The sequence below is a fragment of the Electrona antarctica genome, assembly GCF_951216825.1.
Source record: "Electrona antarctica genome assembly, chromosome: 21".
In the NCBI taxonomy this organism is placed as follows: Eukaryota; Metazoa; Chordata; class Actinopteri; order Myctophiformes; family Myctophidae; genus Electrona; species Electrona antarctica.
In genome coordinates this window covers 20148732-20437089 of record NC_136802.1, presented here as the reverse complement: position 1 = coordinate 20437089, position 288358 = coordinate 20148732, and the positions used below count along the sequence as shown (strand labels likewise).

Genomic DNA, 288358 nt, shown 5'->3' with positions numbered 1-288358 from the left:
TTTGGCACAGCCAATAAAAAAATTGGGGGTTAAAAAAACCCCACAGTACCCCTGAAATGCATAGAAAACTGCTTTTTTTTGGCACAGCCAATAAAAAAATTGGGGGTTCAAAAAACCCCACAGTACCCCTGAAATGCATAGAAAACTACTTTTTTTTGGCACAGCCAATAAAAAAATTGGGGGTTCAAAAAACCCCACAGTACCCCTGAAATGCATAGAAAACTGCTTTTTTTTGGCACAGCCAATAAAAAAATTGGGGGTTCAAAAAACCCCACAGTACCCCTGAAATGCATAGAAAACTGCTTTTTTTTGGCACAGCCAATAAAAAAATTGGGGGTTCAAAAAACCCCACAGTACCCCTGAAATGCATAGAAAACTGCTTTTTTTTGGCACAGCCAATAAAAAAATTGGGGGTTAAAAAAACCCCACAGTACCCCTGAAATGCATAGAAAACTGCTTTTTTTTGGCACAGCCAATAAGAAAATTGGGGGTTCAAAAAACCCCACAGTACCCCTGAAATGCATAGAAAACTGCTTTTTTGTTTGGCCAAAACGCTAGAAAGGTCAAAGGTCAAAAGGTCAAATGTCAAAGGTCAAAAGGTCAAAGGTCCAAAGGTCAAATCGCTAGAAAGGTCAAAAAAATTGGGGGTTCAAAAAACCCCACAGTACCCCTGAAATGCATAGAAAACTGCTTTTTTTGGCACAGCCAATAAAAAAATTGGGGGTTCAAAAAACCCCACAGTACCCCTGAAATGCATAGAAAACTGCTTTTTTTTGGCACAGCCAATAAAAAAATTGGGGGTTCAAAAAACCCCACAGTACCCCTGAAATGCATAGAAAACTGCTTTTTTTTGGCCAAAACGCTAGAAAGGTCAAAGGTCAAAGGTCAAAAGGTCAAAGGTCAAATCGCTAGAAAGGTCAAAAAAATTGGGGGTTCAAAAAACCCCACAGTACCCCTGAAATGCATAGAAAACTGCTTTTTTTTGGCACAGCCAATAAAAAAATTGGGGGTTCAAAAAACCCCACAGTACCCCTGAAATGCATAGAAAACTGCTTTTTTTTTGGCACAGACGCTAGAAAGGTCAAAGGTCAAAGGTCAAAAGGTCAAAGGTCAAATCGCTAGAAAGGTCAAAAAAATTGGGGGTTCAAAAAACCCCACAGTACCCCTGAAATGCATAGAAAACTGCTTTTTTTTGGCACAGCCAATAAAAAAATTGGGGGTTCAAAAAACCCCACAGTACCCCTGAAATGCATAGAAAACTGCTTTTTTTTGGCACAGCCAATAAAAAAATTGGGGGTTCAAAAAACCCCACAGTACCCCTGAAATGCATAGAAAACTGCTTTTGGCACAGCCAATAAAAAAATTGGGGGTTCAAAAAACCCCACAGTACCCCTGAAATGCATAGAAAACTGCTTTTTTTTGGCCAAAACGCTAGAAAGGTCAAAGGTCAAAGGTCAAAAGGTCAAAGGTCAAATCGCTAGAAAGGTCAAAAAAATTGGGGGTTCAAAAAACCCCACAGTACCCCTGAAATGCATAGAAAACTGCTTTTTTTTGGCACAGCCAATAAAAAAATTGGGGGTTCAAAAAACCCCACAGTACCCCTGAAATGCATAGAAAACTGCTTTTTTTTGGCACAGCCAATAAAAAAATTGGGGGTTCAAAAAACCCCACAGTACCCCTGAAATGCATAGAAAACTGCTTTTGGCACAGCCAATAAAAAAATTGGGGGTTCAAAAAACCCCACAGTACCCCTGAAATGCATAGAAAACTGCTTTTTTTTGGCACAGCCAATAAAAAAATTGGGGGTTCAAAAAACCCCACAGTACCCCTGAAATGCATAGAAAACTGCTTTTTTTTGGCACAGCCAATAAAAAAATTGGGGGTTCAAAAAACCCCACAGTACCCCTGAAATGCATAGAAAACTGCTTTTTTTTTGGCCAAAACGCTAGAAAGGTCAAAGGTCAAAAGGTCAAAGGTCAAAAGGTCAAAGGTCAAAAGGTCAAAGGTCAAATCGCTAGAAAGGTCAAAAAAAATTGGGGGTTCAAAAAACCCCACAGTACCCCTGAAATGCATAGAAAACTGCTTTAAAAAAAAAAAAATGAGGGTTAAAAAAAAACCACAGTACCCCTGAAATGCATAGAAAACTGCTTTTTTTTGGCACAGCCAATAAAAAAATTGGGGGTTCAAAAAACCCCACAGTACCCCTGAAATGCATAGAAAACTGCTTGGGGGTTCAAAAAACCCCACAGTACCCCTGAAATGCATAGAAAACTGCTTTTTTTTGGCCAAAACGCTAGAAAGGTCAAAGGTCAAAAGGTCAAAGGTCAAAAGGTCAAAGGTCAAAAGGTCAAAGGTCAAATCGCTAGAAAGGTCAAAAAAATTGGGGGTTCAAAAAACCCCACAGTACCCCTGAAATGCATAGAAAACTGCTTTTTTTTGGCACAGCCAATAAAAAAATTGGGGGTTCAAAAAACCCCACAGTACCCCTGAAATGCATAGAAAACTGCTTTTTTTTGGCACAGCCAATAAAAAAATTGGGGGTTCAAAAAACCCCACAGTACCCCTGAAATGCATAGAAAACTGCTTTTGGCACAGCCAATAAAAAAATTGGGGGTTCAAAAAACCCCACAGTACCCCTGAAATGCATAGAAAACTGCTTTTTTTTGGCACAGCCAATAAAAAAATTGGGGGTTCAAAAAACCCCACAGTACCCCTGAAATGCATAGAAAACTGCTTTTTTTTGGCACAGCCAATAAAAAAATTGGGGGTTCAAAAAACCCCACAGTACCCCTGAAATGCATAGAAAACTGCTTTTTTTTTGGCCAAAACGCTAGAAAGGTCAAAGGTCAAAAGGTCAAAGGTCAAAAGGTCAAAGGTCAAAAGGTCAAAGGTCAAATCGCTAGAAAGGTCAAAAAAAATTGGGGGTTCAAAAAACCCCACAGTACCCCTGAAATGCATAGAAAACTGCTTTAAAAAAAAAAAAATGAGGGTTAAAAAAAAACCACAGTACCCCTGAAATGCATAGAAAACTGCTTTTTTTTGGCACAGCCAATAAAAAAATTGGGGGTTCAAAAAACCCCACAGTACCCCTGAAATGCATAGAAAACTGCTTGGGGGTTCAAAAAACCCCACAGTACCCCTGAAATGCATAGAAAACTGCTTTTTTTTTGGCCAAAACGCTAGAAAGGTCAAAGGTCAAAAGGTCAAAGGTCAAAAGGTCAAAGGTCAAAAGGTCAAAGGTCAAATCGCTAGAAAGGTCAAAAAAATTGGGGGTTCAAAAAACCCCACAGTACCCCTGCAATGCATAGAAAACTGCTTTTTTTGGCACAGCCAATAAAAAAATTGGGGGTTAAAAAAACCCCACAGTACCCCTGAAATGCATAGAAAACTGCTTTTTTTTGGCACAGCCAATAAAAAAATTGGGGGTTCAAAAAACCCCACAGTACCCCTGAAATGCATAGAAAACTACTTTTTTTTGGCACAGCCAATAAAAAAATTGGGGGTTCAAAAAACCCCACAGTACCCCTGAAATGCATAGAAAACTGCTTTTTTTTGGCACAGCCAATAAAAAAATTGGGGGTTCAAAAAACCCCACAGTACCCCTGAAATGCATAGAAAACTGCTTTTTTTTGGCACAGCCAATAAAAAAATTGGGGGTTCAAAAAACCCCACAGTACCCCTGAAATGCATAGAAAACTGCTTTTTTTTGGCACAGCCAATAAAAAAATTGGGGGTTAAAAAAACCCCACAGTACCCCTGAAATGCATAGAAAACTGCTTTTTTTTGGCACAGCCAATAAGAAAATTGGGGGTTCAAAAAACCCCACAGTACCCCTGAAATGCATAGAAAACTGCTTTTTTGTTTGGCCAAAACGCTAGAAAGGTCAAAGGTCAAAAGGTCAAATGTCAAAGGTCAAAAGGTCAAAGGTCCAAAGGTCAAATCGCTAGAAAGGTCAAAAAAATTGGGGGTTCAAAAAACCCCACAGTACCCCTGAAATGCATAGAAAACTGCTTTTTTTGGCACAGCCAATAAAAAAATTGGGGGTTCAAAAAACCCCACAGTACCCCTGAAATGCATAGAAAACTGCTTTTTTTTGGCACAGCCAATACAAAAATTGGGGGTTCAAAAAACCCCACAGTACCCCTGAAATGCATAGAAAACCACTTTTTTTTGGCACAGCCAATAAAAAAATTGGGGGTTCAAAAAACCCCACAGTACCCCTGAAATGCATAGAAAACTGCTTTTTTTTGGCACAGCCAATAAAAAAATTGGGGGTTCAAAAAACCCCACAGTACCCCTGAAATGCATAGAAAACTGCTTTTTTTTTGGCACAGCCAATAAAAAAATTGGGGGTTCAAAAAACCCCACAGTACCCTAGAAAGGTAAAAAAAAAAAAAAAAAAAAAAAGGTCATCGCTAGAAAGTTCAAAAGGTCATCGCTAGAAAGGTCAAAATGTCAAAAGGTCATCGCTAGAAAGGTAAAAAAAAAAAAAAAAAGGTCATCGCTAGAAAGTTCAAAAGGTCATCGCTAGAAAGGTCAAAAAAAAAAAAAAAAAAGGTCATCGCTAGAAAGGTCAAAATGTCAAAAGGTCATCGCTAGAAAGGTCACAAAAAAAGGTCATCGCTAGAAAGGTCAAAAGGTCATCGCTAGAAAGGTCAAAAGGTCAAAAGGTCATCGCTAAAAAGGTCACCAAAAAAAAGGTCATCGCTAGAAAGGTCAAAAGGTCAAAAGGTCATCGCTAGAAAGGTCAAAAAAAAAAGAAAAAAAAAGGTCATCGCTAGAAAGGTCAATAGATCATCGATAGAAAGGTCACAAAAAAAGGAAAAAAAAAGGTCATCGCTAGAAAGGTCAAAAGGTCAAAAGGTCATCGCTAGAAAGGTCACAAAAAAAGGTCATCGCTAGAAAGGTCAAAAGGTCATCGCTAGAAAGGTCAAAATGTCAAAAGGTCATCGCTAGAAAGGTCACAAAAAAAGGTCATCGCTAGAAAGGTCAAAAGGTCATCGCTAGAAAGGTCAAAAGGTCAAAAGGTCATCGCTAAAAAGGTCACCAAAAAAAAGGTCATCGCTAGAAAGGTCACCAAAAAAAAGGTCATCGCTAGAAAGGTCAAAAGGTCAAAAGGTCATCGCTAGAAAGGTCAAAAAAAAAAGAAAAAAAAAGGTCATCGCTAGAAAGGTCAATAGATCATCGATAGAAAGGTCACAAAAAAAGGAAAAAAAAAGGTCATCGCCAGGGCAGGAATTTCACGGCGGCCACGGCGGCCATGGCCGTCGTTGCCCCTCTCTTTGGCCGTGTGCCCCTCGAAAAAGTATATGCCCATACGGCCACAGTGGCCGTGGTGCCCCGACCGGCGCCCACAGAAGTTCATTTTACCGTTTTTCCTCTGCGCAATTTTCCAGTAATTACGGTAACCAATGTTCCCCGCAGAACAAATCTGTGTTGTAGTTGTGTTGCCATTTGCAAAGTGGTTTATTCTTTTGCGGTACTTTGCCTTAATAACTACCCCCGCTGCCGCTGGTCGTCATGACGCGCGTGCACACACACACACACACACACACACACACACTCTCTCACACACACACACACACACACACACACACACCCGCACGCCTCCTCCTCCGCGCCACACATACACGCACTGACAGAGTAAACAGAGCATTTAGCCCACACGCTGCCTACTAGTGTAGCTAATCTAGCTATCCGGTCAAACTGCAACTATCACTCAAAACAAAATAATGTTTTCTACAGTTGCGACAGTGTGGCGGTCCTACGTCACATTCATTAACGTTGGTCGCTGGTCGGACATGGTCCAGCTGATTTATTTTTGTCTAATGCGAAACAGCGTGGCTGTCCATACAAGGAGGAGGAGAGATGATCTACTCCATTCTACCGTATCTATCTAGCCCACCAAAACAAACGTAAATGTACTTTTGCGTCGCATTATGGATGGCGACAGAAAAATACCATGGATACAATTGTTCCCCTGTGCACAGCACACACTGTCTCCAGGTAAGAACAAAAAACTGATCTGAAGCTGCACTTTCACTTTGTGTTGACAGTTGACTTATCTCCAGAGTCCTCAGTCCTGCAGCGGTGCAGCCCCACAATGGAGAAATGATCTTATCTGTCACTAACCTCTCTACAATGCCATGTTATTCAATATATTAGTTTAGCACAAAATATAGGCTTTTCTAAACCAAGCCCTTATTCAAAAGTTATGTAGGCTGTCATTGTATTTTCTGTGAATTAACTCACAGTTTAACCCAATGATCCTCAGCCATTTCAATTTCAAGGACCCCCAAATTAAATGTATATGAATTAGCCTAGGGTGACAGCCTGACAGGGTCCTAGGCCATTTCATTATGATTTTCATCTCTGGACTGGGACCCCAAAACATGTTTACAATATTTTACAACAGTAGCTACTTATATTTTGTTATTTAAAGCTGTGATTATTTATTTAAGAAGCACTGTTCTGAACCAATGTTCGCCTTGAAAAAAATCATTCTTAACCTTTAAGCTAAAATAATTATGACCGGGGACTTAACATCATTTTTTAATTGATGGCCTTCATGCCCTGGCACTTGGCCTTGTGCCCTCAAAAAGTTGACCACACTAAAGGCCAAGTGGCCTTGCCCCTAAAAGGATGAAATTCCAGGCCTGGTCATCGCTAGAAAGGTCAAAAGGTCAAAAGGTCATCGCTAGAAAGGTCACAAAAAAAGGTCATCGCTAGAAAGGTCAAAAGGTCATCGCTAGAAAGGTCAAAAGGTCATCGCTAGAAAGGTCACAAAAAAAAAAAAAAGGTCATCGCTAGAAAGGTCAAAAGGTCAAAAGGTCATCGCTAGAAAGGTAAAAAAAAAAAAAAAAAAGGTCATCGCTAGAAAGGTCAAAAGATAATCGATAGAAAGGTCACAAAAAAAGGAAAAAAAAGGTCATCGCTAGAAAGGTCAAAAGGTCATCGCTAGAAAGGTCACAAAAAAGGTTAAAAAAGGTCATCGCTAGAAAGGTCACAAAAAAGGTCATCGCTAGAAAGGTCAAAAGGTCATCGCTAGAAAGGTCAAAAGGTCAAAAGGTCATCGCTAGAAAGGTCACAAAAAAAAAAGGTCATCGCTAGAAAGGTCAAAAGGTCATCGCTAGAAAGGTCACCCAAAAAAAAAAGGTCATCGCTAGAAAGGTCGAAAGGTCAAAAGGTCATCGCTAGAAAGGTCAAAAAAAAAAAGAGGTCATCGCTAGAAAGGTCAAAAGGTCATCGCTAGAAAGGTCACAAAAAAAAAAAAAAAAAGAGGTCATCGCTAGAAAGGTCAAAAGGTCATCGCTAGAAATGTCACAAAAAAGGTTAAAAAAAAAAGTCATTGCTAGAAAGGTCAAAATGTCAAAAGGTCATCGCTAGAAAGTTCAAAAGGTCATCGCTAGAAAGGTCAAAATGTCAAAAGGTCATCGCTAGAAAGGTCACAAAAAAAAGGTAAAAAAGGTCATCGCTAGAAAGGTCAAAAGGTCATCGCTAGAAAGGTCAAAAGGTCATCGCTAGAAAGGTCAAAAAAAAAAAAAAAAGGTCATCGCTAGAAAGGTCAAAAGATCATCGATAGAAAGGTCACAACAAAAGGGGGGGAAAAAAGGTCATCGCTAGAAAGGTCAAAAGGTCAAAAGGTCATCGCTAGAAAGGTCACAAAAAAGGTTAAAAAAGGTCATCGCTAGAAAGGTCGAAAGGTCAAAAGGTCATCGCTAGAAAGGTCACAAAAAAAAAGGAAAAAAAAGAGGTCATCGCTAGAAAGGTCAAAAGGTCATCGCTAGAAAGGTCACAAAAAAAGGTAAAAAAAAAGTCATCGCTAGAAAGGTCAAAATGTCAAAAGGTCATCGCTAGAAAGGTCAAAAGGTCATTGATTGATTGATTGATTGAAGAATTTATTAACAGTTTGCAGAATTACAGTACATTTCAAGCACAAACTCAATACAAAGGCTGTTAACTGTGAGTGGACGACCCAATTAAGCATTACACTTGTTTCCAATAGGGTCCACCATGTTCAAATCATCAAAACATTTAGAGACGTACAAATAGACACTTCTATAGACAGAACAGGAATTCATCATAAAGGAGGTAAAAAGGGAAAAGAGATATATACAGTGAGGGGAAAAAAAGGGGGGGGCGGGGGGGGGGGATTCAGATTTTACGGGGGCCAGTTTCGAATTGCAGCCATCCGTAGGTGCCCTTTGAGAGCGGTTTTGAAGGAGTCAAGGGATTCGCATGTCTTAATGACAGTTGGTAGGGCGTTCCACATTTTGGTGGCATAGGAGCGAAAAGAATTTAGTCCCTTGTTTGTGCCGAATCTGGGTTGTACATGATTCGTTGCACTCCCTCTGGTGTTGTGGGTGTGGACTTCGTTAACATTAAGGAAGTATCTAGACAGGTACATGGGTATCTTGGTGGTGTATCGAATCTTGTGGACCAGACCCATTGCAAGATGCTGTACTCTGTCGTCGACCCTAAGCCATTCCAAAAAATTGGGGGTTCAAAAAACCCCACAGTACCCCTGAAATGCATAGAAAACTGCTTTTTTTTGGCCAAAACGCTAGAAAGGTCAAAGGTCAAAAGGTCAAAAGGTCAAAGGTCAAATCGCTAGAAAGGTCAAAAAAATTGGGGGTTCAAAAAACCCCACAGTACCCCTGAAATGCATAGAAAACTGCTTTTTTTTGGCACAGCCAATAAAAAAATTGGGGGTTCAAAAAACCCCACAGTACCCCTGAAATGCATAGAAAACTGCTTTTTTTTGGCACAGCCAATAAAAAAATTGGGGGTTCAAAAAACCCCACAGTACCCCTGAAATGCATAGAAAACTGCTTTTGGCACAGCCAATAAAAAAATTGGGGGTTCAAAAAACCCCACAGTACCCCTGAAATGCATAGAAAACTGCTTTTTTTTGGCACAGCCAATAAAAAAATTGGGGGTTCAAAAAACCCCACAGTACCCCTGAAATGCATAGAAAACTGCTTTTTTTTGGCACAGCCAATAAAAAAATTGGGGGTTCAAAAAACCCCACAGTACCCCTGAAATGCATAGAAAACTGCTTTTTTTTGGCACAGCCAATAAAAAAATTGGGGGTTCAAAAAACCCCACAGTACCCCTGAAATGCATAGAAAACTGCTTTTTTTTGGCACAGCCAATAAAAAAATTGGGGGTTCAAAAAACCCCACAGTACCCCTGAAATGCATAGAAAACTGCTTTTTTTTGGCACAGCCAATAAAAAAATTGGGGGTTCAAAAAACCCCACAGTACCCCTGAAATGCATAGAAAACTGCTTTTTTTTGGCACAGCCAATAAAAAAATTGGGGGTTCAAAAAACCCCACAGTACCCCTGAAATGCATAGAAAACTGCTTTTTTTTGGCCAAAACGCTAGAAAGGTCAAAGGTCAAAAGGTCAAAGGTCGTTGCACTCCCTCTGGTGTTGTGGGTGTGGACTTCGTTAACATTAAGGAAGTATCTAGACAGGTACATGGGTATCTTGGTGGTGTATCGAATCTTGTGGACCAGACCCATTGCAAGATGCTGTACTCTGTCGTCGACCCTAAGCCATTCCAAAAAATTGGGGGTTCAAAAAACCCCACAGTACCCCTGAAATGCATAGAAAACTGCTTTTTTTTGGCCAAAACGCTAGAAAGGTCAAAGGTCAAAAGGTCAAAAGGTCAAAGGTCAAATCGCTAGAAAGGTCAAAAAAATTGGGGGTTCAAAAAACCCCACAGTACCCCTGAAATGCATAGAAAACTGCTTTTTTTTGGCACAGCCAATAAAAAAATTGGGGTTCAAAAAACCCCACAGTACCCCTGAAATGCATAGAAAACTGCTTTTTTTTTGGCACAGCCAATAAAAAAATTGGGGGTTCAAAAAACCCCACAGTACCCCTGAAATGCATAGAAAACTGCTTTTGGCACAGCCAATAAAAAAATTGGGGGTTCAAAAAACCCCACAGTACCCCTGAAATGCATAGAAAACTGCTTTTTTTTGGCACAGCCAATAAAAAAATTGGGGGTTCAAAAAACCCCACAGTACCCCTGAAATGCATAGAAAACTGCTTTTTTTTGGCACAGCCAATAACAAAATTGGGGGTTCAAAAAACCACAGCCAATAAAAAAATTGGGGGTTCAAAAAACCCCACAGTACCCCTGAAATGCATAGAAAACTGCTTTTTTTTGGCCAAAACGCTAGAAAGGTCAAAGGTCAAAAGGTCAAAGGTCAAAAGGTCAAAGGTCAAAAGGTCAAAGGTCAAATCGCTAGAAAGGTCAAAAAAAGATTGGGGGTTCAAAAAACCCCACAGTACCCCTGAAATGCATAGAAAACTGCTTAAAAAAAAAAAAAAATGAGGGTTAAAAAAAACCCACAGTACCCCTGAAATGCATAGAAAACTGCTTTTTTTTGGCACAGCCAATAAAAAAATTGGGGGTTCAAAAAACCCCACAGTACCCCTGAAATGCATAGAAAACTGCTTGGGGGTTCAAAAAACCCCACAGTACCCCTGAAATGCATAGAAAACTGCTTTTTTTTGGCATAGCCAAAAAAAAAATGGGGGTTAAAAAAAAACCACAGTACCCCTGAAATGCATAGAAAACTGCTTTTTTTTGGCACAGCCAATAAAAAAATTGGGGGTTCAAAAAACCCCACAGTACCCCTGAAATGCATAGAAAACTGCTTTTTTTTTGGCACAGCCAATAAAAAAATTGGGGGTTCAAAAAACCCCACAGTACCCTAGAAAGGTAAAAAAAAAAAAAAAAAAAAAGGTCATCGCTAGAAAGTTCAAAAGGTCATCGCTAGAAAGGTCAAAATGTCAAAAGGTCATCGCTAGAAAGGTAAAAAAAAAAAAAAAAAAGGTCATCGCTAGAAAGTTCAAAAGGTCATCGCTAGAAAGGTCAAAAAAAGGAAGAAAAAAAAAGGTCATCGCTAGAAAGGTCAAAATGTCAAAAGGTCATCGCTAGAAAGGTCACAAAAAAAGGTCATCGCTAGAAAGGTCAAAAGGTCATCGCTAGAAAGGTCAAAAGGTCAAAAGGTCATCGCTAAAAAGGTCACCAAAAAAAAGGTCATCGCTAGAAAGGTCAAAAGGTCAAAAGGTCATCGCTAGAAAGGTCACAAAAAAAGGTCATCGCTAGAAAGGTCAAAAGGTCATCGCTAGAAAGGTCAAAAGGTCAAAAGGTCATCGCTAGAAAGGTCACAAAAAAAAAGGTCATCGCTAGAAAGGTCAAAAGGTCATCGCTAGAAAGGTCACCAAAAAAAAAAAGGTCATCGCTAGAAAGGTCGAAAGGTCAAAAGGTCATCGCTAGAAAGGTCACAAAAAAAAAAAAAAAAAGAGGTCATCGCTAGAAAGGTCAAAAGGTCATCGCTAGAAAGGTCACAAAAAAAAAAAAAAAAAGAGGTCATCGCTAGAAAGGTCAAAAGGTCATCGCTAGAAATGTCACAAAAAAGGTTAAAAAAAAAGTCATTGCTAGAAAGGTCAAAATGTCAAAAGGTCATCGCTAGAAAGGTCAAAAATAAATAAATAAAGGTCATCGCTAGAAAGTTCAAAAGGTCATCGCTAGAAAGGTCAAAATGTCAAAAGGTCATCGCTAGAAAGGTCACAAAAAAAAGGTAAAAAAGGTCATCGCTAGAAAGGTCAAAAGGTCATCGCTAGAAAGGTCAAAAGGTCATCGCTAGAAAGGTCACAAAAAAAAAAAAAGGTCATCGCTAGAAAGGTCAAAAGATCATCGATAGAAAGGTCACAACAAAAGGGGGGGAAAAAAGGTCATCGCTAGAAAGGTCAAAAGGTCAAAAGGTCATCGCTAGAAAGGTCACAAAAAAGGTTAAAAAAGGTCATCGCTAGAAAGGTCGAAAGGTCAAAAGGTCATCGCTAGAAAGGTCACAAAAAAAAAGAAAAAAAAAGAGGTCATCGCTAGAAAGGTCAAAAGGTCATCGCTAGAAAGGTCACAAAAAAAGGTAAAAAAAAAGTCATCGCTAGAAAGGTCAAAATGTCAAAAGGTCATCGCTAGAAAGGTCAAAAGGTCATTGATTGATTGATTGATTGAAGAATTTATTAACAGTTTGCAGAATTACAGTACATTTCAAGCACAAACTCAATACAAAGGCTGTTAACTGTGAGTGGACGACCCAATTAAGCATTACACTTGTTTCCAATAGGGTCCACCATGTTCAAATCATCAAAACATTTAGAGACGTACAAATAGACACTTCTATAGACAGAACAGGAATTCATCATAAAGGAGGTAAAAAGGGAAAAGAGATATATACAGTGAGGGGAAAAAAAAAGGGGGGGGGGGGGGATTCAGATTTTACGGGGGCCAGTTTCGAATTGCAGCCATCCGTAGGTGCCCTTTGAGAGCGGTTTTGAAGGAGTCAAGGGATTCGCATGTCTTAATGACAGTTGGTAGGGCGTTCCACATTTTGGTGGCATAGGAGCGAAAAGAATTTAGTCCCTTGTTTGTGCCGAATCTGGGTTGTACATGATTCGTTGCACTCCCTCTGGTGTTGTGGGTGTGGACTTCGTTAACATTAAGGAAGTATCTAGACAGGTACATGGGTATCTTGGTGGTGTATCGAATCTTGTGGACCAGACCCATTGCAAGATGCTGTACTCTGTCGTCGACCCTAAGCCATTCCAAAAAATTGGGGGTTCAAAAAACCCCACAGTACCCCTGAAATGCATAGAAAACTGCTTTTTTTTGGCCAAAACGCTAGAAAGGTCAAAGGTCAAAAGGTCAAAGGTCAAAAGGTCAAAGGTCAAATCGCTAGAAAGGTCAAAAAAATTGGGGGTTCAAAAAACCCCACGGTACCCCTGAAATGCATAGAAAACTGCTTTTTTTTTGGCACAGCCAATAAAAAAATTGGGGGTTCAAAAAACCCCACAGTACCCCTGAAATGCATAGAAAACTGCTTTTTTTTGGCACAGCCAATAAAAAAATTGGGGGTTCAAAAAACCCCACAGTACCCCTGAAATGCATAGAAAACTGCTTTTGGCACAGCCAATAAAAAAATTGGGGGTTCAAAAAACCCCACAGTACCCCTGAAATGCATAGAAAACTGCTTTTTTTTGGCACAGCCAATAAAAAAATTGGGGGTTCAAAAAACCCCACAGTACCCCTGAAATGCATAGAAAACTGCTTTTTTTTTGCACAGCCAATAAAAAAATTGGGGGTTCAAAAAACCCCACAGTACCCCTGAAATGCATAGAAAACTGCTTTTTTTTTGGCACAGCCAATAAAAAAATTGGGGGTTCAAAAAACCCCACAGTACCCCTGAAATGCATAGAAAACTGCTTTTTTTTGGCACAGCCAATAAAAAAATTGGGGGTTCAAAAAACCCCACAGTACCCCTGAAATGCATAGAAAACTGCTTTTTTTTGGCACAGCCAATAAAAAAATTGGGGGTTCAAAAAACCCCACAGTACCCCTGAAATGCATAGAAAACTGCTTTTTTTTGGCACAGCCAATAAAAAAATTGGGGGTTCAAAAAACCCCACAGTACCCCTGAAATGCATAGAAAACTGCTTTTTTTTGGCCAAAACGCTAGAAAGGTCAAAGGTCAAAAGGTCAAAGGTCAAAAGGTCAAAGGTCAAATCGCTAGAAAGGTCAAAAAAAATTGGGGGTTCAAAAAACCCCACAGTACCCCTGAAATGCATAGAAAACTGCTTTTTTTTGGCACAGCCAATAAAAAAATTGGGGGTTCAAAAAACCCCACAGTACCCCTGAAATGCATAGAAAACTGCTTGGGGGTTCAAAAAACCCCACAGTACCCCTGAAATGCATAGAAAACTGTTTTTTTTTGGCATAGCCAAAAAAAAAATGGGGGTTAAAAAAAAACCACAGTACCCCTGAAATGCATAGAAAACTGCTTTTTTTTGGCACAGCCAATAAAAAAATTGGGGGTTCAAAAAACCCCACAGTACCCCTGAAATGCATAGAAAACTGCTTTTTTTTTGGCACAGCCAATAAAAAAATTGGGGGTTCAAAAAACCCCACAGTACCCTAGAAAGGTAAAAAAAAAAAAAAAAAAAAAAAGGTCATCGCTAGAAAGTTCAAAAGGTCATCGCTAGAAAGGTCAAAATGTCAAAAGGTCATCGCTAGAAAGGTAAAAAAAAAAAAAAAAAAGGTCATCGCTAGAAAGTTCAAAAGGTCATCGCTAGAAAGGTCAAAAAAAGGAAAAAAAAAAAGGTCATCGCTAGAAAGGTCAAAATGTCAAAAGGTCATCGCTAGAAAGGTCACAAAAAAAGGTCATCGCTAGAAAGGTCAAAAGGTCATCGCTAGAAAGGTCAAAAGGTCAAAAGGTCATCGCTAAAAAGGTCACCAAAAAAAAGGTCATCGCTAGAAAGGTCAAAAGGTCAAAAGGTCATCGCTAGAAAGGTCAAAAAAAAAAGAAAAAAAAAGGTCATCGCTAGAAAGGTCAATAGATCATCGATAGAAAGGTCACAAAAAAAGGAAAAAAAAAGGTCATCGCTAGAAAGGTCAAAAGGTCAAAAGGTCATCGCTAGAAAGGTCACAAAAAAAGGTCATCGCTAGAAAGGTCAAAAGGTCATCGCTAGAAAGGTCAAAAGGTCATCGCTAGAAAGGTCACAAAAAAAAAAAAAGGTCATCGCTAGAAAGGTCACAAAAAAAGGTCATCGCTAGAAAGGTCAAAAGGTCATCGCTAGAAAGGTCAAAAGGTCATCGCTAGAAAGGTCACAAAAAAAAAAAAGGTCATCGCTAGAAAGGTCAAAAGGTCATCGCTAGAAAGGTCACAAAAAAAAAAAAGGTCATCGCTAGAAAGGTCGAAAGGTCAAAAGGTCATCGCTAGAAAGGTCACAAAAAAAAAGAAAAAAAAAGAGGTCATCGCTAGAAAGGTCAAAAGGTCATCGCTAGAAAGGTCACAAAAAAAGGTCATCGCTAGAAAGGTCAAAAGGTCATCGCTAGAAAGGTCAAAAGGTCATCGCTAGAAAGGTCACAAAAAAAAAAAAGGTCATCGCTAGAAAGGTCAAAAGGTCATCGCTAGAAAGGTCACAAAAAAAAAAAAGGTCATCGCTAGAAAGGTCGAAAGGTCAAAAGGTCATCGCTAGAAAGGTCACAAAAAAAAAGAAAAAAAAAGAGGTCATCGCTAGAAAGGTCAAAAGGTCATCGCTAGAAAGGTCACAAAAAAAGGTAAAAAAAAAGTCATCGCTAGAAAGGTCAAAATGTCAAAAGGTCATCGCTAGAAAGGTCAAAAGGTCATTGATTGATTGATTGATTGAAGAATTTATTAACAGTTTGCAGAATTACAGTACATTTCAAGCACAAACTCAATACAAAGGCTGTTAACTGTGAGTGGACGACCCAATTAAGCATTACACTTGTTTCCAATAGGGTCCACCATGTTCAAATCATCAAAACATTTAGAGACGTACAAATAGACACTTCTATAGACAGAACAGGAATTCATCATAAAGGAGGTAAAAAGGGAAAAGAGATATATACAGTGAGGGGAAAAAAAGGGGGGGGCGGGGGGGGGGGGATTCAGATTTTACGGGGGCCAGTTTCGAATTGCAGCCATCCGTAGGTGCCCTTTGAGAGCGGTTTTGAAGGAGTCAAGGGATTCGCATGTCTTAATGACAGTTGGTAGGGCGTTCCACATTTTGGTGGCATAGGAGCGAAAAGAATTTAGTCCCTTGTTTGTGCCGAATCTGGGTTGTACATGATTCGTTGCACTCCCTCTGGTGTTGTGGGTGTGGACTTCGTTAACATTAAGGAAGTATCTAGACAGGTACATGGGTATCTTGGTGGTGTATCGAATCTTGTGGACCAGACCCATTGCAAGATGCTGTACTCTGTCGTCGACCCTAAGCCATTCCAAAAAATTGGGGGTTCAAAAAACCCCACAGTACCCCTGAAATGCATAGAAAACTGCTTTTTTTTGGCCAAAACGCTAGAAAGGTCAAAGGTCAAAAGGTCAAAAGGTCAAAGGTCAAATCGCTAGAAAGGTCAAAAAAATTGGGGGTTCAAAAAACCCCACAGTACCCCTGAAATGCATAGAAAACTGCTTTTTTTTGGCACAGCCAATAAAAAAATTGGGGTTCAAAAAACCCCACAGTACCCCTGAAATGCATAGAAAACTGCTTTTTTTTGGCACAGCCAATAAAAAAATTGGGGGTTCAAAAAACCCCACAGTACCCCTGAAATGCATAGAAAACTGCTTTTGGCACAGCCAATAAAAAAATTGGGGGTTCAAAAAACCCCACAGTACCCCTGAAATGCATAGAAAACTGCTTTTTTTTGGCACAGCCAATAAAAAAATTGGGGGTTCAAAAAACCCCACAGTACCCCTGAAATGCATAGAAAACTGCTTTTTTTTGGCACAGCCAATAAAAAAATTGGGGGTTCAAAAAACCCCACAGTACCCCTGAAATGCATAGAAAACTGCTTTTTTTTGGCACAGCCAATAAAAAAATTGGGGGTTCAAAAAACCCCACAGTACCCCTGAAATGCATAGAAAACTGCTTTTTTTTGGCACAGCCAATAAAAAAATTGGGGGTTCAAAAAACCCCACAGTACCCCTGAAATGCATAGAAAACTGCTTTTTTTTGGCACAGCCAATAAAAAAATTGGGGGTTCAAAAAACCCCACAGTACCCCTGAAATGCATAGAAAACTGCTTTTTTTTGGCACAGCCAATAAAAAAATTGGGGGTTCAAAAAGCCCACAGTACCCCTGAAATGCATAGAAAACTGCTTTTTTTTGGCACAGCCAATAAAAAAATTGGGGGTTCAAAAAACCCCACAGTACCCCTGAAATGCATAGAAAACTGCTTTTTTTTGGCCAAAACGCTAGAAAGGTCAAAGGTCAAAAGGTCAAAGGTCAAAAGGTCAAAGGTCAAAAGGTCAAAGGTCAAATCGCTAGAAAGGTCAAAAAAAATTGGGGGTTCAAAAAACCCCACAGTACCCCTGAAATGCATAGAAAACTGCTTAAAAAAAAAAAAAAATGAGGGTTAAAAAAAAACCACAGTACCCCTGAAATGCATAGAAAACTGCTTTTTTTTGGCACAGCCAATACAAAAATTGGGGGTTCAAAAAACCCCACAGTACCCCTGAAATGCATAGAAAACTGCTTGGGGGTTCAAAAAACCCCACAGTACCCCTGAAATGCATAGAAAACTGCTTTTTTTTGGCACAGCCAATAAAAAAATTGGGGGTTCAAAAAACCCCACAGTACCCCTGAAATGCATAGAAAACTGCTTTTTTTGGCACAGCCAATACAAAAATTGGGGGTTCAAAAAACCCCACAGTACCCCTGAAATGCATAGAAAACTGCTTTTTTTTGGCACAGCCAATACAAAAATTGGGGGTTCAAAAAACCCCACAGTACCCCTGAAATGCATAGAAAACTACTTTTTTTTGGCACAGCCAATAAAAAAATTGGGGGTTCAAAAAACCCCACAGTACCCCTGAAATGCATAGAAAACTGCTTTTTTTTGGCACAGCCAATAAAAAAATTGGGGGTTCAAAAAACCCCACAGTACCCCTGAAATGCATAGAAAACTGCTTTTTTTTGGCCAAAACGCTAGAAAGGTCAAAGGTCAAAAGGTCAAAGGTCAAAAGGTCAAAGGTCAAATCGCTAGAAAGGTCAAAAAAATTGGGGGTTCAAAAAACCCCACAGTACCCCTGAAATGCATAGAAAACTGCTTTTTTTTGGCACAGCCAATAAAAAAATTGGGGGTTCAAAAAACCCCACAGTACCCCTGAAATGCATAGAAAACTGCTTTTTTTTGGCACAGCCAATAAAAAAATTGGGGGTTCAAAAAACCCCACAGTACCCCTGAAATGCATAGAAAACTGCTTTTTTTGGCACAGCCAATAAAAAAATTGGGGGTTCAAAAAACCCCACAGTACCCCTGAAATGCATAGAAAACTGCTTTTTTTTGGCACAGCCAATAAAAAAATTGGGGGTTCAAAAAACCCCACAGTACCCCTGAAATGCATAGAAAACTGCTTTTTTTTGGCACAGCCAATAAAAAAATTGGGGGTTCAAAAAACCCCACAGTACCCCTGAAATGCATAGAAAACTGCTTTTTTTTGGCACAGCCAATAAAAAAATTGGGGGTTCAAAAAACCCCACAGTACCCCTGAAATGCATAGAAAACTGCTTTTTTTTGGCACAGCCAATACAAAAATTGGGGGTTCAAAAAACCCCACAGTACCCCTGAAATGCATAGAAAACTGCTTTTTTTTGGCACAGCCAATAAAAAAATTGGGGGTTCAAAAAACCCCACAGTACCCCTGAAATGCATAGAAAACTGCTTTTTTTTGGCACAGCCAATAAAAAAATTGGGGGTTCAAAAAACCCCACAGTACCCCTGAAATGCATAGAAAACTGCTTTTTTTTTGCCAAAACGCTAGAAAGGTCAAAAGGTCAAAGGTCAAAAGGTCAAAGGTCAAAAGGTCAAAGGTCAAATCGCTAGAAAGGTCAAAAAAAATTGGGGGTTCAAAAAACCCCACAGTACCCCTGAAATGCATAGAAAACTGCTTTAAAAAAAAAAAAATGAGGGTTAAAAAAAAACCACAGTACCCCTGAAATGCATAGAAAACTGTTTTTTTTTGGCACAGCCAATAAAAAAATTGGGGGTTCAAAAAACCCCACAGTACCCCTGAAATGCATAGAAAACTGCTTGGGGGTTCAAAAAACCCCACAGTACCCCTGAAATGCATAGAAAACTGCTTTTTTTTGGCATAGCCAAAAAAAAAAATGGGGGTTAAAAAAAACCCACAGTACCCCTGAAATGCATAGAAAACTGCTTTTTTTTGGCACAGCCAATAAAAAAATTGGGGGTTCAAAAAACCCCACAGTACCCCTGAAATGCATAGAAAACTGCTTTTTTTTTGGCACAGCCAATAAAAAAATTGGGGGTTCAAAAAACCCCACAGTACCCTAGAAAGGTAAAAAAAAAAAAAAAAAAAAAAGGTCATCGCTAGAAAGTTCAAAAGGTCATCGCTAGAAAGGTCAAAATGTCAAAAGGTCATCGCTAGAAAGGTAAAAAAAAAAAAAAAAAAGGTCATCGCTAGAAAGTTCAAAAGGTCATCGCTAGAAAGGTCAAAAAAAGAAAAAAAAAAAAGGTCATCGCTAGAAAGGTCAAAATGTCAAAAGGTCATCGCTAGAAAGGTCACAAAAAAAGGTCATCGCTAGAAAGGTCAAAAGGTCATCGCTAGAAAGGTCAAAAGGTCAAAAGGTCATCGCTAAAAAGGTCACCAAAAAAAAGGTCATCGCTAGAAAGGTCAAAAGGTCAAAAGGTCATCGCTAGAAAGGTCCAAAAAAAAAGAAAAAAAAAGGTCATCGCTAGAAAGGTCAATAGATCATCGATAGAAAGGTCACAAAAAAAGGAAAAAAAAAGGTCATCGCTAGAAAGGTCAAAAGGTCAAAAGGTCATCGCTAGAAAGGTCACAAAAAAAGGTCATCGCTAGAAAGGTCAAAAGGTCATCGCTAGAAAGGTCACAAAAAAAAAAAAAGGTCATCGCTAGAAAGGTCAAAAGGTCATCGCTAGAAAGGTAAAAAAAAAAAAAAAAAGGTCATCGCTAGAAAGGTCAAAAGATCATCGATAGAAAGGTCAAAAAAAAAGGAAAAAAAAGGTCATCGCTAGAAAGGTCAAAAGGTCATCGCTAGAAAGGTCACAAAAAAGGTTAAAAAAGGTCATCGCTAGAAAGGTCACAAAAAAAGGTCATCGCTAGAAAGGTCAAAAGGTCATCGCTAGAAAGGTCAAAAGGTCAAAAGGTCATCGCTAGAAAGGTCACAAAAAAAAAAAAGGTCATCGCTAGAAAGGTCAAAAGGTCATCGCTAGAAAGGTCACCAAAAAAAAAAAGGTCATCGCTCGAAAGGTCAAAAGGTCATCGCTAGAAAGGTCAAAAAAAAAAAAAAAAAAAAAGAGGTCATCGCTAGAAAGGTCAAAAGGTCATCGCTAGAAAGGTCACAAAAAAAAAAAAAAAAGAGGTCATCGCTAGAAAGGTCAAAAGGTCATCGCTAGAAATGTCACAAAAAAGGTTAAAAAAAAAAGTCATTGCTAGAAAGGTCAAAATGTCAAAAGGTCATCGCTAGAAAGGTCAAAAATAAATAAATAAAGGTCATCGCTAGAAAGTTCAAAAGGTCATCGCTAGAAAGGTCAAAATGTCAAAAGGTCATCGCTAGAAAGGTCACAAAAAAAAGGTAAAAAAGGTCATTGCTAGAAAGGTCAAAAGGTCATCGCTAGAAAGGTCAAAAGGTCATCGCTAGAAAGGTCACAAAAAAAAAAAAAAGGTCATCGCTAGAAAGGTCAAAAGATCATCGATAGAAAGGTCACAACAAAAGGGGGGGGAAAAAGGTCATCGCTAGAAAGGTCAAAAGGTCAAAAGGTCATCGCTAGAAAGGTCACAAAAAAGGTTAAAAAAGGTCATCGCTAGAAAGGTCGAAAGGTCAAAAGGTCATCGCTAGAAAGGTCACAAAAAAAAAGAAAAAAAAAGAGGTCATCGCTAGAAAGGTCAAAAGGTCATCGCTAGAAAGGTCACAAAAAAAGGTAAAAAAAAAGTCATCGCTAGAAAGGTCAAAATGTCAAAAGGTCATCGCTAGAAAGGTCAAAAGGTCATTGATTGATTGATTGATTGAAGAATTTATTAACAGTTTGCAGAATTACAGTACATTTCAAGCACAAACTCAATACAAAGGCTGTTAACTGTGAGTGGACGACCCAATTAAGCATTACACTTGTTTCCAATAGGGTCCACCATGTTCAAATCATCAAAACATTTAGAGACGTACAAATAGACACTTCTATAGACAGAACAGGAATTCATTTAAAGGAGGTAAAAAGGGAAAAGAGATATATACAGTGAGGGGAAAAAAAGGGGGGGGCGGGGGGGGGGGATTCAGATTTTACGGGGGCCAGTTTCGAATTGCAGCCATCCGTAGGTGCCCTTTGAGAGCGGTTTTGAAGGAGTCAAGGGATTCGCATGTCTTAATGACAGTTGGTAGGGCGTTCCACATTTTGGTGGCATAGGAGCGAAAAGAATTTAGTCCCTTGTTTGTGCCGAATCTGGGTTGTACATGATTCGTTGCACTCCCTCTGGTGTTGTGGGTGTGGACTTCGTTAACATTAAGGAAGTATCTAGACAGGTACATGGGTATCTTGGTGGTGTATCGAATCTTGTGGACCAGACCCATTGCAAGATGCTGTACTCTGTCGTCGACCCTAAGCCATTCCAAAAAATTGGGGGTTCAAAAAACCCCACAGTACCCCTGAAATGCATAGAAAACTGCTTTTTTTGGGCCAAAACGCTAGAAAGGTCAAAGGTCAAAAGGTCAAAAGGTCAAAGGTCAAATCGCTAGAAAGGTCAAAAAAATTGGGGGTTCAAAAAACCCCACAGTACCCCTGAAATGCATAGAAAACTGCTTTTTTTTTGCACAGCCAATAAAAAAATTGGGGGTTCAAAAAACCCCACAGTACCCCTGAAATGCATAGAAAACTGCTTTTTTTTGGCACAGCCAATAAAAAAATTGGGGGTTCAAAAAACCCCACAGTACCCCTGAAATGCATAGAAAACTGTTTTGGCACAGCCAATACAAAAATTGGGGGTTCAAAAAACCCCACAGTACCCCTGAAATGCATAGAAAACTGCTTTTTTTTGGCACAGCCAATAAAAAAATTGGGGGTTCAAAAAACCCCACAGTACCCCTGAAATGCATAGAAAACTGCTTTTTTTTGGCACAGCCAATAAAAAAATTGGGGGTTCAAAAAACCCCACAGTACCCCTGAAATGCATAGAAAACTGCTTTTTTTGGCCAAAACGCTAGAAAGGTCAAAAGGTCAAAGGTCAAAAGGTCAAAGGTCAAAAGGTCAAAGGTCAAATCGCTAGAAAGGTCAAAAAAAATTGGGGGTTCAAAAAACCCCACAGTACCCCTGAAATGCATAGAAAACTGCTTTAAAAAAAAAAAAAATGAGGGTTAAAAAAAAACCACAGTACCCCTGAAATGCATAGAAAACTGTTTTTTTTTGGCACAGCCAATAAAAAAATTGGGGGTTCAAAAAACCCCACAGTACCCCTGAAATGCATAGAAAACTGCTTGGGGGTTCAAAAAACCCCACAGTACCCCTGAAATGCATAGAAAACTGCTATTTTTTGGCATAGCCAAAAAAAAAAATGGGGGTTAAAAAAAACCCACAGTACCCCTGAAATGCATAGAAAACTGCTTTTTTTTGGCACAGCCAATAAAAAAATTGGGGGTTCAAAAAACCCCACAGTACCCCTGAAATGCATAGAAAACTGCTTTTTTTTTGGCACAGCCAATAAAAAAATTGGGGGTTCAAAAAACCCCACAGTACCCTAGAAAGGTAAAAAAAAAAAAAAAAAAAAAAGGTCATCGCTAGAAAGTTCAAAAGGTCATCGCTAGAAAGGTCAAAATGTCAAAAGGTCATCGCTAGAAAGGTAAAAAAAAAAAAAAAAAAGGTCATCGCTAGAAAGTTCAAAAGGTCATCGCTAGAAAGGTCAAAAAAAAAAAAAAAAAAAGGTCATCGCTAGAAAGGTCAAAATGTCAAAAGGTCATCGCTAGAAAGGTCACAAAAAAAGGTCATCGCTAGAAAGGTCAAAAGGTCATCGCTAGAAAGGTCAAAAGGTCAAAAGGTCATCGCTAAAAAGGTCACCAAAAAAAAGGTCATCGCTAGAAAGGTCAAAAGGTCATCGCTAGAAAGGTCAAAAAAAAAAGAAAAAAAAAGGTCATCGCTAGAAAGGTCAATAGATCATCGATAGAAAGGTCACAAAAAAAGGAAAAAAAAAAGGTCATCGCTAGAAAGGTCAAAAGGTCAAAAGGTCATCGCTAGAAAGGTCACAAAAAAAGGTCATCGCTAGAAAGGTCAAAAGGTCATCGCTAGAAAGGTCACAAAAAAAAAAAAAGGTCATCGCTAGAAAGGTCAAAAGGTCATCGCTAGAAAGGTAAAAAAAAAAAAAAAAAGGTCATCGCTAGAAAGGTCAAAAGATCATCGATAGAAAGGTCAAAAAAAAAGGAAAAAAAAGGTCATCGCTAGAAAGGTCAAAAGGTCATCGCTAGAAAGGTCACAAAAAAGGTTAAAAAAGGTCATCGCTAGAAAGGTCACAAAAAAAGGTCATCGCTAGAAAGGTCAAAAGGTCATCGCTAGAAAGGTCAAAAGGTCAAAAGGTCATCGCTAGAAAGGTCACAAAAAAAAAAAGGTCATCGCTAGAAAGGTCAAAAGGTCATCGCTAGAAAGGTCACCAAAAAAAAAAAGGTCATCGCTAGAAAGGTCGAAAGGTCAAAAGGTCATCGCTAGAAAGGTCAAAAAAAAAAAAAAAAAAAGAGGTCATCGCTAGAAAGGTCAAAAGGTCATCGCTAGAAAGGTCACAAAAAAAAAAAAAAAAGAGGTCATCGCTAGAAAGGTCAAAAGGTCATCGCTAGAAATGTCACAAAAAAGGTTAAAAAAAAAAGTCATTGCTAGAAAGGTCAAAATGTCAAAAGGTCATCGCTAGAAAGGTCAAAAATAAATAAATAAAGGTCATCGCTAGAAAGTTCAAAAGGTCATCGCTAGAAAGGTCAAAATGTCAAAAGGTCATCGCTAGAAAGGTCACAAAAAAAAGGTAAAAAAGGTCATTGCTAGAAAGGTCAAAAGGTCATCGCTAGAAAGGTCAAAAGGTCATCGCTAGAAAGGTCACAAAAAAAAAAAAAAGGTCATCGCTAGAAAGGTCAAAAGATCATCGATAGAAAGGTCACAACAAAAGGGGGGGGAAAAAGGTCATCGCTAGAAAGGTCAAAAGGTCAAAAGGTCATCGCTAGAAAGGTCACAAAAAAGGTTAAAAAAGGTCATCGCTAGAAAGGTCGAAAGGTCAAAAGGTCATCGCTAGAAAGGTCACAAAAAAAAAGAAAAAAAAAGAGGTCATCGCTAGAAAGGTCAAAAGGTCATCGCTAGAAAGGTCACAAAAAAAGGTAAAAAAAAAGTCATCGCTAGAAAGGTCAAAATGTCAAAAGGTCATCGCTAGAAAGGTCAAAAGGTCATTGATTGATTGATTGATTGAAGAATTTATTAACAGTTTGCAGAATTACAGTACATTTCAAGCACAAACTCAATACAAAGGCTGTTAACTGTGAGTGGACGACCCAATTAAGCATTACACTTGTTTCCAATAGGGTCCACCATGTTCAAATCATCAAAACATTTAGAGACGTACAAATAGACACTTCTATAGACAGAACAGGAATTCATCATAAAGGAGGTAAAAAGGGAAAAGAGATATATACAGTGAGGGGAAAAAAAGGGGGGGGCGGGGGGGGGGGGATTCAGATTTTACGGGGGCCAGTTTCGAATTGCAGCCATCCGTAGGTGCCCTTTGAGAGCGGTTTTGAAGGAGTCAAGGGATTCGCATGTCTTAATGACAGTTGGTAGGGCGTTCCACATTTTGGTGGCATAGGAGCGAAAAGAATTTAGTCCCTTGTTTGTGCCGAATCTGGGTTGTACATGATTCGTTGCACTCCCTCTGGTGTTGTGGGTGTGGACTTCGTTAACATTAAGGAAGTATCTAGACAGGTACATGGGTATCTTGGTGGTGTATCGAATCTTGTGGACCAGACCCATTGCAAGATGCTGTACTCTGTCGTCGACCCTAAGCCATTCCAAAAAATTGGGGGTTCAAAAAACCCCACAGTACCCCTGAAATGCATAGAAAACTGCTTTTTTTTGGCCAAAACGCTAGAAAGGTCAAAGGTCAAAAGGTCAAAAGGTCAAAGGTCAAATCGCTAGAAAGGTCAAAAAAATTGGGGGTTCAAAAAACCCCACAGTACCCCTGAAATGCATAGAAAACTGCTTTTTTTTGGCACAGCCAATAAAAAAATTGGGGTTCAAAAAACCCCACAGTACCCCTGAAATGCATAGAAAACTGCTTTTTTTTGGCACAGCCAATAAAAAAATTGGGGGTTCAAAAAACCCCACAGTACCCCTGAAATGCATAGAAAACTGCTTTTGGCACAGCCAATAAAAAAATTGGGGGTTCAAAAAACCCCACAGTACCCCTGAAATGCATAGAAAACTGCTTTTTTTTTGCACAGCCAATAAAAAAATTGGGGGTTCAAAAAACCCCACAGTACCCCTGAAATGCATAGAAAACTGCTTTTTTTTGGCACAGCCAATAAAAAAATTGGGGGTTCAAAAAACCCCACAGTACCCCTGAAATGCATAGAAAACTGCTTTTTTTTGGCACAGCCAATAAAAAAATTGGGGGTTCAAAAAACCCCACAGTACCCCTGAAATGCATAGAAAACTGCTTTTTTTTGGCACAGCCAATAAAAAAATTGGGGGTTCAAAAAACCCCACAGTACCCCTGAAATGCATAGAAAACTGCTTTTTTTTGGCACAGCCAATAAAAAAATTGGGGGTTCAAAAAACCCCACAGTACCCCTGAAATGCATAGAAAACTGCTTTTTTTTGGCACTGCCAATAAAAAAATTGGGGGTTCAAAAAACCCCACAGTACCCCTGAAATGCATAGAAAACTGCTTTTTTTTGGCACAGCCAATAAAAAAATTGGGGGTTCAAAAAACCCCACAGTACCCCTGAAATGCATAGAAAACTGCTTTTTTTTTGCACAGCCAATAAAAAAATTGGGGGTTCAAAAAACCCCACAGTACCCCTGAAATGCATAGAAAACTGCTTTTTTTTTGGCACAGCCAATAAAAAAATTGGGGGTTCAAAAAACCCCACAGTACCCCTGAAATGCATAGAAAACTGCTTTTTTTTGGCACAGCCAATAAAAAAATTGGGGGTTCAAAAAACCCCACAGTACCCCTGAAATGCATAGAAAACTGCTTTTTTTTGGCACAGCCAATAAAAAAATTGGGGGTTCAAAAAACCCCACAGTACCCCTGAAATGCATAGAAAACTGCTTTTTTTTGGCACAGCCAATAAAAAAATTGGGGGTTCAAAAAACCCCACAGTACCCCTGAAATGCATAGAAAACTGCTTTTTTTTGGCCAAAACGCTAGAAAGGTCAAAGGTCAAAAGGTCAAAGGTCAAAAGGTCAAAGGTCAAATCGCTAGAAAGGTCAAAAAAAATTGGGGGTTCAAAAAACCCCACAGTACCCCTGAAATGCATAGAAAACTGCTTTTTTTTGGCACAGCCAATAAAAAAATTGGGGGTTCAAAAAACCCCACAGTACCCCTGAAATGCATAGAAAACTGCTTGGGGGTTCAAAAAACCCCACAGTACCCCTGAAATGCATAGAAAACTGTTTTTTTTTGGCATAGCCAAAAAAAAAATGGGGGTTAAAAAAAAACCACAGTACCCCTGAAATGCATAGAAAACTGCTTTTTTTTGGCACAGCCAATAAAAAAATTGGGGGTTCAAAAAACCCCACAGTACCCCTGAAATGCATAGAAAACTGCTTTTTTTTTGGCACAGCCAATAAAAAAATTGGGGGTTCAAAAAACCCCACAGTACCCTAGAAAGGTAAAAAAAAAAAAAAAAAAAAAAAGGTCATCGCTAGAAAGTTCAAAAGGTCATCGCTAGAAAGGTCAAAATGTCAAAAGGTCATCGCTAGAAAGGTAAAAAAAAAAAAAAAAAAGGTCATCGCTAGAAAGTTCAAAAGGTCATCGCTAGAAAGGTCAAAAAAAGGAAAAAAAAAAAGGTCATCGCTAGAAAGGTCAAAATGTCAAAAGGTCATCGCTAGAAAGGTCACAAAAAAAGGTCATCGCTAGAAAGGTCAAAAGGTCATCGCTAGAAAGGTCAAAAGGTCAAAAGGTCATCGCTAAAAAGGTCACCAAAAAAAAGGTCATCGCTAGAAAGGTCAAAAGGTCAAAAGGTCATCGCTAGAAAGGTCAAAAAAAAAAGAAAAAAAAAGGTCATCGCTAGAAAGGTCAATAGATCATCGATAGAAAGGTCACAAAAAAAGGAAAAAAAAAGGTCATCGCTAGAAAGGTCAAAAGGTCAAAAGGTCATCGCTAGAAAGGTCACAAAAAAAGGTCATCGCTAGAAAGGTCAAAAGGTCATCGCTAGAAAGGTCAAAAGGTCATCGCTAGAAAGGTCACAAAAAAAAAAAAAGGTCATCGCTAGAAAGGTCAAAAGGTCAAAAGGTCATCGCTAGAAAGGTAAAAAAAAAAAAAAAAAAGGTCATCGCTAGAAAGGTCAAAAGATCATCGATAGAAAGGTCACAAAAAAAGGAAAAAAAAGGTCATCGCTAGAAAGGTCAAAAGGTCATCGCTAGAAAGGTCACAAAAAAGGTTAAAAAAGGTCATCGCTAGAAAGGTCACAAAAAAAGGTCATCGCTAGAAAGGTCAAAAGGTCATCGCTAGAAAGGTCAAAAGGTCATCGCTAGAAAGGTCACAAAAAAAAAAAAGGTCATCGCTAGAAAGGTCAAAAGGTCATCGCTAGAAAGGTCACAAAAAAAAAAAAGGTCATCGCTAGAAAGGTCGAAAGGTCAAAAGGTCATCGCTAGAAAGGTCACAAAAAAAAAGAAAAAAAAAGAGGTCATCGCTAGAAAGGTCAAAAGGTCATCGCTAGAAAGGTCACAAAAAAAGGTAAAAAAAAAGTCATCGCTAGAAAGGTCAAAATGTCAAAAGGTCATCGCTAGAAAGGTCAAAAGGTCATTGATTGATTGATTGATTGAAGAATTTATTAACAGTTTGCAGAATTACAGTACATTTCAAGCACAAACTCAATACAAAGGCTGTTAACTGTGAGTGGACGACCCAATTAAGCATTACACTTGTTTCCAATAGGGTCCACCATGTTCAAATCATCAAAACATTTAGAGACGTACAAATAGACACTTCTATAGACAGAACAGGAATTCATCATAAAGGAGGTAAAAAGGGAAAAGAGATATATACAGTGAGGGGAAAAAAAGGGGGGGGCGGGGGGGGGGGATTCAGATTTTACGGGGGCCAGTTTCGAATTGCAGCCATCCGTAGGTGCCCTTTGAGAGCGGTTTTGAAGGAGTCAAGGGATTCGCATGTCTTAATGACAGTTGGTAGGGCGTTCCACATTTTGGTGGCATAGGAGCGAAAAGAATTTAGTCCCTTGTTTGTGCCGAATCTGGGTTGTACATGATTCGTTGCACTCCCTCTGGTGTTGTGGGTGTGGACTTCGTTAACATTAAGGAAGTATCTAGACAGGTACATGGGTATCTTGGTGGTGTATCGAATCTTGTGGACCAGACCCATTGCAAGATGCTGTACTCTGTCGTCGACCCTAAGCCATTCCAAAAAATTGGGGGTTCAAAAAACCCCACAGTACCCCTGAAATGCATAGAAAACTGCTTTTTTTTGGCCAAAACGCTAGAAAGGTCAAAGGTCAAAAGGTCAAAAGGTCAAAGGTCAAATCGCTAGAAAGGTCAAAAAAATTGGGGGTTCAAAAAACCCCACAGTACCCCTGAAATGCATAGAAAACTGCTTTTTTTTGGCACAGCCAATAAAAAAATTGGGGTTCAAAAAACCCCACAGTACCCCTGAAATGCATAGAAAACTGCTTTTTTTTGGCACAGCCAATAAAAAAATTGGGGGTTCAAAAAACCCCACAGTACCCCTGAAATGCATAGAAAACTGCTTTTGGCACAGCCAATAAAAAAATTGGGGGTTCAAAAAACCCCACAGTACCCCTGAAATGCATAGAAAACTGCTTTTTTTTGGCACAGCCAATAAAAAAATTGGGGGTTCAAAAAACCCCACAGTACCCCTGAAATGCATAGAAAACTGCTTTTTTTTGGCACAGCCAATAAAAAAATTGGGGGTTCAAAAAACCCCACAGTACCCCTGAAATGCATAGAAAACTGCTTTTTTTTGGCACAGCCAATAAAAAAATTGGGGGTTCAAAAAACCCCACAGTACCCCTGAAATGCATAGAAAACTGCTTTTTTTTGGCACAGCCAATAAAAAAATTGGGGGTTCAAAAAACCCCACAGTACCCCTGAAATGCATAGAAAACTGCTTTTTTTTGGCACAGCCAATAAAAAAATTGGGGGTTCAAAAAACCCCACAGTACCCCTGAAATGCATAGAAAACTGCTTTTTTTTGGCACAGCCAATAAAAAAATTGGGGGTTCAAAAAACCCCACAGTACCCCTGAAATGCATAGAAAACTGCTTTTTTTTGGCACAGCCAATAAAAAAATTGGGGGTTCAAAAAACCCCACAGTACCCCTGAAATGCATAGAAAACTGCTTTTTTTTGGCCAAAACGCTAGAAAGGTCAAAGGTCAAAAGGTCAAAGGTCAAAAGGTCAAAGGTCAAAAGGTCAAAGGTCAAATCGCTAGAAAGGTCAAAAAAAATTGGGGGTTCAAAAAACCCCACAGTACCCCTGAAATGCATAGAAAACTGCTTAAAAAAAAAAAAAAATGAGGGTTAAAAAAAAACCACAGTACCCCTGAAATGCATAGAAAACTGCTTTTTTTTGGCACAGCCAATACAAAAATTGGGGGTTCAAAAAACCCCACAGTACCCCTGAAATGCATAGAAAACTGCTTGGGGGTTCAAAAAACCCCACAGTACCCCTGAAATGCATAGAAAACTGCTTTTTTTTGGCACAGCCAATAAAAAAATTGGGGGTTCAAAAAACCCCACAGTACCCCTGAAATGCATAGAAAACTGCTTTTTTTGGCACAGCCAATACAAAAATTGGGGGTTCAAAAAACCCCACAGTACCCCTGAAATGCATAGAAAACTGCTTTTTTTTGGCACAGCCAATACAAAAATTGGGGGTTCAAAAAACCCCACAGTACCCCTGAAATGCATAGAAAACTACTTTTTTTTGGCACAGCCAATAAAAAAATTGGGGGTTCAAAAAACCCCACAGTACCCCTGAAATGCATAGAAAACTGCTTTTTTTTGGCACAGCCAATAAAAAAATTGGGGGTTCAAAAAACCCCACAGTACCCCTGAAATGCATAGAAAACTGCTTTTTTTTGGCCAAAACGCTAGAAAGGTCAAAGGTCAAAAGGTCAAAGGTCAAAAGGTCAAAGGTCAAATCGCTAGAAAGGTCAAAAAAATTGGGGGTTCAAAAAACCCCACAGTACCCCTGAAATGCATAGAAAACTGCTTTTTTTTGGCACAGCCAATAAAAAAATTGGGGGTTCAAAAAACCCCACAGTACCCCTGAAATGCATAGAAAACTGCTTTTTTTTGGCACAGCCAATAAAAAAATTGGGGGTTCAAAAAACCCCACAGTACCCCTGAAATGCATAGAAAACTGCTTTTTTTGGCACAGCCAATAAAAAAATTGGGGGTTCAAAAAACCCCACAGTACCCCTGAAATGCATAGAAAACTGCTTTTTTTTGGCACAGCCAATAAAAAAATTGGGGGTTCAAAAAACCCCACAGTACCCCTGAAATGCATAGAAAACTGCTTTTTTTTGGCACAGCCAATAAAAAAATTGGGGGTTCAAAAAACCCCACAGTACCCCTGAAATGCATAGAAAACTGCTTTTTTTTGGCACAGCCAATAAAAAAATTGGGGGTTCAAAAAACCCCACAGTACCCCTGAAATGCATAGAAAACTGCTTTTTTTTGGCACAGCCAATACAAAAATTGGGGGTTCAAAAAACCCCACAGTACCCCTGAAATGCATAGAAAACTGCTTTTTTTTGGCACAGCCAATAAAAAAATTGGGGGTTCAAAAAACCCCACAGTACCCCTGAAATGCATAGAAAACTGCTTTTTTTTGGCACAGCCAATAAAAAAATTGGGGGTTCAAAAAACCCCACAGTACCCCTGAAATGCATAGAAAACTGCTTTTTTTTTGCCAAAACGCTAGAAAGGTCAAAAGGTCAAAGGTCAAAAGGTCAAAGGTCAAAAGGTCAAAGGTCAAATCGCTAGAAAGGTCAAAAAAAATTGGGGGTTCAAAAAACCCCACAGTACCCCTGAAATGCATAGAAAACTGCTTTAAAAAAAAAAAAAATGAGGGTTAAAAAAAAACCACAGTACCCCTGAAATGCATAGAAAACTGTTTTTTTTTGGCACAGCCAATAAAAAAATTGGGGGTTCAAAAAACCCCACAGTACCCCTGAAATGCATAGAAAACTGCTTGGGGGTTCAAAAAACCCCACAGTACCCCTGAAATGCATAGAAAACTGCTTTTTTTTGGCATAGCCAAAAAAAAAAATGGGGGTTCAAAAAAACCCACAGTACCCCTGAAATGCATAGAAAACTGCTTTTTTTTGGCACAGCCAATAAAAAAATTGGGGGTTCAAAAAACCCCACAGTACCCCTGAAATGCATAGAAAACTGCTTTTTTTTTGGCACAGCCAATAAAAAAATTGGGGGTTCAAAAAACCCCACAGTACCCTAGAAAGGTAAAAAAAAAAAAAAAAAAAAAAGGTCATCGCTAGAAAGTTCAAAAGGTCATCGCTAGAAAGGTCAAAATGTCAAAAGGTCATCGCTAGAAAGGTAAAAAAAAAAAAAAAAAAGGTCATCGCTAGAAAGTTCAAAAGGTCATCGCTAGAAAGGTCAAAAAAAGAAAAAAAAAAAAGGTCATCGCTAGAAAGGTCAAAATGTCAAAAGGTCATCGCTAGAAAGGTCACAAAAAAAGGTCATCGCTAGAAAGGTCAAAAGGTCATCGCTAGAAAGGTCAAAAGGTCAAAAGGTCATCGCTAAAAAGGTCACCAAAAAAAAGGTCATCGCTAGAAAGGTCAAAAGGTCAAAAGGTCATCGCTAGAAAGGTCCAAAAAAAAAGAAAAAAAAAGGTCATCGCTAGAAAGGTCAATAGATCATCGATAGAAAGGTCACAAAAAAAGGAAAAAAAAAGGTCATCGCTAGAAAGGTCAAAAGGTCAAAAGGTCATCGCTAGAAAGGTCACAAAAAAAGGTCATCGCTAGAAAGGTCAAAAGGTCATCGCTAGAAAGGTCACAAAAAAAAAAAAAGGTCATCGCTAGAAAGGTCAAAAGGTCATCGCTAGAAAGGTAAAAAAAAAAAAAAAAAGGTCATCGCTAGAAAGGTCAAAAGATCATCGATAGAAAGGTCAAAAAAAAAGGAAAAAAAAGGTCATCGCTAGAAAGGTCAAAAGGTCATCGCTAGAAAGGTCACAAAAAAGGTTAAAAAAGGTCATCGCTAGAAAGGTCACAAAAAAAGGTCATCGCTAGAAAGGTCAAAAGGTCATCGCTAGAAAGGTCAAAAGGTCAAAAGGTCATCGCTAGAAAGGTCACAAAAAAAAAAAAGGTCATCGCTAGAAAGGTCAAAAGGTCATCGCTAGAAAGGTCACCAAAAAAAAAAAGGTCATCGCTCGAAAGGTCAAAAGGTCATCGCTAGAAAGGTCAAAAAAAAAAAAAAAAAAAAAGAGGTCATCGCTAGAAAGGTCAAAAGGTCATCGCTAGAAAGGTCACAAAAAAAAAAAAAAAAGAGGTCATCGCTAGAAAGGTCAAAAGGTCATCGCTAGAAATGTCACAAAAAAGGTTAAAAAAAAAAGTCATTGCTAGAAAGGTCAAAATGTCAAAAGGTCATCGCTAGAAAGGTCAAAAATAAATAAATAAAGGTCATCGCTAGAAAGTTCAAAAGGTCATCGCTAGAAAGGTCAAAATGTCAAAAGGTCATCGCTAGAAAGGTCACAAAAAAAAGGTAAAAAAGGTCATTGCTAGAAAGGTCAAAAGGTCATCGCTAGAAAGGTCAAAAGGTCATCGCTAGAAAGGTCACAAAAAAAAAAAAAAGGTCATCGCTAGAAAGGTCAAAAGATCATCGATAGAAAGGTCACAACAAAAGGGGGGGGAAAAAGGTCATCGCTAGAAAGGTCAAAAGGTCAAAAGGTCATCGCTAGAAAGGTCACAAAAAAGGTTAAAAAAGGTCATCGCTAGAAAGGTCGAAAGGTCAAAAGGTCATCGCTAGAAAGGTCACAAAAAAAAAGAAAAAAAAAGAGGTCATCGCTAGAAAGGTCAAAAGGTCATCGCTAGAAAGGTCACAAAAAAAGGTAAAAAAAAAGTCATCGCTAGAAAGGTCAAAATGTCAAAAGGTCATCGCTAGAAAGGTCAAAAGGTCATTGATTGATTGATTGATTGAAGAATTTATTAACAGTTTGCAGAATTACAGTACATTTCAAGCACAAACTCAATACAAAGGCTGTTAACTGTGAGTGGACGACCCAATTAAGCATTACACTTGTTTCCAATAGGGTCCACCATGTTCAAATCATCAAAACATTTAGAGACGTACAAATAGACACTTCTATAGACAGAACAGGAATTCATTTAAAGGAGGTAAAAAGGGAAAAGAGATATATACAGTGAGGGGAAAAAAAGGGGGGGGCGGGGGGGGGGGATTCAGATTTTACGGGGGCCAGTTTCGAATTGCAGCCATCCGTAGGTGCCCTTTGAGAGCGGTTTTGAAGGAGTCAAGGGATTCGCATGTCTTAATGACAGTTGGTAGGGCGTTCCACATTTTGGTGGCATAGGAGCGAAAAGAATTTAGTCCCTTGTTTGTGCCGAATCTGGGTTGTACATGATTCGTTGCACTCCCTCTGGTGTTGTGGGTGTGGACTTCGTTAACATTAAGGAAGTATCTAGACAGGTACATGGGTATCTTGGTGGTGTATCGAATCTTGTGGACCAGACCCATTGCAAGATGCTGTACTCTGTCGTCGACCCTAAGCCATTCCAAAAAATTGGGGGTTCAAAAAACCCCACAGTACCCCTGAAATGCATAGAAAACTGCTTTTTTTGGGCCAAAACGCTAGAAAGGTCAAAGGTCAAAAGGTCAAAAGGTCAAAGGTCAAATCGCTAGAAAGGTCAAAAAAATTGGGGGTTCAAAAAACCCCACAGTACCCCTGAAATGCATAGAAAACTGCTTTTTTTTGGCACAGCCAATAAAAAAATTGGGGGTTCAAAAAACCCCACAGTACCCCTGAAATGCATAGAAAACTGCTTTTTTTTGGCACAGCCAATAAAAAAATTGGGGGTTCAAAAAACCCCACAGTACCCCTGAAATGCATAGAAAACTGTTTTGGCACAGCCAATACAAAAATTGGGGGTTCAAAAAACCCCACAGTACCCCTGAAATGCATAGAAAACTGCTTTTTTTTGGCACAGCCAATAAAAAAATTGGGGGTTCAAAAAACCCCACAGTACCCCTGAAATGCATAGAAAACTGCTTTTTTTTGGCACAGCCAATAAAAAAATTGGGGGTTCAAAAAACCCCACAGTACCCCTGAAATGCATAGAAAACTGCTTTTTTTTGGCCAAAACGCTAGAAAGGTCAAAAGGTCAAAGGTCAAAAGGTCAAAGGTCAAAAGGTCAAAGGTCAAATCGCTAGAAAGGTCAAAAAAAATTGGGGGTTCAAAAAACCCCACAGTACCCCTGAAATGCATAGAAAACTGCTTTAAAAAAAAAAAAAATGAGGGTTAAAAAAAAACCACAGTACCCCTGAAATGCATAGAAAACTGTTTTTTTTTGGCACAGCCAATAAAAAAATTGGGGGTTCAAAAAACCCCACAGTACCCCTGAAATGCATAGAAAACTGCTTGGGGGTTCAAAAAACCCCACAGTACCCCTGAAATGCATAGAAAACTGCTATTTTTTGGCATAGCCAAAAAAAAAAATGGGGGTTAAAAAAAACCCACAGTACCCCTGAAATGCATAGAAAACTGCTTTTTTTTGGCACAGCCAATAAAAAAATTGGGGGTTCAAAAAACCCCACAGTACCCCTGAAATGCATAGAAAACTGCTTTTTTTTTGGCACAGCCAATAAAAAAATTGGGGGTTCAAAAAACCCCACAGTACCCTAGAAAGGTAAAAAAAAAAAAAAAAAAAAAAGGTCATCGCTAGAAAGTTCAAAAGGTCATCGCTAGAAAGGTCAAAAAGTCAAAAGGTCATCGCTAGAAAGGTAAAAAAAAAAAAAAAAAAGGTCATCGCTAGAAAGTTCAAAAGGTCATCGCTAGAAAGGTCAAAAAAAAAAAAAAAAAAAGGTCATCGCTAGAAAGGTCAAAATGTCAAAAGGTCATCGCTAGAAAGGTCACAAAAAAAGGTCATCGCTAGAAAGGTCAAAAGGTCATCGCTAGAAAGGTCAAAAGGTCAAAAGGTCATCGCTAAAAAGGTCACCAAAAAAAAGGTCATCGCTAGAAAGGTCAAAAGGTCATCGCTAGAAAGGTCAAAAAAAAAAGAAAAAAAAAGGTCATCGCTAGAAAGGTCAATAGATCATCGATAGAAAGGTCACAAAAAAAGGAAAAAAAAAAGGTCATCGCTAGAAAGGTCAAAAGGTCAAAAGGTCATCGCTAGAAAGGTCACAAAAAAAGGTCATCGCTAGAAAGGTCAAAAGGTCATCGCTAGAAAGGTCACAAAAAAAAAAAAAGGTCATCGCTAGAAAGGTCAAAAGGTCATCGCTAGAAAGGTAAAAAAAAAAAAAAAAAGGTCATCGCTAGAAAGGTCAAAAGATCATCGATAGAAAGGTCAAAAAAAAAGGAAAAAAAAGGTCATCGCTAGAAAGGTCAAAAGGTCATCGCTAGAAAGGTCACAAAAAAGGTTAAAAAAGGTCATCGCTAGAAAGGTCACAAAAAAAGGTCATCGCTAGAAAGGTCAAAAGGTCATCGCTAGAAAGGTCAAAAGGTCAAAAGGTCATCGCTAGAAAGGTCACAAAAAAAAAAAGGTCATCGCTAGAAAGGTCAAAAGGTCATCGCTAGAAAGGTCACCAAAAAAAAAAAGGTCATCGCTAGAAAGGTCGAAAGGTCAAAAGGTCATCGCTAGAAAGGTCAAAAAAAAAAAAAAAAAAGAGGTCATCGCTAGAAAGGTCAAAAGGTCATCGCTAGAAAGGTCACAAAAAAAAAAAAAAAAGAGGTCATCGCTAGAAAGGTCAAAAGGTCATCGCTAGAAATGTCACAAAAAAGGTTAAAAAAAAAAGTCATTGCTAGAAAGGTCAAAATGTCAAAAGGTCATCGCTAGAAAGGTCAAAAATAAATAAATAAAGGTCATCGCTAGAAAGTTCAAAAGGTCATCGCTAGAAAGGTCAAAATGTCAAAAGGTCATCGCTAGAAAGGTCACAAAAAAAGGTAAAAAAGGTCATTGCTAGAAAGGTCAAAAGGTCATCGCTAGAAAGGTCAAAAGGTCATCGCTAGAAAGGTCACAAAAAAAAAAAAAAAGGTCATCGCTAGAAAGGTCAAAAGATCATCGATAGAAAGGTCACAACAAAAGGGGGGGGAAAAAGGTCATCGCTAGAAAGGTCAAAAGGTCAAAAGGTCATCGCTAGAAAGGTCACAAAAAAGGTTAAAAAAGGTCATCGCTAGAAAGGTCGAAAGGTCAAAAGGTCATCGCTAGAAAGGTCACAAAAAAAAAGAAAAAAAAAGAGGTCATCGCTAGAAAGGTCAAAAGGTCATCGCTAGAAAGGTCACAAAAAAAGGTAAAAAAAAAGTCATCGCTAGAAAGGTCAAAATGTCAAAAGGTCATCGCTAGAAAGGTCAAAAGGTCATTGATTGATTGATTGATTGAAGAATTTATTAACAGTTTGCAGAATTACAGTACATTTCAAGCACAAACTCAATACAAAGGCTGTTAACTGTGAGTGGACGACCCAATTAAGCATTACACTTGTTTCCAATAGGGTCCACCATGTTCAAATCATCAAAACATTTAGAGACGTACAAATAGACACTTCTATAGACAGAACAGGAATTCATCATAAAGGAGGTAAAAAGGGAAAAGAGATATATACAGTGAGGGGAAAAAAAGGGGGGGGCGGGGGGGGGGGGATTCAGATTTTACGGGGGCCAGTTTCGAATTGCAGCCATCCGTAGGTGCCCTTTGAGAGCGGTTTTGAAGGAGTCAAGGGATTCGCATGTCTTAATGACAGTTGGTAGGGCGTTCCACATTTTGGTGGCATAGGAGCGAAAAGAATTTAGTCCCTTGTTTGTGCCGAATCTGGGTTGTACATGATTCGTTGCACTCCCTCTGGTGTTGTGGGTGTGGACTTCGTTAACATTAAGGAAGTATCTAGACAGGTACATGGGTATCTTGGTGGTGTATCGAATCTTGTGGACCAGACCCATTGCAAGATGCTGTACTCTGTCGTCGACCCTAAGCCATTCCAAAAAATTGGGGGTTCAAAAAACCCCACAGTACCCCTGAAATGCATAGAAAACTGCTTTTTTTTGGCCAAAACGCTAGAAAGGTCAAAGGTCAAAAGGTCAAAAGGTCAAAGGTCAAATCGCTAGAAAGGTCAAAAAAATTGGGGGTTCAAAAAACCCCACAGTACCCCTGAAATGCATAGAAAACTGCTTTTTTTTGGCACAGCCAATAAAAAAATTGGGGTTCAAAAAACCCCACAGTACCCCTGAAATGCATAGAAAACTGCTTTTTTTTGGCACAGCCAATAAAAAAATTGGGGGTTCAAAAAACCCCACAGTACCCCTGAAATGCATAGAAAACTGCTTTTGGCACAGCCAATAAAAAAATTGGGGGTTCAAAAAACCCCACAGTACCCCTGAAATGCATAGAAAACTGCTTTTTTTTTGCACAGCCAATAAAAAAATTGGGGGTTCAAAAAACCCCACAGTACCCCTGAAATGCATAGAAAACTGCTTTTTTTTGGCACAGCCAATAAAAAAATTGGGGGTTCAAAAAACCCCACAGTACCCCTGAAATGCATAGAAAACTGCTTTTTTTTGGCACAGCCAATAAAAAAATTGGGGGTTCAAAAAACCCCACAGTACCCCTGAAATGCATAGAAAACTGCTTTTTTTTGGCACAGCCAATAAAAAAATTGGGGGTTCAAAAAACCCCACAGTACCCCTGAAATGCATAGAAAACTGCTTTTTTTTGGCACAGCCAATAAAAAAATTGGGGGTTCAAAAAACCCCACAGTACCCCTGAAATGCATAGAAAACTGCTTTTTTTTGGCACTGCCAATAAAAAAATTGGGGGTTCAAAAAACCCCACAGTACCCCTGAAATGCATAGAAAACTGCTTTTTTTTGGCACAGCCAATAAAAAAATTGGGGGTTCAAAAAACCCCACAGTACCCCTGAAATGCATAGAAAACTGCTTTTTTTTGGCCAAAACGCTAGAAAGGTCAAAGGTCAAAAGGTCAAAGGTCAAAAGGTCAAAGGTCAAAAGGTCAAAGGTCAAATCGCTAGAAAGGTCAAAAAAAATTGGGGGTTCAAAAAACCCCACAGTACCCCTGAAATGCATAGAAAACTGCTTAAAAAAAAAAAAAAATGAGGGTTAAAAAAAAACCACAGTACCCCTGAAATGCATAGAAAACTGCTTTTTTTTGGCACAGCCAATACAAAAATTGGGGGTTCAAAAAACCCCACAGTACCCCTGAAATGCATAGAAAACTGCTTGGGGGTTCAAAAAACCCCACAGTACCCCTGAAATGCATAGAAAACTGCTTTTTTTTGGCATAGCCAAAAAAAAAATGGGGGTTAAAAAAAAACCACAGTACCCCTGAAATGCATAGAAAACTGCTTTTTTTTGGCACAGCCAATAAAAAAATTGGGGGTTCAAAAAACCCCACAGTACCCCTGAAATGCATAGAAAACTGCTTTTTTTTTGGCACAGCCAATAAAAAAATTGGGGGTTCAAAAAACCCCACAGTACCCTAGAAAGGTAAAAAAAAAAAAAAAAAAAAAAAAGGTCATCGCTAGAAAGTTCAAAAGGTCATCGCTAGAAAGGTCAAAATGTCAAAAGGTCATCGCTAGAAAGGTAAAAAAAAAAAAAAAAAAGGTCATCGCTAGAAAGTTCAAAAGGTCATCGCTAGAAAGGTCAAAAAAAGGAAGAAAAAAAAAGGTCATCGCTAGAAAGGTCAAAATGTCAAAAGGTCATCGCTAGAAAGGTCACAAAAAAAGGTCATCGCTAGAAAGGTCAAGAGGTCATCGCTAGAAAGGTCAAAAGGTCAAAAGGTCATCGCTAAAAAGGTCACCAAAAAAAAGGTCATCGCTAGAAAGGTCAAAAGGTCAAAAGGTCATCGCTAGAAAGGTCACAAAAAAAGGTCATCGCTAGAAAGGTCAAAAGGTCATCGCTAGAAAGGTCAAAAGGTCAAAAGGTCATCGCTAGAAAGGTCACAAAAAAAAAAAGGTCATCGCTAGAAAGGTCAAAAGGTCATCGCTAGAAAGGTCACCAAAAAAAAAAAGGTCATCGCTAGAAAGGTCGAAAGGTCAAAAGGTCATCGCTAGAAAGGTCACAAAAAAAAAAAAAAAAAAGAGGTCATCGCTAGAAAGGTCAAAAGGTCATCGCTAGAAAGGTCACAAAAAAAAAAAAAAAAAGGTCATCGCTAGAAAGGTCAAAAGGTCATCGCTAGAAATGTCACAAAAAAGGTTAAAAAAAAAGTCATTGCTAGAAAGGTCAAAATGTCAAAAGGTCATCGCTAGAAAGGTCAAAAATAAATAAATAAAGGTCATCGCTAGAAAGTTCAAAAGGTCATCGCTAGAAAGGTCAAAATGTCAAAAGGTCATCGCTAGAAAGGTCACAAAAAAAAGGTAAAAAAGGTCATCGCTAGAAAGGTCAAAAGGTCATCGCTAGAAAGGTCAAAAGGTCATCGCTAGAAAGGTCACAAAAAAAAAAAAAAAGGTCATCGCTAGAAAGGTCAAAAGATCATCGATAGAAAGGTCACAACAAAAGGGGGGGAAAAAAGGTCATCGCTAGAAAGGTCAAAAGGTCAAAAGGTCATCGCTAGAAAGGTCACAAAAAAGGTTAAAAAAGGTCATCGCTAGAAAGGTCGAAAGGTCAAAAGGTCATCGCTAGAAAGGTCACAAAAAAAAAGAGGTCATCGCTAGAAAGGTCAAAAGGTCAAAGGTCAAATCGCTAGAAAGGTCAAAAAAAATTGGGGGTTCAAAAAACCCCACAGTACCCCTGAAATGCATAGAAAACTGCTTAAAAAAAAAAAAAAATGAGGGTTAAAAAAAAACCACAGTACCCCTGAAATGCATAGAAAACTGCTTTTTTTTGGCACAGCCAATACAAAAATTGGGGGTTCAAAAAACCCCACAGTACCCCTGAAATGCATAGAAAACTGCTTGGGGGTTCAAAAAACCCCACAGTACCCCTGAAATGCATAGAAAACTGCTTTTTTTTGGCATAGCCAAAAAAAAAATGGGGGTTAAAAAAAAACCACAGTACCCCTGAAATGCATAGAAAACTGCTTTTTTTTGGCACAGCCAATAAAAAAATTGGGGGTTCAAAAAACCCCACAGTACCCCTGAAATGCATAGAAAACTGCTTTTTTTTTGGCACAGCCAATAAAAAAATTGGGGGTTCAAAAAACCCCACAGTACCCTAGAAAGGTAAAAAAAAAAAAAAAAAAAAAAAAGGTCATCGCTAGAAAGTTCAAAAGGTCATCGCTAGAAAGGTCAAAATGTCAAAAGGTCATCGCTAGAAAGGTAAAAAAAAAAAAAAAAAAGGTCATCGCTAGAAAGTTCAAAAGGTCATCGCTAGAAAGGTCAAAAAAAGGAAGAAAAAAAAAGGTCATCGCTAGAAAGGTCAAAATGTCAAAAGGTCATCGCTAGAAAGGTCACAAAAAAAGGTCATCGCTAGAAAGGTCAAAAGGTCATCGCTAGAAAGGTCAAAAGGTCAAAAGGTCATCGCTAAAAAGGTCACCAAAAAAAAGGTCATCGCTAGAAAGGTCAAAAGGTCAAAAGGTCATCGCTAGAAAGGTCACAAAAAAAGGTCATCGCTAGAAAGGTCAAAAGGTCATCGCTAGAAAGGTCAAAAGGTCAAAAGGTCATCGCTAGAAAGGTCACAAAAAAAAAAAGGTCATCGCTAGAAAGGTCAAAAGGTCATCGCTAGAAAGGTCACCAAAAAAAAAAAGGTCATCGCTAGAAAGGTCGAAAGGTCAAAAGGTCATCGCTAGAAAGGTCACAAAAAAAAAAAAAAAAAAGAGGTCATCGCTAGAAAGGTCAAAAGGTCATCGCTAGAAAGGTCACAAAAAAAAAAAAAAAAAGGTCATCGCTAGAAAGGTCAAAAGGTCATCGCTAGAAATGTCACAAAAAAGGTTAAAAAAAAAGTCATTGCTAGAAAGGTCAAAATGTCAAAAGGTCATCGCTAGAAAGGTCAAAAATAAATAAATAAAGGTCATCGCTAGAAAGTTCAAAAGGTCATCGCTAGAAAGGTCAAAATGTCAAAAGGTCATCGCTAGAAAGGTCACAAAAAAAAGGTAAAAAAGGTCATCGCTAGAAAGGTCAAAAGGTCATCGCTAGAAAGGTCAAAAGGTCATCGCTAGAAAGGTCACAAAAAAAAAAAAAAGGTCATCGCTAGAAAGGTCAAAAGATCATCGATAGAAAGGTCACAACAAAAGGGGGGGAAAAAAGGTCATCGCTAGAAAGGTCAAAAGGTCAAAAGGTCATCGCTAGAAAGGTCACAAAAAAGGTTAAAAAAGGTCATCGCTAGAAAGGTCGAAAGGTCAAAAGGTCATCGCTAGAAAGGTCACAAAAAAAAAGAGGTCATCGCTAGAAAGGTCAAAAGGTCATCGCTAGAAAGGTCACAAAAAAAGGTTAAAAAAAAGTCATCGCTAGAAAGGTCAAAATGTCAAAAGGTCATCGCTAGAAAGGTCAAAAGGTCATTGATTGATTGATTGATTGATTGAAGAATTTATTAACAGTTTGCAGAATTACAGTACATTTCAAGCACAAACTCAATACAAAGGCTGTTAACTGTGAGTGGACGACCCAATTAAGCATTACACTTGTTTCCAATAGGGTCCACCATGTTCAAATCATCAAAACATTTAGAGACGTACAAATAGACACTTCTATAGACAGAACAGGAATTCATCATAAAGGAGGTAAAAAGGGAAAAGAGATATATACAGTGAGGGGAAAAAAAGGGGGGGGCGGGGGGGGGGGATTCAGATTTTACGGGGGCCAGTTTCGAATTGCAGCCATCCGTAGGTGCCCTTTGAGAGCGGTTTTGAAGGAGTCAAGGGATTCGCATGTCTTAATGACAGTTGGTAGGGCGTTCCACATTTTGGTGGCATAGGAGCGAAAAGAATTTAGTCCCTTGTTTGTGCCGAATCTGGGTTGTACATGATTCGTTGCACTCCCTCTGGTGTTGTGGGTGTGGACTTCGTTAACATTAAGGAAGTATCTAGACAGGTACATGGGTATCTTGGTGGTGTATCGAATCTTGTGGACCAGACCCATTGCAAGATGCTGTACTCTGTCGTCGACCCTAAGCCATTCCAAAAAATTGGGGGTTCAAAAAACCCCACAGTACCCCTGAAATGCATAGAAAACTGCTTTTTTTTGGCCAAAACGCTAGAAAGGTCAAAGGTCAAAAGGTCAAAGGTCAAAAGGTCAAAGGTCAAATCGCTAGAAAGGTCAAAAAAATTGGGGGTTCAAAAAACCCCACAGTACCCCTGAAATGCATAGAAAACTGCTTTTTTTTGGCACAGCCAATAAAAAAATTGGGGGTTCAAAAAACCCCACAGTACCCCTGAAATGCATAGAAAACTGCTTTTTTTTGGCACAGCCAATAAAAAAGATTGGGGGTTCAAAAAACCCCACAGTACCCCTGAAATGCATAGAAAACTGCTTTTGGCACAGCCAATAAAAAAATTGGGGGTTCAAAAAACCCCACAGTACCCCTGAAATGCATAGAAAACTGCTTTTTTTTGGCACAGCCAATAAAAAAATTGGGGGTTCAAAAAACCCCACAGTACCCCTGAAATGCATAGAAAACTGCTTTTTTTTGGCACAGCCAATAAAAAAATTGGGGGTTCAAAAAACCCCACAGTACCCCTGAAATGCATAGAAAACTGCTTTTTTTTGGCACAGCCAATAAAAAAATTGGGGGTTCAAAAAACCCCACAGTACCCCTGAAATGCATAGAAAACTGCTTTTTTTTGGCACAGCCAATAAAAAAATTGGGGGTTCAAAAAACCCCACAGTACCCCTGAAATGCATAGAAAACTGCTTTTTTTTGGCACAGCCAATAAAAAAATTGGGGGTTCAAAAAACCCCACAGTACCCCTGAAATGCATAGAAAACTGCTTTTTTTTGGCACAGCCAATAAAAAAATTGGGGGTTCAAAAAACCCCACAGTACCCCTGAAATGCATAGAAAACTGCTTTTTTTTGGCACAGCCAATAAAAAAATTGGGGGTTCAAAAAACCCCACAGTACCCCTGAAATGCATAGAAAACTGCTTTTTTTTGGCCAAAACGCTAGAAAGGTCAAAGGTCAAAAGGTCAAAGGTCAAAAGGTCAAAGGTCAAAAGGTCAAAGGTCAAATCGCTAGAAAGGTAAAAAAAAATTGGGGGTTCAAAAAACCCCACAGTACCCCTGAAATGCATAGAAAACTGCTTTTTTTTGGCATAGCCAAAAAAAAAAATGGGGGTTAAAAAAAACCCACAGTACCCCTGAAATGCATAGAAAACTGCTAGAAAGTTCAAAAGGTCATCGCTAGAAAGGTCAAAATGTCAAAAGGTCATCGCTAGAAAGGTAAAAAAAAAAAAAAAAAAGGTCATCGCTAGAAAGTTCAAAAGGTCATCGCTAGAAAGGTCAAAAAAAGAAAAAAAAAAAAGGTCATCGCTAGAAAGGTCAAAATGTCAAAAGGTCATCGCTAGAAAGGTCACAAAAAAAGGTCATCGCTAGAAAGGTCAAAAGGTCATCGCTAGAAAGGTCAAAAGGTCAAAAGGTCATCGCTAAAAAGGTCACCAAAAAAAAGGTCATCGCTAGAAAGGTCAAAAGGTCAAAAGGTCATCGCTAGAAAGGTCAAAAAAAAAGAAAAAAAAAGGTCATCGCTAGAAAGGTCAAAAGGTCAAAAGGTCATCGCTAGAAAGGTCACAAAAAAAGGTCATCGCTAGAAAGGTCAAAAGGTCATCGCTAGAAAGGTCAAAAGGTCATCGCTAGAAAGGTCACAAAAAAAAAAAAAGGTCATCGCTAGAAAGGTCAAAAGGTCATCGCTAGAAAGGTAAAAAAAAAAAAAAAAAAGGTCATCGCTAGAAAGGTCAAAAGATCATCGATAGAAAGGTCACAAAAAAAGGAAAAAAAAGGTCATCGCTAGAAAGGTCAAAAGGTCATCGCTAGAAAGGTCACAAAAAAGGTTAAAAAAGGTCATCGCTAGAAAGGTCACAAAAAAAGGTCATCGCTAGAAAGGTCAAAAGGTCATCGCTAGAAAGGTCAAAAGGTCAAAAGGTCATCGCTAGAAAGGTCACAAAAAAAAAAAAGGTCATCGCTAGAAAGGTCAAAAGGTCATCGCTAGAAAGGTCACCAAAAAAAAAAGGTCATCGCTAGAAAGGTCGAAAGGTCAAAAGGTCATCGCTAGAAAGGTCAAAAAAAAAAAAAAAAAAAAGAGGTCATCGCTAGAAAGGTCAAAAGGTCATCGCTAGAAAGGTCACAAAAAAAAAAAAAAAAAAGAGGTCATCGCTAGAAAGGTCAAAAGGTCATCGCTAGAAATGTCACAAAAAAGGTTAAAAAAAAAAGTCATTGCTAGAAAGGTCAAAATGTCAAAAGGTCATCGCTAGAAAGGTCAAAAATAAATAAATAAAGGTCATCGCTAGAAAGTTCAAAAGGTCATCGCTAGAAAGGTCAAAATGTCAAAAGGTCATCGCTAGAAAGGTCACAAAAAAAAGGTAAAAAAGGTCATTGCTAGAAAGGTCAAAAGGTCATCGCTAGAAAGGTCAAAAGGTCATCGCTAGAAAGGTCACAAAAAAAAAAAAAAGGTCATCGCTAGAAAGGTCAAAAGATCATCGATAGAAAGGTCACAACAAAAGGGGGGGGAAAAAGGTCATCGCTAGAAAGGTCAAAAGGTCAAAAGGTCATCGCTAGAAAGGTCACAAAAAAGGTTAAAAAAGGTCATCGCTAGAAAGGTCGAAAGGTCAAAAGGTCATCGCTAGAAAGGTCACAAAAAAAAAGAAAAAAAAAGAGGTCATCGCTAGAAAGGTCAAAAGGTCATCGCTAGAAAGGTCACAAAAAAAGGTAAAAAAAAAGTCATCGCTAGAAAGGTCAAAATGTCAAAAGGTCATCGCTAGAAAGGTCAAAAGGTCATTGATTGATTGATTGATTGAAGAATTTATTAACAGTTTGCAGAATTACAGTACATTTCAAGCACAAACTCAATACAAAGGCTGTTAACTGTGAGTGGACGACCCAATTAAGCATTACACTTGTTTCCAATAGGGTCCACCATGTTCAAATCATCAAAACATTTAGAGACGTACAAATAGACACTTCTATAGACAGAACAGGAATTCATCATAAAGGAGGTAAAAAGGGAAAAGAGATATATACAGTGAGGGGAAAAAAAGGGGGGGGCGGAGGGGGGGGATTCAGATTTTACGGGGGCCAGTTTCGAATTGCAGCCATCCGTAGGTGCCCTTTGAGAGCGGTTTTGAAGGAGTCAAGGGATTCGCATGTCTTAATGACAGTTGGTAGGGCGTTCCACATTTTGGTGGCATAGGAGCGAAAAGAATTTAGTCCCTTGTTTGTGCCGAATCTGGGTTGTACATGATTCGTTGCACTCCCTCTGGTGTTGTGGGTGTGGACTTCGTTAACATTAAGGAAGTATCTAGACAGGTACATGGGTATCTTGGTGGTGTATCGAATCTTGTGGACCAGACCCATTGCAAGATGCTGTACTCTGTCGTCGACCCTAAGCCATTCCAAAAAATTGGGGGTTCAAAAAACCCCACAGTACCCCTGAAATGCATAGAAAACTGCTTTTTTTTGGCCAAAACGCTAGAAAGGTCAAAGGTCAAAAGGTCAAAAGGTCAAAGGTCAAATCGCTAGAAAGGTCAAAAAAATTGGGGGTTCAAAAAACCCCACAGTACCCCTGAAATGCATAGAAAACTGCTTTTTTTTGGCACAGCCAATAAAAAAATTGGGGTTCAAAAAACCCCACAGTACCCCTGAAATGCATAGAAAACTGCTTTTTTTTGGCACAGCCAATAAAAAAATTGGGGGTTCAAAAAACCCCACAGTACCCCTGAAATGCATAGAAAACTGCTTTTGGCACAGCCAATAAAAAAATTGGGGGTTCAAAAAACCCCACAGTACCCCTGAAATGCATAGAAAACTGCTTTTTTTTGGCACAGCCAATAAAAAAATTGGGGGTTCAAAAAACCCCACAGTACCCCTGAAATGCATAGAAAACTGCTTTTTTTTGGCACAGCCAATAAAAAAATTGGGGGTTCAAAAAACCCCACAGTACCCCTGAAATGCATAGAAAACTGCTTTTTTTTGGCACAGCCAATAAAAAAATTGGGGGTTCAAAAAACCCCACAGTACCCCTGAAATGCATAGAAAACTGCTTTTTTTTGGCACAGCCAATAAAAAAATTGGGGGTTCAAAAAACCCCACAGTACCCCTGAAATGCATAGAAAACTGCTTTTTTTTGGCACAGCCAATAAAAAAATTGGGGGTTCAAAAAACCCCACAGTACCCCTGAAATGCATAGAAAACTGCTTTTTTTTGGCACAGCCAATAAAAAAATTGGGGGTTCAAAAAACCCCACAGTACCCCTGAAATGCATAGAAAACTGCTTTTTTTTGGCCAAAACGCTAGAAAGGTCAAAGGTCAAAAGGTCAAAGGTCAAAAGGTCAAAGGTCAAAAGGTCAAAGGTCAAATCGCTAGAAAGGTCAAAAAAAATTGGGGGTTCAAAAAACCCCACAGTACCCCTGAAATGCATAGAAAACTGCTTAAAAAAAAAAAAAATGAGGGTTAAAAAAAAACCACAGTACCCCTGAAATGCATAGAAAACTGCTTTTTTTTGGCACAGCCAATACAAAAATTGGGGGTTCAAAAAACCCCACAGTACCCCTGAAATGCATAGAAAACTGCTTGGGGGTTCAAAAAACCCCACAGTACCCCTGAAATGCATAGAAAACTGCTTTTTTTTGGCACAGCCAAAAAAAAAATGGGGGTTAAAAAAAACCCACAGTACCCCTGAAATGCATAGAAAACTGCTTTTTTTTGGCACAGCCAATAAAAAAATTGGGGGTTCAAAAAACCCCACAGTACCCCTGAAATGCATAGAAAACTGCTTTTTTTTTGGCACAGCCAATAAAAAAATTGGGGGTTCAAAAAACCCCACAGTACCCTAGAAAGGTAAAAAAAAAAAAAAAAAAAAAAGGTCATCGCTAGAAAGTTCAAAAGGTCATCGCTAGAAAGGTCAAAATGTCAAAAGGTCATCGCTAGAAAGGTAAAAAAAAAAAAAAAAAAGGTCATCGCTAGAAAGTTCAAAAGGTCATCGCTAGAAAGGTCAAAAAAAGGAAGAAAAAAAAGGTCATCGCTAGAAAGGTCAAAATGTCAAAAGGTCATCGCTAGAAAGGTCACAAAAAAAGGTCATCGCTAGAAAGGTCAAAAGGTCATCGCTAGAAAGGTCAAAAGGTCAAAAGGTCATCGCTAAAAAGGTCACCAAAAAAAAGGTCATCGCTAGAAAGGTCAAAAGGTCAAAAGGTCATCGCTAGAAAGGTCACAAAAAAAGGTCATCGCTAGAAAGGTCAAAAGGTCATCGCTAGAAAGGTCAAAAGGTCAAAAGGTCATCGCTAGAAAGGTCACAAAAAAAAAAGGTCATCGCTAGAAAGGTCAAAAGGTCATCGCTAGAAAGGTCACCAAAAAAAAAAAGGTCATCGCTAGAAAGGTCGAAAGGTCAAAAGGTCATCGCTAGAAAGGTCACAAAAAAAAAAAAAAAAAAAGAGGTCATCGCTAGAAAGGTCAAAAGGTCATCGCTAGAAAGGTCACAAAAAAAATAAAAAAAAGAGGTCATCGCTAGAAAGGTCAAAAGGTCATCGCTAGAAATGTCACAAAAAAGGTTAAAAAAAAAGTCATTGCTAGAAAGGTCAAAATGTCAAAAGGTCATCGCTAGAAAGGTCAAAAATAAATAAATAAAGGTCATCGCTAGAAAGTTCAAAAGGTCATCGCTAGAAAGGTCAAAATGTCAAAAGGTCATCGCTAGAAAGGTCACAAAAAAAAGGTAAAAAAGGTCATCGCTAGAAAGGTCAAAAGGTCATCGCTAGAAAGGTCAAAAGGTCATCGCTAGAAAGGTCACAAAAAAAAAAAAAAGGTCATCGCTAGAAAGGTCAAAAGATCATCGATAGAAAGGTCACAACAAAAGGGGGGGAAAAAAGGTCATCGCTAGAAAGGTCAAAAGGTCAAAAGGTCATCGCTAGAAAGGTCACAAAAAAGGTTAAAAAAGGTCATCGCTAGAAAGGTCGAAAGGTCAAAAGGTCATCGCTAGAAAGGTCACAAAAAAAAAGAAAAAAAAAGAGGTCATCGCTAGAAAGGTCAAAAGGTCATCGCTAGAAAGGTCACAAAAAAAGGTAAAAAAAAAGTCATCGCTAGAAAGGTCAAAATGTCAAAAGGTCATCGCTAGAAAGGTCAAAAGGTCATTGATTGATTGATTGATTGAAGAATTTATTAACAGTTTGCAGAATTACAGTACATTTCAAGCACAAACTCAATACAAAGGCTGTTAACTGTGAGTGGACGACCCAATTAAGCATTACACTTGTTTCCAATAGGGTCCACCATGTTCAAATCATCAAAACATTTAGAGACGTACAAATAGACACTTCTATAGACAGAACAGGAATTCATCATAAAGGAGGTAAAAAGGGAAAAGAGATATATACAGTGAGGGGAAAAAAAGGGGGGGGCGGGGGGGGGGATTCAGATTTTACGGGGGCCAGTTTCGAATTGCAGCCATCCGTAGGTGCCCTTTGAGAGCGGTTTTGAAGGAGTCAAGGGATTCGCATGTCTTAATGACAGTTGGTAGGGCGTTCCACATTTTGGTGGCATAGGAGCGAAAAGAATTTAGTCCCTTGTTTGTGCCGAATCTGGGTTGTACATGATTCGTTGCACTCCCTCTGGTGTTGTGGGTGTGGACTTCGTTAACATTAAGGAAGTATCTAGACAGGTACATGGGTATCTTGGTGGTGTATCGAATCTTGTGGACCAGACCCATTGCAAGATGCTGTACTCTGTCGTCGACCCTAAGCCATTCCAAAAAATTGGGGGTTCAAAAAACCCCACAGTACCCCTGAAATGCATAGAAAACTGCTTTTTTTTGGCCAAAACGCTAGAAAGGTCAAAGGTCAAAAGGTCAAAAGGTCAAAGGTCAAATCGCTAGAAAGGTCAAAAAAATTGGGGGTTCAAAAAACCCCACAGTACCCCTGAAATGCATAGAAAACTGCTTTTTTTTGGCACAGCCAATAAAAAAATTGGGGTTCAAAAAACCCCACAGTACCCCTGAAATGCATAGAAAACTGCTTTTTTTTGGCACAGCCAATAAAAAAATTGGGGGTTCAAAAAACCCCACAGTACCCCTGAAATGCATAGAAAACTGCTTTTGGCACAGCCAATAAAAAAATTGGGGGTTCAAAAAACCCCACAGTACCCCTGAAATGCATAGAAAACTGCTTTTTTTTGGCACAGCCAATAAAACAATTGGGGGTTCAAAAAACCCCACAGTACCCCTGAAATGCATAGAAAACTGCTTTTTTTTTGCACAGCCAATAAAAAAATTGGGGGTTCAAAAAACCCCACAGTACCCCTGAAATGCATAGAAAACTGCTTTTTTTTGGCACAGCCAATAAAAAAATTGGGGGTTCAAAAAACCCCACAGTACCCCTGAAATGCATAGAAAACTGCTTTTTTTGGGCACAGCCAATAAAAAAATTGGGGGTTCAAAAAACCCCACAGTACCCCTGAAATGCATAGAAAACTGCTTTTTTTTGGCACAGCCAATAAAAAAATTGGGGGTTCAAAAAACCCCACAGTACCCCTGAAATGCATAGAAAACTGCTTTTTTTTGGCACAGCCAATAAAAAAATTGGGGGTTCAAAAAACCCCACAGTACCCCTGAAATGCATAGAAAACTGCTTTTTTTTGGCCAAAACGCTAGAAAGGTCAAAGGTCAAAAGGTCAAAGGTCAAAAGGTCAAAGGTCAAAAGGTCAAAGGTCAAATCGCTAGAAAGGTCAAAAAAAATTGGGGGTTCAAAAAACCCCACAGTACCCCTGAAAAGCATAGAAAACTGCTTAAAAAAAAAAAAAAATGAGGGTTAAAAAAAAACCACAGTACCCCTGAAATGCATAGAAAACTGCTTTTTTTTGGCACAGCCAATAAAAAAATTGGGGGTTCAAAAAACCCCACAGTACCCCTGAAATGCATAGAAAACTGCTTGGGGGTTCAAAAAACCCCACAGTACCCCTGAAATGCATAGAAAACTGCTTTTTTTGGCACAGCCAAAAAAAAAATGGGGGTTAAAAAAAAACCACAGTACCCCTGAAATGCATAGAAAACTGCTTTTTTTTGGCACAGCCAATAAAAAAATTGGGGGTTCAAAAAACCCCACAGTACCCCTGAAATGCATAGAAAACTGCTTTTTTTTTGGCACAGCCAATAAAAAAATTGGGGGTTCAAAAAACCCCACAGTACCCTAGAAAGGTAAAAAAAAAAAAAAAAAAAAAGGTCATCGCTAGAAAGTTCAAAAGGTCATCGCTAGAAAGGTCAAAATGTCAAAAGGTCATCGCTAGAAAGGTAAAAAAAAAAAAAAAAAAAGGTCATCGCTAGAAAGTTCAAAAGGTCATCGCTAGAAAGGTCAAAAAAAGGAAGAAAAAAAAAGGTCATCGCTAGAAAGGTCAAAATGTCAAAAGGTCATCGCTAGAAAGGTCACAAAAAAAGGTCATCGCTAGAAAGGTCAAAAGGTCATCGCTAGAAAGGTCAAAAGGTCAAAAGGTCATCGCTAAAAAGGTCACCAAAAAAAAGGTCATCGCTAGAAAGGTCAAAAGGTCAAAAGGTCATCGCTAGAAAGGTCACAAAAAAAGGTCATCGCTAGAAAGGTCAAAAGGTCATCGCTAGAAAGGTCAAAAGGTCAAAAGGTCATCGCTAGAAAGGTCACAAAAAAAAAAAGGTCATCGCTAGAAAGGTCAAAAGGTCATCGCTAGAAAGGTCACCAAAAAAAAAAAGGTCATCGCTAGAAAGGTCGAAAGGTCAAAAGGTCATCGCTAGAAAGGTCACAAAAAAAAAAAAAAAAGAGGTCATCGCTAGAAAGGTCAAAAGGTCATCGCTAGAAAGGTCAAAAAAAAAAAAAAAAAGGTCATCGCTAGAAAGGTCAAAAGGTCATCGCTAGAAATGTCACAAAAAAGGTTAAAAAAAAAGTCATTGCTAGAAAGGTCAAAATGTCAAAAGGTCATCGCTAGAAAGGTCAAAAATAAATAAATAAAGGTCATCGCTAGAAAGTTCAAAAGGTCATCGCTAGAAAGGTCAAAATGTCAAAAGGTCATCGCTAGAAAGGTCACAAAAAAAAGGTAAAAAAGGTCATCGCTAGAAAGGTCAAAAGGTCATCGCTAGATAGGTCAAAAGGTCATCGCTAGAAAGGTCACAAAAAAAAAAAAAAGGTCATCGCTAGAAAGGTCAAAAGATCATCGATAGAAAGGTCACAACAAAAGGGGGGGAAAAAAGGTCATCGCTAGAAAGGTCAAAAGGTCAAAAGGTCATCGCTAGAAAGGTCACAAAAAAGGTTAAAAAAGGTCATCGCTAGAAAGGTCGAAAGGTCAAAAGGTCATCGCTAGAAAGGTCACAAAAAAAAGAAAAAAAAAGAGGTCATCGCTAGAAAGGTCAAAAGGTCATCGCTAGAAAGGTCACAAAAAAAGGTAAAAAAAAAGTCATCGCTAGAAAGGTCAAAATGTCAAAAGGTCATCGCTAGAAAGGTCAAAAGGTCATTGATTGATTGATTGATTGAAGAATTTATTAACAGTTTGCAGAATTACAGTACATTTCAAGCACAAACTCAATACAAAGGCTGTTAACTGTGAGTGGACGACCCAATTAAGCATTACACTTGTTTCCAATAGGGTCCACCATGTTCAAATCATCAAAACATTTAGAGACGTACAAATAGACACTTCTATAGACAGAACAGGAATTCATCATAAAGGAGGTAAAAAGGGAAAAGAGATATATACAGTGAGGGGAAAAAAAGGGGGGGGCGGGGGGGGGGGGGATTCAGATTTTACGGGGGCCAGTTTCGAATTGCAGCCATCCGTAGGTGCCCTTTGAGAGCGGTTTTGAAGGAGTCAAGGGATTCGCATGTCTTAATGACAGTTGGTAGGGCGTTCCACATTTTGGTGGCATAGGAGCGAAAAGAATTTAGTCCCTTGTTTGTGCCGAATCTGGGTTGTACATGATTCGTTGCACTCCCTCTGGTGTTGTGGGTGTGGACTTCGTTAACATTAAGGAAGTATCTAGACAGGTACATGGGTATCTTGGTGGTGTATCGAATCTTGTGGACCAGACCCATTGCAAGATGCTGTACTCTGTCGTCGACCCTAAGCCATTCCAGCCTGTCGAAGTGGGCAGGGGTGAGGTGGGTTCGGGGGGCTAGATCAAGTAGGAGCCTGACCAGTTTGTTTTGGGAAGTCTGGAGCCTGGTTTTAAGGGCCTTTGAGGTGCTGTGGTACCAGGAGGTGCATGCATAGTCAAAGAATCCCTGTACAAGGGCTCCTGTTAAGGTCTTCAAGGTGTTTTTGTTGACCAGTGAGGAGATCCTGTAGAGGAATCTTGTTCTATGGTTGACTTTTTTGATTACGTTGGTGGCCATTTTATCACCGGAAAGATTAGCCTCCAGGATGGAACCTAGGTAGGTAATTTCATCTTTACGTGTGATAACATTGTCACCCACTCTAACCAAGAAGCCATTTGCCTTGCTGAGATTACTAATAGAGCCAAAGAGAATGGATTCAGTTTTTCCCAGGTGTAAAGGTAGTTTGTTATCAGCGAGCCAGGTGCAGATTCTACCGAGTTCAGAGCTGAGGGCATTTTCAACCTGCAGTTTGTCCCTGTCCGAGACCAGCAGTGCTGAGTCATCTGCGAACAGGAACAAGTTGCAGTCACAAGCTGAAGTCATGTCGTTTACATATATTAGGAACAGTAGAGGCCCTAGTATGCTTCCTTGTGGAACGCCACAGCTCACTGGGAGGGGGGGGGACAGTGTTCCGTTCACTTCCACCATCTGTTCTCTCCCCTCCAGGTAGGATTGCATCCAGCTCACTGATGTGCTATCGAAACCAATTGCTTTTAGCTTGTTAACCAGTATGGAGTGGTTCACGGTGTCAAAAGCCTTTTGGAGGTCCAGCATGACCATGCCGCAGTATTTGCCAGCGTCCACCTCTTGTTTGATGTGGTCGCTCAAATAGAGAAGGCATGTGTCAGTGGAGTGGGATGTTCTGAAGCCAGATTGGAACTCGTACAATAATTTATTAGTGGCAAGATACTTTTCAACCTGTTCATAGACTATTTTTTCCATCACTTTCGAGATGGAACTAAGAATAGAAATAGGGCGGTAGTTGCCGGGGTCTAATTTACTCCCTTTCTTGTGCAAGGGGGTTACTTTGGCCAGTTTGAAATCTTGGGGGACCTGTCCCTGTTTGATGGAGAGGTTTACTATGTGGGTGATGATTGGAGCTATAGAGATGGCTGAGTCTCTGAGAAATTTGGAGGGAATGTTGTCATGGCCTGTGGCCTTGTGGGGTTGGAGGGCACTCAGTTTCTTAATTACCTCATCAGTTGTTACCATAACTAGTTTAAAATCGTCTTTACAAACACCTAGGTTTCTGTAGAAGGTTGTAATGTAATGTGCTCTACACCAAAGAGCCCAGAGTGGGAGGGCAGTTTGTTAACCAGAGTTGTTGCTATGTTTGTAAAGAAGATATTCAAGTAGTTGGCCACATCAAGGTTGTCAGTGATGAGAGTGTTGTCCGATTTGATGTTTATGTTTATGTCATCGCTAGAAAGGTCAAAAAAAAAAAAAGAAAAAAAAAAGGTCATCGCTAGAAAGGTCAAAATGTCAAAAGGTCATCGCTAGAAAGGTCACAAAAAAAAGGTAAAAAAAAGGTCATCGCTAGAAAGGTCAAAAGGTCATCGCTAGAAAGGTCACAAAAGGTAAAAAAGGTCATCGCTAGAAAGGTCAAAAGGTCATCGCTAGAAAGGTCACAAAAAAAATAAAAAATAAAAGGTCATCGCTGGAAAGGTCAAAATGTCAGAAGGTCATCGCTAGAAAGGTCACAAAAAAGGTCATCGCTAGAAAGGTCAAAAGGTCATCGCTAGAAAGGTCAAAAAAAGGGGGGAAAAAAAGGTCATCGCTAGAAAGGTCAAAAGGTCATCGCTAGAAAGGTCACAAAAAAAGGTAAAAAAAGGTCATCGCTAGAAAGGTCAAAAGGTCATCGCTAGAAAGGTCACAAAAGGTAAAAAAATGTCATCGCTAGAAAGGTCAAAAGGTCATCGCTAGAAAGGTAAAAAAGGTACTATGTGGGTGATGATTGGAGCTATAGAGATGGCTGAGTCTCTGAGAAATTTGGAGGGAATGTTGTCATGGCCTGTGGCCTTGTGGGGTTGGAGGGCACTCAGTTTCTTAATTACCTCATCAGTTGTTACCATAACTAGTTTAAAATCGTCTTTACAAACACCTAGGTTTCTGTAGAAGGTTGTAATGTAATGTGCTCTACACCAAAGAGCCCAGAGTGGGAGGGCAGTTTGTTAACCAGAGTTGTTGCTATGTTTGTAAAGAAGATATTCAAGTAGTTGGCCACATCAAGGTTGTCAGTGATGAGAGTGTTGTCCGATTTGATGTTTATGTTTATGTCATCGCTAGAAAGGTCAAAAAAAAGGAAAAAAAAAAAAAAAGGTCATCGCTAGAAAGGTCAAAATGTCAAAAGGTCATCGCTAGAAAGGTCACAAAAAAAAGGTAAAAAAAAGGTCATCGCTAGAAAGGTCAAAAGGTCATCGCTAGAAAGGTCACAAAAGGTAAAAAAGGTCATCGCTAGAAAGGTCAAAAGGTCATCGCTAGAAAGGTCACAAAAAAAATAAAAAATAAAAGGTCATCGCTGGAAAGGTCAAAATGTCAGAAGGTCATCGCTAGAAAGGTCACAAAAAAGGTCATCGCTAGAAAGGTCAAAAGGTCATCGCTAGAAAGGTCAAAAAAAGGGGGGAAAAAAAGGTCATCGCTAGAAAGGTCAAAAGGTCATCGCTAGAAAGGTCACAAAAAAAGGTAAAAAAAGGTCATCGCTAGAAAGGTCAAAAGGTCATCGCTAGAAAGGTCACAAAAGGTAAAAAAAGGTCATCGCTAGAAAGGTCAAAAGGTCATCGCTAGAAAGGTAAAAAAGGTCATCGCTAGAAAGGTCAAAAGGTCATCGCTAGAAAGGTCACAAAAAAAATAAAAAATAAAATGTCATCGCTGGAAAGGTCAAAATGTCAGGTCATCGCTAGAAAGGTCACAAAAAAGGTCATCGCTAGAAAGGTCAAAAGGTCATCGCTAGAAAGGTCAAAAGGTCATCGCTAGAAAGGTCACAAAAAAAGGTAAAAAAAAGGTCATCGCTAGAAAGGTCAAAAGGTCAAAAGGTCATCGCTAGAAAGGTTTAAAAAAAGGTAAAAAAGGTCATCGCTAGAAAGGTCAAAAGGTCATCGCTAAAAAGGTCAAAAGGTCATCGCTAGAAAGGTCACAAAAAAAAAAGGTCACCGTTAGAAAGGTCACAAAAAAGGGGAAAAAAGGTCTTCGCTAGAAAGGTCAAAAGGTCATCGCTAGAAAGGTAAAAAAAAAAAAAAAAAGGTAAAAAATGTCATCGCTAGAAAGGTCAAAAGGTCATCGCTAGAAAGGTCACAAAAAAGGTTAAAAAAAGGTCATCGCTAGAAAGGTCAAAAGGTCATCGCTAGAAAGGTCACAAAAAAAGGTTAAAAAAAGGTAATCGCTAGAAAGGTCGAAAGGTCAAAAGGTCATCGCTAGAAAGGTCACAAAAAAAAGGTCATCGCTAGAAAGGTCAAAAGGTCATCGCTAGAAATTTCAAAAAAAAAGAAAAAAAAAGGTCATCGCTAGAAAGGTCAAAAGGTCATCGCTAGGAAAAGGTCACAAAAAAGGGGGGAAAAAAGGTCATCGATAGAAAGGTCAAAAGGTCATCGCTAGAAAGGTCACAAAAAAAGGTTAAAAAAAGGTAATCGCTAGAAAGGTCGAAATGTCAAAAGGTCATCGCTAGAAAGGTCACAAAAAAAAGGTCATCGCTAGAAAGGTCAAAAGGTCATCGCTAGAAAGGTCAAAAGGTCATCACTAGAAAGGTCACAAAAAAGGTCATCGCTAGAAAGGTCAAAAGGTCATCGCTAGAAAGGTCACAAAAAAGGTCATCGCTAGAAAGGTCAAAAGGTCATCGCTAGAAAGGTCACACAAAAAAAGGTCATCGCTAGAAAGGTCAAAAGGTCAAAAGGTCATCGCTAGAAAGGTCACAAAAAAAGTAAAAAAAAAGGTCATTGCTAGAAAGGTCAAAAGGTCATCGCTAGAAAGGTCACCAAAAAAAAAAAAGGTCATCGCTAGAAAGGTCAAAAGGTCAAAAGGTCATCGCTAGAAAGGTAAAAAAAAAAGGTAAAAAAGGTCATCGCTAGAAAGGTCAAAAGGTCATCGCTAAAAAGGTCAAAAGGTCATCGCTAGAAAGGTCACGGGAAAAAAAAAGGTCACCGTTAGAAAAGTCACAAAAAAAGGGGAAAAAAAGGTCATCGCTAGAAAGGTCAAAAGGTCATCGCTAGAAAGGTCACAAAAAAGGTTAAAAAAAGGTCATCGCTAGAAAGGTCAAAAGGTCATCGCTAGAAAGGTCACAAAAAAAGGTTAAAAAAAGGTAATCGCTAGAAAGGTCGAAAGGTCAAAAGGTCATCGCTAGAAAGGTCACAAAAAAAAGGTCATCGCTAGAAAGGTCAAAAGGTCATCGCTAGGAAAAGGTCACAAAAAAAGGGGGAAAAAAGGTCATCGATAGAAAGGTCAAAAGGTCATCGCTAGAAAGGTCACAAAAAAGGTTAAAAAAAAGGTAATCGCTAGAAAGGTCGAAATGTCAAAAGGTCATCGCTAGAAAGGTCACAAAAAAGGTCATCGCTAGAAAGGTCAAAAGGTCATCGCTAGAAAGGTCACAAAAAAGGTCATCGCTAGAAAGGTCAAAAGGTCATCGCTAGAAAGGTCACAAAAAAGGTCATCGCTAGAAAGGTCAAAAGGTCATCGCTAGAAAGGTCACACAAAAAAAGGTCATCGCTAGAAAGGTCAAAAGGTCAAAAGGTCATCGCTAGAAAGGTCACAAAAAAGGTAAAAAAAAAAGGTCATTGCTAGAAAGGTCAAAAGGTCATCGCTAGAAAGGTCACCAAAAAAAAAAAAAGGTCATCGCTAGAAAGGTCAAAAGGTCATCGCTAGAAAGGTCACAAAAAAGGAGGAAAAAAAACGTCATCGCTAGAAAGGTCAAAAGGTCATCGCTAGAAAGGTCACAAAAAAGGTTAAAAAAGGTCATCGCTAGAAAGGTCGAAAGGTCAAAAGGTCATCGCTAGAAAGGTCACACAAAAAAGGTAAAAAGGTCATCGCTAGAAAGGTCAAAAGGTCATCGCTAGAAAGGTCACAAAAAAGGTAAAAAAGGTCATCGCTAGAAAGGTCAAAAGGTCAAAAGGTCATCGCTAGAAAGGTCACAAAAAAGGTAAAAAAGGTCATCGCTAGAAAGGTCAAAAGGTCATCGCTAGAAAGGTAAAAAAGGTCATCGCTAGAAAGGTCAAAAGGTCATCGCTAGAAAGGTCACAAAAAAAATAAAAAATAAAATGTCATCGCTGGAAAGGTCAAAATGTCAGGTCATCGCTAGAAAGGTCACAAAAAAGGTCATCGCTAGAAAGGTCAAAAGGTCATCGCTAGAAAGGTCAAAAGGTCATCGCTAGAAAGGTCACAAAAAAAGGTAAAAAAAAGGTCATCGCTAGAAAGGTCAAAAGGTCAAAAGGTCATCGCTAGAAAGGTTTAAAAAAAGGTAAAAAAGGTCATCGCTAGAAAGGTCAAAAGGTCATCGCTAAAAAGGTCAAAAGGTCATCGCTAGAAAGGTCACAAAAAAAAAAGGTCACCGTTAGAAAGGTCACAAAAAAGGGGAAAAAAGGTCTTCGCTAGAAAGGTCAAAAGGTCATCGCTAGAAAGGTAAAAAAAAAAAAAAAAAGGTAAAAAATGTCATCGCTAGAAAGGTCAAAAGGTCATCGCTAGAAAGGTCACAAAAAAGGTTAAAAAAAGGTCATCGCTAGAAAGGTCAAAAGGTCATCGCTAGAAAGGTCACAAAAAAAGGTTAAAAAAAGGTAATCGCTAGAAAGGTCGAAAGGTCAAAAGGTCATCGCTAGAAAGGTCACAAAAAAAAGGTCATCGCTAGAAAGGTCAAAAGGTCATCGCTAGAAATTTCAAAAAAAAAGAAAAAAAAAGGTCATCGCTAGAAAGGTCAAAAGGTCATCGCTAGGAAAAGGTCACAAAAAAGGGGGGAAAAAAGGTCATCGATAGAAAGGTCAAAAGGTCATCGCTAGAAAGGTCACAAAAAAAGGTTAAAAAAAGGTAATCGCTAGAAAGGTCGAAATGTCAAAAGGTCATCGCTAGAAAGGTCACAAAAAAAAGGTCATCGCTAGAAAGGTCAAAAGGTCATCGCTAGAAAGGTCAAAAGGTCATCACTAGAAAGGTCACAAAAAAGGTCATCGCTAGAAAGGTCAAAAGGTCATCGCTAGAAAGGTCACAAAAAAGGTCATCGCTAGAAAGGTCAAAAGGTCATCGCTAGAAAGGTCACACAAAAAAAGGTCATCGCTAGAAAGGTCAAAAGGTCAAAAGGTCATCGCTAGAAAGGTCACAAAAAAAGTAAAAAAAAAGGTCATTGCTAGAAAGGTCAAAAGGTCATCGCTAGAAAGGTCACCAAAAAAAAAAAAGGTCATCGCTAGAAAGGTCAAAAGGTCAAAAGGTCATCGCTAGAAAGGTAAAAAAAAAAGGTAAAAAAGGTCATCGCTAGAAAGGTCAAAAGGTCATCGCTAAAAAGGTCAAAAGGTCATCGCTAGAAAGGTCACGGGAAAAAAAAAGGTCACCGTTAGAAAAGTCACAAAAAAAGGGGAAAAAAAGGTCATCGCTAGAAAGGTCAAAAGGTCATCGCTAGAAAGGTCACAAAAAAGGTTAAAAAAAGGTCATCGCTAGAAAGGTCAAAAGGTCATCGCTAGAAAGGTCACAAAAAAAGGTTAAAAAAAGGTAATCGCTAGAAAGGTCGAAAGGTCAAAAGGTCATCGCTAGAAAGGTCACAAAAAAAAGGTCATCGCTAGAAAGGTCAAAAGGTCATCGCTAGGAAAAGGTCACAAAAAAAGGGGGAAAAAAGGTCATCGATAGAAAGGTCAAAAGGTCATCGCTAGAAAGGTCACAAAAAAGGTTAAAAAAAAGGTAATCGCTAGAAAGGTCGAAATGTCAAAAGGTCATCGCTAGAAAGGTCACAAAAAAGGTCATCGCTAGAAAGGTCAAAAGGTCATCGCTAGAAAGGTCACAAAAAAGGTCATCGCTAGAAAGGTCAAAAGGTCATCGCTAGAAAGGTCACAAAAAAGGTCATCGCTAGAAAGGTCAAAAGGTCATCGCTAGAAAGGTCACACAAAAAAAGGTCATCGCTAGAAAGGTCAAAAGGTCAAAAGGTCATCGCTAGAAAGGTCACAAAAAAGGTAAAAAAAAAAGGTCATTGCTAGAAAGGTCAAAAGGTCATCGCTAGAAAGGTCACCAAAAAAAAAAAAAGGTCATCGCTAGAAAGGTCAAAAGGTCATCGCTAGAAAGGTCACAAAAAAGGAGGAAAAAAAACGTCATCGCTAGAAAGGTCAAAAGGTCATCGCTAGAAAGGTCACAAAAAAGGTTAAAAAAGGTCATCGCTAGAAAGGTCGAAAGGTCAAAAGGTCATCGCTAGAAAGGTCACACAAAAAAGGTAAAAAGGTCATCGCTAGAAAGGTCAAAAGGTCATCGCTAGAAAGGTCACAAAAAAGGTAAAAAAGGTCATCGCTAGAAAGGTCAAAAGGTCAAAAGGTCATCGCTAGAAAGGTCACAAAAAAGGTAAAAAAGGTCATCGCTAGAAAGGTCAAAAGGTCATCGCTAGAAAGGTCACAAAAAGGTCATCGCTAGAAAGGTCAAAAGGTCATCGCTAGAAAGGTCACACAAAAAAAGGTTAAAAAAAAGGTCATCGCTAGAAATGTAAAAAGGTCAAAAGGTCATCGCTAGAAAGGTCACAAAAAAAGGTCATCGCTAGAAAGGTCAAAAGGTCAAAAGGTCATCGCTAGAAAGGTAAAAAAAATAAATAAAAAAAAGGTCATCGCTAGAAAGGTCACAAAAAAAGGTCATCGCTAGAAAGGTCAAAAGGTCATCGCTAGAAAGGTCGAAAGGTCGAAAGGTCATCGCTAGAAAGGTCACAAAAAAAAAGGTAAAAAAAAAGGTCATCGCTAGAAAGGTCAAAAGGTCATCGCTAGAAAGGTCACAAAAAAAAGGTCATCGCTAGAAAGGTCAAAAGGTCATCGCTAGAAAGGTCACAAAAAAAGGTAAAAAAAAGGTCATCGCTAGAAAGGTCACAAAAAAAAGGTTCATCGCTAGAAAGCACAAAACGCGACGATGCGCCTTTTTCATCGCTAGAAAGGCCGAAACACGACGATGCGCCTTTTTCATCGCTAGAAAGCACAAAACGCGACGATGCACGTTTTTCATCGCTAGAAAGGCCGAAACGCGACGATGCGCGTTTTTCATCGCTAGAAAGGCCAAAACGCGACGATGCCCCACACAGGGCTCTATTCCACCATAGGTCTGCTAGTATCCCTCTACTGTCTTTGCTGAGTGAAAATGGCCGATATACAAGCTCAAAACCTGTTGCTTTGCAGCGCATTAGGGGGATTTGGATCCCCTCTGGCGTTGGAATCTCAAGCAAAACCTGTGATGCAAGCAGGGCACTTGACACATTTCAGAAGGCAAATACTTTTTGACTGAATTTAATTATAATGCTGTCTCATCTCCCTCCTGAACGCACGCACGCACGCACACCGACACACACCGACACACACACACACACACACACCGGCGCGCACACACACACACACACACACACACACACACACACACACACACACACACACACACACACACACACACACACACACACACACACACACACACACACACACATGCACTCTCACACACACACACACACACACACACGCACTCACACACACACACACGCACTCTCACAAAGACCTTTTCCATTTTTTTGCTAGACCAGCAAACCTCAGGCCATGAAGTAGCTAATCACATTTCTCCCTGAATGATCTCTGCTCTACTGTTCTCTCTGAGAGCTCCATCCTACTTTGAATAGAGGATTGTACAATCAGTACAATCCACACAATATGGTATAGGAAAGGCACAGCTGTGAAGGCTATGGCAGTGCATGGTTCTCAAAGTGGGGTCTGGGGACCCCCAGCAAAAATCATTGTCAATGGAAGCCAGCGTCATGACGGTGCAATGACGCAATGATGCATGTAGCTGCTCCACACTTGTGATCTTTGTGTCTGCCCGTGTGAATGCACCATAAGAGTCTTGAAAAATGTAGAAAGATTTTGAATATTGAATAGGGTTCCCTGGCACAAGTTTCTTCAGATGGGGGACTAGCGTGCTTGGCTGGCATTGAGAACCACTGGGGCTATGGGACTCGAATAGGCCAGCAGAGTGCACAGCAGGGGCATTCAACTATATTTGGCAGGGGGCCACAACTGTAGAATGACTGTGTGCGTGCGTGCATGCGTGCGTGCGTGCGTGCGTGCGTGCGTGCGTGCGTGCGTACATTTCTGCACAGTAATGAGCAGGATAATATATTTGCCTTGACACGCACGCACGCACGTACGCACGCACACACACAAACACACACACACACACACACACACAGTCACACACACACACTACACGCACACACTGCAGTGCAGTGCTCTAGTCTAAAGTGACTGGAGTCTGTCTCATTTATCTCCAAAAGCCCTTGAATATGATTACTGTGGATATAGGATTACTGTGATTATGGTAATCTCACACTTCATATCGCACACACCATACCTGTAACTTTCATTAGCCCCCAAAAAAGAGGAATTGTTCCAGGGGCCACAAGAGGTGGCCCCAAGAGGGTTCACCAGTTGAAACCCCCTGGTCGGTGTATATCTCAAGGTTCAAGGTTTCTTTATTTTGTCTACCGAGGGAGAAATTTGTCTTGGACCCCAAGGACCCACCCTGCAGCATACAGATACAATACAATACAATACAATACAATACAATACAATACAATACAATACAATACAATACAATACAATACAATACAATACAATACAATTTTTCTTAACCTGTCCAATGGTGGCCTGCTCAAAGATGACCAGGGGGGTGATCGGAGGTGTAGACATACCCATGATCTTCCCTGCCATTTTGGCTAATCTAAGGATCTCATATTTGTATTTTACAGTTAGGTTTCCAAATAGAAGATCAGCATTATATTTCTACTTACACCAAAAAGTCTGAGCCTACGGAGAAAATGAAGCCGCTGGTGTACTTTTGCACACATACTTGTCACATGGGAGTGCCAGCTCATATCACAATCCATGTGCACTCATCTACAATCTCCTCAGTTTTCCTAACTTGTAGTGATGTTCATCACACCAGGTTACAAACCTGTCCACTCCAGTTGTATGGCTACTGGTGTTACCTTCACTTATCTGATATCTGATCTACATGATTGCATAACCCTGTAATCCATTTAATCCTTTTAAGCCTTTGTCGTACATGGATCAAGGTGGCATGCATGCACAGATATTATGTAATGTCTGTTGTTCCATGCAGGTCAACCTGTTTCACCCACAATGCAGGTGACATGCACAAATTGTAATGTTCTTGGAAAGTTGCTTTGTTGCAGATGAGCTAGAACGCAACTCCTCGTCATCATCACAGACAAAAAAGAATGAGCTGGAAAAATCTCGCCCGTCCAGTTATCGTGTTTCGAACTCTGGGGGGGAAAAACCCAACGTAATAAATGCAGTTGTACCTTCTTTAAGTAATAAGTTACTTATTATGGTTCATGCCCTGGAGCATGAACCATACACATTTGGTAGTCCCCCATGGCCTTCAGTGCCACATATAGCCATACAACTATTCCACAATCTCTGAATGCTATATAAGCATTTGAAAACGGTGTGAGGCCTCAGTCTGGCTCGCATGACTAGTAGCCTACTCTAGCACTGCCCTTCGATCTAGTCTAGGCCAATATTTCTGGTTGGGCGAAAGCGGCAGCACTAGATCTGAAAAATGAATTCATGGAATGCAGTAAAAATAAATCAAAATCACACCCGTGTGAAGTGAGGGGCGCTCTTATCATTATATAGCTTCATGATGTATGATGATATTGTCAATTGGAATTTAATCTTTGGGTTAGGACAACATAGCCGATTTGCTCGTCTACATAAGACGTAAATTCTCCATTCATTGTTAATGGCATTTAATGTTTGTGTCAACACAAAAATAGCCTATTTGCTCAGACACATGACGTAAATTCTCCATTCATTGTCAATGGCATTTAATGTTTGTGTTAGGACAATAATCTACTATAGCTTTTAGACATGGTTCATCACAGGCTGAGGAAGGACGCATTGATCTTTAATGACTTAAACCCAGAGTCCCTCAGGTCTCTATACTACACGCTTTACCCACAATACGGATGCTGTGGTTTAAGAGGTTAATAGGAATACCAACGAGCTCGCTCTAAACACAGTCGCCCCGGGCGTACAGGTGTTCTGCTCAGGCTGGTATTCCTAAACGTAACCTAAGTAAACTATCTGGTGTCCTAGTCTGTTGAGATTGCAATGCATGCATGGCTATTGGCTATATTATTGTTCAGTCCTGTGATATTGGTTGTAGGGGAGACCAATTATGGTTAAGTGTGAGAGACTGGCCCATTTAGTTAACCTGACTCTGGCGGAGTCAGGTTACCATTTAGTAGCCTAATGGATAAAATGTTAAAGAAGCAGATGGAACAGTAGAGTACTGTAGCAATGCGGCTGAATAATACTATGGTAGCCTACAACAGTAAGTGGAGATCGGGGGCAACATAGAGTCATTTTAAGCTTATTGTGGATGACTGACAATCTTTGGTGGCTCCTTTTTTATTGTCGTTAATGTGATAGTAGAAACTGAGTTTAGGTCATGATCTCATGTATACGTTTATTATGTGGTGATGTCCCAGTGTTTCCTGTTTTGCCTAGTTGTTGAGTGCCTGTCTTGACTCACCTCCCTGTGATTACTAGTTTTATCCACCTGTGTCCTGTTAGTCTCCCAGCCAATCCCTGTGTTGTTGTTAGTTCTGTTAGTTGTTAGTTCTGTTCACCTGTGTATTGTTATACCTGCGTCTACTTAAACCCTCAGTTCCTTATGTTCCCTGCTAGTTTATATATGTGTTCTAGTTCTGTTCACCTAGTGTTTTCAGTATAATAAATACTTGCATTTGACCTTCTCTGGTTGTCTGTGTAGTATTTTGGGTCTTGAGTTGCACTATGACAGGAATGGACAGTTTGTGCTCAATGTGCTGAATGCGGACAGGCAAGCATGTGCGATGTTTGTCACGAGGTGCTGTACCAAGAAGATACACTTTTCCTCTGAGGCTATCAAAGTCCTGAACAATGAACTACCATGCCAATGCCATATGCCTAACATCTTTAAACAAGCCTTTTTGACTCAAAACAGACAATTTAGGCTTCACGATTTAAGAATGTTGAATTTAAAAATGCTTTGTTAAACCAAAATTGCATCTGCTGTAAATGCTCTAAACAAACATTGTAATATATTTAAAGTCCATAGACTCGGCTGGCAAACGATTTTACATGATAAATGCTCTAAACAAACATTGTAATCATATCCTCAAAGTTCATATACTAAAATAAATAAAGTATACAGATGTGTTATGATCATGCGTTATTCATATTATGTTTATTATATAATGGATCATGATTAAAGCAAAAACTCAAAAGAAAGAAATACAAATAAAAATCTCTAATAAAAAACAAATAAAACAATAGCCTAGCCTATACAAAAAAGAAGAAAGAAAAAATGTGTCATGCATATATTGTATCTGGAAAGGGTAGGCAGAATCCAGCACAGCAGTAGTTCATTGAGACACGGAAGTCAGAAGGTTTATTATATAATCCCCCCTTCATTCTCTATCAGTAATTAATTCTGCTCCTTTAAATCAGCTGTCTCTCTCCATGTCAACTCCCTTCACTCTCATTTGCTGCCAGCTAACTCACTCACGCCCACATTCAATCAGGTGTTCCTTTTAAGCAGTCACTATAATGTGTTTTATGGATGATCATGTGATTTGTTCAGTAGTGTATGGTTAATGCATTGGAAGTTATGTCGTTGATGTAATGTCTTTATGTTATGCTCTGCTCTGGGGTTTGTTGTTGATATCAGATCTGTGTCTCTATGCACAGATAATCTGAGATATCAAATGTGATATCAGAGCTGTGTCATCGGTGGAAAGGTAATCTGTGATATCACATGAGCAGAGCCACACCGCCATACTAAATGCAATAGCTTTGCAATAAATGATTAATGGTCAATCTGAGCTGAAGAGTCTTAATGAAATAGGATGATTAGCTTCAGTCTATACCTTTTTTGGTCATAACCGTCACTGTGTAATATTTATAATATTTATTTATTATGCATCTATTATGCACTTGCAGAGTACTGTTTACATGGTGAACTGATGACCAAAATAAAACATTGAAAAGTGAAACTGAAGTAAAGGTTGAGAACTTCTAAGCCACCGTGTAGAGAAACAGCACGAGAGTAAATAGATGAATAAAGTAGGAGAAATGGATCGCATTCGGGCCACAACAAAATATACTCTCACATGGTCTAACTGGTGGTGGTGGATCTGATGTAGTCATGGGTGGTGGTGGATCTGATGTAGTCATGGGTGGTGGTGGATCTGATGTAGTCATGGGTGGTGTATGTGGTGGTGGATGCGATGACGTAGTAACATGTGGTGGTGGATGGGATGATGTAGTCATAGGTGGTCTTGGATGGGATGATGTAGTAACATGTGGTGCTGGATGTGGTGGTGTAACAGTAGTGGCTGCATCAGGGCCAGGTGGTGGTGGGTGGGGTGATGTATTCATGGGTGGTGCTGGTGGAGGTGATGTAGCCCTAGGTGGTGCTGTTACCATAAGTGGTGGTGGATGGGATGCTGTAGTAACATGTGGTGCTGGATGTGGTGGTGTAGCAGTAGTGGCTGCAGGGCCAGGTGGTGGTGGTGGAGGTGTATCGGGTGGTGTTGCAGTAGTGGCTGCAGGTGGTGGTGGAGGTGTATCGGGTGGTGTTGCAGTAGTGGCTGCAGGTGGTGGTGGAGGTGTATCGGGTGGTGTTGCAGTAGTGGCTGCAGGTGGTGGTGGAGGTGTATCGGGTGGTGTTGCAGTAGTGGTTACAGGTGGTGGTGGAGGTGTATCAGGTGGTGTTGTACCGCCACACACGAAGCTCGCATCAGTGTCGGTGCCGGGGGATGTAAACGTGACAAAGCCTGGTGGGTCAGCGGTGATGTGGCTGTTGATCCAGCTCTGGAAGCGAGACACGCGAGCGTAGACTCCTGGGAAGTCGGGCAGAGCGCAGCCTATACCGAAGCTCACCACCCCAGACTGGACCCAGCGGGTACCGTTGCGGCTCACCATTGGCCCGCCAGAGTCTCCCTGATGTGGAAATGAGGGATTCATGGTGTATGTAAGAAGGATATTTTTGAGAGGCGCTAGCCCCTCCTATGTCCAGCTTTGAGGGTCTGTGTAAACACAAACATTGAAGACAAAGGTGTGTAAACAAAAACATTGAAGACAAAAGTGTGTAAACGCAAACATTGAAGACAAAAGTGAGGACGCAAATTGTGATTGGCCAGAATGAGATGATGTATGCTGACGTATGATGATGAGAGCGCCCCTCACTTTACACAAGTTTTTTAAATTAATTTATGCTTTATTTATTCAGATTTCTACTGCAGGGCACTATACTTGGGGTAGGGAAGGCCCCGATTGTTGGGAGGAACGTTTTCTACTCCTAATATCCAGATTATCTTGTAGCGTGCGCATACCTTTACTGCATCTTTGTGAGTTATATGAACAGAGTTGGGGTCCGTTACTCAAAAAAGTAATACACTACACATTACACATTACTTTTGAAAAAGTAATGCCTTACATTACTTGATTACGCCCTGGAGAAAGTAACTAGTTACACTACTCGTTACATTACTTTTGCGTTACTCCATAAAATCGCCTGAGATGCAGTCACATAATTTGCCCCTTAACAAATCTTTATAAGGAGGACATACTGTACACAAGATCTTTATGTATGCTCTTTAATACCAGGTTGTTGAACAAGTGAAGGAATAAAACAAACAATCAAACTCCACTCGCGGCGGGGGCCGCTGCAAGCAGCAGCAGGACGCAAGTAACTAGTAACTAAAGCAACCAGTAACTGTAGTGTGATTACTCAATTTGGAGGATTAGTGTCGTTACTTACTCGTTACCGACAAAAGTAGTGTAATTAAAGTAACTACACTACAAGTAGTGTAGTTACACCCAACTCTGTATATGAACTAGAACAATGGCCGTTGGGAGGTGATCAGGTGTGATCAATTGGCTAATAAACGGCCAATCCATTGTGATGTCAGAACAGGCCAGCTCCATATATGGAGATCTAGTGGTGATCAGTGCCCGTTGGGGGGTGATCAGGTGTGATGTCAGAACAGGCCAGCTCCATATATGGAGATCTAGGGGTGATCAGTGCCCGTTGGGGGGTGATCAGGTGTGATGTCAGAACAGGCCAGCTCCATATATGGAGATCTAGGGGTGATCAGTGCCCGTTGGGGGGTGATAAGGTGTGATGTCAGAACAGGCCAGCTCCATATATGGAGATCTAGTGGTGATCAGTGCCCGTTGGGGGGTGATCAGGTGTGATGTCAGAACAGGCCAGCTCCATATATGGAGATCTAGTGGTGATCAGTGACCGTTGGGGGGGTGATCAGGTGTGATGTCAGAACAGGCCAGCTCCATATATGGAGATGTATAGGGGTGATCTGGATTTAGGCCCTGTCCGGAGCCTGGGCAGGGGCTTTTGTGCTGGTACTGGACAACCGGTGATCTGACGGATTTGGATGTGGAACGCGTGTGTCAAATTTGAAGTCGGACACAGAGACGTGGTGCATTTATAGATAGATAAGTTACATTTGATAGAGCACCGACGTCTGACGGCGGTTTGACTCATATGGCTATATGAAGAATCAACTGACGACGAGAAAACGGTGGTAAATAATGTATCACCTGACATGAGTCCTTTCCTCCAGCTTCGAGACCAGCACAAATCATGTTCTGTGTGATGGTGACAAACTGTTGGTCATAGAAGCAGTCACACTGTTTATTTCCCACGACCGGCACGTCAACTTCCTGAAGGGTCTGGGGAGAGGGCAGGGGAACTAATGGAAGAGAAGACATACATACATATATATAGTTCTACTAGGTTCAAGGGTTCAAGGTTGTACTTTATTGTTACATCTTAATTGTGTACAGGCACATAATGTTTGTCTTCCTTCAGACAATGCAGCAGCATAGTCACACAGCAAACAAAGGGATCCAAAGAGAAAACAAAGAGTAAAAAGAGTATCATAATTATGTACATGTGCATGTTTTCTCTGTAGTAGTAGCAAAGTTAGGGATCCGACTAGGGATCCAGCTGATTGGGAAGCTTATACAAATGTGAAAGAAATGTATGCAATACTCAAAACGCAGCCCTATTCATCTATGCAGCTTGCCTGAACTGTTGAACTCCCCTGCCAGTGACCCACCAGCTCATCTAAATGGTAAACCGAGTTTGCTATTCTAATATCACCAGCATTCAATCTTTCCAATCTTTGTGAACATCCAATTTGTAACCGTTGCCCTAGGAAATTACATAACACTATATGGCGTTTGCCGTTTGCCATAGGAGATATGTGAAAAACCCTTGTCAGCTGTTACGCAACACACAACTACAGTTGTGTGACAAGGGTTTTTCACATGTCATCTCCTATAGCACTTATGCTGCGTTCACACGCATCACAGATACAGTGATGCATCCAACTTTTGTAGCTGCTGCAAAAGATACAAAGCTACAAATTGATGCTGAGCTGGGTTCAACTTCCAGACGTAAAGCTACAAAGCTACAGCTGTAGCTGAAATCACACACGTCACTACGGAAGCACGCTTGATGACGTCATGACCGTGTGAGCAACAGTTTTCACAAAGCGACAATGCGACAAATTATGCTGTGATCTTTGCTTCTTTTGCATCTGCCCGTGTGAATGCAGCATTACTCACCTCCAGATTGTTCTATTGTACCCCAGCCAGTCACCCAGCTCATAGTTCCAGCGTAGAAGGTGCTGTCCGCCGCTGCCAGACAGACCGGGCGAATGTAAGGCGTGAAGGCGACAGGGCTGGAGAGCTTCAGCAGAACGATATCGCTGTCTTCACTCGCCAGCTGAGAGTAGTCAGGATGGCGGATGACCTGTGTGACCGTCCTGGTTAACTCATTGGGGTTGGTTCCTTCTTGGCTCTGGCGGCCCAAGTAAACAATCTCACCATTAGGAGTGTTCCTGAAATAATTTGGAAAAAGAGAGTCTGATAACCATGATGTGTTGTGAGGGAGGGGATGGGGGGATAAAGGGAGACACTAGGCTATGGCTATTTGGCGGTCCTTGTCATGGAAGAGTTTGGGAACCCCTGTCCTGTTGTCATGATTTGAAATAGTGATCTTTATAAATACTTACGGTAACCTACAATAATATAGATGATCATTCGCTTAATTTGTTCATGGCAGGATGTGGTTCTGTTTAGGGATGTCCAATGGGCAGCCTAATGGAAGCCTGATGAAAGTCAATGAAGGGCTGAGATCCAGTCCAAATTGATTTCTCACCCTCTGAAGCAGTGTGCAGCGGACAGCACCCATTCTTTGTTGATGAGAGAACCTCCACAGAAATGCCTGCCAGAAGAACCGTGTATGCTGGCTTGCCAAGGCCAGTTCCCCGGGGGCGAGTCGTGACCTCCAACGATTCTGGTGTTCTGAGGCGCCTGGCCGCACACTAATGAAAAACAAAACAGAGACCAGAAATCAGAGAGATGTTTTATGAAGTCGTGTGCAACAGCAAGTTCAGGAGTAGCGACCACCCTCTGCTTAACACGGCAACTTGCCGCTCTCAATTGCACCCCTAGCTTCCTCCCACACATGACATACCTCACCTGCACTTAAGGTGGCCTTACACTAGCTACTCAGCTCTGTAGCAGTGGCCGGCAAACTGCGCTCTTCTGGATCGTACCAGTAAAGAAAGGGAAGGTTGCCGTATATTAAATTAGTCGATGGGTGGCTCTTCCAAGACAGATTTTGCGCTCTCATTAGAAGGCGGGTGTAAGTGCCATCCAACAGATTCTCTTGTTTCTTTGAAAGTGTCCATGTCTCGGAGCCATAGAGTAGAATCGGCTCAACGGTCGTCCTAAATATTTGTACTTTTAACATCTTACTAAGCTGGGATGACCAGATCTTATGCATGTCATTGCAGGCTGACCAGGCCATACCCTTCCTAGTTTGAAAGTCCTTTTGGGAAGAAGATATATATGAACCCAAATACTTGTAGTCATCAACCCGTTTCAGAGGAGTGTTAAGTGTTTTTGAGTGGTGTAAACCACTCCTATACAACTGGCTTTGTTAGTCTGTCAAAAAATTAGCATGGTGCATTGTGATTGGCCGGAATGAGACATTACGTCAGTGACCACAGCTGATCAGGCTATGTAAGACCTTTCACCACTCAGTTCACACGGGTGTGATTTTTATGTTTACGTTTCAAGTTATAATATTCATATATTACATATTCTCATCTTAAATATGGGGCCAGAGCCCCCTATGTGTTGTCCGTCAAATTGGAGATGGACAGAGAGAGGCTTCCTGACTCCTCTCAAATCTCGCGAGAGTTTGTTGTTGGGATAAAGAAAGGTCGATAACAAAGTAGATTTTCTCCTGATTTGTCTCGCTAAAAGAAGCCATTTTAGTATGAATATCTTGGTGTGTGTGTGTGTGTGTGTGTGTGTGTGTGTGTGTGTGTGTGTGTGTGTGTGTGTGTGTGTGTGTGTGTGTGTGTGTGTGTGTGGAGATATTCATACCATTTGATGCCTTCTGACTAGGTTGCATGCATGGGGCCATGTATTCCCAAATTTAGCTAGCCAGGAACCGACCCCCTGGGTAGTTCCGCCTCTCAGGGTTATATGGCAGGCTATTTTCTGTCTCTTTTCTGTAAACCACCAACGGAGGCAGAAGTCTCAGTTAGCTGACCAAGGCTTAGGCCTTTGCAACTACAAGATTTGAGCCGTGTAAAACACACAATCTAACTTCAAAATGGACTAACGGTATGTTCATTCTTTTTCTGTATTAACATTGTATCATCATTTGCATAGTAGTACATTACCAGTTAAATAGCTGTAAACATAATGTTCTATTTGCTCTGTTTCTTTGTCATCCATACAGGTTTTAATTACCTAACTATTTGCTACTAACTATTTGATTATTTGACTATTTGACAGACACTGGTTTGGATTATTTAAACACTGGATTAACAGTTTTAAGCTTTAGCATTAAACAGTATAGGCCTAAAACGTTGAGTAATTCGCCTAATAGTAACTATTTAGTCGTTACAGGCCTTCCAGGGGCCTATAGGTTTGGTATAAGTAATCTGAACTGTGCATGATTGAACAAATCAATCAATTAAGCAACGATAAAGGTGAAAATATTAGATTCTGGGACAGTGTGTGTGTGCGCGCGGAATTTGGCAGCAGAAATAGGACATTTCATGAAACAAACAAACAAACAAACAAACAAACAAACAAACAACCAAACCATTTTCACATGTATGCTTACCAGACAGTTGTGAATAAGAGCCTGGAATTCAAAATAAAGGAAGACATTAGGTTCAGTCAACAGCTAGCATAGTGGTGTCGCCTAGTTCTAACCATATTAAAATTGATTATATTTCACAGAAAACTAAAACTAAAGGGTTCATTAAATATCTGGACTGTAGTTTACACTGGAACTTTTATAGTCTTCCTCAAATAAAAGTGATTTCCTGTTTTTTTATATAGAAGTGTATATATTTGTACGTCTCGAAATGTTCTGATGAATTGAAAATGGTGGACCCTGTTGTAAAAAAAGTGTAGGCCTAATGCATTACCAGTGTGTCGTCCACAGTAACAGCTCAAAAAAGACAAGAGACAAAACTGAAACTAACTGGTTTGGCAAACCGGTTATGTTGAACATATAGAGCACCAAAGTCGGACAAAATGTCAGTGCTGAAATAGGGTTAGGGTTAATACTGTAAGATTCGCATAAAGCATGATCTCAGAGTTATATATTATCAGTACTACACTACTATTAATAGTGCTATGATATTAGGCTATAATACAATAATTAATAATATAATATAAAAAGGTGTGACACACCTGTCACTGTGTCACACCAGTGACACACCTGTCACAAAATTATACAAGGTCATTGTACTCTAGTCTAGAGTGACAATCCCAATTAAGGTCCCACATCTAATCCCAAAGCCTGTGGAGTTAGTTTTATATCATAGGCTTCATAAGTCATTCATAATGGATCTGTTAGTAAATATCTTAAAGCAGCTGTTAACAGAGAACCCTAGTGGCCTAACCATATACAAATTATACACAATAGTGTATAATTAATTTGTGACAGACTAGATGCTATGTCTTTACCAGCACTGACATCTAACAGGTTTGTCCTCCCTGAGGTTACATTTGTCTTTGTAAAAATGAATGTGATCCTATAAATGTCTCACTGCAATATAGGGAATACAAATACACTTGACTTTAGCTCACTGCTATAAATTAGATTGATTAGATCAAATCACTGGGGAATTGTACTGAGTACTTTGTCCGCCATTTATTAAAAATAATTGGATGTGCTACCTTTTTGGATTTAAAAAAAAAAAATCCTTCTTTTTGATAAAATAGATGAGGGGAATTGTACTGTAGCAAACGATACAAATCCACAAAATTAATGAAAATCTGAATAGTAAATAAGTTATACATCAAAACCAGTAAGAATGTACAGTAGCTCACAATGGCAGAGCAAAGCATGCTCATTTTGTAATTGGCCATGTTAAAGTCAAAACTTGTAATTGTTGTCATATAATTATAAGCAAAATATATAATGAAAAATTGGGAACACATATGCCGGTAATATAATTAATTATAATCCTCTATCACTTGCAGGCTATATAAAAACAATGTAGGCCTATGCAAATATAAGAGTGCAACCGAGCAGGCCATCCTAGTAACAAAATAAAGTTGTATTTTCTCTGTTTTAGCCTTGGGTAGAAACATCAAAGAATAATCAATGGCCTTTCATACCTTTGAGCTGCAGGACGAGCATGAGAGATATCCCACACAGCTGCTTGTGGAGGGCCATGTTTCTATCTCTCCATTCCACTTACCTGACTGGCACTGTCAAATAGCTTTGCTTTGTACTCAACTCCTCCCATACAGTGGCAACTGACTATTAAACTATTTTGACGTGTCGCTGGTTTCCTCATTCCTACTCTGATCCACAACACCTTGCTCTGTTGTCTGGAGTGGTGTTCTTCCTGTCATTATGACGCACTCAACAATCTGAAGGTCAATTGTACGATCACAATTAACCCAGAGGCTGATTTTACAAATGCCTTCGAAATTAAAAAAACAGCTTTCTGAAAAACCTGCATGTTTAACTGCATGTTTCTATGTGGCGTTCAAATGTTTTCATGTCAAGGACAGCCAACATGATACTGTACATAGGCTATTTGGCCATGTACCCCCATGTCAATAGATTTACTGTTGGAACTGTCATTACTGTCATTACTGTTTCAATACATGTATTTTACTGTTGGAAGCAAGGATTTGAGTTAAAAATGTTTGCTTTCAAACATGCACACATTTTCAAGAATAGCAGATAGCTTGTGAATAAGCCATGGCATAGAAGGCTACAATGACAATCCTGATTAAAATAAAGAAATATATATTTTGTGATTTATCCATTAGGGGTGTGCTGAAATATCGATATGGCGATATATATCGATACATCCTCCCGCGATAAATAATCAATATTGATTATTAAAATATCGATATCGATATTAGAAATTTGAAATGTTGTTCATAATGAAGTGATGAACAACATGTTTAGAAAAGGAGGAAATGACAGCTAAAATAAAGCAAATCCCACTCAGATTCCACAGCAACCAGAAGTACTGAATTACTGGAAGTCTCCAAACAGCTTTGTGGGAATACAAAATGCTGCATTTTTTCAGTTCCAAGTATTTTAGATATCGTGATATCGTTGATGAAATTTCATACAATATATCGATATCGCAAATATCGCAATATATCGAATATCGTGATATTATCGTTATCGGGCCTAATATCGCGATATATATCGTATCGTGAGGAACCCATATCGTCCCACCCCTATTATCCATCTCCCCTAATCAATTAACCCATTAAACCCATTAGTCATATACTGCATTTCTGCATATTGCTTGTAGGATGTCAGAACAAGCCAGCTCCATATGGAGATATAGGGGTGATCAGGTCCAGAGCCTGGGCAGAGGCTTTTGTGCTGGTTCTGGACAACCGGCTATCCGACAGACTCAAGTCTGCACTGCACTGCACTCCCCGTGGGGGTGTGGAACACGTGTGTCGAATTTGAAGTCGGTGGGGTGAACGGTTCTCGAGTTGTATGGATTACAAACACACACGTACAGAGACTTTATTTATAGATAGATTTTAGCAGTATTGGCAATTCTGCTATTATTTTTCACAAAATTTGGCAATAATTATGGTTGAGGGGCGTGAGGATCCTTCAGGAACTGAAGCTCACACTCGTTTGTAAAAAAAAAAGACCTTTGACCTTGGAGTGCAATGGAGTCTGACTCTGGTTACACACAAGCTGTGTGTAGACTGTGTACCACAATTGTGATGATTTGATTGGCTGAACACAGAATGTGATGATGATGAGAGCGCCTCTCACTTCACACAAGTGTGATTTTTATTTATTACTTGTCAAATAATTTCAGTCAATGTTTATATAGCTCATTGTGTATAGCTTTTTTTTGGGGCTGCTTGCAGCTATATTTATTATTAATAATCAATTCAACTTCTATCACATTTCATTCATTAAATGCAACTAGCTTCAACAGAAAATAATGGGAAAAAAAGGAAAATAATTTATTAAAATACTTATATAATAATTTATTAAAATTATTTTACTGTGTTACAATCATAATATATGATGATATCAAATTTATATTATAAATAAAATAGGCAGACACAATTGCACTGCCTTAAGCCATGGTGTACAGAATCAGCACGGGAGTAAATAGATGAATAAAGTAGGAGAAATGGGTCGCATTCGGGCCACAACAAAATATACTCTCACATGATCTAACAGGTGGTGGTGAGGATGAGGTAGCAGTAGTGGCTGTATCAGGGCCAGGTGGTGGTGTATCTGCAGGTGGAGGTGTATCGGGCGGTGTTGCAGTAGTGGCTACAGGTGGTGGTGGAGGTGTATCGGGTGGTGTTCTACCACCACACACGAAGCTTGCATCAGTGTCGGTGCCGGCGGATGTAAACGTGACCAAACCTTGGTGGGTCAGCTGTGATGTGGCTGTTGATCCAGCTCTGGAAGCGAGACACGCGAGCGTAGGCTCCTGGCATGTCGGGCCGAGCGCAGCCCACGCCGAAGCTCACCACCCCAGACTGGACCCAGCGGGTACCGCCGCGACTCACCATCGGTCCACCAGAGTCTCCCTGATGAGGAAATGACAGATTAATTATGTATTTTTTAAGAAGTACATGTATATTCTTCATTTTGTATTTATTATCCCATTAAGACCCGAGTTCGATTCTACAAATGACCAAATCAGTTCTCAAACGTTTTCGTAATTCAAAATTATCCAACATTTTTCAAACACTTTCAAGATTTTTCTAAAATCCACCAAAAATCGCAGATGTACAATCTTGCAGCTTTTACATCTACAACGGGTTATTTATGCTTTATGTATTCAGATTTCTGCTGCAGGGCACAGGAACTGAAATACACCTTTTATGATGAATTGAACATGGTGGACCCTATTGTAAACAAGTGTAATGCTTTATGGTGTCGTCCACAGTTAACAGTCTTGTATTGAGTTGTACTGTAATTCTCCAAACTGTTAATAAATACTTCAATCAATAAAACCTGAAAAATAATGATCGAAGTTTCTGTATATGTGATGTAAAATTACTTTGTTGGGTTATATTGACTTGACTTATATTGACTGGGTTTATGGGTTTAATAAATTGCTATATTAAATTTACTGTTTGATTGTAAGCCTAATTTAATAAATCCTTTTTATTTACACTTACTTGATTATTTGCCATATTATTCACTCTTGAATAATATGGCAAATAATATAAACTCGACAGAACTCGTACTCATCATCATTCTGATTAGTCCTCATGATGTACTCTCTATTTTTACAGTTGCTGTAAAAAGAAAAAAGCTGCAAATATTACTTTAACTTTTCTCTTCTACCCTGGATTTGAACCTGGATAGCAAGTGCTAAAATGTTTGCCTTGGGTCAGGGGAGAAATGTAATCTTGACCATTGGGTCAAAATTCTTGTCAAAACCTGTGTCTATACTCTATTAGTCTCACGTTACCAGACTGTTGCCTCTCGCAATTCCAAATGCTTTCATCATACAGTCTGGACCAACGGAAGAGCTGTCATGAGTAAACTATAAAGCAGAAGCGGAGCCTCCTCGCCACTTCAGTTTTGTCTTTACAGTCGCGCACATTTATCCTAATATGAATAGAAATCATCTAAGCATATATAGCTTGTTGCTTAGCAGAAAAGGAAATAAAAAAATAAGCTCTAAAGATATTTTTAAAGATATTTTCATGAACGGAAATGGCAGCTTCCTTACTCAGATTTCGGGAGCTGTAGTTCCAGACTCTATATAGCATTCGGAGATTGTGTAATAGTCGTCTGCGGCTACACGAGACTAATACTCTATAGGTGAGACATGACCTTTGATCTAATTTTGTCTAAAGAGAAGAGCAGGGGGTCAAAATCTTTACTGTATCTTTGTGAGTTACAATGAATACGTTCAATTTGATTGCTGATTTGACAGGTTGTCGATGAGAGAGAATGACCGAGAGAGTAGAATGATTGTCACCTGACATGCATCCTTTCCTCCAGCTTGAAGACCAGCACAAATCATGTTCTGTGTGATGGTGTAGCGTCGGTGTAAAAGGCAGTCACACTGTTTGTTTCCCACGACCGGCACCTCAACTTCCTGAAGGGTCTTTGGAGAGGGTAGGACAACTAATGGAAGAGAAGACGTACACAAGGGTTTCCACCAATAATTATTTTGGCATTAAAATGTAAGATAGTTTGTCATATTTTAGCCATCTGAAATGTTTTACTTTTAGACATTTTGGCAGGCCTTCTCACCTCCAGAATCTGAGATTAGCCCCCAGCCAGCCACCCAGCTTGTGGTTCCGGTGTAGAAGGTGCTGTTTGCTGTTGCCAGACAGACAGGGCGAATGTAAGGCGTGAAGGAGACGGGACTGGAGAGCTTCAACAGGACAATGTCGCTGTCTTCATGGCCAGCTGAAAGTAGTCAGGATGGCGGATGACCTGTGTGACCGTCCTGTTCACCTCATTGGGGTTGGTTCCTTCTTGGCTCTTTACTGAGGTTATGTTTAGGAATAAGTTTAGTTTTAGACATCGTTTTTACTGATCGAGGTTACGTTTAGGAATACCTGGCGACTGTTCTGAGGTGGGTGGATTTGACCCGCGGGGAGAGCGTGTTTTGGGGCAAACCTTCTTATTCACTGCCAGTAAGGCCATGGTAGTATCTCCACACATCTCCTTTCACAGGATGTTTTATATATTGTTTTGAAATATTTCAATTTCATTTCATAATGGAAGTCAATGACGGTCAGATCAGGCTGAAATCCCGCCCAAATTTGGAGTCCTATAGGCCTACAGGTATATCATAGAGACGTATTAAATTCTCACCTTCTGAGGAAGCAGTGGGCAGCGGACAGCACCCATTCTTTGTTGATAAGAGAACCTGCACAGAAATAGCCTACGAGAGGATGGTTTATACTGGCCTGCCAAGGCCAGCTCCCGGGGGGCGAGTCGTGACCTCCAACGATTCTGGTGTTCTGAGGCGCCTGGCCACAAACTAACAAAACAAAACAAATATAAATCAGAGAGATGTTTTATGAAGTTGTGTTCAGGACTGGAGTAGAGACCGCTCTGTTCTTATCAGTCCACTCCCCGTTCACAATTCCTTCATGCCCATCTAACACGCCTGCCTACGCTCGGCTTGATGTACAAGTACACCCCCTGGACATGATGCTAGTATGTCGCAGAGATTTACCCCCAATGATCTAACCCTTGATGCGGATTGCCAAGCAGGGAGGCGCACTGGGTCCCATTTGTATAGTCTTCGGTATACCCGGCTGGGTATTGAGCCCCGACCTCCTGATCTCAGGGCGGACACTCAAAACCACAAGGCCACTGAGCTGGTACAGTATACCAACAGTAGAACCCTGCATATATTCCCACTAAATACAGCCCAAGCCAACTAAAAGTATGGATTATGCCTCCACAAATATCCTTTTCTTTTTTTTAAAGGAGGCTATTACTTTAAGTCAACACCACTTTTACACTGACTTTTACCACTTTTCAGGATATCACAGGCTGTTCATGTTTTAAATTCATCTTTAATGTGGCAGAATAAATAGGAAATGTAATGAAACAAACAACCAAACAAACACAATACAATTACATAAATAAAAACTGTTTCACATGGTTGCTTACCAGACAGTTGTGAAAAAGACCCTGCAATTAAAAGAAAAGGAAGACATTAGGTTCAGTCAACAGCACAGCATGTGTGAACTCTGTCGCCTATTTCTTCATTGTGTGCTAAGATATATTAAACATAGATTTAGTTTGACAGAAAAATATAATGGTTCATTTAATATCTGGACTGCAGTTTCCACTGAAACTTCTATAGTGTTCCTCAAATAAAAGTAGACAAGAGACAAAACAAAAACTACATTTCCAAGACATTTCCAGCTTACATTTTGGAAAAGTGAAAAATAGGCATCGTTATTTGGTGCATATGCTATTGGTCCATGCCCGTGTGCAAATTCAGATCAATTGCTCCATGCCACTGAGGAGAAGCAGGCAGAACAGGTTTTGGTGATAGTTTTGAGGACAGGTTTTGGTGACAGAGATTTCCTTATTTATATGTAGGATGTAGGCTAGTGTACATAATTTGTACACTAGCCTTTACCAGCACTAGCCGCAATTTGCAACTCTAGATTTTTATAATGTGATGAATCTAGAGTTGCAATACCCTCCATTGACTCACCACTCATCCAATTTGCGTTTGCGATCTGCTTGTATTAAACGACGTTAAACTCACCAACATTGCAGCTGTAGGGCAAGCTTGAATTATCCTCTTTCAATCTGCCAAGCTTTTGTGTCATACAAATCCACCGTAGACATGTTAGGAGCTACTTTCTGTCAAGAAATTCTGTGCAGGTGATTCTTTTTCTAAATGTTGGAGTTTGGAAGCACTCACCCCTGTGTCAATTATCTATTGTAATCCTGGGCTCTACACACCCTCCGACAACCTGGGGAGAGCAACGGACTTGAACTCATGCTTCCTTCATGCATGAGTGTCCATTTTTATTAAGGGGTCGCACTGCTGCCTCCTGCATTATGTGCACATGCGAAACAGATGGCACGCAGGGCCGTTCAGTGACTTACGACGAGCGCTTCCAAACTCCAACATTTAGAAAAAGAATCACCTGCACAGAATTTCTTGACAGAAAGTAGCTCCTAAGATGTCTACGGTGGATTTTTATGACACAAAAGCCCGGCAGATTGAAAGAGGATAATTCAAACTTGCCCTACAGCTGCAATGTTGGTGAGTTTAACGTTGTTTAATACAAGCAGATCGCAATTAGGATGAGTGGGGAGTGAATGGAGGGTATTGCAACTCTAGATTCATCCCATTATAAAAACAATCTAGAGTTGCAAATTGCGGCTATACCAGCACAGACATCTAACAGTTTTGTTCTTTTGCATTTGATTATTGCCTGCATGCCTGTCCATCCTGGAAGGGGGTCTCCTCTTTGTGGGTCTGTAAACTGACTGTACAGCCAATTCAAATGCAATTGGCTTTAGTTCATTAGATGACATCACTGTAGGTTAATGGACGGCATTTTGTAATTGGTCATGTTAAAGTCAAAACTTATCGTTATAGGGGAGAATGCATGGGGTAAGATGAGCCAGTGGGTAAAGTTGAATGTTGTATTAACAATTGCAAATATTAAAAGGTCCTGAATAACAAACTTGATTTAACTAAATATATATGGTTTCAATAATAGATAGATAGGCTACTATCTATCTATCTGGCCTATTGATAGTACATAAATAAATAAATAAATAAATAAGACTTTGCAAAAGGGAAAAGTCTTATTACATTATTTTCGATGAATACATTTTCTGTTCACGTTTAAACTTAAAACATTCAAATATCATTAATAAGACTGCAACCGGGCAAGCGATATAAAGTGGCAACATCAAAGAATATATTTTCTTACCTTTGAGCTGCAGGACGAGCATGATAGATATCCCACACAGCTGCTTGTGGAGGGCCATGTTTCTATCCCAGTTTCACTATAACTGATCAGCATTGTCAAATAGCTTTAAGTACTCAACTCCTTCCTGTGGGTGTCTACCTTATGGTGGGGGTTTGCGTGCCACAATGACCCGAAGGCTATACCGTCCGGAGTTTCAAAGCTCCTGGCAGTTTCCGGTTCATTTTTTTTTGTTTTAATCTTGATGATATGGCATACAGCTCATGTTTGAGACCAGAGAGTAGGACCCAAATGCAGGACGACAGTCAGGAACAGGTTCAAAAGTGTTTTATTAACACCCAAAACAGGGAACACGAAGAGCAGGGGGAAAATAACAAACACTAGGAGCAAGGAACGCTGAGATCATTTCAAATACAAGAGAAACAAAGAAAACTGTGACTATATAACTAATAATCCAACAAGGAACTGAAAAAACATATATATAGACACAGGGAGTAACAGGACACAGGTGAAACTAACTGACAATCAACACAGGGATAGGCTGAGACTAAAAGAAGTGCATCACAAAGGCTAATCACAGTACTGGTGAGAGAAGGCAGGAACAGAACTACAGGGGCAGACAGGAAGGCACAAAGCAATACTACAAAATAAGAGTGTGACAGCCCCCCCCCCCCCACCAAGCACACAGACAGATGGTGGGACAAACCAAGAGACAGACAGATCAACTGACAGACAAGCAGGCAGGCAGACAGACATGAGGTTTGACACAATAGGCGGGTAAAGGGGTCAGAACCGTCAGAAGGTCGACAGGAGGACTGGGGAGTAGACAGACGGACAAACAGACTGGCATATACACTAGCAGACAAACATACAGGTAGACAGGCGGACAGACAGACAGGCCGGGAGAAGGACTAACAGGCTGGTAGGTGGGGCAACTACACCCTTCAGAGGGCTGGACGTTCCAGAGAGGAACATTTCAAGTAACGAATAATAATCGGATTTTGACTATAGCATGAAATGAGCATTATATTAAAGGGCTTTTTAAAGTCACCACTCACCAGAAAATAAATTCAACATTACAACCACCCTAAAATGTCTTCTATGACCTATGTAGGGTGATCAGATCCAAACTGTTCATTTGAGGGACATAAGTATCGCTTGTGTGGGACAAGTGGGAAAGGACGGGGTTATCAACGTATTACTTAAGTTGCAATTTGTTAGTTGCTACGAGAGAGAGAGGTCTAGCCAACACCAACTGCCAAATGCCTTGATGTCACATTCGACCATGGGCCTAATATTTTGGCCTAATCATTTTGTTATTAAATCCCTCTGGCGTCTCACATTTTGCTTTAAAATGCTAATTATGGTCATGTGTGGTATGGCCGACTTGGTACTGTAGCCTAGGGGATATTTCTCATGTTATTTTAACAAGCTTAATAAAAACACATCTTGGAGGAAAAGAGACAATGAGAGAGCTTTACAACAGAACGCTAACTATTAGGGGACTAGCTATTAGGGCATTTGAACACTGATGCCTGCCAGTCACAATGTGGGACAGGGTCTCAATTTGTGGGACGCCTGAAAAGTCTTGGAAATGAGGGATTGTCCCACACAAAGGGGGACATCTGGTCATCCCAGCCCTATGGGTACCCTCTAACCAAAGAAATGGTTGTCAGCTTCTACCCAAACATGTTAGCAAAAGTCATTTCTGAAGCACTTTTCTGTATTGGCCCCCTGACTAGAAGGGAAATGCCAGCCACCCGTCGAAGAAAACTCATTTTGGCCGCTTGTATTCGCGACCTTATTCTTTCGGTCATGACCCACACTTCATGACCATAGGTGAGTGTAGGAACGAAGATTGCTCGGAAGAAAGAGAGCTTTGCCTTCTTGTATTCTGACAAACATTATAAACCCTGACACAGCATTTATTTTATTTTCTTCTTTTTTCAAGTCAACTTCGACTTGATTTTACTGCTGTGTGTCTTCCGTAAAACACATTGGATTAACAGAAAGGCTATCTATAGGATTATTACAAATGATAATTCATGTGATAACATGAGTTTATCTCAGATTTAATCATTCATTTCCATCACAGAATTGGGGGGCATTCAATAGTTTTATACATGCTTTTATTGCAATGCAGACAGTTTATTTTATCAGGTGATTATCCATTGATTATGTATTCAGAGTGCAATCACAATTAAAACAGAAGCATCTTAAGCATAGTTATGTGACCCGTTAACATAACTTGAAGCAAAACCAGAACATGCTCTCTCTTAGTTATATCTTCAGAACTGTTATTAGACTCTAGGGGCAGTATTATGCGTGTCTTAAGTACCAGGTCTTATTACTTAACTTAAGACCTGGAGGCGTGGTGGTCAATGCTGTTTGGCCACTCAGAATAGCCAAATGGCATTGAACACGCCTCCAGATCTTAAGTTAAGTAATAAGACCTGGTACTTAAGACACGCATAATACTGCCCGTACCTGTTTTCTATACTATAACTGAGAACCTCTAGTGGAGAACAGTGATGTCATTGTGTCTCTGCGAGCCTGATGGACAGGGAGATGGTTTTTACAATGTTCTGATTGTTAAAGATGGAGTGCCGTGATTTTTGTACTTTTTCTGTTTTGTATGCGTCTATGGAGTTAACATTACTCTAGTCTAGTAGACCCCAGGTGTGTCTATGGTGTCTATGGAGTTAACATTACTCTAGTCTAGTACAGGGGTTCTCAACCTTTTTGGCCGGGGACCCCCAAAAATGCTTTGGCAACGTCTCGGGACCCACGTCCCGCCCCCTCCCGACCCCCAATATAAATTGACTGCTACAATAACCTTAATAATAGAGACAATACACCATAAATAAATACTGAAACCATCATCATTAGGGAAGGTGTATGCATGTACTATGTGTACTATATGTAAACTCTTCATTTCCACTTTACAGCCATTCAGTTGCAAAAACCCCCCCCCCCCTTTTTTTTTTCTTTTTTTTTAAATAATTTGGGGACCCTCCAAAATAATTTGGCGACCCCCCGAGGGGTCGCGACCCACGGGTTGAGAACCCCTGGTCTAGTAGACCCCAGGTGTGGTTAGAATATTGAGATATGTTTCGCTGTGTAATTTCCTGAAAGTTAAATGCCGTTGAGTCAAAGGCCCAATCGAAATAACACGACGGCACGTTAGTGACTTCACAATATCATCCCCTCCCCCTTTATCATAGAACAACAGCTGTGGGTGCAGTTCACCCACCTGAAAACCAAGCTTACTTAATGAACTGGTGGGTGTGGCCACATCAAATCATCATTTTAACACTTTCTGTACACTTTTTTGAAAACAATCTTTCTCCTAGTATAATCACTATGATTATACTAGGAGAAAGACCTGATGATCATGTTTTAGGGGGGTGGGTCACGGCATTCCATCTTTAAATATTATGCTGCTGAGAAAGGTAGCGCCCACACTCCAGCTAACATGGTAAAGAATCACTTTATTAACCATTAACCTGGCGTTTCAACCCTTCGAGGATCTTCTTCAGGTGTGTAATATTGACCTGAAGAAGTGATTACCCTACTTTTATTTTGTTTTGCCTTATACTGTATATTATATAATTTAGGTTTGAATTATAATTATATAGTTTCACAAATTCATTATTGTGATAGACATGCTTACATCCTTCTGATTAATTGTGTAACCCTAAGCCAGTGGTTCCCAAAGTGGAGTCCGGGGACCCCCAGGGGTCCTTGAGGGAGTTCCAGGGGGTCCCCAGCTAAATGATAATTAGGAACCAAATGGACCCTTGGGTCTGTAACTCAGAGAGTGTACAAATTGAACCAAACGGACCCTGACGGGTCCATTTGGTTCCATTTGTACACTCTCAAGAGTTACATTAACATTGATTTTATTACAATAAAAATTGGGGTCCCAGATATAAAAATGCCATTGAATGGGGATCCGTAGCCTAATGCATGTCAAATTGGGGGTCCTTGAAATTAAGCGGGTTGAGAATCACTGCGCCATACAAATCTTCTCTTATGGGGGTCCCTGGCATAGCTCCTCAAATGGGGGGTCCGTGGGCCAATTAGTGTCAATTTGGGGGTCCTTGACACAAAAAAGTTTGGGAACCACTGCCCTAAGCTTTCCCTAAGCCATGCTGTTGTAGAGAATGAGCACAAGACTGAGGACAATAGTGAAGTAGGAGAAATGGATTACATGTGGGCCACCACAAAACAGACTCTCACACAGGGGTTGTGGTTTAGTAGTACCCATTGGTGTAGTACCCATTGGGTCTGGTGTAGTACCCATTGGTTCTGGTGTAGTACCCATTGGTTCTGGTGTAGTACCCATTGGGTCTGGTGTAGTACCCATTGGTTCTGGTGTAGTACCCATTGGGTCTGGTGTAGTACCCATTGGTTCTGGTGTAGTACCCATTGGTTCTGCTGAAGTACCCATTGGGTCTGGTGTAGTACCCATTGGTTCTGCTGAAGTACCCATTGGGTCTGGTGTAGTACCCATTGGGTCTGGTGTAGTACCCATTGGTTCTGCTGAAGTACCCAGTGGTTCTGGTTGTGCTGGTGTTGCTGGATCGGTTGGTACACTACACACATCGTCATCAGTGTCGGGGCCGCTGGAGGAAACCCCGACGAAGCCCACTTGGTATGTGATGCTGTCGCCGATCCACTGCTGGAAGCGTGACACGCGAGTGTAGACTCCCGGGAAGCCGGGCAGAGCACAGCCCTCGCCGAAGCTCACCACCCCGGCCTGGATCCACCTGTCACCTTGGTGGACTACCATCGGACCACCAGAGTCTCCCTGAGGATTTTTTTTTTTTTTTTTAATTTTGGTACATCCTTGATATTCACAATGCCTGAGATAAAAAATGCACTGTATGAAGGCTTCATTGAGGCAAGGTATAGAAATACTTTGTCCGGTACTAGATCCGATATTCAAAATGTACTTGAGTAAAAGTACAAAAGTGCATCAAAATATACTTGAATGAAGTTCTAAAAGTAAAAGTTCACATTCACACATTTTGAAGCGACACATTGTGAGCTTATGTAGATCTGCTATTTTCCCTACTTCTTACAATATTTTTCAAATGTAGGCTAGATAAATTCTTAGATTTTTTTTAAATTAATTTATGACATTATTTTAAGTGTTTAATTATTTTGTTAATTGTTACTTATTCACAATATTTTAGAAATAATAATAATACATTTCAAAATGACACAAAATAAAGGGACATTTGATTGTCCCTTTAACTCTCAAAACCCACTGTTTTAAAAAAAATAAAAATAAAATCTTATTTTATTTTTTATTTTTTTTTGAAAATAATTTGGGGACCCCCTAAAATAATTTGGCGACCCCCCCGAGGGGTCGCGACCCACGGGTTGAGAACCCCTGTCATAGAGAACGATAGAACTAAATGCACAGAGGAAGAGTAAAATGTATCACCTGACAGGAGTCCTTTCCTCCAGCTTGGAGACCGGCACAAATCATCTTCTCTGTGATGGTGTAGCGTTGGTGATAGAAGCAGCCACACTGTTTGTTTCCCATGACCGGCACCTCAACTTCCTGAAGGGTCTGGGGAGAGGGCAGGGGAACTAATGGAAAACATATGAAAAGGGTTCCCTATTAGGCCAGGGGTCCCCTAGCTTTTTGGGCCCAAGGACCCCCTCTGTTATTTTAAAACCGCACATGGTTTAATCTGGGGGTGATTCAATATTTATTCATCACACACGATGTATATTAAATGTGTCTTTATACATGCATAATGAAGTTGAATTAACCAATTACACACTTATTCATTATATCATTAACCCACAATGACGACAATGTAGGCTTTAAGTTAATTTAGTTGTCTTTAAACTTGCATAATGGGGGGACCTGATATTTAATAATCATTATATAAATTATATAAAAATGAAATGTCTGTATAGGCTGCATGTTAAGCTTAACAGTTAATTCACATTCCTCATTCACCTAAATGATGAAATGTTGAATCTGGCCTGAAATAATCTAGTGCTGTCATTGAAAACACATTACTGGAAATGATTTTGAATCTCACTTTCCAACAAGTATACTATGTTAAGTATCGGCCTACTATTAGTTCCACTGAACCAAGCCAGAACACAATCGTTAGACCATTAAAATATACGCTCTGAAAATGCACGCATGGTCAAAGTACACGCTGCATGCTTGCCTCTCACCGCAATGACCATTCTGGTTATATGACCTATACCCTACGTGCAGTAACTGCAGTTGCTCTCTAGGCTCAACTCTCGATCTCGAATATTGTCCCCCCAATGTTTAGGTCCCGACGGCGTCACTGCATAATGTCATTCCGCAAATATGGATGCTACGTTGAAAATTATGTATTAATTAATGGTTGTATACAATTAAATGCATATCTAAATTATAACGTGTAGATGGATGGGAATCGATTGCGCAGATTCATCTAATTGAAGGTTAAATGTGAACATCCCCATAGGCATATGCCCTAAATGACATCCCTGGATTGAGAACCACTGTCCTAGATCTCTTCAGCTCACCTCCTTGGTTGACAGCCCCCCAGCCAGTCACCCAACTGTCGGTTCCATTGTAGAAGGAGCTCTGCGATGCTGCCAGACAGACTGGAGCGATGTATGTGTTGAATGTGACAGGGCTAGAGAGCTTCAGGAGACAGATGTCGCTGTCGAACCTCGCTGCGGAATCGTAGTCAGGATGGCAGGTGATCTGTGCGACCTCCCTCCTCACCTCGTTGGGGTTCGATCCTTCCTGGCTGTCGCGACCCAAATACACGGTCAACGTGGACATAAATTCACCGCTGGGAGTCCTGAAACATTATTGAAGATCAAAAAGACAGAAGAGATTGTTTTAGGATAGGAGATGAACCACTAGAGACACACAGATCGTCCATTACTATTCATAGTGAACAGATAAACCGCAGGTATGTTTGTATACATACTAGGGCATTAAGCAACTAGTCGACTAGTGACTTTACAGGCTTCTGCCGGCGTGTGTGTGTGTGTGTGTGTGTGTGTGTGTGTGTGTGACTGTGTGTGACTGTGTGCGTGCGTGTGTGCATGCGTGCGTGCGTGCGTGTGTGGGTGCGTGCGTGCGTGCGTGCGTGTGTCTGTGTATGTGTTGGCAAAACACGTGTTGCCCATGTGTTGTGTGTGCGCAGCATTACATGAAGAGCTTGATGTGATTGGCTTGATGTGATTGGCGTGATACAGCGTTTGCATAGTAAGTGCGACCTGGGGTCGCAATCATATCATTTTATGTTGATTAAAATGCAATCTTGCCGCCCCATAAAAGGCAAAGGTTAAAAAACAGTTTGGACTGGAAAAAAAGTGCAAACTATTTTCCTTTTAAATACAGCCCAAGTCTGTGTTAACATTGATTTCTCACCTTGGGAAGCAGTGAGCAGCGGACAGCACCCATTCTTTGTTGATGAGAGAACCTCCACATAAATGGCCATCACCGTTGTGTATACTAGCCTGCCAAGGCCAGCTTCCAGAGGTGGCATCATGACCTCCAACGATTCTGCTCTTCGCAGGGGCGAGACCGCACGCTAATGAAACACAAATTAGTTTACGGTATAATGCAGGGACGGGCAACTTTGAGGGCCACATTACTGTCATAGCAAAACACAGCAGATCTACAAGCTCAAAACGCATCGCAGGAGCTTGTAGGTCTGCTATTTTTGCTATATTTGAATTAAAATCAAGATTTATTTTCTTTTGCTACTTTTGAATTGGAATCCTGAAAAGTATTTTTTTTTAATTTCAAATGCATTAAAGGACCACTTCACCACTTTTCAACCTATCTTCATATAATAGGTCCTCACTAATGATCATGATAAAATGGCACAATTTTCTTCTACTCAGTCTCATAGGACTCGGAGGGCTGTGGGCAGTTCAGAAACCCATCCACCAGTGACATCATCGATGGGGAATCCAAGCTAATAGAAACTGCAGGCTTTCTATAGTACTGAAAAGTTGCAATGCAAAAATGGAAGCCATCGTTCTCACGATAATAAAAATCTAACCATTTTTGTAAAAAGAAATCTTGTTTAAAAAACAAAAGATCTGTCTAATGATCATGTCACTGGTGGACGAGTTTCTGAACTGGCCACAGCCCTCCTATGAGACACAGAGTGAGTAGAAAATAATTGTGCCATTTTATCATGATTATTAGAGAGGACCTATTATATGAAGATAGGTTGAAAAGTGGTGAAGTAGTCCTTTAAGTTAACTTATGTTAACTTTATGAACTCAAAATAAAAATATATTGGACATAAAAAAGACAATATAGTCATTAAGCTACTATAATGTAATTAAAGCAGGTCATGTTTGCATGTTTGGAATTGTAACAGCTGAAATTAATTAAAAAATTCCGATATTAACCTGCAGGCCGCATTAAGTGAAGGTGGGGGCCGCATGTGCCCCCCGGGCCACCAGTTGCCAATGTATGGTATAATGAATGCTATAGTGTTTACTATGTGGCTATATAAGATATAGGCTAGATACTGTAGGTGGTTGCCTTTTTCATTAGGCTATAAAACAGGCTATTAATGTTTATGCAGAAAGAGGAATGAACGCAAAGACAAACATGTAATATGGATGCTTACCAGACAGTTGTGCATTAGATCCTGAAATTCAAAACAAGGAAAACATTATAGGTGAGGCTGTTCAGAGCTAATGTGTGTACATGTCTGCACTTTGTTGCAAATTGCAATTAAGAGTGTTTCGTTTGACAGAAAAAACAAATATCTGAACCATAACCAGACTATTGCTTCTGTAGTTTTCCTCAAATCAATGTGTACAAAAGACAATGCAAAAAGTATTGCTGCTACGGAGCAGTAGGAGGACTGGTCTGGACCTAAAGCAGGGGTTCTCAACCCGTGGGTTGCGACCCCCCAGGGGTGTCGCCAAATTATTTTGGGGGGTCCCCCCAAAAAAAACTGAATGCAACTGAATGGCTGAATAATTTACATAGTACACATAGTGCATGCATAACGTTAGCCTATTTATTTATTATCTATTTTAGCTATTATTAAGGTTATTGTATATTGGCCTTTTTTTTGGGGAGGGGCGGGGGTCGCGAGACACGGCCAAAGCATCTCCGGGGGTCCCCAGCCAAAAACATTGAGAAGGAAGTGTTTCCCATAAAGTTCATTTCCAGGGGCCAAAATGAGTTTTTGAAATGCCCAAACTCACAGCAGAAAAAAAAGGTGTGGACAGCGCCGCCAAATCTGGGTCTGACAAACTGGTTATAGGCCTTGCATAAAGTTACTGCAAGCCCAGACAATACTTTAATCGTAGCATGTCCCTTTTGACATGCTACGATTCATCGCACACCCACATACAGGTACGCCTATATTTCTATTGAAGGCAATGACAAAAGAAAGAATTACAATAATGTGAACAAAGGAATTTAAGATGTACTGTAAGTGTCAATGAAGCGTGAACTCAGAATTGTTATGTCTCACTCCCCATAGCCTCCACATCCCTGTGCTGTGGCCTGTGGCAATAGCTCATGTGGCCTCTCTCGACACTTCAGTGCCACTAGAGGGCTCTAAAGCACATTCCCAGCCAGCACACATGTCTCCCTTTCCCAATCTCCACACCTGGTCTGGCCTGCATGCATTGCAGGCAGATCTTCGCCAGTCTGTGGTTGGTAAATTTTAGCCAGCCAAACATCTTCCCAGTCTTATAAACTCAAAGTCCTTCTGACGTGCAGAATAGATCCAACATTTGGACGTCGCACTTTCATGGACCCATTTCCTACATCAATATTGATTGATTGATTGATTGATTGATTGATTGATTGATTGATTGATTGATTGAAGTATTTATTAACAGTTTGCAGAATTACAGTAGCCTACATTTCAAGCACAACTCAATACAAAAAAACTGTGAACTGTGAGTGGACGACCCAATAAAGCACTACACTTGTTTACAAGAGGGTCCACCTTAATTGTTCAATTCATTATAACATTTAGAGACATACAAATATACACTTCTATATAGCCAAAAAACAGGAAATCATCATAAAGTAGGTAAAAAGGGAAAATAAATCATATACAGTGAGGGGAGATTCAAATTTTACGGGGGCCAGTTTAAAATTGCAGCCGTCCGTAGGTAAGAAAATACTGTGATAGAACAATGGCACACAATTTAGCACCATTGTTAACATGATTGAAATCTTATCTGCCGGGGAGACTGGGTGTACTCAGCTGTTGTATTAAACTTATATACAGTGAAATATTGGCCCATATCCTACCACACACATTTTGAATATAGTAGCCTTCTTTTATTATAAATTTGTTGACTCTTTTGAAACTTCCCCAGAAAAAACTGATATAATTTTGCAGCCTTCATGGCTTTTACAATTGTTTTTTTAACATAATTATCATAAAGTAAAACCGCTGCTAAAACTTACTAGGTTTTTCGCCACTGATGGTGATTGTGTACGTTTTTCACACTGTATCAAGACTGCATCAGATCAGATATGACATGATGTTGTTCTTTCAGAACAAAAGAGGGCAACTGTTGTGATTTGCCCATGTACATCTAATGATCTCTGTGTACTTGAACAGTGTTTATGTACAGTAATTGAATGATGTGATGTGATAGTACAGCCTGCATGTACTTTATAGATACGAGAGGCATCTGTGAAATGTCGCCAGTGAGGTTAGCCTTAGTCATTATCATGTCACGTTTCTATGTATCATATCTTCTTGTCACGTCACTATCCAACACTATATTCTTCCCTGTCTGTGTAATAAACTCTGTGCTTTGTCGCCGTACCAAAGGATTACTTCAACTGAATTGTCACACACCACCCAGCCAGTTAGAGCCAGACCGTGGGTCTTCTACAAATCATCACAGTGACCACCGAAAACTACAACATGACGTCACGCGATTTAATATGTCCTGCGATTGTCATTGAATCCACCCAAAACATACTTTTTGTAAGCTAGGATCATATCGTTTAGAGAAAGGAGCCGCAAATCAAACTTGTATTTGGTCTGAAAAGAAGAATCCGAGATATTTATGTTCTAAGAATCTGGGTCCCCATAGACAGCATAAGACCAGTGGATTTTCCATTTCCGCTTTTTTCCGTTTTTTGTTTTCACGGAACCGGAGTGTTATGACCGAAACAGGACGCTAATAATCAATTGATATTAAAAAAGGCGTCCAAAGGCGATCTTGGCGGCGCCATTATAAAACCGGCGTCAAAAGGCGATGTTGGCGATACATGAGTTAAGTGATATTTTTAAAGTCCTTGATGGCGTCTTAATGGCTGATGTTATACTTATTTTATAAAGGTTGCATTCTGAAAATAGCCGATCTACAAGCTCACAACGCATCGCAGCGTTGTGTTGTGAGCTTGTCTTGTCTTTTAATTAGTTCTAATGGATCTCTTCTGCACTAGTCCCTCCCTAACATTTTAGTGTCAATATACTTAGTTGACGGCCTGCGCCATGGCTCAATGGTCCAGGCACCTTGGCTGGTAATCCAGTCTGGCAGTGTGCCAGACTGGATTCTACATCCCAATCCCGACGGCCTTTACTGCATGTCTTCCCCCCCATCTCTCTCCCCATTTCCTGTCAGCCTACTGTCTGTCCCTCCATAAAATATATAAAATAAAGGCGAAAGCCACAAAAAAACATTTAAAATAAAAATATACTTAGTCGACAAAATTAACACTAGTAGACATTCAAAATAACAAATAATCAATTTGAGCCTAATGTGAAAAAATAAGTGCTCTTTCTCACCTTTGAACTCCAGAATGAGTATCAGAGATATCCCACACAGCAGCTTGTGGAGGGCCATTTTCTCTCTCTGTTTCACTTGCCTGATCAGCATCATTAAATAGCTTCTATACATCCTCAACTCCTCCCATATACGGTGGCGCCTGCCATCAAACTGTGTTGATGTGCCACTTATGTACTACAATCAGCATTCCTCTCTGATCCACTGTCTGTAATAAACAAATGAATGCCGTAACACCCTTCTGTCATTGAAATCTATCCAACCGTCTGAGGCTCATTGTACTCTGAAGGTGGACTCCCTTTGTGCAAGACTTGATTTTGTATCGTATCATATACAGTCAATACAGTATATTCATTCAACTGGTTTGTCAGAAATTATCTCAAAATAGCTTTCACAGAGATCCATGCAGCCTACAGGGGCGTCATGGTAAATGGTAAAAGTCAACTTACATTTCTGAGGGACAGGGTACAGGCTTTAGTTCTGACACTATTATTGGTCCGACCTCAAACCCTAACCTAACCATAACCGCAAGCACGGGAGCAGCGCATGTCCTTGAGGGAGTTCCAGGGGGTCCCCAGCTATATGATATGCAGGAACCAAATGGACCCTTACGGGTCTGTAACTCAGAGAGTGTACAAATGCAACCAAATGGACCCATTTGTACACTCTCAGAGTTAAATTAACTTTGATTTTACAACATAAATTGTGGTCCCAGAGATAGAAATGCAATGAAATGGGGGACCGCAGTCTAATAATTCAAGTCAAACCGGGGGCGCTTGAAATGAAAATGGTTGAAAATCACTGCTAGAACCGCAAAAGTCTTCTCTTATGGGCCATACATTTTCAAATGGGGGGGGGTCCGCAGGCTAATGAGTATCATTTTGGGGGTCCTTGACATTTAAAAGTTTGGGAACCACTGAATGAAATGTCTATAGCTTTGTACTCCTCCTCAACTCGTCTTTTACAGTGGCGGTGTGGCGCCTATAGCTGTCATCAAGCCGTTTTGATATGCCACTGGTTTCACCATTGCAATGAGTCCATGCGGGGGTATAGGTGCTGCCTTTCTGTCACTATGACTCAACAATCTGAAGGTCATGCCACTCAAGAGACGATCACAAACAAGTCTCCACACCTATCTCAAAGCATGCAGAGTTTGTTTTGTATCATAGTCATAACAAACTGATCAAAGTCATACCTCAAAGTAGCTTTCACAGAGAACGCCAGCCTAAATAGAAGGTTTTCTCATCTTATCACACCCATATAACCAGTGGTGTAAAGTAACTAAGTACATTTACTTAAGTACTGTACTTAAGTACAATGTTGAGGTATTTGTACTTTACTTGAGTATTTCCAATTTCCAGTACTAGGGTGCGCTCACACGGTTAATGCAATTCTCTGTGCTCGTTGGATCAATGCTGTGTTGTGTCATGGCCGCCCAATGCATTTCCAATGGAAATGCATGACACATTGGAAATGCATGACACTCACAACAGCAATGCAGTGTTGCGACCGTGTGAGTGAGGCCTCACTCAGACCTTTACTGCATTGCTGTATGCTTGTTGGATGAATGTTGTGTAGTGTCATGGCCGCCCCAATGCATTTCCAATAGAAGTCACATGGTTTGTAGTCCACATTTTGGACTACAAGCTGTTGTATGGCTTACGGCTGTGTTTCGACTGCGCCCCTCCCCCTCATACAACACAAATGTTGTGTCAAACCATGTGACTCCCATTGGAAATGCATTGGGGCGGCCATGACACTACACAACATTCATCCAACAAGCATACACGGTCGCAACAGATTGCTGTATGCTTGTTGTATACAAAGAGTGTGACACAGCTTGCCCCAATGCATTTCCAATGGGAGTCACATGGTTTGACACAACATTTGTGTTGTATGAGGGGGAGGGGCGCAGTCGAAACACAGCCGAAAGCCATACAACAGCTTGTAGTCCAAAATGTGGATTACAAACCATGTGACTTGCATTGGAAATGCAAGGAAATGCATTGGAAATGCAAGTCACATGCAGGAAATGCACATGACACTCACAACATTCCAGCGGCGTCAACTTTGGGAGTGCCTGAGGGCTTGGGCACCCACTGAAAAAATAATAAGCCAAATAGCACTTGTCAAAGCGATACTTTGACAAGTAATGATAAATGCCACTATCATAATAAATTATCTTTTAATCTGCCATCAGTCAGTTTTAGTTTCAGACTAATGAGAACATATTGCTTATTTTACTGTCCAATGACATGAAATGGCACAAGGGAAGGACTCCACAAAAAGACCACCCCCAAAAATCGGCGCGCGCTACGCACGCCCACACATGTGCCCTTTTTTGGAGGTTGAGCCCCTGCCCCCCTAGTGCTCTCTGCACGGCCCTGAGCCTCAGTGGCCCATTGCAAACTGTGTTGTGTTATCTGTCCTGTCACACATGTCACACACACTCAGTCACCTTCAAAGCTGAAAATAGGGGCATTAGATCACTCTTTAAATACGTCTAATCGTAATAACATCAGGAAAAAGTTAAACATTATCAGGGCGAGGGTTTTCATTGAGCAAATCTCTGCTACTTATTTGGCAGCGGTGGCCGAACGGATAGCAGAGCGGTCTTGATACCGGAAGGTCGCCAGTTCGAATCAGCCGTCCGACACGTTAAAATTACCACCGCTGAAGTGCCCTTGAACAAGGCATTGAACCACTACGATGAAATGTGTTCTATGAGCAGGGCCTGGCTGGAAACAAGTTATTGAGCTTAGCCCAGATACCCTGGGTAAATATAGTAATCATTTCATTTCATTTCATTTCATGAAGACCAAAAATACCCTACCTTGCCTTATTATACCTAAACTCTTTGGGCATTTTTGCTGTGAGCTTGTAAAAATGTTTTTCAAAATAGTAAAACATGTAGCTTATTCCCTTTAATATTGTGTAAAAATTACATGGACTTTATCTTCATATCAGAAATTATCTTGTTTTCTTCCAGTAGACACCCCCTATTTTGTCCATTCTTTTCATGTCCCCAATGGCCTTCGATGAAAGTGGACTTGAGATATGACTATTAAAAATGTACAAAAATCCAAAAAATGTGCCATTCACATATACATCTATCGGTGCTTTATTGCTGGTTATGTTTAGTTTTTGAATAAATAGATGATTAATCATTAAAATAGCATTATATAGCTCTGTCCTCCAATCGCACTCAACCCCGTTACACAAGCCATTCTCCCCTTCATAACAATAATTTAACTGGCCCTTCAGTGACATCACCAACAGGAAGTGGCATTCTACAAGTCTTCTGAATAACATGCTACAGAAAGAGGCAATCTCACACCTTATTTTACAATGTTTTACTGATAGCTAAAGATGCCCTTAATATTGTGGGGTATTCAGAAAATTCACACTCCACTCATGAACAACTAAACAATACACCCTCCACCTTCAAAACCGCCCTCAAAACCCGCCTCTTCAATAGTGCTTTCCCTAGTTAACTCTTTTCACTGTTTTAATGTTTTTTCCTTAGCTTAGCTTTAGTGTTTTTTCCCCTAATAAAGTTTTTATTTTTGTTGCTTCCTCTTGCCCCCCATGTAAAGCGTCTTTGGGTACTCAGAAAATCGATATAAGTTTGAGATATTATTATTTCTTATTACTCTAATAATAACACAATAATGCTTCATGGATGCATTAAAACAAAATTAACCTAACTTCAACTTGCTTGACAGAAGCCGTTTATCTTAATGTCTTAAACAGCTACAGGTATACTGATAACGGCACGGGCACCTTGCACTGCAGCTCACACTGGAAATCAGATTTTGAACACAGGTCCTAAACAAAGAAAGAAGGCTCTTTATGGCTCTGGAAAAATAGGCCATGCTTGTAGCTTTGAGCAGACTGGAATCTGAAAGACATAAACTACAAAGAAACTAGATATTCTAGAATGGTTTTTTTTCTAAACTAGTGATTGATTGATTGATTGATTTATTAACAGTTTGCAGAATTACAGTACATTTCAAGTACAACTCAATACAAAAACTGTTAACAGTGAGTGGACGACACCATAAAGCATTACACTTGTTTACAATAGGGCCCACCATTTTCAATTCATCAAAACATTTAGAGACGTACGAATATACACAACTATATAGTCAAATATAGTAGTGTTTAGCATAATATTATTTTAAACCTGAAAGCATCAACTAAATCACCTATATAAAGTGGGTTAAGAATAACCTCAATAGCCTAAACAGAGACCAATATTGATTGGTGTTGTCTGTAGGCCTACTAATCAATAAAAAGCAGTCTTTGTTGAAGCTACCAACATAGCATCTGATTTATTCTCCTCTTACCCAATTCAAAGCAGAATCCAACTGCAAAAATGCCCAGGATAATTCTGTTCATTTTGAAGAATGTGGTGGGGGTTTGCGGAAGTCGTGAAGAAACCTAAAGTGTTGCGCCTGATCCCCTAGAACTCTGATCACACTGTGAACAAACTTTTCCACCATCCCACAATTTATAATCTCACATCTCTCTGATAGTGATGAAATGTCACCGTCACCCAGGGCAGGGCCAGAGAGAATTTCGGGAAATATCCACACCCTTATTTACAGTTTGCCCTGTGTTCATATACAGGTACATATACTTTATGACAGTTGTTTTTGTCATTGCATTTCATTTCATATTTATTTATTTCAATTCAGCTATGGTTTTTACATGATTATATTCATTTTACCTTGTACTTTTTTTCTTTTTACATTATTTGTTTACAAACATTGGGACTGGGCGCACGGGTGACGGGTGTTTCATGTAATCAATTCCCAACAGATCTCCAAACCTGTTGTTTTGGGGAGCGCTGGTTTCAGTCCATTCAACCTCCTCTTGTGAGTTGGCTAGTGAGGTGCACCCTAGGAGACATTTATACTTCAAAGCCAACAGTATTGCGCACAGTATTGCGCACAGAGAACAGCTGATATACAAGCTGAACATTCATACAACAAGCATGCATCAATGTTTTAAAGGTCTGAGTGAGGCCTTACTTCTACTCCACTAATACATCTCAGAGGCAAATATTGTACTTTTTACTCCACTATTATTTGAAAACGTTTAGTTACTAGTTACTTAGTAGATTTTGGTTATTATTACAACACATTCATTACCCACTTCAGCCCTATACATTTCAGGATTTTTGACCATTTGAAAATAGCCAATCTACAAGCTTGACCGGCTATTTTCAAAAGATGTTTAATACATTCGAAACTTGAAATGAGACATTCTGCAATTTCCATAGAGTACTTTCTACTTTTGGTATTTAAGTACATTTGACACCAATACTTTTGTACTTTTATTCAAGTAAATTTTGAATTCCGGACCTTTACTTGTAACAGAGTATTTCTATATTGCAGTATTGATACTCCATGTATTTATTTTAGTGATGGGAGATTAATCTGCAAACACATCGGTATCGACCGATATTGGCCTTAAACCAATTAATTGGTAATCGGTATCGGTAAAATATATCGGATTTAGCAGATATTTATTTTTATTATAATTATGTTGAAAAATAAAATTAAAAAAGCCTGAAAAAGCCTTTTGTGATGATGAAGGCTGCAAATTATATCAGTGTTTTCTGGGGAAGCTTTCAAAAGAGTCAATAGTTGGAACATTTAAAAAAGAAAATACTACATTCAAGCTGTTTATGTTGGGATATGAGCCAACATTTCAATAACGGTGCATACCTATAGTTTTGGAATAAAGAGGCATTGCTTTTTTTCAAATTCAGCCCTTTTCAGAATGGCCAAAATAATTATATATTTTCAATACAGGAGATCATATCGACATCGGTTATATCGGTTATCGTTATCGGCCATAATAGCAATTAATTATATCAATATAATTATAAATTGTCTCATCGGTATGCCTACATCCCTAATTTATTTACATGTAAATACAAAAAAAAACCCCATTATTGCACAACATTTCACCACCACTTAATACATTCTCAACACCAATTCACCCTGAATGGACAGTAATATTTTCCTTAACAACCAGAAATATAAAGAAATATATTAAAAAAAACAGCAAGGATATTTTTGTACTTTTGTGTGTGTTTATAACTACATTGATATGTAAATTATTGATGAGACCTCTTCAATTAATAACATTTGAATGTGTCTCATGGCTCGGCAAGGCTACTTACTACTACTACTAATGTGTCACTGGGAAATTGTAGGTTGATGAATAAACGCATTAACAAAGCAATGATAAACGTATCTACTTCTGTTTTGCCACTACATTGTAGTGTGGTCACTGGTCAGTCATGTTTAGTTGTTATTGTGTGAAACAGCACCACCCTGTGGTACCCCAGAGTTTCTTATGTTCATGATTGCCATGTGCCTGCAATTAGATACAATATATTACACCTGTGTTGCCTGCCCATGTCTTCAGCTCCAGTGGCATCAGTTTTATTTTCTGCAACATTTTAGCACTATATAAATGGAAGTATTTGAAGATTGTGTAAAACTGTTTCTTAAATTCTTAACCACTTGTGCTCTATACTCCATACAACAAATGGCAAGCTCACATCGTGATGTGACTTTCTTTCTTCTACTCTGAATCTCTGTTTTCTTCTCTGTGGTTTATCCTTTTCTCCTCAGCTCTTCTAGTTAAAGTTTCTATCACAATCCTCCCTTCTCTGCTGTGGCCTCCCCTTTTCCCTGAAACCTAGTGTGAAGGCTCTGGAAACCACATTCTTTCAACAAAAATGAACTTAAATCATCCTCAACATATTTATGATTGTACAATATCGCAGCATCACAACCTCTGAATATGTTACTGTGAGGGCTTTATAATGTAACGTAACCTTGATACTCTGAAAAGAGGTGAATAATGGCACAATTATGGCTACCTGATTATTTTTGCCTAATATTAATATCAAGATTATTGATAATGAGTCCTGGGAGCCTGATGGGCAGGGAGATGGTTTGTACAATGATATGGTTATTAAATCTTATGTTGAAAAAGTAGCACCCACACTCCAGATAACATGGGAAAAAATCACTTCTTCTGGTCAATATTACACACCTGAAGAAAATCCCTATAGACTAAGGGATCTTCTTCAGGTGTGTAATATTGACCAGAAGAAGATCCCTATAGAGCAGCAGTTCCCAAACAATTTTGGCCATGCACCCCCTGTTACCTCCAGACCTAGCTGACGCACCCCCCCCCCCCCCCCCCATATGAAAAAAAAAATGTCATAAGCTATATAGACATATATTCCCTATATATGCACATATGAGCCTGAATATGGAATATATGTGCAGCATAGGCTATATTCTGCATATACTTGCCATATATTGGCATAATATGTTAACATATTTAAAATAAAACCATAGCACCACCATTAGCCTTTTCATGTCGTGCACCCCCTAGAAGGCGCTCGTGCACCACAAGGGGTGTACGCACCACAGTTTGGGAACCACTGAGGGTCAAAACATTGTCATGTTTGCTAATAAGTGATGTAGCTGGAGTGCAGGCTCTACTTTTCTCATTGATAGCCTTTTTGGAATTGGCCCAACAGGCAACACTCATAATGTGCGTATATTTTTGCTTTTAAACCTTGAAGAGAAGAAAGCAAGCAAACGCATACTAGCTAGATCTTTCTGATTATTTATGTAGCCCTAAGCCATATGGTGTAGATCAGGGTTCCCCAATTAATTTTCCTCAAGGGCCATATTTTGACTAGGGTACCAGGCTGGGGGCCGAGTCCGCACGCACGAAAAACTGGGTTTTTTATTTTTTCATTAATTAATTAATCTTAGAATAGATGTAGAACAGTGGTTCTCAACCAGTGGTCCGGGGACCACCAGTGGTCCTTGAGGGGGTTCCAGGTGATCCCCAGCTAAATGATGGAGAGTTGGTAACCAAATGGACCCTTAAAGATCTTTAACTCTTGAGGTTGTAAAATGTAATCGATTTTCAGGGCAAGACCCCATTTGAAAAGATATGACAGGGCTCTAGCAGTGATTCTCATAATTTTAATTTGAAGGATGCCCAGTTTGACATGCATAGGCTACTGACCCCCATTTAATGCCATTTATATCTGGGACCTCAATTTATTATTTATTTCGTAAAATCAATGTCAACTTAACTCTGAGAGAGTACAAATGGAACCAAATGGACCTGTTATGGTCCATTTGGTTACATTTGTACACTCTCTGAGTGCCAAACCCCCTTGAATATGATTAAGGATTACTTTAATTATGGTAAACTCATACTTCATATCGCACACACCATACTCATACATTAGCCCTAAAATAATAATAATAATAATAATTATATATATATATATATATATATATATATATATATATATATATATATATATATTTATTTATTTATATATATATATAATTTCTTTTGTATTCTTCCGGGGGCTACAACGGGGCGCTTCGCGTGCCGCAAATGACCCGCGGGCCGCCTATTGGGTAACCCTGGTGAAGAGAATGAGCACAAGAGTGAGGAAATGAGTGAAGTAGGAGAAATGGACTAAATTTGGGCCACCACAAAACACACTCTCACATGGTGGTGCCGGTCTAGTAGTGAGTGGTGGTGTTGGAGGTGTTGGTGGTGTGGTACGCAGTGGTGGTGTTGTTGGTGGTGATGTAGGAATCGGTGGTGGTGATGTAGGACACACAAAATCCTCATCAGTGTGGTTGCCGGTGGAGGTAATCGTGACGAAGCCTGGTTGGTCAGTGGTGACATTGATGTAGCTGTTGATCCAGTTCTGGAAGCGCGACACGCGAGCGTAGACTGCTGGGAAGTCAGGCCAAGCACAGCCTAAACCGAAGCTCACCACCCCAGACTGGACCCAGTAGTCATCAGTCGTATCTGTACCATTTATGAGTTGGTAACTCACCAGCGCTCCGCCAGAGTCTCCCTAAGGAAATGAGATTCATGAATTTTATTTTTAGGAGATTTCTGCTTCAGTGCACAGGTACTGAAACACTCCTTGTCCCTTGATATTCACAAAGCCTAAAATGAAAATGTACCTTATGACGGCTTCATTGAGACATTAACGTGATATGAAGAGTTAGGAATACGTTCAATTTGATTAATGATTCAATGGGGAGTCAGAGACTAGAGTGAATGATAAGAGCTAAATGCTCACATGACATGCGCCGCTTCCTCCAGCACCGGCACAAATCATGTTCTCTGTGATGTCGATCGTGGCTGCTCCATAGGAGCAGCCACACTGTTTGTTCCCCACGATAGGCACCTTAACGTCCTGGAGGTTCTGGGGAGAGGGTAGGGGATCTGATGGAAGACATGAAAACAGAGTCATTGGCATGGATTTAGTTAGTATAAAGTAATTATATATCCATTACCCCCCCCCCCCCCCCCGTGTGTGTGTGTGGCTTTAAGTGGCGCATTGTGTTGCACTGTTGAATGTTTGTGTTTATATAGAGGCTTTATGTTGGTGCAGCTGTTTATGCCGTTTACACACACACACACACACACACACACACACACACACACACACACACACACACACACACACACACACACACACACACACACACACACACACACACACACACACACACACACACAGTCAAATGTAGAGTGACTGTCTCTGCTAAAAATGCTTCCCTATAGGCCAGGAGTCCCAACCACTTTGGGCCCAAGGACCACCAATAATATGTTCTAAACTTGTAGGGGTGTTGGTGCTCATTTTCCATCCTCATTCGCCTGAATGATGAAATGCTGACTTGAAATTCTCAGCCACTTCTCTGACAATTAACCTTTGTACCAGATGGAGTACTTCACATTTGCAACAAGAATTGAAACAAACTGTTGTTGCCCTTTAATCATTAGTTTGAAGTGATTATGATACTGTGACTTAATATCAAATGTCAAATATGTTAGTATATGTTGTACAAAGGTTATGAGTGCACCCCCCACCCCCTACCTGGCTCTCAAATTTAACGCTGCAGCTTACCTGTTAAATTGACATCTCCCCAGCCAGTCACCCAGGTGTGGGTTCCAGTGTAGAGGGTGCTGTTTGCTGCTGCCAGACAGATAGGGCGAATGTAAGGAGTGAAGGTGACGGGGCTGGAGAGCTTCAGCAGGGCGATGTCGCTGTCAAACGGTGCATGATCGAAGTCGGGATGGACGATGACCTGTGTGACCGTCCTGTTCACCTCGTTGGGGTTCGTTCCTTCTTGGCTCTGGCGACCCAGATAAACGGTCACGTCGGAAAAATTTAATCTGAAAGAGTGGGTTCTGATCACGTTAAAACCGAAACAGTACGGGATCAATCATTGATACATTAGTCTTCATTCAAATACTCTCTCTCTACTCTGTCTCGATCTCTAAGGTTCTCTCTCTCTCTCTCTCTCTCTCTCTCTCTCTCTCATACTGTGTACATGTGTTCAATATGTAGAATATATGTTTGATATTAAACGTTTCCAGTGGTGGAAAAAGTACTTGCATGTTTTACAGTACTTGAGTAAATGTACTTAGTTACACACACACACACACACACACACACACACACACACACACACACACACACACACACACACACACACACACACACACACACACACACACAGGTTCCGTGAATTACAGTATAGCTCAAGTTTGCCTTGACATTAATTCCTCACCCTGGGCCTGTGCAGTGAGCAGCGGTCAGCACATATTCTTTGTTTATAAGAGAACCTCCACAGAAATGGCCAAAACCGCTATAGTGCATACTGGCCTGCCAAGGCCAGCTCCCATTTCTGGCATCATGGCCTCCAACAATTCTGTTGTTGTTCAAAGAGGCCTTTCCGCACACTAAAGGTTGTGTTAATGCTATAATGTTAAGTGAGATCGGCTGGACCATATTAGAATGTTGAGATACCTCAGATGGTTGTCTTTTTCTGTATAATACAGACTGTTAATGTTTTAAATTCTTCACAATGCTTACCAGTCAGTTGAGCTTTAAAGCCTGAAATTAAAAAAGGAAGACATTAGGTGAGGCTGTTATCGAGAGCAAATTTGTGTGCACTTTGTTGACTATTTCTTCATTCTTGTTGGCTAAACATACCAACAGTTAGACACACCATGAGTCAGACACCCTCCCCAAACCCTAACCTCACAAGAAGCCACAGGTGATTTTTAACCCGCAGCACAGGTTTGTCTGTAGAACTGTGACCAGTTTGTCTGAATGTTTGACACTAGTTTGAAATCTTCAGTCAAAAGATGCAAATATGTATACATAAATGTATAATGTATCTGCTTTGTAATTTTAGCGTTATTTGTGCATTTATAGATAGATGTCATGATCCAAAGAAAATATGTTGATTGTACGGCCTACGGTTCAAGAGTTATAGGCCAAAATGTGAAGTGGGCTGCTGTAGCGTCACCATCAGGAGATTTGAAAAAAATAAAAATGTGATGGAGGTTCTTCCTTGGCTTAGTGGGAAGGTGCTAAGCTTCCCAGCAATAGGCGCTTCAATCATGATGCATGGCATTTTATGTCAAGTCTGACAATCTGCAATGCACATCAGCACACCGGTATGTATGAGGTGTGGTTGAATGGCACACGGAAGTGTACACACTTATTGTCACTCGAAAATCTAGGAGCATTCAGTTTAGGATCTGAATAATATTACGAGGGTGTGAAAATGTGATTGAAACGATTCATTCAAATATCTAGATAGACATTTACATTTTGTTTTAAACAAATCTGCTATGACATGTTATGTCATAGCTCACATATACCCACACTCAGCCACCTATGCGTATACAGTAGTAGACTGTCAACTTAGTGAGTTGAATACCAGGTTCCAAAATGAATCGTACTGTATGGTTTCAAGTGAAATGGAACAATTCTCAATGTCTCCGGCAGTGTTTTTGGTGCTATAATTAAAGAACACAAGCTTGCTTCATTTTGGACCCACCTTGCTATCAAAGAATGCAAGGGAGCTGAATTTTACACACTAAAGGTTTTTGATGTCTGCTCAGCTGACTCTTTCACCAGTGTCCATTACAATTTAAGGGCAGTAATTGCACTGCCAATGATGACAACATTATGTAGCGTTGAACGGCAGAAGTATATGTGCATAGTTCCCATGGGGGGGGGGTTGCATTGTCGGTCTCACCAAAAGATGCAAATATATAAACCAGTAAAGTAATACGCCTTAAAGGCGATAAAGCGACCGCTAGGGCTGAGACAGTCTACCGGAATAATGTCAAGAATGGGTGAAATGAATTCAATAATTAATATCAATTAAACTCTACAACATTTCTCTTAGCAAAATACAAGCACACCAATGAAGCCGGTCGATTTGACATATGGCTCAAGTGGTGCCGTCCAAGCTGTGGGAGGAGTTCCAAAAAAGGTTACTCTAGAAAGAATAATGAAGTGTTCCAAGTACTATAGTCCTATAGTCCTATAGTCCTATAGTACTATAATCCCTTGACTCCTTCAAAACCGCTCTCAAAGGGCACCTACGGATGGCTCCAATTCGAAACTGGCCCCCGTAAAATCTGAATCCACGTATATATAGTAACTGCGACCTATCAATAATTTTCATTATGCTTTAAGTAGCATGTGACGTGTCATGATTCTGAATCCATTGCAAGCATTAGTTTTGCACGATTCTAAAATAATTGAGCTTGTATATCTGCTATTTTTGAATAGCCAAAGTATAAAATAATGTTGTTGTTTTTTTTAGCTCAAATCTAAAATGACAGAGATGCTTTCCCGGTTTAATAGGTTGTAGGCCTACAGAGCCTATCGAAAAGCAGAACAATGCCCCGTTATTAATTTTATATACAGATATATTACATTTACTTTGGTATGTGGGTCCTGACCCAAGGTTAAGAACCCATCTTTAAGGCAATACCAATAGTACATTTAAGTTCTACAATAAAACCAGTGGAAAGGGAAAATAAAATTCTGATATAATAAGGGGAAAGGAACCCTTCCTTCCACGCGCTACGTCCAACCGGGGGAAACTCCACCCTGTCAGGTGAAAAGAAGTGGCTTGACTCCTCATGGATTGAAGGACGCATGAGGTCAGTCTGTTGCTCTCCCCAGGTTTGCAGAGGGAGTGTAGCGGCCGTAGCGCCAAGGATTACATTAGACAATTAAAACTGGCTGAAAAAAATCGCTTACAAAAATCCTGGGATAAAAACAATAGGTAAAATGCAGTACATGTGTTTACCCATCTCTCCAGTTCTTTAGTAAACGGAGTACATTTTCAGGTTGTGAGTTAGACAGTTTTATTATGAACATGCTGATCAACAATCAAAATTGGAACTGGAACACTGTACTTCACAGAAGTATCATATCTGTACTATGAAAATGTACTACTATATATGTACTACTTCTATGTCCGTGTGAAGGTATTGCATTGCATGTTCCCTGACCATGCATTTTAGTGAGGTAGGAAAGTGAAGATTTGTATTTATATTTTATTTTTCTCAACCACTCGTTAAGATAAGGAGCATGCAAATTATTTGCAGGTGTGGAATCTGGAACCAATAATTCTTCAATATTTCATGTTCTCTTACAAAATGTGCCTTGTGTATTTACATGCAGTAGAGCTCATCCTGTTGACACCTATGGGGGTGTCGATGTGGCGCCTGTTTATACTGTAGTCTGAGTTCCTGAGTCACACCTAGGGGCAATTACATGCTAAATAGTAGTTCAAAGTGGTCACTGTTGGAGTGGTTGATCAAAGGGTCAGCATCTTGTCTTCAGAAGAGCTGTGAACACGCCTTTTTCTCACCTCTTGTTTGTGAAATTGTACTTAATGCCATGCAATTGAATGTAACCAGTTCAGTCAGTCGGGGCTGGTCACGACCGGTGGCCAGTTGGCTCCTGCGTGAGCCTCTGCCGTGCTATGCTGTATTGCTGAATAAACCTCGGAACAACATCTTACTCTGTCTGCTGCCGTGTCACAATTTTCTCCTGTGCTCTCCCAGCTTTCAGGTTTAACAGTTTTTGGTTAAGTAGAACTAGTGTCTCGTGTCTATCAGACAGTGGCGTGCACAGATAGACACTAGGGGGTGCTAGAGCACTTGTGCCCTTTTTTTCAAAAATAGCAGACCTACAAGCTCATATAGCGCGCCACTCGGTGGCGCGCTATGAGCTTGTAGATCTGCTATTTTTCAATAGCTAAAGCATAACATAATGCTAACACCAAAAGGGGTTCCCGCCCCAAATTGGATTAAGGCAACCGGCCGGTTCCACGCGCTGCACAAGGTGCCCTTTTTTAACTTGAGCACCTGCCCCTCTAAATGTCTGTGCACGCCACTGCTATCAGATACGACACAGGCCTTCTTTTTCTAAATTGATTCACTGTGCTTTAAAGTGCACACCTCATCAATAGTGGAGGGATGTAGCAGAATAATTATATCTTGCTTCATTTAGGCTATATAAAGATATGTACCCAAAAAAAAGAAGAACAATCAATTGTAGCATAATGCAAACTAAACAAAAAACTGATCTTTTCTCACCTTTGAACTGTAGGATGAGTATCAGAGATATCCCGTACAGCAGTTTGTGGAGGGCCATTTTCTCTCGGTTTCACTTGTCTGATCACATCAGCGTCATTAAATAGCTTTTGATATGTCCTCAACTCCTCCCATAACGTACGTGGCACCTGACATTTTTAACATGCCACTGGTTTCATCATTCCTTTTCTATCATATCATAGTCAGAACTGGTTTGTCAGATAATAATCATGGTTCCAGGCAGAGATGCATGTTGAACTAATTGTACAATAGACTTTTCGGTAAGCCCCACCCACTCTACTCTGCCAGATCAGCAACCAACATTGCCTCTCGACCATTGACTCGCTTGTTGTATGACAGATTTTCCCATGTAAATAATCGATAATTTCAGGAGTGAAAGCTTCTAAATCTAGTCAACAAGGCCTGCAGTAGGCTATGCACTAGAAACATGTGCATGACATTATTTCAATAAACTAAAAAATGCAGGGAAATGTTAGCCATTTGACACCAAAATGTCAAAGGGCATAAATTCAATACAAATGTATAATGTGGTGACCCACATCTAGAGACTAATGAAGACATTCACCAAAATGGGCTTTGTGCTTGAGGGTTGAGTGAGGATTAGTAGTTGTACTAAGTAAGTGGTTTGTTGTTGTTATGATGCTGAGTATGTGTATGTGTTATGTGTTATAATTATAATTGTGTTATAATTCTATGTCGAATTCTATGTCGAAATATATAACCTACCTCGACGCACCTATTTTACTTCTCCTGTGGAATCCTGTTTCGTATTCCACAATAAAATGAAATTAACTTTCGTTAACTATCACCTTTGAAAGTGGTAAATAAAGACGACCCTCAGAACAATACAATTAAATTAACTTTCGCTAACTATCACCTTTGAAAGTGGTAAATAAAAACGACCCTAAGAACTCCCATTATTCAGACATAGTCTGACAAACATTAGGTTAGTGTGATGTTATCTGTGCACCCATTCACCTTTGCAGCTAAGTGTCCCTTTCTCAGACTGCTACTGTACTTACTGTATAAGACCCATTTATTGAAATCCCAAACATGGAATATATTTAGACCATGCATGCATTATGCCACATATAATGCCTGTCTCAGGACGGCCACCTGCCAGTATACAGTGGATAACTTCCCAGTCTTGCTGGGTAAGTTGGGTAACTATATAGCTAACTACTTTAACCCTGACATCCCAATTTTGGGCATGTCATTATATTGTAGGCTAAGAAGAAAGGACTACAAGGTCACAACATGCCGTAATGTGTTGTGAGCTTGTAGATTGGCTTTTCCCCAAAAATAAGTTTTGATAAGTGACTTATTTTAAAATGTGTAGCGCAATGGAATAGAGTAGACACTATGACACGTCCAGAGTCAATTACCGTAGTACTGTAGGCTAGATACATTTGTGTTCTGGAAATATCATTGATCACTTGTTTTGCATGTCCGTGGCAAAAATAAAACAATGGAAATCTCCATCACATTCACAAGCTGGCATAGTGATGCCCCCGGGTGATTATTGGTGGTGGTGGCAATACTAATAATTTTAGTCTGGATATATCAAATCCTGTGTTGAGGATCACACAAGAATAGCATGCACTTTATGAACAAAATAACACCCAAACCAGACCATTAATTAAAAGGTTTCATACAGTCTGCTTGAGACAGTGGCACTGGTACACTGAACTCATCTTCTCCTCCTACAGTGCGTGTCAACCACATTAATCCCCATAGCCGACACTGGCATGGCACTTCTCAGCTTCAATGATGCTTTTGATACCAATCGTTGCATAGAAGCATCATGGTTTTGTTATGCGTACACACCCATGGTACTGTGCCAAGAGAACTCACAAATCAAAACAAACGCACGCACACGCAGTCAAGTTGTCTACCGATGTTTACCATCTCAAACCCTCACCCTAACCTACCCTCCCACGGGGCAGCACAGGCAGACTCTTCACATGCTACTAATAAATGTCAGAGCTGAAATCGACATGTAAATATGAAATAAATGCTTAAACAAGACAAAGCAAGACATTACTCTATAACTATAAGCCATATCTCCAAAACTGGTGGGTCAAACTGAACAACCAATATGTCAATATGAAGCTATGATTCCCTGCTTTCATATGACAAACGAAAATTTTAAAAAAATCCAATGGCAGTCCCTCAGTCAAATTTGGCCACAAATTTAATTATGGTTCAATCTCAAACCTTTTCATGTCAGGGACCGGCGGACCGCCATATGGCCGGGGACCCTCCACCTGAAACGATGTGCTAGGGACCCCAAGAGGAGAAGATTTGTGTTAAACCTTTTCTAAATGATTCAAAAATCTATACAGATCAGCCATTTTTAAGTAGGCCTAGTAAGTATTAAATAGGATTACCATGGTTAATCCGATTTTGATGCTGTGTTAACACATTTGCTGGGGACCCCCTGGAACCCCCTCAAAGACCCTAGGGGTCCCCGGTCCCCACTTTCACATATTACACCAAATCACCATGTCTACATTTGCCTCATTAGTGGCTCTGACCTGATATCAATATTGTAATTACAGTTAATTGGCCTTTCTTTCTGTGCAATTGCAGAGATTCATAGACAGACAAAGTTTGCAAATGGACATTGGAATAAAAGTAAAACTTTAATAGTTTAGCTGCATATCATTCAACATATCTTCATAAGATACAAAATTAAGATTTTATTTTATTTTATTTTTGAGTGGTGCAACCATAGATATATATAAACACTAGATGGCTCAAGGCGGAGTTTCTGACGTCGTTCACCCGGCAGCCATCTTACTTCGGGGATACAGTACAGTGTGTTCAATGGCAGCTCAAACAGAAACAGTCATAACTCGCTCAAATCTTGACGGATTTACAAACGGGTTGGTTTATTACAAACGTTGTCAACGTGGCTATGATTCAGGACGCTTATCTGCTTAATTTATGTTTTTTATATGAACGTCGTATAAAAGCATATAAGTATGCGGACGTCTCTGACGTTTATAACAAACCAAACCGTTTGAAAATCGGTTGAAAATTGAGCAAGTTATGGTCAGTTAAGAGTACATGCCCCATAGACACAATGTTATGTGTCCCGAGGTAAGATGGCCGCCACGTAACGACGTCGCTCTCCATTGGCCAACAGCGCGGGTGAGCTATCTAGTGTTTATATATATCTATGGGTGCAACCACTCCAAGGAACAGCTTTGTCCCTATGGGACTATGTTTAGAGTACCAAATGTGACTATGTTTAGAGTACCAATAGGGGGTGCTGTTGCAAATCAGACCATACTGGTCTGATTTTTACTTACAGTAGTTGCAATTAGAATCTAAGCAACATACTTTTGACCCCCAGGGCTAGAGTGAACATTCCCTTATATGTTAAAGCCACATTGTGCAATATTTAATAGTCATATTGGATTGTCAAGGTGCTTGTTTTTATGTTGAGTTTGAGACCATTTTGAGCCTGTGGTAGGTTTTATGTTACAAGGTGGACCACAATCGAAACAAGCTTTAGCTTTTTTGTGTATAGTCCATGTTGACGTTTTCTAAATTGATTTTTTTTTTTTAAACTGCCAATAAAGTTGTCTGTCTGTCTGTCTGTCTGTCTGTCTGTCTGTCTGTCTGTCTGTCTGTCTGTCTGTCTGTCTGTCTGTCCTGTCTGTCTAATCTATCTATAGGCTATGTATCGCACAATGGGGCTTTAAGCAACCAAATCCACACAATAAAATAAGCAATGTAAAGAGAGGTTTCCCTATGGCCAACGTAACTTAACGTAACGCAACTTGGTGCCTTGAAAAGCCCTTATGCAAAACCAGCCATGCTGTAGAGCATCAGTGCGAGAGTTAAGACATACGTGAAGTACGTGAAATGGACGGTGTTAGGGCCACCACAAAAGAGACTCTCACACGGTCTAATGGGTGGTGTCATGGGTGGCCACGGTGGGTATGTGGTCATGGGTGGGTCAGTGGTGGGCCTGGGTGGTCTCGTAGGACACTGGAAACCCACGTCGGACATGCCGTTGGACATGAACGTAACGAAGCCTGGCGGGTCAGAGGTGACGTGCATGCTGATCCAGCCCTGGTAACGCGACACGCGGGCGTAGACCCCCGGCCAGTTGGGCAGGGCGCAGCCCCGGCCGAAGCTCACCACCCCGGACTGGACCCAGCGGGGTGGCGTGCCGCTGCTCATCATGCTGCTCACCATCGGCCCGCCAGAGTCTCCCTGAGGAAATGAGAGATTCATGATGTCGTTAAGTCCCCAGCAAAATAATACTTCTCATCAAAATAAATTGAAGTACACCAAATACATGGCAACTTGAGGTACTCTTTAATATTTCATCATGACTTTTCACAAAAAAATAAAATAATACATGGATATCATGGGGGGCCTTATCATAGGGGGGTTTAATTTGTGAAAAACGTGCGTATTATTTTAAAAATATCCATTAAAAAAAAAAAAAAAAATTGAGCTGGAAACTTTGGTCCACCCATTTCTGGGACATGTGAGAATGGTCCAGTGAAGACAAAATAAAGCGAGACCATTGTGGGTGTATGGGAGTTTTCTCTATCACTAAACGGGGGAAATCCACCCTAACATCTGCCTGTAAAAAAATCACACCTGTGTGAAGTGAGGGGCGCTCTTATCATTATACATCATCTCATGAACAACTGAATTTATGTGATTGGTTAGCCGTTTTGCTCGCCACATATGATGTAAATTTTGCCATCATTGTCAAATGACATCATAAGCTATTTGAGGCACATATGACCTAATTTCTTGTTTCATTGTCAATGGCAAATATGAGACGTGTGGGGACAAAAGCTGTATATAGGAAAAATCACACCTGTGTGAAGTGAGAGGCGCTCTTATCATACATCCTCATGATGTGTGATGATATTGTCAATGGGAATTACATTTTTGTATTAGGGCTAAATAGCCGATTTGCCTGTCTACATGATGTAAATCCTCCATTCATTGTCAATGGCATTTAATGTTTGTGTTAGGACAAGAAGCCACACTATAGCTGAATATAGGAGGGGCTAGCGCCCCTCAAAAAACAGGGATGTGGGCAGGGAAACAAACCTACCTTCTATGATGCCACTGAGCATCATTAAGGTACTGAAAGACCCCACCTCAGACAAACATATAATTTCCCAGGTGAAAATCACCCATGTTTAGTGTTCTCTATGGTTAATAGTTAAAAAGTGTGGAATTAAAATGCACCGTATGGAAGTTAGATCGAGACAAAACTCTGCTCTGATGCGTTATGATTAAATGAAACATCTTTGCAGATACAATGGGGTGCCAGAGAGAGAGAGAGTTTGATAGAAGCAGGGGTGTAGTGGGGGGACGGGACGCGGGGGAGCGACGTGCCCCCCACTTCTCTCACGCCTAAAATTATTTTAGGGCAAAAATATGTTTTTTTTTAACTCATTTACTTTTATGGATACGATTAAAGGTATATTCAGTGATTTGACTTCATTCAAATATCACTTTTTTCTTTTTTTCTGGATAATCCTCCCTACTATAGAGTGTGCTGACCATATAAGGAAATCATCCCTGTCCCCAGTGAGCCCCTGGGGTCAAAAAACCCTAGTTTCAGTTTTGGTGGCGGGTGGCAAAACCTTCATCCAATCAGGATGAGAGGGGCCTTCCTCCAATCATGATCGAGTGGGGGCGGGCCTTGGTGCACATACTGTTGGCCTGTTGCACTTCCCCCCACTGTAGAGCGTGCATGTGCACATTTTGTTACCGGGGCGGACTGGGTGGTTTTCCAAATCACCCATAATCACTGAATGCTCCTTTAAACATGGTAAACCCGGTTTCTAAACGGGCTATACACGTCTGCATGTTTTATAGTGAGTGTCTGCATGTGTTGCGCACGTGCACGCAAATGCGCGTGCATGTGTGTGCGCACGTGTCTTATGGGGTGCCCCCCCACTTCTAAAAGTAGCACTACAACACTGGATAGAATGATATGATGGACAGAGAACAAGTATGATGTGTCACCTGACAGGAGTCCTTTCCTCCTTCATTGAGGCCAGCACAAAGCATGTTGTCTGTGATGTCATAGCTGCATTTACACTGCTGGTGCCCCACGACCGGCACATCGACTTCCTGAAGGTTCTGGGGAGAGGCCAGGGGAACTATAATGGAAGAGAGGAAAAGGGACTCATTTGTCTTAGTCTTACTCTTATGTTACAAGTAAGAGTAATTCAGAATTCAAAATGTACTTGAGCAAAAGTACAAAAGTATTGGCATCAAAATGTACCGTAAAGTACCAAAATTAAAAGTAATCATTATACAGAATGTCCCATTTCAAGTTTTCAAAGATCATTTGAAAATAGCAGATCTACAAGCTCACAATGCGTCGCATCGCGAGGCAGTGTGAGCTTATAGATTGGCCGTTTCCAAATGGCCGAAATCCACAAAGTAACGAGTAACTAAAGCTTTCAAATACATGTAGTGGAGTAAAAGTACAATATTTGGATCCTAGAAGTAAAAGTATTGGAAATACTAAGTAAACTACAAATACCTCAAAATTGTACTTACAGTAAGTATATTATTTAAGTAAATGTACAGTTACTTTCCACCACTGACTTCAAGGTCTGTTCTAACATAGTCGAACATGCATGTCCGACAACATAATATGTTGTTGCATATGTCATGCCATTGATTGAAATATTTATTAACAGTTTGCAGAATTACAGTACATTTCAAGCACAACTCAATACAAAGACTGTTAACTGTGAGTGGACGACCCAATAAAGCATTACACTTGTTTACAAGAGGGTCCACCTTGTTAAAATCATCAAAACATTTAGAGACGTGCAAATAGACACTTCTATATAGCCAAACAGAACAGGAATTCATCATAAAGGAGGTAAAAAAGGGAAAAGAAACACATACAGTGAGGGGAAAAAAGGGGGGGATTCAGATTTTTACGGGGGCCAGTCAAGGGATTTGCATGTCTTAATGACTGTTGGTACTAGGGCGTTCCACATTTTGGTGGCATAGGAGCTAAAATAATTTAGTCCCTTGTTTGTGCCGAATCTGGGTTGCACATGGTTTGCTGCTCTCCCTCTGGTGTTGTGGGTGTGGACTTGGTTAAGAGCCCACGCAAAACTGCCAAAAATCACTTTCACCTAGAAAATCCATTCAAATGTTTTATAATTCAGCTGACTGTGGAGACACATGCTGGAACTTTTTACTTTGAAATGTTTTATAGTTTCTGAGTTATTTAATTTAAACGCCAAATGCATTCTCAATGGTGAAAACACAAACTTTGGCACCACGTATTAAAAAAAATAAAAAATAGTTTTGATTCTTTTGATTTTTTTTAATATAAAAAATATATATATATATATATTATATATATATTAGCCATCTGCCTTGTTGAGATTACTATTTGATCCTAAGAGAATGGATTCAGTTTTTCCCAGGTGTAAAGATAGTTTATCAGCGAGCCAGGTGCAGATTCTACCGAGTTCAGAGCTGAGGGCCTTTTCAACCTGCAGTTTGTTCCTGTCCGAGACTAGCAGTGCTGAGTCATCTGCGAACAGAAACAAGTTGCAGTCACAAGCTGATGTCATGTCGTTTACATATATTAGGAACAGTAAAGGCTGTATGCTTCCTTGTGGAACACCACAGCTCACTGGGAGGGGGGGACAGTGTTCAGTGTTCCGTTCCACCATTACATCTGTTCTCTCCCCTCCAGGTAGGATTGCATCCAACTCACTAATGTGCTATCAAAACCAATTGCTTTTAGTTTGTTAACCAGTATGGAGTGGTTCACTGTGTCAAAAGCCTTTTGGAGGTCCAGCATGACCATGCCGCAGTATTTGCCAGCATGCACCTCGTGTTTGATGTGGTCGCTCAAATAGAGGAGGCATGTGTCAGTGGAGTGGGATGTTCTGAAGCCAGATTGGAACTCGTACATTAATTTATTTGTGGCAACATACTTTTCAACCTGTTCATAGACTATTTTTTCAATCACTTTCGAGATGGAGCTTAGAATAGAAATAGTTGCCGGGGTCTAATTTACTCCCTTTCTTGTGCAAGGGGGTTACTTTGGCCAGTTTGAAATCTTGGGGGACCTGTCCCTGTTTGATGGAGAGGTTTACTATGTGGGTGATGATTGGAGCTATAGAGATGGCAGAGTCTCTGAGAAATTTGGAGGGAATATTGTCATGGCCAGTGGCCTTGTGGGGTTGGAGGGCACTCAATTTCTTAAGTACCTCATCAGTTGTTACCATAACTAGTTTAAAATCGTCTTTACAAACACCTAGGTTTCTGTAGAAGGTTTTAATGTGCTCTACACCAAAGAGCCCAGAGTGGGAGGCAGTTTGTTAACCAGCGTTGTTGCTATGTTTGTAAAGAAGATGTTCAAGTAGTTGGCCACATCAAGCTTGTCAGTGATGAGAGTGTCGTTCGATTTAATGTTTATTATTTGAAAACCTGGTTTTCAGTTTCTGACCGCAGCCTAGTTGGTTGTTGAAGTTTCTTTTAGCTGATTTGGTCATGGCAGACAGGCAGTACAAATATTTCTTAGCTTGTTTCGTTGGGTTTTTATGCTGTATGCATATTATGCTTTGCTGGTTAAGACTCACCCGTGGCTCCCGAGTCCCGAAATGCCGCTGCCGGTTAAAACTCACCTGTGGCTTTCCTGTGAGGTTAGGTTTCGGGTTTTGGGTAGGGTGCCTGTCGGACTAATGTGTTTGGGACTAATGCCTGTCGGACTGTTAGTGCGTTGGACCAAACACATGCATGCACCCGCCTTATTACTCACCACCAATATCTTCCGTCCCCCAGCCAGTCACCCAGCTCATAGTTCCACTGTAGAAGGTGCTGTTCATCGCCGCCAGACAGACCGGGCGGATGTATGGTGTGAAGGTGACGGGGTGGGAGAGCCTCAGCAGAGCCATGTCATTGTTATGGCGCATCATCTGGCCGTACTGAGGATGGATGATGATCTGCACCACCGTGCGGTTCACCTCATTGGGGTTCATCAACTCCTGGGACTGGCGGCCCAAGAAGATGGTAAAGTTCTCATTGGGATCAGGGCTGCAAGAGAGTGGAGGAGGGGGTAACAATGAATGATATGAGGTATGCACATACATAAAGTGAGTGGTAAATTGAGTGGTAAATCGAGTGGCAAAGTGAGTTTATAAGCGTTTAATGAAATTAGATAGAACTTTTCTGTTTGGATGTATGGGCTGTCAAGGCCAGAAAGTAGTTTTTTTTGCCACTTCCTGGTATGATGATGATTTCACACACGCACATGCAAAACGCACACAACCCTTTAGGTATATGAACACTGATAGTGATGTGCACTAGGGATTCAACTATCCATTTCTTTTTCTTATAGGGATTAAATTTGCGTTAATTTAACTCAAATATTTTTGATAACACGTCACATCGCAATGCCTTGTGAGCTTGTAAATCAGCAATTTTCAAAAATGTTGGACCGTTTTACTTTAATGACGTTAAACAAGGATTTATTATTAATCATTTCAATTAATTAAATGATGTCTCACTTTGGGAAGCAGTGGGCAGCGGACAGCACCCATTCACTGTTGATGAGGGAACCTCCGCAGAAATGACCGTAGTAAGGCGCCTGTATGCTGACCTGCCATGGCCAGCTGCCAGGCGGCGCGTCCTGCCCTCCGACGATCCTCTGGTTCATGGGAGCCTGGCCGCACACTTAACAAAACAACACACTCATCATGTGTACTGAAGATGATGATTATTAATACTTCTACTAGTTTGGGATGGGACCATAATCGTTATTGTTTATCACCATTAAATCGCTCACAATAATAATACCGCGAGAAGAGTAAATGTATGGTGAAATTGTCCTCCATCTCATACTAGGATTAATTAGCGTTTGTTGAGCTGCAAATTCAGTACCAATTCAATACCACTTAAATCCTCTATACTTGATAAACCAGAGCACAGCAAGTAAGTCATATAAGATTGTTGTACGAGTCTAACATATCAATCTGCTATTATATATATATATATATATATATATATATATATATATATATATATATATATATATATATATAGAAAACATTTTCCTCTTCTTAACTATGACACACCCCAAATGGGATTGCCGGCCTTGAAAGCCTTTAAGTCTGTCAATGGGTTTCAAATAAATATTTAACCAATGCAAACTATTAACAAGACAGTTATAAACTGTGTAAACAGCACAGAAGTGCAGTAAAACCCTATTTTTGTCAGTGCCTTACCCCTTCTTTGCCCTTTTTACTATTTTGAAAAACATTTTTGAATAGTCAAAATAGATGATATACAAGCTCAGAACGTGTTGATCGGCTAGTTGAACAATTTTAAAATGTTTTTCAAAAAAAGAAGAAAAAAGAGGAAGTTTAGGGATACGGAGTAAAGCACTGACACAAATAGGGCTCCAAGGGCTAAAACGATAACACACAAAAAGTCCTGGGGACTTGTTTCCATCGTGGTCCGTATTAACCCTAGAACACTAAACATCCTTTTTGTCACACCATCACTAAACTCAGGTATATTTTACCCAATGTTAAAAAAACACACACACACACACACACACACACACATACACACACACACACACACACACACACACACACACACACACACACACACACACACACACACACACACACACACACACACACGCAAAGTAGATATTATGGGGGGCCCTATATCATAGGGGAGCAAAGTCGGTGAAAAATAATAATAATAACCTTTTATCCACCCATTCCTGGGACATGAAATGAGAGAGAAAAGAAAATCACTCTCACTAAACACGGGTGAAATTCACCTGAACACCTGCCTACGTTCTATGATGTCACTGAGCATCATGGAGGTACTGAAAGACCCACCCACCTCAGAAAATATAATGTGTGCAAAAAAGAAAATCTAAAATATGCTACGACAAGTCTTTGCCACAGACACATTTGTCTGTGTACGGGGAAATCGATGACCCCTGGTTACTTTCCAGAAAAAAAATGCCTTTTGTGACGCGTTCTTCTTTTGCACAACACTGTCATGCGATAAACTAATGGAAATATGGAGATGCTTGCCTGACAAGAGATGATGAGCATACTCTGAGCTCTTTAGAAAAATAAGCAGTTATTTTAGATGCCTTAATTTGCCTAGAGGAAGTGAGAAATTGAATGAACTTAAACTTAAACAGTGCTGCTAATCCTGGATACTTGCCAGACACAGATTTTGATGCCTGTTGTGAGTAACAGCCTGAAATTAAAGACAAACGGTGCAGATAAACCTGGATGCTTACCAGACGCAGACGCAAAACGCAGTTGTTGCGTTGCATTTGTTGCAGCAACAACCTGCAGTGCAGTGCAGCCTGAAAATTCAAAGCAAAGAAAGACATTTGTAAGGAAGTCTCATCAGTACACAGCACAGATTAATATGGAGCATTTCCATGCAGCATACAATTATGTCATGCTGCGTTCACTCAGGCAGATGCAAAGGCTATTCATTTTCAATGGAAGCCAGCGACATGAAGATACAAAGATACAAACAAGTTGTGCTGGTTTCAACTTCAGATAGGACGATACAAAGCTACAAATACGCTGTGTACTGTATAGGTTTGCTACTTGTATTACTTATGTATTTTAATGCATTTGTGTGTGAGTGACACTGATCGCCTGTGTCTTCACAAGGTAAACACACTTGAGGACTTTTGGAGAATAAAATGTAAGCGGGCAAGTGTTACTGCTAGAAAAACAAAGACAGCAGGGTATATATCAACTCTTAATTAGACCAATTTATGTATCTGAAGAATATTAAGTCCACATTTATTAGAAACTGACATTTAATTGCAACAGGAAACAACCAGAAACCAAAAGTATTATGAATCTCCTTCATCTGCTTTGTTCTATAATTCGATTAATTTGGGGCTCTGGGCCTAAGACAAATAATGTACCAAAGCCATTTCAGGCTAGTACAAACAACTAGAAAACATTTATATTCTTCCAAATCAATGCAGCTTACAATAATGTGGTGCCATATTGATCATTGGTACAATACATACAATATAATATACACATTCTACACACACACACACACACACACACACACACACACACACACACACACACACACACACACACACACACAGTTGAAATACAGCCAACGCAACAAAAAATAAATAAATAAAATATTCATGGAAGTTCAAACAGCAGACACTTATGGTTTACAATACTTTACAGCAGAATCAGTAGTTCATACTGATTAGTACACACACCAGAGAGGACAGAGAAAACAAAGTAACCAGTTTAGAACAAAATTGAAAGAATTAAAGAAAAAAAGAAAAGATAAAAAAATACCAGCTTTACCTTGGAACAGCAGGGCGACCAACAGGCATAGCCTATGGAGGGCCATGTTTGCTTTGTGTTGGCTGCAGGTGGTCGTCACCCTTAAATATAACTTTCTGCTTAACTCCGCCCACACACCTGCACCTTGCATCCTTTACCCTCCATTCGGTCATTCTCTCAGACACTTGGTCACTCCCTCAATCCATCAAAAGCCATTCTCAAGACATTCACTTCCATGGCTATGTATCTAGATTAACACCTACTGTACTGTATACTATAGGCTTATATTTAAGGTTGCCTACCCCATTGCCTACCCCAAGGTGTACCTGCTATCTTGATGTCCCTTTCCTGACCGGTAGAACTGGTTGCATGTGTTTTGTACACAAATGGCAGTGTCACCGTGAGAACAGGCAGTTCAAGTTCAAGTTCACATATGATCCTGTAATTGAGTATAAGCTGATGAAATGTCGCCATGTCAGTCTTGGTGACATAGCCTACTGTATTGGCCGTCACGCAGGTATTATCACTTTATGCTCATATGACAACGAATGCATGTACACTCCACTGCAGCACTGCTCCACTCTCACTATGCATGAAGTTACACGATCCCTTACCGTACATCACATTCCCTATCTGCTGTATCGTGCTTCTAAGTGTTTTCTCTTTATAGTGGCCCTCTCCATCGTCAAAGTTGCCCACCCCTGGTCTAGTTGCCCTGTTAGGGCAACCACACTAATGAACTGCCTTTAGCGATATTGTCAGGGAGTTATCTTTGTGTCGTCACAACTGTAAATTAACTGTCTCAGAAATGTGGAATATTTGGACGGCAGTAGGCCTAACATTAGCGTTTTCTCTCAGTCAATTGATTCTTTATATCCATAGGAAAGTAGGAAAGTGAAGATTTGTATTTATATTTTATTTTTCTCAACCACTCGTTAAGATAAGGAGCATGCAAATTATTTGCAGGCCTTCTTTTTCTAAATTGATTCACTGTGCTTTAACACTAGGATGTCTGAAAAAAAATCAATACTACTATGACGGCTAATGGTCAGGATGACCGTGTTTTTCGTGATTTGATTGGCCATTCTCTCCCCCACTGTCTAATGATCTTCACACCTCTCTCTGCACCCGTTGACGGCTTGCCATTGTCTTCTAAATGTTACATTCCAACTAATTCAAGGCAGCAGTTTCAACTCGACAGGACAACTCAAGTTATTTTTTATTTTTTATTTCAGTTTACCAAACTATAATTATAGTGACGGTGTGAGCGCTATATTGAATACCCTTGCGCAGCAAACACTGTCCGACTTTGTATTGAGCCAATAAAATAGGCTACCACACGTTATTGCCAGAGCCAGGCACATTGCTCAGACGAAATACGACATTAGTTATATATTGTCATTTTTATATAGAGGGGGAAACATCGATGTAATTAATATATATTTGATTGATTGTGCCAAAAAAAGGAAAGAGCTGTGCATGTGTGCGTGCAAATCAGAAAAGTTTACAGACAAAGGAGTTGGGAGTTTGGGAGCGGCTAGCCTTCTATATAATGCTGCGCACATATTAGCCTATATATATTTTAAAAATACCCAGCATAACTTTTGGGAAGGCTAAGCCTGGCCTAGCCTTACATACCCGCCGCCTATGATCGATGTAATTTATATATATTTGATTTATTGTGCCAGCAGAGAGGTCCGTAGCAGCAGCACGGTTTATATATATACACCATAGGATAGATCAAGTCATGTGACGCATCACCGCCACAAATAGTGCTACAGCGTTATCTAAAATGCACTTCCGCATACCTCACCGTCAGTTACTTGGATATTCTCTCCCTCTCCACGAGAGAGGGAGAGAGAAAAAAAAGAGAGCCGTGATGCGTGGAAATCAGTTCCACTGGTCGCGTGCAGAAAAGTTTACAGACAAAGAAGGACGGACAGAACTGTTCTTCTGACTGACAAAACATTTAGAAGTTTGGGACGTCTATCGGGTTGGACTGATTTCAAACAATTTCAAAATCGGTCAGCCAGACCACTCCGACGCGCTAGTGTTAACACTAGCGCGTCGGAGCGGTCTGGCTGACCGATTTTGAAATTTTTAAGTGGATTTTCTTTGCCCATGAAGTCCTGAGAAAGTTCCCCTTGCATGACTTTTTCTAAATGTTCGATTCAAACCATCTCTGTTTTTTTTTCATCTGAAACGTTTTGGAAATATGATTTTAGACATAATTCTACTAAAATGTCTGCTCTTTTTCGGTCCGTGGGACCGCTCTTAGACTCTCACCCTTTCTCCCCCGCAAGCAGTGAAGTTCACACCTCCCTCCCGGCTGGAGACGGGCATTGTTCAAGCTAATGTGTCATTTGCATTCCAACTACTTCCACATGTAGGCAAACTTACATTACGAATGTACATAAACTAAATGTTGTTTTAGATGTTATATTTGTTATATGCGGTTTGCAGAAATAACGATGTCTGACTTTATTTCTCGAAACGGAAAAAGAAATATGGTGTGTGGTATTGTTTCCACCAAGCGCATAGCTCAATAGATATAAATACATGTTGACTATACACGCCATCTTTATAGCATAATTATGTAAGGTGGCGATGATAATAATGAATCAATTATCCTGGAATAATAAAGTTTATAGCATGGTCTGTTTGACCCGACCGACATTTCCTTTCCTTGGAGCGAGAATGCTTGCCGATGCGCGATGCCAAATAAAAATGACAGTGTTTGAAATCAGTCCAACCCGATAGACGTCCCGAACTTCTAAATGTTTTGTCAGTCAGAAGAACAGTTCTGTCCGTCCTTCTTTGTCTGTAAACTTTTCTGCACGCGACCAGTGGAACTGATTTCCACGCATCACGGCTCTCTTTTTTTTCTCTCGTGGAGAGGGAGAGAATATCCAAGTAACTGACGGTGAGGTATGCGGAAGTGCATTTTAGATAACGCTGTAGCACTATTTGTGGCGGTGATGCGTCACATGACTTGATCTATCCTATGGTGTATATATAAACCGTGCTGCTGCTACGGACCTCTCTGCTGGCACAATAAATCAAATATATATAAATTACATCGATCATAGGCGGCGGGTATGTAAGGCTAGGCCAGGCTTAGCCTTCCCAAAAGTTATGCTGGGTATTTTTAAAATATATATAGGCTAATATGTGCGCAGCATTATATAGAAGGCTAGCCGCTCCCAAACTCCCAACTCCTTTGTCTGTAAACTTTTCTGATTTGCACGCACGCATGCACAGCTCTTTCCTTTTTTTGGCACAATCAATCAAATATATATTAATTACATCGATGTTTCCCCCTCTATATAAAAATGACAATATATAACTAATGTCGTATTTCGTCTGAGCAATGTGCCTGGCTCTGGCAATAACGTGTGGTAGCCTATTTTATTGGCTCAATACAAAGTCGGACAGTGTTTGCTGCGCAAGGGTATTCAATATAACGCTCACACCGTCACTATAATTATAGTTTGGTAAACTGAAATAAAAAATAAAAAATAACTTGAGTTGTCCTGTCGAGTTGAAACTGCTGCCTTGAATTAGTTGGAATGTAACATTTAGAAGACAATGGCAAGCCGTCAACGGGTGCAGAGAGAGGTGTGAAGATCATTAGACAGTGGGGGAGAGAATGGCCAATCAAATAGCACGAAAAACACGGTCATCCTGACCGTTAGCCGTCATAGTAGTATTGAATTTTTTTCAGACATCCTAGTTTCAAAGTGCACACCCCATCAATAGTGGAGGGATGTAGCAGAATAATTATATCTTGCTTCACTTAGGCTATATAAAGATATGTACCCAAAAAAAAGAAGAACAATCAATTGTAGCATAATGCAAACTAAACAAAAAACTGATCTTTTCTCACCTTTGAACTGTAGGATGAGTATCAGAGATATCCCGTACAGCAGTTTGTGGAGGGCCATTTTCTCTCGGTTTCACTTGTCTGATCACATCAGCGTCATTAAATAGCTTTTGATATGTCCTCAACTCCTCCCATAACGTACGTGGCACCTGACATTTTTAACATGCCACTGGTTTCATCATTCCTTGAACTAATTGTACAATAGACTTTTCGGTAAGCCCCACCCACTCTACTCTGCCAGACCAGCAACCAACATTGCCTCTCGACCATTGACTCGCTTGTTGTATGACAGATTTTCCCATGTAAATAATCGATCATTTCAGGAGTGAAAGCTTCTAAATCTATAGTCAACAAGGGCTGCAGTAGGCTATGCACTAGAAACATGTGCATGACATTATTTCAATAAACTAAAAAATGCAGGGAAATGTTGGGTAAGTTGGGTAACTTTATAGCTAACTACTTTAACCCTGACATCCCAATTTTGGGCATGTCATTATACTGTAGGCTAAGAAGAAAGGACAATTGCTGATCTACAAGGTCACAACATGCCGTAATGTGTTGTGAGCTTGTAGATCGGCTTTTCCCCAAAAATAAGTTTTGATAAGTGACTTATTTTAAAATGTGTAGCGCAATGGAATAGAGTAGACACTATGACACGTCCAGAGTCAATTACCGTAGTACTGTAGGCTAGATACATTTGTGTTCTGGAAATATCATTGATCACTTGTTCTGCATGTCCGTGGCAAAAAAAAAACAATGGAAATCTCCATCACATCCACAAGCTGGCATAGTGATGCCCCCGGGTGCAGATAGCTGCTGTACTATCATGATTATTGGTGGTGGTGGCAATACTAATAATTTTAGTCTGGATATATCAAATCCTGTGTTGAGGATCACACAAGAATAGCATGCACTTTATGAACAAAATAACACCCAAACCAGACCATTAATTAAAAGGTTTCATAATTACAGTCTGCTTGAGACAGTGGCACTGGTACACTGAACTCATCTTCTCCTCCTACAGTGCGTGTCAACCACATTAATCCCCATAGCCGACACTGGCATGGCACTTCTCAGCTTCAATGATGCTTTTGATACCAATCGTTGCATAGAAGCATCATGGTTTTGTTATGCGTACACACCCATGGTACTGTGCCAAGAGAACTCACAAATCAAAACAAACGCACGCACACGCAGTCAAGTTGTCTACCGATGTTAACCATCTCAAACCCTCACCCTAACCTACCCTCCCACGGGGCAGCACAGGCAGACTCTTCACATGCTACTAATAAATGTCAGAGCTGAAATCGACATGTAAATATGAAATAAATGCTTAAACAAGACAAAGCAAGACATTACTCTATAAGCCATATCTCCAAAACTGGAGATAAAAATCCAATGGCAGTCCCTCAGTCAAATTTGGCCACAAATGTAATTATGGTTCAATCTCAAACCTTTTCATGTCAGGGACCGGCGGACCGCCATATGGCCGGGGACCCTCCACCTGAAACGATGTGCTAGGGACCCCCAGGAGAGAAGATTTGTGTTAAACCTTTTCTAAATGATTCAAAAATCTATATAGATCAGCCATTTTTGAGTAGGCCTAGTAAGTATTAAATAGGATTACCATGGTTAATCTGATTTTGATGCTGCGTTAACACATTTGCTGGGGACCCCCTGGAACCCCCTCAAAGACCCTAGGGGTCCCCGGTCCCCACTTTCACATATTACACCAAATCACCATGTATACATTTGCCTCATTAGTGGCTCTGACCTGATATCAATATTGTAATTACAGTTAATTGGCCTTTCTTTCTGTGCAATTGCAGAGATTCATATGAGACAGACAAAGTTGGACATTGGAATAAAAGTAAAACTTTAATAGTTTAGCTGCATATCATTCAACATATCTTCATAAGATACACCATTAAGATTTTATTTTTGAGTGGTGCAACCACTCCAAGGAACAGCTTTGTCCCTATGGGACTATGTTTAGAGTACCAAATGTGACTATGTTTAGAGTACCAATAGGGGGTGCTGTTGCAAATCAGACCATACTGGTCTAATTTTTACTTATCAACAGTAGTTGCAATTAGAATCTAAGCAACATACTTTTGACCCCCAGGGCTAGAGTGAACATTCCCTTATATGTTAAAGCCACATTGTGCAATATTTAATAGTCATATTGGATTGTCAAGGTGCTTGTTTTTATGTTGAGTTTGAGACCGTTTTGAGCCTGTGGTAGGTTTTATGTTACAAGGTGGACCACAATCGAAACAAGCTTTAGCTTTTTTGTGTATAGTCCATGTTGACGTTTTCTAATTTTTTTTTTTTTTTTTAAACTGCCAATAAAGTTGTCTGTCTGTCTGTCTGTCTGTCTGTCTGTCTGTCTGTCTGTCTGTCTGTCTGTCTGTCTGTCTGTCTGTCTGTCTGTCTGTCTGTCTGTCTGTCTGTCTGTCTGTCTGTCTGTCTGTCTGTCTGTCTGTCTAATCTATCTATAGGCTATGTATCGCACAATGGGGCTTTAAGCAACCAAATCCACACAATAAAATAAGCAATGTAAAGAGAGGTTTCCCTATGGCCAACGTAACTTAACGTAACGCAACTTGGTGCCTTGAAAAGCCCTTATGCAAAACCAGCCATGCTGTAGAGCATCAGTGCGAGAGTTAAGACATACGTGAAGTACGTGAAATGGACGGTGTTAGGGCCGCCACAAAAGAGACTCTCACACGGTCTAATGGGTGGTGTCATGGGTGGCCACGGTGGGTATGTGGTCATGGGTGGCCACGGTGGGTATGTGGTCATGGGTGGGTATGTGGTCATGGGTGGGTCAGTGGTGGTCTTGGGTGGTCTCGTAGGACACTGGAAACCCACGTCGGACATGCCCTTGGACATGAACGTAACGAAGCCTGGCGGGTCAGAGGTGACGTGCATGCTGATCCAGCCCTGGTAACGCGACACGCGGGCGTAGACCCCCGGCCATTTGGGCAGGGCGCAGCCCCAGCCGAAGCTCACCACCCCGGACTGGACCCAGCGGGGTGGCTTGCCTTTGCGTATCATGCTGCTCACCAACGGCCCGCCAGAGTCTCCCTGAGGAAATGAGAGATTCATGATGTCGTTAAGTCCCCAGCAAAATAATACTTCTCATCAAAATAAATTGAAGTACACCAAATACATGGCAACTTGAGGTACTCTTTAATATTTCATCATGACTTTTCACAAAAAAATAAAATAATACATGGATATCATGGGGGGCCTTATCATAGGGGGGTTTATTTTGTGAAAAACGTGCGTATTATTTTAAAAATATCCATTAAAAAAAAGAATAATAATTGAGCTGGAAACTTTGGTCCACCCATTTCTGGGACATGTGAGAATGGTCCAGTGAAGACAAAATAAAGCGAGACCATTGTGGGTGTATGGGAGTTTTCTCTATCACTAAACGGGGGAAATTCACCCTAACATCTGCCTGTAAAAAAAATCACACCTGTGTGAAGTGAGGGGCGCTCTTATCATTATACATCATACATCATCTCATGAACAACTGAATTTATGTGATTGGTTAGCCGTTTTGCTCGCTACATATGATGTCAATTTTGCCATCATTGTCAAATTGACATCATAAGCTATTTGAGGCACATATGACCTAATTTCTTGTTTCATTGTCAATGGCAAATATGAGACGTGTGGGGACAAAAGCTGTATATAGGAAAAATCACACCTGTGTGAAGTGAGAGGCGCTCTTATCATACATCCTCATGATGTGTGATGATATTGTCAATGGGAATTACATTTTTGTATTAGGGCTAAATAGCCGATTTGCCTGTCTACATATGATGTAAATCCTCCATTCATTGTCAATGGCATTTAATGTTTGTGTTAGGACAAGAATCCACACTATAGCTGAATATAGGAGGGGCTAGCGCCCCTCAAAAAACAGGGATGTGGGCAGGGAAACAAACCTACCTTCTATGATGCCACTGAGCATCATTAAGGTACTGAAAGACCCCACCTCAGACAAAAATATAATTTCCCAGGTGAAAATCACCCGTGTTTAGTGTTCTCTATGGTTAATAGTTAAAAAGTGTGGAATTAAAATGCACCGTATGGAAGTTAGATCGAGACAAAACTCTGCTCTGATGCGTTATGATTAAATGAAACATCTTTGCAGATACAATGGGGTGCCAGAGAGAGAGAGAGTTTGATAGAAGCAGGGGTGTAGTGGGGGGACGGGACGCGGGGGAGCGACGTACCCCCCACTTCTCTCACGCCTAAAATAATTTTAGGGCAAAAATATGTTTTTTTTTTACTCATTTACTTTTATGGATACGATTAAAGGTATATTCAGTGATTTTACTTAATTCAAATATCACTTTTTTCTTTTTTTCTGGATAATCCTCCCTACTATAGAGTGTGCTGACCATATAAGGAAATCATCCCTGTCCCCAGTGAGCCCCTGGGGTCAAAAAACCCTAGTTTCAGTTTTGGTGGCGCGTGGCAAAACCTTCATCCAATCAGGATGAGCGGGGCCTTCCTCCAATCATGATCGAGTGGGGGCGGGCCTTGGTGCACATACTGTTGGCCTGTTGCACTTCCCCCCACTGTAGACCGTGCATGTGCACATTTTGTTACCGGGGTGGACTGGGTGGTTTTCCAAATCACCCAAATCACTGAATGCTCCTTTAAGCATGGTAAACCCGGTTTCTAAACGGGCTATACACGTCTGCATGTTTTATAGTGAGTGTCTGCATGTGTTGCGCACGTGCACGCAAATGCGCGTGCATGGGTGGGCGCACGTGTCTTATGGGGTGCCCCCCCACTTCTAAAAGTAGCACTACAACACTGGATAGAATGATATGATGGACAGAGAACAAGTATGATGTGTCACCTGACAGGTGTCCTTTCCTCCTTCATTGAGGCCAGCACAAAGCATGTTGTCTGTGATGTCATAGTAGCTGCATTTACACTGCTGGTACCCCACGACCGGCACATCGACTTCCTGAAGGTTCTGGGGAGAGGCCAGGGGAACTATAATGGAAGAGAGGAAAAGGGACTCATTTGTCTTAGTCTTACTCTTATGTTACAAGTAAGAGTAATTCAGAATTCAAAATGTACTTGAGCAAAAGTACAAAAGTATTGGCATCAAAATGTACCGTAAAGTACCAAAATTAAAAGTAATCATTATACAGAATGTCCCATTTCAAGTTTTCAAAGATCATTTGAGAATAGCAGATCTACAAGCTCACAATGCGTCGCAGTGTGAGCTTATAGATTGGCCGTTTCCAAATGGCCGAAATCCACAAAGTAACGAGTAACTAAAGCTTTCAAATACATGTAGTGGAGTAAAAGTACAATATTTGGATCCTAGAAGTAAAAGTATTGGAAATACTAAGTAAACTACAAATACCTCAAAATTGTACTTACAGTAAGTATATTATTTAAGTAAATGTACAGTTACTTTCCACCACTGACTTCAAGGTCTGTTCTAACATAGTCGAACATGCATGTCCGACAACATAATATGTTGCATATGTCATGCCATTGATTGATTGATTGAAAAATTTATTAACAGTTTGCAGAATTACAGTACATTTCAAGCACAACTCAATACAAAGACTGTTAACTGTGAGTGGACGACCCAATAAAGCATTACACTTGTTTACAAGAGGGTCCACCTTGTTAAAATCATCAAAACATTTAGAGACGTGCAAATAGACACTTCTATATAGCCAAACAGAACAGGAATTCATCATAAAGGAGGTAAAAAAGGGAAAAGAAACACATACAGTGAGGGGAAAAGGGGGGGATTCAGATTTTTACGGGGGCCAGTCAAGGGATTTGCATGTCTTAATGACTGTTGGTACTAGGGCGTTCCACATTTTGGTGGCATAGGAGCTAAAATAATTTAATCCCTTGTTTGTGCCGAATCTGGGTTGCACATGGTTTGCTGCTCTCCCTCTGGTGTTGTGGGTGTGGACTTGGTTAAGAGCCCACGCAAAACTGCCAAAAATCACTTTCACCTAGAAAATCCATTCACATTTTTTATAATTCAGCTGACTGTGGAGACACAGTTATTTAATTTAAATGCCAAATGCATTCTCAATGGTGAAAACACAAACTTTGGCACCACGTATTAAAAAAAAGAAAAAAAATAGTTTAGATTTTTTTGATTTTTTTTAATTAAAAAAAAATATATATATATATATATATATATTAGCCATCTGCCTTGTTGAGATTACTATTTGATCCTAAGAGAATGGATTCAGTTTTTCCCAGGTGTAAAGATAGTTTATCAGCGAGCCAGGTGCAGATTCTACCGAGTTCAGAGCTGAGGGCCTTTTCAACCTGCAGTTTGTTCCTGTCCGAGACTAGCAGTGCTGAGTCATCTGCGAACAGAAACAAGTTGCAGTCACAAGCTGATGTCATGTCGTTTACATATATTAGGAACAGTAAAGGCCGTATGCTTCCTTGTGGAACACCACAGCTCACTGGGAGGGGGGGACAGTGTTCAGTGTTCCGTTCCACCATCTGTTCTCTCCCCTCCAGGTAGGATTGCATCCAACTCACTAATGTGCTATCAAAACCAATTGCTTTTAGTTTGTTAAACAGTATGGAGTGGTTCACTGTGTCAAAAGCCTTTTGGAGGTCCAGCATGACCATGCCGCAGTATTTGCCAGCATGCAACTCGTGTTTGATGTCGCTCAAATAGAGGAGGCATGTGTCAGTGGAGTGGGATGTTCTGAAGCCAGATTGGAACTCGTACATTAATTTATTTGTGGCAACATACTTTTCAACCTGTTCATAGACTATTTTTTCAATCACTTTCGAGATGGAGCTTAGAATAGAAATAGTTGCCGGGGTCTAATTTACTCCCTTTCTTGTGCAAGGGGGTTACTTTGGCCAGTTTGAAATCTTGGGGGACCTGTCCCTGTTTGATGGAGAGGTTTACTATGTGGGTGATGATTGGAGCTATAGAGATGGCAGAGTCTCTGAGAAATTTGGAGGGAATATTGTCATGGCCAGTGGCCTTGTGGGGTTGGAGGGCACTCAATTTCTTAAGTACCTCATCAGTTGTTACCATAACTAGTTTAAAATCGTCTTTACAAACACCTAGGTTTCTGTAGAAGGTTTTAATGTGCTCTACACCAAAGAGCCTAGAGTGGGAGGCAGTTTGTTAACCAGCGTTGTTGCTATGTTTGTAAAGAAGATGTTCAAGTAGTTGGCCACATCAAGCTTGTCAGTGATGAGAGTGTCGGTCGATTTGATGTTTATTATTTGAAAACCTGGTTTTCAGTTTCTGACCGCAGCCTAGTTGGTTGTTGAAGTTTCTTTTAGCTGATTTGGTCATGGCAGACAGGCAGTAAAAATATTTCTTAGCTTGTTTCGTTGGGTTTTTATGTTGTATGCATATTATGCTTTGCTGGTTAAGACTCACCCGTGGCTCCCGAGTCCCGAAATGCCGCTGCCGGTTAAAACTCACCTGTGGCTTTCCTGTGAGGTTAGGGTTAGGTTTCCGGTTTTGGGTAGGGTGCCTGTCGGACTAATGTGTTTGGGACTAATGCCTGTCGGACTGTTAGTGCGTTGGACCAAACACATGCATGCACCCGCCTTATTACTCACCACCAATATCTTCCGTCCCCCAGCCAGTCACCCAGCTCATAGTTCCACTGTAGAAGGTGCTGTTCATCGCCGCCAGACAGACCGGGCGGATGTATGGTGTGAAGGTGACGGGGTGGGAGAGCCTCAGCAGAGCCATGTCGTTGTTATGGCGCATCATCTGGCCGTACTGAGGATGGATGATGATCTGCACCACCGAGCGGTTCAGCTCATTGGGGTTCATCAACTCCTGGGACTGGCGGCCCAAGAAGATGGTAAAGTTCTCATTGGGATCAGGGCTGCAAGAGAGTGGAGGAGGGGGTAACAATGAATGATATGAGGTATGCACATACATAAAGTGAGTGGTAAATTGAGTGGTAAATCGAGTGGCAAAGTGAGTTTATAAGCGTTTAATGAAATTAGATAGAACTTTTCTTTTTGGATGTATGGGCTGTCAAGGCCAGAAAGTAGGTTTTTTTTGCCACTTCCTGGTATGATGATGATTTCACACACGCACATGCAAAGCGCACACAACCCTTTAGGTATATGAACACTGATAGTGATGTGCACTAGGGATTCAACTATCCATTTCTTTTTCTTATAGGGATTAAATTTGCGATTAATTTAACTCAAATATTTTTGATAACACGTTACATCGCAATGCCTTGTGAGCTTGTAAATCAGCAATTTTCAAAAATGTTGGACCTTTTTACTTTAATGACAAAAAACAAGGATTTATTATTAATCATTTCAATTGATTAAATGATGTCTCACTTTGGGAAGCAGTGGGCAGCGGACAGCACCCATTCACTGTTGATGAGGGAACCTCCGCAGAAATGACCGTAGTAAGGCGCATGTATGCTGACCTGCCATGGCCAGCTGCCAGGCGGCGCGTCCTGCCCTCCGACGATCCTCTGGTTCATGGGAGCCTGGCCGCACACTTAACAAAACAACACACTCATCATGTGTACTGAAGATGATGATTATTAATACTTCTACTAGTTTGGGATGGGACCATAATCGTTATTGTTTATCACCATTAAATCGCTCACAATAATAATACCGCGAGAAGAGTAAATGTATGGTGAAATTGTCCTCCATCGCATACTAGGATTAATTAGCGTTTGTTGAGCTGCAAATTCAGTACCAATTCAATACCACTTAAATCCTCTATACTTGATAAAACAGAGCACAGCAAGTAAGTCATATAAGATTGTTGTATGAGTCTAACATATCAATCTGCTATTATATATATATATATATATATATATAGAAAACATTTTCCTCTTCTTAACTATGACACACCCCAAATGGGATTGCCAGCCTTGAAAGCCTTTAAGTCTGTCAATGGGTTTCTAATAAATATTTAACCAATGCAAACTATTAACAAGACAGTTATAAACTGTGTAAACAGCACAGAAGTGCAGTAAAACCCTATTTTTGTCAGTGCCTTACCCCTTCTTTGCCCTTTTTACTATTTTGAAAAACATTTTTGAATAGTTAAAATAGATGATATACAAGCTCAGAACGTGTTGATCGGCTAGTTGAACAATTTTAAAATGTTTTTCAAAAAAAGAAGAAAAAAGAGGAAGTTTAGGGATATGGAGTAAAGCACTGACACAAATAGGGCTCCAAGGGCTAAAACGATAACACACAAAAAGTCCTGGGGACTTGTTTCCATCGTGGTCCGTATTAACCCTAGAACACTAAACATCCTTTTTGTCACACCATCACTAAACTCAGGTATATTTTACCCAATGTTTAAAAAAAAAACCACACACACACACACGCAAAGTAGATATTATGGGGGGCCCTATATCATAGGGGAGCAAAGTCGGTGAAAAATAATAATAATAACCTTTTATCCACCCATTCCTGGGACATGAAATGAGAGAGAAAAGAAAATCACTCACTAAACACGGGTGAAATTCACCTGAACACCTGCCTGTGTAAAATAAAAAAAACAGGGATGTAGGTAGGGAAACAAACCTACGTTCTATGATGTCACTGAGCATCATGGAGGTACTGAAAGACCCACCCACCTCAGAAAATATAATGTGTGCAAAAAAGAAAATCTAAAATATGCTACGACAAGTCTTTGCCACAGACACATTTGTCAGTGTACGGGCAAATCGATGACCCCTGGTTACTTTCCAGGAAAAAAAAGCCTTTGTTGACGCGTTCTTCTTTTGCACAACACTGTCATGCGATAAACTAATGGAAATATGGAGATGCTTGCCTGACAAGAGATGATGAGCATACTCTGAGCTCTTTAGAAAAATAAGCAGTTATTTTAGATGCCTTAATTTGCCTAGAGGAAGTGAGAAATTGAATGAACTTAAACTTAAACAGTGCTGCTAATCCTGGATGCTTGCCAGACACAGATTTTGATGCCTGTTGTGAGTAACAGCCTGAAATTAAAGACAAACGGTGCAGATAAACCTGGATGCTTACCAGATGCAGACGGTTGTTGCGTTGCATTTGTTGCAGCAACAACAGTTGCTGCAGTGCAGCCTGAAAATTCAAATCAAAGAAAGACATTTGTAAGGAAGTCTCATCAGTACACAGCACAGATTAATATGGAGCATTTCCATGCAGCATACAATTATGTCATGCGAAACAACCAGAAACCAAGTATTATGACTCTCCTTCATCTGCTTTGTTCTATAATTCGATTAATTTGGAGCTCTGGGCCTAAGACAAATAATGTACCAAAGCCATTTCAGGCTAGTACAAACAACTAGAAAACCTTTATATTCTTCCAAATCAATGCAGCTTACAATAATGTGGTGCCATATTGATCATTGGTACAATACATACAATATAATATACACATTCTACACACACACACACACACACACACACACACACACACACACACACACACACACACACACACACACACACACACACACACACACACACACACACACACACACACACACACAGTTGAAATACAGCCAACGCAACAAATATTTAAAATATGCATGGAAGTTCAAACAGCAGACAGAGAAAACAAAGTAACCAGTTTAGAACAAAATTGAAAAAATTAAAGAAAAAAAGAAAAGAAAAAAAAACACCTCGGCTTTACCTTGGAACAGCAGGGCGACCAACAGGCATAGCCTATGGAGGGCCATGTTTGCTTTGTGTTGGCTGCAGGTGGTCGTCACCCTTAAATATAACTTTCTGCTTAACTCCGCCCACACACTTTGCATCCTTTACCCTCCATTCGGTCATTCTCTCAGACACTTGGTCACTCCCTCAATCCATCAAAAGCCATTCTCAAGAAATTCACTTCCATGGCTATGTATCTAGATTAACACCTACTGTACTGTATACTATAGGCTTATATTTAAGGTTGCCTACCCCATTGCCTACCCCAAGGTGTACCTGCTATCTTGATGTCCCTTTCCTGACCGGTATGCATGTGTTTTGTACACAAATGGCAGTGTCACCGTGAGAACAGACAGTTCAAGTTCAAGTTCACATATGATCCTGTAATTGAGTATAAGCTGATGAAATGTCGCCATGTCAGTCTTGGTGACATAGCCTACTGTATTGGCCGTCACACAGGTATCACATTATGCTCATATGACAACGAATGCATGTACACTCCACTGCAGCACTGCTCCACTCTCGCTATGCATGAAGTTACATGATCCCTTACCGTACATCACAATCCCTATCTGCTGTATCGTGCTTCTAAGTGTTTTCTCTTCACTTTTGTATAAGATACTGTGTATCCTCTCTTGCGCCTCTTTTCCATAAATATATTAACCAAAGAGTCGATATTATGGGGTCAACATTTGGCAAAAATAGCCCATCTACAAGCTCACAACATCTGTGAGATATGTAATCTCCATGTCTGACAAACTGGTTGTACAACCATCATGTCAGTAGCATGACTCAACATAACACATTGAAATGACAGTTATGTACTATTGGGCTCATTTGACATGCTCATTTGGCAAAACAAAGACATATTTCCCTCTCACACCATGTGCTGCAAAAGAATGTTAAGGGCATTACAGAGCGCCTTCATGTCATGCGTCATTTTAGATTTGAGCTAATACTTTGGCTATTCAAAAATGGCAGATATACAAGCTCATAGCACGTCACTTCATGCCGTGCTACGAGCTTGTAGATCTGAAACATTTTGAAAATTGGCACATTATATATTTTACTAAAAGCTTTGCTTCAAAAATATTTTGAGATGGTGGTGGCCATATACATATAATTTTGGGGGTGCTTGACATGAAAATGTATGAGCACCATTGATATAGAAACGTACATTTTTCAGAAAACTTTTAGAAAGACGTTTGTAGAATCGACCTCAGTTCTTAATGGGTTAACTGTAAAATACAACTGCACCCAATTCCTTGAACAATGGAAATGCCGATACTTTTACTGAAAGTCATGGGAGTGGTTGGACAGTGGTTGCATAGAATGCGTAAAAATTTAAGCCAGGTGATCAGTACAAATTGGTCACTGGATTAATTATAAGACGGTGTTGGGAGGAGGCGAGTTAATTATTCAGAATCTCAACAAAAAACATGAAAGAAACAGAGGGGGAATCAATCGTATGGGGCCGTGTGGGTCTGGCAACATGTCATGACCACAGGGGCTTGCCCCAAATAGCCGATCTACAAGCTCACAAGGTCACTATTTTAAAATAGTAAAAAATACCAAAAAGGTTTAAGCATAAGGCTTTATGCTTAAACCTTTTTGGTATTTTTTAAGGTAAACGACACCGATGCAACTCATTGAGTTGCAATGAGTTGCATTGGTGTGGTCTACCTTAAAAACCTTTTGTCTCAACCCGACCCTTTGGTGTGGTTTGGGCTTAAGGGGCCCACATGGTCTCGAGGTATATACTGAGAGGCTAGTACCCTCCACCTGAAACAATGTGCCAGGGACCCCCAGGAGAGAAGATTTGTGTTCTTCTACAGATCAGCCATTTTTAAGTAGGCCTAGTAAGTATTAAATAGGATTACCGTGGTTAATCCGATTTTGATGCTGTGTTAACACATTTGCTAGGGACCCCCTGGAACCCCCTCAAGGACCCTAGGGGTCCCCGGTCCCCACTTTCACATATTACACCAAATCACCATGTCTACATTTTCCTCATTAGTGGCTCTGACCTGATGTCAATATTGTAATTACTGTTAATTGGCCTTTCTTTCTGTCTGATTGCAGAGATTCATATGAGATAGACAAAGTTTCAAATGGACATTGGAAGAAAAGTAAAACTTTAATAGTTTAGCTGCATATCATTCAACATATCTTCAGAGATACAAAATTAAGATTTTATTTTTACTTACAGTAGTTGCAATTAGAATCTAAGCAACATACTTTTGACCCCCAGGGCTAGAGTGAACATTCCCTTATATGTTAAAGCCACATTGTGCAATATTTAATAGTCATATTGAATTGTCAAGGTGCTTGTTTTTATGATCTATCTATCTATCTATCTATCTATCTATCTATCTATCTATCTATCTATCTATCTATCTATCTATCTATCTATCTATCTATCTATCTATCTATCTATCTATCTATCTATCTATCTATCTATCTATCTATCTATCTATCTATAGGCTATGTATCGCACAATGGGGCTTTAAGCAACCAAATCCACACAATAAAATAAGCAATGTAAAGAGAAGTTTCCCTATGGCCAACGTAACTTAACGTAACGCAACTTGGTGCCTTGAAAAGCCCTTATGCAAAACCAGCCACGCTGTAGAGCATCAGTGCGAGAGTTAAGACATACGTGAAGTACGTGAAATGGACGGTGTTAGGGCCGCCACAAAAGAGACTCTCACACGGTCTAATGGGTGGTGGTGGGCGCGTGGTCCCCCCCGGTGGGTATACGGGTTCATGGGTGGTCATGGGTGGCCACGGTGGGTATGTGGTGGCTGGCCACAGGGATGGTTCAGGGTCATGAGTGGTCATGGGTGGCCACGGTGGGTATGTGGTGGCTGGCCACGGGAATGGATCAGGGTCAGGAGTGGGCATGGGTGGTTGTGTAGGACACTGGAAACCGACGTCGGTGTCCATGCCGTCGGACATGAACCTAACGAAGCCTGGCGGGTCAGAGGTGACGTGCATGCTGATCCAGCCCTGGTAGCGCGACACACGGGCGTAGACTCCCGGGATGTTGGGCAGGGCGCAGCCCCGGCCAAAGCTCACCACGCCGGACTGGACCCAGCGGGGTGGCGTGTCGTTGCTCATGCTCATCATGCGGCTCACCATCGGCCCGCCAGAGTCTCCCTGAGGAAATGAGAGATTCATGATGTTGTTTATAATAAGTTATAAGCTTTTTTTCCCTTTGTCTCCTTACCCCCTAGAACACTAAACAATGTAAACATCCTTTTTGTCACACCATCACTAAACAAAAAAAGAAAAATCACACCCGTGTGAAGTGAGGGGTGCTCTTATCATACATCTTCATGATGTATGATGATATTGTCAATTTAATCTTTGTGTTAGGGCAAAATAGCCGATTTACTAATCTATACTATAGCTGAATATAGGAGGTGCTACCACCACTCAAAAATAGAGATGTGGATGTGGGCAGGGAAACAAACCTATACCTTCTATGATGTCACTGACTCACTGAGCATCATTAAGGTACTGAAAGACCCCACCTCAGACATCAGCAACATTATGAAAATGACAAAAAAAAAAATTCCCAGGTGAAAATCACCCGTGTTTAGTGTTCTCTATGGTTAATGGTTAAAAAGTGTGGAATTAAAATGCACCGTATGGAAGTTAGATCGGGACAACTCTGCTCATATATGAAGCGTTATGATTAAATGAAACATCTTTGCAGATACAATGGGGTGCCAGAGAGAGAGAGAGTTTGATAGAAGCAGGGGTGTAGTAGGGGGACGGGTATCGGGGGAGCGACGTACCCCCCACTTCTCTCACGCCTAAAATTATTTTAGGACAAAAATATGTTTTTTGACTTGTATTTACTTTTATGGATACGATTAAGCATGGTAAACCCGGTTTCTAAACAGGATATAGACGTCATGTTTTATAGTGAGTGTCTGCGTGTGTTGCGCACGTGCAAATGCGCGTGCATGTGTGTGCGCATAATGTCTTATGGGGCGTCCCCCCCACTTCTAAAAGTAGCACTACAACACTAGGAGGATATGATGGACAGAGAAAAAGTATGATCTGTCACCTGACAGGAGTCCTTTCCTCCTTCATTGAGGCCAGCACAAAGCATGTTTTCTGTGATGTCAGAGTAGGTGCATGTACACTGCTGGTTCCCCACGACCGGCACATCGACTTCCTGAAGGTTCTGGGGAGAGGCCAGGGGAACTAGAATGGAAGAGAGGAAACGGGACTCATTTGTCTGTTACAAGTAAGAGTAATTCAGAATTCAAAATGTACTTGAGCAAAAGTACAAAAGTATTGGCATCAAAATGTACTGTAAAGTACCAAAATTAAAAGTAATCATTATACAGAATGTCCCATTTCAAGTTTTCAAAGATCATTTGAAAATAGCAGATCTACAAGCTCACAATGCGTCGCATCGCGAGGCAGTGTGCGCTTACAGATTAGCCGTTTCCAAATGGCCAAAAAAACTAAAGCTTTCAAATACATGTAGTGGAGTAAAAGTACAGTATTTGGATCCTAGAAGTAAAAGTATTGGAAATACTCAAGTAAACTACAAATACCTCAAAATTGTACTTACAGTAAGTATATTATTTAAGTAAATGTACTTAGTTACTTTCCACCACTGACTTCAAGGTCTGTTCTAACATAGTCGAACATGCAACAGTCCGACAACATAATATGTTGTTGCATATGTCATGCCATGCATTATGCTTTGCTGGTTAAGACTCACCCGTGGCTCTCGAGTCCCGAAATGCCACTGCCGGTTAAAACTCACCCGTGGCTTTCCTGTGAGGTTAGGGTTAGGTTTCGGATTTTGGGTAGGGTGCCTGTCGGACTAATGTGACTAATGCCTGTCGGACTGTTAGTGCGTTGGACCAAACACATGCATGCACCCGCCTTATTACTCACCATCACTACCTTCCGTCCCCCAGCCAGTCACCCAGCTGATAGTTCCACTGTAGAAGGTGCTGTTCATCGCCGCCAGACAGACCGGGCGGATGTACGGCGTGAAGGTGACGGGGTGGGAGAGCCTCAGCAGAGCCATGTCGTTGTCATGCGTCCACTGGCCGTACTGAGGATGGTTGATGATCTGCACCACCGTGCGGTTCACCTCATTGGGGTTCATCAACTCCTGGGACTGGCGGCCCAAGTAGATGATATAGTTCTCATTGGGATCAGGGCTGCAAGAGAGTGGAGGAGGGGGTAGCAATGAATGATATGAGGTATGCACATACATAAAGTGAGTGGTAAATCGAGTGGCAAAGTGAGTTTATAAGCATTTAATGCAATTAGATAGAACTTTTCTGTTTGGATGTATGGGCTGTCGAGGCCAGAAAGTAGGTTTTTTTTGCCACTTCCTGGTATGATGATGATTTCACACACGCACATGCAAAGCGCACACAACCCTTTAGGTATATGAACACTGATAGGGATTCAACTATCCATTTATTTTCTTGGGGATTATTCTATACATTTGCAATTCATTTAACTAAAATATTGTGATAACACGTCACATCGCAATGCCTTGTGAGCTTGTAAATCAGCAATTTTCAAAAATGTTGGACCTTTTTACTTTAATGACGTGCAAAAAACAAGGATTTTTATTAATCATTTCAATTAATTAAATGATCGATAATGCAATGCAATACATATGTCTCACTTTTGGAAGCAGTGGGCAGCGGACAGCACCCATTCACTGTTGATGAGGGAACCTCCGCAGAAATGACCGTAGAAAGGCGACTGTATGCTGACTTGCCATGGCCAGCTGCCAGGCGGCGCGGTCTGCCCTCCGACGATCTTCTGGTTCATGGGAGCCTGGCCGCACACTTAACAAAACAATAATCATCATCTTCAGTACACAGGATGTGTGTTATTACTTCTACTAGTTTGGGATCGGACCATAATCGTTATCATTTATCGCGATTAAATAGCTCACAATAATCATACTGCTAGAAGATTTAAATGTATGGTGAAATTGTCCTCCATCACATACTAGGATTAATTAGCTTTTGCTGAGCTGCAAATTCAGTACCAATTCAATACCACTTAAATCCTCTATACTTGATAAAACAGAGCACATTTGCTACACTCTTTTCTTTTCACAAATCGATTCACCAAAAATGGAATATCTTGAAGCCCAGTAGTTCGTCTATTTTGGGGGGAAACGTTCCTCCCAGAATAGGGATGCTGGGCATCATCACTGAGCATCATGGAGGTACAGAAAGACCAACCCACCTCAGAAAATAATCACCATTATAATGGTGTGCAAAAGAAAATCTAAAATATGCCACGACAAGTCTTTGCCACAGACACATTTGTCTGTGTACGGGCAAATCGATGACCCCTGGTTACAAGAAAACAATTGCCTTTTGTGACGCGTTCTTCTTTTGCACAACACTGACATGCGATAAACTAATGGAAATATGGAGATGCTTGCCTGACAAGAGATGATGAGCATACTCTGAGCTCTTTAGAAAAATAAGAAGTTATTTTAGATGCCTTAATTTGCCTAGAGGAAGTGAGAAATTGAATGAACTTAAACAGTGCTGCTAATCCTGGATGCTTGCCAGACACAGATTTTGATGCCTGTTGTGAGTAACAGCCTGAAATTAAAGACAAACGGTGCAGATAAACCTGGATGCTTACCAGACGCAGACGGTTGTTGCAGTGCAGTGCAGCCTGAAAATTCAAAGCAAAGAAAGACATTTGTAAGGAAGTCTCATCAGTACACAGCACAGATTAATATGGAGCATTTCCATGCAGCATACAATTATGTCATGCTGAGTTAACTCGGGCAGATGCAAAGGCTATTCATTTTCAATGGAAGCCAGCGACATGAAGATACAAAGATACAAGCAAGTTGTGCTGGTTTCAACTTCAGATAGGACGATACAAAGCTACAAATACGCTGTGTACTGTATAGGTTTGCTACTTGTATTACTTATGTACTTTAATGCATTTGTGTGTGAGTGACACTGATCGCCTGTGTCTTCACAAGGTAAACACACTTGAGGAATTTTGGAGAATAAAATGTAAGCGGGCAAGTGTTACTGCTAGAAAAACAAAGACAGCAGGGTATATATCAACTCTTAATTAGACCAATTTATGTATCTGAAGAATATTAAGTCCACATTTATTAGAAACTGACATTTAATTGCAACAGGAAACAACCAGAAACCAAAAGTATTATGAATCTCCTTCATCTGCTTTGTTCTATAATTCGATTAATTTGGGGCTCTGGGCCTAAGACAAATAATGTACCAAAGCCATTTCAGGCTAGTACAAACAACTAGAAAACATTTATATTCTGCCAAATCAATGCAGCTCACAATAGAGCGTCGCAGTCCCGTCGCACTCCCACCAGGGCCCAGGAAATGATTCTCCGTTCATTTTCCTCATAGACAATTCAAAAAGTATTGTCATGAAAGTGGGTGGAACTGCGACGCTCTATAATGTGGTGCCATAGAGCGTCGCAGTCCCGCCCCCTTTCATGACGACGCCAGGCCCAGGAAATAATTCCCAATGTATTTTCCCCATAGACATTTCAAAAAGTATTTAAAGACCTTTTAAGCGTCGTACGAAGCCAACTCGAGTCGTGACAACTCATGATAAACAAACACAATATTTTGGACCAAACAAATTGTAACCTGACGTTTTTTTTCTTCTTTCTAATTATTTGTTCGGTCCAAAACATTGTGTTTATTGTCATGATTTGTCAAGACAAGAGTTGGCTTTGTCCGCGGCGTAAACGTCTTTAAATAAATACTTTTTGAAAGGTCTATGAAGAATATGAACGGGGAATTCTTTTCCGGGTCTCTCGAGGGGGCGGGACTGCGATGCTCTATTGATCATTGGTACAATACATACAATATAATATACACATTCTACACATGTATGTGTACACACACACACACACACACACACACACACACACACACACACAAAACAAATAATACTGATTAGTACACACACCAGAGGACAGAGAAAAAAAGTTTGACCAGTTAAGAAAGAAAAACATTAAATAAAAAAACACCTCAGCTTTACCTTGGAACAGCAGGGCGACCAACAGGCATAGCCTATGGAGGGCCATGTTTGCTTTGTGTTGGCTGCAGGTGGTCGTCACCCTTAAATATAACTCTTTCTGCTTAACTCCGCCCACACACCTGCACCTTGCATCCTTTACCCTCCATTCGGTCATTCTCTCAGACACTTGGTCACTCCCTCAATCAATCAACAGCCATTCTCAAGACCTTCACTTCCATGGTTATGTATATTAACACCTACTGTACACTATAGGCTTCTATTTAAGGATGTCGTCGTCGTCGTCGTCCCCCCCCCCCCCCCCCACCAACGTCATTGGAAATATTTTCTTTCACATCAGGACAATGATCATTAGGCCATTAGATCGTTTAACGTCTGGGAGATAGTAGATAGACCCGAAACCCTGTTGACCTCAGGACACATCACTGAGGATACGTCCCAGGTGCATCCATGCGATATATTTTTAGTTATAGTTATTCTATTTATAGTGAATGATAGGAATAGACTATGTGACAACCGGTATATAGTCTGGTGACCACCGGAGAGATGGGTGACAGCCGCAATGTAGACGGCAACGGGTGAGCAGTATGGGTTAGCGCCCCAGCCTGTGTCCTCCGTGAGGAGGAAGCCCAACAAACCTCGGTGAGGCCTTTAGGAGGGCCATTATAATCCACCACTCCTGAATGAAGTACCTGGTGCTGGGAGTCTGGTGCAACACACAGGTCCTGGGCCTGGTGAGAGCAGGAGTGGACCTGGTGAGGCGTAGTAGGGGCCCGGACAGGAGTCAACCCACAGAGCCTAGTAGTCCTTCCACGAGCCAGAATGTGGTTCTCCCAGTCCCGGCGGAGTAGTTCCGGAGCAACGGATTGTGTGGCCTTGCTCATTCCCTAATGGACTGATCGAGGGTACAGGTAGCTACTGGGACGTAAGTCTGGATTTGATCAACCCCGGCTGGGTCGCCTGAGTGAGGGGTATGATGTTGGTAGACCCGAAACCCCGTTGACCTCAGGATACATCACTGAGGATACGTCCCAGGTGCATCCATACATCCGATGTATTTTTAGTTATAGGGTTATTATAACCCAACTATCTCACAGACTCCTTCCTCAGTCAGTGTTCAGTTTGAATGGATGTAGAATAATATGCAGCATGTAATTTGTATGTGATGGAAATTTATTGAATTTACTATTTCCTCTCTCTCTCACTTAAGCCAGTGTGCCAGTGATTACCCTCCCCTGTGCCAATGTTGGCACCTAGCTGTGCCTAAGGTTGCCTATAGAGCGTCGCAGTCCCGCCCCCTTTCATGACGACGCCAGGCCCAGGAAATGATTCCCAATGCATTTTCCTCATAGACATTTCAAAAAGTATTTATTTAAAGGCGGTTACGCCGCGGACAAAGCCAACTCGAGTCGTGACAAATCATGACAATAAACACAATATTTTGGACCAAACAAATAATTATAAAGAAAAACAACAACAAAATTGTGTTTGTTGTGAGTTGGCTTTGTACGAGGCTTAAAAGGTCTTTAAATAAATAATTTTTGAAAAGTCTATGAGGAAAATGAACGGGGAATCATTTCCTGGGCCCTGGTAGGGGGCGGGACTGCAAATTTCACGCCCCCAAATGAGACAGCGTCCCCACTTCTGGTCCATTGGCACGGATACTGCAGGCCAGCCCATAGAAGTCCATTGAAATTCAACTGTAGTTAGCCTACTTTTAAAATAATATGAAATGAACTGAAGACTATATTGATTTGAATAAAAATATGTTTCCAAATGTATGAAGTGTCTTTGTCAACATATATTGTTGTTTTCTCAATAGAGGATGTATTTCACATTTAATTTACCACTTGAATGAGTTACCCATAATGTTAACGGAGCAGAGGGGAGACGGCAGACAGAGAACCTGTCGCTTTTAAGGGACGTGACTGCCTTTACGAGGCTACGAGCGCCGACTTTGAAGAGTGGAATTCTCAATATACATCCCGATCCCGACTGACTTTGTTATTCATGTCTATATTGTGAACATGTCACGGGCTTACTATATATGTTCTACCTACCATGGAGCTCCGACGGTGTGTTTTACCGCTGTCAACTTGTTGTATAATTAACTTTGCTGAATAGTTGCATGGGAAAATAACCCAGCTAAATGGAGGAGTGACATCCTGACATTTTCAACTACCTAGTGAATTCTCCAGATGAGTATTAATAATAGTCTTGCAAGAAGCTGTTTAGATCATTTTCAACAAATACATAGCATATAAAACGAAATACAACAAATTTATCTGGGTATTGAAAACCTCAAGGGATGCAACCGTGACGTATATACTATGCGACCACTTTGACTTGAGATTTACAATGCTAGCACTTTTCACAAACTGATGGAGTATATTATCGTACATTGTAGGATGTATATTGAGATGGCAGGTATGTGACATTGAAAAGGACAAATCAAACATATGGGACACTTTATTAGAACACAAAAGCCTCAGTAATGAACCAGTGAAATTAGGGTATTTCATGATGCCTCTCATAGGGATTGCATTGGCAGCTGCAGTACACAGTTGAAACGGACCAGAAGTGGGCCTCTGTCTCATTTGGGGGCGTGAAATTTGTAGTCCCCCGTGTGTCTCTATACCCAATACACAACAGATGTCAAAAAGGTGTAAGAACATACTGCTATCTTGAAGTCCCTGTCCTGACCGGTAGAACTGGTTGCATGTGTTTTGTACACAAATGGCAGTGTCACCGTGAGAACAGACATAATTATCAAGTTCACATATGATCCTGTAATTCAATCAATCAATCAATCAATCAATCAATCAATCAATCAATCAGATTTTATTGTCACTTCCACAATATACACTGGGCATACAGGGGAGCAAAATACCGTTCTCCACGACTCATGATGCTTCACATTTAAAAACAATAGACACATTAAAAAGAGGCAAAGCCTTTTCAAAAACATTAAAAGGTAAAAGGAGCAGACAACATTGGCAGGAGAAAGTGCTGATGCATTCAAAGTGCTGTATGTGTAAAGTGCTGTTCATCTCTCAGGATGTTGGCATTGGGGGCAATATGTGGCGAGCATTCAGTGACCTGATGGTTTGGGGGAAGAAACTGTTGGACAGCCTGCTGGTGCTTCCTCCTATAGGCTCTTGAACCTCCTACCAGATGGCAGGAGTTCAAGGAGATGGTGGGAGGGGTGGGCCTTATTGTATAGATACGCCACTGGCCGTCACGCAGGTATTATAACTTTATGCTCATATGACAACGAATGCATGTACACTCCACTGCAGCACTGCTCCACTCTCACTATGCATGAAGTTGTACACTCCACTGCAGCACTGCTCCACTCTCACTATGCATGAAGTTGTACACTCCACTGCAGCACTGCTCCACTCTCACTATGCATGAAGTTGTACACTCCACTGCAGCACTGCTCCACTCTCACTATGCATGAAGTTACACGATCCCTTACCGTACATCACATTCCCTATCTGCTGTATCGTGCTACTAAGTGTTTTCTCTTTTGTACAAGATACTGTGTATGAGAGAATACACAGTATCTTGTACAAAAGAGAAAACACTTAGTAGCCTCTTTTCCATAAATATATTAACCATAGAGTCGATATTATGAGGTGAACATTTGGCAAAAATAGCCCATCTATAAGATCACAACTTCTGTGAGCTTGTATTTTCATTGTGGCTGTGTCGTGCGTGCGTGCGTGCGCCGTGCGTGCGTGCGTGCGTGTGTGTCTGTCTTGAAGGAGTACGGTTACGAATGTAATCATCATGTCAGTAGCATGACTCAACATAACACATTGAAATGACAGTTCTGGACGGACCACTATTGGGCTCATTTGACATATTGTCATGCAAAACAAAGACATATTTCCCTCTCACACCATGTGCTGCAAAAGAATGTTAAGGACATTACATGGCGCAATGCATGTCAGAGTGCCTTCACGTTGGACTTAACCATTTAAGTCATTTTAGATTTGAGCTAAAAAGCTTTAGCTTTTTATTCTATATTCAAAAATAGCAGATATACAAGCTCATAGCGCGTCACTTCATGCCGTGCTACGAGCTTGTAGATCTGAAACATTTTGAAAATTGGCACATTATATATTTAACTAAAAGCTTTGCTTCTGGGGGTCCCTGGAACACAAATATTTTGAGATGGTGGTGGCCATATACTGTACATATAATTTTGGGGGTGCTTGACATGAAAATGTATGAGCACCATTGATATAGAAACGTACATTTTTCAGAAAACTGTTTTAAAAGACGTTTGTAGAATCGGCCTCAGTTCTTAATGGGTTAACTGTAAAAATACAACTGCACCCAATTCCTTGAAAACAATGGAAATGCCGATACTTTTACTGAAAGTCATGGGAGTGGTTGGACAGAGGTTGCATAGAATGCATACAAATTTAAGCCAGGTGATCAGTACAAATTGGTCACTGGATCTTTTTCTAAGTGCTGGAGTTTGGAAGCACTCGTTTTCTTTAATGGGTCGCGCTGCTCCCTCCTGCATTATGTGCAGATTCGAAACAGGTGGTACGCAGGGCCGTTCAGTGACTTACGACGAGTGCTTCCAAACACCAGCACTTAGAAAAATAATCACCTGCACAGAATTTCTTGACAGAAAGTAGCTCATAACATGTCTATGGTGGATTTTTATGAAAAACAAGGATAATTCAAGCTTGGCCTACAGCTGCAATGTTGGTGAGTTTAATGTCGTTTAATACAAGCAGATCGCAAACGCAATTAGGATGAGTGGTGAGTCAATGGAGGGTATTGCAACTCTAGATTCATCACATTATAAAAAAATCTAGAGTTGCAAATTGCGGCTAAAGAAAACACTGACAGCAATCAGGTAAATAAACAAACCACTAACTTGTGGTGTGCTTCTGACTGTAGTTTGTAATCATCTCTCTTATCATGACATGATGACTCGCTGTACAGCTGTAGTGTGTGTGTGTGTGTGTGTGTGCGCGTGCGTGCGTGCGTGCGTGCGCGCGCGCTGCTGTCCTAAATAACAAATTTGTAGGGGTTAGGTTAGGGCATTGTATTACAAATGGCAAAATAATTAAGTTCAAGTTCAAGCTACGCCCATGTCCCCGTGCCCCATATTCGGTTACTCAAGACGCAGAGTTTGAACACACCCTGGTATGAGAAAGATGACATACCGTGTGTCTCATCATCACTTATTGCCATCAGTGACATGTGTGACAAGCAGCACTTTGCTGGACCCGTCTGTCCTGTTTTCTCAGACAACACAAACACTACTGTATTGATTTATTTGCTTGTGTATTCCAAAATAAAGCTATGTGCTATTTGCCGCACACCTGCTCTGTACCAATACTTAATTGCAGTGGCTTGGGTGAGAACAGGTTGACTGAGATTTGGTGGTGTTGATTTATGAACTTGGAGAGCATACAGTACAGTTTGTACACTATGTAGTTGCGGTTGTGGTTGGGGTGTGGTAGCCTACTGTAAGTAGTTGTAATCACACCCGGAAATATGCGATTAGTATCCACTTTCAACCTGGCATCCGTATTTTGGTCATGTCATTACAGTCAAATATTTTCTAAAAAATAAAATCCAAACATTAGAATAGTTATTTTTGAGCGGTGCCTCCGCTCCATTACACAGCTATGTGTGTCCACTCCCTATACATGTCCCTATGTGTGCGTCTGTCCAAGCACGTACAGCTGCAACACCTAAAGTGGCCAGTAGAGTACAGCATAGAGTAAAGTGGCACAGTACACTACAGTACGAGCCCTGGGCGCGTTCCTGGGGGTCTGGATGTTCCGGGGGACCCCCACACGGTAACTCTGTTATTTCTCAAAGTACAGTAGAGAGCACAGTACAATACAGTATACTGTACAGAGCACAGTACAGTAACTAAATAAATGTATAGTTGCACCGCTCAGTTCACACAGGTGTGATTTTATGACAACATGCATAGTGCTTAAATGGGACATATGGCTCAGCTCCAACACTTCCTTTCAGTTCCCCAAACACTACTCATAGCTAAAGGTGACCGGACGGACATTCTCTGCTGCCCCTGGTCATGAATTGTGTGTTCTACACTCTAGTTTTGCTTTGATTTATTTTCCTGCTTTTCCTTTAGAAAGCACTTTGGGTCACCTTTTTGTTTTTAAACTATTAATAAAGGTGACTTGACTGACTTATCTGTAGCCTGGCATTAATTGCCACCCGTATCGAATGTTATCAACCTATAATCACCAATATGCTCCTTATCAGAACAAACATGCTGTGGTTCACCCTTTTAAAAGCTAGACCCATCAATTCTCTCCAACTTCAGGCCTATCTCGGGTACCCTTCCTTTCTAAAGTTTTGGAGGAAGTAGTTTACACCTATAGGGCCGGTTAGGGTTAGAGTTAGGGTTTTTAAATCGTGTGATAACATCCGAAACTGCCAGCATTGCCACGTAACTTGTGAGTGAATCCCACTTGACCAGTCTGGTAATGCCAGGTTAACTTATCTGTGCATGTCTATCAATCTGTCTGTCAGTATACCTCTCTCACCTGTCCTTTGCACCTCTCTTTCTCTCCATTTATATATCTACAGTATACATCTGTGTGTGTGTGTGTGTGTGTGTGTGTGTGTGTGTGTGTGTGTGTGTGTGTGTGTGTGTGTGTGTGTGTGTGTGTGTGTGTGTGTGTGTGTGTGTGTGTGTGTGTGTGTGTGTGTGTGTGTGTGTGTGTGTGTGTGTGTGTGTGTGTGTGTGTGTGTGTGTGTGTGTGTGTGTGTGTGTGTGGTGTGTGTGACGCAAGACATTGGAGAGCTGGGATAGACATGGCTGATGCCAGATATATGTTCTCTCTCTCTAACTCTCCATACATTCAATGCATTCACCCACTCACTTCGCTCGCTCGCTCGCTTATGGCAGGAATGCACTTGATGTGCGGCTGTGGCTCAGGAGGTAGAGCAGGTCGTCCAATGATCCATGGGTCGGCGGTTCGAATGCCGGCTCCTCCTGGCCACATGTCGAAGTGTCCTTGGGCAAGACACTGAACCCTACATTGCCTCCAATGAGTCGGTTGGTGTGAGCTTGCCACCATTGGTGTGTGAATGTGGGAAGTGAGGACGCTGGCGTCGACTGTTCGCCACTTCACCTCCCAATGTATGAATGAATGAACCATTGTAAGCGCTTTGAGTAGGCACGTAGTGCATAGAAAAGCGCCATAAAAATGCATTCATTATTATTATTATTATGTCATCGGTATTTAGATTACCTGTTTTTTTCCCACCTAGCTAGCCAACGTGTTTAAATCATGTCAAACAGATCCAACTCGTTTCTGTGATTCTCTGTATCATTGAAACTTCCCCCTGTCACTCATTTGGTGCAATAAATCACCTCTATACCAGAGCCCAGTACTGTGCGAGCAGTTTTATTCCTGTCTAAAGAATGCACTTTACAAGCAATTGTTACCTACAGGCTGCTTATTGCAATTCCTTGTTATCAGGCTGTTCTGGTCCAGAATGCTATGTGTACTGACAAAAATCACACCTGTGTGAAGTGAGGGGCGCTCTTATCATCGTACATCATTATGACGTAAAATAGACACTGTCTATTTGCTCAGACACTATGAGGTAAAATTCTCCATTCATTGTCATTGGGAATTTATTAATGTTTGTGTAGGACAAGGTTTGTGGACAGACACCAAAAGCTGGATATTAGGAACAATAACTAGACCAAAATGCTCAGTATAGAGCACCGAAGTCTGACGTATAATTTACGCATCCTACGTATCTGGTCGCGTTTTTTTCCTTCCCCCCCAGAATTTAATTCGAAGTTGCGCTATGCATAATAATAGTTCAAGCGGCAGATCATGGCCGTGACAATGGAGGGCAATCACTTCCGGGTCGGTCGGATGAGGGCTCTTATGTTGCGCTTTTCTCTGGCACTAGCCTCACATTACCGCCTATGGTAACGAATGTGTTAATTAGTTAGGTTTGGTAGAACTTTAATGACGTTGGAAGAAATGTAAACAAAACTGGACAAGAACCACAACCTCTAAGAATGTGTGTAGACTACAAGTTTGGTCCTTTTGACATTCTAGAAGTCAATGTCTGCGATTGGACGAAGAGGCTATAAGCACTTCAGACGACATGCAGTCTGAATTGTTCTGTGTCCTACCATATAATCCTCCATCAGTATTCAGTGCATCCTCTGTGTACTATTGCAGTCATTAGCGTGTGTGTGTGTGTGTGTGTGTGTGTGTGTGTGTGTGTGTGTGTGTGTGTGTGTGTGTGTGTGTGTGTGTGTGTGTGTGTGTGTGTGTGTGTGTGTGTGTGTGTGTGTGTGTGTGTGTGTGTGTGTGTGTGTGTGTGTGTGTGTGGCAATGTTGTGTATAGTTAATTTAGTGAGTGCATGTAATAGCAATAAACACCCATGCGTGTCTGTTTATCTGTTTATTATTTATTATGTCTGTTTATTATGCTTAAATAACAAACGCTAATACTAACCACATACGTACATACAACATCAATTAGATGGAGTTAAGAAGACTTAAGGCTCATACATAGTCTGGATTTTCGGTGTTTAGGTGACCACCGAACTACAACATGACGTTGTGAAGAGCAAGCCACGGTGAAGAGCAAACCACCGCCACCGCTCCAGCCCTTCTCTCTGTTTTTACTCACCACCGCTCAACGTTATTTCAGCTCCGGTGGTCAGCTCACCACCGGAGCAGTGGTCACCTCACCACCGAAAATCCAGACTATGTATGAGCCTTTACGTGGTTCATCTTTACGTTTGCAATGATTTGTTGTTATAGCCATACAGTACAATCTAGCAGATGTTTTGTTCATTTCAGTGATTAAAAAGTAATCATTTTGAGTTATTGTTATGCAGTAATGAACCATTAATGCTATACTGTAGCGAGCATAAATAAAGAGCGGTTGTTACATTATTGTGTCTTCCGTCTGTATTCTATGATCATCTGCGTCAAGTTTCCATACAAATGAGAATGACTTGAGAATTCAGTAATGAATTTGACATTTCCCTGTCATCCCTTAAGCGCGGGGTTCAGCGCCATGTTGGCTTGTGGTGCCAGTGGTGGACATTTTTGTCAACATTCCATTTTTGCCACGGACATACAAAATGAGACAATAATATTACCAGAAACACATGAATTGATAGCCCTGAATGACCATAATGGGTCTGTAACTCTGAGTGTTCAAATGGAACCAAATGGACCCGTAAGGTTCCATTTGAACACTCTCATAGTTAAGGGAGTCTTTGTAAAACATTTGAGAACCACTAGTACTAGTGGACTCCTAATGTGCCATAAACCTTGGAGACTTGACATTCAGTAAGTGGGTGTTATGATCAAAATAAGAACATTATCAGGTTGTGTAAAACAGAAAATCCAAAAATGTGCCACGGACACATCTGTCCGTGTACGGACATGTTGGTGACCCCTGCTTAAGCGAGACTGCGGGATTTCTATGTCACGATCTGTGACATGTGCTGTGTGTCTCATGTGTTCCTTAATAGTTTTCTAGTCTTAGTTAGTCATTTACTTTTCTGTTGTGTTCCTTTGATTTCTGTTGTAAGGTTGCAGTCGTTGTTTATTTAAAAGTTTACCTCACTGGTGTACCTTGCTTTTGTAGTATGTTTTGTCTCATGGTTTCCTCTGTTGCTTTTGTTACCTGCACGCACGCACACATCTATGTAAAGTGCCTTGTATAAAGGCGCTATATAAATGCACCATTTACCACACACACATCACTGCACATACTGTATTAAATGACGGATACACCCATAAATTCTGTAGGCCTAATTTTCTTTCTTTCATTCCCCTTGACAACAAAGCATTTAGTCCACATCACATTCTGTCTGGGTGTGTTCTGTATAGGCCACGACAAAACAACATACAACATGTGTGTGTGCGTGCGCACACACACACACATACACATACACATACACATACACATACACATACACATACACATACACACACATACACACGGTGTCTTGTCTAGTATAGTCCATATAATAATAATGGAGGAGGAGATAAACTGCTGCTGCGTGACAGCAGCTATAGGCCGTCAAAACAAATTCTGTGATCGATCAGGTCACGTGTGTGTGTGTGTGTGAGAGAGAGAGAGTGAATGTGGTTGGAAAGACAGATGTCCTGTGTCACTTTCCACCACTCTACCCCATACAGGATAATACCAAGGACGTTGCTCTTGAAAATCCTCAATTTGGTTTTTGTGTGATCTTTGATGATCATCCATCACATGATGATCACAACTGCATATGACAGGCATGGATTCATGTAGAGGGTTTTTTGTCTGTGAGGAGGTTTCGGCTGCAATAATAGTCAATTATTGAATGGGTGAATGTTTCATTCAGTCTGAATCTGTTCACTCTTCCATTGCTCTGTTGATGTTCTCTCCATCCTTCTGTAGCCTACTCCTTCCAATAAGGGCCTTTCTCGGCCCCACCCTTCTCCCATTGTTTATATTGTGTTTAGTTTCCAAGATGGCCGCAGCACCAGGAGGGGGTGGAGCGGAGATGAGCAGTCGGGGTTGACATATGCCCTTACTGGGCTGCATTCAAGACACTTGCCTTGTGTCTGACACCTGACTTGTGTCTGAACACAGCTTTGATGGATGTGTTCTGCCCCCCCCCCTCCAAAGCAAAGCAAAGTTCTTTGTTTACCCAGGGTGAATGGACTAAGCTCGAGATGCTTGTTTACAGCCAGACCCTGCTCATAGAACATTTCATGGTAGGGGTTCAATGCCTTGCTCAAGGGCACTTCAGCGGTGGTAATTTTAACGTGCCGGTCCGGGGATTTGAACTGGCGACCTTCCGATAACAAGACCGCTCCGCAAACCGTTCGGCCACCGCTGCCCCTAAACCCCCCCATCAAACAAAATGTTTGGTCAAACCATATGGGCTTCCATTGGAAATGCATTGGAGCGGCCATTAAACACAGACACAAGACACAAAAATTCACAAAAAATTGTGAATGCAGCCCAGTAAGGGCATATGTTGCATATGACCCCACCCGCTCACCTCCGCCCCACCCCCTGCTGGTGCTGCGGCCATCTTGGAAACTAAACACAATATAAACTAGAAAAAGTGCCCTTCTGGGCACAGGTCTCCACCAGGAGGATAGGACTGTGTGAGATGTTTGGCAAAATGTTTAGGATTAATATAAACATGTTTTTGAAGCATTTTGTTCCAAAAATGTGTTTTGCAAAAATCAACCTGTTGGTGGCGCTATAACAGGCCAATGTGAAAAGGGTGGGATATATTCCTCAGCCTAGTAAGAAAATGTGTGAAAGATTTCACGTAAATTGCATGCTGCGTTCATGATTTGAGGCTTTTGTTCAAAAAGGGGCAATCTTGCAAACTGTGAAAGCCAATTATAGCCAATTAGGATGGAATATGAAATATCGGACAGATCCGACTTGAGCACATGACCATAGAGATACTGTGTAACGATTTGTGAGATTTTTGGACAGAATCTGGAGGAGTAATATCAAAAAATGTGTTTTACAAAAGTCGGCCTCCTGGTGGCGCTATAAAAGGCAGATGCGGAAAATGCAGGTCAAAGGTTTGTCCTTGGCCTCTAGGGAGTGTGCATGCAACGTATCACGCAGATCGGTGCAGTTTTAGGTAAACAATGTGAAAAGCTGCCTCATGGTGGCGCTATAACAGGCCGTTCTGGAAAATGTGGGGCAGAGGTTCATCGTTGGCATCCAGGGAGTGTGTGTGCAAAGTTTGGCATTGATCGGGCCAACGGTGCCGGAGATTAGCTGGTAACGGACGGACGGAAGGACGGACGGACGGACGGAAGGAAGGACACACACACACACGGACGGAGTGCAAAACATACTCTCTCCCCATGCCTTCGGCCTGGTGGAGACAACAATGGGAGAAGGGTGGGGCCGAGAAAGGCCTTTATGTTCCCTTTCTGTTTCCCACCCTCTGCATACCCTCTCTCTCTCTCTCTCTCTCTCTCTCTCTTCATCTGCCCCTCATTTTGTCTTTCTCCCTCCCATTGCCTGTTTCTCTCTCCTCCTCTATACTTCTCCATCTCTTGGTGTGCGTATGTGTGCATGCCAAGCCACACGCACGCGCACTCGCACGCACGCACACAATGTAAAAACACTGCACTCATGTACTGCACACAAACATGCACCCACACAATGACACATGCACAGAATCACACTTCTAGCTACACACAGCTTACGCATGCGTGCACAGTCTCACATACAAGAATGACAGTCATGCTGTTAATGTGGTTTGTTCCAGTAGCTTAGAATTGGAATTGAGAGCATGCCAGTGATTATTATCTATGTCGGCGCTGACTAACAACAATTTACTGTGTGTGTGTGTGTGTGTGTGTGTGTGTGTGTGTGTGTGTGTGTGTGTGTGTGTGTGTGTGTGTGTGTGTGTGTGTGTGTGTGTGTGTGTGTGTGTGTGTGTGTGTGTGTGTGTGTGTGTGTGTGTGTGTGTGTGTGTGTGTGTGTGTGTGTGTGTGTGTGTGTGTGTGTGTGGGCTCGATAATGGAAGTGCAGACCAGTTTGTTTGGCTAAATTAATGTGCAGGTGCAATCAGAAAACGAGGGTGTGTGTGCGTGCGTGCGCCCGTGTCTGTGTGTTTGGCGTGCGTGCGCCCGTGTCTGTGCGTGTTTGCGTGTGTGTGCGCCCGTGTCTGTGTGTTGGACAGAAAGGCAAAGACAGACAGACAATCAGGCAGAGGTAACCTTGAGTGTTGAGTAATGTTAACCAACACAGTATGATGTTACTTCATGCAAACCTGCATTCTGACATCTGATATATAGATGAGGCATGAATAGTGAAAAAAACACAAAGATCACTGGGAAAACAAAAGGGGGGTGTGGGGGGGTAAATATTATTTGTATGGCATATGGTGTAACATTTCTCATTTGTGGCGCCCCTATGGCCAGAAGTTACTGTGCTTTGGGTGGTATACTATGCTCTATAGATAGCTTTGGGGTTGTTTGGATGTGCCGTTAATTTTTTGCGCGGCTTAGCACGTTTGTGTGCGCTCACGCCTCTAGATTAATAATTTGCATAGTTCTGAAAGTTCTAGCCTTTGTAGTTTAACAAAGCATCCTTTGAAGGCTAAACAAGCCTATATCTGCTTACTCTTATGACATACAGTAATGCCTTTTTGTCCATATGACAAAGTTGAAACTCAGTTGATCAATACCACTCTACATTTCAAAGAAATGCTTTCCAATGCCGTGTTCATGTTTGTATTATATACGTTTCAGCTTTGAGGAGTGGAAATCACTCATGTACTGTACCCCTAACACAAAGGAAACCTATCCGTCAATCCCACTGTCAATAAGCTAAACTGTCCAAACACTGTCCAAACACTGTCCAAACACTAAAGCGAGAAAAGTAAAATAGAGAATGTTGCACAATAGAATCAACACACATTCCTGTAGTGTCAATTGGACAATGAAGACACCAATAGGGTAGGAGAGGCTTGTGTATAATGTCACATTCTTTTAACTTTGTGACTGAGCAGTACATTTTCAACACTAAACATTGTGCAGTAACCAAACAGAATACTGTTTCACATAGCTAGTTGATTTATTGAATACATTATTAGCAGTTTGCAAATAATACAGTGGTATGATTATACAATGGTGATAAAAGGATAACACCCAACATAATACCTACAATAATAGGTAATTTCCACTATATCTGTACATAATTAATCAAGGTTCAAGGTTCAATTTTATTGTCAACAATACCAATCACAAGTAAAAGACACGTGAAATTCATTGTGTGCTGAAAACCAACACAAGCGTAGTCTCAAGAATACCACGTTAAAGCCACAGTGTCAAGAGTGATCTATGTTAAAAACTAAGCTATTAATCTCTAAAACTACCTAAAGTGCAAACTGCCAATACATTAGCCACAGACATGTGGCCATATAGTCCAGGCCATGTATTGTTCAGTGTGTGAATACAGAGTTGCACTGCAACGTGTTTTGAGCTTGTGGATTAGCTATGTTTGCTATATTTTCAATTGGAATCCTGAATATATATCTTTTTTTGCTATTTTTTTAAATGGAATCCTGAAAAGTAACATTTTAATTTAAATTCAAATGCATTTAGTTATAATTATGTAATGAAGTTCATGAACATAAATACAAAAACATTGGAAAAAAAAGACAACTAAAAATGTTCATACTACTGTCATAGTAGTAGTCATTAAACTACTAATATAAACACAGGTAATTAAAGTGGGTCATATTTGGAATTGTATATATCAGTATTCCAATGCATGTGGCCCATGTATGCACTACAGTACACAGAGTTATTGACACGTGATGATAAGATTCCCACACATTTATTCATGCAGAAATGTGAGAGACATTTGGACCGAACCAAAAGCAAAACAAACACATCAATAGGTTACTAATATATATACTTGAAGCTATCCAATTAGTTACAGTAAGGTAACGTGGTTTTGAATGCCAACTTTCACTGAGCATAGGATTTGCACAAGGCAGAGACACATTGAATAAGCAGCTCAACTAGTATAGGGATGGATAGATGGCTACGTGGATGTATTGAGAGATGGTTAATAGATAATTAGTTTCCAGTGCATTAACCTTTGATAATCATTCCACATAATAGCCTCGCTGGGACATTGACGCTGTTGCTTTGTGAACAAGCATCCTTTGTCCACTGATAAAGACTGTATATGATGACGGTCGCTCACAGCATTCCGTGTCACGGCTGTGCCCTATACAGTGAAAGAGACCTATTGAGCCTATGCTATCTACACCTCCGTTAAGACACCTGGAGCTTTTCTCTGGGAGAACTGCTTAAGCCTCCTGGTTTTAAGCCCCTCCAAATGGTACAGAATGCTGCAGAAATGCTGCTGTTCTTCAACCAGCCATAATTCTCACACGTCACCTTTTCTGCTCCCTTCATTGGCTGCCATGGTTGCTGCCCGCACAAAACAGTGAAGTTGGCTGACAAGGCAACAAATAGGCAAGTCACCCCATACCGCCAAGGCCTGATCGAGGGAGGCACCCCGCTAAGTATTTGGTTGCCCTACGCATGATATGTTTGTGCACACTACTGTGAGTATGCCTGCCGGCGATACTGGCCTGATCCAACCCTACAATCCCTTACGCTCACTTAGATAAGCTAGTACAGGAATGCTGTACAAGCCTTCCCTAAAACGCCCTCGACAATGCTCCAACGCTTCATTGACTCTTGACTCACTAGTTCTTATTATAAATCTTACATTTGTTTTTTTGACGGACGAACGGACGGAGGGATTGGGTGAGGGAGAGAGACAAAAGGTCACGGCCACGGTCACGGCCACACAGCCAACTCAAGGTACGGCCACTGAGCCGACTTGGGGACCCAACACAAGGACAACACAAGAGATGGTCACGGCCACACAGCCAACTCAAGGTACGGCCACGGAGCCGACTTGGGGACCCAACGCAGCTCCTCCAAGGAAAACAAACAAATTAACGGAACTGAACGTGAATCCCCCCCACCGCCCACCCCTTTTTTTCCCTCACTGTATATGTTTCTTTTCCCTTTTTACCTCCTTTATGATGAATTCCTGTTCTGTCCTTTGTCTATATAGAAGTGTCTATTTGTACGTCTCTAAATGTTTTTGATGAATTGAACATTGTGGACCCTATTGGAAACAAGTGTAATGCTTAATTGGGTCGTCCACTCACAGTTAACAGCCTTTGTATTGAGTTTGTGTTTGAAATGTGTTTGAAACTGTTAATACATTTTTCAATCAATCAATCAATCAATCAATCAAAAAGAAGAGGTGTCCTGTCTTTAGTGGTAGAGATAAGTCACCTTACAGTACATTACAGTACGTCTTTGTTTCGGTGTAAATTGTTGAACAGAGACAGACGAGCTGTGATGTGATGACAGGAGACGTTAACGACGGCAGATCGTTGTCATCTCCCAGGGGACCCACACACGCATAACTACATATTTGGCAGCCCAGCCCCCATCCATTGTTCTATCATTCTCCTCATTCGTTCTTGTCTTTCAACTTTAGCCTATACAGTACCTCTGTAACTTTTCTTAAAGGAGTAGTTTACCCCAAAAATGACTTATTTTCTATCAATGGACACTTTGCCAATGCCAATCCAAATAGTTTAGCAACCGTTGTTATGGTCTGGCATATGGTCTGGCAAGCTTCCGTCACCTCATAGCTGTTAATGTTATTTTGCATGGCTGTGTTGTTGAACACAGACACAGCTTAACGTTGGGAAAGTTACACGACTCATGCACCCACCCAGGTGATGGCAATAATACTAATCACCGTAGTCTTACCGTGCATTATATGAAAAATCCTGTCGGACATTTAAGTTGGTTGAGTTAGATGACATTTAACATTCCTCGTTTTTCTAGTTTATTGAAATAATGTCATGCATATTAGGCGCGGGGGGGGGGGGGGGGGGGGGTAAACTAGCCTACTCCTTTAATCTGCCTTCCCAGCGCCCCGGCATCCTTTTAGTCTAAATGAGGTCCATCACTCCTCGCGGTGAGATGTGGTTGTTCAGCTTTTACGAGCACGCTGTTGATCGTTATTTCACTCTCCGATCAGCTAAAGTACGTGATCTGGGACATAAAACCTGCTAAGTGGGCAATTGAGACGTTTAATTGACACATTCAACACGGTGCATGTTCAGCACCATTGAAGTGAATTTATTGTTGGCAATATTCTCAGTGGTGGAAAAAGTACTCAAATGTTTTACTTAAGTAGAAGTCAACAGTGCACTTTGGAAATACTCTAGAATTCAAAATGTACTTAAAAAATGTACGTAAAAGTACAAAAGTATTGTCTTCAAAAGTTCTAATTGTGCAGAATATCCAATTTCATTTCATTTCAAATTTCATTTATAAAACTCTTTGAAAATAGCAGATCTACGAGCTTGTAGATCGGCTATTTTCAAATGGCCGAAATGTATAGGGCTGAAGTCGTTACTGTATATTTTGTAATAATAATCCAAACCTGAAAAATAACTAGTAACTAGTAAGTTTTCGAATTGTAGTGGAGTAAAAGTACAATATTTGCCTCTGAGATGTAGTGGAATAGAAGTAGAAATATTGGAAATTAGAAATACTCAAGTATAGTACAAATAATACCTCAAAATTATTCTTAAGTACAGTACTTAGTTACTTTACACTACTTGTGGTTAGCAGCACCATGGAAGTGAATTTATTGGCAATATTCTTTACACGTGTTTCACAAGTCGTGTGTGTTTCGTCCTCTGCAGAACACACGTGTTGTATGCCTTGTAAAACTACAAATCCTGTTTGACAAGTCTCAAACTGTGGGTTGTTATTTGTTTCTTTACACAAGACAAAATTACATATCCTGTTTTCAAATGATGAAGTGATCTGTCGGTATGAAAGCACAATTACAGTGTCATCCAGCTTCCACACTTACACAGCAAGTTCTCCTGTCTGTAATTCTGTCTCATGTTCTCTCCCATTGAACTACTGTAGAGTTAAAGTAGACAACTCTCCTGACCTGTTGACCCTCAACGATGTTCCTCAAAGTAGGAGACGTGGAAGTCGTATCTAATTCCGCAAATGCAGATTTGACATTAACCAGAATACTTGTTTCATTCATGTAATCGTTCCAATTCAATGGTAACATTGATTCACTATTTATGCTTTTTTTAAGTTAATTCATCGTAGTTTACTGCACTGGATTCAGTAATTTGTAACAATTGTGGAAATATTTGATTTCCTTTTATCAGCTCATGTGTAATCTTTATCTAACTATAAATGCACCAAGTCTCTGTGTATATGTCTGTACGTCTGTAATCCACGTAACTCGAGAACTGTTCGCCCCACCTACTTCAAATCTAAACACGCATTCCACACCCTCACAGGGAGTACAGTGCCTGGTGTCAAGTCGGTCAGACCCATGGTTGTCCACAACCGCCACAAAAGGCCTATGCCCGGGCTCTGGACATGCCCCTCGTGCTGGCCTGTTCTGACATCACAACACTCCATATTTGGGCATGCCTAACACAGAACTCCATATGTACGTGTGTAGGTCTGTAATCCACGTGACTCGACAACCGTTCGCCCCACCGACTTCAGATTCAACACATGCGTTCCACACACCCACGGGGAGTGCAGTGACCAGTGTCGAGTCTGTCGGACCCACGGTTGTCCAGAACCGCCACAAAAGGCCTCTCCCCGGGCTCTTAGAGAGAGAGAGAGAGAGAGCCAGAGAGAGAGAAGCCTGATGATACATTAGAATATATCTCCCAGGAGGTTACAAATTCCAGTATGTTACAAACTACACAACATGTACCTTTCATTCCATGTTTTATCATGATCCTGCATCTACTCCGCCTCATTTGTAAGTCTGGTCCAGGTTTTGCCATGCCACTGCATACTGCCATCTAGCTCCAGTGCTGTATGTAACATTGTAGCCTACACACCATGACACATGCATTCACATCCATTATGACGTTTTACACAAATAGCCTATATTGTACATGGGGGTGAAACAGTGAATCAAAATAATCAATTTAACTCATTAGACATAAGAACAATAATAATCATATAACAATCATACTGATTAATAGTAATACTATTATAATGTTTTCAATGCAATAGGAACAATTCTGAAAATGTCATCCTTAGGGCCCCAAATCACACCTCAGACAGCCTGTGTGTCTATTTCAAACACAGTGTTTTTTGACTGGGGGGGTCATATTTTGACAGCAGCAACTGCCTGTCATAATTTCCCCATCTAAGTATGTATTGGACAGTATTAAAGAGTGTTGCTGTGCACAAAAACGTTGGTAGCATTACAAATTAAATACAAAACTACTTATTCCATTTCTTCCCCCTCTATTTCCCATTCCAAGTGCATTTGTCTTATATGTAACGACAGCTCCTCTATATTCAAAAGCCCCCTCAGGTACATTACATATTTAAACTATTTTCAGAAATGGTATAATTTTTTTTCGGTAGGTAGATCTTGTTGAGCTGGTCATTTTGAAAGTAGCTCTCACGTCAAATGTGTGGGCACCCATGTTGTAATCCTATAAATGAGTAAAGTAAAGTAAATGTAGTCCACCACTGGCACTTTTGGGCAATTTCCAGTTGGGTTTAAGGAGCAGCCTGCAGCCTCTGGAGGGCGGTAGTGGACTTACTGATTCCCTTAACTGCACGGTTCTTAGTCCATGAGCCAGAGCTCCAAAATTGGTGGGAAAAAACTAGACCTATATTAAATTGTTCATAGGATCAATCGCACGCACGCACGCACGCACGTACGTATATTAAGATCTAGATCCTATCGATTAGTGGCTGTTTAGCGTTGATTTATAGGGCCTACCATGGGAAAGGACATACAGCACAGGCATCTACTGATTGATTGATCATAAAATAAACATAATGTCACAATAACATACATCTGACCTGCCACCATAATCAAAAGACAAAACACATATTCAATTATACTCTTTGTGCAGGACTTAAAGGTGACACATGAGCTAATAATACTGTATTAGACTTTAGTTAGCTAGACCATTCCACAGTGACACAGCGGAATATTTGAACACATTGTTTCCAATGCATGTGTTGAACTTAGCTGGTTCTTAGATCTGAGCAGATCTCAATAGCTCACTGTACTGACATATACTGAATCCTATTCATGTTGAAAATGTACGGAAAATCCTCCTTTTTAATACAGGTAGTATTATAAAAATTATAGCCTAGGCTCGCTCGGGTTCAAGTCTGCTTCAGATGGCGCTCCTCTGTCGCCTCCGCCGAAAACAAGCGCTCCCTTATGTCTCGTCTCCTACGAAAACAATAATAGCATGCAGTACCACAATCAATTACAAGTGCACCTTGTGTTTCCATTGCTGTATGTTGTATCCCATTGGCCAACACATCGCTTGCTGGCTCTGATTGGGTGTGCTATGCGCTAGTGTTGTAGTCGCACACCAATGGTGGCAAGCTCACACCGACCAACTCATTGTAGGCAATGTAGGGTTCATTGTCTTGCCCAAGGACACTTCGACATGTGGACAGGAGGAGCCGGGATTCGAACCACTTCACCCCTTTCACAACCTGATCTTATTTTAATGATGTTTAGGACACTAGAAACACTTTGCCTAGGTTTTTTTTGTGTAATCTGTGTTTTTAGATATCCTGGTCAGGAATTCATTAACTTGACATCATGGTGCTCAGTGTCACATGCTTTCCAGACTACATGGTTGTCTCTTCAGACTGCAGTCAGACCAGCCCCAAAACACAGTCGTCACCTAGATCCTTCGTTGACTCCACCCCCACCACTGCATTCATTTGTTTACTTTGTATCATGGCTTCAGAGACAGAGTGTGAGCAGTGAAGATTTAGTTGAGTCCGAAGCACAGCAGGGTTATTTATTTGAACCATAAACACAGAACAGCATATCCGGATGAAACGAGCATGCTGACATCATGCAGGGCAGCTGGCCCTGGATATTTACTTTATAGAGTAAGTATTTCTGCAAAGTGTAAACATTATGCAAACTTGCATAATCTAGCAATCGATTGCTTTAATGTGAGATAGAAAGTTAGGGTAGTATAGGGTAGTATGTATGTACATGTGTAGTTCAGACTGTACGTGCCTGAGTGTCGTAGTAGGTAGACTGTTTCATGGCAGGATTATTCCAGTTCATAGACACAGCCATTTGTTTATATTGGTCAAATGCTAAGCTAACCACTGTATGCTTCATGTTCCATCATACATATCGTTATATGTTCCGGAAATAGAATACCTAAAAGCTCACAGCGCATCGCAGATTCGACACTTGAGCTTGTAGGTCTGTTATTTTCGGTGCACCAACGTCATGCAACAAAGTATAAATCAGGCTTCACGTCGGATAGATGATGGCCATATATTGTTATTCTCATTTGACAGGAGCACAGACAAACCATATGTGTATGGTTCAGGAAGAAGCAGTCTTTGCGTTGAAGTAACATAGGCTTCAGGCACTGGCGGAACAACTTGGTACCGGGCCGGGGGGTGACCGCACGATCGGGCCCCGCCGAACCTGACTCCCAAAGCCCCCCTCACCTCCCAAATACAAATACCATTAACATTGAGTGACTGGAGTTTCTTCCAGCTGTGAAATGTCCCTTTTAATTAATAATCACATCACTCGTATTTACCATAAAGCAGGGTTCCCGGTCGCTAGGCAAAGCTAAGCTCAGAGTGTCCTAGGAAAGAAAATAACACACAATGCTGGGGCCGCCCGACCTCTATAGCCCTTTTTCTCTGACTTACGGCTCAGATTGAGCGCTTTATGAGTGCAGTCCATTTACCACTAGTCAGTCAGTACCAATTACAGTAGTTGTTGCAGTAGTAACTCCTCTCATTTTCCCTTCATGAAGTTCCCCCTACAGTTCGGTCCACTGAGAGTTGGCACCGCAGCCAGACAGAGTGACACAGCTAACTGAGCACATTCACATAACTCAATCCCCGGGCAGCCTTTGAATCGTCGGGACCTTCCGGGAAGAGATAGCCTAGCCAGAGTGAACCATCTGTGTGGGAAAATGCCCAGAATCAATGTGCCAATTTCGGGGGGCTTTTTTGGAGCCGGGATGTCAACATTCACTTTTCAGAACACATAATTATTTGGGTGTGTTACAAGACAGCTCTCTGCTTGTTACCATCACAAGAGGATGAGGTTCACTTGCAGTTCGCTTGGAGTTTTCCACACCAATTCTCTGAACTCAATTTGCCTCAGAAACAATATTTGCAGTTACTTTGAGATATTTGCCCAAATGGGGTTCCTTATCGCAGCATACAGAAAAAGTTATTTCTCCCAAACATTGCTATACTTTTGCCAGCACAAATGTAGGTGTTTGTGTTTCATACTGTCTGTGGAGCATTTTTATTTCCCAAAACGTATTCTGTGAAGATTGGGGTCCAAAGGTGGCGGGTGATGAATCGACCCGTGAATTTAATGTGAGAGAATCTCAGTGAGGGTATCTGAGAAAACATCTCTTTCTAAAACACAACCACGTGACATGGCCGTTTCCCACAGGAAGACACAGCTGAGTTCCAGAGATCTCATCTTTGAGGTCTCTCAACACTGTACCAGAACAGTGTTGCCAGATACTGTGACAGAATAAGCAACCATGTCTAGGAAAACAAGCCCAAAAGTAGCTGGCACTTTAATCTTTCGTGACGCATTGTGAGCTTGTAGATCTGCTATTTTCAAAATATCTTGAAAATCTTTGCTTCAGGGGGACCCTGGAACAAAATAATTTCAGATGGGGCTCAGTGGCCAAATACATATAATTTTGGGGGTCCTTAACAAAAGGTTTGAGCACCACTGATAGCAACATACGTTTTTTCATAAGACTGTTAGGATTTAGAAGACATCTGTAAAATCGGCCTCAGGTCTTAAATGTTTAAAGATTCAAGGGAGGAAAATGTTCTACAATGTGGTTGCGCTTCTTTCCTTTTTCTTCGTCAGATGTTAGTGCCAGAGTGAGCTGTATTCATATATTCACTTAGTGAAAGTTTGTCAAAGTGTCTAGAGGCTTAATTCTGTGATCCAAAGTATGTAAGGTTTGACAGATGTTTCCGCAGAGTTCGCTTACTTTGTCAGTTCTTCCCTTGACATTATAGCAGAAAGTCACATTTCCCCAATTTCACAAGAATAAGAATAAATAAACTTTTTGCAACCTGCAAAACTGGTTTTGGGGAGGAACACTACTGACATACGTATGGGATACAAACGTCCAGTTTATTGTGCAACCATTTCGATCATACCTTCATCATATGGACAAATCCATGACCTAAGCTGAGGTGGGCCTGGCATTTACCCCGAGGGGACTGCACAGTGCACACAAGTCCGACAGCCCTACGTGGCCGGTTAAGACTGAGGTTATGGTTAGGGACCTTCGTGGCCTGTTAAGACTAAGGTTAGGGTTTTTGGATAGTGTTAGTAATGGGTCGGACTAACGGGAGGTCAGAACAATGACATTACCCACCCGAACGCCCCCAAATGAAATACACAAACACATAAGAAAGACCAGATATCAAAAGCGGGAGCCAATATGGAATTTCCCTGCCATCCCCCCTGCAAATCGAACCCTGCCTTCCCTGCAGTATTTGGAAACGGTTGTACAACATCTGTGTTACAAGCCTGGCTAATAAGACAGACGCGAATCTACCGTTTGAAACATTGCCTGTGGATATGAGTCTGGCTTATTAGCCAGGCTGTTACTACCAGGCGATTGGCCAATTAAGGGATTAATATGAAATTGAGTGTTTTGGTATTGTGGGTGGTTGGTGGTATTGGAGTGTGTGGATGAGCTAGGGGCCCAATTTAGAAAATTGCCTCGAGTTCTTAATTCCTAATAATGGCTGGCCTGCGGTCTGCTCTGCTACCTCCATTGTTTTGGATGTTCACACAATGGCAGCATTGTCAGCAGCAAGGGGAGAGAGAGCGAGCAGCTGCGCCTGCCAGACATTAATAACTGGACATGAATATTTTAATTTATGTTTTTGTCTTTCTACCCCCTCCCCCCCCCCCCCCCCCCCCCCCAAATGTTCTGCTCTTCTGAATAAACATTTAAGTTAGAGGAAGGCTGGAATAATTGTCGGACTCTCTGGTTCCTCCAAAAACAACAGAATACTGTATAGCAATGCAATTTATTGTTTTAACTCATGTCATCTTAGATCTTTTTTGCTATTCAAAAAAATAGCAGCTATACAAGCTCACAGCACGTCACTTCAGCATTTTGAAAAATCTTGAAAGTGTGCAATCTTTGTCAAGCCAAATCCGTCCTTGTGTCCATGCATCCGTGGACTTTTCTCCCTCTACAAATTTCTGTGCCCCAAATAGTTGTCAGTGGTTAGTAGTTTAAGCTCTCACTCGTGAGTCTTGGCGTGAGCACAGAAGTAATGCATAAACTCACGATAATGTTTCCTATTAGTGTGGCTTTGCGCTAACCTGACTCCGCCAGATGGGGCAGCAGAATGGCCTGGCCACAAAACGGCCTGGCCAATCAGCAGCAGCTATCCCGCCGCTCTGGATTAAGAGCGTCTGCTAAATGCCTAAATTGTAAATTGTAAATTGTAAATTGTAAATTGTAAATTGTAGCTGCTGCTGATTGGCCAGGCCGTTTTGTGGCCGGGCATCGAGTCTGCCTGAGAGTTCCCAGATGGGAGCAGGAGGGGGGAACCCAGTGTACTCTCTGCTGCCCCATCTGGCGGAGTCAGGTTAGCTTTGCGCGTCATGGTGTGCCAATCGCTGCCAGGGCGTCGGCAATCCGTTTTCTCTTCTGCTTCGTGAACACATGTTGTTAAGCTAGTACCCACAGTTTGCCCAAATTAGTTAATAATTATGCTATTTTTGGCAAACGCTCCCCCCATAATGGGAACGCTAGGGTTCAAGTTGTTAATACAAATTTCACAGTGAAGTGCACGGTATTTAAGCAAGGGTGCCGCTGGTTTCAAATCAGGCGAGTCCACTCACACATAAGCTTTAAACGACCATGGTGTTTTAGCAGTGTAATAATATGCTCTGAGCCCTGGGGCTGACCTCTTAGAGAAGAGGCCGATTCAGAGCCTTTCACGGGGCTCTCCTGGGAGACAGCTCAGTGTGTAGCCATGCGATCACCAGCCAGCCTGCATCTCAGAACCAATGAACCCAGCAAGCAAATCTCAGTGCATTCTGCATACCCAGGGCTGTGTGGTAGAGAGAGAGAGAGAGAGAGAGAGAGCGCATATAAACTATTCAATTCCCCTGGAAAGTTTGTCTGAATTTGAAATAATTTCGATTGTGGGGTACATTACAATTCTATAGACTGACCAAAACTTAAATAACTGATATTGCTTACATGGAAAATTAACACCCCCTAAGTTTAAAGATGGAGAGCCGTGATTTTTTTCCACCATTAAACATGATCATCGGGTATTATTATTATTTCTCCAAATAGTGTACAGTATTTGTTAAAATGTATTTTATGTGGAAACCCCCACCAGCAGTATACCTGGCTGGTTTGCCTGATGGGTGGTGATCCACCTGAACTGATATGAAGCTGCACCCACAGCTTTAGCATTGGTCAGATCGGTCTGTGATTCTGAAGGAAAGATGTGCAAAGCTGGAGCTGCATCATATACCACCCAGGCCCTGCCTATATAGACAAGGACATCCATCAAAACTCAGCATCTGAACAAGAAGGAGACATGGTGAGGGAAGTGATAGACCATCAGTCACTCTGAAGGAGCTACATAATTCAGTGGCTGAGAGTAAAGGTGCACCAGTCAGTCAACCATTCTAGTAAGGGCATTTTATCAGGTATTTGACCAATCTGGGAACTAAATCGTTACCAAGAAATTTCTTCACCAATGTGTTTCTAAAGGTGTCTAATAACATGTACTAAAAGTTTGAAATTCAACTCCCGTGGGAAATTGAGTTTATTAGCATAATATGTGACCATACCCATAACATCCTATATAAGGCAAAAAAGTCCAAATTTCATCATTCTTTAAGTAGCATGTGACATATGAAACTAGGGTGATTTCATGATTCTGAATCCATTCCAAGCATTAGTTTTGCACAAAAAACACTCCTTGGGCTCCTTGACCAAAATTTGGTCAAGGAGCCCAAGGAGTGTTTTTTATTGGGTGGCACTTAAATTACCCAGGATTTAGGGGCACCTACATTTTTTATTATTATTTTTTATTTATGAGGGGAAATCATAGCAGTCCAGGGAATTGGAACGTGAATCACAGTCCGTTGGCCACACTGTGGCGTCAAAGGTCCCTCGACGGTATCTGCGATTGAGACAGAAGCTGGTCTTTTATAAACAACAGAAAAGTAGCTAACATAAATCCTCCTCTTCGGGGCTAAGCCCTGTCTCCCGGCCCGAGGCCACTCTGGCGAGGCGGTGGTGACAGTGAGGTACAATAAACAGGCTTCTCTTCTCTTCGGCCCTCTAGGTTCTATGGCAAACAACGGCTCCACCGCTGAGTCTGGGTAAATACCGGCAGGTGGTCTAACATAGAATAACACAGTTCGTTAGCTACGTCCTCTTCTCCCTGCCGGGTCCCCGGGACAGGTGTTGTGTCGCTCAGGTATGATGATAATACAGGTGTGCTTCCCACTTCAACCCAAAGGGTCTCGCTAGCTTCCCATCCGTGGCAATATATAGCCTGAGCGGAGTCTTCGCCTTTAACGGCTCCTCTTGACTCGTCAGGTGAATTAATATGTGAACAGTGGTAAGGTTTCTCTTACGACCTTGTTTTAGGCGGTGTCGGCTGCTGTGCTCAGAGTGAGAGCGGCTTTTATACTCTGCCTAATGTCGTGCGGCTGGTGGTGATTGCTCGCGGCATCATTTCCGTCTGGCCTAGTATGAGATTCGGCAAATACACCTGGCCTATCACCTGCCCGAGTAGCCTTCTCACGCTCTGACGTGCGTTTCGAGTTGACAGACAGCGTGGCTGATCACCATGGCAACGCGCTCACTATGACGGGGTTTTCCTACTGAGATCCCACAGTTAATGAAATGAAATGAAATGATTACTATATTTACCCAGGGTATCTGGGCTAAGCTCAAGAACTTGTTTCCAGCCAGGCCCTGCTCATAGAACATTTCATCGTAGTGGTTCAATGCCTTGTTCAAGGGCACTTCAGCGGTGGTAATTTTAACGTGTCGGACCGCTGATTCGAACCGGCGACCTTCCCGTATCAAGACCGCTCCGCAATCCGTTCGGCCACCGCTGCTGTTACAGCAGTTGAAGACTTGTAGATCGGCTATTTTCACCATTTCACAACAAACAAGCAAGCAAACAAACAAACAAACACATAAACCAATGATTGTTTGAATATTTTATTGGCATTTTTAAAGTATGGCACTAAAAGGGCAAAATGGATGAGACACAAAAAAAGAGTTAAAAAATACATTAACATAGGCCTAAATGACACAAATCAAAGTCAACAAATAACATAAAATAACCACACACAACTTAAATGCCTTTTTGTTATTTTCAGTACGCGTGCATGCACGTACACAGTGGCTCGGGAAAACAAACCAAAGTTCAACTCCCTGATAGGAACAGCCCTTTCCAAGTCGACGCCTCGACAATGGTGTTTTGTTCTCTGGCCAGGTGACAACTCACTCCAGCACTCTGATACATTCGTCGTACACAACGTTCACGCACTTCACGCTAATATTCAATTAACAACATGCGTCACTGTTCACCAGGGGCCTATTTCACGAAACTTGGATTAGAGGTATTTAACAGATATCCTGGTTTAATATATCCTGGATCAGCGATTAACCGGTTTCATGAACGCTGGTTAATCTTGCCAGATTAATTTAGCCAGTTAACCTGAATATGCTGTCCAAGAGGCTTCTTATTCCTTCCCTGTCTTTGCACAGCTTGGTTGAATGCTTAATTTTGGTCAATCCCTGAATCGTCTGTTATTTTTGAATAATGACCGCTGAACTCAATAGCAGAGTGCTGTCTCATCCAACGACTCAGACACACCTGGCTGTTTGTTGCCGTATACAACATCACAGCTATATATGTAAACAAACATAATGCAATGTCATTTTACAGCTAAACAGTACAGAGTACACTCACGACACATTGAACATTTTTTAAACGAGAAATACACAATGCAGTAACCGAATATTGATCTGGCAACCGAAACCACAAGCAGGAAAGAAGCAATTTAAAGAGGTTTCCTGTGGGCAACGGACCTTGAAAAGCCCTTATACAAAACCTGCAGCCGTGCTGTACAGAATCAGTGCAAGAGTTAAGAGATAAGTGAAGTAGGAGAAATGGACGGTGTTCGGGCCGCCACAAAAAAGACTGTCACTGTCACAGTCACATGCTGGTTTAACGGATGGTGTTGGTGGTGGAGGACACTCAATGCCCTCATCGGTGTCGGGGCCGGGGGAGGTGAACGTGACGAAGCCTGGTTGGTCAGCGGTGGCATTGATGTGGCTGTTGATCCAGTTCTGGAAGCGAGACACGCGAGCGTAGACTTCCGGAACGTTGGGCTGGGAACAGTCGGGGAAGCTCACGATCCCAGACTGGACCCAGCGGGTGGTGCCGTTGTGGTTCATGCGGCTCACCAACGCACCGCCAGAGTCAAACTGTGGACACGAGAGATTTATGATGCATTTTATTGTATCATGTTGTATTATATAAGAAGCCTTTTCTCCTCGCAAAATGTGTCTGCACTTGAAAACTTGAAATGCTGACAGCACTGGTCCCGATAGCAGATCAGAGGCTCGCTGCTGCTCCGCTGTTGCAGCGCTGCATAGACTGTTGTCTCTTGCTCTCCGTGAGGAAAGCTTGAATTGCAAAAGAACTATCTCATCATTGACATGCAGAAAAAGTATGCTACTGTTTTCTTACCTATGTGACTGACCAATGAGAAGCAGATTGTATTGTCTGCAAAGGAACTATGTGTCTGTCACAAATAAAAGTTTTCCTGCAAGCCCATGTCAACAACACAGACAAGGCAGCTGTGCGCGAGGTGAGTCCTTCTGCAAATTAAATTGACCCAATATTATTTTGTACAACCAAGCAAAGCATAAGATAATATGATGGTTTGGAGAATAGGCTGGTCTCTCTTTTTATAAGAGAAGCCATTGCATACAGGTTCTCAAACCTTTTAATTTCAAGGACCCCCATAACTGAGAGTAAAACTCCATTCCAGATTCCATTTGTACAGTATCAGAGTTAAAAGTTATTCAACTAATTAAAGGGTCCATTTGGTTCCATTTGTACACTCTCAGAGTTACAGACCTGTAAGGGTCCATTTGGTTCCATTTGTACACTATCAGAGTTACAGACCTGTAAGGGTCCATTTGGGTCCATGTGTTACACTCTCAGAGTTAGACCTATAATGGGTCCAATTGGAACCCCTTCAAGGAACCATGAGGGTCCCTGGATCACACCTTTGAGAGCCACTGTAATATAGAGCATATTTGATTAAATTTAGGAGCATACCATTTGTTTTTGTTATAGATTATTTTGACATGTTATAGATTATTTTAACCCTAACCCAAACAGAACCGCGAACGCACGACGCGCACGTGCACATGCACGCGCACGCGCGCATGTGTCCTCTTTTTGGTCATTCAGAATATGGTAACCCTAGTATAGCAGGGTAGACAGGACACAGCTCTGGTACAGTCTAAGTTTGGTGTTGGTGCTGTACTGGGCCGACTTAAGGACCGTGCACCCAACTTTAATTCTAATTCTGCCAATGCTTTTCAATGGTAACGGAGCATTGAATAGCATAGACAGAATCCGTCCGCATAGATAGACTTAAAAAGTTGGTGTGGTGGGAAAGAAAACCTTGCAAACTGTATTGTTTAGTGTTTTGTTTGTTTTTAATTGTGCAAAAAATGTCCAATATGAGAATGAGATTTGTGGTGAGAATAATAATTCCTTGCATTACAATATAACTAAATTTGCATGAATGACATGTCTCTGGAGTGTACACTTCATGGCTAGCTTCACAAGTCATTCTCTAAATGCTTTGTTCAATAGAGACTATGGACAAATTGACAATCTCACAAATTGCATTGTGCGATATGGAGGAGTTTGGAGTGAGTTTGTGTGTGTTTCTGTTCTGTGTAAGGGAAGAAGGCCAGCCTGCTAGGGATGTGCCTATATGGGACGAGGCACACCTGACTCCACTCGTCCCTGGAGTATTTAAGCAGGCCGGCCAAAGCCATTGTCTCCATGTCTCCAACACAGGAAACATTGTTTGCTTTGGTTTGTTTTTAACAAAGTTGCACATAAAGCCATACACTGCATTTTTACACATTGCCATACATTACTGATACCACTGATCACTAGTTGTATATTATGTATAGCTTCTGTCTTTTTTATCTTAAAAAAAGACAAAATTCTCCCACCTTTTTCATGTTGGAGCCAAGTTCATGACAACTGCGGAACAGGGTGGAAACAATTGCAATCCATTTATCCATATATCCTTGCCATGACTCAAACCCCAGTCTCCCACCCACGCAAAAGACAACATTTCTGTCAATTTAGTCTTAGTTTTAGTCATCATAGTTTTTCATTTTTTCGCCATTGTTTAAGTTAAGTTTAAGTTAAGTTTAATCTGCGTTCCCCCAGCCAGTGACAAAGCTCACAGTTCCAAAATTACTCACCAATGTCACCGGCAAATGGAAATTACCATGTCAGACAGGTCACCAGAGCTGATGGAGAGTAAGGGGCAAAATCGTGAAATGTTGAGAAGCATTCTGATAATTTAAAACATGTATACGGCACATTACGCACACATGCACAACCACACAGACAACATAGGTATATGAACACTCATATGGTGATATGGACACCAACGATGCATTCATCATCATTCACCTTAGGAAGCAGTGGGCAGCGGACAGCACCCATTCTCTGTTGATGAGGGAACCTCCACAGAAATGGCCCAAAACATTATGGTGTATACTGGCCAGCCAAGGCCAGCTGCCAGGCATGGCGTCGTGACCGCCAATGATTTTGGTTTCGATGATGCCTCTGCTGTTCATGGGAGCCTGGCCACACACTTAACGAAACAACACACGCATCATGTGTTGTTGTGTTTGTGTTGTGTGTACTGAATATGATCAAGATTCCTGTACATTACTATTATTAGTGTGGTTGCCCAAAGGGCAACCAGACTATTGAAATTGGAACACTTTATTATTTTACTGGAGTAGTCTTTTTTTGATGTGCTACTCCTCCACAGTTTTGACTGTACGCACTTGAGCCATATGTCAAATTGACCGGCTTCATCGGGAAGGATGTGCTTGTATTTTTTTAAGAGAAATGTTATATAGTTTAATTGATATTAATTTATTAGTGAATTAAATTTCCCCATTGACATGAATGGGAAAATGCGATTTTTCGCATTTTCTCACATTCAAGTATTTTTTCCTCAGAGACTGTAAGCACTATAGTTACAAAACTTGGAGGGTAGGTTCATAATAATTACTAAAATTAATCAACGTATAATGCTATCGGTCGGCCTCATGGTGGCGCTATAACAGCCCACTTTACGTTTTGGCTTATAACTCTTGAACACACGCACACACACACACACACACACACACACACACACACATACAGTATATACTTTCATATACTTTCAAATGAATGGCCAAAATATATACAGGGCTGAAGTGGTTAGTGTGTTATATAATAATAATCAGAATCTACAAAGTAACTAGTAACTCAAGTTTTGAACTTAAAGACAAACAGTGCAGTTCAACCTGGATACTTACCAGAGAGTTGTGCATAAGAGCCTGCAATTCAAAGCAAAGAAAGAAGTCATTGGGCTATGTGTTCTGTGCACCACAGCAACGTTTAATGTTGAGTATTTCTGTGCATACAGTATGTGCACATACAGCAGGCATCTATCAACTCTTAATGAGACCATATGCATTTGAAGAATATGAATTATTAGCCATGGCATGAAATGCAGACTACTATCACTGTCTATTTTTTGCCCTGTACTGGCAGATTTGTCTGGTTTGCCAGGCTAATTAATGATCACTGTGAAATTGCAAAACTATAGGCCTATCTCACAGCCCGCTTTCCACGCCCACTTCCGGTAAATAGTGGTGTCTTTAACATGAGCATTTACACGTTTTTTTTCTCTGGAGAATCTAAGTACATTTTCTAATGTAAAAATGTGACAGACCAATATTATTATGAAGCAAACAAGATGGTAAATCAGGTCGAACAGATAGAACAAACCTTACCTTGAGAAAACAAAAGTTGTAGACTTCTTAAATTACCTCTGTTAACATGTAGCGTCTATGGAGTGACTTCACGCTATCACCACTAACCCCGAAAGGGGGCGTATTTAGGGGGGGCGGGGAAATTCTGTGAGATAGGCTTATTATGAGCCTGCTTTTTTCCTTTTATTTGATTCAGCTTGTGTTTGAAAAATAAACAAATCATCCTGGCTGTTTCACTCATAATTATGGATATGAAGAATCAACTGACTGTGAGAAAACGCTGATGTTACTGCTGCCGAATTAGTTACATTTTCCCTAGAAACAGACTATCATATGAGTGACTGACTGTCGTAAACGATACAGAGACACCTCCCCGACAATATCGCCAAGACAGTTTGTTTATTTTTTGACCACAGTGCTTATACGAGATGATTTTAAGATGACCCCATGTTATTCTCCATAGAGAAAAACTTCTGTGAACCAGGGGATGAGCGAGTGACGTCAGGACTCTATAAAGCACATTTTAAACTAGAAAAAGTGCCCTTCTGGGCACAGGTCTCCACCAGGAGGATAGGAGTGGGTGTGATGTTTGGCAAAATGTTTAGGAGTAATATAAACATGTTTGTTTGTTTCTTGCGACAATTTTCTTCATTTTGTTGAGGAAATGCAGAGCCAGATCACTCAGCATCTCTGAGGATAGAATTCTGGATGAGCAGGACATGTGCAGCATTTTGTACAAAACGGGCTACTCCTGAAAACTTTGGAAGGCAATCTTAGCTAATCAGTGTAGAATCTGAGAAATCCAACAGGCTCGTCTTGATCACATGACTACAGAGATCATGTGTACCGATTTGCGTGAGCTTTGGATGAAATCTGTGCGACTAACATAAACAATGTGTTTTGCAGAAATCAGCCTCATGGTGGCGCTATAACCGGCAGATGTGGAGGGATGCAGGGAAAATGTTTTTCCATGGCCTCTAGGGAGTGCGTATACATAAGTTGTCGATGCAGTTATAGGTAAAAACAGGAATTGGCCTGTTATAGCGCCACCGTGAGGCTGATTTGGGAAAGAAATAGTGGCATGTCGTCCTCGGCCTAGTGGAAATGTGCGTGTATAAATTTATGGAAATTTATGGATCACATGACTATGGAGATAGTGTATACCGAATTGTGTGATGTATGGATAAAATGTGTACGAGTTATCTACAGAAATGTGTTTTTCCTAAATCGGCCTCATGGTGGCGCTATAACAGGCCATTGAAGAATATTTGGGGCAGAGGTTTGTCGTTGGCATCCAGGGAGTGTGTGTGCACAGTTTGGCATGGATCGGGCCAACGGTGCCGGAGATTAGCTGTTAACGGACGGACGGAAGGACGGACGGAAGGAAGGAAGGACACACGGACGGAGTGCAAAACATACTCTCTCCCCATGCCTTCGGCCTGGTGGAGACAATAACAGTGCTGAACCAAAGTGCCGTACACACAGTGCCCTAACATTATGGTCTTAACATTATGCTGAACACATAAGTTCACTAATAAGTTCAGTAAAAGGTACTAGAAAAATGCATATTTATCCTGATATAGCAATGCCGCTAACAATAACGTGGCCACACTGATCATTGCTTGAATGAATCGGGTACATACGTATACGTGTATACTGTATACACACACATATCAGTCCAAATAAACAAACCGTACAATTCACAATTTATCATTTAAATGTTCAAAGACACTAATGGTTTAATACTTTACGGCAAAATCAGTAGTTTATATTGGCAAATAGAATAACACCTATCATTTTATATAGTACCTAGGACAGCTTAGCCTTACCGTTGAACAGCAGGACGACCAACAGCAGGCATAGCCCCTGTAGTGGTCTAGGATGGAGCGTCATGTTTGCTTTGTGTCACTTGGCTGCAGGTAAGTCATCGACATTAAATACCTCTGTCTTTCTGCTTAGCTCCACCCACATTGCAGTTTCACCTTGCATCCTTTGCCTCCGGCCATTCTGTTTGGTCACTACCTTGGACTTTTAAGTAAAATGCATTCTTACCCTCGAATTACTTGAATTAGTCGAATGTGTTCATCTCCGTGGCAGACAAACAAACAAAAATGACAGTTTCTAGAGAGACCACTATTGGACTGATTTGACTTCTTTGGTCACATCAAACAAGAGCATTTTCTCACACTCCCTGGCATTATGTGCTGCTAAATAATGTGAAGGCAATAAAATGACACAACAATGGGAGATGGGCAAATGGGAACAAATTAATTATGTTTATATTAGAAATATCATGTAATTTGAGCCTTCATGGGAAATAATCACCTTTCACATATTCAGTGATCCCAGGATATGATTGATGTATGAATGTATCCTTGCTCAGTTTTATTGAAGTGTGTCTCGATTGTACCTCTCTAAACATTTACTCAAGTACTGTACTTACGTACAATTTTGAGGTATTTTCACTTAAAGGAGAATTCCATGCTAGAAGGCTTTCTTACCTTTCTTTGTAGTCGTTACGTCCCCACCAAAGAGGTCCAGGTGTTTTTTTGTGCAAAAACTCCTTATTGGCTATTTCCCCTACCATAAGCCCTCAATGAATTGCATTGAATGGAATGGAATGGGAATTGAATGGGGCTATGGGGTGTTGTGCTAATTCGCTTATTTCCATCGAAATAAGTAGTAAAGTGTGCCGCTTGGGATATTATTTACATTATGAAGAGAGGATATATACAAAAAAATGATAATTGTGAGCGATGGAAATAAGCGAATTAGCACAACACCCCATAGCCCCATTCAATTCAATGCAATTCATGTAGGGCTTATGGTAGGGGAAATAGCCAATAAGGAGCTTTTGCACAAAATAACACCTGGACCTCTTTGGTGGGGACGTAACAACTACAAAGAAAGGTAAGAAAGCCTTTTAGTACTAGAGCATTTCCAAGTTTCAGTACCTTTACTGTACTCTCCACTACATCTCAGAGGCCAGTATTATACCTTTACTCCACTACATTTATTTGAAAACATTACTAGTTAGTAGTTACTTTGTAGATTTTGCCATGTAGGCTTACACATTTTGGCCATTTGAAAATAGCAGATCTACAAGCTCACAATGCATTGCGATGTAACACACTGTTGGCTTGTAGATCTGCTATTTTTAAAAGACCTCTGCATATAATATACATTCTACTTTAGGTACATTTTGATGCCAACATACTTTTGTACTTTTACTCAATTCAATTTTTAATACTGGACTTTTAATTGTATGTCTTATTGTGGCATTGATACTTTTACATAAGTAAATAATGTGAGTGTACTGTGTCCATGTGTACTATGTCACTGAAGAGCAATCTTCAGTGACATCCTCAACTGGTCACATTCCCGTCACACCCAGAGCTTGAGATGGAATGGCATGCTTGTTCATACATTTTATGGGGCTGATGGCTTCTGTGTTTTCAGTGGTGGAAAGAGTACTCCTTTTTTTACTTGAGTGACTGAGTCTCCATACATATGATTCTGGACAGACATGGATGTTATTGGATGCAACCTGTTAGTGGTAACATACACCCACAATGCAGTATTTCCAGTTTTTCTTTGTCAGCTGGAGGTCAGCGTTTGCAGGTGTTGTTTTGTTTTTCTTTGTTAAATGTTGGCCTGTGAAACTTTTTGAGAAGCAAATAAATTGACTTGTTTTTATATACAGTATTTGTGTATATCTTTCATTCCTCTCTCAATTTTCTTGACTCGATCAGTTCACCTTTTCTCGATTATGCAGTTGGTTCAGAAAGATCTAGCATGAAAATGTTAATTTCTCTTCTCCTGTTTCCTTCTATATGCATGAGGAGTCCAAACCGCTTCTTCCCTGGAAGCCGCTTCTTCCAGGGAGAGGTAGTTTAGAGACCAGGATTACTGCATGTTTTTGTGAGGATACCTACCCTAGGGGACATACTATGGTGGTATTGATAGTTTCACTTAAGTAAAATATATATATACCGGTGTGTGTGTGTGTGTGTGTGTGTGTGTGTGTGTGTGTGTGTGTGTGTGTGTGTGTGTGTGTGTGTGTGTGTGTGTGTGTGTGTGTGTGTGTGTGTGTGTGTGTGTGTGTGTGTGTGTGTGTGTGTGTGTGTGTGTGTGTGTGTGTGTGTGTGTGTGTGTGTGTGTGTGTGCGTGCGTGCGTGCGTGCGTGCGTGCGTGCGTGCGTGCGTGCGTGCGTGCGTGCGTGCGTGCGTGCGCGCGCGCGCGCGCGCGTGCGTGCGTGCGTGCGTGCGTGCGTGCGTGTTTATATATAGTACTTCTACCACCACTGATTGTTTTAAAAGCAACGGTGCAAAATGCAACATTGTGAGTCTATCCTGATAGTAGGCTTTTTTCATGCAAAAGAGCACGGTCACACCAAAGTTCTATAGGCCTACCTATATTGTATGAAGTTCTATAGTCTACTATGTCTGGGCTTCCGAGGCTTATAGTCTACCCTACACTCTATTCCTACCCCGGCTGGTCAGGGGGAGTCAGTATAGGCCAGGATTACTGCATGTTTATTTTGTGAGGGTATACCCTACCTACCCTAGGGGACATGGGGAAAACAAGCAAACTCCACACAGAAAGGCCCTTTCTTTTAAGTTATTACAAATAACCTTTTATACAAAACAAAAACACAAAATAAAGGACAAAAAACACATACACAATACATATACCAATTCAATTGATTGATTTCATATTTTATTGACATTTAAAAAATGTAGCAGTACAACTAGCCTAAGGTTTAAAAAGGCCAAATGGATAAACAAAAGAAAATACATAATAAATTAAATAAATGACACAAACGTGACATAACGTGAAGTAGGAGAAATGTATGGTGTTCTGGCCGCCACAAAAGAGACTCTCGCTGTCACTGTCACATGATTTAACGGATGTTGGTGTTGGTGGTGGAGGACACTCAAAGTCCTCATCAAAGTCGGGGCCAGGGGAGGTAAACGTGATGAAGCCTGGTGGGTCATCGGTGATGAGTAACTTGATCCCGCGTTGGAAGCGAGAAACGCGAGTATACACTCCTGGTAAGTCGGGCTCGTTAGAGCCCGTCCCGAAGCTCGCAACCCCAGACAGGACCCAGCGCCTTGTACCGTTCAGTGATCGGTGCAGCGTCACCAATGGCCTGCCAGCGTCTCCCTGAGGAAGTGGAATGTATTTATTTAATTGTGTTTTTTTTATTTTTTTTTATCTGTCTGCTCTGAATTGAAGAGTTATTGTTTTGCCCCCACAGTGTAGTGGTCGTGTTTAATTTAATCTGTGAAACAGCACCACCCTGTGGTACCCCAGGGTTTCTTTGATTGCCTTGTGCTTGCAATTAGATTCAATATATATTACAGCTGTGCTGCCTGCAGTCAGTCAAATGTCTTCAGCTCCAGTGTACTGCTGTTTGTGTACACCTCTCCACCTCTCTTGGGCTAAAGCAATGTCTGTGAGCAATCACCAATCAGATTTTATGATGGCATCATGGCAGGTTATTTCGTGTTGTTTCGTGTTGTTTGCATGTACACATGTGTTTTACAAGCTGTTTGTCACATGCTTTCTGTATTGTAACAGTAATTTGGAAATGTTTGTATTTTGTTTCTTACAGTTTCACAAATTGACCAGTAAACTACATAAAGACAACACCTTCTCTGTGGAGTTTGTTGGGAAATGGTTAGCTGGTGGGATAGCTGGCAGAGAGAGAGAGAGAGAGAGAGAGAGAGAGAGAGAGAGAGAGAGAGAGAGAGAGAGAGAGAGAGAGAGAGAGAGAGAGAGAGAGAGAGAGAGAGAGAGAGAGAGAGAGAGAGAGAGAGAGAGAGAGAGAGAGAGAGAGAGAGAGAGAGAGAGAGAGAGAGAGAGAGAGAGAGAGAGAGAGAGAGAGAGAGAGAGAGAGAGGAGAGAGAGAGAGAGAGAGAGAGAGAGGAGAGAGAGAGAGAGAGAGAGAGAGAGAGAGAGAGAGAGAGAGAGATACATGCTAAAGAGTATCATCTGTCACCTGACGCGGGCCCTTCCCTCCACGGCCGGCACAAAGCATGTTGTCTGTGATGTCAATTAACTCTGTATTGTCATAGTCGCAGCCACACTGGTTGTTTCCCACGACCTCCACATCGGCTTCCTGAAGGATCCGGGGTAAGGGCAGGGGAACTAATGGAAGACATACAAAGAAATTGCGTAATTATTACTAGCATTTTGTACCACAGGCCAAGGAATCATCACAATGTAATTGCACCCATGGAGCTAAAAGGAGTAGTTCACCCCCGAAAGAAATACTTATTTTCTATCAATTGCTGTACACACACCATGAAGCCTTGAATTCATGGACATTTTTGTTTATGTTTTTGTCACAGTCCTGAGCCAATCATTTTGATGACTGGCGGCACTCTGGCAAGAGACTCAAAGAGCTGTGGTCTCATTGTGTAGAAACCTTCGCAGCATACTTTTTGATCTTCAAATTATTGGCTCAGAAATGCAACAAAAACAAACAAATCTCCAGGAATTCAAGGCTTCATGAGGTGTTTAATTGATTGACAAAGTACAGGGGAAACTTCTGGCATTTGCCAGAATTGCCAGACTGTCCAATCCGGGCCTACTCACCAGTGTCAACGGGGTCGTCATTGTGTGTCATCCCCCAGCCAGCCGTCCAGCTCATGGTTCCATCGTGGAAGGTGCTGTTTGATGCCGCCAGACAGACCGGCAGAATGTAAGGAGTGAATGTGACGGGGCTGGAGAGCTTCAGCAGAACGATGTCGCTGTCACCGTCCGCTAGCAGATCGAAGTCAGGATGGCGGACGATCTGTGTGACCGTTCGGTTCACCTCGTTGGGGTTCACTAATCCCTGGGCGTGGCGACCCAAGAAGACGGTCACACCGGGCAGCTGATGTTCATACTCTCTGAAAGAGAGTGGGGAGGGGGTGGGGGTATTGATTGACCGATTCAATAATTTATTAACACTTTGAAAATGGTACAGTTGTATGATCATACAATAATGCTAACACAAAAAGCCTTGAGGGCTTGTTTCTATTGTGATGAACAATCAATGTTGAGAAGCATTCTGATTAAAACATTTACACAGGAATACACGCAGGCGTTACACGCACACACGCTGTGTTGTGTGTGTGTCAAAAAATTAGAATATTGTGTAAAAGTTCATTTTCTTCCCAAATATAATTTAAAAAAGTGAAGTATTTCTTGATGATTATGGCATACAGCTCATGAAAATCAAAAAATTCAAAATATTAGAATATTCGTGATCAGCCTTTGTTCACTTTTGAGGTGTAATGGAAGCACAGGTTTGCTTTGATAACAGCCGTAAATTAATTTGTATTGTTGAATCTACTGTCTCACACCTTCCTCTTGACAATACAACCTATATTCTCTGTGGGGTTCAGGTCAGTCCAGTTCGCTTGCACATCAATACCATGGTCAGTACACCAGTTACTAGTAGTTTTGGCACTGTGGGCAGGTGACAAATCGAGCTGGAAAGGAATATTAGCATCTCCATGAAGCTTGTCAACATACCGAAGCACAATGTACTCTAAAAAGATGGGTGTGTTGAAACCATTGTTATGTTTACACTGTCGGTGGACCAACACCATGCAGATAACATGGCCTAAATCATCTCTGTGTTTTGTCAAGTCCAGAGTCTCAACACAACCATCTATTATGATATTTTACAGCACTATGTGCCTCCGTACATTGACAAGCTTTATGTTGATGCTGATCTTCCTTTTCCAGCAACCTGCCCAGAGCCAAAACTACTAGTAATTGGTGTACTTACTACTGACCATGGTATTACTGTGCTTAACTGACCAGCCAACTGGCCTGACCTGAACCCCACAGAGAATATAGGTTGTATTGTCAAGAAGGTGTGAGACAGTGGATTCAACAATACAAATAAATTTACGGCTTTTATCAAAGCAAACCTGGGCTTCCATAACACCTCAACAGTGACAAAGGCTGATCACATCCATGCCATGCCCCATTGATGAAATAATTTGTTCAAATGTAGCCCAGAACAAGTATTGACTGCATACATTAATATACTTGACAGATGGTCGACATTTCTCGTTTAAAAAAACATTTCTTTTAGTGGTCTCGTAAAATATTCTAATATTTTGAAATAGGATTTTTTTGATTTTCATGAGCTGTATGCCATAATCATCAAGATTAAATACTTCACTTTATGCACAATGAATTGAGAATGAATAATAATATAATATATTTTTTATATATATATATATATATATATATATATATACCGTTGCACTACAATGTTGCACTACAATGTTTTATTATTTACTTTTTAACTTAAGGACATGCTCACAATACTTTTTTAAATTAATCTATGATTATTATTACAATTGATTAATTTGATTAACTGTTGCACCACCAATACGGACACCAATACATTCATTTCTCACTTTGGGAAGCAGTGCGCAGCGGACAGGACCCATTCACAGTTGATGAGGGAACCTCCACAGAAATGACCCGAAGCGGTGTGGTGTATACTGGCCTGCCAAGGCCAGCTGCCAGGCATGGCGTCGTGACCTCCAACGATTCTGAGATCGTTTTCTCCTCTCTCCATTACAGTCTCGCCGCACACTAACAAAACAACACACTCATCATATGTGTACTGAAGATGATCAAGATTCCTGTACATTATTATTATTATTATTATTAGTAGTAGTAGTCATCGTCAAAGTATTTAAAAGTTAGTTAGTATGAGTTCTTTTTTTCTACAAGCTCACAACACATTTCGGTGTGATGGGCTGTGAGCTTGTATAGAGCTAGTGGAAAATGTGTGCTGTTCTCACCAAAACAATCGGTGCCGGATTTATAGTAGTATAGGGCCCCTGGGCTAGACCAAATTTCATGGTCCCCCTCGGCCAAATTAAAAAAAGAAGAAAAAATTAATTTGGGGTATTTTGGAGGAGAGAGAGAGAGAGAGAGATCAAAACCAGAGAGAGAGAAAGTCACACAGGCAGGACTGCCAGCCAAAGCAAAGACTGGCCAATCACAGCGCGCCCTCGCCGGACATGCATGCAGATACTCTTGGGTAGTTAAAAGTCAAAAGACTGCCATGTTATTTCTGTCCAAAGTGGCCACTGAAACCCCAAACTACATAATGGTGCTTTGAAGACAATAGATAAACATGGATGCTTACCAAACCTAGACGGCACATTCTGTGAGTAACAGCCTGGAATTCAAAGCAAAGAAAGACAATAAAGGAAGACGCAGTTTTTTAATGGAGCATTTCCATGTACCTTATGTACCGTAGGCTATGTGTGAGTAACTGTGTGTCTTCACAAACTACAATAATGTCCACTAATGGCATACAGTATGTCATTTATTTAACACACACACACACACACACACACACACACACACACACACACACACACACACACACACACACACACACACACACACACACACACACACACAAATGCATACAAAAAAGGTGTCCAAATAAACAAAGTAACATGTTTCAAACACAATACTATACATTGCACAGCAAAAACAGTAGTTTATATAGTATAAAATAGTATAAAACCTATAATTGTATTTACACATTATTTTTGTTATTTTCAGAGAATCAAAGTTATCAGTTTAGTAGCTTTACCTTTGAACAGCAGGACGACCAACGACAGCACGACGACCAACAAGCAAAGCCGGGGTCTACTATGGAGGGCCATTTTTGCATTGTGTTGGATGCAGGTGGTCATCACCCTTAAATAGCTCTCTCTTTTGGCTTAACTCCACCCACACAGTTGCACCTTGCATCCATTCGCCTCTATTCAGTCATTGTATTTGGTCACTTCCTCGGACTGTTGAGTGGTTTTTTAACTTTAATGGGACATTTCAAAAGGTCAGGACTGATTATGTAGTAGATTACACTGTGTTTTGGCTGCATAGTAGAACGCATTCTTACCCTCGAGCGACTTGAATTTGGCTAAGAATGTGTGGTCATCTCCATGGCTGGCAAACTGGTTGTGCGACCACCATCGCTCATTGTAACACACTAAACTTATTTGTGCATAGTTGTGTAAGTGCTTAAAAAACGGGTAAAACAGTAGAACAGGTTGATAGTTTCACATATCTTGGACTCCCTCTGGACAATAGACTTTGGTTTGATCATCACATTACACCCATAGTATGGATAGGTGTAATGTGATGATCAGCAAAGACTCATCCCCTACCCGTATGCTTGCACAGATCAGCACGCAGATCGACAGAAGTTGACCATGGACCTTAACCACCTTGTCACCAGTGCAGTACTATACAACTACAAATCAATTGTAATTTTATTAGCAGCGTGTGCTCAAGAGCACCTCTGCCGACCGCAGCAGTGAAACACAGACTCCATCAACTCGAACTCATACCGAAGTGTGTCACAGAATGTGTGAAGTAATTTATCCTTAAGGTTCCCTGATCAACTCCTTGCATTCAGAGCCTGCTTTAAGTCTGAAATAGCAAAAGAGACAACTGTGAAGGATCTGGCTAGAGAGTAATTGTGGAAAACAGCACCATGTCAGCATTTTACTGATGTTTGCACTGCATTAGTGTTATCATTATCACCATGCCTGTCACTGTCGCGACTGCAGAGCGAAGAGCGCTAATTCTCCAAGCTCAAGTTGATACAAACTTATTTAAGGAGCAGCATGGGAGAACGATGCGATCGAAGTGAAGAGACCTTCGCTGCCCCCAACTCCACCCATCTCGTCCTGACAGCCAATCAGGGTTGTTTTCCAGAGTCCCGGAAATGTTTTGGCTGTTTGGTTTTATTCATACAGCTCCAACTGAACTAACCGCCGGGACTCAGCAAAGATGGAATAAACAATATACAATCCCTTTGCAAAGTCATCGGAAAAAGTTTTGCTGCTCATAAATCATATACGGTAGTAGCAGGAATTATGTCAAATATATTGAACTGAGCTGTCTTAGGTGTTTTCCAGCTTGATAGGTGTTTCGAGATACAAAATGGGTCGATTTGGTTACACTCCCAATTTAAGTTAAATTACTGTGTACTTTTTATATCTGCTATATCAATTCTATAGTAATAATATAATCCACCACTCGAGGGAGGGGGAAGAGAGGTACAGATCTTGAATGATCTGTACCTTTTTACAAACACTGACCAAAGTGAAGCAATTGAGGCGACTGGAAACAAATATACATCTTCAGGTTTGAATGGACCTTTAGGTATATGATGAGCTGTGTTTTTCTTGATGGTTATGTTTATGGACATAAAGTGCAAGATATCTTTGTGTAGCTATTGCATGTTTGACATAGTTTGGAGACATCATCAGGGAGTGGAAGTTGGAGCCCAGGTCAGGGCAGGCTGTTAGATAAGTGTTGATATGCATGCGTGCGTGTGTGTGTGGGTAACATCATCTTCTGATACTTCAATGTTTTGACATGAAATAATAATCCTGTACCGTCACCGTGTAGTGTTTTGTTTCATTAGCGCGAACGTGATACAATAGGCTGCAGCTGTTGATCCCTTGAAGATCCGCTGCTGCTGCCCGCTGAGCACATGGTAAAGATACCAAGGATTGGACAGTGATGTCACTGTTATGCTACGCAACACGGAAGTAACACAGACTCGAAGCCATTTATAAATCACAGGCAGTGACGCGTCCGCTGACAGATCCTTGGTATTTTCATTCGAATGGACAGAGTCAACCTTTCATCCGCTGTTTGGAAAATCCTTGTTAAGGTCGGGAAGGCAAGATGTACTGTACTGTACTGTACTGTACTGTACTGTACTGTACTGTACTGTACTGTACTGTACTGTACTGTACTGTACTGCACTGAACTGACATTGCTGCAGTGGTCAATGGGTGTACTGTACTGCACTGTAGAAAGATTGCTGCTGCAGTGGTCAATGGGTGTGTGTGTCTGTGTGTTGCCATACTGAAGTGGACATACATACATGGAGACATACATGGAGACATACAGGGCACACATTGCTGTGGATTGGAGCGGTTAGGCAGGTTAAAGCAGGTAAAAAAGAAAAAAAAAAGGGGAAGGGGGGGTCTAAAACGATGATGATAATGACATTGCACCAGTTCAGGAACTATCCAGCAGAGGTATTGCGTAATAAGGCAGTGTTATGCTTACAGTACATGGTGGAAGTACAGTAAGACTGCAGAAAGTGATTTATTATAATAGCCAGAATATGAAGATTTGTGGAAAATGATTGGAACATGCATGTGCGAGGAGACCCCGGTCTAACGCTCCACCGGACTTCATGGCGAGCTGTCAATTAGCAGGATATTACACAGAAGAATGCACACACCCCTGGCAAGTGGTATGTCCCATACCCACCCATAAGGAGCACTGAGGTCATGTGGTACTCTTTTCAGTCTCTCAGACCAAGGAAGCTTTGAGAAGGAAGAGAAGTGGTCACGTGACTGGGCGCCATGACACTTTCATGGACACTTTCATGGGAGCCAAACTCACACCGGAAGTCCAATGAATACATGGAGGTGAATGGAGCCAGCTGGACCAGCTCATAACAAACATTATTTATGAACAATTGAGACCTTTGTCATATAATCGGTTCAGGAATATAAAAGAAGACATATCACAGGTTGTTTTCTAATCACTTACTTTTCGATGTGCACAGAGTGCACAGTATATAATTTTATCTGAGGATCTAAACAGCAGCAGGTATCGTTTCTGGCTCCGAAGTATCGCGAGATTTGGCTGCCAGACGGCAGCCAAAAGGAAACGGTCTCGCGATACTTGGTACGTTCAGAAAGGTACTTTGTGCTCTTTAGATACCATACCTCTATAACAATTACACAGTGTACACATCGAAAAGCAACACAGCAGACAATAATTGTGTGTTACATGTCTTCTGTTATTTTCCAGAAGTGATTACTTTACAAAAGGTCTCAGTCATACATAAATAATGTTCATGAGCTGGTCAATGAGCTCTCATTTACTTCTCTTCCTTCTCAAAGCTTCCTTGTCTCAGACCAGGAAGAGGATATGGCAAGTATGTGGGTTTGTAAAATTAATACAATGTATTGAACTGGGTCAAGATGTAAATACTCTGATTAAAAACGTAGCTTAGCTAGCATTGTACCAGCTCAGTGGCCTTGTGGTTAGAGTGTCCGCCCTGAGACTGGGAGGTTGGGGTTCGATCCCCGGCCGGGTCATGCCAAAGACTCTAAAAAATGGGACCCAGTGCCTCCCTGCTTGACACTCAGCATCAAGGGTTGGATTGGGGGTAAGTCCCTGCGACATACTAGCGTCATGTCCAGGGGGTGTACTTGTACATCAAGCTGCCTCACGCTACAGAAACAGGAGATAGGCTCCTGCCCTATGGGCCTCATGGCTCGGCAAGGCTACTTACTTACTTACTTAGCTAGCATTGTAGCAAACAGTGTTTGGTGCATGCTGACCATGTGGGCTGTGACAAAAGGTAATGGAGATCTTTAACAAAATAATGGTTATGGTGAATATTGTAATAGCCTACTATGGGAATGGTGAATATGCTGCATCATGAAATAAGTAGGCCTATATGGTAAACAGAAACTAATGTAAACATGAGCATGAGTATCATAATTGAACAGGTATAAAGGTAAAGTGGGAAAGGCAGTCTCTGTCTTACCACAGTAGGCTACATGTGTCCAACTGATGTGTTTTGCAGTGATATTTTAGTGTGCTGCTTTACAGTACAAAAACAAACTTTTAGATGCATGTGTATTATATTGCAAAACTATAAAAAATTCCACGTGCAAGTACATGGAAATGTATGAAACACTGTACTAAACATTCTGCCATCTAACTAAACATTTGTACTGATCATTTACTATAGAATATAATAGCATATGGCAACAGCAGTTCTATATACTGGTATCAATCACAAACCTAGCTATCATCTTATATATTTTTTCTTTTGTCTGGTGTTTATTCTTGTGTGCTCTGCCATATAGTACCAGTTTTTAAACCATGATTCATTTTGTATTCCGGTTTAATTGTATTGTATTATTATTACGTATTATGTATTTTTTATTACGTATTGTATTATGTTTTTATGCCTAACTGTATAAATAAAGTTGGATTGGATAAACATTATTTCTACACATTGGCATTTACTTGTTTCATGTAATGTAGTACAATACTATGGCAACCGCAGTATTATATTCTGCTATCAAACAAAGTTAGAAACTCAATATCAAATCTGTAAGAATCAATGTAATAGAGGTTTCCAGATTTTTGCATGGACAATCACAGGTCTGTTAAAAGTCTATTGGCTTGTTTCCATTGGGGTCCTTGATCTTTTGCACTCAATCGAAAACATTTAATGTTAGACAAATATACATTACTATGCAAAAATAAAAAAAAACCCTAGCAAACTGAGGAGTGGTTAAATGAGTTCTAGATGGAAGGTCAAGCAGTAGCCTGGTGCTATGGTACCATGATGTGCATGCATAGTCTAAAGGCCTATTCATACTCTAGTTTGCGACAGACCCTTGGATTATTTTGACGTAAATTTACGTCATCGGCGAGGAATGTGTTTTAATTTGCGAGACAAACTGTAGCCTCCTACCCTAAAGAATGGCTCCTCTGTCACTTATCAAACAGGAAGGCCAAAGCCCCAGGTGGTCTATTTTGAAAGCATCCTGAGATAATATCAGATCAAAGATCACTCCCCAAGAATTTATCTTGAGAAGTCAAATGGTAAACCCTACAATTTGGAATGACTGTCTTTCAGCCCGAGATTGGCTTCCTGCCTGTGGAACAATTGATATGCAAATAGACTTCAGTTCTAGGCACTTTGGTGAGACACTGGAGTGAGATGCAGGGAGAAATGGCTTGCAGAAGTTAAAGTTATATGTACAATTATGACTAACCATGCTATGAATATGCTATATGATTCAAAATCCACCACATCTGTGATGTCAATTAACTCTGTATTGTCATAGTCGCAGCCACACTGGTTGTTTCCCACGACCTCCACATCGACTTCCTGAAGGATCCAGGGTAAGGGCAGGGGAACTAATGGAAGACATACAAAGAAATTGAGTAATTATTACTAGCATTTTGTACCACAGGCCAAGGAATCATCACAATGTTGCACCCATGGAGCTAAAAGGAGTAGTTCACCCCCCAAATAAATACTTATTTTCTATCAATTACTGTACACACACCATTCATGGACATTTTTGTTTATGTTTTTGTCACAGTCCTGAGCCAATCATTTTGATGACCGGCGGCACTCTGGCAAGAGACTCAAAGAGCTGTGGTCTCATTGTGTAGAAACCTTCGCAGCATACTTTTTGATCTTCAAATTATTGGCTCAGAAATGCAACAAAAACAAACAAATCTCCAGGAATTCAAGGCTTCATGTGGTGTTTAATTGATTGACAAAGTACAGGGGAAACTGTTGCGCCTTTCTTTGTCCTTTGTTCCAGATTAACCGCAGGTGTGGTGGTCTCAAAAACAAATGAAAACTGGACAAAAAAAGAAAATGGAATTTATTTAATTTTTAGATGCTCATAATAAAGTGCTCTCTGCTCAAAGTGAGTTAAAATTAGCAAATGTTTCGGTCTGAAAACGTTGGTCTATACCAGCCAAAAGACGGCTGGTTGTCTTTTTTATTACTTTTTATTTTTGTTTTGGCTCAGCCCCGGCCCCATGACTGCCCAGCCCTTCTGGCATTTGCCAGAATTGCCAGACTGTCCAATCCGGGCCTACTCACCAGTGTCAACGGGGTCGTCATTGTGTGTCATCCCCCAGCCAGTCGTCCAGCTCATGGTTCCATCGTGGAAGGTGCTGTCTGATGCCGCCAGACAGTCCGGCAGAATGTAAGGAGTGAATGTGACGGGGCTGGAGAGCATCAGCAGAACGATGTCGCTGTCACCGTCCGCTAGCAGATCGAAGTCAGGATGGCGGACGATCTGTGTGACCGTTCGGTTCACCTCGTTGGGGTTCACTAATCCCTGGGCGTGGCGACCCAAGAAGACGGTCACACCGGGCAGCTGATGTTCATACTCTCTAAAAGAGAGTGGGGAGGGGGTGGGGGTATTGATTGACCGATTCAATAATTTATTAACACTTTGAAAATGGTACAGTTGTATGTTTTTTTGTATGATTACAACATGTACACATACACGCAGGCATTACACGCACGCACGCACGCTGTGTGTGTGTGTGTGTGTGTGTGTGTGTGTGTGTGTGTGTGTGTGTGTGTGTGTGTGTGTGTGTGTGTGTGTGTGTGTGTGTGTCAAAAAAAATTAATATTGTGTAAAAGTTAATTTTCTTCCCAAATATAATTAAAAAAGGTATTTCTTGATGATTATGGGATACAGCTCATGAAAATCAAAAAAATCCTATTTCAAAATATATATATATCCTATGTTGTATTTTGTTGCACTACAATGTTTTATTTACTTTTTAACTTAAGGACATGCTTACAATACTTTTTTAAATTAATCTATGATTATTATTTATCTATTTCATTAAGTTATCTAAAAAGAAGGGAAAAAAATATATTTAATCAATTACAATTGATTAATTTGATTAACTGTTGCACCACCAATACGGACACCAATACATTCATTTCTCACTTTGGGAAGCAGTGCGCAGCGGACAGGACCCATTCACAGTTGATGAGGGAACCTCCACAGAATTGACCCGAAACGGTGTGGTGTATACTGGCCTGCCAAGGCCAGCTGCCAGGCATGGCGTCGTGACCGCCAACGATTCTGAGATCGTTTTCTCCTCTCTCCATTACAGTCTCGCCGCACACTAACAAAACAACACACACATCATATGTGTACTGCGGCAGCGGCAGCGGTGGCCGAACGGATAGCGGCGCGGTCTAGATACCGGAAGGTTCCCAGTTCGAACCAGCCGTCCGACACGTTAAAATTACCACCGCTGAAATGCCCTTGAACAAGGCATCAACCACTACGATGAAATGTGTTCTATGAGCAGGGCCTGGCTGGAAACAAGTTCTTGAGCTTAGCCCAGATACCCTGGGTAAATATAGATTTCATTTCATTTCATTACTGAAGATGATCAAGATTCCTGTACATTATTATTATTAGTAGTAGTAGTAGTAGTAGTAGTAGTCATCGTCAAAGTATTTAAAAGTTAGTTAGTATGAGTTATTTTTTTCTACAAGCTCACACATTTCGGTGTGATGCGCTGTGAGCTTGTAGAGCTAGTGGAAAATGTGTGCTGTTCTCACCAAAACAATCAGTGCCGGATTTATAGTAGTATAGGGCCCCTGGGCTAGACCAAATTTCATGGTCCCCCTCGGCCACAATTCAAAAAAGAAGAAAAAATGAATTTGGGGTATTTTGGTTTATTTTTGGGAGAGAGAGAGAGAGAGAGAGAGAGAGAGAGAGAGAGATCAAAACCAGAGAGAGAGAAAGTCACACAGGCAGGACTGCCTGCCAAAGCAAAGACTGGCCAATCACAGCGCGCCCTCGCCGGACATGCATGCAGATACTCTTGGGTAATTAAAAGTCAAAAGACTGCCATGTTATTTCTGTCCAAAGTGGCCACTGAAACCCCAAACTACATAATGGTGCTTTGAAGACAATAGATAAACATGGATGCTTACCAAACCTAGACGGCACATTCTGTGAGTAACAGCCTGCAGGAATTCAAAGCAAAGAAAGACAAATAAAGGAAGACGCAGTTTTTTAATGGAGCATTTCCATGTACCTTATTTCAAACACAATACTAATGGCAGCCTATACATTGCACAGCAAAAACAGTAGTTTATATAGTATAAAATAGTATAATACCTATAATTGTATTTACACATTATTTTCAGAGAATCAAAGTTATCAGTTTAGTACAACATTTGTTTTAAAAGCTTAGCTTTACCTTTGAACAGCAAGACGACCAACAAGCAAAGCAGGGGTGTAGTATGGAGGGCCATTTTTGCATTGTGTTGGATGGTGGTGATCACACTTAAATAGCTCTCTCTTTTAGTACCCTCTTACCCTCGAGCGACTTGAATTTGGCTAAGAATGTGTGGTCATCTCCATGGCTGCCAAACTGGTTGTGCGACTACCATCGCTCATTGTAACACACTGAATTGGCGCAATCTTAAACTTATTTGTGCATAGTTGTGTAAGTGCTTAAAAAACGGGTAAAACAGGTGTTTTTACAAACACTGACCAAAGTGAAGCAATTGAGGCAACTGGAAACAAATATACATCTTCAGGTTTGAATGGACCTTTAGGTATATGATGAGCTGTGTTTTTCTTGATAGTTATGTTTATGGACATAAAGTGCAAGATATCTTTGTGTAGCTATTGCATGTTTGACATAGTTTGGAGACATCATCAGGGAGTGGAAATTGGAGCCCAGGTCAGGGCAGGCTGTTAGATAAGTTTTGATAGCTTCGGCCGCTGTCCATGGTGCTGACAGGCTGGTTTGCAGGATGAGTGTGGCCAGTCACCTGTAATGTTAGCCTACAGTACATGGTGACAATAGCAGTTCTCTCGAGTGGCTGTGTGTCCGTGCGTGCGTGCGTGCGTGCGTGCATGCGTGCGTGTGTGTGGGTAACATCATCTTCTGATACTTCAATGTTTTGACATGAAATAATAATCCTGTACCGCCACCGTGTAGTGTTTTGTTTCATTAGCGCGAACGTGATAAAATATTCTGCAGCTGTTGATCCCTTGAAGATCCGCTGCTGCTGCGGACTCGAAGCCATTTATAAATCACAGGCAGTGACGCGTCCGCTGACAGATCCTTGTTATTTTAATTCGAACGGACAGAGTCAACCTTTCATCCGCTGTTTGGAAAATCCTTGTTAAGGTCGGGAAGGCAAGATGTGCAGGTAAAAAAGGGAAAAAAAGGGGAGGGGGGGTCTAAAACGATGATGATAATGACATTGCCCCCCCCCCTTTTTTCCCCTCACTGTATATATTTCTTTTCCCTTTTTACCTCCTTTTTGATGAATTCCTGTTCTGTCTATAGAAGTGTCTATTTGTACGTCTCTAAATGTTTTGATGATTTGAACATGGTGGACCCTGTTGGAAACAAGTGTAATGCTTAATTGGGTCGTCCACTCACAGTTAACAGCCTTTGTATTGAGTTTGTGCTTGAAATGTACTGTAATTCTGCAAACTGTTAATAAATTCTTCAATCAATCAATCAATCAATTGCACCAGTTCAGGAACTATCCAGCAGAGTTATTGCGTAATAAGGCAGTGTTATGCTTACAGTACATGGTGGAAGTACAGTAAGACTGCAGAAAGTGATTTATTATAATAGCCAGAATATGAAGATTTGTGGAAAATGATTGGAACATGCATGTGCGAGGAGACCCCGGTCTAACGCTCCACCAGACTTCATGGCGAGCTGTCAATTAGCAGGATATTACACAGAAGAATGCACACACCCCTGGCAAGTGGTATGTCCCATACCCACACATAAGGAGCACTGAGGTCATGTGGTACTCTTTTCAGTCTCTCAGACCCAAGGATAGTCTAAGAAGGATAAGACGCGAAGACCGTACGGGCGACGCCATGTTGCTTTGGAAGGAAAGAAACATGCGCAATGGGCTATATGCAGCCAACACTTCCGCGTTCAGCTTCCTTGGTCTCAACTGCGCATGTTTCTTTCCTTCCAAAGCAACATGGCGTCGCCCGTACGGTCTTCGCGTCTTATCCTTCTTAGACTATCCTTGCTCAGACCAAGGAAGCTTTGAGAAGGAAGAGAAGTGGTCACGTGACTGGGCTGCGCCATGACACTTTCATGGACACTTTCATGGGAGCCAAACTCACACCGGAAGTCCAATGAATACATGGAGGTGAATGGAGCCAGCTGGACCAGCTCATAACAAACATTATTTATGAACAATAAGAGACCTTTGTCATATAATCGGTTCAGGAATATAAAAGAAGACATATCACAGGTTGTTTCACTTACTTTTCGATGTGCACAGAGTGCACAGTATATAATTGTATCTGAGGATCTAAACAGCAGCAGGTATCGTTTCTGGCTCCGAAGTATCGCGATATTTGGCTGCCAGACAGGAAACGGTGGGAAGTCTTGCGATACTTGGTACGTTCAGAAAGGTACTTTGTGCTCTTTAGATACCATACCTCTATAACAATTACACAGTGTAGCTTACACATCGAAAAGCAACACAGCAGACAATAATGTGTTACATGTCTTCTGTTATTTTCCAGAAGTGATTTCTTTACAAAAGGTCTCAGTCATACATAAATAATGTTCATGAGCTGGTCAATGAGCTCTCATTTACTTCTCTTCCTTCTCAAAGCTTCCTTGTCTCAGACCAGGAAGAGGATATGGCAAGTCTGTGGGTTTGTAAAATTAAATGAACATGACATTAATATTACAATGTATTGAACTGGGTCAAAATGTAAAAACAACATAGCTTAGCTAGCATTGTAGCAAACAGTGTTTGGTGCATGCTGACCATGTGGGCTGTGACAAAAGGTAATGGAGATCTTTAACAAATGGTTATGGTGAATATGTTAATAGCCTACTATGGGAATGGTGAATATGCTGCATCATGAAATTAGTAGGCCTATATGGTAAACAGAAACTAATGTAAACATGAGCATGAGTATCATAATTGAACAGGTATAAAGGTAAAGTGGGAAAGACAGTCTCTGTCTTACCACAGTAGGCTACATGTGTCCATGATGTGGCAGCCTTGTTTTGCAGTGATATCTTAGTGTGCTGCTTTACAGTACAAAAAAAAACCTTTTAGATGCATGTGTATTATATTCATATTAATTAATTATTATTACGTATTACGTATTTTCTATTACGTGTTGTATTATGTTTTTAAGCCTAACTGTATAAATAAAGTTGGATTGGATAAACATTATTTCTACACATTGGCATTTACTTGTTTCATGTAATGTAGTACAATACTATGGCAACCGCAGTATTATATTCTGCTATCAAACAAAGTTAGAAACTCAATATCAAATCTGTAAGAATCAATGTAATAGAGGTTTCCAGATTTTCTTTATTGATTACTTTTACAGTTTTCATGGACAATCACAGGTCTGTTAAAAGTCTATTGGCTTGTTTCCATTGGGGTCCTTCTTTTGCACTCAATCGAAAACATTTAATGTTAGACAGATATACATTACTATGCAAAAACATAATTATAAACAAGTTAAAACATTTAAAGATCTCTAGTAACCAGCTTAAGGGGGGAGGGGCTTTGACTTCACCGAGGCAGCCAGCTGTAAGTGCTCTTCTAGAGTGGATTTGAAAGAGATTAGTTATTCACACTTCAGGGCATTCCATATTGTTGCATGTGGCATAGCAGGAGAACAAATTGAAACCCTAGTTCGTGCCAAATCTGGGTTGAGCGTGATTTGTGGAGCTCCCTCTGCGTGGTTAGACAGGTACATGGGTGTCAATGAGGTGTAGTGTATCTTGTAGACCGGGCCCATTGCAAGTTCTTGTACTCTTATCTTCGGAGTCATCCCACCCTAGCAAACTGAGGAGTGGTTAAATGAGTTCTAGATGGAAGGTCAAGCAGTAGCCTGGTGCTATGGTACCATGAGGTGCATGCATAGTCTAAAGGCCTATTCATACTCTAGTTTGCGACAGACCCTTTTCCCCAGATTATTTTGACGTAAATTTACGTCATCGGCGGGGAATGTGTTTTAATTTGCAAAATCAGCCATGCTGTAGAGCATCAATGCGAGAGTTAAGACATAAGTGAAGTAGGAGAAATGGATGGTGTTCGGCCCACCACAAAATAGACTCTCACACGGTGTAACGTGTGGTGGTGGTGTTGCTGTTAGGGGTGGTGTTGTTGTTGGTGGGGGTGTTGTTGGTGGTGGAGGACACTCAAAGTCCTCATCAGTGTCGGGGCCGGGGGAGGTGAACGTGATGAAGCCTGGTGGGTCATCGGTGATGAGAAACTCGATCACGCTATGGAAACGAGAAATGCGAGTATAGACTCCTGGGAGGTCGAGCTCGCCACAGGCCTCTGCACTGAAGCTCGCAACCCCAGACAGGACCCAGGAGTTTGTACCGTTTGCCGATTGGTGCAACGTCACCAGTGGCCCGCCAGAGTCTCCCTGAGGAAGAGAGATGTATTTTTGAATTGTGTTTTTTATGCAAAAAGAGACATTTTACTATATATTAAACTTAAGTGATATTGTAAATTCCAAATATTATCAAAGCATTCTGCAGCAGCCCTGGACTTGCGTCAGTATCCACTTTGAGAAGTCCTGAAATAGACAGAGAAAGAGTAGCATCTGTCACCTGACACGCGCCCTTCCCTCCACGGCCAGCACAAAGCATGTTGTCTGTGATGTCAGAGAAGTCTGAGTCTGTATTGTCATAGTCGCAGCCACACTGGTTGTTTCCCATGACTGGCACATCAACTTCCTGAAGCATCCCGGGAGAGGGCAGGGGAACTAGAATGGAAGACATAAAAAAGCCAAGGAGTAATTTGCATGACTACCCACAATTTAAACCCTGGTCTTCCACAATGAAAGACCACATACTGTACCACTAGGCCAAGGAATCATCGCAATGGTGCACTCATGGAGCTAAATAGAGTAGTTCACCCGATAAATGACTTATTTTATATCAATTACACACCCCACGAAGCCTTGAATTCATGGAGATTATTTTTGTTTTTGTCTTGAGCCAATCGTTTAATTACCGGTGGAGAGACTCAAGGAGGATTCTCCTACTGACCAATGACCCGGTCAAAAGATTGCTGTTAAAATGTACCACCCGGTTCCATTGCTATCAATGCACTGAAAGGGACAAGATCACCTTTAGTAGCCGTCTACTGACATACCAAGATCTCAGTAGGCTGCATTTTGTGCGTTGATCACGGCTACTGTTTTGACAGTGACGAGGCTAATACTAGTGACTGTGTTTATCTAATTACATGTAACAAGTGCCACCTTCAATATGTGGGTGAAACTAGAAACACAATAGCAGATAGACTAAACCAACATAGATATAATATAAAATATAGCTGCAAGCAGCGATAAAGCGGGACCAAGATAGAAGAAGAACAATGCGCAATAAGAACAATATGCACAAATAAGACTGACGAGCTGAGATGTCTGTACCCGGGTTTGAAACAACAACCTTGCGGTCCAAGGGCAAGAGCTCTACTGACTGCGCTACACGGAGACAATCAGTTACTCCATTGTTAACAGGAAAATCATTCAGTGTTAGTTCAGCATAAGTACTCAAACTTTTAGAAATTAGCAGATCTACATGCTCATAACATGTCCCGGTACAGTACAGTACAGTACAGTACAGTACAGTACAGTACAGTACAGTACAGTACAGTACAGTACAGTACAGTACAGTACGGTACGGTACAGTACAGTACGGTACAGTACGGTACAGTACAGTACAGTACGGTACGGTACAGTACGGTACAGTACATTACATTACATTACAGTCATTTAGCAGACGCTTTTATCCAAAGCGACTTACAATAAGTGTATTCAACATAGGTAGGGAACAAAAACTACTAATCACCAGAAGTCTTTAGTGCATTTTCTGCAAAAACAAGCAACCAAGAGTATACCTAGCGCTAAGGTAAAAGTGCAATATATCAGCTACCTATTTCCTTAACCAGATGAGACAAAATAGCTAAATCAAATGAGCATGAGCTAAAACAATTAAGTGTATCGACTAAACAAGATCCAATAAACAATACAACAATAGAAAACAAGCGTTCGTACAACTAGTTAACAACAAGTAGGTCAGGCAGAGAGGAAGGGTAGTGTTTCCTGAAGAGGTGGGTTTTCAACCTGCGGCGAAATATGGGCAGTGACTCTGCTGTCCTAACATCAGTGGGGAGTTCATTCCACCACTGTGGGGCCAGAACAGAAAAGAGTCGTGACCGTGTGGATCGGCCAGAAGGACCCTTGAGTGACGAGGCAATCAGTCGCCCCGAGGTGGCAGACCGAAGTGGTCGGGCAGGGGTGTAGGCATCGACCATAGCCCGGAGGTAGGAAGGAGCTGTTCCTTTCACTGCCCTATAGGCTAACACCAGGGTTTTGAACTGGATGCGGGCCGCTACGGGGAGCCAGTGTAGAGAACGGAGAAGGATGGTTGTGTGGGAGAACTTGGGGCGGTTGAACACCAGACGAGCCGCAGCTTTCTGAACAAGCTCCAGAGGTCTGATGGCAGATGCCGGAGCACCAGCAAGGAGGGAGTTGCAGTAGTCCAGGCGGGAGATGACGAGAGCCTGGATGAGCACCTGGGCTGCCTTCTCCATGAGGAAGGGGCGAATCCTCCTGATGTTGTAGAGGAGGAATCTGCAGGACCTTGTCACTGATGCGATGTTTGCCGAGAACGTCAGTTGATCGTCCAGGGTCACACCCAGATTTTTCGCAGTCCGAGTTGAGGTCACCACAGCATTATCAATGGTGATGGCCATGTCTCGGTACAGTACAGTACAGCACAGTATGGTACAGTACAGTACCATATGGTACAGTACGGTACAGCACAGTACAGTACGGTATTACACATTGCACTTATTACACTATTACACTATTACACTACTATTAAACTATTACACTACTATTACACTATTACACTTATTACACCTATTACACTATTACACTACTATTACACTATTACACTATTACACTAAATACACTTATTACACTATTACAACATTTGACTCAATACACTATTTCAATATTACACTATTACACTTATTACACTATTACACTATTACACTACTATTACACTATCACACTACTATTACACTATTACACTACTATTACACTTATTACACTACTATTACACTATTACACTATTACACTAAACACGCTTATTACACTATTACAAAATGAGACTTATTACACTATTTCAGTTACTAGTAACTCTATTATTGTGATGCCATGTCTTAGTGCCTGATGGGTCAAATGTAATCTACTTCAATATTTCTATAGTTGAGTCATCACAAATCTTGCAGCACAGAATGCATACACTGAGTTGTCTTTACCCGGATTTGAACACACAACCTTGTGGTCCAACGGCGAGAGCTCTACCAACTGAGCTATGCAGACACAGTCAGTTGACTCATTCTAAACAGTAACATCATTCAGTATAAACTTTAGTGTGTGTGTGTGCATGCGCGCGCAATTTTCATTGGCTCATAAAAACTTAATTTTTTCACTTAGAAAAAATGTGCTACGATTATTTGTCCGTATAGGTCCAAAGTTCACGTGTAGAAGTTTTCGTGCATTTTGAGCAAAGATTCTGGGAGGAGTTACATTTGAACTGTTTTTCATATAATTCAAAATGGCGGGTGATCTAAAGGTCAGAGGTCAAAAGTCAGAACACGAAAGTTGTTCGGCATGAGGAGACACATATGAGTATCAAAGTGTCATTGCCAACGGTCAAACGGTTCATGAGATATGCACGTTCAAAGTTTACAAGTTTGCAAGTTTTCATCAATTGAGTGCTATAGCGCCACCATTTGGCCAATCATCATGGGCTTCGCATAGTCACCGTTTGGCATGTCATGTTGACAAGTTTCGCGAAAACCGACTGCACGGTTCAGTCAGAACAGCTATTTTTGGCGGAAGAAGAAGAAGAAAAATAAACACAAAAACAATAAGTGACCAAAGTCACTACGTGACTTCTTGGTCCCTTAATAATGCAAAAGAAACAGCATTACTAATTGTACAGCATTTCATGATACTGTACATGGAATCAGTGCCTTGGAAGTGCCTACAGAATTTGAACGCACATTTAACGAGAAGCAGTGGATAATAAAAGTAAACACCACATTTCCACAAGGCCTGAACAATACAAATAATAATTAAAATGGAAATCAGTGGAGGAACCAAATCAACCTTTAAAAAGCCTTTGAATCCTAACCTCCAAATTGCTCTCAATTTGGGCAATAGCATAAACACAAAGAGCCAGATTAGAAATCAGACCATCACTGCTGATATTGGCAGTAATGGGTTTGACACCAGTGGGTGTAGGTAAAAATGCCTAATCCCATCAAAGGTAATCACACTTGAAATTTTTGACCTCCAGTAACCTCAGAGGTGACTAGATTAAACCAGACTAAATCTAAATATAAGATTTAGAAACTTTTAGTAATTCTAGTAAGACTAAAGCATAATTGCCCACAATGCCCAGACTCTTCTTAAACAAAGATGGCAAAAGCAAACATTCTTTGTTCTGTACGCGAAAAGGAGGCACTGGAGCAGCACAGACAATTTAGGCCCTTAGTTTAATAACAAGTAAAAAGTGACAACGTTTCGATGTTTCAGTTACTTCTTCGTCAGGTCCGACATGACCTGATGAAGATGTAACTGAAACATCAAAACGTTACTTGCACCCTGTTATTAAACTAAGGGCCTAAATTGTCTGAGCTGCTCCAGTGCCTCCTTTTCGCAAGTAACCTGTCCTGCTTCTGAGATGCACCAGACTGGCCTGCCCTAGGCTAGAGGCGCGGTTGGAACTCCCTTCTACATCCTTTGTTCTGTACTTATACATACAATTGAATGGTACAAAACACTGAAGTCCTTAAACCAGAAACCTAACCACAGTCTTAACCGGACACGTAAGTCGCTTAACCTCATATCTGTCTTAACTGGCCACGTAAGACAATTTCACATTTTTGAGGGGCCCCTCCTATATACAGGTTTAATGTTTGTCTTTAGTTCAATTTTGTTTGTTTTGTAAACGCCATTGACAATGAAGGGAAAATTTACGTCATAATGTGCCCCATTACGTCATATTGTCTCTTTATTGTTAATGGCGTTTAATGTTTGTGTTGGTACCGTTTGTGTTTTACATCACCATTACATCACATTTTCACAGTTTCAGCTTCACAGAATGCAGCTTCTTGGTAGGTCAGTCGACGGCTACTGAGAGCCTTCAATGATCTGATTAAACGTGATTTTGTCCCTTTCAGTGCCGGGGAGCACCAACACTGTTCCAGATATGTTTTATACTCACCAATGTCACCAGCGTCATCGTGTGTCATCCCCCAGCCAGTCGCCCAACTCATGGTTCCATTGTAGAAGGTGCTGTTAGTCGCCGCCAGACAGACCGGGCGAATGTAATCAGTGAAGGCGACGGGGCTGGAGAGCTTCAGCAGGGCGATGTCGCTGTCACGGTCCGCTAGCTGATCGAAGGCGGGATGGCGGACGATCTGTGTGACAGTACGGTTCACCTCGTTGGGGTTCACTAATCCCTGGGCCTGGCGACCCAAGAAGACGGTCACATTGGGCAGCTGATGATCTAGGTCTCTGAAAGAGAGTGGGGGGGGGGGGGGGGTTTGATTGATTGATTGAATACTTTATTAGTAGTCTGCAAATAGTACAGATGATTATATGATACCAAAAGGATAACACAAAAATCCCTGAGGGCTTGTAGTTTCCATTGTGATGAACAATACACGTAGAGCGGATTCGAATGCCATCAGTGAATTGAAGGGGACAAATTGACGTTTAATCAGAGCATTGAATGCTGCAGACAGTAGACACATCTACTGACCTACCGCAACCGTCTCCAGCGTAAAACGTTATATTGTGACGTTTTGGAGAAATTCAGTAAGCTGCATTCTGTGCGTTGATCACGGCTACTGCATGACAGCGACGTTGCACGTTACTAACCCTAACAATAAATCTAACCCTAACCCTAACCTCAGTCTTAACCAGCTACGTATAAGTCCCCTAACCTCATATCAGTTTTAACCAAGCCATGTAAGTCCCCTAACCTCATATCAGTTTTAACAAAGCCATGTAAGTCCCCTAACCTCATATCAGTTTTAACCAACCACGTACTCACGTAGTCAGTTGACAACGTGCGTCGTCACTGTCAAAACAGTAGCCATGGTAGGTCTTGGTAGGTCAGTAGACGGCTACTGAGAGCATTCAATGCTCTAATTAAACATGATTTTATACCTTTCAATGCATTGATGGCATTCGAAACGGGTGCACCGAGAAGCATTCTGGTAATTTTAAAACATTTACACAGGAATACGCTCACGTACGCATGCACACACGCACGGTGTCTATAAGTTCATAATGATGAAATGCGTTGTGAGCTAATAGATCAGCTATTTTCACAATTTTTACAAATTTACTTTTTAACATTTATTAATAAGAAAGTAAAATCATCATAATTTATATGAATTGATTAGTTTTATTAACTATTGCACCACTAATACAGACACTATATTCACTATTCATTCACCTTGGGAAGCAGTGGGCAGCGGACAGAACCCATTCTCTGTTGATGAGGGAACCTCCACAGAAATGGCCCAAAACGGTATGGTGTATACTGGCCTGCCAAGGCCAGCTGCCAGGCATGGCGTCATGAACTCCAACTATTCTGGCTTCATTGCATCGAGCCTGGCCGCACACTAACAAAACAACACATTCATTATATGTATACTGAAGATGATCAAGATTCCTATACAATTTACAAATTAGGCATTTAGCAGACGCTCTTAATCCAGAGTGATTTACAGTAGGCAACAACACTAATACATCAAATACATATAGTCATCAAGGATCACAAGCAAGCTAAGAATCTAACATCTGTCTAACAGTAGAATATCTGTACAATGGAACTATGAGTATACACTAGAGTGCTATGTCTACATAAAATGCTATAAGTTACATAAGTTTAGCCTTTGCATACGCCTGTAAGATCGTCGAGGCTATAGTGCATCTATAAATGCACTCGGGTGGCACAGTGGTGATGTCCCTGCCCACCACCACGGAGGTTGTGGGTTTGAATACACCGTGGTGCAACCGGCTTTATCGGGCGTCTACACAAGCACAGTTGGCCCATATTCAGGGGATGGAAGCCGGGAGGGCGGGTGCATACGTTGGTTAGACATACTACTAACAGCCCGACAGGCATTAGTCCAACAACACCGTCGCACCCGACATGCGTTGCCGGTTACAACTAACCCGTGGCCGGTTACAACTTACCCGTGGCCCCCCCGACATGTGTGGCAGGTTCAAACTAACCCGTGGCAGGTTAAACCTAACCCGTGGCTCCCGACATGCGTGGCAGGTTAAAACGAACTAACCCTGTGAGGTTAGGTTTATGGTTGGGTTTTGGGTAGGGTGTCGGAGTAATGCCTGTCGTACTGTTAGTACTGTTAGGCTAAACGTTCTCCTGGTGGTGCATGGCTCCTCACTGGCAGGTGAGCCAGTAAGATACAACAGCAGTGACAACACAGAAATGTGTGTGGGGAGGAACTAATTGGTATAACTACATTGGGAAGAAATTAATTGAAAAGGATTATTTGTCACAAAAAGATGAAATATGGAGATTGTGGTTTCTGCCTGACAGTGATGATAAGCAATGCTATCTCCTTATTCCTCACACTGTCTAGCTGAGCTCTTTAGGAAACTAATGATTAAATTAAATACAATGATGTGGCTGCAGGATGAGTGAATGAACTTCAAGACAAACAGTGCAGATAAACCTGGATGCTTACCAGACGCAGACGATTGTGAGGAACAGCCTGAAATTCAAAGCAGACATTTGTAATGAAGATTATTAATCCACAGCACAGTTTGATATGGAGCATTTCCATGTGCATCATACAGTATGTGCTTGTATGTGTGAGTCATGCATGTAGTATATTTATGCATTTGCATCCATGTGTGAGTGACTCTGACTGTGTGTGTGTGTGTATGTGTCTTCACAATTAAAGCAAAGATGCAAAGAAGTGTTACTGACGGTAGGCCTACTGTAGGTCACTGCTCACTGTATGACTATTGACATACACATAATGCTGTTCAGTTATGTAACACAAGATATTATAAAAATGACTTGATGTAGTAGGTCAATGTTTTAGGAAGGTGACAAAATGATACAGAAGGCATCTATTAACTCTTCAAATTTATTTGAAGAATATTTAAGTCCAATTACTGTGAAATTGTATCAGGAAACAACCAGAAACCAAAACTCTATGAATCTCCCTCATCTGCTTTGTTCTTTAAAAAAAACCTGTTTAATGGGCTCAGAACATTATGCCTGACAAATAATGCACCAAAATATTTCAGGCTAGTACAGACAGCTAGAAAAAATAATATTCTGCTATATCAATGCAGCTCACAATAATATGGTGCCATTGATCATTGGTAAAATACAGTTTCAGTTTCATTAGCACCTCTTTAGCCAATGGATATAGCAGTACGCTTCTAATAAGGCAGACCTGCACATAATATGCAAATTGTATGTATGCATACATACATACATACATGCAGTTCTATATTATCAAATAGAATAACCACGCACGCACGCACGCACGCACGCACGCACGCACGCACGCACGCACGCACGCACGCACGCACGCACGCACGCACGCACGCACGCACGCACGCACACACACACACACACACACACACACACACACACACACACACACACACACACACACACACACACACACACACACACACACACACACGATCAGTTTAGAACAACATTGATTAAAAAAAAAGCAGCTTAGCTTTACCTTTGAACAGCAGGACGACCAACAGGCATAGCCTATGGATGGCCAAATTGGCCATGTTTGCTTTGTGTTGGCTGCAGGTGGTGCATCACCCTTAAATACCGCCCTTTCTGCTTAACTCCGTCCACAAAGTTCCCTTTGGTCACTCCCTCGGAGGGTTTTAACTTTATAATGGCACATTTCAAAAGGTCAGGGCTGGTGGTACAGGTACTGCATTGCACTGTTTTGGCTGCATAGTAGAATGCATTCTTATCCTCGAGCGACTTCAATTTGGCTAAGAATGTGTGGTCATCTCCGTGGCTGCCAAACTGGTTGTGCGACCATACACGCATCATAATGCACTGAAACAGAGCAACTTTAGACTTATTTGTGCATAGTTGTGTAATTGCTTTAAATAATGTATATACAGTATGTTACCGGAATAGTTCTCTGAAGAAACCGGCTCACATGGCCTGAGGGAGCCGTACTGACATACATACTATGAAAACTGGTCAAACATTGGCCCAAATTGTCAAATAAAATAATATAAGATTGAGCTAGGCAACCCTTTTGAAAATAGCTGATCTACAAGCTCCCTTCATGTGAAATGTGATTGATTATGGTAATATCAGCGGTCCCCAAACCTTTTTGGCCGTGCACCCCCTGTTACATCCTGACCTATAGCTGACGCACCCCCCAAGGCCCCAACGCTCAGTCTCGTTATTAGGCCGAACATATGTTTTAATATGATTATGGCAAATAATCACATTATGTCACTACACTGAGAAACATGCAGCTGCTGTATAGTCCCGCAGCTGCTCTATACATCTCCATACAACAGTGTTTAAATAAAACCGCCATTACCCTTGTCATGTCACGCATGATAACTGGCCATCAATTCACCCCATGGCGACCCTCACTCCGAAATGACTTTGACACCCAGCTCTAAAGAAGGAATGCAGTAAATATCATACATTGATAATGATACGCTGACAATAGGTTTTAATTCTCTACCCAAGCTACTCTGCTGTGCTGCTGCTACAACCGACTTTCCCTCTGGATTAATAAAAGTCTATGGAACCCAGTTGAGGGGAGTAATAAAAGGTGAGAGCTGTTATCACATATGGCATCTATCCAATGAACGCAAGTTTAAGTGCCAACCACGGGCCACACACACACACTGGAGTCATGTGACCTTGCTGCAGAAGGAACCCAGTGGTATGACAAACATGGATGAAAACTGCCTGCCAAACACTGTTGCTGTGGATGGTTTTGTATAATTAACTACTGAGGAGACAATGGGGCCCTTTTTAAACCGCCTCATCGCCACTCGCCCTACACACTGCACTCGGTATGCGCGCCATTTTAAGTGCCGTCGGACCAAGCAGCCTTGAGTGGATGTGGCTTATAAAGCCCTCGAGCGAGTCTATGCCGATCTAGACTCGATTGCCTGGAATGGAATGGAAAACGCGACCTACAAATGTACAGTATAGTACCACCACAAATAAATTATAAATTACGCTCCAACTGATGTTCACAAGGGCTCTTTATTTACCCCACCATGAAAAACTATAAATGAAACCACACAAACAAAACACCTTTTAACACAATAATTTATAAACCATGGATGTATATGAAATTTTTGACAGTCATGCTGTAATTCATTCTAAATGTCCATATTAATGAAATCCACATGTCACACAAACATCTACACGATGCAATACAATAATATAAATATAACTGTACAAACGAAATAACAGGTAACACAATGGCATGATGGTAACCATGGCAACGGATGGTGTCTGTTTCCTGTTTCTGCACAAGGAGGGCGAGCGAGTGCTGTTTTTTTATACCCAGCACCCTAATCAAGGGAACTTGATTCAGCTGGAGGGGCACTTCCTGACGAGGGAACCTCCCGAGAGCACTTAAAGTCAAGGGACTGGTTTAAAAAAGGGAGTATATGTTAACTTTGTAGGCCTACAAAGGAACCATGTCAGTCTCCACAAAGGCAGTATCTTTGCTTCTATAAGCCATGAGCCCTGTCACGCCCCACTCCTCTGCTTTTGTTTTTGAGCCGTGACTATGGCTCCAAACCCTGAACTCTTATTATGGCGTGACCATTTATGACTTGACCATTTTGTGTTTAGTTCATGTTCTGTAATGCCTTGAATGTAATGCCTTGAATGTTAAAGAATGCGCTTGTCATGCGTGTTGCATTTGAACACTTATGACAGTCCTAAATCCTAATTAGGTTTTGGACTTATTCTGTATGTTCTGTATTTTGCCTTGTGGTGTTTGATTTGGGTTTACTGTTACTCTGTTGTTGTTTTTGGTTGTGTCTTGTTTTGTAGTTTTGTTCTGTGCTTTCCTGCCTCCTCTTGTTGGTGGTTCCTGTTCTGTCTTACCTACCTGATTATTGTATCCTAGTCACCTGTGTTCTGTTTGCCTATCCTGTGTTTGATTGTATTTTGAGTTCACCTGTGTCCTGTTACCCCTGTCTATTTAAGCCCTTTGTTTGCAGTGTGTCCTTGTTGGTCCAGACCTATGTCGAGTGAGTTTTGTGTCTGATGTTGCCTATGTTTTGCCCTTTGGAATACCCCTGATTTCTAGTCAAATAAACACTTTGAAGTTAATCTACTCTGCATCTGGTTGCCTGCTTTTGAGTCCTCATTCCTGACAAGCCCATTAAGACTGATTCTACAAAGGTCTTCTAAAACAGTTTTCTGAAGAAAAAAAAATTATGTTATGAGTGGTGCTCAAATGTTTTCATGTCAAGGACCCACCCTAAACTGATATGTATTTGGCCACGGACCCCCCCATCTGAAAATGTTTGGTGCCAGGTGCCATTTTTTGCTCAACAACATATGGACAAGCCTGTGCTATTGCTATATACTGGGAGAATGTTTGGAGACCAACATTAAACTTTTTGGCTGTCATACTACACACCATGTTCTCCAGCAAAATAGAAATGGCACTGCACATCACCCGAATCACGCTATGACAACAGTGATGTTTGGAGGTGGAAACATCATGGTATGGGGTTGTTTCTGATCGTGTGGTACTGGCAGACTTCATGTATGGAGCCATGTATCGGGACATTCTTGAGATAAATCTGCTGCCATATCCACCAGGACCTTCCAGCAGGACAGAGAGATTAGAAGTGAGTACATATTATATTTATAAATATGTATAAATATAATATATAATATAATATATGCATAAATATCTCACACTGATGTCCAGAACTCCGGATCTGCCCCTGGAACAGAGAGAGAGAGAGAGAGAGATAGAGAGCTCTCTCTCTCTCTCTCTCTCTCTCTCTGAGAGAGACGGTTCAAAACCTTGGTAAAGATTTACGGACACTAGTGGCGTAATTGCACCTGTAAATCTTGTTCAAGCAAGTATGGCAGGATTTATAATTCACCCAAGTGAAATAATTCACTCAACTAAAGAATGTGAAGTGCTGTGGCTTGCTGTACTGTAGTACCCTCTGTTTGATTGCTTACATGTTTAGCTTTGACACACTTTTAGAAAATAAAGAAGCACCTGCAGTCACATGGACATGGTTTTGTGCTGCTGCTGGTGTAGTGATACTGGAGGGGTCAAAGTTGAACGAAAGTTGCTCTATATGTATGGTAGAAATAGTTAAACAATACAAATTACGTTTGTTTTGTGGATTAATTTTTTTTAATTAGTGGCCCCCAGACCCCCAACAAATGACCGGAACTACTTAATATTCACCAAAACCAGACCTGAACTCTCACCACAGGACTAAGGCAATCAATTAATACCTTTGCAACCACTGTATTAATGGCAAGTATTTCCTATAGCTTAAGTCAAAAAATCTGAACTAACCCTTTAAGCATCTCCTGGACCTAATCTCTGTGTCCATGTGGTTCCATTGGAATTCACTCTACCAGAGTGCCTCAAAGGCTAAATCCGGTTTGTCGAAGTGCCCCTGAGCAAGACGCTATAAACCCCTGACTGCTCCCCTAACTTGCTCCTATTAGTTAGTTAGGGTGATCACAAGGAAAAAAAAGTCCAATAACAAACGATAATATCTAATGCATAATGTGTGTACTTCAAAAGTTATGAGTAAAGGTAGAGTAGCTCGTGCACCAGATAGTATAACATTTGTGTCATAATCCGTGTCTTGTTGTGTTTTCTGTTGTAGCCTACTAGAATTTCGCGGGCCTTCGGCCCGCTCATCCCAGAGTTGCGTTGGCCCGCGTTGCGATACAGAAGTCCCCAGATACAGAAGTCCACAGTGACACGCGTTGTATGTAGCTGTTTTGTGCTGCAGCGCTTGCGCGCGCGCGCGTGTAGTGTTGTTGTTCTTATCCATATATGCGCCTCGGTTCGTCCTGATTGTACGACGTCAGGTGTCGACACGGTCGTGTTTGCATTATTGTAACTGTGTATGTAATCGCGGTGCTCTCCGTCCAAGTTAGAATCAGTGTAGAACCTGTGTTGTTGTTGTTCTTCTTCTACGTTTGGTTTCCGGCAGGCTGTACACTGTGTGTGTGTGCACGCGTGTGTGTGTGTGTGTGTACTGTGTAACTTCCGGTAGTGTTTCCGGAAGTGTGAAAGGTATCACGAAAAACACGTGGGTCACGTCAGTGGCGGCTGGTGACTTTTGTCCTAGAGAGGGCGCTATGAAAATGTCAAGAAAACATGCACTATAGGTATCATCACATTCAATGGAAGGCTTTTAAAAATACAAAATAAACATGGCATTGCCAAACATGGCTAATTTCACTGCATTTTCCATGTAGATTGAGGCTACAGTTTTTTTTTTGTCATTGTCTTGTTGTTCCATTATGAAAATGAATTATTATCTTTACCTGGCTCCATGTGGCTCATCATTCATGTTTTTCTAGCGTCTGTGTTGACTGTGTGTTAAACTATATGTCAAACTGTGTTGTGATGTTTATGCTGTCCCCAAGTGGTTTGTGGTGTGAATAACATTGATCGCACACATTTTTCGACCCAGTGGCTTTCTATCGTTTGTATTGAAGTCTGAATCATAGCCACGTTGACAACGTTTGTAATAAACCAACCCGTTTGTAAATCCGTCAAGATTTGAGCGAGTTATGACTGTTTATGTTTGAGCTGCCATTGAACATACTGTACTGTAGCCCCGAAGTAAGATGGCTGCCGGGTGAACGACGTCAGAAACTCCGCCTTGAGCCATCTAGTGTTTGTATATATCTATGCTCCAGATGAACGCGCAGCAACATGTGACACTCAGTAACCAATCAGAAACGTCACACAACGTAAACAACATGTGACATTTCATGGCAGCAGAATACAACGTGGCAGCGTAATACAACTTGTAATCACTGCCTTTGGTTAGTGGTTCCTTATATTATATAATATTGACGTTTCTGTATTGCTAATTTTAAATAAATTACAGGCTGCAGATGTCATTTCTCCGTCATTCTTATTCACGTTTTATTCAGGGGTTGTGCATGGTGGTGCGGCGCACCAGCGCCCCCTATGGACCGGCCGCCACTGGGTCACGTGGTGGGGTTGTGAGCCATTGGGAAGGGGTGATGTAGTGTTGCCAGGTCCACGTATTGTAAGCGAGTGGTAGTGTGTGTAAGTATAGGCTGTAGGCTGTAGGAAGTCAGGGTTTGCGGTGTTGTTTACATAGTGGCATCAATGTTGGCGGTGCAGCCAATGAAAAGAGGGGAATCACGGGATGCAGTGTTGCCAGGTCCGCGAATTGTAAGCGAGTTGTAAGTAGCGTGTTGAATGGCATTTTTGCTGGGCTTGTTTTAATAGACCTGGCAACATGTGAGTGTGTGCGTGCGGGGGTGTGGGTGCTTGGGGAGATATTGTTTGTTGTGAAGAGATACAATGCCGGCGTGGGTGTGGAAGGGAGGCAACGTTGGTGTCAGTGCAATGAGTGATGTTCCGCGGTTGGTGTTGAGGGGCGGCGTTCGGCGCGATATGAGGAGATAGCGGCCGAACGACGCGGAGGGTAAGTGTGTGACGTGACTGCCGTGTGAGTGTAGTGTGTTGCAGTGTGTCAGTGACGTGTCAGTGATGTATGCAGTGTGTGACTTTGGGTCCCTTTTCCTGGGTTGGGTACAACTTCTCACTTGTATATATAGATTATGTTGTGTTCCTTGTGTTCCTATAGTCAGGGTTTGACTTTACTGTTGAGTAATGTGTCTTCTGTCTTCCTTTTTAATTTGAGTTATAGATTGCATTACACTTGTGTACCTTTATTTTGTAGTTATGTTTGAGTGTGTTAATTCTGGTTTCCTCTGTTGCTGCTGTTACCCGTCTTGTCTCACCAGTCCAGTAATTAGCCTATTTTTTGCACACGTGTCCTTTTAGTAGTATCATCTCTGTGTTGACTATATATCGGTTAGTTCACCTCTGTCTAGTTAGTCCTTGTGTATTCCCACCTCCCAGTGATTTATTTGTGCGTGGTCATTGTGAAATGCTCTAAATCTCTTTGTGTATTAGGCCTACTGTTTTTTCCCCGCCAGTGTTCTGCATTTTTCCGCTCCTCTTGTTCCTTAAGGTTGCTTTAATAGACTGTCATCTGCTGACTCAAATCTAGCATTTAATTGGTTCCTAATATTTGACACACACCAACACACACAGCAGAGTGGGCATGGAGTTTATTCAGTCATGTACACAAAGTATGAGTCTAAACATCACCAAGGAAAAACTAAATATCCTTTTCATTTAACCGTTTCAAGCCTATTAACGTTTCATTGTCATTGCAATAATAATCATCTTCCACAAATTAAGTAACTAGTAACTAGTAACTAAAGTGGAGTAAAAGTAGGCTACAGTATTTGCCGAGATGTAGTGGAGTAGATGTTAAGGTATTGGAATCGGAAATACTCAGGTACACATACCTCAAAATTGCACTTAAAGTACAGTAGGCTACACTGCTCAGTACTGTTCAGCTAGAACTGTTGTGCAGTTATTCACAGAATAAAAAGTAAACCCATGACTTTGCGGTCACAAGCCCCAAATCAATATTGATGTCAGTTTTTTGTTTTGTTTGTTTGTTTGTTATTGCACTGAATGAATCCCTAGTGCATGCACATACACATTTATTGGGCTTGCACACGCACACACGTTCATGCACGCACACACACACTCACTAACGCACATGCATGCTACTGACGCACATGCACTGATGCGTGGCAGGGTTGTGACCTTTTAAAGCACCCCAGAGCTGTGTCAGTCTGCAGCCGTTAGTACTACTATAACTGCAAGTCACTGGAGTGAAGCCTCATCCAATCAGTTCTGTTTATAAGCCTCCAGTTTTACTGTGTGTGTGCATGCGCGCGGCAGAGAGACTGTGTGTGCGTGCCTGCATGCGCGCGGCAGAGAGACTGTGTGTGCGACTGTGCGTGCCTGCATGCGCGCGGCAGAGAGACTGTGTGCGTGCCTGCATGCGCGCGGCAGGGAGACTGTGTGCGTGCCTGTGAGCAGCAGAGAGACTGGGTGCGCGTGCCTGCATGCGCGCGGCAGGGAGACTGTGTGCATGCCTGCGTGCGGCAGAGAGACTGTGTGTGCGGCATTCAGTGGATTTTCTGTGGCGTGGGGTTTTCTCTGTGTGTTCTGAAGCTGTTTGAGCTGCAGGCAAAAATCTGCTGCCATGGGATTTGTGGATTCCACAGGAAAATCAGAGCACTTGTTTGAGCCAGAAACCCCCAGACCACAGTAAATCTACTGAATGTTAAAAGTTTTTGGGTGAAATTGAGCTCAGAAAACCTAAAAAAGAAGAAAATCTAAAACTTTAACCCATTTAGACCATGGAAAGCCTGCACATCTGTTATCCTTTCAATCCGGAAAAGCATCTGTGTCATTTTAGTTACTATACTACTGTATCGTCACTGTCGGGCTGAAACCTTGTATCCTAGTTTCAATGTGTATGTTAAATTTATGTTCAAATAATTGTAGTTGAGTCTTTTTTGTTTGTATTGATTCAGAATAGCCACTCTTATAATTATATAGCAGCTTCCCCGTCGCTGGCAACGCTCGGTTCGGTCTAGTTGCCCAGACCAGGGGTCATCGGCATGCTGGCTTGTGGTGGACATTTTTGTCAACATTCCATTTTTGCCACAGACATAGAAAATGAGTGGACAATAATATTACCAGAAACACATAAATAGATAGCCCTGAATGGCCATAACAGGTCTGTAACTCTGAGAGTGTTCAAATGGAACCAAATGGGTCCATTTGAACACTCTCAGAGTTAAGGGGTCTTGGCAAATAAAACATTTGAGAACCATTAGTTGGATTCCTAATGTACCATATCGTAATATATAAGTGTCATACATATTCTAAAGAAAGCGTGGAGACTTGAAATTCAGTAAGTGGGTGTTATGATCAAAAGGAGAACATCATAATGGTGTGTAAAACAAAAAAAATCTAATGTTGGTGACCCCTGGCCCTGACCAAGATGGCCTGTAATGATAAGATAGTCCTGTAATGGCCGCGATCTTTGGCCACGTTTTTCCCGGAAACCGTATGCTTTATCATAACACAACTACACGTGACGTCTGACATTTCTAAACTGTGTAAAAATTGGTCGAGCGATTATTTTCATTGTGGAGAGACCCACGAAATAATGGTGGCTATGATGATGCATCGCTGCAATGAACAGCAGCGGCGTGTGTGTGCGTGTGTGCGTGCGTGCGTGAGTGTCTGTGTCTGTGTGCGTGCGGCGAGGAGGGGACTATTTTCAGAGACAGCTAGCCTATGCATCTTCCTAAGCAGACCATGAGGAGTGATGTGAGTCTGAGAAAAGGTTAATATGATTGGGTCGGCCTGAATGATCCATTTCGAGAGAGACACTGACTGACAAACGTGAGTGGCAAATCGAGTGGCAAAGTGAGTTTAATGTCGTTTAACATAGTTTAATGCAATCAGATAGGACTTTTCTGTTTGTATGTAAGGCCAGAAAGTAGTGGTTTACAGTAGGTGTTCCAGCCTAACTTCCGGGTATGATGATGATGTCCCGTGCATACCCAGATAGAGAAGAAAATGGGCTTCCATAATTGCGTGCAGAACATGGGATTTGTTCCAAAATGCGAGCTATATACCCATTCTTAGGTTGTTTAGTTATCGTGTCTCCCACCGGTCAATATTTTTACAAAGACAAACATTAGCCCAAAGCAATTTGCAAGCAAAATGTGTTAAATTGCCTCCGAAAATAATGTTTCATAACATTTCCCATGCCACCAATCTTTTATTTTTTATTTATTTTTGTAGGCAAGAGAAAGAGAAAACATAAATGGAGGTCTCATTCCAGGCAGAAGCTCCATGCAGCTTTAATTGGTCATTTTGTCAGAGCGACAAAGTGCTGCTTTGTGTGCTGTTCACGTTGCAGACTGGCCAAAATATATTCCTGGGTGCTTGGAAAGCGAAAAGCTTTATCAAGTGAAGTTGTCACCACCACCACCACCACCATCTAAAGGGCCAATTGCTCACTGAACAGGATATTATTTTCAGTGGTGTAAAAGGTATTCGCAACGCGGAAGTGTTAAGCCAGAGCCAGACTGCAACACTGCAGTAAAAAAGAAAACGGCGCACGGGGACAGATGCACAAAGTATGCTTCTTCTTGTTTTAACTTTAGCAAAAGTATCACTACTGCAATGTAGAAATATTCTGTTTCAAGTTAAATATCTTGAGTAAAGGTACAAACGTATTGATATCAAAATGTATAAAGTTTTCAAATGTATATAAGAATCTTTTGAAAATGGAAGCTCACAATGTGTCGCGATGTGACGCAGTGTGACCTTGTAGATTTGCTATTTTCAAATTGCCAAAATGTATACTGTAGGGTTGAAGTGGTTAATATTCCAGTAAAGTAAAATAGAAAATACCCCAAAATTGTGCTGAAAGGTTTCATGACATTCATTTTAATTTATTTTAGGTGTTGTGACCTCAATTACACCCAAACAACCTGAACCTTGTGTGTTCTGAACCCCTTTGAGCTGCAATGAAAACAGGCAAACAGGCCTCAACAGTGACATCTGCTGGCAAATCCCTATGTCATATATGGGATTTGTGAACTTACCTATACCTCACACTCCACAGGCAAATCAGAGCACTTGTTTGAGCCAGAAAACCCTAGACCACAGAAAATCTACTGAATGTTAAAAGTTCATGTTTTTTGGGTGCAATTGAGCTCAGAAATCCTATTTTTTTTTAGCAGTGGCGTCAATTGGGTATGGCAAGCTAGGGTAGCTAGGCTCCAGAGCAATTATTTTTTGATTAAAATACAAAAATATGCCAATTTTTTTTTTTTACAAATAACCTCACGTAACAGCAAAACTTTCGGTGCGTGCGCGAACTTGCTGTACCTTAGCTTTTGCTGAAATGACGCCACTGCATTAGTACAGTATTGAGTAGTGACTTTACACACCACTCATTATTTTCAGTATGTTGGTGCAACAGAGGTATCTCTTTAGAATAGAATGGAAAATATTTTATTGTGTTTTTATATCTTTAAAAAGAACGGGAATGGACAACTGAGACATGATACCATAGTCACATAATGTGCTCTCTCTCTCTCTCTCTCTCTCTCTCTCTCTCTCTGGGTCTGAGCACACCTAAGATTCCATGCGCGGACAGAAGAAACTGTCTTTTGCTGGCCGACACGGCAGGTTGCCGTGTCGGCCAGATTCCCGGAAAAGCTTGCCCCAGTGGCATTCTGTCACGTGGGAGGAGCTTCATTTCCATCCACCAGCTGTCTAAAAACCCAGAAATGACGCAAAAGACAGCTTCCTTTGGCCGCACATGGAAGTTCAAGTGTGCCCAGGCTGTCTCTCTCTCTCTCTCGCTCTCTCGCTGAGTGGAGAGTTGGAGACAGGTGTGTGGGTGAGTCAGATTGGAGCCTCAGCTGGCACCAGCTGCCACTGTTCAGTAATCTGTCTAGCCTTCTGCCCTGCCTTTCTCACCTTGTCAAATCACGGTCAATCCTTTCATGCTCTCCACATTGACTCCCAGTACCTGTTTCATCCCGCTCCTTAATCCTTGAAACGTATCTGTCTGTGTCCTGCATCGTAGTTCGGAGTCTGCGTCTGGGTTCACTTGCTGTAATTTTTTACAAACATTTAAATATCTATCTATCTATCTATCTATCTATCTACAATTCTGTTGTGTGCTATAATGGTTCTGTGTTTTTCACTCGGAACAAACTGTGAATAATGAAGACAATTATTCTCATTGTTATATTTATTCAGTATATAGATTCACACAAATACTGTACATTTCCAGGTGACTGACTGTTTACCAAGTCATATGCACCAATGATTATTAAGTAAGCAGTGCTACAAAGATGAAGAGAAATAAAGAACCAAACAACTACAGCTGCATATTACATAATACTTTGATTATATTTGAAATGTATGCACGGCACTGGGTGATAACAAGGGAATATATTCGTTAAAATATGGTTGAATATTTAACTGTGAAATGTAATGTACAGAAAAATGTTGTTTTGTTTGAATATGGTCATACATTTTCTGTGGACAAGGTTTGCTCATAGGAGGGGGGCTGTAGCAAGGGGCCAGTGAGGCTATTCAACGTTGAAGCTCTAGGTCCTAGTGGTAGGAGGAGGGACTACAGGCGGACCCGTGGATTCATGACCGGGAAACCCCGTGCAGCTGGGCTTTAACATTGAGCGCTCGGTTGCCCTACGTCACCCCGGACCTCAAAGTTGAGGTCCGGGGAGGGACTTCCGGCAGTCTTCCGGGTGCTTCAAAACGCCACTGAGCAACTTCCACTGACATGAATAGCTGGGGGGGCGGAGCTTCGCGCCAGTTCAGTCTCTATTATATATATACTCTATGGGCTGTAGGGAAAAAGCATGTTGGCAATATTTCCAGGAAGTGAGGTATCAGGAACAGCTATACAAGTATAGGAAGTGAGCCAGCCGTGGTTCCATTTTCAGTATCAAAAAGTGTGTTTGGTGGTGGTTTGTCAAAGAGACTTTTAAGGCCAATATTAAACCAGAATCAGAAATTTATAATCCAGAGTAGTGGGGCTGGAAAACTTTGAGATATGAAGAAGAAAAGTTTGGCCATGGAACATTTCTGAGGGTTTATATTTGAATCCATTCAGAGCTTTTGGACAAAGGGGGTTATTCTGCTGACTTGAAGGTTGGGTGAGAAATATATATTTTTCCCTTTTTGAGCAACACATTGCCTTTTTATTTGCTGACTTTACGTACAGTATTACTTGATTTTTGGAAAATAGAAGATCTAGAATGTTTGGTTCTATTACTTTTGGAGTACTTTTTGATACTTCACTCATTGGAGACATTCAAAGGAACTTGCTTTAGGGTTGGCTACTACAAACTAAAGGGCTAGCTTCAGAGTCACGGCCATGTGTTTTTTGAGGTCCTGTGTTTGGCCTGTCTGGTCTCGCTTGCACATTGTGCTGACATTTGTATAGTATCTGAAAATGCACAATTACAGTTTATCTAAATCAGTGTTTGTCAAACTGGGTGGGCCACAGTCACCCCTGTAAATTACTTTTTCATCCACAGCACACCTGAATTACATTGAGGGCTCTCTTCTCCAATTGCAACCTGTGACAGATCCTGGACTTGCAAGGAAATGCATTTTTCTCTGCTTTCTTTTATTTCTGAGGGTTTCTTTTGTTGCAAGAACAGGCTATGTTCAACTTCCAAAGGAAACGGATGGTCACAGTGACCATTGACCAGTTTTCGTTGGAAGCACTCCTGTCACACAAAGATTTGGCTGGGGACTACCTAGGGGTCCCGGACCTCCTGTTGAAGACTCCTGCTTTATAGCCTACTGTAGCAAGGAGTTGAAGGGTAGATGCATTCATTTAAAAAAAAAAATCCCACGATTTTGTAACCCATTTTTTCACCCAGTGTCAATAAATTATCTAATGTAATTCTGAGCTCTACACTCCCTCTGCCATCCCGGGGAGAGCAATGGACTGGCCTCATGCTTCCTTCAATGCATGAGGAGTCCAAGCTGCTTCTTTTCACCTGACAGGGGGGAGTTTTCCCGGTTGGACCTAGCGCGTGGACAGAGCACGTTATTCCGACCAGTTCCTTTCCCCTCCATCAGGCTGGCTAGGGGGAGGCAGTTTAGAGACCAGGATTACTGCATGTTTTTTGTGAGGGTACCACTACGTACCCTAGTCTAGGCCCTAGGGGACAAGGGGAGAACATGCAAACTCCACACAGAAAGGCCCTTTCGCCAACCTCAGGTATATGGCCCGGCACTGAGGATTTTAGAAGGCATACTGTAAGTACATTCTTATTGTCCATACATTGTTCTGTTTTAGGCCTATGCAGGCAACTGTGACTGAGCAGACTTGACTAAACCCACACTATTGTCTCCGCAATAACACATTAGTATGTATCAGGTCTAGAGGGTAAAGAGCAGTACCAATTCTAACAAAGGACTTATAATTGGCATATGAGAAATTAATCAAAATGCAATTATAGTTGAACTTTTTCTCCTCGGTTAAGTTGCACCCTATCTCATGATGAGAAGACAGCCGGATATACACCGATACAAACCTTATCACCTTCACAAAGGAACAGAATCCAATTTAAAACGAATGATCACCTTGCAGCTGTCAGAAGATCTCTTTATAGTATAGGAACATGATGTACTGTATTAAGTCAAATGTCAAGTGGAAGTAGCATTGAGAACACGTCTTCCACCTCTCTCTCATAACATTTATGAACATAAATCGACCAAATTATATTTTTTATTTTGTTTTAGTCTGTGAAAAAAAGCAGTCGATGAGCATTTTTCCAGGGTTAATGGGTTTACTGAGCAAAGAGTAAATGAGACAGTTAACCAGGTAATGGAGTTCTTCATTCTGATTGGTGTATGATCAAGTGATGTGTTCTGATTGGGGGTTTCTCCAGTGGCGTGCACAGATAGACACTAGGGGGTGCTAGAGCACCCCCTGCCCTTTTGGCAATGTGCCCTTTTTTTTTGATTTTTCAAAAATAGCAGACCTACAAGCTCATAGCGCGCCACTCGGTGGCGCGCTATGAGCTTGTAGATCTGCTATTTTTCAATAGCTAAAGCATAACATAATGCTAACACCAAAAGGGGTTCCCGCCCAAAATGGATTAAGGCAACCGGCCGGTTCCACGCGCTGCACAAGGTGCCCTTTTTTAACTTGAGCACCTGCCCCTCTAAATGTCTGTGCACGCCACTGGGTTTCTCAATTAGGTGAAGTGAGTGGAAAATTACTGAACAGATTCACCAGAGTGTATGACCTGACACAGGTTGACAGTGAAAGGAGGACAGTGGAAGGATGATGATGACTTGTATGATGATTGTATTATAAAAAGTCTAAGTGAGTGGTAAAGTTAAAGTGTGTTTGGACTGAGTGAGAGTTTCTCAACAAGAGGAGACTTTTGCTCATTCTAAAAGACACATTCCAAAACACAGTCGGCTTCATCACACCTCACCACCTCACGAACTGTTCAACAGATCTGACAAAGAACTGTGAGTAGGACTTTTGCTCATCAGCACAAGGACGGAGGATTAAGTCACCATCGCCCCACCATCACCACGATCAGGCCTGCACCTTTTGGTTTGTGTGCAGTGTGCGTGTGTATGAGTGTCTGCTATTTAGGAATAGTGATAGCTTATTTTTGAGTTGTGTAAGGTAACAGGGATTTTGCAAGAAGTTTTGAGAGTTGGGGTTTGATATTTTATTTTAAGCCAAGTCAAGAGTGTTTGGTTTTGTGAAGATAATTAAGGGACTCTACAATAGGTAAATTTAATTTGATTTCACTGCAGTTTAAAGGCTTGTAGCCTATTTGATTTCATAAAAGGCATTAGGCCTATTGTTTTGTTTGTATTGTCTACTGTATTGTCTATTTCATGTTTTTATTATTTTCTTTAACATTTAAAAAGGGTTAAATACATTTGTATGTCTGGTATATTTCTTTAAAATAGGTCTACTGAGCTTGTAGATCTGCTAGTTTGCAGTCTACTGTCAAGTTAATCAGCCTTGTGGTTTATATATAAATACAGGGTTATACAGTAGTTAAGTTAACAAACTCAAACGCCCCGTTATTCCATTTAAGACGGTACCGGGGTGCTATAAAAATGTCGGGGCTAGGGCAAGTGCTATGTAGCCTGGGTAAACCCACTCCCCCTGCTGGACAACATTTCATTCTGCCAGGAGCAGGCAGAATGCAAATCTGGTGAGGGGGGAGGGGTTTACCCAGGCTAAGTGCTACGGGCCATGATGGAGTCTGAAGAGGTGGGTTTTCAGACTACGGCAGAAGGTTGGGAGTGAGGCTGCAGTTCTGATTGTAATGGGAAGTGCATTCCATAGTTTTAGAGCCAGAAGGGAGAAGAGTTTTGGGACGTGTGGAGTGTTGTCCCAACGTTTTTAGTGAAGGTACTTCCAGCTTCCCTGCGTTGGCTGATCTGAGGAGGGTTTGTAGGGTTCGATCAGACTTGCAAGTTATGGTCGAGCTGCGGCATTTTGGATCAGTTGGAGAGGCTTAAGTGCGCATGCCGCTAGGTCAGTAAGGAGGGAGTTACAAGTTAGGAGCTGGGCTGACTCCAGTGTGAGGAATGGTCTAATTCGTCGTATGTTATAGAGTGTAAACATACAGGATCGAGTGACGGCTGTAATGTGTGTTTTGAACGAGAGCTGACTGTCCAGGACAACACCAAGGTTCCTGGCTGTTGGGACAGACGATGTCTGCCAAGTTGATGGGAGGACTTAGCTGGGAAGAAGAGAAGCTCAGTTACACCAATGCAACTCCTTGCAACTCAATGAGTTGCATTGGTGTGGTTTACCTTCAAAAACATTTTGTCCCGACCCGCCCCTTTGGTGTGGCAGGCTTTAGTCAACAAAATGTACAGTGATTCAGTGATTAAAAAAAAGAACATAGGTTTTAGAGCTTATTTTTTATTTCCATTCATGTTAAGCAGCAAGCTATACATGCTTAGATGATTTCTATTTATATTAGGATTTAAAAAAAAGGATGTGTGCGACTGTAAAGACGAAACGGAAGTGGGGAGGATCGATGCTCCACTTCCGCTTTATATTTTACTCATGATAGAGCTTCTGTTGCTCCAGATCGTATGACAGAAGCTTTTGGAAATTGCGAGAGGCAACAGTCTGGCGGACTAGTACAGACATACAGTAACACAACCTTGCCTCACCCCTGTTTTAACTGCAAAATTGTTGACTGCACCCACTTTGGCATTCTAAAACGGTTAGTCCCAATACTTGATTCTGATTGGCTGGTTACCGTCACGTGACCGTTGTAAATTTCACCGATAACCCACACCTTCAAGCACTTTATATCATTCCCAGCTGATTCCGCAGCTCTGTAGCTGTACTGGGGAAGGGGAGCGCTTGATTGCCTTACAAACTCATGCCGTGCAGGCGTCTAAGCATCACCTGGCTCATATGACTGTGAATGTGTGGCTCCAGGCAGCCCCGTAAAGACATCAAGCGCTATTCTCCCGTCACATAGCCTACTTGCAGAGCAAAACAAGGAAGTGATGTGGCTCGCTCTGGTGGCGCAAAGCGTTGCTACTTTTGTGAATTTAATAGTTTTATTAGGTTAATATTGCTATATGTTTGTAGCCGTTTAAAAAAAGCAATAAGCCACTCGAGGCCCCAGCTTACCAGGTATTTTACAATGGCTGGGAGGGTAGAAGACCCTCCGCTGCGTGTCGGGTCTGCCTACGCCTACCTGAGACCTACCTGAGACCTCTCGTGGCTTATAGCTTTATTTGAATTTGGTATAGAAACTCTTGATGAATGATATGGACAATTTGCTTGGTCGTTGGCAGCCAATGTGTCAATGCTATGGATGACTTTCTAACCAGGTAGACACATTCGGCTAAATTACATAAAATTATGAGTCATACATTTCCTAAGAGAACGAGAGCATGAGTGCATGCATGGAGGAGAAAGGAACTTTCTGACATACACTGGGGAAATTATTTTTTAATGAGGGGAGCAGGATTGTGAGCAAACATCCGGACCGGTTCTACCTGGTGTGTGTGTATGTGTGTGCGTGTGCGTGCGTGCGTGCGTGCATGGCGTGCGTGCGTGTGTGCTGGGACAGACTATATGCCAAACACATTTCCTGTTGTGCTGTAATTCAGCTGACGCCTCTGAAGACACGTCTGAGTCTTGAGTCGTTTCCACAAAGGCCAGAGTCAACAGGGTTCACCCGCAGCTTCCATACATGGCAGCCTGGTCAGGGTCACACTCACACACCTAATGAACATCTCAGCCATGCAGTCAGCGGCCCACCTATAGGAAGCAGCGGTCAGCGGCCCACCTAAAGGAAGCAGCATGCAGGGACAGAGTGGCTGGGAGAGCGAGGTGTCTCATGATCACACGCAGGGTCCACATCGTCTTAACTTAACCCATTTAGACCTGGAACGCATCTGTGTCACCTTGCTGAGCGTTTAACCCTTATTTTAAACTTTGGCTGATGAAAAATAGCAGATCTACAAGTCAAAATCGTGAAAATGTGTGCAAATCATTGAATATATATTCTTTCACAGCAAACGTTTTTAACTCATATCTTTGCTCCCTGGAACAACGTCAGATGGGTGGTCGGTGGCGAATTACATACAGTATAATGTTTTGGGTCCTTGACATGAAATAGTTTGAGAACCACTGATATAGAAACACAGGGTTTTGTCAGGATTTAGAAGACATTTGTAGAATCTGGTCTCAGGTCTTAATGGGTTAAACACTTAAGGTCTACAGTTCAGTCAGGACAACTCGTGAATCGATAAAACAATAATGTTATTTTGTATTGATATAAATGTGTACTGCTCATGCTGGCTCTTCTCTCCTACAGTCGGCTCCTGAGTTCAACACGTTCTAGCACTATAGAACTGGGCTATTTTCTCTAGTTTGGTTCCAGAGGTCAGACATCATATTTCTCTTCTGGGACTCGAGCTAAAGGGTTTGGGAAACACTATGGCAATGATGATGTGAATCTTTATTTGAGGCACCTTTAAAAAAAAATCTGAATTTAATTTTAATACACACATTAATCATGTTACCAAGATTGCCTTTTTTCATGTTATTTGTGTGTGTGTGTGTGTGTGTGTGTGTGTGTGTGTGTGTGTGTGTGTGTGTGTGTGTGTGTGTGTGTGTGTGTGTGTGTGTGTGTGTGTGTGTGTGTGTGTGTGTGTGTGTGTGTGTGTGTGAGATGTGGTCGTGCTTAACATTAACGCCATCTAAAATGCAGAGGAGAATATTTGAAACGTTATTCCTTACTGGTATCTATTCATTTACACAGCTACTGAGAAGCGGTTTGCACTGTGTCTCTGTCCGTGGTGGTGAAACGGTCAAACCCTCACACTGTGGCTGTGTCTCTGTCCATGGTTCTGAAATGGTAAAACTCATGGTGTGTTCATACGGGAAGATGAAACGATGCAATGACGCGCTGTGAGTTGATTTGGAGCAGCTACATGCATCGTTCCGTCTTTGGCTTCTATTGGCAATGAATGGGAGACTGCATTGTTTAATCTGCCCGTGTGAACGCAACATCACTCTTATTGCTGCGTAGCCTACACACGCGCAGATGCAACGATGTATAGTCTACCATTAATTTGTCAATGGAAGCTAGTGACATGAAGATACAAAGCTTCAAAAAAGTTTAGCTAGTTTCAACTTCAGCTACGAAGATGCAAAGCTACAAATGTGCTGTGCACTGTAGCTTTGTATCTTTTGCATCTGCCAGTGTGAACGCAGCGTCACTCTCTCTTTCATTCTGTGTCTGTCTGTGGTGCTTCTCTCGCTCTCTCTCTCGCTCGCCCTAAAAAAAAAAGAAAACAGCAGGAGTGGGTAAAAACAGGCACCGTATAGAGACAGTATAGCAACAGGGATAGAGCTTGCCCTGTCTTCCATCGTAAGAACAGGGCCAATTGTGTTTGTTGTGGCGCCCGGACAAGTCGAATGTACCACGGGGGATTGTAACCCATGGTGGGAGAGAAACCTTTACCCCTGTGCAACCTGGATGCCCCCCAAGATCAGTTCTTTAATGTGTTGTTGTTGAGTCCACTTCCCTCTGGACTGTCTAGACACAATGTCTTGACCTCATTATAAAATGACTTCCCCAATAGTGGTTCCATGCACACCCTTCTCTCTCTCCCCCTCCATCTCTCCCCCTCCCTCTCTCTCTCTCCACCTTCCGATCTCTCACATTCTTTTGTTACCGACACTTGAATGAATTACTGACGACCAAATGACATTGCCAATGGCATGCGCACACACGCACACGTGCGCACACACACGTACAGACATGTATTGTTAGTCATCAACTCTTAAAAAAAAACCAAACAAATACATGCACACACACGCAAGGGCACGCGCATGCGCGTGCACAGAAGCTGACAACCAAACTCATGCAAAACACATATGCATGTGCATACGCACGCGCGCACGCACGCACGCACGCACGCACGCACGCACGCACGCACGCACGCACGCACGCACTCCGACATAAGCACACCGCTATGGCTTATTATTTCTTCTCGTCTGGCATAAACAGTCAATCTCAAGGAGTCAAGGTGATGCCCTTCTCTCTCTCTATAGCTCTTTGTCTTGCTGTCTCAACCTTCACACCTTTTCTCTCTTTCGTTCTCCTCTCCACCTGGGTCCGCCCCCTCACTTGTCTCTGTCACTTGTGTGTCTCTCAGGTTCTCTCTCTCTCTCTGTCTCTCCCTCCCTCGCTCTCTCAATACCTCTTCGCCTATTGTATTTCTTCCTCTGGGTTTATTCAGGTTTGACACAATGCCCGGTGACTCACTGTCAGATACAGCACTAAGATTGCACGGTAGATTCGAACCCACAAGCTTTATCACTGTGCAGTGGTGGAAAGAAATGTTCTCAAATGGAATTTTGAAAATGGAATTCAAAATGTACTTGAGTAAAATATGTATAAAAGTATTGGCATCAAAATGTACTTAAAGGACAACTTTAGTTTTTTTCAACCAAGGTTCATGTTTTAGGTTGTTATTTGAGAAAGTCATTTGCTGCTTTCTTTCGTTTTAGGGATTTTTGCATTCGAGCATGGGGCTAAATACTTAGTCCTACTAGACCCCAAGAAATTAAATCTGGCCACAAAAGATCACAGGATCTACTGAATATGAAGATAGCCTACTGGGGGGGAAGCCTATGTGTGTCATAGGCTGATGTCAGTTTGGCACATTCAGTAGAGCCCGTGATCTTTTGTGGCCAGATGTAATTTCTTGGGGTCTAGTAGGACTTTAGTAAATCATAAAAAACAGCAAAAATCCTTAAAACGAAAGAAAGCAGCAAATTAAAAAAATTAACACTCACCTTTTACTTTCTCTAATAACAACCTAAAACATGAACCTTGTTTGAAAAAAACTAAAGTTGTCCTTTAAAGTACCAAAATTAAAAGTACTCACTATGCCGAAGTTTTCAAATGTATTGAACATTCGACTGTAGATCTGCCATTTTCAAATGGCCAAAAATGCTGAAGTGGTTAATGCATGTTTTGTATAATTACGATAATCAAAATCTACAAAGTAACCTGCAGTAACTGAAGTGTTCAAATAAATTTAGTGGAGTAAAAGTACAATATTTGTATCTGAGATGTACTGGAGTAGAAGTAAAAGTATTGGAAATTGGAAATACTCAAGTAAAGTACAAATACCTCAAAATTGTACTTTACTCAAGTAAATGTATACTTAGTTACTTTACACCAGTGTTTTTAAGCAACACCCAGCTGAGTTTTGGCATAGCGGAACGAAGTGGTAAACAGTCTCTTAACAATCTGCCTTACAATCTGCCTTTAATTAATTCGAGAAAACAGCTATTCAGATTTCAGACCCAATAATACATAAACAAAGTCAAGCGCAAAGACACCTGGGTTGTCTTGCTGTCTGTTTCTTGATTGATTGAACATTTTATTGATGCAATAAATAAAATTAAAAATTAAACACTCAGACAACTGGACAAAACAACCATCAACTGTCAAAATGTTAAAATGAACATTATGTTCACACCTAGTTACTGTACATGGATATAGCGTTAGTGTTGACTTCTGGCATTATAGGTTGGGCAAAAGCCGACATGTTCAATCTGTGCTGACACTCTGGAAAGCCCAATTCACCCTTCAGCCCTGACTTAACTCGGCGATAGAGCCTTCTATGTGGCAGCCCCTGCCCTCTGGAACTCTCTCCCCTTGGAGATTCGCCAGACTCCTACATTGGACTCTTTCAAGTCTGCACTGAAGAGACATTTGTTCACTCTGGCTTTTGGCAACTAGTTTGTTTGTTTTGTTTTTTGTTTTGTAAAGCGTCCTTGGGTTTCTTGAAAGGCGCTATATAAATCCAAGTTATTATTATTATTATTATTATTAACTGACTTTACTGAAAACGCCTTTGCAACTTTATCAGGCATTTGTCATCATCTCAGTCACCTTTGTGTACGGAAATTGGTTCTCAAAGTACGGGGGGTCGGGTCGGGGGTCATTGTGGGGGGACCAGGTGGTCCTCATGCAATGCAGCATAATGAGTTAATATAGTGTCACAATCATTTTAACAACTTTAACCATATGTTATACTTTTGTCTATTCTACAAGCTCATATATCGCATCACTTCGTGCCGCACTATGAGCTTGTAGATCTGCTGATTTTGTAACGTGAACAGTTTTGCAAATCTTTGAATATAGAATATATTTTTTAAATCGATCATTTTTTACTTTACTGTACTCACACATGCACCGTTTGTCACCCTCGAGCTGCCGTTCATACAGAACCCAGCGGTAGAGTTCTCAACGGAGTTCTCAAAATGATACAAATGCTTTCTTGGTTTTAATGGGTTAAATCATAACAGTTACTTGAATGCATGGCACTATATAATAAACGTGGTATTTCAATGCTATGGAAAAAATACATGCATTGCACACTGTATAAGAACATTGAATAAGTGTGGGGAAAAAAACACCCTAATTGGTTTCTGATCGGACTGACTGCTTACTGAACATATAAAGCTCCAGGACGCATCAGGCCTGGCTGTCAGCCTGGTCTGGAGCAGGATAGCTGCATGGAATAAATCTCCATGGTAATGTATATGCCCCGGCCTTCATGAGGGGCCAGGATGACTGGGAAATCTCTGCCTAATCCGCTCGCTATCTAGGTTTTGTGTAATGGGCCCCCCATGTATTACACTGACTCACTGCATGGTGGGCAAACAAACAAACAAACTGGCACACAAATTGACTGGCATCGGGCCTGAATGGGGGAGGGGGAGAGAATAAATAGAACAAATCTCATCAAGCACGTCACTCGTGCTAAGAAGTTGAGATAAAAGACCACATTCACAACAGGCAGACAGGTGTCACAGAGACAAAGGAGGGGTCTTGGACAAGCTAATAGGCAATGACAAATGATAATCTCTTGATAAGTGACGAATGATAAAGTGACGTGGCAATGACGAATGATAATTGAAAGTGTTTTCATTGTGATACAGATAAATAGGAATTTAACAACATTAGTTCCATTGATAAAAGCTTAGCCAGAAGACAATCCATTTGTGAAGAACTGCTCTGCAACCTTTGGATTTTGACAATGCTTTAACCCTGCAAGACCCACAGTTGTACTTCTACAACATTATTATATTGAATTTAATTAATTTTTTTCACCTTCATCATCATTGATGTTCATTGTTTAGTCTTACAATGCCATTGGTCATGATATTGGCATATAAATACCCCCTCAGAGGCAGCAATTCACACAACTTTAAAATCTCTGGACTTTAACCTTAACCTTTAAATATCAACTTGGACATTCCACGGTTTGGTTTAGGTGATTCACGTTATGTCTGTAACTCTGTGTTTAGGGCTGAGGTCTGTTTGTCTGTTATTTCCCCAGTTATTACTTGAGGAACTTAGTAATATGTTTTGAGTCTTCCTGTCTGCCCTTGTAGATTATTACCTGTGTTGTCTCATCCCATTGGTTATCTTGTTCACCTGTGGTCTCATTAGTCTCGTCCAATCCTGTGTTGATTGTGCTTTGAGTTTCACCTGTGTCCCAGTAGTGCTGTGTCTACTTAACCTCCCCTGTACTTGTGGTCAGTTCAGTTTGTCAAATTGAATGTCAGTGTGAGTTTAAGGTCTGTAGTTCGACTTTAAGTTATTGTGTATGTTTGACATACCTGGTGGTTATTAAGGTGACTTGATTGATTGACATCAAAAAAGGACCTGTCAGCTCAAACCTACAAATAATGCAATACTTTATTTCCAAGAGTGTTGTGAATCATCAGTAGCATTATAAAGTGATATACAAACAAGGCATGATTACATAGTAATAATGTGTCAGGTGTAAGAGGTGCTGTCTCCGTTGTCCCCCTGTCGCAAATAATTATCCAACTCCAACACTATTAGAAATTGAAAACTATTATTTCAACTTGGGCGAGTCCATTTGGATGCGTATTGTTGGGCTTTGGAGACCGAACTAGGCATATGAATTTATTTGGAGCATATTCTGCAGGCACACACCATTGTCCCTTGCTGCTGCTGGCTGTACGGGCTTGCTAGTAGGCCCGTCCCCACAGTGCAGCGGTGGGGATACATTGATTCTGTGCGTGGTTCAATGACAGTGTTTTGTTGTGGCTTTGCATTGGCTGCGCTGCGCTGTTTCAGCCGTGGTTGGTTTGAAATTATATCGAGTGACATGCGGACATTGCATATATGTCAAATAACTGTAGTATGCGTGTCTGATCTGCTGCTCCGCATCCTGCTTTGCTGCCATCAGTGCCGTGGATATTTGCCCCTCCCCTTCCCATTGGTTCCCATTGCCTAGAGGCAGCATTGCCGTTGCTTGTCGTCCCATTGGCTAGAAGCAGCCAATCACGTCAGTATGGACTAGGGCGTCGATCTGGTTGTCTAACGACCAATTCCATTTTCACCCTTCTATTATATTATGTAACATCAGCACCACTATTCCTCAGTTAAATGTATTATATTTTATAACTATTTTCAGGAAAAGGTATAAAAAAATTGTTTTCGTGGGTGGATCTTGTTGAGCTGGTCATTTTGAAAGAAGCTCTCAAGTCAAAAGTGTGGGCACCCCTGTTGTAGATGAACAAAGGAGATTCAAGATTCAATACTTTATTGCCATGTCATTGTTGATTGGAATTTGTTTCAGTGCAGAGATCTAAAAACAGGCATACAAATAGACATCACATACACAGTAGAAAATGAGCGTGTCCATGTGAGTGTTTTAGGAATGTGTTATATAATAATGATTATAACGCTAACAGCATTGGACTTCTTAAGAACAGGGATAACCACAGCAGATTTAAAATATGTAGGGACTCTGCAAAGTGAAAGAGACCAGTTAAAAAATACCAGCAAAAACAGAAGACAATTGGTGAGCACAGTGCTTCAAAGTAAAATAGATCTGGTCTTGGCCTGCTGCTTTCCTGCTGCTTTGTTTAAGGAGCACGGTCCTTACCTCTTGCTCACTAACTACAAAAGAAGGGGGAGTAGTTTGTTCTAAACTAACTACTGCTGCACTAACCTCGCGTCACCAGGCTTTCCACCTCGGAGGAAAGCCTGGTCTCTGTTCCAAAATCGCTGTGTGAACCGGTCTGGAGTGGATGATATCATGACATATGTCATGTTGTAGTATTGTTTTGTAGTCATCAAGCAGGAGCAATCAATCGGAACTTCCTTTTCCCTCAAACTGGAAGAATAACAATAAAAGCTCTCGTAGCCTGTGGCTTTTATTGAGAAAAGCCACAGGCCACAGGCCACAAGCCCATGACACCCTTGGTGTCATGGGCACGGAGCTTGGCTTGCAGACTTTCATTATATTTGGCTTTAGCACATTCAAACTCATATCTACGTAGCTACTTTAAAAGCCTTTTTGTTGCCACTATTAAAGGCTTAATTTTTCTTCAAGCAGAGGATTTTAACCTCTTTACTGAACCAAGGTTTGTTATTGCTAAAAAAACAGTAGCAGACTTACCGGTAGATTAAAAACAGGTGGGCTAGCATTGACCACTGGGACTCTCAGGGTTTTGGTGGTTAAATTAAACATTTCTTTATTACTCTTTCCATCCACCTTATCCACCACTTACAGCAAAATGTTCTCTATGAATAGTGAAAGTCAGCATTAAAAGTAAAAGTGAAAGTCAGCAGTAACATTTTAGATGTCCCCAGTCAAAGTAACCTCATTAGCCCTGACTGTAAAAGATGGGTATTAAAGAAAGCTAAATCCATCTAATGAGTCAGCCCACCAACTTCCCCCTGAGTTTACAGACGTCCCTGTCTAGGAATAATCGATACAAGCATTCAGCCATCATCGCCATTTCCCCTCTGATCTCTGTCCAGGGAATTGGATAGCAGTGATGGTGTTATATAGATAGCCCGTTAAAACCTGAAGCCGATTCTATAAAATGTCTTCCTAACTGAAAAACGTATGTTGCTATATCAGTGGTGCTCAAACTTTTTCATGGCATGGATCCCCAAAATGATATGTAACCAACCACCCATCTCAAACTATTTTGTTCCAGGGACCCCCAGAAGCAGAGATTTGAGTAAAAATGTTTCAATTGAAAGTATTATAGTCCGGCAGCCCCGACAGGCTTCTTTTGTTTAAAGTGGGAAATTTGGTTATATAGTCTTTTTTTATTGGCCTAAACTATTGTCTATATACATGTGAGACATAAATCCACTTGCTGACCGGCTGTCGGCATTGAGCACTTTTTTAAATAGGAGTTTATATGTGACCATACCATTAACATCCTATAAGGCAAGATTTTCAAATTTTCATTATGCTTTATGTAGCATGTGACATATGTCAAACTAGGGGGTTTTCATGATTCTGAATCCATTTCAAGCATTCGTTTTGCACAAAAAACACTCCTTGGGCTAAAAACGGCCATAGCCACTTGCCCAAATGTGCCCAAATTCCCCAAAATGTGACCGCATCACAGATGTTTTTGTGCAAAACTAATGCTTGGAAAGAATCATGAAAACCCTCCACCACTGTTGAAAGAATCATGAAAACCCTCCACCACTGTTGAAAGAATCATGAAAACCCTCCACCACTGTTGAAAGAATCATGAAAACCCCCTCCACCACTGTTGAAAGAATCATGAAAACCCCCTCCACCACTGTTGAAAGAATCATGAAAACCCCCTCCACCACTGTTGAAAGAATCATGAAAACCCCCTCCACCACTGTTGAAAGAATCATGAAAACCCCCTCCACCACTGAAAGAATCATGAAAACCCTCTCCACCACTGAAAGAATCATGAAAACCCCCTCCACCACTGTTGAAAGAATCATGAAAACCCCCTCCACCACTGTTGAAAGAATCATGAAAACCCTCCACCACTGTTGAAAGAATCATGAAAACCCCCTCCACCACTGTTGAAAGAATCATGAAAACCCCCTCCACCACTGTTGAAAGAATCATGAAAACCCCCTCCACCACTGTTGAAAGAATCATGAAAACCCCCTCCACCACTGAAAGAATCATGAAAACCCCCTCCACCACTGAAAGAATCATGAAAACCCTCCACCACTGTTGAAAGAATCATGAAAACCCTCCACCACTGAAAGAATCATGAAAACCCTCCACCACTGTTGAAAGAATCATGAAAACCCTCCACCACTGTTGAAAGAATCATGAAAACCCTCCACCACTGTTGAAAGAATCATGAAAACCCTCCACCACTGTTGAAAGAATCATGAAAACCCTCCACCACTGTTGAAAGAATCATGAAAACCCTCCACCACTGTTGAAAGAATCATGAAAACCCTCCACCACTGAAAGAATCATGAAAACCCTCCACCACTGTTGAAAGAATCATGAAAACCCTCCACCACTGTTGAAAGAATCATGAAAACCCTCCACCACTGTTGAAAGAATCATGAAAACCCTCCACCACTGTTGAAAGAATCATGAAAACCCTCCACCACTGTTGAAAGAATCATGAAAACCCTCCACCACTGTTGAAAGAATCATGAAAACCCCCTCCACCACTGTTGAAAGAATCATGAAAACCCCCTCCACCACTGTTGCGTAGTCAATGATCTTTGAGCTGTGTAGGTCAGAACAGCTGGACCACTTTAATTCATATTATTTCTTCTCCATCCTTTTTTTCTCCACAAGCCGAAGGCATGGGGAGAGTATGTTTTACATGTTTTTGTGTGCGTGCGTGCGTGCAGCTAATCTCTGGCACCGTTAACCAGGTCGATGCCAAATTTTGCACACATACTCCCTGGATGCCAACGATGAACCTCTGCCCCAAATTTTCCAGAACGGCCTGTGAACGGCCATGAGGCAGCTTTTCACATGTTTTACTTATAACTGCAACGATCTGCGTGAAACGTTGCATGTGTACTCCAGATTCTGTCCAAAAATCCCGCAAATCGTTACACAGTATCTCTATAGTCATGTGCTCAAGACGGATCTGTCCGATATATTCCATGCTTTCTCGGCCCCACCTCTCTCCCTTTGTTTATATTGTGTTTTAGGATCCAAGATGGCCACAGCACCAGGAGGGGGTGGGGCGGAGGTGAGCGGGCAGGGTCAACATATGACCTTACTGGGCTGCATTCAAGACACTTGCCTTGTGTCTGACACCTGACTTGTGTCTGAATACAGCTTTGATGGATGTGTTCTGCCCCCCTCCCCCCATCAAACAAAATGTTTGGTCAAACCATATGGGCTTCCATTGGAAATGCATTGTGAACGCTTCCCAGTAAGGGCATATGTCGACCCCACCTGCTCACCTCCGCCCCACCCCCTCCTGGTGCTGCGGCCATCTTAGATCCTAAAACACAATACAAACAAAGGGAGAGAGGTGGGGCCGAGAAAGGCCCTTATTGGCTAACAACATTGGCTAACAACATTGGCTCAAATCATGAACGCAGCGTGCAATTTATGTGAAAGCTTTCACGCACTTTCCTACTAGGCTGAGGAATATATCCCACCCTTTTCACATTGGCCTGTTATAGTGCCACCAACGGGTGGATTTTTGCAAAACACATTTTGCAAAATGCCTCAAATCATCCAATTGTCATCAAAGGTGTAAGAAGAAATGGCACCCTTTTCACATTGGCCTATTATAGCGACATTAGGAGGCCACAACCTGACCTGGCCTGGTGGAGACCTGTGCCCTGAGGGGCACCTTTTCTAGTTCTCCTTCTTTTTCTGACTTGCTTCCTTCCTTGTTCGCCCTGTCTGTTGGACCACCCTCTCTCTACTACTCTTCTTCCAATGTCCACCCGAGGAAGCTTATTTAATGGTCAAAACGTAAAAGTGTGATTGTGAAGATTGTGGAGTTTGCAGAGTGCAGACGTGACGCACGTGCGTGTGTGCGTGCGTGCGTGTGTTGCACACACACACATGCGCATGGCACACCGCATGCACACACTCACATGTGCTTCACTTAATATTTTCATTTTACAAGCTGTCTGGCAGAGATATACGCTCCGCAAACATTTCTTGTTTAGTTTTTTTTGTTGTGAATATGTTGACATATGTTGAATCAAAAGGCAATTATGGAATCATTCTGGAGTCTTGAGACAGGAACCCTGCATGTAGGTCTAAGTTAAATTAATATAATAAAATATGCACCGTGGCTGTTTTATTTCATTTAATTTATTTTCATTTACATGCATTTCATTCCTCCATTTCTTAATAGCATTTCATTCCACCATTTCTTGATAAATGAGGCAAGTTATGACTATCAATCTATTAATGGCTGTAGGTGGCTGTAATAACATTTTGAGAGCCGTGCGATTCCCTTCAGCAGAAATAAACGCAGATTAGCTAGATAATAAATATTCCTGTCAGAAAGCCTAGTGGGGCAAGACAGCATCAAGGGCACACACATATACACACAGAATATCTCTTGAATGCTCCACTAATACTGTATGTATAGCCTTTCACTCTGATGATTGAAACCAGTAAATATAATGTTAACGGCATGATTGAGCACATTAAACACATTCTCTGCCGTTGGCAGAGACCTCCGTCATGTGGTCTTGTCATTGGTTTATGATAGGTTGCAGTCTTTGCTTGAGCACATGATGTGGATTAACATCACCATTTGCCTGTTCTAACAGTAAGACCCCTGTTCTAACAGTAAGACCCCTGTTCTAACAGTAAGACCCCTGTTCTAACAGTAAAGGCTCATTCATAGTCTGGATTTTCGGTGATGAGGTGACCACCGCTCCAGTGGTGAGCTGACCACCGGAGCTGAAATAACGTTGAGCGGTGGTGAGTAAAAACGGAGAGAAGGGCCGTGGCGGTGGTTTGCTCTTCACCGCGACCCGTGACATCATGTTGTAGTTCGGTGGTCACCTCGCCACCGAGAATACAGACAATGAATGAGCCTTAAGCCGCCAAAGGAAAGTGGCAGAGAGCCTTGAAGGGAGACCTTTTCCTTCCATGCACTACCTATCTGGGCCTCTTCATGGAGCACGACTGTAGATTGTTATACCACTATAGGATTCTGTATATTATCTCATCATTCTTATGCCATTATACTATATAACATTATTTTTATACTATATTATATTATTAAATACTATCTTACACTATTATATTGGTTATTGAATCCTTGAATTCCAGACTTTTACTTGTAAAAGTATTTCTACATACATTGCAGTATTGATACTTTTACTTAAGTAAAAATAAATGTTACTTTTTTCCACTACTGTTTTGGAATGGAATGGTGGCTGAGAGGAGGAAAGCACCCGCATCGAATGCCATCAATGCATCACATTTAATCGGAGCATTGAATGCTCTCAGTAGCCGTCTAAGGCTACTGAGGCTGCATTCTGTGCGTTGATCACGGCTACTGTTTTGAAAGCATCAATGCGGGTTATCAACCCGCATTATGTGGCAGGTTAAGACTGATGTGAGGTTAGGGGACTTACATTACGTGGCCGGTTAAGACTAATGTGAGTTTAGGGGACTTACGTGGCCGGTTAAGACTGATGTGAGGTTAGGGGACTTACGTGGTCGGTTAAGACTGAGGTTAGGGTTACATTTATTATTAGTTAGGTTAGTAATGTCGGACAACGCGTGTCGTCGTTGTCAAAACAGTAGCCGTGATCAACACACAGAATAGACGGTTACTGAGACCATTCAATGCTCTGATTAAATGTGATTTTGTCCCTTTCAATGCATTCATAGCATTCGTAGCGGGTGCTGAGAGGATGAAAGGGAAAGGAGATGGGACTTGCAGAGAGCAGAGAGAGAGAGGGAGAATGTCAGGGCAAAAGATGGATAGATGTAAAGTGTAAAATTGAAAATCGAGGTGTGTGTGTGTGTGTGTGTGGATGTGCGTGTGCGTGCGTGTGCGCGCACGTGCGTGTGCGCGCGGTGAAGTTAGAGCTGTTTAGAAGTCGGAGCAGAGAGTGTGGGGAAGTCTGTAGAGAATAATGACAGCCCCACTATAATGATCGACTCAAAGACATGAGATGAAGAGAGAAGAAAGGAGCTTGGAAGAGAAAAGCGGTGTGCGTGCGTGCAAAGGTTTTCCATTAATTTATGCCAGGTGCATCAAATGCAACGCGTTTGCCTCCGAAAAGACAACGGGAAGTGATGATGAAATGGAGTCTGTATTCGGTTACTGCATTATCTATTCCTCGCTTCGATTGTTTTCAAATATATTCTTGAGAGCAACTAAATGACACTTTGTTTGTTTTCAAGCTGCCATGTTGGATACTGCATAATTATACTGTATGATATGAGCAGATGCTCTGAGCCTTCGATCAGACACTGGTCTGTTATTGAGTTCAGCGGTCATTTTAATATTCAAACATAACAGACCGCTGAATTCAGTGATTTGACCAATCAGAATCAAGCATTTAACCAAGGCGTGTGAAATGTATTCCATCTATTCCAGCAAAACTGCAAGGCGAATAACAGACAGCCTCTAATGAAATGCTTTGGGGCAATTATGTACTGTCACGACTCACAACATCTAATCAACGCATGCTGCATACTTTAGCACAAGCTCGCTGCACATGCATATTTACACTAAGGTCTAAGTAGATGCAAGTTCTGCAATTAAGTGCACAATCATTTGCACTTGCAAATGAGGGGGCTATGTCATCTATGCTAATGATAAAAAACAATATAGGCCTATAATTAATATCTATGAAAATAAATTACCCATGACATTACAAGTCACATATCAGCAAATCAGGCAAATGTGAGAAGATTCTGGTTAGAAATGGCTCATAACGGCTCATAATATTTCCTTTCTCGGTTTCCAAGCCTTTACACATTTCATTGTGTGAAATATGAATCCATATCCTTCATGTCTTTGTCTGCATTCACTTCAGTGAGTGTGCACGCACACACATGCACACATGCACACAAAACCTTGTCCTTGTCATTGCTGTAAATCTGTTTCAGATTTTCATCCCTCCTTTTGTCTACCATCCTTCATTCTGCCTCGCATGCCTCTCTCTCTTACATTCAGGGAGCCACAGGTCTTCATTCAACCACACTGTACACACAAGCTATACACAAAAGGACACAGGCAAGCACACACACTGGAAATCAATGTGCATGGGCATTATTGTATGATATCGATTGAGAGAAACTTTAGTGCCAGTGGTATAATGAACAACACAATTGTTTGTTCGTGGTGTTTCAACTCAGGTCAATGTTGCATAGCGCCGCACAAGCACAAAACTGTATGTTATCGACGTGTCGATATTCAGCGAGGCCATCCAGCTATAGAATCCTGAGTACACCGTGCACGGCACACGCGCACACACAGACCCTTTCTGTCTTACATTTCAACTCGCACAAAGTTCATCATTAAAGGGATATTTCACTATTTCATATTTCATATTATTTCATATTTTTGGTTATTTCATCGTCTACACAGGCTTTAGACAGTTTTTATGTTGCTCGATTCAGTATTTAGATATTATATCATTTTATCTGCCCCGCCCCCTCCCTATACAAACCCATTGTAACTTCTAACTCAATTTTAACCATGTTAGATTCATCGAAAACACTCGTCTTTTTTCTGGTGACTGATATTGTCCTTCTAATACGTGAGGGGGCCGTTGTTTTTTATTTACTGTTTTCATTTATTTTTAAATATTGTTTGATTCTATAGTATCCTGCGTGGTATGCGGCCGCCTGCTCATTCTTTTCCAAAACAATAATTAAAAAATTATGTTTTGGAAAATTCTTTTCCAAAATGTTTTGGAAAATTCTTTTCTAAAACAATATTTAAAAATAAATGAAAACAGTAAATGAAAAACCACGGCCCCCTGACGTATTAGAAGGACAACATCGGTCACCAGAAAAAAAGACGATAATGGTTTAAAATGGAGTTAGAAGTTACAATGGGTTTGTATAGGGAGGGGGCGGGGCAGATAAATAATATCTAAATACTGAATCGAGCAACTTAAAAACTGTCGGGGGTGTTTACATAAGCCTGAAATGACCAAAAGTTTTTTTGAACGTGAAATATCCCTTTAACTTTTTCCAATTAAAAGGCTGGTGTAGAGCAGCAGCAATTCCCTAGCAGCAGAAACTTCTAAATGACAAACTGTCGGATGCAATCGGGGTCACAGAACAAATTGAAAGGGTTCTTAAGGTTTAGATTCATCATACAGGTGTGCCATTGGCAATTCAGTAGATTGTCAGAAACAGAACATTGTCAGTGAGAAAAGGGGGGCATTTGAGGTGTTATGTTAATTTAATTCTATTCAGAATCCCTGAATAGATAAGAGTTCCTCTGCTGACTGCTGGACACTTTTTAGGGACTTTAAGCAACGACTGTTTCAGGACGGCGACGCTATGCGGAAGTACGGCGGCTATGACGCCGTCGCCGTAGCTGTCAAAATCGTTAAGCAAACAGCCGTCGGCGACGGCGACATTGGTTCCCATGGTGATTAGCACGGCTAATCAGTGACTTAGGCCTATATGTATAGGCCTATGGATCTTTTTCAAAACGCAATTTTGTGCGCTTGGGCCTTTGGAACGGAGGTTTTTGGAAACGGATAAATAAGTGAAGATTTTCCAAAATATCCGGATCAATGGATCTCTGTAGTCATGCGAAACAGAGCTTTTGAGAAACGATGACATCACCGCTCATTAGCGCATATCATTTTTACTATAATATGGGTGAGAAACGCAGCTTGCGCCTGGAATATATATATATCTATATCCGATTATTCATGTTTTTATATCAAGTAACTTATCATTGTTGCATCAACTGCACCATGACACCAGTGAGCAAAGGCTCATGCATGCTGCATCCAATATAAATAATATCAGCCTATATACTATATACTAGTCCCCCCCCCCCCCCCCCCCTCCTCTGTATATGTTTCTTTTCCCTTTTTACCTCCTTTATGATGAATTCCTGTTCTGTTCTGTTCTCTGGCTATTGATGGATCAGATCTGGACAGATCTGGACATCTGTACATATCAGTCGACTATTTTCAGCTAGGTACACTGACTGCAGTAGTTGAAACATGCGATACTGTGGTGACTTGCTTCGAACAGTAAATGGCTAGAGTTATTTACAATTAGGCCTGTAAAAACAAAGTCTTTGTTAGAATGTCACAGGGGGTTCGGGGTGCAGTGCCTATCTGTGTAACTTATCTCAAACTGCAAACCCAACAGCTGTGTTTAGAGGGCTTTCTGCTCTCTGCTCTCCTTTTAGAATAGACAGTTTACAATGTATCTTGTGCTTAATCATTTAGAGTTTAGAATACATTCTAAACTCTTTCATTACATGTGTTAAACAATGTTCTGCATACTTCATATATATAGTATAGAATAGATATTTCATTTGTCCTATTGGTATAAAACATAGAGGGCAGTATTATGCGTGTCTTAAGTACCAGGTCTTATGACTTAACTTAAGACCTGGAGGCGTGGTCAATGCTGTTTGGCCACTCAGAATAGCCAAATGGCATTGATCACGCCTCCAGGTCTTAAGTTAAGTCATAAGACCTGGTACTTAAGCATAATACTGCCCTATAGTGTCACATGAGCCATTTTGCCATGTGAACCCTCCTCCCCCTCACCGGAACATCACCCTGGGCAAGACCTACGCTGAAAAGACTATCATCGGAAGTTGTGGGATTTTAGCGGAAGTATCGCCCAAGGAAATTACGTTGATGCTTTGCAAATCAGTTTACATTCTCCGCGAATGAAACAAGTGTTGTGATTGGTCGGGAAAATATCGTATCCGGGGGAAATACAGCTGACGGATGTTCTGGAGGATACATCCGCCGATAGCTTCTCTGCCATACGTTGTGACCAGGCATTTCTTTTCGCAGATAAGTAAGCCTGGGACCGAGGCTACCGGAACATCCTGTGAAGTGACCATTCTGATTGGCTCCCACAAGCGGAGGTAGCCCATGGAGGAGGGACTTAGAAGTTAGTAAAACCTGTAATGTTGTGAATTGCTGTGTGTTCACATTGATATCGGCTGTGATGTGACTCCATAGAGAACCACGGGGCCTTCTGCCCGTGGTACCTTGTAACTGAGTGAATTCTGTTCAATAAAACTGATCATGAGTTCGTCGACTAGAACCTGTTGCTTGACTCCTATTCTTCCACTCACCATCGCTTCTACAACATATGGGTTGATCACTTGGTACAGAAAATATATATAAAAAAATATATCACTATATAGAAGTGTCTATTTGTACGTCTCTAAATGTTTTGATGAATTGAACAAGGTGGACCCTCTTGTAAACAAGTGTAATGCTTTATTGGGTCGTCTACTCACAGTTAACAGTCTTTGTATTGAGTTGTGCTTGAAATGTACTGTAATTCTGCAAACTGTTAATAAATATGTCAATCAATCAATCAATCAATCTGAATGTTTTGATGAATTGAACAAGGTGGACCCTCTTGTAAACAAGTGTAATGCTTTATTGGGTCGTCTACTCACAGTTAACAGTCTTTGTATTGAGTTGTGCTTGAAATGTACTGTAATTCTGCAAACTGTTAATAAATATGTCAATCAATCAATCAATCTGAATGTTTTGATGAATTGAACAAGGTGGACCCTCTTGTAAACAAGTGTAATGCTTTATTGGGTCGTCTACTCACAGTTAACAGTCTTTGTATTGAGTTGTGCTTGAAATGTACTGTAATTCTGCAAACTGTTAATAAATATGTCAATCAATCAATCAATCAATCAATCAGTGTCCGTGGTGGCCACGCCAGATGATTTCATTTGTATTGTGGAGGGCGAAGCTTCAATAATATTTGCAGACCGCTACAGAGAAACTGTGGTGGCGTGTGCAATGCATAGCCATGTGTGAAACAATTCTCGTGCGTGAATTCCGTCTGACAGCTGCAGCGCACGGCACATGGATGTGAGAATCATGCATTTCTGTGACATCCCCTACGACATGTTCATTGCGATGAAACATGACAAAATATGTATTGTTTCAGAGCTATGATAAGACATTATAACGTTTTGTCAAAGGATAGACTAGCTGTAGGCATGCCGTATTTTGCTCTCCGTTTCATGGTCATGGTCATGGGGGGGAGAGAGGGTGCAGAGAGAGAGAGGTGTGAATGCAATCACATCAAAATGCGTGGTTGCACTGGTTGATGAGATGAAAGTAGCCTATACAGTGGGTCATGTTCAGTCGCAAAGCACACCGTGCACATGGCTTATCTCTCTCCTGTTTAGGTAATCGAAGGGCGTACCCTTGACTGCATTCCGTTGTCACTGTGCCTGCCGACCATGTGCGCGTGTGAACACTGTCCCGAATATGTCCTTTATTAGCCTACATTATAACGTGATATTTATTATACACGCATGCATCCTTTTATCTTCAGGACCCAGTAGTGATTGTGTGAGGAGTGACAGTGCATGTGTGTTGCATTTAAGGCAAATATGTAATTCTATGCAACATGTTTGTATTTCTGTTTACATTAGAAAAGTTTGTATTATATTGTGAAAGTGTGTACCAGTGCTTTTATTTTGAAAACTCTGTATTTTTATGAGAGTCACTTCCTGTTAGTACCTACCATTTTGCACTCAGGTGTATGTCATCCTACTAATTAACACTGATGAGTGTAGGTGGTTTAGCCACTGTATGATTAGTTAATTGCCTGGGTTTCTTTGTTGTGAAATGTTTGGAATGCTGTCAATTAAGAACAAACTCTGAATGTTTGCATTATTTTATTATTTTTGCTGTTTTCACCGCCTTCTCAGTAAACAGTCAATTCCACCTTCGACTTTTAATATTTGACCTTATGTTTCCCTTTTGCTTTTTTTGTTTTGGCAACTTGAAAGTGATTTAGTCTGTAAATCTTATCTTTTCGCTATATGTGTACGCACGCACGCACGCACACGCGCGCGCGCACACACACACACACACACACACACACACACACAATGCAGTCAACTGTTGTCCTTGTCATTGCTATAAATCTGTTTCAGATTTCCATCTCTCCTTTTGTTGACCCTCCTGCCCCTCCCTCTCTCTCTCTCTCTCTCTCTCTCTCTCTCTCTTAGCTCTTCTACCTTCATTCAAACATACATTTTCTTCATGTGCAGAGATTTCTGGATTTTTACAGTGCAACACACACACACACACACACACACACACACACACACAGATTCTGTGATATGTCTTTCCATCTGGGTGAACAGCAAGTAACATTCTGTCACTGTTCTCCATGCAGCGTGTACTTGTCCTTGGAAATGTACAGTATGCCATGTACAGAACATGATTTAATTTGTCACAGGGTGGAGAGACGGCCAGTGCATGCAGAGGACTGGGTATTTCTGACCAGCACAAATATTACCTTGGCTTTATTGTACCAGTCATCTGGCTGTACATAGATTTCCCTTGTGTGTAGACACGGTGGAATTCAACCGATTTCTAATAAGAAAGTCTTTGAAGTGATATACGATATACATGTTTTTAAATGGTTGGTGCCTCTCCGGTTCTAATTCTATGCTTCGGAATTTATGAATCATAAACTTATTTTTATACTGTTATACTTTATTGTGTAAAAATCTAAAAATATGGTTTCTAAAAATATGGAATTAATGTTGACTGCATGCATGTTAATGCTTTTAATTTTTGCTTCTTTTGTTTTGTTTTCTTGTGTATTTTTGGTTTAACCCTCCTGTGGGAATATGTTATGTTATATTATAAATTCATTTCTAGATTTTTGGTGCACCCAGACCTGTCACGGTCACAGACTTTTCCCATCTAGATGTTGTATTTCTGTTATGTTCTACTTGTTTTGATTATATGTCTTGCTTGTCTATATGTTGTATTTCTATGTTCTTGTTCTAGTTGTTTTGGTTCTATGTTGTCTTCCCCAGTTGTTTCTCATGTGGAATCAGCCCTCATGTGTATATTAGGTTGCCTTCACACCTAATACTTCGGTAGACTCGATGCGAATGGGCAGAGAAGTTGGGATTCTTGTTTAATTTGCTGCAGTTTGCCTCACACTGCACTGTCATCCGCAGCAATTGGAAACGCAACAGGGACCTTTATCAATGTGTTCAATTCATAAACTAGCCTCCACAGTGAAATCTATGGTGTTAAAATTATACTCATAACGTGCATGTCGTGCAGTCGGGGACTGGACCTCTCTCTCTCTCTACGGCACAGTGCTGAGCATGCTGAGCGCACTGAGCACAGACAGCAGCGCAAAATGTTTACAAGTTTATCGAGATGAAGAAAGTCCCTACTCCCCAGTCCCCACACAGTGAGAGCACTCCATGTTTACGCACAGAAAGACAGAATATTATGTTTCCTTAAATTGATTAATGTACCACGTCTATCCACGGTAACGGGACATCTTTGCGCTGCGTAAAATATGCCTTCTCCATCTACAACTGTGTTTAGCTCCTCATCCGCCAGTGCCGCCACATTGTTTGCTTCATTTCCTGTATTTGCTGCGGATTGCAAACCCACCTGCACCGTATCGAAATCAAGTATTCAAGGATTCGAATGATGCTTCACACCTGCCAAACGAAGCACACTTTCCGACAATGTGCAGCAGGATTTTAATCGCAGTAAAGCTTTCTGGTGTGAAGGCGACCTTAGTCTTGTTCCCCAGTCAGTCCTTGTCGAGTCATTGTTTGGTGTCAGTTCATCATGTTAGTTTGAGTTTGTATTATTGTCTCCACCAGGCCGAAGGCATGGGGAGCGAGTATGTTTTGCACTCCGTCTGTGTGTCCGTCCGTACATCCATCTGTGGACAGCTAATCTCCGGCACCGTTGGCTTGATCGCAGCCATACTCTGCACACACACTCCCTGAATGCCACAGCTGAACCTCTGCCCCAAGGTTTTCACATTGGCCTCTTGTAGCGCCACCAGGAGGCCACTTTGTGCAAAACATTTTTTTGGACAGTACACCTACAGATTTTGTTCAAACATCACGCAAATTGACTCCATCCTGATTGGCTAAGATTGGCTTCCAAAGTTCGCAGGAGTGCTCAGTTTCAAACTAAATGCCGCAAATCATGAACACATTGTGTGATTTTCGTGAAATTGTGCACGCACATTCCCACTATGCCGAGGAAGAAATGCCTCATGGTGGTGCTATAACTGGCCGATTAGTGTTTTTACCTTTAACTGCACAGATCTATGTAAAACTTTGTATGCACACTCCCTAGAGGCCAAGGAAAAACCGTTGCCTGGAATTTTTCACATCTGCTCTTTATAGCGCCACCAGGAGGCTGACATATGTAAAACACATTTTCTAATATTACTCCTTCAGATTTTATCCAAATCTCACGCAAATCGGTACACATGCTCTCCATATGTGTCATGTGATCAAGACGGGTTTGTTTGATGTCTGTCTCTGTTCACCTTTATTAAAACACCCAACCATGGGTTTGATCACCACCTGCCTGTCTGTCCTGCTTTTGGGTCCTCTCCTCACCAGAACGTGACAAGACCGTTTTGTGCATTGCACCGCGGGGTCCCATTTGTAAGTGACACCGCTGTGTGTCATTCACGCTGAGGAAGGCCTCAGGGTCTTATTGCTGCTGGGGCTAAACTTGAAATAAAACAAGAATCATATTGGCTATAAAGTGAGTTTTACATAGTGATCAAGATTCAATGTATCCCCTGAGCAAGCAGGCAGGCTCTATTAGCTCAATGGTCAAATGTGAGCATTTGGGGTAGAATAGGAAAGTTGCATAGTGGATCTTTATTTTTTATTTTTTTACATATCTGACAGTCTACATTGTCGGATATGTAAGAAATGCATGTATTTGGAAGCAGGATTAGGCTACTTGAAACATACCCTCTGGCGACTACAGCAGTTTTGAATCAAAACAACGCCAGCCACGCTGCCAGCCACACTGCATAATTGGTTGAAATCTGGAATGAATGAATGAATCTTCTTTTCCTTTCGGCTTTTCCCTTCAGGGGTCGCCACAGCGAATCATCTGCCTCCATCTCACCCTGTCCTCTGAATCCTCTTCTCTCATACCAACTAACTTCATGTCCTCTTTTACTAGGCCTACATAAGTCATAAATCTTCTCTTTGGTCTTCCTCTATAGGCCTCCTGCCTGGCAGTTCCAACCTCAACATCCTTCTACGGATATACTCAGTATCCCTCCTCTGTATGTGTCCAAACCATCTCAGTCTGGCCTCTCTGGCTTTATCTCCAAAAGCGACCTGCATTGAGCTTGCTGTCGATCTGCTACTTTTGCTATTTTGAATTTGAATCCTGATTTTGTTTTTGGACATATGAGATTTCCACCCGACAGATTGATATCCCTCTCAACCTTCCATCTCTCTCTCTCTCTCTCTCTCTCTCTCTCTCTCTCTCACACACACCATCCCTCTTTTTAACAGGGGTCTTCAATGTTCTACAGCACAAGGACACCCTTAGCTGAGAGAGATGAAGCAGGGACCTCCACTATTCTGTATACTGGGGCGGCAGTAGCTCAGGGGTAGATTGGGTCCTTGAGCAAGACATCGAACCCCAAATTGCTCCTGAGCAGGTTGGTGCCTTGCATGGTTTCGTCCATCGGTGTATGAATGAATGGGTGAATGTAATGCACATCTATGTGCCATTTACTGTATGAAATTGTGTTGTAAACTATAGATATAGTCCATAGACTTGTTTGACAGCACTATCATGTTGTATTGATGTATTTTCATGTGTCTGAGAGCAGAGAGGCTCGAAACGTCACACCTGTGGTGTAAAGGAACCACTTAGACATCTACAATACCCTTACTTTAAAATACCAAAAATCTTGAATGTGGTTGGACGGGGGTCTTTCTGCTACAAAGCCCCATCTGATTGTAATAATCTCCTCTATCTCTTAGATCTATTCATCCTTCAGTAGCCTCAGGACTTCCTTATATTCACATCTTGATTCAACTTGCTGCATCGCAAGGGACTATCCCTTCAATAAGAATCTGAAATCTAATAAACCCTTTTACGTTTTGGAGCATCATCCAGTGTACGGACTACTAATTACTTTTCTTTATTATTCTAACCTCGGCCTGGCACCAGATTTTCAGTGAGTGCACGTGCATGCTTTATTCTTCTTCCACACGTATTTTCAGACATTTATCCACTTAAAATGTTAATAGGCTACTTAGTAAACTCTTTACTGCTCTTTTGTACTTTTGTACATTTACTCAAATAAAATAATATCGACCTGTCAATCACGTTTGCACAGAATATTTCGTCCGTATAAAGTTTTTCCGGACCAGGGTTGATTATCTCGGTTTACCCGAAACACTTCCAGACAGTGGAGTGTTGGTGACAGGCTGACAGCTAGTAATAGCCTAATACTTCCGGATCCGCGAAACGCACGGGAACCCCCTGTGCAGAAAAAAAGAAAGAAAACATAACTGTGCAACCACCTTAAAGCATGTGTCAGAGAGGCTGCGGTGGAAAGTAACTGTACATTTATTGAATTACTGTACTTAAGTACAATTTTGAGGTATTTGTACTTTTCTTGAGTACATAACATTTTCAGTACTTTTATTTCTACTACGCTACATTTCAGAGGCAAATATTGTACTTTTACTCCACTACAATTATTTGAAAACTTTAGTTACTACTAGATTTTGATTATTACTGCAAAATATACATTAAGCACTTCAACCCTATATACATTTTGGCCATTTGAAAATCCGATCTACAAGCTCAGTGAGCTTGTAGATCATATACTGTATGTATATATTGTGATATTTCTGATGCAAATCAAACAGGACAATGGTCAACCAGGGTCTGGGCTTTCTCTAGCCACGGTTTTTATTTCACAATGGTTCTCATGGGCATGCAAGAAAAGTTCATGGGACAGTTTGTGGGTGCGAGGCTGCATAACGAGTACTTTCTACTTTCGGTAGGCCTACTTTAAGTACATTTTCATGCCAATACTTTTACTTGTAACAAAGTATTTCTATATTGCAGTAGTGATACTTTTACTTTGGGGTTGGCAGTGACAGGGACTATACATGTGAGGGGAAAAAACTGGATATTGAAGAGTAAATGGGAGAAAAGGGGACTCATTGAATAGACTGAAGAATTGTATACACTGTGAGAACAATACCCAGTTCCCGCATGTAACTCTAATGTAGTAAGTGCCAGCTCTCTGGCACTCCAGGAAGGTTAAACCACTGAAGATGTCAAGAAAAATGTAACTTATGTAAGTGTCTATTTTAAATGCAGTTAAAGTCAGGTATACGGTGGCGACACCGGTGGCGACACCGGGTCACTTAATTAATATATTAAGTGATATTAGATTAAAGTAGGCCAGAGTGGAGTGGAAGTGCTTGGAACATTCTGTGAAAGCTGCATATTTCATGTTCGTATTCCCCAATTTAAATTAAAATCAGTGACACCTACAGTATTAATATTAATGCGATAATAATTTAACCACTTAAGATCTCATACTATACTTACAGAAGTTGAACAGTGTCCCCCAAGGCCCTGAATTAGGTCTGCTAGTATTTCCCTTTACAACAAAATGTCTGTGCCAAAAATAGCTGATCTACAATCTCACACCCCTTCACAACCTTGACACATTCGTCAGCTTGTATATCTGCTATAGTTTCACCGAATGTTCATCCCCAGAATTGGGACATCATTAGGATTCAAATCCAGGAAAGTAATTTTAGATTGTTGCATTGGCTATTCAACAATAGCAGACATTGTTATTGTTGAACATTTGTGCAAGAACTGATGATTTAGGAGGCATTTGTTGAGTCTTTTGATTTCTTTTTTGAGGGGCGCTCTAAATACAGCTTTTGTCCCCTCACGTCTCATATTTGCCATTGACAATGAAGTGAAAATGTATTTATCGGCTAACCAATCACATAAATTCAGTTGTTCATGAGATGATGCTGTATAATGATAAGAGCGCCCCTCACTTCACATGGGTGTGATTTTTTATTATTCTTTTAATTTCTTTGTTATTGTTTGTAAATTTCAGTATTTGCTCATTACTATTGCTGCTACAATGTCTGATGTACCAAGACAGTTATTTCACTCTTGTTTTCATCTTGAATCTCATATTTGTACCTGTTACTGTAGTTACTTGTATTTATCTATTGTCCTAACCTCTTAAACCCTCTATACCAGGGGTGTCAAGTCTCTTTGCAAAAAAAGCTATTGTTCACCTCAGAATGGATAATATCTACAGGTTAACTGAAAAAAGAATATATATATATATATATATATATTGTATTCAAACGTCCTTTTATAGCGAGTTTATTCTGTCTTAATGCTCTTCATTTTTTGTGTGAACCACTTTAAAATTGCCTTGTTAAAATGTGATGTTGGTCACAGACCTTATAGGAGTATGCAAAGGCTAAACTTATGTAATTTAGACATATACTCTATAGTGTATACTAATAATTTACATTTTCCTACTGTTAGGCATATGCTAGGTTCTTACTGTAGCTTCCTTATGATTCTTGATGACTATTTATTTCTTTTCTTTTTTTTGGATTTGATGTATTACCAATACCATGTGTTAATTGTTCTTGCTTACTGTATAAATCGCTCTGGATTAAGAGCGTCTGCTAAATGGCTAAAAAGGCTTACAAGTTGGTTAATTTATTTACATAAAATACAGTCATTTGTTAAAGTAGGCCAACGAATGAAGGAAGTAAGTTATAAATAATTATAAAATTTGCATCTAGTTCACATTTCCCCATTTAGCTAATCTAAATTAATCGGTGACGTGCATTGAATAATGGAACACATTTAAAATGTAGATTGCATGTTGATCTAAATTAACCAGGAGATGTTGAATATTAATGCACTATAAATATAAAAGTGGAATGAAGAAATGTACAGATTGGTCTACAGTACAAACTGAGCATGAAGCACACACACACACACACACGCACACACACACACACACGCGCGCGCGTGCGCACACACACACACACACACACGCACTTTGAGTCTTTTCTCAAACCTATGAAGTGTTCCATAATCTGAATTTACTTACATTTAAATATAGGAAAAAAATTCTAGACATTATAGACAAAATTACATCTACATATGCATTGTTTTGCTCCCAAAGGCTCCATGAAAGAAATCTGTAATATCATTATGATGAACAATAGTTCTAGTCTACCCGCGGTTCCATATTTCCAGCAGAGGAAACTAATTAAACCTCCAGCTGCAACTTTGCAGAGGTTCTGTATACCCTTCATCATCTACGTATTTCCTGTATTGGAAAGCAAGGTCTCAAAAGATAAATTCAAGGTCCTCTGGACAGCTCAAGTTTGGCGTGTAACTGAGGCCAAAATCTCATGGCACAAGCATAATGGAACCGAGGACATCTCATCTAGTTACGGTCAAAAAGAGGACCCGCTTAAAGACCAGAGGCGACCGAGCCTTTATTCTGTCGTAGCCCCCACATTATGGAACGCCTTGGCATTTAATCCCAGTTGAGTTTCTACGTTTTGTTTCACTGTCTGCTGACGCTGCTGCGTCTTGTATTTTTCAGTGATGTGTCTCCATTTATTGTGTTCTTCTTGCTGTTAGTTTTCTGTGTTTTAGCTGGTGTATTTAGTTTTATTTTCTGTACAGCACTTATTTATTAACCTTGCGTTGTAAAATGTGCTACTCTATATACATGAAGTGGATTGGATTGGATAGAAAATCTCCTCAACCTTACCGTGAGTCCGTGACCCTCCAAAATAATCACCACCACCCTGAAAAGCACTTCATTTGGGATTGTAGCTGAGTTGAGGCATTACATTTATTTGAGACTTTTGTCCTGTTGTGACCCTGCTCCGGCTCACTCCCTCCCCTCTCTGTGTGGCCCTGATTGAGAGTGGCTTCACCTGGGTAACCAAGCTGTATGTGTAATTGGACTTCAGTGTCTTTGAGGAGTGTTCGCTAGGTTCCTTGTTCGTCGTCAATCCTTCCCGGGAGTTTGGTGAATTTATACAGTAAGTTACAAGTTAAGGCCGGTGTATACTTAATGTATGTTCCTGTTTATTTATTAAGTAAAGTGTGGTTCTATACGTTTTACCTTTGGTTCTCTGTGTGTTCCTGCATTATGGGTCCTAGCTTACTCTGAGTCGTATCGTGACACTGAGTTGAAATAAAGGTTATGCGATGATGATGCGTGAGAGAAGAGGAGGTTGGGTGGAAGTGCGGGACCTATGTGGCTTTAATGGAAATTCAGCCTCGGTCACTCTTGACTGAACTTTCCATTTGCTCTGGCTTGTAACATAACATCTTGCCCCTCTCTACACTAAATGTGTTTATTTATATTTAATGCCTGATGATGATATATAGTTTTCCCCGGGATGGTTGGGCGAAGAGGAGCACCTGTTTTTCGTTACACGGCAGCAGCATCCTTCTCTTTTTAGCCATGAACCACTAGGCTGTGATAGAGGACTGTAGCGGAAGGAGATCATCCCGGCTGTAGGTGTGGATGAGTGTCCCATAGCCACCGCTGGCATCCGGCACTAACGCTGGGCTAACCACCGGAGCCACCGTGGAGCTGTCATTTAGTATCCATAGGATTATAAATATAACCCAGGTAGTTCTGTACATGTCCAGCATGATGGTTGTTTAGCCAGACAGTTAGGGACTCATAAACAGAAATGACAAATAGAGAAAAAGACAAACACCCAGGCCAGTCCCAACAAACGAACAGGCCGTGCTGTCGCAGCAGAGCATGTGCCGATATCCATGCAGAAGGAGAAGGACAATGGCCATCAAGCCTTTAAACGCAGAGTTCATAGACATCTCCTGACCACCCCTCACTCTGACTGTTGACCTGCAGTGAACCGTATAATTGGCCATATCTCCGTTTGTAACCTCATATCTACGCTTTAGCTTCAAGAAGAGGTTACGTATCAGGATATAGCCCTGTATCGGTATAGAACGGGGGTTGAGCCGTCCAAAATCAGTTGCGAAAACCCTTTTCGCATTATCGTTTCCAAAAAGTAAATGTATCAGAACCGAGCTACAGATGTTACACTAAGATAAACGTAGGATGTAAAATTTGAAGTCAGGGGTGAAACAACTGCTTAAATCAGGCTTAAGCATTTCACTGCTTGTACCCGTGGTGACCAATATGCACAAAACAAAACTTAGGTTTACAATTTATTCTTGATTCTCTCTCTTCCACACTGTTTTCCCGTATGGATTCCCTCTGAGAGAAACGGATAAAATAAAGAAAGAGAGGCAGAAAGGAAGAAGGAATACAAAGAGATAATTAACATTTTGAATTGTAATTATGGTTCATTAGTCAATTCAAAAACCCAAGAAAACAAAAGAGATGCCAGGGCACTTTTAGAACACAGAAACACTTCTACTCAGTCACTCAATGCCAGTAGTGTATAAAGTACATTAACTCAAGTAGACAAGTACTGTACAATGTTGAGGTATTTTGTTTTTACTTTTACTGGAATATTTCCAATTTTCAATATTTTACTTCTTTTTAGTCCACTACAATTAATTGAAAGGTGGGTCTTACAACAGGTCTCATCTTCCAGGGAGCATGAATGTGCTTTTCACGTCAATCTTCCCATTCGATTTTGAGATAACTTTTGTGGTTATAAAGGTTAAAGGTTTGGCCTTGGTATTGAATGGGATGTATAAAATCAAATTCTGCTGCACTCCCTTCATTCAATCAGCTTTAACTACAGACTAATAGCTGAGAGAGAGAGACAGAGAGAGAGAGAGAGAGAGAGAGTACAATAAGACCAAAAGAAAGAAAGACAGGGAGTTAGGACAGAGAAATGGAGAGAAATGTTTCCAATGTCAAACCTGTTTATTGTTTAATTAAATCCAATCAATGAGAATTTTGAGTTCGCAACACACAGACACACGCACACACATGATTTCATTTGTCAGAGGGTGGAATTCATCAACCTTGTATAGCTACAGTATATGCGTGTCTTTGAGATATGGCAGTTGGACCTTTTCCCATATAGGAGCTACTATAGCATACCATAGCAGAGCTAACATAATTATTGTCATTCCATAGAGAGCATGTAATAGATACGCAGGAAAGCCATAAGGCTTGTTTATTGTGGTTCTTTTGAGAAAGAGGGGCAGGGAGTAAAATGAATACAAAACAGGGTCAGAAAGCTAAAAACTAAACAATGCATGGGAAATTGACATAAAATAAATCTAAATTATTGGTTTAAAATGAAGTCATATTATTGGACAACCATCTTTTTATTGGTTTTAAAAAGAACTGGTCAACTTAAAGGGCCACTTCACCCCTTTTGCAAACCAGATCTTATTTTAATGATGTTTGGGAGTCAAACACTTTCCTGGGGTTTTTATGTGGGAAATTTGTGTTTTTAGATATTTCAGTATTTCAAAGTGTCCATGGGCTCCATGATGTCATGGACACAGGGATCACTTCCTTCCTGGACTACAATCCCCATAATGCTTTGGTCCACTGCTCCTCCTTGTGGATAGGGAGAGGGCTGTCTTACTGAGACATGTAGTCCAGGAAGGAAGTGAGCCCAGTGTCCATGACATCATGCATGGACACTTTGAAATACTTTAATATCTAAAAACACATATTGCACATATAAAACCCCCAGGAAAGTGCACAGGTTTATGCAGAATGAAAAACAATGAATGTTCATGAATATGGATGTACATTTTTGAGTGGTGTAAACCACTCCAACAACTGGCTTTGTACCCGTGTACCCGTGTTCGTACCAAAAAACTGAGCATGGTTACTATGGTCACTGACATTACGTCAGACCACAGCTGATCAGGCTATATAAGACCTTGCACCACTCAGTTCACACAGGTGTGATTTTTATTTTATTAACGGGATCGGATAATGAAAGATTAATACACAGGTACTTTGATGTAGGCCTATATGTACAAACTCGTCAACTTCGCCAAGTTCATTCGTACACATTCAGGAAATATTAGACACACACACACACACACACACAGCTGTGCGTATCATTTGGCATGCATTTTGCATTCTGTGCGCCCTTTCCTGTGCGTCGAATGGCAGTGTTTAAATTTCGGGGTGAGGGAGAGATACAGGGAGACATTTGGATGGATGGATAGATAGATAGATAGATAGATAGATAGATAGAGATAAATTGATATTGAGAGGCAATAAAGTCGTGGCTGAACAGCAATTAAAAGTCGAGTTCCCAAGGATTATTAAATGAGTGAGATATGCCTAATATAAGTAAAATGTCAAGGGTTTGGGTATTGGCTCTTAGTCTCCAGACGGACGGACGGACTTTCGACTTTTAATTGCTGTTCAGCCACGACTTTATTGCCTCTCAATATCTCAATATCAATTTATCTCTATCTACTGATAGATACAGTAGCTAACATTAGCTAAATGAAATTAGCACCTTGCTAAGCAAACATTAGCTAAATGAAAGTAAACATTAGCTAAATGAAAGTAGCACTTGCTAAATTCTGTTCTAGCAAAAGGTTAACATATTAATGTTTAAAAGTTGTACCTTTTATGAGAGCAGTAGTTGCAGGAATTGGTGTAAATTCAGCAGGAGCAGAGAGCAGGTTTGGAACCTGGAGCAGAGTGAAGCAATGGCTGCCGCTCCAAAATCCAAAATGCCATTGAACCCGCCTCCCATTCTTAGCCCTGCCCCCTTTCAATATTAGCCCCACCTCCCACCCTTGCTGATTGGACGCACACGAGGGCCAATTAAATTGAATGCTGCCCTCAGAACACATTCCAAGGCATATAAGTCACATCTGCGCAAAAGGGGTGAAGTGGCCCTTTAAGATTGGAAGGTAAACCACTGAACTGCTGCAGAGTATAGGAACGATGTCTTTTCCCCATGTTGCTGTTAAAACGGCAGGACATTGGGAGGTGTGGCTTTTTGAACCTTCTTTGAGGGCTTCAGGAATGTTACTGGAGACGGTGTATATTTTGAATTGAACTCCCCTTCCTTCTTTTCCACTAAAAGCTTCTGCCTTCAAGTATACTGTTACATAAACACCATTATGGAAACTGAGAAACCAAACCAAAAGAAAATGTGGAAAGAATTCAACCAGTTTTCCCCATTCCACCCTTAAAACAGTCGTTAGGCACGCAATAGGACAGAGTTGAATGGTTTTTATTGGTTTCATTCGATATCGTGCAGCTCGGAGAAATTGTGTTTCGCAAGTTGTCATTATATCTTCTCTGTCAGGTGGAAACCTCAAAAACCTGTCCAAAACTATAACTGTACTGGATTACAGATCTGCAAGCTCGAAATGCGTTGCTTCGCTCCGCCTTTTGAGCTTGTGGATCTGCTACTTTTGCTGTTTTTTGCGTGTCGCTGTAGTGGGCGTACATTTACGGAAAAACAAAACACAGAAAGTTATAATATGGTGATAGGCGTAATTAATAGCCGTCTCAAACACAGGCTAGACTGAGAAGCAGCAAATATACTTGACCATTAGCTACATGGCTAATGTATGTTTAGAGCGGTGATTCCCAAACTTTTTCATGTCAAGGACCCCCAAATAGACACTAATTATCCCTGCGGACCCCTATTTGAAGATTTGTAAGGGCTCTATAGCAGTGATTCTCAAGCATTTTAATTTCAAACTGTTTCATGTCAAGGACCCCCAAATAGACACTAATTATCCCCGCGGACCCCCATAAGAGAAGATTTGTAACGGCTCTATAGCAGTGATTCTCAAGCATTTTAATTTCAAGGACCCCTCCAGTTTTACATGCATTAGGCTACGGACCCGACATTTAATGGCATTTCTATCTCTGAGACCCCCATTTACATTGTTAAATCAATGTTAATTTAACTCTGAGAGACCCTAACGGGTCCGTTTGGTTCCATTTGTACACTCTCAGAGTTACAGACCCATAAGGGTCCATTTGGTTCCAAACTATCATTTAGCTGGGGACCCCCTGGAACTCCCTCAAGTACCCCTGGGGGTCCCCGGACCCCACTTTGGGAACCACTTGTATAGAGTGTTTAGAATTCACAGGACAATGCACACGTGGGCAGGGATCATATAGTCTTGTGTTGTTTGTGAAGGAGGTGTGGAATGAGCTTGATACCGCTAACATTTTCATTATCTGTCTGCTTTCAAAAAGAGCCTGAGGCGCCAGCACTACAAAAACATGATACTTGAGCACATTCCCTGAATGGCTGGGTACTTCCATCTATGCTATACTTTACTTTGAAATCTATTCCCTATTTTCATCACTGGCCTCTCACCTGTCACTATATGTATTGTATTTTACCTACTGTATTCAATCAATGTTTTTAGGCTGATGGAATAAATGTCCTGGGACCATTTAGTTGTGGGTTTTATGGCCTTAAGTTAGTCTTGGTTCTTTTGTATAGGTTGTACATGTTACTGCACTCGCCAGCTCAATTTCCTTGATTTGAGTGTCTGCCTTGAAACTGCAAGGTTTCGGTTTAATACTAGTAGTGCGTAAGTTGATACTGTATAGTAGTATTTGTAGTATAGGGCATGTCCAGGTGGTGTACTTGTACACCAATCTGCCTCATGCTAAGGACTCCTGCCCTATAGGCTCCTGCCCATAGGGCTCCTGCCCTATAGGCTCCTGCCCATAGGGCTCCTGCCCTATACCCAGATGTGTTAAGATGTGTTGTGTGAAGTAATATCTGCTTAGTGTCTTGGCCACTATTCTCAAGCTTCAGATAACAGTAGCTCAGGATGTCCTCACATTATCTCCAGTATGTCTGATTGTATTAGTACTTTATCTGACTTAAACTGAACTGTCAATTGCTGAACCTTTCTGCTAGGAAATGAATGCGGAGTTCAAAGTGGTAGAGTTGGTGTGATTCATAATTCTGTTAAGAGCAATTACGAATTATGCACTTAAGGTGAATGACAGCATTTTCTCATGTGCATTTTGTGTGGTTGGGTAGTGTGTGTCATCTTGATTTATTATAATTAATTCAAAAATTAAAAAACTTTGCTGCTGCTATATACATATTTGAAGTTTTCCAGAAAGCTTAGGTCAGGATTTAGAGGGCCTTTTAGAATCGGCCTCAGTCCAAAATGGGTTCTCCTCACTCAGTCATAACTCTTCTGAAAAGTGTGTGTGTCTGTCTGCTTCGCTCTACTCGCTCGCTGCACACTGACGGAAGCTGCTCTTCAGTGGCTCCTGGATTCGATGCTGCGCTGCTATTATAAATGTAGCCTATAAGTGTTCAAACTGGGCCTGGCCCAGCCCAGCCCAGCCCGACCGGCCGGGTCCCGGTGGGCTCAGGCTACTGGCTCTAATGAGAGGCACGTTCACCCATACAACTCATCCTCCCTCGGCTCACCACCACATGGTTACCTGGACAGTGCTGTGTGCCATTAGCCACCCACCAGCCTCCACAACCAAGCCTGGCCTGACTTTCAGCATCTCTCAGTCTCTTCCAATTCAATTGATTGGGACACTTTCACTATATTGTATCAGAACAGAGAGTTCACCAGATCAGGGGATGCAGGGGATTCCTCCTCTCGGTAAATGTGTCGTGCCCTATAGTTCTGGATATTTGACTTTGAAAATAAATCATGGAGGAGCAATAAAGTATCGAGGAGGTGTAAATTGAGTAAGCTAATGGGATTTGCCATGCAGGGGATTTGATTTAAACCACTTTATGAATAATTATATTCCAAAATCAATAATCCATGTAGAATACAAATCCAACATACTCTCACAAATGAATTATTGGCCTGGAGTTTCAGAAATAAAGGGACCATGGTCATTAAAAGAAATTGCATGTTAATGATATTTAACCTTGGAATTTGTCCAGAAAAAGGTAGAGGGGGAGAGAAACCTCTCTCTCTCTCTCTCTCTCTCTCTCTCTCTCTCTCTCTCTCTCTCTCTCTCTCTCTCTCTCTCTCTCTCTCTCTCTCTCTCTCTCTCTCTCTCTCTCTCTCTCTCTCAATTCAAAGGAGCTTTATTGGCATGAGAAAACATGCGTTTACATTGCCAAAGCAAAAGTACAAATGAATATTGATATAAATAGGAATAAAATAAAGGTGTAAACTGTCTCTCTCTGACGCCATCTCTCTTTGCACCTTGTTCCAGCTGGACACACAGAACATGTGCGTGCGTGCGTGCATATGTGTGTCTGCATCTGTTTTGCCTGAATGCTGTATTTTACTTTAAAATCACCCTCAAGCATGAAGTGAACCTTGGCACTGTGCACATTAATGCAATATTTATTTACCTGCGTCATAAGAATAATCTCCGTCTTTGTCTCTCAAGGTAAGGCAAAAAACAGACCCCTCAAAACTAAATCAACCATGAGAAGACAGTAAGAAGACCATGAGAGGGTCCGTATTTATAGCCTGGTTAACCACTCCCTTTTTTGTCCTTTTTTTTTTTTTTATATATATTTTTTTATCCCACGATTTTGCAACCCATTTTTTCACCCAGTGTCAATTATCTAATGTAATCCTGGGCGCTACACTTCCGTACTCACTTCATGCTTCCTTCTATGCATGATGAGTCCAAGCTGCTTCTTTTCACCTGACATGGGGGAGTTTCCCCGGCCAGACGTAGCGCGTGGAAGGAACACGTTATTCCGTTAAGTCCGGACAAGTCGCCCCGTAAAACAGTTTTATTTTCGAGGTAACAGAGAGAGAGAGAGAGAGAGAGATTGAGATTTTTAGGAATGTGGCTGGCTATTGTCTTATCTTGAGGTGATAATGGCTGGTCATGAGCCATAGTTTAGAGCCAATTGACACAGTGACTTAACAATAGGCTGCCAGTGAATACTAATGAAGTGGCAGGCACCCTATTAGTAGGCTACTGACTCTTGCATTCCAATCCAAAGTGGTAGAGTATGTTACAGGGCGTTTAACATTACAAAATCAGTACAAAGCGTATATATATATATACACACACACACACACATCTCTGATGTCATCTATATGCCCATCTAAGGGCATGCCCCTTCTAAGTCCATTTATGGAGCTGATCAAATGCAGCGGCGGTACACCTTGATAGACCAATCGGAATTGACGACGCCACAGTGATGTCAGAGCACTGGCTGCATTTATATACGTTCCAGAGTTGCTCTCAAATAATTATACCTCTGTTGACACCAGTTGAAGTATCGAGAGTTCACGGTTTCATAATTGACTTCGTAAACGGTCAACCGATTGAATGATGATAATGTCGACCCCCGCTACAGAAGGTTCTGACATGGCGCCAGGGTGGAGTCACTGGCAACAAGAGGTCCAAGAGGTCGCGAACGTCGTAACCATCAACGTGGTCAAACTGTTGGAGCGTGACCACAAGCTCTCTGAGCTGGACGACAAGGCGAAGCGGTTGGAAGATGAATCAAAGCTGTTTAAAGAGTCCACCGGGCAGATCAAGAAGAAATACTGGTGGAAGAACTTCAAGATGACGCTCATCCTGGCAGCTGTTGTCATCTTGGTCGTGGTGGTCCTCCTGGTCTGGTGCCTGGCATGAACAGGACCCCCACTTTGGTGTGCATGATTAGGCAACGGACCCCCAAAAGGCAGAGTTATAGATCTGTAAAAGGTCCCTTTGTTTCTATCGCTATCACCTGTCAACAATTTAGCTGGGGGACCCACTGGAACCCTCTTCAAGGACACCCGGGGGCCCCCGGACCCTACTTTGAGAACCAGATCACTAGAAAGCAGGTCTTCACCAGGCTTGGGTGGCATACGCGGGGGCTGCCCACCCACACATTTTTTTTTAAGACAAAGGGAAAGTGTATGGAATATCAACATTGTTTGAGGACGTTTTTGAAAATGGGGGCCCTAGCACAAACTTTGGAAGGCAAGGCCAACCGGAATGGAGTATGAAAAATCATATTGATGCACACATGACTCCAGAAAGAATGTGTACAATGTGTGTGTTTTGTACTAGAAATATCATAAATTAGCCTATATTTTGATGAAGGCCAAATGGCAGAATATATATTATATATTAGCCTAGAACTTTTTTGTTTGTGTTTGTCGTTGCGGGGCGTCTTTGTTGTTTTTGAGCCCCTCCAACGGGCACAGGCTTTAGTTTACCCATGGTCCGAGACCGAAAACCAAACCTGCATGGAGCATGGAGCAGCGCATGCTCGACCGCATGTCCGACCGTTGTTTCCGCATGTCTGTCCTGTGTCTAATCTGCATGTGCATCCCTCTCCAACCACTGGCTTTCAGAAATGTCATGTGCGAAGCAACATTTTGTAAACGCTGTAAACGCTGTGCGAAGCAACATTTTGTAAACGCTGTGCGAAGCGACATTTTGAGCTTGTGAATTCACATTCCTGAAAAGTAACAGCTTTGGTTATATGAGATGTCAACCCGACAGACACTATTTTGGTGTCATTGCACCGCCCAAGGGGGCTGTTGGCGTAGTGGTGGTGTGCGTAAGTAAGCACACGCAATCATGCAAGGAAATAGGAACTATTATAAACACAATTAGGAAATATATACCGTATAGTAAAATAAAAGGCACAAGGTTGACGTTGGGTTTTTCTTAGGGTTGGGTTGCTAGCCCCTCCTATGCCCAGCTTTGTGTGTGTTAGTGTGTGAATAATGGCGACTATTTCATTGACTGATCACCCCATAGCGATGATTTCATTGGCTGAGCAAAGTACATATTGATGATAAAAAGTGAGGGCAGAAAAGTGAAGACACAAATTGCGATTGGCCAGAATGAGATGTTTGATGAGGAGCGCTCCTCACTTCACATGGGTGTGATTTCGTTTTAGGGGCGCTAGGCCCTCCTATATTCAGCTATTGGTGTTGATTTTTGTCTTAGACAAACGGAAATTCCCATTGACAATGAATGGAGAATTTTACGTCATACAGTAGGTGTCTGAGCAAATCGGCTTAGTGTCTATTTTTGTCCTATACCTATACAAAGATACAATTCCCATTGTCAATGAATGGACAGTTTTACATCGTAGTGTCTGAGCAAATGGACATGTTACATCATGATGATGTACGATGATAAGAGCGCCCCTCACTTCACACAGGTGTGATTTCTAAGGGGCGCTAGCCCCTTAGAAACAGCTTTTGTCCCCATATTTGCTGGATGCAAATAAGAAAGCAGGCTGGAGTGTGTGCAAACGTGTTAAACACTTGAGTCCAAGGGCACTATATATTGGGCCATTATAGTGACTTAACAATGAGGACACAGGGCTTAGGAAGGTGGCATTCTGAACTGGATGCGTCAAATATTAGTATGCCAGACGCAGCACTGCCACTGAGGACATATTATTCTGATCATATCGTATGTTGTATGTAGGCTATTGATTGTATTGATGCACAGATGTGTGACACTAACATTTTGCTGCCTGTACACTACCCCACCTTTATACTTGATGTGTTCGTGGAGCAGCGAGATTTACTTTTCCCTGTCTTGCCTTATTGCCGCTCCCATAGATGGTCCTGAACTTCCACTTTTCACACACAAACAGATTTTCTTTCTTTCTTTCTTTCTTTCTTTCTTTCTTTCTTTCTTTCTTTCTTCTGAATCTCACTGCATGTCTGGCTATTTCCTTGTTTCCATTACTAGTTGCTCAGGCCTCGGCATCCAGCTCTTGGCAACTATCCGTGTCTATTTCCGTCCATCTCTCACTTTATTTCGTTCTCTTGTTCTCTCTTGCACTCTGTCTCTCTCCTTGCAGCTTTCACCATCATCCGAGCTGGACCTTAGTGCACGCTCTGTTCTGAGTACAGCTGGCACTTTGTCTAAAGTCTGTGTGTCTCTCAAGTGTACCTCAAATGTACCTGCCTAAACTAGCTTGTGGGCTACGCATCATATTGACCATATGCAGACCGCATCCATCTTGCCAGCAAGGTGGTAACTAGGTGTTATTTTCCATTGACAGCCCATACACCCAAACAGAAAAGTCCTATCTGATAAACGCTTCCAAACTCCCAACACTTCACAATCACCGGCTGCAAGGAATTTCTTGACAGGAAGTAGCTCATAATATGTCTACTGTGGATTTTTATGAAACAAACACTTTGCAGATATAAAGACAACAATTCAAGCTTTTCATACAGCTGCAATTTTAGTGAGTTTGATGTTGTCTTACCAATAAGACAGATAGGACCTTTCCGTTTGGGTGTATGGGCTGGCAATGGCAAATTGCATCTAGTTACCACCTGGCTGGCAAGATGGCTGTGGTCTGCATATGGTCAATACGACAACACCACTCCACTCCATCACACCACTAGCCTGGTGTCCATCCTGATTCGCTGTGTTCCGTGATTTGTTTCATCACTGCGTGACAAAACAAACCACAGAACGCAGCGAATCAGGATGGAAACCAGGCTATCACGCCACCCCATCACCACCGCATCTTCCAAAAAAGCACACCATTCTGTCACGAACTGACTAAGTTACGCCAGGACCCCAGGAATGCAGGGAGAGAGATTGAGACCCAGCAGAAGTGGCACAGGAACTTTACTTAAAATAATAACAGCGATAACCATCTTAGGATACACACCTCGCAGGGTCAGAAAGAAGCAATATAATACTAAGTCCCTTCACAGGGAAAGCAACCCGGAACGCAACATCTGACAACACAGCAAAGAACAAACACAATTCAATCCAATAAATAAGGACGGTGGCAATCAGTGCGCCTGCACCCACAGGTGGCAGCGTTCATTAATTAGACTAGAGTCTCACACACAGCACGAAGGGGGAAGGGAAATACTGGGGGGAACAAGGGAGAAACATGAGGGAGGCGACCCAGGCATGCCACACTCTGGGCACTAGTGTGACACACTGTCATAATGAGAAGTTCCACTTTGAGAGAAATAACATTCCTTGCGGGGAGACCATTGTTTGACCTTTTTAATTAGACAACCAGGTGTGTCCTGTTGAGATTACAACTAAGGTATATTTTTGACGGAGCCGTGGCCAAGATACCAGCAATACAGTGTTGAAAACAACATTAAAAAAAATATATATATATATATATATATATATCAGACCAGTCTAAATTGAGTGGTGCTGTACTGTACTCATGCTGTAGCACTGCACTGTACAAGCCCTCCTCCCGTGTGTGTGTGTGTGTGTGTGTGTGTGTGTGTGTGTGTGTGTGTGTGTGTGTGTGTGTCTTTTCGTGCTGGGATGGACAGACAGGGACACGTATACAGGGACACACATAGCAAAAAGAAAAATACAGGCATAAATAACTACATACAATGTTGAAATTTGAACTAGATTTCTAGGGTAGCACAAAGTATGTGGAAGTTGTTAGATGCCCTCTGGATGAGTCTGGAGTGACTAGTGAGCCCAGACAGTATAGAAGCCCACAGTCAAATGCCTAAAATAAGAAAAGAAGCAACTGCAACTTCTAAAAGCAAACCCTTCACTACATTTCAAAAACATATCTATCAACTCTATCTGCAAGTGGCTCCAGGCTGAAGGGGCAGTAAACATGAATAGGCTTGTCTGTCAAGTTAAAAGTGACATTTACATATAGCACCTTTCGCCATAGTGCTTTACAATGTGCATTACATTCACTATTTCATATACACTGAAGGCCGCAGGCGGTATACCGGCAACCGATGCAATGCAATGCACTGTGTGATCTGGTTATGTATTTTGAATTTGTGTGTTGATGTATTGCGTGATCCCTGTGTCATGAATGATACACTGCTTGGCACAAAATGGATTTCGACAAGGACAAAATCTATTGAAGAAAAATAATCTATTATGCACGCATTCAATGTTACCATGAAGGAAAGCACAGGCAGTGCAGACACTTATTCATAAAGCACATTTAAGAACAACTGCAGTCGAACTAAGTGCTGTACAAGTTCATAATCGGCTGAATAGATTGCAAACAAAATAGGACAAAACGCAAGCAACAACACACATCAAAAGCCAGGCTTGTCAGGCTCAATTGTAATTTGAAAGGCCAGGGAGAAGAAGTAAGTCTTTAGTAAAGATTTAAAAACCTCCATGGATTAGTTGGGGCAAATCTACAGTAATGTGGAGAGGAGAGGGCATGCAGCTATGTATGCTCTGGGGGTGGCTCTGAGTTGGCACAAATCTCTATTTGCATGGCTCTGGGGTACATGTGATTAGGTACCCTATTGCTCTAGTCTCTCATCAGAGACAGAGGGCATCTCTCCTTTGACAGATGTCGGGCGGTAAGCCCTACATTTCTCATTCAGTTACTTTAAGATGTAGTGAAATGAAAAATACGTTTTCCACACTTTATAGATCAGTGGTCATCATATGTGACATGATGAAGACTAACTGTTCAGGAAAGGAGAAAAACAGATTTGTTTTAATGCAAAGTGAGTTAATAGTGTAGGCAAACTCTTCACATACTGATACTAGCATGTCCGAAATAAATGTCAGAGCATGACCTGTGCCCTCTGGGCAGGTCTCCACCAGGGCAGGTCAGGTTGTGGCTTCATGGTGGTGCTATAATAGGCCAATGTGAAAAGGGTGCCATTTCTTCTTACGCCTTTGTAACCTCCACCTGTACCCCACTCTGCGTATTACGGTGGACGCTTTGTTCTAGGTCCGTTAAAGCTGTTATGTTCGATGTACAATGACCACAGTGACACATCAGACGACACAGTAACTTTTGTTGAGTAACCTCTTGGCACTCTTTTAGTATTTTAGCAGCTGTATAGTGCACATGAAATACATACAAACAATGGTACATTAGCCGGCAAACAATAACCCCCAAAATAAAAAATAGAAAAAGAAATGTCTTAAGTGAAGTCGTCACTTTTTAGAGATCTGTACTCTGTCAGTATTGGGTCCAAAGTCAAGTCAAGTGTTTGTAATAATCACTCGATTAGTCAGTCAATAGTTCGTTGGAATCAGACTGATCTAGTCTGACTCTGATCCAGAGTTTCACACAGACCGGGTCTATGTGATCAATTCAGTTCGTTGGAGTGCACTCTTAATCACGCGTTCGAAGTCAGCACCAGTCGGGTGACTGGCACAATCCTACCATCAACAGACCGTCCGTCTGCTGTTTGAGAACGTGGTTGATGCAGATCTGGTCCTGGAATCATCAAACTGGGTAGCTCGCCATCAACTGGATCTCCAGGGTTACTGGGTCTCCAGGGTTCTGGTTACCAGGAATACTGGTCTCCAGGGATCTTCAACCTCATCAAAAAACCTGACCTGTATTTGAAACAGGTCTTTTAGTTCTATAATCTAACTCTATATGAATTAAATCCTTTCAAGTATCTCTATTGTGTTCTCATCATGTTCTTTTCTTGTTGTACAACCTTTTTAATCTCAATATCAACTGAGTATTGCGGAATGCAAATACTCTATGAACTCAGTTTTTAACTCTAAACCCAAATACCATATGAAATGAATTTTTAGAATTATATCTTCACATATGCTTGGCATATTTTTAACCAATAACTGGTTGAATACAAAATAAAAGTATTAAACTGCTTCAGTTTAACCATTATATCAACATACAAAAATATCAAATACCTCTTATTAAATCATGAACTCAAAATTACATTTTAGTGCAAAATAAAATACATCATAATGCTTTTCTGTCATAATACAGCACCCAAAGGCACTAATTAACTCTCTTTCTATTAACTTAACAATGTTAATAGAATACCTCTTGTTATTTACTATTTATGACCCAACAATGTGGAATGCACCTTTAAAATGCATTTGCACCATAATGAGTAATTGTAACATTTCCCATCTGAAAGTGCATCTTATAACTCAAATCCCGTTTTTGTGCAGTTAGTACAATAACAGTAAAATAATATATTTCCCACAACACTAGTAAGTTACAGCAACAACATTTCAACAGTCACATATGTCTCACCGAATCACATCCAATGTTCCAGTACTGAGCGACGTCAGGACTCAACTCTCACAACAGGGGTTTGCCTGTATAAACAGGGTGCTAGCCAGGGATGAGCTGAAGGGGGTGCTACGGGGGGTCGTCGACCCCTTAGTTCCCAGGCTGGGGGCTGGCGCGAGCACTCACCGTCACCCGGCCGCGAGCCGTCAACATTAACACAACAATGGCCAGGTTGAGGACGTAAGTGAGAAAGCAATGTTATGCAAAGCACATTGTGTTCTCACTTACGTCCTCAGTTACACTGTATTAACAGCCACACAGGTCAGGTATTTCACTTGTCTGCGAATTCTACAATGCCTCTCACCTTGCCTCCGAAGAAGAAGAAATGCATCCAGAAGAAACTCAGTTTCGCTACGCCTACCCGCCTGCTTGAAGAACTCAGTTTCGCTACGCCTACCCGCCTGCTTGAAGAACACGTGCCTGTGGACGCTCCGACTCAGCTGTTGTTGGGAAACAACAACAAGACAGGAGTCCAGAGGAAACTGTGTTTTGTTGCGACGCCGACGCCTACAAAACCCGTGCATGTGGACGCTCAGTCTCAGCTGTTGTTGGGAAACAAAACGGCTGTGGTAGAAGATCCGAAAACCGCACCACCGCTGGAGGGGAGGAAAACTTTCAAAGCTCAAAGAAGATTATCAGTTGTTCAACCGTCTGTGGAAGCCATCACTGAGGCAAGTAACTGTTAAATCATATGTTATTTATTATCAGATGGGGCTACTATTTTTATTTTTATTAAATTTGGCATATAATCATTACAAATGTGACTATGCACTAGTGTTACATGTTCTGTTATTAATTATTAAGTAAAAGTATCAATACTGCAATGTAGAAATACTTTGTTACAGGTTAATGGCTAGCCCCTTTCGGGACCCTGTTTACCTTTTTTATATTTGGGAGTTAATGGCCTGTGTTCAAAATGTTACTTGAGTAAAAGTACAAAAGTATTGGTATCAAAACGTACTTAATGTACCAAAGTACTAAAATGTTAAAATAGCAAATCTACAAGCTCTCAACACGTCTTACTGTACACCACTGCAATTAAGTGCAAATAAATGTGTTTGCTTTTCATTTAGCCTACTGTTCATTTAAATTAAACCTGTTAAACCAGTCATGGAATGTGTTTGAATGTGTCTCAATGACCAATTCAGGGCTCACTCAAATGTGGGGGATGGGGAACAGCTCTGTGTGGTTGAATGTGTTTACATTCCTCTCACAATGAAAGACAATTGGTCTCTCTTGTCTCTAACCTGTTGTAATTGTTTCTAATGTGTTCTTTTTTACTTTGTTCATTTTATAGCTGGGAGATAGTGGCTGTACTCCTGACAAGACTTCCTCATCCACCACTGATTCTTCTTCATATTCACCATTCCCCGATTTATGGACAGATGAGAAGTGGGCTAAGAAGAAGGAGGAACACCCCTGGCTTGACTGTAAAGATGGGAAATTGGGGTGCAAGCCATGCTCTTCTGTTCCAGGTTTATCCGTCCACAAGGCCAAGGGGGCACATTTGTCAGACCAATGGAGTAGCTACAACGTTACACCCAGTGGAAAGGACAGAATCTACCTGATGAAAAATCTTCGGAAGAAAATAGGACTACACAAAGAGACACAGAGTCACAAGGCGGCAGAAAAGATACAAGCATCTGCAAAAGATCAGCCATTTGAGAAATGCAATGACAACAATAATGCATCAGTTCGTACTGCTACGTGTGGTGTCAACCATTTCCAGATCTTTATGGATAAATTGTATTCTGTGTACAGTAGATCACCTCTGAACCAATTTGAACTGGCTGAGTGCGCTGCCAATCTCGACAAGCAAGTGAGAAAAATTGGCCGGGTCTTGAGCACAAGATGGGTGGCAAGTTCTTTTCGCACAGTATCTGCTGTATGGAATAATTTGGTGTCACTATGTACTCACTTCAGCTATGCAAAGACAGATGCAAACCGATCAGACAAGGATAAGAGCACGTATGCAGGTCTGTTAAGGCGGCTGACTTCAAAGCAGATGTTGTTAGATTTAGCACTCATGCATGACACACTATCACTGTTAAAGACACTATCAGAAAGTTTGCAGAATCGCAAAACTACAGTAGCCCAGGCAGACAGATTCATCAGGGAGACTGTGGACCTCCTTGATGAAATGGCAGAACATCCAGGTACCAAAGTACGTCAAGCTAATAGTGCAATATCAGCAGGCAAGTTTGAAACAATTGAGCTGACTGACAACAAAAGCATAGTTTCTATCAACCACAAACAGTTTATCAGAAGTCTTTGTGACAATCTAAGCAATCGTATGTTCACCACTGCATCTTCTAAGGGGTCACACACACAGGATGAGTCTGCATCACAGTATGCTACCTTGATTACACAACTCCAAGCTCTGGAACCTGACAGCTGGCCACCAGCAGAGAATAGGCTGCTCAGATTTGGAGAGGAGGAAATATTTGAACTGTGCGAAAGATTCAGGCTGCCAGCAACTAGGTCAGTTATTGCATACAGGGCCTTCAAACAGAGCAAAGGGGAAACTATACCTGGTGACCTTAGGCCTTTATTAAATTGTGCACAAATCATTCCATGCAGCACTGCAGAGTGCGAAAGGGGATTCAGCCAGATGAATTTAATCATCACCCCAATCCGTACACGTCTAGGGGTTAAACGGGTATCAGCCTTGATGTTCATCAAGTTACATGGGCCACCTGTAGAGGTCTGGAACCCTTCAGATTATGTGATCAGTTGGAATAGATACCATCGTTTAGCAGAGGACCCAAGAACGAGAGCTGTACCAGAAACTCACACGGTTATCCCTGACCGTTGTTGGAAGTTCTTGTGACTGTTCATATGATTGTTAAAACCACTGTTGAAAGTTGAAAGCAATGTAAGTGACATCTTGTGTCTTTAAAAAAAAATAAAGTCATTGAAGTAAAGATGAAGTAAAGTTGTCTGATTATTTTAAGTACTTATGTGTGGGTGAGTCTATGTAAAGGAAAATAAAATAATTGATTAATTGAAACAAAAATAAAAACAACAAATTAACAATGCAACAAAATAATAAGAAATATAAATACATTAATAATCACATGTTGAATACAGTATTTCAACTAGCACTGAGCTGAGTGGCTATGTGCACATGCCCGCGCACGTGCACGTGCGCGTGCATGCGCGTGCGCGCGCATGCGCGTGCACGTGCACGTGACGTCATAAATTATAGCCCCCTTAGTTAAAAAATCCACAGCTCACCACTGGTGCTAGCTGTTAGCATTATGTATGAAAGACGTTAGCATTAGCTAGTTAGCAAAACATGTCATTGAGTTGATTTGTTTATCTCACCGAGTGGGTTAACGTTTGGTTCACACACCAAACGGCTGCAGGATTCTCCCCTGGCAAGACTAACATACAGCACCACACTGTAGCCACAGCTGGTGTATCTGTTCTGTTATTTATATACTTTTTTATGACTTAATCTTTCTCAGCTTCTTCACCGCTGCTGCTGAACACTCGCGCCAACGTGAAAGAGGAAGTGTAGACGTGGTGACGTCACTTTCAGCTACGCTGTTGGGATGCTTTCAATTGTGTGCTTGAAAAAAGCAGTGCTGCCCTCTAGTGTTGCTTTCAAGTATACCTCATGAACAACTAAACCATTGTGTATTAGTAGTTTGAGGTAGGTTCTTTTGTACATGTTTTTAAATAAAACAATACCTTACATTGAATTTCAATACAAATAAAATAATGTCCTGGTTAACCTTGTTAACTCTTTTAGCTTGTAAGCTGGGTTTTCCACCTGGGTTACACCCTCCCCTCCTTAACTAACATGAGTCCCTTCATGTTCTCCCTTCAATATATTGCTTTCAAAGGTTTCAACTAGTGCTTTATTGAAACCATCAAATACGGTTTGAATAAAAGAAAGAAAGGGATTTCCTAACTGAGGGTAAGTGAATTTCCCAGTAGGCTTTCTCTGACGTTCTGACCTACGTACAGATTGTATGGGATCTTGTTCACTAACAGTATCATCAATTGTTTCTGCAGGTGACTGGTAGTCCTCCTGAGGATTATCTGCTGGTAATTCTTCTTCCACTAGAAGATTCTCATCTCTTGCTTGCTTTTCTCCACTTTCCATTTCCTCTTGTCCTATTTCGGTTATTTCCTCTCTTTCCGTTGCAGGTAAGTCGTTTTCAGTTTGTTGGTTTTCCATGTCCATTATATCATTGTCTTTCTCCACAGGTTCATCCGTATTTGTTTCAGTTTCCAAAGGTAAGTTTGAATTTTCTCCTTCCACAGATGAGTTTAGAACTTCAGCTTCAGTGGATTCAGGTAAGTTTGGTTGCTCCATTTCAGGTAGGTGTTTTGTCTCCCTTCCAGTTGCTGCGACATCCTCCGATGGAGACACACTGAAGGTTTTTGACGACTCTCTGGCTTCAGTCTCAATTTCTATGGGATAGAACAGTGTCTCAATCTCTAAGGGATAGAATAATGGAATTTCATCTTCATCCTCGTCCGAGAACTGATGATTGTCATCCATTTGGGTGGTTTGTCTTGTCCTACGCTTAGTAGGTGTCTTTGATTTAACAGGCTCTTCCTCCATTTCAGAGAGAAATCCGCATGGAAGCAGTAGATCTCGGTGCAAAGTACGTGTTGGTCCATCCCGACCTTCAGGACATACTGTATAGACTGGTAGGTCGCCTGCTCTCTTTTGCACTACATAAACAGTAGACTCCCACCGATCAGCGAGTTTATTCTTGCCACGGAGGCGGACATTACGCACCAGCACTCTATCTCCTATCTCCAGAGTAGATTCTCTCACTCGCGCGTCGAATCTTTGTTTGTTCTTGTCAGCCACTTTCTTTGCATTTGTTGTAGCTAGCTGGTAACTTGCTTTCAGGTAAGACTTCAGGTTTTTCACATATTGCGTGTGAGTTGTGGCTGAGCCTTCCTTGACTGGCAATCCAAATGCTATGTCAATTGGTAGTCGAGGCTGTCGTCCAAACATGAGCTCGTAGGGCGAAAAACCTGTGACGTCGTTCTTCGTGCAGTTGTATGCATGAGTTAAAGGCTTAACATATTCACGCCACTTCGTCTTTTGTTTTTCCTGTAGAGTACCCAGCATGCTCAGTAGCGTACGGTTGTACCGTTCTACTGGGTTCCCTCGAGGGTGGTATGGACTTGTTCTGATTTTCTTTATCCCCACCAAGGCACAGAGTTCTTTGATGAGCAGGGATTCAAAGTCACGTCCCTGATCGCTATGGAGACGTTCTGGAAATCCATAATGAACAAAATACTGCTCCCAAAGACATCGAGCGACTGTGGTGGCTTTCTGGTCTCTAGTCGGTATGGCCACAGCATATTTGGTGAAGTGGTCAGTTATGACCAGGATATCCTTTGTGTTGTGACTATCCGGCTCTAGTGACAGGAAATCCATACAGACTAATTCCATAGGCCGACTGGCTCTGATATTGACCAGAGGTGCGGCCTTGTCTGGTTGTTTTTTCCTTTTGACACATCTTCCACAGGTTTTGATCTTGGACTCCACTTCAGATGTCATCTTCGGCCAATAAAATCGAGATCTGGCCAAATCGAGAGTGCGTTCTATTCCGAGATGACCCATCTCATCGTGAAGACTGGTGAGTACAGACGATCTTAACACACGTGGAAGAACAAGTTGGTACACGGTTGTGTTGTCACACTGTCGTTTCCTGTATAACAGGCTATTCTTCAGTTCTAGCCGACTTATCTCTCTGAGCATAAGAGGAATCTCTGGCAGCTCTAGCTTTAAGCTGTCAGGTACAGGCTCTCCTGATTCAAGGAATTTAATGATAGTACAGATTACAGGATCGGCTTGCTGTAATCTCGCCAACTCAGCTTCACTGTACTTTGGAACTGTGCAAAGGCCGTCAGAGGACCCATCCTCCTCTTCATATGCAGCTGGAATAGCATCCGGATGGATGGCTAATGACTCTATGAGACAAGGAGATTGGAACTGTTCCTCTTCTTGTAGCACAATGTGATACTGACAGGTTGCCTTGACTACATCCACAGGAGCCAAGTGGTGTGATGTGAAATCATGGATTCTCATGCTTTCCTCTTGAGAAAAGAGATCATTGGTCAATTCACCATGTGGTCTTCTTGATAGACCATCCGCGTCTTGGTTCTGCTTACCGGCACGGTATTTGATGTCAAAAGTGTAAGTGGACAGGTTGGCCAACCAACGGTAGCTGGTGGCATCCATCTTAGCAGTGGTGAGTATATATCTGAGTGGATTGTTGTCGGTTATTACAGTAAAGGTGTTCCCATACAGATAGTCATGGAATTTTTCACTGACAGCCCATTTTAAGGCTAGGAATTCCAGCTTATGGGCTGGGTATCGTGCTTCACTTCTTGATAGGCCTCTACTTGCATAGGCAATAACCCGACTCTTTCCATCCTGCTCCTGATACAATGCCGCTCCCAGTCCTGTTGTACTTGCATCCGTATGGATGATGTATGGTATCTCAGGATTTGCAAACCCTAGGACTGGGGATGATGTTAGTTTCTCAATGATTTCCTCAAATGATTTTTGACATGCTTGTGTCCATCTTTCTCCGAAGGGTTCCTTGGGATTGTGGTATTTGGTACCATCTTTGGATACTTTTGTCATTTTCCGGGTTGGTGGATAGCCTGCCGTGAGACTTGTTAAGGGCTTTGCAATCTTTGAGTACCCTTCAACGTACCGACGATAGTATCCAGAAAAACCTAGAAACGATCTTAGTTCCTTCAAAGTCTGAGGTTTCGGCCAGGTCTTTAAGGCTTCGATCTTCTTGGGATCGGTTTCCACTCCACTTCGAGACACGATATGTCCCAGATAGCGTACTGATGTTTGGAAGAAACTACACTTCTCTGGAGACAATTTCAGACCATTCTCTCTCAAACGACTCAGGACTTTGGCTAAACGAGTCTCATGTTCCTCCAAGGTTTTTGAAAAGACGATGATGTCATCAAGAAAGACTAGGACTTCACGCAGGTTGATATCGCCCATGCACTTCTCCATTAAGCGCTGGAATGTGCTTGGTGCGTTAGTTATCCCTTGCGGCATTCTATTCCACTCCCAAAAACCGAGAGGACACACAAATGCTGTTTTGGCCTTATCACTCTCTTCCATCTCTATTTGATAGTATCCTGACTTTAAATCCATCACCGAGAACCATTGCGATCCACTGAGTGCAGAGAACGACTCTTCAAGGTTAGGCAAAGCGTATGCGTCCTTGATTGTTTGAATGTTTAATTTCCGGTAGTCAACGCATAACCGAATATCACCATTCTTCTTTTTGACAACGACTATCGGTGATGAAAATGGCGACTCAGATTCCCGGATAACTCCAGCCTCTAGAAGAGTTTGAAGGTGACGTCTTACAGCATCGTAATCTTGAGGGTGTATAGGTCGTGGTCTCTGTTTGAAAGTTGTCTCATCTTTGAGTTGGATTCGGTGTTTGACTTTCGTCGCATGACCGAAGTCAAGATCATGATGGGAAAAGACATCAGAGTAGGAGTTGAGATTTTTAGTTACTCGAGCCTTCCACTCCTCTGGAAGTGGGGAATCTTTAAAATCGAACTTGAGACTTTCATTCGTGTCACATTTCTGTTGGTTTGTCTGGCTAGCAGGCTGTTGCTGACTAGCTTCAGGTTTCTGGTTCTCCTGTGAACCAGTGCTCTGGGGATCAGTGATTTTCTGTGGAACACTAAGCTTAGCAATAACACAGTTGGTTGGGAGGACAATATCATGGTTGGTTTCATTGCTTAACACCACTGGAATCTTGTGTGGTGAACGAGCTGGAAGGGTAATGAGACAGCGATCAGTGAGGATTCCACCGGGTAAGGATGAAAAGGTGGGTTGTTCAAGTAATGCCCATTTCTCATTGCTGATGCCACTGACATTAACAAAACCTTCTAACACAACTTTCTGACCAGCAGGGATGACATCTGGCTCACTGCCTCGCAGCTTGACAAATCCGAGCTGACCATCTTGTTGCTTGTGTCTGAACTGTAAGATCTGCAGTACTTGTTGATAACCGCAGTAGGGATTAACTGAAGGTATAGAGTCATAGTACTGTTCGTAGAGTGTGTCGAGAGTGTTAGTCCCAATCAGTACTGGCATGTCGCTGTTGGAACGAACGTCTGGCACTACTAAAGCAAGGGTTTCAACTTGAGGTTCAGAAGCAATGAACTCTTTGGGGAATTGGATATTCAACTGTACACAACCTGCATAGGGCACTAAATCACCAGTGGCTCCTTCTACTTCTAGTATTTTGTTCACTGGGTGCATAGTTTGGTCTGACAAGTGCAAGTTATAGAAGGACTGGGACACAGTAGTGACCTGTGAACCGGTATCAAGTAATGAGTTGCAGTCGATTCCATTAACTTTAATGTTAGCTGCAGTCTTGCTGCCTACTAAACCTTTGGGGATTATTCTTGTTGGTGTAGTTCTGTGTTCTTTTAGTGATGCTCTGGTTTTGTGTACAGTCTCAGTTTTGGGACTTTCGCACTGATCTGTTCCCATTTGCCCCGCAATAGGAACAGTTAGTCGTTTAAAGGGTCTGTGTTATTTTTCTCCCAAGCTTCTTGTTTTGCTTTCAGCTCTTGTCTCTTTGCATTCACTAGTGCAGGATCAGGAGGATTGCTGCAAGTGATCTTGATGTGTCCGTCCTCACCACATTGGAAGCAGTACCACGGTTTTGGTCGTTTAGCTGCATAGACAGGTTTGACTGGTGGCTGCTTCACACTGAGTGGTTCCTCCTTTTCACTGGATTATAAAATAGCTCAAGGCTGTATTGCTGATTACTTAGCTTAGGACCCCCGCAGTGGTGTCCGGTTAGAACTTAAACCAGGATGCTTCGACTTCTGCCTTCTCCCTGAAGCCGACCCTCTATATATTCTCCGACCAGGCTTGTCACGATGACTAAGCCAGTTAGGTCTATCCATATATGGTTCTATCCATATATGGTTCTACCATATCTATCGATATCAACACTAGGTCGGCTCGGGCCCAAATATAGGGATTGTCATACTAAACATGTCATATATCATATAGCCCAACGTCCTAGTCAGAGTCTTCGTTACAGCCACCCCAGATTTCACGTTGAAATCTATACCGCATCCAGAAGACTCAGACAATTGTCCTTTCTTTCGGCTAGGTTCTAACAGGCCAGGCCTGGTAGTTATCCAGCAAGGGAGGCTCTCGAAGATGTTAATCTCTCTCCATTAGTCTGCTGACGATCTGTGTATGCTCACAATCCAAGCTATTTGGCGATCAATGCTCCCTCAATATTATTGACTTGGTTTGGCTGTACGGCAGGAGATACCTCGGAAGATACAGCCACCCCGTGCAAAACTTGAAGATCTCTCATGATTCTGATACGCAACTCTTCAGGTTGACCCCTCAATCCGACCTGCTTGGCAACTGTGTGTAACAAAATGGTTCGCCCCGAACCATCATCCAGAACTGCAAATACTTCCATTACTTTGCCACAATTGCAAATTAGAACTTTGCACACCTTTAACATGACATTTCTCCCTTTAGGCGGTGGATAGCCCACATGCAAGGACTCTCCTGCTATAGTCAAAATTGCTGGCTGCGGTAATTCCTCTTGTAAATCCTGTCCCGTCTCGATCTTAGGTGTCCTAGGGTTCCGCAAATGTTCATCTGCTCTCCGGTTCAACCGGCTCCTATTAATACTGTGAAAAGCCAGAGGGTGCCTTCCACCACAGTTCACTCCTAGTCTGTAGTTTACAGTTTCTTGCCTGATGACGACGTCCATTGCTGATAACACAGCTTCATCTGTCATATCAAATCTCGTCGTTTGAACCTGCCGCATACCCCAAGATGGTGTGTGCCGCTATTACAGTAATGCCATCTTGCTGGTTACTTGGTGTACGATCGGCAGAATTGGGTGCTACTACCGTACAATGGATGATGACTGTTCGTCTCCGGTTAGGCTCATGGTCATTTCTGCGAGAGTGACCGTCCAGCCTCCTTGCTGGACTACTTCGGTCCCTATGAACCTGGACTTCTGGTCTGTCAGCTTGCACTTTCATCTCGATATCCTATCGGTGAACGAAGCCTCTGCCGTCCTCCGACTGCTCCAACATCTATGGGAGGGTTGATATAGCTCCGATGCCCTTGCATCATCATGCTGTCCAGACAATGCTCTCATGATATCCACCAGAGCCTTTTGGCCCTAGTGACATCTAAAGCTCTAGGTGAAAGCCTTCGTTACACTCTGCCACCCCCAGATTTCCCATGGAAATCTGTACCATATCAAGAAGGCTTGAACAGTAGACCCCTCAGGCCACCCCAATACAAGCATACGGAGGCTTGAACATCAAGCGTCAGCCATTCAGACCACCCCATTGAGGGCGTCCAGGCGTCCCGCTTTCTTTCTTTGATGTTACGGTGGGTCATAAAAAAACCTCAAGATCAAATCACATGCCACCCATTAAGGGCGTTCCCTGTCAATGGGTCAGAGTCAGCCAATCCGTGCAGTTCCAGTTTGAAGTAACGCCCTCTTGACCGTATCAAAGGTGGTCCACAGCTTCGGACCCAGGCTTCTACAACACCACGCCATCACTTCAACCCTGGCGTCTACGACACGACGCCATCACTTCGACCCTGGCGTCTACAACACGACGCCATCACTTCAACCCTGGCGTCTACAACACGACGCCATCACTTCGACCCTGGCGTCTACAACACGACGCCATCACTTCAACCCTGGCGTCTACAAGACCACGCCACCACTTCGACCCTGGCGTCTACAACACCACGCCACCACTTCGACCCTGGCGTCTACAACACGACGCCATCACTTCAACCCCGGCCACTTTCAGGGAGGTGATCATGTCCAGTGCTCTCTCTCTCTCTCCTGCACATCACCAGTGCTCTGCACATCACCAGTGCTCTCTCTCCTGCACATCACCAGTGCTCTCTCTCTCCTACACATCACCAGTGCTCTGCACATCACCAGTGCTCTCTCTCCTGCACATCACCAGTGCTCTCTCTCCTGCACATCACCAGTGCTCTCTCTCCTGCACATCACCAGTGCTCTGCACATCACCAGTGCTCTCTCTTTCCTGCACATCACCAGTGCTCTCTGACTCTAAGGGCCGGGGAGGTCTCACGGCTCCGAGATTCTGGCATCCAGATTCTGGCAACAGGGTGGGTCTCACAGCTTCGAGACGCTGCTGCTCACCTAAGGAGCAGCCAGGACCGCCAGAGCGTTCGTGCTCTGGCGGCAACAGGGCGGTCTCACAGCTTCGAGACGCTGCTGCTCACCTAACGGAGCAGCCAGGACCGCCAGAGCTATCAGGCTCTGGCAGCAACAGAGTGGGTCTCACAACTTCGAGACCCTGCTGCTCACCTAAGGAGCAGCCAGGACCGCCAGAGCGTTCATGCTCTGGCGGCAACAGGGTGGGTCTCACAGCTTCGAAACCCTGCTGCTCACCTAAGGAGCAGCCAGGACCGCCAGAGCGTTCATGCTCTGGCGGCAACAAAGTGGGTCTCACAGCTTCGAGACCCTGCTGCTCACCTAAGGAGCAGCCAGGACCGCCAGAGCGTTCATGCTCTGGCGGCAACAGAGTGCATCTCACCGCTTCGAGATGCTGCTGCTCACCTGCGGAGCAGCCAGGACCGCCAGAGCGTTCATGCTCTGGCGGCAACAGAGTGGGTCTCACAGCTTCGAGACCCTGCTGCTCACCTAAGGAGCAGCCAGGACCGCCAGAGCGTTCATGCTCTGGCGGCAACAGAGTGCATCTCACCGCTTCGAGATGCTGCTGCTCACCTGCGGAGCAGCCAGGACTGCCAGAGTGTTCAGACTCTGGCAGCGACTGGGTTACCATCTGGTTAGAATCTTGCCACTGAGTCATAGAAGCTACTCAAGGTATATGGGTTCCATATATGGTTCTACCATATCTATCGATATCAACACTAGGTCGGCTCGGGCCCAAATATAGGGATTGTCATACTAAACATGTCATATATCATATAGCCCAACGTCCTAGTCAGAGTCTTCGTTACAGGATGGTTTATACTTTTTCTTTGCTCCTTTGTTCTGATCAGATTTCCCTTCATTGTGTAGCATGAGAGTTGCAATCTGTGTTTGAAGAGCGACAAGCTGCTTCTGGATTTGCTTTAGTTCTGGAGGTGGTTTGCTGACTGTAGCGGGTGAATGTGACTCACCATCATCATTGTCAGGGAAGCTAACAGTATGAGCTTGAGATTGAGCTTTGGTTTTGGTGAAACCTAAATGTCGCTTCATTCTGGTGTCTTTGGCTGCCTGCTTATCCTCCTCAGTGCGCAAGAGCATTAAGAATTCAGAGAAGGTAGGAGGGTTTTTCGCTTTACGCTCCAGTTGAAGTTTGTTAATAAGGTCATTCTCCCAGCATCCTCTGCAGAACTGTTTCAAGAGCTGCGTATCTGCATCACTGGCTGCGATGGCTTTCATTTGTACAGCTTTGTTCAGAACAGTCTGTAGCCTCTGAAGGTAGTTTGATGCTTTCTCTCCATTCTCTCCAGAGTTAGAATTTTGGTTCAGGCTGAGAAACTTTGCAAATAACTCATCGCCGTCTTCAACTGTAGCATAGGCGGAGTCAAGTAATTCTAAATAAGCTCTCGACGTTGAGTGTGGGCCTAATGACTTGACCACACTGACAGCTGGGGATGATAAACTGTCAACAATTTTCCTCACTAACTGTCTTTCAGAGATTGTGGGGTCTGCTATGTAGAATTCAACACTATCTCTCCAGGTTTCATAGTCTACTTCAAAATTGGGACATGGTACCTTGCCCGAGAAAGAACGCAACATTGCGGTTGAATGGCTCTGTGCTGAGGAATTTGTAGTCTTTACAATGTGTTCTACAACTAGACGTTGTACTTCGGGTGGAATTATTTGCTCGGACGAAAGCTTTGGAATGGGTTCTGATGCTACTCTAGCTGGTGTGACATAAACAGCTACACTTGGACTGAGGTTTAATGAACTATCAGCTGCGTTTTCCTCAGTTCCACCAGACACTTCCTTGTTTGGTTCTCCAACAGCATCGGTTATCCTAGCTAACTCGTCTTGCAAAATTTGTTCAAAGGACTTGCCACTAATCTTAGCCATGTTTTTAAGGTCAGACAAAAACTTGCCTGTTAAGACTGAGCCCTTGTCAATGGAATATACACTGGCTAGTGCATCAACATGGTGTACGATGTCAGGGTCTGCTTCACTGGTTCTGTGCATTGGTAACGGTAAAGATTCAACAGTAGCACCAGATTTAAATTCTAAAATTATATTTTCTGGCGCACGTGGAATTTCTATTTTTCTCTCAATGGCCCCAAACTGTTTCAGGTAGTCAAATATCTCCTCATCTACAGTTGTATTGGACATACCTGTGATGAGTACTGAATTTGGAACCTTGACACTTTCTTTCTCAATTAGATCCATATCCATTTTCGTTTTTGTTTCGTTAAGTTCACTCGTAATGACCAATGCTCATAAAGTACATGAAAACATATACATCTGATGTGTTGTGGTAACTGTACAACAGTATTTTAGCTCCTGGCTAGCTCGCCACTTTGTGTAACCCCCACCTGTACCCCACTCTGCGTATTACGGTGGACGCTTTGTTCTAGGTCCGTTAAAGCTGTTATGTTCGATGTACAATGACCACAGTGACACATCAGACGACACAGTAACTTTTGTTGAGTAACCTCTTGGCACTCTTTTAGTATTTTAGCAGCTGTATAGTGCACATGAAATACATACAAACAATGGTACATTAGCCGGCAAACAATAACCCCCAAAATAAAAAATAGAAAAAGAAATGTCTTAAGTGAAGTCGTCACTTTTTAGAGATCTGTACTCTGTCAGTATTGGGTCCAAAGTCAAGTCAAGTGTTTGTAATAATCACTCGATTAGTCAGTCAATAGTTCGTTGGAATCAGACTGATCTAGTCTGACTCTGATCCAGAGTTTCACACAGACCGGGTCTATGTGATCAATTCAGTTCGTTGGAGTGCACTCTTAATCACGCGTTCGAAGTCAGCACCAGTCGGGTGACTGGCACAATCCTACCATCAACAGACCGTCCGTCTGCTGTTTGAGAACGTGGTTGATGCAGATCTGGTCCTGGAATCATCAAACTGGGTAGCTCGCCATCAACTGGATCTCCAGGGTTACTGGGTCTCCAGGGTTCTGGTTACCAGGAATACTGGTCTCCAGGGATCTTCAACCTCATCAAAAAACCTGACCTGTATTTGAAACAGGTCTTTTAGTTCTATAATCTAACTCTATATGAATTAAATCCTTTCAAGTATCTCTATTGTGTTCTCATCATGTTCTTTTCTTGTTGTACAACCTTTTTAATCTCAATATCAACTGAGTATTGCGGAATGCAAATACTCTATGAACTCAGTTTTTAACTCTAAACCCAAATACCATATGAAATGAATTTTTAGAATTATATCTTCACATATGCTTGGCATATTTTTAACCAATAACTGGTTGAATACAAAATAAAAGTATTAAACTGCTTCAGTTTAACCATTATATCAACATACAAAAATATCAAATACCTCTTATTAAATCATGAACTCAAAATTACATTTTAGTGCAAAATAAAATACATCATAATGCTTTTCTGTCATAATACAGCACCCAAAGGCACTAATTAACTCTCTTTCTATTAACTTAACAATGTTAATAGAATACCTCTTGTTATTTACTATTTATGACCCAACAATGTGGAATGCACCTTTAAAATGCATTTGCACCATAATGAGTAATTGTAACATTTCCCATCTGAAAGTGCATCTTATAACTCAAATCCCGTTTTTGTGCAGTTAGTACAATAACAGTAAAATAATATATTTCCCACAACACTAGTAAGTTACAGCAACAACATTTCAACAGTCACATATGTCTCACCGAATCACATCCAATGTTCCAGTACTGAGCGACGTCAGGACTCAACTCTCACAACAGGGGTTTGCCTGTATAAACAGGGTGCTAGCTGTTAGCATTATGTATGAAAGACGTTAGCATTAGCTAGTTAGCAAAACATGTCGAGTTGATTTGTTTATCTCACCGAGTGGGTTAACGTTTGGTTCACACACCAAACGGCTGCAGGATTCTCCCCTGGCAAGACTAACATACAGCACCACACTGTAGCCACAGCTGGTGTATCTGTTCTGTTATTTATATACTTTTTTATGACTTAATCTTTCTCAGCTTCTTCACCGCTGCTGCTGAACACTCGCGCCAACGTGAAAGAGGAAGTGTAGACGTGGTGACGTCACTTTCAGCTACGCTGTTGGGATGCTTTCAATTGTGTGCTTGAAAAAAGCAGTGCTGCCCTCTAGTGTTGCTTTCAAGTATACCTCATGAACAACTAAACCATTGTGTATTAGTAGTTTGAGGTAGGTTCTTTTGTACATGTTTTTAAATAAAACAATACCTTACATTGAATTTCAATACAAATAAAATAATGTCCTGGTTAACCTTGTTAACTCTTTTAGCTTGTAAGCTGGGTTTTCCACCTGGGTTACACCTTGGATGGCAATTGGATGATTTGAGGCATTTTGTTCCAAAAATGTGTTTAGCAAAAATCCACCTGTTGGTGGCGCTATAACAGGCCAATGTGAAAAGGGTGGGATATATTCCTCAGTCTAGTAGGCAAGTCTGTGAAAGATTTCACGTAAATTGCACGCTGCGTTCATGATTTGAGGCTTTTTGTTCAAAACGGGCCAATCCTGCCAACTTTGAAAGCCATGTTAGCCAATTAGGATGGAATATGAAAAATTGGACAGATCCGGCTTGAACACATGACTATAGAGATAGTGTGTAACGATTTGCGGGATTATGCTATATAATCCCATGCTTTCATATGACATGAAAGAACGGAAATTAAAAAACACTTTAAACTTAGCCTGAAACACAGTCAGAAACACACCATTTCAGACTGAAACTTAAAAGACCACTTCACCACTTTTTAACCTATCTTCATATAATTGGCCCTCACTAATGTTCATGATAAAATGCCACAGTTGTTTTCTACTAGGTCTCATAGGAGGGCTGTGGGCAGTTCAGAAACCCGTCCACCAGTGACATCATCGATGGGGAATCCAAGCTAATAGAAACTGCAGTCTTTATATTCCTGAAAAGTTGCAATGCGATAATGGAAGCCATTGTAATCACGTTAATAAAAATCCAAATGTTTTTAAAACAAAATCTGCCTAACGATGTGACTGGTGGACGGGTTTCAGAAATGTCCTCAGCCCTCCTAAGACTATGAGACACAGACACAGTAGAAAGAAATGGTGCTATTTTATCATGAACATTAGTGAGGACCAATTATATGAAGATAAGTTGAAAAGTGGTAAAGTGGTCCTGGACAGGAAAGAGGGAGAGAGAGAGAAGGGGAGAGACACGCAGCAAAGGTCGTCATGAACAGGACTCGAACACTCATTCATTTTTGATACATGAAATATGCTTTTATCTGCATTTAGGGAAGTGGCCTGGTTGTAGGAAGAGTTATTCTGTGTGCGTATTGCCCATTGCGCACTAGAGTTATGGAGGTCCTCGTGGACTCCTAATGTGCCATACACATACATACAGTTGGAGGCCATCGATATTGTCCTTTTCTTTTTGCTGAGGTTTGCGTGATCTGCGCAAAAGGACAGTTAACCCATTTTGGGCGGGAACCCCTTTTGGTGTTTTAAACATTATGTTATAATTTAGCTATTGAAAAATAGCAGATATACAAGCTCATAGCGCGCCACCGCGCTACGAGCTTGTAGGTCTGCTATTTTTGAAAAATCGTGAAAATATTTATTTCAGAAAACTGGAGGATTTAGAAGGATTTTTTAAAATTTTGAGGTCAGGCCTAAATGGGTCAAATGATAAGGGACAATATCGGTGGCACCCAACTGTAGTGTCATAGTAAACCAGTGTCATACATCTGTAGAAACCCTAGAGACATGACACATCTGTCCCTGTATGAACATAGGGTATAGATGACCCCTGTGCTGAATGCATAGGAGACGTTTTGCCCTGTGGACCAGGACAAAACAGCTGTTGTTGTTGTTTTTTTACCCAACATCCGCGGCCCCAGCAACCTTGCCTAACCCTCTCGTGAGCCAGTACGTCATCTCACAACCAAAGGAAAACATGCACACAAAGGCTACAGTAACATCATTAAACGCATACAGTACTAACATTGTTTCTGTAAAAATAGACTATATACAATTAGCATTATCGATTTAAAATAAATCACGCGGCCACACATCCCAATAAGTAAGTAAGTCCATTTTATTTGTAAAGCACCTTTCAAGACAAAGTCACAAGGTGCTGAACAGAACACAGAACAAGCAATCAACAAGTTAAAACCAAACAGGAAAACATAGCACAATAAAGTAAAAAGACAATAAAGAATTTAACGAAACCAATAAACAAGGCAAAATCTCAAAACATAGGCATGTAAAATAGTAAAATAGAGGCAGAAGCACAACACAATAAGCCATGGTACACATTGAAAAGGGCTAAAATACAGTAGTGAAATGCAGTTTACAGACACAGAACCCATTGGGCAGCTGCTTTTGCATTTTTATGATTGCCTTGCCTGACATACAGCACAGTAGATGCATTATGAGCTTGTATAGCTTGTACCTCTCTCAGCTCCCAGAAAATTGGAAGTAGGCCTACTCCAGTAAAGAAAAAGAAATACCTCAACATTTTGCTACTCATTTCCATCTCTTGAGTGCCTTGTCTCCTTGTGTTAGAGACCCTGCAGCGTCTCATCTATCTGCCTGTGGTACTCAATAGAAGCCAGGCTTTCATCCAGAATCCATTCCCTTCTTCCTCAATGATATCTATCACCCACATGCATTTTTTCCAGCGGATTCGACCGTTGCTTCCCAGACAGTCATTTTCCACATTTCAGCCCTTCAATGACTTTGATTTCATCTTGATCTTGAGCCATAAGCTCCAGGTTGCTTGGCTCTCCGCGTTGTCCAGAAGTTGGCCCTGGAAGTGCTTCTACTTCAACAAGAGCAGAGCTTTTCCTTTCTATCCATTTTTTTCCTTGTTTTTTTAACATTTGTTTTTGGCTTTTCTGCCTTTATTGATATAGTATCAAGAAGATGGACAGGACAGAGGGAGAAGGGGAGAGACATGCAGAAAAGGTCGTCATGAACGGGACTCGAACACGCGACACGCTGTCAGGCCAAAGCCTATTTGTGGCATGCGCCTGGGCTGGACCACTTGGCCAGTGGCACCCCTCTTTCCATTTTTCAGTAATTGTAGTAAAAAGTATCCTTCTCTAGCTGCGGATTGATCCACTTCTGATCAGGGGTGCCTGACCATTTGGCTGTGGAATCTATCAATGGATGTTCTGGTGTTGTTGGTGTCTGAGCTTCCTGATGTCCTCAGCAGACCTCAGCCAGTCACTGAAAGGATTTTTCCAACCCAGCACCTCAACCAAGTGATGTGCGTATTCTAATAGTTTTGTTTTGCCTGAATCATGGTGTCAGGAGCCTATATTGTTTCTGTAGCGTGAGACACCATGTACAAGTACATCCCCCCCAGTCTATTTACAAGAACACCCCCTGGTCCTGGACATGATGTATATGTACACCCCATGGAAATGACACTAGTATTTTGCATGGACCCCAATCCAACCCTTGATGGTGAGTGCCAAGCAGGGAGGCATGGAGGCATGGGGTCCTAGTCCATTTCTTTAGTCCTCATTGGTATTTTTTCTGATGAATTGAAAATGGAGGACCCCAACGTAAACAAACCAATTGTGCTTTTCATGGGTATTTCAATCCTCTTAGCAGATCTTGTATTGACCTGTGCTTTCCTCATATACTGTACTTAATCTACATACTGTTAATACAATTATCAATCAATAAATCAATCAATCAATCACTCAATCACCCCCCCGACCCCTCTATCTCAGGGCAGCCACTGAGCAAGTGCAAGATGAGTGATTACGGCTGCTGTATTTACAAACATAAAACTATTTAGCAAAGTCCTAAAACAATGTTATGTTACTGACTTGAATGACATATTGGAGATTCAGGTCAACTTATTAACAGACTTAAACGCGTGCAGGCATTGTGGGAAGAGGACATGGCTTTGGCTGTGGACATCCTGATTCATCCCAGATGATGTATTACAGTATGCTTCGTCACGGGGGTGGGGATCAAGCTCCCAGTCTTGACTGAATGTTAATACAAGTTTTATTAAAACAAAAGAAGAAAAGATGCGTTTGGACAGAAGCTGATCTGTATCACAGCGAGCTGAGATTTTAAAACTCATTACCATCCGCCCGTCCCATATCCCCCAAAAACGAGTGAAATCAATATCCTGTTAAGCCATTCGTTGATGACTGGCAAAGGAAATGTTTAGAGCTATAATAAGCTCACCACAGTCCAAGAACATTCTGTTCTTCTTCAACTCCAAAAGCCTCCTCACACTGCCCACGGAGGGCACAGTGACCTGTACCCTGTACTTCAGTGTTACATGTCACTGACTGACACGAAGCACACCCTCTCGTTTTAATAGTGCTTCGTGACTAGGGTTGGGAACTTGGGATCCATCCTTTTAGGATGTTAACGATCCCTTAACAGTTCCCTCTTAGCTGCATGTTTGATTTTATAGTCATTTATTAGTCATAGTTTAGCCTGTTGTCTCTCCTATCATGGCACCAACATCACATACAGCATGGAAATGTGGACAAAATCTGTTCCAACGATAACAATATATTAAAAGTTGTGGATATGAGAGGCTAAATCTCATCAAATGGTGGTCCGTGGCTCAAATGTCAAATAAATAAAGGAACTTGATATGAAAAGTGTTGAAAACCACTGTACTATGATGAACATAGTACAGTGGTACCCCCCCCTTTTTTCCCCTCACTGTATATATTTCTTTTCCCTTTTTACCTCCTTTTTGATGAATTCCTGTTCTGTCTATAGAAGTGTCTATTTGTACGTCTCTAAATGTTTTGATGATTTGAACATGGTGGACCCTGTTGGAAACAAGTGTAATGCTTAATTGGGTCGTCCACTCACAGTTAACAGCCTTTGTATTGAGTTTGTGCTTGAAATGTACTGTAATTCTGCAAACTGTTAATAAATTCTTCAATCAATCAATCAATCAAACATTAATTTACAAAAAAAGAGGGGAAAAAAAGAAGTTGAAATATGGAGATACAGGGTTTCTGCCCAACAGCAAAGATAAAGGTTAGCTTTGACTTAGAGCACAGTAAAGTTGGGATGTTTTGTACTAGCCTCGCGTAGCCATATACTAATGGGGCAATAATTAGCATTGCGAGGAGGCTAGTTTTGTACTGCACCTTGCAGTAGTGCAAAACAATGTTCGGCTGCTACAAGCCCCTTGGTTATCATGGGGAAATGTAACTCTGAAGCACGTGTCATTTCACCCATTCAGACCTGAGGCCGATTCTACAATGTCTTCTAAATCCTAACAGTTTTCTATATCAGTGGTTTATGTAGCGTAAAATTAAACCAAATGGACCCGTAACCGTAAGGGTCAATTTGGTTTAATTTTACACTCGAGAGTTAAAGATCTATAAGGGTCCATTTGGTTACCATCTCTCCATCATTTAAGTTTAACTGCATGGGGCCCACCTCCATGGAACCCCCACAAGGACCACTGGTTGAGAACCACTGCTGTAGAATGATGCTCAGATCTGATCGTTTGCAGTAAATGGCCCATGTTATGTTCCCCATTATCACGGTCTCACCAGCGTCGCGTTTGACCCCATCATGTGTGACAGTTATTCCTACAGGCAACACAGGCTAATGGAACATAACTCAGCTACAGTACAGCGCTACATGGGATCATTTGAGACAATACATTACAGCTGTGCTAACCCATTAAGACCGATTCTACAAAATGTCTTCTAAACCGTTTTCTGACTGGTGCTCAAACTGTGTCATGTCAAAGACACACGAAATAATGTATTTTATTATACATCTCAAAGTATTCTGTTCCAGGGACCTCCAGAAGCAAAGACTCGAGTCCAAAATGTTCACGGTCTTTCAAAAATAGCAGATCTGCCAACTTATGATCTTGTATATCTGCTTTTTTTTAATAGCCAACCTACTATATTTAGTATAAAAATGTAACCTGACGAATGCTTTCCCAGTTTTAATGGGTTACAGAAGTCAACACACACACACACACACACATGCACACACATGCACACACATGCACGCACACACATGGCAGCCGCACACACGCGGCAGCCGCACACGCACGCACGCACGCACACAGCGTCATCCAAATTTGTGTAATGTTTTAGCATCAATCCCCTAATGAGATTGATTCAAAGCCCTAAGCTTGTTCGACCGATATAAATCACACGAGCTCATGGACCTAATTTTTCGAACTTGGATGCATGACCAAAACAAATCTGCATTTATCAACCTGACAAATGTGAGTTTGTAGCCAACGCTGAAATCTCACTCCAGGTCCTCAGCTCATGTACACGCACGCACGCACACACACACACACACACACACACACACACACACACACACACACACACACACACACACACACACACACACACACACACACACACACACACACACACACACACACACACACGCACTGCTTTCCATCGAAGACTGGCGGTGCAGCATAATTTGACAATCTGAACATAAGGCAGCAGCTCTTAATTCTTAAACTAATGGTTTCAATAATTGTTGAGGATTCTTTTTTTCACCAAAGTCCTAATTGAAAAGGATCTTGCTGATCCTGCACCTTTTACTGAAAAGACTGTGACTTAGGCCAAAATAAGCTTGTGACTTAGGCCTGACTCACACGGTCACAACAGATTGTTGTATAGCTGATCCATGAGACTTGTTTACTGATGCAAGCTCGCAATGCATTTCCAATGGGAGTCACATGGTTTGACACAACATTTTTGTTGTATGAGGGGGAGGGGGGCAGTCGAAACACAGCCGAAAGCCGTACAACAAAAATGTTGTGTCAAACCATGTGACTTCCATTGGAAATGCATTGGGGCGGCCATGACACTTGGTGTCGGCCATGACCCTTTGTTTACATCTAGCATCCAACAATGTTGTATGCTAGATGCGAAGGTGTGAGTGAGGCCTTAGAAATAGGCAATTGTTTGGCCTAAGTCAATGGTGTTGTGACATAGTCAGGAGTAAGTCAATAAAGCTTACAGAAGGAAGAGAGATGGTCACATGACTGGGCTGCAGCTATGACACTTTCATGGACACTTTCATGGGAGGCAAACCTCGCACCGGGAAGTTCAATGAATACATGCTGGCAGTGAATGGAGCCGGCTGGACCATATCACTCAACAGCCCTGTGTACCACCTGTTTTGAATTTGCACATAATGCAGGAGGTTGCCTTACTAAAAACGAGTGCTAGCTTCCAAACTCCAATACTTCACCTGCAAGGAATTTAGGTAATAATATTGTCTACGGTGGATTTTGGAGATCCCTGATGTCATCAATATTGGCCGGCAACTCTACATCTGACCTCAAACCCTTAGATCTCCATATATGGAGCTGTTCTGACATTCCATAAGTTGATCCTTCCCCATCCATCCTTCCTCTTCGATGTCTCCCTTTTGACTGATACTGTACCTGTCCATTTAAACTCTAGACGGCATGCCCCAAAGTTATTAGGGCAGCCGTGCCCGTAGCCGGCGAAAACTCTTTTCTTCTTAACAGGCCCGAAAATTAAGATCTTACCCGCCATGCCAAAGCGCTAGCGCTCGCCCAGCAGTCTGCTGTCACGCATAGGGCGAGGTCGCTTCTCGCCCTCAGGCGTCTTACTGGTATTCCTGAACCGATTAATGACAAAGGTCTCAATTGTTCAGAAATTCAGCTTTCAGGAGTAAACCAAAATTACACAGGGAAGACATTATTTGAATATTCTATAGCCACACCTGGGTATCTATTAGAGTAATGTTAACTCTATAGACACATACAAAACAGAAAAAGTACGGCACTCATTTTTAAGTAAAATTTTGATGTACTTTTCTACTTATCCAATTTTCTATTATTTTATTTCTACTCCACTACATCTCAAAGGCAAATATTGCACTTTTACTACAATATAATTATTTGTCAACTTTTGATAGTTACTTTGTAGATTTTGATTATTATTACAAAACAACTTCAGACCTATATTGTATGGTGATCACTCACCCTGTAAGAAGCTTATCTGTTGCCAGTGACGCTGACTCCGAGACTTCGTTAGTTTTGTCCTGTTATGTCACTGGTGATAGATTGTACATTATACTTGCCTATAACCTATGTAGTCACCCCACTCTGTCTCTTCCCCTATCTCTCTCTACACCCCCCCCCCCCCTCCCCACACACACAATTCAATTCAATTCAAAGGGCTTTATTGGCATGAGAAAACATAAGTTTACATTGCCAAAGCAGAAAGCACAATACAACAATACAGCAATACAATCAAAACAAAAAATATGTACATTTGAACGTCAGAATCTTCAATAGATCAATTTCTATATTGTACCAAGATCACTGGATGCAGGTATAGTGCAATACACAATGATTAGTCTTTAGGGTGGTTGTGTTCCGTTTGATATCCTTCTCCTATCACAGCAACTCACGAATCTTGCTGCTGTGTTTGCACATTGTTGTACTTCGCTCAGCAGATATGGGAGTTCTTTGTCATTGGTCATGTTTTCAAAATCTCTGTGTGTGGTTGTAATCTGTGGGAAGTATGTGTCTCTGATGTCTTGGTACAATGGACAGATGGTTAGGAAGTGTAGCTCGGTTTCCACTTCATTTTGTGTGCAGTGGGTGCATAGTCTGTCTTCTCTCGGGATACAGGTCTGCCTATGACGGCCTTTCTCGATGGCAAGACTGTGCTCACTGAGTCTGTACCTATAGGATTTTTCTTTGTTTTGGGTCGGTCACGGTGCTCAGGTATTCTGCCACTGCGTATTCTCTGTTTAGGGCCAGATAGCATTCTAGTTTACTCTGCTTTTGTGTTGCTTCTTTCCAATGTGTCAGGTAGTTTTCCTTTTGCTGTTTTATAATTTGGTTTAGTCCAATGGGTTTTCTATCTCGTGGCTCTGTTTGTGTTTGTGCCCGGAGTTCCAGGGCCAGCTGGCTGAGGGGGCATCTCTCTAGAGTTTCGCTGTGTGTGAGTGCCTTGTTATGGAGTGCCTCTAGGTCGCTTTCTTTTAGGTGGTTGTAGAACTTAAGTGCTCTCTTTTTTATTTTGATTATGAGTGGGTATCGTCCTAATTCTGCCCTGCATGCATTATTTGGTGTTTTTCGCTGGGTACGGAGAATGGATTTGCAGAATTCTGTGTGTAGGGTCTCGGTTTGGTGTTTATCCCATTTTTCAAGGTCATAGTTTGCTAATGGTCCCCATTAGCAAAGAGTGGAAGGGGCTTATAAAGCCCTCAAAAGCGAGTCCATGCCGATCTTGACTCGATTGCCTTGTGCAGCCCTGCTCTCTGTCCGCATGGAAAACGCGACCTACAAATGTAAGTACCACCACAAATAAATGATAAATAAACTGCTCCTAAAGACTAATGTTCACAAGGGCTCTTTATTTACCCCACAGTGAAAAACTATAAATGAAACCACACAAACAAAACAACTTTTAACACAATGATTTATAAACACCATGGATGTATATGAAATGTCCTTTTTGACAGTCACCCTGTAATTCCTTTTAAATGTCCATATTAATGAAATCCACATGTCACACAAACATATACACAATGCAATGCAATATTACTGTACAAACAAAATAACAGGTAACAGAATGGCATGATGGTATCCATGGCAACGAATGGTGCCTGTTTCCTGTTTCTGCACAAGGAGGGCGAGTGCATTTCCAAATTCAGCTGGACGAGGGAACCTCCCGAGAGCACTTCAAGTCAAGGGACTGGTTTCAAAAAGGGGGTAGGGGAAAAGCATGTAATGTTAGCAATAGTTCCAGGAAGTGAGGTACCAGGAACAGCTATAAAAGTGCAAGGAAGCTTTGAGAAGGAAAGGGAATGGTCACGTGACTGGGCTGTGCCATGACACTTTCATGGAC

The 288358-nt window shown here is 41.3% G+C and overlaps 6 protein-coding genes across 6 annotated transcripts; all 6 read right to left on the bottom strand.

The window, feature by feature from the left end:
* Positions 1–65547: 65547 nt before the first annotated feature.
* On the bottom strand, positions 65548–80923 carry LOC306914268 (serine protease 33-like; the record flags this gene model as incomplete). Its single annotated transcript, XM_079491258.1, has 7 exons — positions 80415–80923; positions 78619–78639; positions 77809–77977; positions 69027–69301; positions 67995–68146; positions 65856–66374; positions 65548–65709 (listed from the first exon to the last, which is right to left on the bottom strand). Exons 1-7 carry the CDS (start codon positions 80470–80472, stop codon positions 65548–65550), a joined length of 1356 nt encoding a protein of 451 aa, XP_079347384.1. The 5' UTR covers positions 80473–80923.
* Positions 80924–84549: 3626 nt separating this feature from the next.
* Positions 84550–89111, bottom strand: LOC306913602 (serine protease 33-like). Its single transcript, XM_079490370.1, has 5 exons — positions 89048–89111; positions 87826–87988; positions 86964–87247; positions 85867–86015; positions 84550–85224 (listed from the first exon to the last, which is right to left on the bottom strand). The coding sequence occupies exons 3-5, from the start codon at positions 87226–87228 to the stop codon at positions 84556–84558; spliced, it is 1083 nt and encodes a 360-aa protein (XP_079346496.1). The 5' UTR covers positions 87229–87247; positions 87826–87988; positions 89048–89111; the 3' UTR covers positions 84550–84555.
* Positions 89112–100674: 11563 nt separating this feature from the next.
* Positions 100675–106767, bottom strand: LOC306914267 (tryptase-like; the record flags this gene model as incomplete). Its single annotated transcript, XM_079491257.1, has 5 exons — positions 100675–101133; positions 101365–101510; positions 102196–102424; positions 103249–103277; positions 106710–106767. 5 exons carry the CDS (start codon positions 106765–106767, stop codon positions 100675–100677), a joined length of 921 nt encoding a protein of 306 aa, XP_079347383.1.
* A 3770-nt stretch (positions 106768–110537) lies between these two features.
* LOC306914266 (transmembrane protease serine 9-like) lies at positions 110538–131493 on the bottom strand (the record flags this gene model as incomplete). Its single annotated transcript, XM_079491256.1, has 9 exons — positions 131331–131493; positions 130581–130855; positions 127849–127988; positions 125690–126050; positions 118036–118104; positions 116273–116438; positions 115525–115799; positions 112746–112882; positions 110538–110957 (listed from the first exon to the last, which is right to left on the bottom strand). Exons 1-9 carry the CDS (start codon positions 131477–131479, stop codon positions 110538–110540), a joined length of 1992 nt encoding a protein of 663 aa, XP_079347382.1. The 5' UTR covers positions 131480–131493.
* Positions 131494–136550: 5057 nt separating this feature from the next.
* LOC306913746 (prostasin-like) lies at positions 136551–202995 on the bottom strand (the record flags this gene model as incomplete). The annotated part of the gene is made up of 5 exons (XM_079490559.1): positions 202985–202995; positions 139348–139513; positions 138597–138868; positions 137749–137888; positions 136551–136829 (listed from the first exon to the last, which is right to left on the bottom strand). Coding segments are annotated over exons 2-5 (840 nt in total), but the record flags the coding sequence as incomplete, so codon positions are not given.
* LOC306913745 (polyserase-2-like) lies at positions 169519–183221 on the bottom strand (the record flags this gene model as incomplete). Its single annotated transcript, XM_079490558.1, has 9 exons — positions 169519–169905; positions 171969–171990; positions 172157–172340; positions 178347–178683; positions 179522–179670; positions 180121–180416; positions 181947–182127; positions 182690–182722; positions 183149–183221. 9 exons carry the CDS (start codon positions 183219–183221, stop codon positions 169519–169521), a joined length of 1662 nt encoding a protein of 553 aa, XP_079346684.1.
* Positions 202996–288358: the final 85363 nt, after the last annotated feature.

What these genes read in the sequence shown, in the direction of transcription:
- LOC306913602 (XM_079490370.1), bottom strand. Translation starts at nt 87,228, where the DNA reads ATGTCCACGTTGACCGTGTATTTGGGTCGCGACAGCCAGGAAGGATCG. An exon ending in GGGGGCTGTCAACCAAGGAG is followed by an intron (nt 86,016 to 86,963) that starts GTGAGCTGAAGA and finishes GTTTTCCATTAG; the next exon opens with TTCCCCTGCCCTCTCCCCAG. An exon ending in GAGGAAAGGACTCCTGTCAG is followed by an intron (nt 85,225 to 85,866) that starts GTGATACATTTT and finishes AAAAATCCTCAG; the next exon opens with GGAGACTCTGGTGGTCCGAT.